The 288,358-nt window shown below is 41.6% G+C and overlaps 5 protein-coding genes and 1 long non-coding RNA gene across 9 annotated transcripts in view; 2 read left to right on the top strand and 4 right to left on the bottom strand.

Annotated features, from left to right (window-relative positions):
• Nucleotides 1-10,909: 10,909 nt before the first annotated feature.
• LOC121439283 (obg-like ATPase 1) lies at nt 10,910-134,814 on the bottom strand. The gene is made up of 11 exons (XM_041639757.1): nt 134,668-134,814; nt 133,295-133,395; nt 122,489-122,632; nt 120,022-120,149; nt 77,673-77,848; nt 62,444-62,524; nt 62,040-62,137; nt 17,298-17,438; nt 16,515-16,611; nt 14,453-14,575; nt 10,910-11,434 (listed from the first exon to the last, which is right to left on the bottom strand). The coding sequence occupies exons 2-11, from the start codon at nt 133,393-133,395 to the stop codon at nt 11,333-11,335; spliced, it is 1,191 nt and encodes a 396-aa protein (XP_041495691.1). The 5' UTR covers nt 134,668-134,814; the 3' UTR covers nt 10,910-11,332.
• Nucleotides 134,815-173,493: 38,679 nt separating this feature from the next.
• On the bottom strand, nt 173,494-182,357 carry LOC121439256. The gene is made up of 4 exons (XR_005973233.1): nt 182,305-182,357; nt 180,900-181,034; nt 174,507-175,061; nt 173,494-173,583 (listed from the first exon to the last, which is right to left on the bottom strand). It is a non-coding gene; the product is annotated as an uncharacterized LOC121439256 (long non-coding RNA).
• A 7,945-nt stretch (nt 182,358-190,302) lies between these two features.
• On the top strand, nt 190,303-193,895 carry LOC121439320 (transcription factor Sp9). The gene is made up of 2 exons (XM_041639807.1): nt 190,303-190,445; nt 191,444-193,895. Exons 1-2 carry the CDS (start codon nt 190,425-190,427, stop codon nt 192,878-192,880), a joined length of 1,458 nt encoding a protein of 485 aa, XP_041495741.1. The 5' UTR covers nt 190,303-190,424; the 3' UTR covers nt 192,881-193,895.
• An 8,603-nt stretch (nt 193,896-202,498) lies between these two features.
• Nucleotides 202,499-226,165, bottom strand: LOC121439305 (corepressor interacting with RBPJ 1-like). The gene is made up of 10 exons (XM_041639785.1): nt 226,024-226,165; nt 224,002-224,096; nt 222,212-222,285; nt 221,666-221,676; nt 221,518-221,582; nt 221,042-221,090; nt 218,912-219,029; nt 205,867-205,973; nt 204,636-204,721; nt 202,499-203,425 (listed from the first exon to the last, which is right to left on the bottom strand). Exons 1-10 carry the CDS (start codon nt 226,093-226,095, stop codon nt 202,831-202,833), a joined length of 1,272 nt encoding a protein of 423 aa, XP_041495719.1. The 5' UTR covers nt 226,096-226,165; the 3' UTR covers nt 202,499-202,830.
• A 10-nt stretch (nt 226,166-226,175) lies between these two features.
• On the top strand, nt 226,176-250,988 carry LOC121439306 (secernin-3-like). Of its 2 annotated transcripts, none has more exons than XM_041639786.1 (8): nt 226,176-226,318; nt 228,655-228,815; nt 230,787-230,968; nt 232,291-232,487; nt 237,516-237,725; nt 243,979-244,141; nt 245,414-245,588; nt 248,947-250,988. In XM_041639786.1, the coding sequence occupies exons 2-8, from the start codon at nt 228,657-228,659 to the stop codon at nt 249,115-249,117; spliced, it is 1,257 nt and encodes a 418-aa protein (XP_041495720.1). In that variant the 5' UTR covers nt 226,176-226,318; nt 228,655-228,656; the 3' UTR covers nt 249,118-250,988. The 2 variants fall into 2 exon arrangements, with proteins under 2 accessions (XP_041495720.1, XP_041495721.1); XM_041639787.1 differs by lacking the exon at nt 226,176-226,318 and adding an exon at nt 226,395-226,572.
• A 693-nt stretch (nt 250,989-251,681) lies between these two features.
• The window catches only part of LOC121439348 (integral membrane protein GPR155), a 39,295-nt gene continuing 2,618 nt past the window's right edge, over nt 251,682-288,358 (bottom strand). The window contains exons 2-17 of one of the 3 annotated variants that reach the window (XM_041639850.1): nt 287,147-287,296; nt 286,179-286,663; nt 278,056-278,455; nt 275,624-275,789; nt 274,651-274,806; nt 272,851-272,934; nt 271,995-272,112; nt 268,575-268,659; nt 268,394-268,484; nt 266,971-267,181; nt 262,868-262,972; nt 261,802-261,938; nt 260,056-260,151; nt 257,850-257,914; nt 256,496-256,633; nt 251,682-253,995 (exon numbers count right to left, since the gene is read on the bottom strand). In XM_041639850.1, coding sequence (XP_041495784.1) covers nt 253,695-253,995; nt 256,496-256,633; nt 257,850-257,914; nt 260,056-260,151; nt 261,802-261,938; nt 262,868-262,972; nt 266,971-267,181; nt 268,394-268,484; nt 268,575-268,659; nt 271,995-272,112; nt 272,851-272,934; nt 274,651-274,806; nt 275,624-275,789; nt 278,056-278,455; nt 286,179-286,632 — 2,607 coding nt within the window. In that variant the 5' untranslated portion in view covers nt 286,633-286,663; nt 287,147-287,296 and the 3' untranslated portion in view covers nt 251,682-253,694. The other 2 variants (XM_041639851.1, XM_041639852.1) reach the window with 2 other exon arrangements.

Raw genomic sequence — 288,358 nt, forward strand, 5'->3', positions numbered from 1 at the left:
TTAAAAACCAAGACCCTTGTGAAGGAAGGAAAATTGTGTATCCTTTAGACTTGTTACATGGTTTATTCTAGCGCCTGGGTGAATGCTAGATTGCGACTGTTTTGCTTATTACAATGCATCAGGGCTCCCCTAAAGCTGTTTTCTTTCCTAATCACCTTAATTGTTCTGGCAGCTCGAGGCCAGACATTTGGTGGTTGATTCTCTAAATCTCCAGAGACTGGTCATCTGTTAAACTGACCTAGCGGTCACCAAGCTTGTCTATGCTGCCACGTTGACAGGGACACAGTGAGAAGACACAAAAGGGGTAAAAAGAAGAAAAACTGGTAATACTATTAAATATCCCCCGCCGGGCGGTGGTGGCGCACGCCTTTAATCCCAGCACTCGGGAGGCAGAGGCAGGTGGATCTCTGTGAGTTCGAGGCCAGCCTGGTCTACAAAGGGAGTTCCAGGACAGGCTCCAAAGCTACACAGAAACCCTGTCTCGAAAAACCAAAAATAAATAAATAAATAAATATCCCCCGATTTAAACATCCCGAGGATTCTAAGAGAGCATGGCACAGAGATCCGCGCACAGCACACTCGCTGCTGCGCCTTCAATAGCTAGTTATCCACAGATGAAATTTATTCAGTCGCAAAAAAGAAGGAAATTGTGACGTAAGCAGGGAAGTAGATGGAACCGTATATCATTACGCTAAGCAAAACAAGCCACGTTCAGAAAGACAAAGCACCTTATTTTTATTTCTCATGTGCTGCACCCACATTTAAATGCACACAGCACACATACAGTTTTGTTCTAATACGACCAGTATTCTATTGGCCCTTTTTCTCCCTAACCCAACTCATTAAGTTAAGGACACACACATCTGGGCACGTGTGTGTGCTTGTGTGGTGATAACAGAAACACAACGTTGAGAAGGGAAGAAAAGATAGACGGGAAGGAGAGAGGGGAACAAGAGAGGGTAGGGAATGGAAATAATGTGTATGTGACATGAACAGAAGGGGGGATTGTGTGGGAGGAAGACGGGGACCAGTGAGAAAAGAAGGGAGTGGGGAGGGCAAACAGCAAAATTGTGTGTGTATGAAAATGCCATCATGGAAATCATTGCCTAAAAATTAAAAATATATTAACCATAGAACAAATTTAAGCCTCTAAGTATAAAGTGAGTGACTGCTAAAACTACAGACAATAAAGTAACTAATGCCCCATCTTAAAGATGAGTTGAAGCTCTGAGTTTTGACAATATGGCGTGCTTTACAACAATTAGGGAAAAGCCCATCCTGAGCACTAGGAGAGGTTATTACTGGTGGTTTTCCAGTACTTCCCAAAGGCTGACCCAATTAGGAACTCAAATTCTAACCTAAAAAGTTAAAATGTACACACCCACCCACATATACACACAAGATGAGTGCTCTACACTGGCTCCAGAGGAATGCTGGTGTTCGCTCTTCTGTAGGTTGGTCACTAAACAGTATTTACTTGTCATTCCGTTTAGCCAATATGTCTGAACAAATGGGAAGATGAAAACACCTCCCTTCAACAGCGCTCTGGGCTAGTCAACACATTGAACAGGTTGTTAAGGAACCACGGCTTGACCACCCAAGTGGTGGACAGGGAGTCAGGATGCAGAGTGGTAGCTGGAAATCCTCGGGGGCTGGGAGTTTTGGGGAGTCAGGAGTGCGTGGAGGCTCCCATCTGCAGACGACAGTGTACTCCGCTAAAAGCGGCTTTCGTAATGAGGGTGCGTAACTCTTACCTAAAACAAGAAGTCTGTGGAGAGGCAGCTAGTTCGTTACTCATGCCCGGGGACAGGCTCTCTGCCCTTAGCCTGCCCTTCCTTTGCGGACCTCCAGACAGTCCACCCCCTCCTCCCTCACTGTCTCTTTCTTCAGTTCAGGGGTCGCTGTCCAAGTCGCCCTAGTACTTACTGAACTACATCCCTAGCTCCGTCTACCTGTTTTCAAATGAAAGAAAAGACAGGGTGTCCAGATAGTTCTGGGATTCAGGTCCTCACAGAAGGAGGAGAGGGGGAGTATCTCTAATGGGGAGGAGGATCTCCTCCAAAGTTCTGCCAAGCCCCCTCTCCAGACCTCACATGTGTGTCTCAGGCTGGAGCCCACTCAGCAGCTGCCGTTGACAAGGAGGGGGCTATCAGAATACCTTGAGACGAGCTGGGGGTGCTCACTCACTGACTGAGATGTTGTGGGCAAAGGAAACGGGTGGTGTGCGCGTGTGCGCGTGAGGTCGTTCCGAGCAAACAGTCCCCAGAGGCATTAGCTCCTGCAAAGCGAGGCACTGGTCCCAAAGCTGGAGCCGCTCACTACTGCTGAAAGACGCGGAATACAGACCTCAGTCCCAGCACATATCCTGTGAGGGCTAAAGTTAGGTTTTGAGTTTAAATTACCGTGCTTAGGAGATCTATAACGACAGATAACTTCCTGGAACGCTGGGGGCTGTTGTTCATGTGAGAGAACAAGCCACGGGTTTTCACTTCTATAAACAAGGATGGGAGCCCCAACTGCACAGGAAGTGTTTGATCACACGGAGGCGGGGGTACATAGGCCAGAACTATGTCAGGATGTATGTCTGTGCCCGATCAGACAAAGGCAGGACAAAGTTTCCCTTTGTAAACACCAGGCACTCTCTTGGAATCCCGGGTATGAACCTGGCCAGTATCTACTGTTTTATTCAAATTTGGTTAAAAAAAAAATTGTAACGTTTTTATTCTTGTCCCGGTGGGATTAACAATCCCATTCAGCTTTAGAGGAGTTAAAGACAAAGCAGATCCTTTCCTTGGACATCCGTTTGGCCAGGCCCATATCTTAGAAATAAAATCCTTCATTAAATCTATTTTCAAGTTAAAAAAAAAAAAGGAAAAGGAATAAGGTTCTAAAGTTCCTGGAAGTCATCCCCAAATGACAGATACAGCAAGCCAAATGGCGGAAATCACTAACCCACAACTTCTGACCAAAGTAAGTAAGCTTGCTGTCATCCTGTGTTGAGAGGAGCAGGAGAGCGGAGGTCAAGAAAACCTTGAATTTTATTTTATTTTATTTTTTTAAATTTATTTATTTATTAAGGATTTCTGCCTCCTCCCTGCAACCGCTTCCCATTTCCCTCCCCGTCCCCCCACAGGTCAGGAAAACCTTGAATTTTAAAGCGAGGGTGCGCAGAGCCGCAAGAGAGACATTAGTAAATAGGACTCCATTAACCCACGTGGGCAAGAGCCTCCGAAGTTCAAGAGGTGGTCTCTCTCGGTGGCGCGTTCAGGGCATTTCAAAGGGTTGAAAGGGAAAGCTACGGCAGCTCCCACGTGCTCACTTGGAACCCGTCTGTGCACACGCAGTCTGTATTGTGGATGACAGCAGCTCGACCCGCTGGATTGTACTAAAAAGTGACAGTATCTCCTTTAGAAAGGGAGCGACCCTAAACGTGGCTCTGATTTGGAGCACAACACTAGAGAACTCAAAGGTCACCTTGACCCCGAGTCAGAGAGGGGTGACGGGAGCTACAGTCACCACAGCTCTTCTCTGGGCAGCTCATGGGCCCAGGAGCCGCCCGCACGGCTAGCTTTACCCGAAATAACAACACACAAACTGTATTCATTTAATCACTACTTGGCCCTTTAGCTCTAGCCCTTACTGGCTAATTCTCACATCCTGATCAACCCATCTCTAATAATCTGTGAGCACCGGTCTTACCGGGAAAGGTTCAGCATGTTTAACCTGGCGGCTTGCGTCTGCCCGGGAGAACTGAGCATGGCGTCTCTCTGAGGTGTCTGCTCCCGAGAGGAGAGCTGTGGAGTCTGACCTCACTTCCTCTTCCTCCCAGCGTTCTGTTCTGTTTACTCCTCCCACCTATCTTCTAACCAATGAGAGCCAAGCAGTTTCTTTTTATTTAACCAATGACCTTCCTCCATCAACCATCTAGTAACTAAAGGGTTAATGAATGCAGGTGCCTGGGGTTCTGAGCCAGCCTTGGAATTTAGACAAACAAACACACTGGAGTTGTGAAGATGCGATCTTCACAAGACATCCTTCACAAATGTTGTCTTCCTGTCTGTAGTCATCTCGACAACGTCTGGCTTTCAGCGTCACACCAGCTGCCGATTCTTTCTCGAAGGATCATGCCTTTGGTGTTTGTCTGCAATGCTATCCCCACACCCTCTAACTCTATAGTCTTGTACTTTATACTTAGGTCTGTGATGCATTTTGAGGTCCCTTTTGAGTGACTTGTTGTTACAGGCTTCTGGTCTGTGTTTAGATGTTTCTTTCCTGTCTAGTCATCCCAGTACCATGGGTCAAAAAGTCCTGAAGTTGTTCATTTGCTTGAGGCCAGGTTTTCTTTATTATGTAGCTGCATCCTCCCCATCATGATGGACCGCTGAGAGAGACCTCACGCCGAGAGCTAAAACAAACTTTTCCTTCCTTAAAAGATTATTTTTATCTCTTGTGTACAGGGTTTTGCCAGCATGTTTAGTCTGTGCACTACATACACACTTGGTGGCTTCAGAGGCCAGAAGAGAGCATTGGGTCCCCTGGGTCTGGAGTTACAGATAGTTGTGAGCTGCCACGTGGGGGCTGGAAATTGAACCCCGGTCCTCTGGAAGAACAGTCAGTGCTCTTAAGTGGTGAGCCAATTCTGCAGCCCTAAACCCTTTCTTCAAGTTGTCAAGACAACAAGAAAAAGTAACTCTGGTGGGTCTGTGTTGGGAGGAGGCCACTTGTTCGTCCCAGTTGCCCAGAACCAAAATAACCACACAGAAACTGTATTATTTAAATCATTGACTGGCCCATTAACTCTTAACTTTCTATTGGCTAACCCTTACATATGAATTTAACCCATTTATATTAATCTGTGTATTGCCACGTGACTGTGGCTTACCAGCTAAAATTCCCAGCATCTGTATCTGGAGGCTCCATGGCTTCTCTGACTCCGCTTTCCTCCTTCCATGCTATAGGCCAGGGCAGTTTTTTTATTCATTCACCAATAAAAGCAACACATAGACAGAAGGACCTCCCACACCAGGTCTATGTCTGGATTCCATTTTATTTCTTTGATATTAAATCCTTCCTTCCCCACCCATACTGCCATGAGTCATAGACTTTTCGGTGCTGACTGACATTGATCGACCAGAAGAGATCCTTGTCTTCCGTCTTCACACACTCAACCCCGCCATTCCACCCTCTCCTTCCTACCCCAGTCAACGCCTCTGTATCCAGCTGCTCAGGTTAAAAAACTAGAAGTCAATTTAATTAAAGTAAGTTTTTGAGAGAGGGTCTCTTTGAGTCAGGGTGAACTGGAACTCATTTTGTCACCAAGGAGGACCTGAACTTAGCTTCCTGTCTCTGCCTCCTGAGTACTGGATTACAGGCCTGAGCCACACCTGGTCAGTTATTCGTGTGTGTGTGTGTGTGTGTGTGTGTGTGTGCGCGCGCACGTGTGTACACACTTGCACGCATGGCCAGAGGTCAAGGTTGGATGCCTTCTTTAATTGCTCTCCACCTTATTTTTTTTTTTTTTTTTTTTTTTTTGGTTTTTCGAGACAGGGTTTCTCTGTGGCTTTGGAGCCTGTCCTGGAACTAGCTCTGTAGACCAGGCTGGTCTCGAACTCACAGAGATCCGCCTACCTCTGCCTCCCGAGTGCTGGGATTAAAGGCGTGCGCCACCATCGCCCGGCTTTTTTTTTTTTTTTTCCACCTTATTTTTTGAGACAAGTTCTCTCACTGAGCCTAAAGTTCCTGATTTGACAAGACTGGCTGGCTAGCAAGATCAAGGGATTTCCTGTCTGAGTCCCCAGCGCTGGCAGCCATGCCCAGATTTTACAAGGGAGCTGGGGATTTGAACTCAGATCTTCATGCTTGCACAGCAAGCTTGTTACCAACAGAATCTTCTCCCCGACTGCAGAAGCCATTCCGAGTGCTTCATTCCACTTACATCCATTCTACGCATCTTGTCAATTCTTCCTGCCGCAAGCGGACGCAGCAGGCTGCCTCTATTCCCGCTCAGTTCCTGTCCAGAGTCAGTTTCATTGGTTCCACTATGCTGGGTCTCCTCTTGTGTGAAGCCCTTTCATCTTAAAAGAAGACACGAGGATTTACCATACTTCTGAGATTCAGTCTTAAAAGGAAACCATCAGCCTGCGGAGCCTGAGTGTTTGTGATGAGGATGTGGTTGAGAGTTGAGGCTCTCGAGGTTGCAGTCCTTTGGAGGGAAGGCAAACCCCTGGTCTTACACAGCCACACAGAACTACTGAGCATCGGGAATGTGCCTGGTGTGGCCTGAGGCCTGCGGTGAGATTTGCAGGGCTTCTGAGAGCGGTCCTCAAAGGAAAGTATTTGGGAGCACACGAGTTTTAGACTACAGAGGTGTTCAGATCTAGGAACATGTGCATAGATCTCACTTGATTGAACATTTCTAACCCCAAACCCTAAATGGTTCAAATCCAAAAGTCTTTCCCATCAGTGTTCAAAACACTTTGGATTAAGGACGCTTAACCTGTGTGGAAAAAAAAAAAATCTAAAACGTATCAGTAATTTTAAGGTTGGTCACATTCTGGAATAACAACTCGGGCATGCACACTGGGTTAATAAAGTATATTATAAAGACGAATTTTGTTTTTCTTCTTTAAAAATGTGGCTACTAGCCAGGTGTGGTGGGATACACCTGTAATTCCAGCACCTGGGGGTCAGAGGCAGGAGGATTCCCAAATTTCAAGCTAGCCTGATCATTACAGTGAGTTCTAAACCACACCATAGTGAGATTCTGTCTCAAAATCCACACCAAACAGAAAGAAAGTGGCCGTTAGAAACAGACACGACCCCCAGCACACTTCTTTGGGACAGGCAGCTGCAGTTCTGGCCTCTGGCACCCCCCTTTCTGCTCCCTTCTGCCCAGTCTCTCCTCTTCTGCGCTGCCACCAGCAGTTGGGTCTTCCTCACAGTCATCTTGGGACTGGAAGGACTGGGTGGACAACAGGTGGGGCAGGGTGCCAGCCAACCTTTTAGAATCTACATCCACCCTTAGACTTTAGAGCTCACAGAGATCTGTCTGTCTCTGCCTCTGGGGTGCCGGGATTAAAGGCGTGACCACCACCACCTGGCCCACAGCAGCTTTTTAATAAAACTGGAGAGGACCTGGAACAATGAACGGAACACAGCCCAGATGTGACACGTTCTCAGCACACTCTAAGGCAACTAAGACGGGGCTTCACAGACGCTCCTCCCCTGCCCCAAATAGCAATATGCACAGGGATCAGAAGAGCCAACACAGACAGCACCGTCCTTTCCTTCCGTATTTGGTGGCCACAGAAGGCATGGCTTTCCTGGTTGGCCTTTGGGCCTTCAAGAGAGCAGGTCACACAAGCAGGCTACCACATGAAGGCGTTTTTCTTAGCTGCTGAGTATGGGGGCACGGAGAGGATCTGAGGTGACACAGGAGGTGAACCTTAGTCCTGGGAAACAAACACTGGAGGGAGAGAGCTGGATCCGAGGACCCCAACTCTGTGACCACGCTCCTCCCGTCTCATTAGGAAGCCTGCCTTACCAGGAGCTGTGCTCTGTGCGTGATTGTTGGCTTTCTGCCTTTTGAGAAAGTATCTGTGCTCATCACTCACTGTGACCTTAGTGACAAGAATAATGAACTGATCAAGTGAGACAAATGTTTCTTTCCTTTCTTCTTTGTTTTTTTGAGACAGGGTTTCCTTGTGTAGCTCTGGATGTCCTGGAACTTGCTCTGTAGGCCATGCTGGCCTCGAGCTCACAGAGATCTACCTGCCTCTGTCTCCCGAGTGCTGGGATTACAAGTGTCTCCCACCACCACCTGGCAGACAAATGTGTCCTTAATAGAGAACATCTACTTATCTCTCTCCCAACTTTACCTGCCCCAGCAAGTTTCTATTGTGTAATTTTGTCTGTTGAGTGCATGGACATGAGAAAGGACCCTGCTCACGTAAGCAACCGAGAACTTACTAGGTGCTGAGTGGTTTTTGTCATTTTGCTGTCTAAATTCCATCCTAACTAATGACCTACATTGACTCAGACTACTCAAGGAACTGGTCTAACCAAGACCACACAGGTTGGAAACAGCACAAACAGCTAGGATACAAACCTTAGCTGGCTTCCTTAGACCTTCAAGGACAAGGACCAGACCGTGTATTGAGATGTGCTCGTGCGCGCACGTGCGTGTGTTCGTGTGTGTGTGTGTGTATGTTTGTGAGATGAGTCTTCTGTTTTCAACTAATTGCAACACAGGGCTTGCTTTTCACGGAGGTGTGAGCTTGTAGGTGAGTCAGGGGACTTACAGATCATGGAGGTAACTCAAGAACTGTCAATAACTTTAGTTCTTTTGAGGCAGGTTCTTATTCTGTAGCCCAGGCGGGCCTCACATGTGTGCACCACCTAACCCAGAAAGAATTGTCAATAAAAAATTTTTAATTGCATTTTAATTCATGTGGTGTGCGTGTGTATGTGTGAGCACGCATGCAGGGGCCAGAGGACCACTTGCAGTAAGCAGTTGGTTCCTTCCTTGTATCACACGGGTCCTGACCGAACCGGGGCTGGCAGGTTTGGCAGCAAGTGGCCTTACTCTCTAGGTCATCTTGCTAGCTCAGAACTGCTGGTTTTTCTAAGGGCCCCTAAACAACTGTAAGGAACCAACATCACTCCAAAGGCAAACCCTTCTGTTAGCATACTGTGTTTCTACAGCTTAAAAATGTGTGAGAAGCAACTTTTCCAACTTAAGGAGCCGTAAGATCTAACATGTCTGAAGGTCTGTTAAAACAGCATTAAATGAAGCAGACAGGCTAGGAAACACGAGACAAAGTGACTCGCTCTGACTCGGGATGTCCGAGGTAGTCACCATTCGGAGCACTGGCAATACAGCAGGGCCAACTCACAGTGATCAGCAGTGGGCGGCATTCTAATACCGGAACTGATAAAACACTTGGGGGAAGACTAACCCAGCATGCTGCTGGTGTATTATACACAAACAAAACCTTTATTCATAATTAAATGAGTCATGAACCATGAAGAGGACTTGGCTTCTTCAACAGCCCTGGTTCTGATCCAAGCCATGCCGAATGCCATGCGAAAGTTAGAAAGACAACCTGAGAAAATCCAGCTAGAGCCATCAAAACACTTTTTCAAGCTTTTGGCACCAATCAATCTCCTGGGTACAGATTTGTTTGGGATGAAGCTAGACAGGTGCAAAAACATTTACCTAACATTCTAAAAACACAAACTATGTTTTATACATATGTATCATTGAAAACATTTCATATACCTTTTTATCCACAGGCAACAGTTCCTCGAATTCCAAACATCAGTAGAAAATCCAATTTTGCACATTGTACATTTTCAGCATCTCATTTCCGCCCTAACAAATGTAGCTGCCTCAAAACAGTTTTCTGTCTTCTGTTACTGGTCCCTTCCCCTGGTGCGCAAGCATCACATTAGAAGTTAGAAAGCTGAGTCTGCTCATCTTCAAGCTTCTAACACATCCATGCAGGTTACTGTCTTTGTGTTACCAGAATGCCCGGCAGTGCTAAGCTATGGTAGTGCTAATGCAGACAGAGGAGAACCAGCAACCGTGGCCAACACTGCTGGTAGCTTTGCTTTGTCTCGCAGCCACCACAGTTTCTAAGTCATGGTCACTACTCTGCAGTACCTCGAGCTATTGCTTATTTATTGATGGATTATTTTTAAATATTTATTTATTATTTATTATGTATACAATAGTCTATTTGTGTGTATGCCGAAGGCCAGAAGAGGGCGCCAGACCTTATTACAGATGGTTGTGAGCCACCATGTGGTTGCTGGGAATTGAACTCAGGACCTTTGGAAGAGCAGGCAATGCTCTTAACCACTGAGCCATCTCTCCAGCCCTTGATGGATTATTTTTGAGACTGGATTTTATTCTCTAGCCTAATTTGGCCCGAGTTTTACTATGTAGTTCTGGCTGACCCCGTCCTTAGAAATGGCTAAGATTATGGCTATGCTGGCCAGCTACAGTCTGTTTTTTGAGACAGGCTCTCACTACGCTGCTGAGGTGTGCCTTGAATTCACCATCCTCCTGCCTCAGTCTCCCGAGTGCTGGGATTACAGGCATGCACCATGTGCCAGGTAACTGAATCAGGGCAGCCTAACCTCCCTAAGGAACACTTGTTTCTTCCCCTCTTGTGTACACACTTCTGCGTGGCTAACATGATAAACTACCACTGTGAGAATAATGCTTTGCCTGGGTCTGAGTCTTCATTTGTTGGAAATGACTCCTTTCGTGCTTTGGAGCACAGAAAAGGGGCACGGGGGGGGCGGGGTGCGGGACAGAGCTGAGGCTCTGTCTGAAGAGCGTGAGATAGCAAACGACCTCCAGGTAACCATGCTGTAAACACTTCAGCAGCAAGCGTGAAGGATGTTCAAAAATGATCAAAGTTGGATTATTTTTCAGTAGTTGTTAAACCAGTGTATGAATCTGAATTGAAATACAAGTGCAAGCCCTCAGAAACAGAATGGTCAGCTTTCAACATTTAATAATTTTAAAGAAAAGCAAAAATAAAGATGCCTTCCATTTGGTTAGAACAATAACAGCAAACAAAATTCACTAATGCTTAAAACAAAATTATCTTCTTTCTGGTCAGAGTCACCTAGGTTATAACTTTGAAACAGCACTGCTATCATCTTTCAATAAATGTCCATCTACAAATTAATTAACTTTTTTTCTGGGGCAATCGCTGTATATTATTCTTCTAACTCCCATGAAGGACTCACTTTTAAGATACAATTGCAGCTGCCCCACACTGCCAGCTCCTGTGTCACACGCGCCTTAAAATTCTGTAATCAGCAGCCAGCAGGTGCCATATCGCATTCAGCACACCACAGGCAGTCAATACAGACATCCCCAAACACACCAAGGCTGGTTTTGTCAAATGTTTTATTGAGTGTAGACATCTGGAGTACTGTAAAACATGCATTATCTGTAGATTCAAAAAGGAGCAAGCCACATTGTCTTCACTGTCAAATGTGTCAGGCTTGGCATACATGATGGAGATTAATGAAGTATCAGGAGAGTAATATGGTTCTTGAAAAGCTTCTACAGTTTGAAGTAGGGTCTTAATCACGTGAGAAGCAAAGCTGTTCACGCTTAGCAATCCGCATTTCATTGAGGGTACACGGTATTTTATAATTTAAAAACAAATAAAAATAATTTGTTTGTAGAAGATTCCCACTCCTAACTTTGTCTCTTTAGATTTCAGAAACTTTAATTTAAAAAACAAAATCCCCAAGCCCAATATGTGCATTTTAGAAGTTGTATGTTTATCTGAGCAATAACTAAAATTTATTTCTTTTTTGGTTGCTGAGGTGTATTAAATTTGAAGAAGATAATATCTCCATCTTCAACAATATAATTTCTGCCTTGTTGCCTGTATTTTCCAGCAGCCTGCAAAAAGAAAAAAGCGAGGAAAAGGCTTATCACTGATAACCAAACACACAGGAAAAACCCAACGCAAAGAAATGATCCCTGCGCCACGTTGAAAAAACACGACGAGAAAGAGAAGGATGGGAAATTCTAAACACAAGCTCTAAAGCAAAGAAAAGCAAAACCGAGGCAGGACTACGCCTCCACGCGTGTACACAATGCACTCTTACGAGCTGCTAATCACGAGCGCAACTATACCGCTAGCACTCCGTTTCCTGATACACTGTTTATGGCGCATTTCTGATGTGTCTGCAAACACTCAGCAAGTCACTTGAAGAAAACTGATCAGGAAAAGCTACAAGTGCTTTGTTTGCTTAAAGAATTCTTTGGTGACCCTGGTGACATCTTAAAGACAGTTTGCTCTAAGAAAAGTTGAGTACAGTTGTGGCACGTATTCTGAACTTCTGGTAGCCCAGTTTTAATCTTGACAAAGCACTGTGCATTCTGACATTACCTCAGGCGTTCACTCGGTGACAAGCAGACTCTAACAGGTTGGAACTGCAGACAGATCTTTCCCACTTGTGAATCAGTCCACAAAGCGACTGATTCCACCTGCTGGTGTGCAGATCCAGACAGGCTCTCGGTAACTGCACAGACAGAGCAGTTCATCCTGTGGCCCAGCACACACTTCGGGCTCTTAGGCATCCACACTTGACCCTCACAGTTAGCAGTGTCTCCTGTGACCCTGGCACCAGCTACTCATTGGGGGCCTGAGGATCTTTTCAAAAAAACTCTCAAAAGTGTTTTTCCTTCTGTTAGAATTTCTTGAGAACATGAAAATTTTGTCCAATGTACTTCTGCTAACAATACTGAAAGTTCAAAGTCAAATGAAATTATATTACTCAGTAGTAAAAACACTAGCAAAGATCATACATGAGGGTTAAAATCAACAAACCAGACTGAAATACCCTCATGAGCATATTTCTGGTAGTGTACTATGTAAAGGATTTTGCCTTCTGGTAATAAATAGGCTACTAACATGAAGCTTATCTTTAAAAAGACAATGTGTTATTCTAAAAGATATAACTAAATAGTCACAAGATTTTTGTAGAGATGTGATGTACTGAAAGCCATATGCTACTTCTTTCTAGAATCTAAGGCCTACTGTTATTAAACTATCCAGACAAGTTACATGAAACACACACTGACAAGACATATTAGTGTAAGTTTATACACTTTGTTATACTCAAGTTTACTATTAATACTGACAGTGTTTCTTTAAATTCTCTAGAGACCATTTAATCCATTTCCACTGCTATCAGAAACACTGGTTGAGAAAGAATCAACGCCCATCTGTGAATCTTAAGTGTGTATTAAACAAGACACGTCGGGGCAGTTCATTTGCACTTGAAAGCAGCCATCTGTAGAAGGCAGCTTTGCCTGAGCAGATATGATTGCTAATAGTGTGACATCCGAGACTACAAAGCCCTCCGTGCTATTCAGGATATAGTTCACAGCACTGCACTCAATTAGCTATGCTGCGCTGGTGGAAGACACACACACACACACACACACACACACACACACACACACACAGTCATGTTCTCAAACTCAAACTTCTTGTCATGTACAAGTAAACACTATTGTAAGGATATAAAGCAGCTTATAATCCTTCAATTAGTCAGAGCTCAAAATTCTAAGTGTTAGTTTTGGAAGTTAGTGATATTTTAGGTGGAAACGTCGGAAGCCGACTTTTCCTACTTTACAACAGAAAGCACTCCGCCTTACATGTTATTGTAAGCAGGAAACATCATTGCGTACTGTGTATTATAGTTTCTGAGTTGTTAAAGGAGTTGCAATTCACGTCATCTAAGTTTATTATAACAAAAATCTACTACTAAGAATTGGTAAAAATTGACTTAGTACATGTAAATATAAAAATAAAGCTTTCATCTTGAATTCTAGAAAGAGAAAATATCCTTTTAATCTTTTGTATGAAAAGAAATATATGCTAATGTGATATAACATGTTGACAAAAAAAAATCAGATATTCTTCAAGTTTAACTAACATTCTGAACAAAATTCACCATCAATAACTGCATACTTCTCTATATCTAATGAAATTAATGGCTTTGTTTAGTTATAAATTGTAACTTACTCTTTTTTGGTAAATCAAAATGGCTCTCAATACTGAGCCAATTATATGGAGATTTTTCCTTTCTTGCTTCTAAGGTCCCAACAGTCCCATGAAAGCCCTGCAGTAATACTGCTAAGAATAAGCCGAACTTGAAATAGACATTCCTTTCAGTTATGAAACGGTCAACATGAGTCCTGTTTAAATCGTGTAACATTTTCTATGACAGTTTTCAGATTAAACTAAAGTAGCTTCCTGCAAGGTCAACGTCAGTTAGGTGAACCATGCACTTATTGGACATTAATGTTTCTCTGTGTAGAGCCAAACAAGCTAGAAAAATGAATTTGCAATAGAACTTATATTAAAACCTATTTTAGTACTCATATTTAACACTGCTTATCTGTAAATCAAATTATAATTATTAGGTAAAATAAAGCACAATTTTGGACCTGCCCTCTAGTGTTGAAAAAGCAAATCAAATTTCCAAAGATCTAAAAAAAAGAAGAAACCCATGAAGTTTGAACCAGCGAGTTTATCTGACTAGGCACCATCGTCTGTTTCCCTGATTTAACAGGGGTTTATTTCTAGTTCATATACTCAAATGGATTATTACAACTTTTTCATTAGCTACCAATGAACAATTTTTTTATTAATATGACTTAAATGTTTATTTTTACTTTCAGTTAGAGAAAAGCAAATAAAAAAAAAAAAAAAAACAAAAAGAACCCCCCCAAACTCCTCCCTACAGCCATCTACAACTAACCCGAGAGCACGTGGACACGGCCAGCTCCTCGTGAGTGGACACGTGATGCTAAGCAGGTTACAGCAGACAGTTCACATTTCTCATGGGATAGTCACAGGAGAGCTACAATTACGACATCTGCAAGGAAGAAGTCACTCCTTACCTTGACTGCGTTCTCAGACCCCTCCTCCTTAAAGTCCTCGTACTTCATTACTTCAGCCATAATGAAGCCCTTTTCAAAATCTGTGTGAATCTTTCCTGCAGCCTGAGGAGCCTTCGTTCCTTTCTTTGGGAAAGACCAGAGAAAAAGAATTGCATTAAGATGACTGGTTACAAGCACCAAGCTTCTTTTCTCTGATCTGCAGTAGCTCAACTCAACCTTCAGTGTGATGCCAGAGAGAGTGTCAGCTCCTCAGTGGGCACAGCAGCAGGTGTCAGAGACACAGCCCACAGCTTTGTTTTCCTAACAGTCATCTACGCTTCTATTGATTTAGATTCACTGGTGTGGGTTTCATTTCGATTTTCTATTCCTCACAGTGGAAAAAAAATAAAGATTTTTAAGTAACTTTCAAGTTGAATTATAAAAGGCTTAAAAAAGATAAAAAGCCTTCAAAATTTCAGCTCATCTAAGGAACATATAAAAGTCAATATATAAAGGGACATTCAAAGGCATTTCTAGTGAATCAGATAAGCGATAGTCAGCAAATAATTTTGACATAATCAAGTAATGTCAACAGTAATATTTTTGAACATTTTGCATAACGCAGCGTGCCTCTGACCATCATGAAGGAAATTCAAGCCGAGATGGGAAGAGGAATGTTTGTAATTACCCCATATGTTAAATTACAAGAACACACATTCCAGACACACACAACCACAGAAAGAAATCTGAGGAATAATGGTGACCTACAGCTGCTTAATAAAGCATGTTAAAGTGCTAAGGATCCTGACACCAGACAGCACAGTTTTTATAATAAAAGATGTATTGGGTTAATGTGGCTACTCACTGATGCTTACCTGACCGAGCGTCTTAGCACAGTAAATCACGGCACTAACAATCAGTCTTAAGACAAGCCAGCTAGCTGCCACATTTCAAACCCACGGGATACTCTCTCCTGCTTCACATACTTCAGCTTGAAGTTATAAGGCTTTAAAATACCTCTTTTAAATATACAGTAACAAAAAACACTGGCAATTTGTTTACAAACTTGGATTTGCTTTGACATTATTTTTAAAGTTTATATATAAGGACCTTGGTTAGAAGCCAATCAGACATTTTTCTTCTTTAAAAGGAGACATAAAGGAGAGTATCTCAGATTCAGAGTCTTGTCTACCACTGTGCTTGACAAAATCCATATTTTTATCTATACTAAATTAAAATGTAACAGAAGTCAGGACAGCATCGAGAACCACAAAGCATGTATTTGAACAGCAGGCTAAACATTGAATCTAAACGTTCCAACCTTTTTATATTCTGTAACACGCAATTTATGACTACATATATTTCAAAAGATTTTTTCAATAAGAACTACTATATTACAATATATTTACACTCAGAAGCAAATCATTATATTTCAGTCTATTGTCCTCTGGGAAAAAATTAGTCATTCTCTTTAGTCATTTTCAGTATATACTAATATTTAAAATATGTATCACATTCTTGAAGAAGTGGAACATGTAACAGTGAAAATAAACATCACTTTTTATTAATTCAATAGAAAGGAATTAATTATTACACACTGAGTTTAGCTTTTTGAGCCCAACTGTGTATCTATGAAGAGCATAATGATGTCACATTGCTTTTATTGCTGGAATGTAATCCGAGCAAAGCAAAGGAGGAAAGAACCACCTGCAACCCAAACAAACTTGGCGAATACAAAATGAAAAGCAACATCAATTTCACCGCAGACAAACCCAGTCACACAGATTAAGCAAGCACAATGCGGGTGCGTCTTATCTCTGACCACAGGAGGAGGGTAGACAGATTCTCCAGGATGAAGAAATTCAGACTATGTAACAGGCAGAATCAATTGTTACCTGCCTCAATCAATGCCGCTCCACTTTCACCGTTCAGCAGCTCACAAATAATTAAAGTTATCCCGGACAAAAACCTCATCTGTAATGACTAGCTAACCGCCACCATGACAAACTTCAAAGTCAGTGATATTAATCTGAATTCAATAGTGTGGAACTGGATATAGCTGATGAATAAGTATGAATCTTACCCTGATGGTCCACGCACGCACTTCGTCTGGGCCTGCAGTGAAAAAGTATTCTAGCTGGAGTGCTGCAAACCCAGCCTTAATGATCTTTGGCAGAGCGCTGAAATAAAATGAAACAAATTCACTCAACATTTAAGTTGACTCTGCCAGGGACCTGTCTAGGATTAAAACCATTCATCTCAAGCTGCAAATGGTAAAGATATTAGTAAATGACCATTCATCTTTCATAACACACTTACAGAGGTCAGATAGCTGGGCTATTTCTTAAAGCACCCCTTCTAAAATTGGTTTTAATTGCATAAGCCGGAAGCATTTTAACTATTTACTATTAAAAAACGAAAAATTATATCTTCCCAGCCTATAACTATTTTCATCCAATATTAATTATTTCCAGAACTTGAGCCATGAAAGCAAAATTATTTGATTGAAACCCAATCTCCTAACAATATATTATTGTTACTCAGAAAAAAAATTATGGCAAGTGATTCACCCTTTCCCCTCCCCCCAATGAACATGACGAAAGAGTTTTGGCGATCATCCCTCCTCAAAAATATACAGAACTAATACCTATGTTATAATTAAAACACTGTACGGAGATGACAGATGACAGTTAAAAACTTAATTTAAAATAAATCTTTTCACTCTGTCTCATGGTAAAGAAAGGAGAAGATTCCCTCTTTATAATGGTAATTACTCTGTCATTTATTATTCTATCAGCGCAAGCAATTAAATTACTGCAAGGAAATAGTTGATAATAAAGTGTAGGGAAAATGAATGCTAATTAACCTTTGTGTCATGTTCGCTTCCAGATACTTCTGTCTCTCCTCGGCACTCAATTCTTGCAACTTGAGTTCCAAGGCCCCACTGAAAGGAATGACCAAGGCACCTGGGTCAGATTTGTCCACCCAGTCTTTAATTTTTATCAACCTGTAGACAAAAGAGGGCACAACATTATCTTGTAGTGCATGCATGACTGTACCTCATTCATTATTATCAAGTAGCACATACATATTCATAAGAACTGCACGGTTTTATGATGCCATCTTTTTGTGTATAGCTTTCCAAGGTCAAGGCATTAGCAGGCAGCAATTTCTTCAGGTAAATGCGGGAATTTTCTATTGTAAATTAGTTTTACTTTAGTACATTATCTATAGAAACTCTATCACAAATATTACCAACTTTTTAAAGTTAAACTGAATTTGTTCAGCATTAACAGCTGTACTTCTGAATAAGACTATTTTATAATGTTTAATGTCCTTCAGAAAGTAAATTTTAGGAAAGAGAACTCAAAGTTGCTTATACACGAATCACACCAGAAAATGCCAACTGATTTTGAAGCATCTCTGAAAACTTGTTTGTCCCATCCAAACATCTATTGACTGGGTTAGTTCCTTCTTGAACGGACAGAACCAACAATTGCCATTGGTTTCCAGGGAGGTTTCTGCTAACATTAGTAACAACAATAACAAAAACACAAAATACAGATATACAAGTAGCCAATATACAAATGTATCCCCACATGCTACTCTTATAAATCCAAACTCTGGCAGGATCATAAATAGAAACGTAGAGGAAATAAACTCCTTTAATCGCAAAACATTACAGAAAGTCAAGTCCAGGAGGACACATGGTAGTGGTTGCCTGGAGAAGCACTATTGAGTCTTTCTCCCTCATCTAAAGTGAGCAACTTTGAAAAGCAGTAATTAGAACTTAAGTGAAACAAATTTAACAAATATAATTTAAAGGTTCTCATAGTTTCTTATTCTTGGGTAGGTGCCTGTTTCCTCATCTGTGGAAATGGAAATAATAATAGTATGCATGATATTGTAAAAACCCAGGAAAATAACACACATAAACAGGTAGTATCTTCATCATTTTTAGATAATCACAGCATATTCTCCTATGAGTCTAGGGGGTTTTACCCAGTCTGCGTACAGATTTGGGAAAGTAACCTAACTAACTGGGGTTCTTCTATCAGCATTTATTTTTTATTTGTGAACACAGACTTGACCCGCATGCCATGGAAGTCAAAGTACAACTTGTAGGAGTCAGCTCGCTCCTCCACCACACAGCTCAGGGATCGCACACAGGTCTTCAGGGTTGGCGATAACGCTTTTACCACTGAGCTGCCCCACTGGGCCCAGCCTCCTGCATTTTGACTAAAGTTTAATAGGCATCATGGCAAAAGACTATGGGAAAAATATGTTAAATAATCAACATACAAGGCGCTTTTAAAGGTGAAGGAAAGGAAGAACCAAAGACCAAATTCATCAGAATTCAAATAGCTATTAGAAAGTTAAGACTATAGCCGAGCGATGGAGGTACACACATTTAATGCCAGCATTCAGGAAGTAGAGACAGGCAGATCTCAGAGTTCTACTGGTCTACACAGTGAGTTCCAGGACAGCCAGGGCTACACAGAGAAACCCTGTCTTCAAAAAAGAAAAGAAAAGAGAAGAAAAGGAATATGGCCAGCTGCACAGGATTCAGGATAGAAAAAGGAATGAAAATTCATACAGGGCTTGCATGTTTATCATACACAGGTAGTTAGATATTTAATATGTTACTAGTGAATTTTGATCTTCATAATATTTGTAATCTTTTCTTTACATTCTAAAAAGTATACAAACCCCTAAGATTTATTTTGGAATAAAGTATATGGCCTCAAATTATGATTAAAACTTGGTATTTTCTTATGGAAAATTATGAAGGACATAACAAAGCAAAAAGGGGATTTAAATAGGCATTTTGCATATTATAGCGTTTGACATTACTTTATAGACAAACTATTCAAATTTCTACATTAAAATGTTATCATTAACGGCATAGTAAGAGACCTTTATTATACAAGTGAGAATCAAATATGTCATTTATAAAGCACACCAAATACAGCTTCGCTGAAAGGGAAACAGAACAAACCCACGTGCAAGGAAAATGGAAAATGTCATATATCTGTCTCTTAAGTATGGTCAACATAACCAATAAAGTAAAACTGTTACGAAACAAGAGGAGAAATAATTACTTTGGCTAAAACATCGCTTTGGAATAACAATAGTTCCGCCGTGTCATTTCGCAGCCTTTCCTGCAGAGCCCTCGGAGGGATTATTTGCATTCCTCAGGTGTTCTATTGTACAATTCAGATGAATAAAGACTTACAAATCATTTCTCTACCGCCAATGGAAGACTTTGATCTGGTGAATACACCATTGTACCTTAACTATAATTGGCAAAAAACCTGACAGTGTAGAGCATCAGACGCTTAATAACAAAGGGGACGATCTCAAAGTGTTGACAGATGATCTTCATAATGCAGAAGCAGAGCGGTCGCGTTCAGCGGTAAATGAGCGCTGAGGTCTAAAGGTCCCCAAAGTGACTGACAGCAGACCTGGACAGCCTCCCGAGGAGAAAGGTACCGTTGCACTCCGCAAAGTGAGTTCGGCTCTTTTCCCGGCAGCTCCACTTGTGTGACTTCACTGTCACAGAGCGCGGAGAAGATGAAAAGTGACAGGCTCTTTGGCTGCTTTACTTTTGTGACTTTCACTATCAAACAAAAGTGAAACAGTCCGACATGATTTTTAATTGTGTATTTGAACTAAGCCTTGGGTAATTAAAACATTAAGCTCAATTCAAGCTTACAGAGGGGAATACATATGATACACTTATTAGGTTTGATGGTTCTAAAAGTGTGATAATGAGGCTAAGATCACGAGTTTGATCCCCATAGGGACCTTCTGCAGAAAGAAATGTCTATTCTCTTGTTACATACAATCCATGCCCCAAACTATAGCCAGTTATCTGGAAAATGTGTGCTATTGACACCTGATGGACACAGAAAATTCAAAGTTGAGCTCAATTGTCACTACTCAAATACACTTCTAAGCACACCGCCAGAGTGCCCACACAATAAATGTCTCAAGAAAGCCATCAATTGCCAGTGACCAAACAGGGACATGAGAATATCACAGAATGTCAAATGACGCGATGGGTAGGGGAGAAGCAAGCAGGAGCAGGGCCAGCAGACTGGCAGGGCTCAGCTGCGAAGGAACCTGCCTCCCCGAGAGAGCCTCAACAGTTTGATTTCCTCCAAGTCCTAAGTGACCATGGGAAGCACTGCAGTCACCTGTACTGTGCCCCAGGCAGCAATTACCTGGACAAAGAAGGAGCAGCTAGTTTTGAGCCTAGAAAGGTGAGGCCTTGAGCTCCTTTCATTTTTAAGTTTAGTATTTCTGTACTTGGTTATGGGCAATGTCAGGGTGCAGGACAAGTGTCAAGCTACTTAGATCTTGCCTTGAAGAGGTGAGGTTACCTGTCTGTGGTGGTTTGAAAGAAAATGACCCCCAAAAGCAAGTGGCACAATTAGGGGGTGTGCACTTGATAGAGTAGGTGTGGTTTTGTTGGAGGAAGTGTGTCAATGTGGAGACAGGCTTTGAGGTCTCACATATGTCAAGCCACGATCAGTAAGATAGACTACTTCCTGTTGCCTGTGCAAGATGTAGAACTCTCAACTGCCTCTCCATCACCATGTTCGCCTGCACACCATGCCCCATGATGATAATAGACTGAACCTCTGAACCATAAGCCACCCAAGTAAATGTTTTCCTTATAAGAGTTGTCATGACCATGGTGTCTCTTCACAATAGAAACCCTAAGACACTTCCTAATATCTGATCGTGGCAGGGTCGCTTCTTCAAGACTTTGTAAGTGAGTTGTGCTTAGTGCACATTTCCACCCTGGTCTATGAGGAGCAGGCACGGTCAGCTTCACTCTTTACTGTCATTGAGTTTCCTTTTTGGCTTTGATTTCCACAGAGTTCCAACTTTTTGAGTACTGGAATTGTGAGCATCCATCACTATCTGTGCTGGCTCAGTTTCTTTTTCTTTCTTTTTATTGTTTGTTTGTCTATTTATTTATTTTAAAGACAGGGCTTGCTGTGTAGTCCTGGCTGTCTGGAACTCATAGAGATCTTTGTAGCTCAGGCTGTCCTTGAACTCATAGAGAACTGTGTGCCTCTGCCTCCTGAGTGCTGGGACTAAAGATGTACACCACCACCTCTGCTCAGGTAGCTCAGTTTCTTAATTAAAAACTCTATACTATGGTACCTTTTTTGAATATATGTTTATCGAAATTCACACTTTCTGTTTTGATATGAATAATGTTTAAGTATTCCACAGTGAACAATAAATTTCCCTATAGTAATCTCTGAAGTCTCCAGGAAGAAGATGGGGCCCCACAACAATTCCATCTGGTTCATATGATGTCATTCAGCTTATAGCACCACTTAAAGACTACAAACTGGTCAGACCAATTTCAAGATGGCTAGCTGAGATGAACAAGCCTAACAGACTATTCTAGCCAGGACTTGAGATGCAGGTTAAAAATTAATCACCTATTATAATTGAACTTGGAGTCACATGATATATATTTTCAAGGTCAAAAAAAGATATATTTTAGATAGACAAGTCTTCTTCCAACACTTTAGAGATCTACAGAATATGGCATTTAAGATGTTTTAATAACACAGGCTTTTTTTTTTATGACAATGAGGCATGTCTGTTCCTGGCAGCACCATACTACTTCAGAGAAGATAATGAGCATTGAAGAAACTCCACATAGAGTTTACTTTCTTTCTTTCTTTTTTTAACACTAACTGTGAACATTTTTAAACATTTATTTATTTATTTATTTATTTATTTATTTATTTATCATGTATATAATATTCTGTCTGCGTGTATGCCTGCAGGCCAGAAGAGGGCACCAGACCTCATTACAGATGTTTGTGAGCCACCATGTGGTTTCTGGGAATTGAACACAGGACCTTTGGACAAGCAGGCAATGCTCTTAAACGCTGAGCCATCTCTCCAGCCCTGGAGTTTACTTTCTTTGTGGCAAAAATAAGTCACTGGGCAAGAAAATGCCCTTCCCTCAACTGCTAACAATATGCTGTACTAACTGGACAAGCAGGACACAAAAGAAAGTGACTGCCAAACATTGTCAAGACATGGAGGGACAGCCATTCAGAATATCCTGCTTCACAGTAAAGTCTGTCAGATATGCTAGACCTGTAGGCTGAAGGTGGATGCCCCAATGTTGCAGAGGAACCATGGGTTACTGTCCAGGCAGTGTATGTATGTATGTATGTATGTGTATACACACACACACACACACACACACAATCTTTTACATATCCAAACTGAGGATTCACAAACAATATTTTCCTTAACAAAAGGAACAGGATAATCTCAATAATGCTATTTGATATTTTCCATAAAAGCCAAATTCTTGCAACTTAAAAAATGCCTGAGCCAGTCTTCTCTAGCATATTTTAATAAGGATTTTGTCTTATTTTCTAGACCTCATGTCCCTGTAATTTTTCAACTCCTCTAGCCCATTCAAATTCAGATTGTATGTTCTGAAACTACTTAAGAGACCAGTCCAGCACTAGGGCCAAATTACACTGATAATCATGACATCTTTGCTCAACAACAGAACTTTTTCAGATTTGCTTACTATCCTTTACAATATTAATGTTTATTTACTTTTAAAAAAAAAGGTGACATATGGTACTATTAGACTCTCACTCATGCCTTCTATGGTTTTCTGTATGTGTTTGCACAGTGACAGCCTGCTTCTGACTGAAAAAGACTGGTAGTAAGAGCCAAAGGCCAATAATCAGAAAAACTGGCAATTTACCAAAGGAGATTGCAGTGACTTAGCCGCCATCAGGCAGTTCTCCTGGCCTTAGGCGAGCTAGCTCTGGCATGTCTACAGTGAGGAAGTGCCGCTAATCTGGCACTGGTACCATGGCCATGCCGTCTCTCCCTGCAGCTTTACTCTTCTAGCACACACTTCAGAGGCCCCCAGAACGCCTTCCAGACAAGATAGTCCTCATTTCCCTGACAGGACCACTGCAGACTCAGGCTGCTTTAGTAGTGCTCTAAACCAGAAGATAAGAGCAATTAATGAAAAGGTAAAGTTATTTTCTTAAAGATTATTTTATAAACAAATGACAACATTGTAGGTAATACTGGGACCTACAATCAGATTTGCACCATAGCAACATATGAACTTGAATTATATCATGTATTATTGGTAACACTGAGCTTTGGAAATGTAGACATCAACTTTTCCAATTTTCTACCTTAAAGTAAAATTACTACAGTACAACTTTATTGGTAATTAGTCTCTGCACAGAAGCTATATAATTGCATCTGGACAGATATAGGTCTGTCATCCCAGCAGCTACTAAGGAGGCTAAGGCAGGAAGGCTATTAAGTGTAGGGCCAACCTGGGCAACAGAGTGAATCTCTGTCTCAAAATAAAAATATGTAGCTTAGCGGTAGAATGCTTGCCTAACATGCATGACTCCTTGGGTTTGATCCTTGGTATTGAAAAAACAAAAATCAAACAACAAAAACAACAACAAAAGGAAATTTGTAATTTAAAAAAGATAGGGTCTGGCTGAAGGTGGCACACACCTTTAATCTTAGCACTGGGGAGGCAGAGGCAGGCAGAGTTCTGTGAGTTTGAGGCCAACCTGGTCTACAGAGCCAGTTCCAGGACAGCCAGGGCTACACAGAGAAATCCTGTCTCAAAAAAACAAAACAAAAAGAGAGAGTGGAAGAAAGAAGATATACCAAGACCCAGTTTTGACTAGTGTGTAGAAGTCTACGCAGTGTCTGAAACTCAAATAATCTGAAAGAGAGCCTCATGTCATCACAGGAAGAGATCTCAAATTTTGGTGTTATTGCTTGACTTCATGGGGCTGTAGCAGAACAACGGCAGCTGTGATAAGTCAGCTCCAGGCCCGTCACTGCAGCGCCATGTTGTGACGTCAGCTCTAGCTCGAAGGCAGAATCTAAGTTTTTAATGAGATCCCAGGCCATTCATGCACATACTACATTTTAGCTGCACTAACCCTGAGGGCTGTGAAAATAAGAGCATTTGCTGTAATGTATGCAACGATTCTGTAGAACAACAAGCAAGGCAGCACCAACATGCAACCCAGTCCACCCTACAGCACAAGAGTGACAGGAGAATTCCTGCCAATATGTCACTTGGGCTCAAAACCAGAAACAGAGAAGGTCACTAGAATGTCAACAAGTCTAAGATGTTCTGTTTGAATGCCATGCCATGTCAAGATAGTTTTAGATTCATAGTAAAATGATGACCTAATTCAGACACATAATTACGGTTAGCAGTCTGTACTCTGTTAAGACACAATTATAGCTTTTGTCCCCTGTGAGCCTCAATACCTGTTGAAGCATCTGTAGTACATTAACTTTTGGGTCCATATTCTATTAGGAGCGATTTCAGCAAAGGACTTTGGTGAAATGAAAGGAACAGTGCTACAAACTGTTCCCTATGAAGAGCCAGCATCTTAACATCCAGGTCACTGCGCTCACCCAATGGTGTGTGAGTGCTTATGAAAATCAACAAACTCAAGAAAAATGAGTGTTAATTTTGCAGCAAATAAAAATCTACTTTGATTCCTTTTTGAAGGATAAAAAGCCCTTTGACTCTACTAACAACTAGAAAGCGATCACAAAAACCAAATAAATGAAAGATGTTAGGATGAGTAGGCAACCATAAAAACAAAGCAGGAAAAATTGGAATACACGTGGGAACACATGTAACTAATCTGTGAAGGCCTTGTAATCAATGTCTGAAAATAGCTTCTTTGTTTAACAAAGAGGCTATGTCTAAAAAAAAAAAAAGAAAGAAAGAAAAAAAAAAAGGAGAGTTCTTTGGACTGGAGAGATGGTTCAGTGGGCAAGAGGCTTGCTGCTCTTTCCGGACTGGAGTCTGGTTCTTAGCATCTCTCAACCACCACACCAGCCCCAGGGGATCTAAAGCCCTGGCTTCCAGGAACACCTGCATGTACCTACACATACCCGTATGTAGACTTAGACACCTACACATAATAACAGAAATAAAATATCAGGGTAAATTCATATCAGCTCGAGTCAGTCAGAGCTGATTTCCTAGCAGACACACAGAGAATGGCCTGGAATAGCCTTCCAGGAAGCTTCAGGGCAAGGTTTCAAAGTGTTCGTGAGGCTCTGAGGCCACGGCTTGGACCTCAGCACTGGCACACAAGCAGCCATCATGTGAAATGGACACTTGATATAGATGATAGCATGGGGACGTTGACCCAAGCCTCAGGACACTGACTCCTTTGGTCTTCCTATGTGTCAGGACCATCCATCCCTGCTAAAGTACCTGGCAGCATCTTGATACTGCTGCTTCCTAGGGAATCACCCCGCTTTAAGTGACCGCTTAACCAGGGTAACTCCAATGTGTTCTTTAAAATATATTCCCTCCTTTCAACGAGCTTCCACACGGGTAAGAACCAGAGCAACATTCTATCTATATTATAAACAGCTTATTTTGCCCTTTTTCTTGTCTCTCTCTCCCCCTACTATAGAAAAACTATCGGAGGGAGTCAGAGTCTTGCTATGCAGCCTAGGCTGGCATCACTTGTAATCTTTCCACCACTGTGCTGGGATAACAAGTGTATGCCCCCACACTTGGCTTTAGATGTCCCCACCCCCATAGCAGGGTCTCACTCGCACTAAATAAACACAGAATTTGCCAACAGTTATATTCATGTCCTTTTCTTCTCTGAGACCTGGTCTTATTACTGTGCCAGGCAGTCCCTGAACTTACCATTTTCCTGGCTCAGCCTCCTGGGTAGCTGAGATCACAGACCTGCAACATCAGGCCAGGTTAGAAACAACTTAAGATCAGGACTGTGTCTTTGCTTCTTGTCATCTCCAGAGAGCATTCCTAAGCCCAGTACCTGGTACACAGTGTGTCTTAGTCAGTGTTCTATCGCTGTGAAGGACACTGTGACCATGGCAACTCTTATAGGAAATCATTTCATTGGGGCTGGCTTACAAGTCCCCATAGTCTATAACGGTTTCAGCCCTGGAAAAACTAGTTAGGCAATCTCCTAACTAGTCATGGTGGGAGATTCCATAACCCCTTCCTTCTATCCAGGACTCTTAAGCCAGAGTCTTAAGACTCTGAAGCTGCCAAGCTTTGCTGCTCACTGGGGCTGGAACATGGCCCTCTCGTTAAGTCCATCTTCACCAGCTTTCTGTTCTCCATGGCTTCCTTCACTGCCTAAGCTTGGCTGTCCTGAAACTTGATCTGTAGACAGGGAGGACTCAAACTCATAGATCCGCTTGCCTCTGCCTCTGCAGTGCTGGGACAGAAGACATGCACCACAATACCAGGCTCTAAGCTTTTAAGGTTACCACTCCCTTTATTCCATGTAACATCAGAATTTTCTTTAATGTGTTTCTCTCCTTAAATACAGGATTTAGATCTATTTCACTTCCTGGTGCTCCCTTTCTCCTCAAATTGTATATATTTTGTGCTTTCTTTTGCTCAGCTTGCTACCATTCATTGTAGATCTGCATAAGACTGGCCACTAATAAGCAAGCAACACCATCAACACCAGGCTGTCTGGAGATTTCCTCCACCAAAGCTGTTTATCCAAAACTCTTCCATTCAGCCTTCAGCAGATTTTTAGGACAGGGGTAGAAAGTAGCCATATTCATCAAAAACCAGAAGAATGGTCTCCAGGCCTCAGACTTATATTCTTCTCCTCTGAAACCTCCTGAGCCAGGCCCTCACAGCTCAAATCACACTCAGCACCACTGTCTTCTCTGTAGCTACTAGGATGCCCATTAAGCCCCATTTGAAGCATTCAACTGTGTTTTTAATCCAAAGTACACATTCCTCCAAACGAAAACATGGCCCAGCCTATCACTGCAATACTCCAGTCTCTGGTAGCAACTTCTGTCTTAGCTAGTGTTTCTATTGCTGTGAAGAGACACCATGACCCTGACGATTCTTATAAAGGAAAAAAAAATGAACTGGGACTGGCTTACATTGAGGTCCATTATCCTCAAGGTGGGAAGCACGGTGGCACACAGGCAGACATGGGGCTGGAGAGGTAGCTCAGAGTTCTACATCTGGGTCTTTAGGCAGCAGAAGAGACAGACTGGGACTGGCTTGAGCATCTGAAACCTCAAAGGCAGTAACACACTTCCTCCAACAACACACTCACTGTAACAAGGCCACGAACGCAGACAGCAAGCAGACCTGCCGTCCTCATCTCTACTGAGGTGAAGAATAAAGAGGTCAGAAGAGAGCAAAGCAGCGCCTCTGCGGAGACAAGATGGAAGGAGTGGTAATAATGGAGACAGGCAGGAGCAATGAGCTGGAGCTGGTCAAGGACGAGGAAGAGATAGCGGCAATGATGATGTGGCTCTCAAGATTAAGAATTAGAAACCTAAATTCTATTATTTCTTTACCTTGCTCCAAGTTCCGCCTTGTGCTCATTGAGTCAAACTGCCCTGTACCCGATTCCCTTACATGTCTTTTAATTTCCTTAGTAGTTTAAGTCCTACCCTGTAATTTTTGCCTCCTTATGACTTGACAAAAGATGTTTGCCTTTTATTTTAAAAAACTAGAATGGTAGGGTCAAATTTGTTTCCAGTTTTTATCTGTGGTTTGAATCATCAAGTTTTACTGTGCATGTATCAGAATGAACAGTTCACAACCAGGATGCTTAGCCTTCTTCATGCTTACTCCCTGAGTGCCCTGCATGACCACCAGTGATGGGGTTGGCCGAGGCACTGAATGAAGGCAAGAATGAAGAAAAGACAGACACATGTACTGGAAAGCTGGGGTCAGGAAGACTCTGCTCTTGGATGGAGAATGGCAGTGGCTAAGAGGCTCAGCACGTTAGTATATACTGCCAATGGTGTATGTGGTAAGTAGGCAGGGATACTGCCTACAGCTGAACAAGGAGATGAGATTATTACATACAGATAAATACAGAGCAAAGTTTATGGTATAAGGCTGGATAAAGGGAACTAGGCTTAGTTAATCTTACCCAGAAGGAGAACACTATGGTGAACATTTTCTGTCCTAACTATCAACACTCACACTCAAACCCCACAGGAAAGCTTTGCCATTTTGCTAAGCCTCACGGGAGATGGGCAGATGCTCCGCCATTTTCCACGGGTCTGAGACTATGGTCCTTGAAATGGCTGTACACATGTCTACAGCACACACTCACTCGAGTTTCTCCATGTCCACGGTTACTAAGACGGTTGGTCATTAGCAGCTCAGATCTCAGAACAGCTCAGAACAGCTAGTGCACAACATGTGAAATCCAGGGCTTTAAATTATCTACAGAAGTAAGAATTCATAAAACTTTGTCCTCTGGGGTGTAAGCTGAGAGTCACTACTGAATCTGTATGTTGTTTGCAATTTTATACTCTAATTTTAAATATTACCTAAAGACAGTTGTCTTGAGTTATGAAGCCATATTTAAACACTGAGACTGAAAGACTCTGTTAGCTACAAGAGAGCTTCCAACTACGGTATGACTATATACAAAATAAAACTATTAGCAGCTCTGTTGCCCTGGATTACTACCCCCACTTTCTCATTCAAATGTTAGGAATTTACAAAGAACTTTTATTGTTATAATTCAACAATAGAAGGAGAGAACCTAAACAAATACAAGCAAAAGGCTGAATAGATAGTTCTCCAAGGAGTACATACAAACAATAAGCATATAAACAGATGATCAACGCTGGCTATTAGAACACAAACTGTCATGAGATACTATGTCATTTAGAAGGTTACAAATAGAAGCACACAAAACAGTAAGTGGCATATCAGAGCAAAACAGTATTATTTAGTCAAAAAGGTGAGAAATAAATTATTTTAAGGCATACAACAATACAGATAGATGAATACTGACTGAGACATTATGCTAAAAAAATAAGTTGTATAATGCATGATTCAAACAATACAAAATAGGCTTAATAGGTGAATTCAAATAGGCAGAGAGTAGACTAGGGGCTGCAGGGATTGGTGGAAAAGGCAAGGAGGGCTGTTTGTTAATGGGCACGTGTAGTAATAAGGGCGGCGGGGCTGCGTCCCCAGCACCCCGGCTGCCTGGCTAGCTTATGCCCGAAATAACAACACACAAACTGTATTCATTTAATCATTGCTTGGCCCATTTCTATCTAGCCTCTTCTAGGCTAATTCTCACATATTAATTTAGCCCATTTCTAATCATCTGTGTAGCGCCCCTAGGTGCGCTTACCAGGAAGATTCTAGCCTATGTCCATCCTGGGTCGGAGCTTCATCGCGTTCGTCTGCCTGGGAGCTGGGAGCATGGCGTTTCTCTGAGGCGTCTGCTCCCAAGAGGAGAGCTGTGGAGTCTGAGCTCACTTCCTCTTCCTCCCAGCGTTCTGTTCTGTTTACTCCTCCCACCTATCTTCTAACCAATGAGGGCCAAGCAGTTTCTTTTTATTTAACCAATGACCTTCCTCCATCAGGCACGGACTGCTCTTCAATGTGATTAAACTGCTCTGATGACGATACACTGAGATCACCACAAACAAACAAAAACACCACACAACAAACAAACAAAAACACACACCAAAAAACAAAACAAAAAACACCTTAAAGGGAGGGTCCAGAACAGGCTCCAAAGGTACACAGAAAAACCCTGTATTGAAAAACCAAAAATAGAAAAAAAGGACAATTTTGTGTATATTCATTATATATGTATATTTTATATATGCACGTATAAAATACTTATACATACACACGTAAACATATCTACAAATAGGAAGATTAAAAACCCTTACTTAAAACTCTGAAAGAAAGCTAAAACTAATCTAAGGATTAAAAAAAGACAGAAAACAAACAAGTTAAACCCGCTCCATTCTGATTCTGTTGAGCTTTCCATGACAACTGTCCACTCCAGTAAGAAGCCCACAGATCTGCAGTGTGCAAACGCCAACTGAAAGCACAGCCACTATCCTGGGACACCATGAGCTTTCCGAGCATCACCTTAATCCCCTCTAACAAAAATCACCTGCTTCTGCAGGCGACATCTGCGATAAAGGGCTCTAAACAGAAGAGTCTTTCAAATCCCTGTTTCAGTGAGGGCCAAAATACTGTTAGATTGTCCACAAATAAAAGAATGGGAACTGAAGCCAGATACTGCTGGCGCACACCTAAATTCCAGCACTCGGGAGGCAGAGGCAGGCAGGTCTCTGAGTTCGAGGTTTATAGCAAGCTTTCTCGTCAGACTTTCTTGAACTGCAGCCAGCAAATAACAACATGGAGACTTATTGTTAATTACCAAATCTGGCCTTAGGTTATGCTTGCTTCCAATGAGCTCTTATAACTTAATTAACATGCATTTTAAAATCTACATTCTGCCACCTGGCTCAGTCACCTCTCCTCAGTAAGGCACGTCAGTAAGGCGCCAAGTTTACTGGTGAATCCGAGCACCTTGATTCCTCCTCCTCTTCCTCTCTCTCCCTGGAAGTCTCACCTATTCTCTCCTGTCGAGCTATTGGCCATTCAGCTCTTTATTAAATCAATCACAAGGTACCTTAGGCAGAGACACATCTCCACAGTGTAAACAAATATTCCATACATAGGCCAGCCTGGTCTACAGAGGGAGTTTCAGGACAGCCAAGGATATACAGAGAAACCCTGACTCAAAAAAAAAAAAAAAAAAAACCAAAACCAAAAACAAACAAACAAATAAAAACAGTGTAAGAATTGTTTTAAAACCAGGTCTAAATTTCTAAGAGATCTTGCCTAATGAATCTGTAGAAAAGGAAGGTGGCTAGTTGAATGGGAGAGAACGTCAACGTCAGGTACACTAACTGCAGAAATACACAGTGAAAAATTATTTATAGTAAATGAAATTATGCCAGATCTTGGGGAATACAACTTTGGGAAAGAAATGTAGGGAGTAGCTAAAAAAGAAAGAGAGAAAGGAAGAGGGTGGGAGGGAAGGAGGGAGGGCGGGAGGGAGAGAGAGAGAGAAAGAGAAACTGCGAAAGAGCATGATAAGTTTAGCACAGGTGGAAATGAGGCACTTGAGACACAGAAAAGAGGGAGATAAAAGGACAAACACACTCGGTGATCTTTTCAAATACATAGTTACAACACTGAGGTTAGAATAAGAAAGCAGCAGTAACAATAAAGTAAATAAAAATAATAAAATAAAGTTTTATAGGGCCAGGAATGAAGTAAGGAATGTCCAAGGGAAAGACAAATGAGTGTCCTTCTGAAGTCATTCGTAAGTCAGCTGCTTGGGGATGTTCCTAGTCTAACAGAGTTCACCTTATGATTCCACTTATCCGTGTCGTCTACCCACGGCCATTACCAGAGCATTTCACAGAGCAGTGCACACAAAGAAAAAGCAAGGCTGATGGTCATCGGTCTGTATCAATTCTAAAAAATGAGTGGTGGCTCTCACTCAGACTTCTGTACTCTGAAGGGGACGAAATTCCTCTTGTTCAAGCATAATTAGCTTTAGAGAAGTTAACTGAAGCCATGTTCGATGGGGAACGAGGCATCCTAAAACAAACCGACAACCAAGCCACTCTCTAGCCTTCTCCCCATCAATGGCATGCAACCTGCCACACAACATTCAACTGCTCCTGCGATGATTCAGTCTTTAACAGGAATGTGTGCCCCTCCATTTAGTCTTATGTAGAGCACCAGCTGGCATGGAGTGAAAACTGTGGCGTGAGAAAAAACACTGGGAATACACAGAAGAATCCTAGCTACCAGCTTTTAGTTTACTGCTTATAGCTGGACCTAGCAACCAACAAGGAGCCAGTCTGGTTTTACTGAAGATTATTTTAAAAAAGAATCTGTAAATAAAATAAGCTGCTAATTTTTTTCTACAACTTTGTTTTATATGTATGGGTGTTGTGCCTGCATGTCTGTGCACCACGCGCATGCCTGGTGCTATGGAGGTCAAAAGAGGGGCTGGGTTCCCTGGAACTGGAGTTAATTATAAAAAGCTTGAGCTATTGGGGTGCTGGGAATCAAACCTGGGTTCTCTAGAAGAGCAGCCAATGTTCTTAGCTAGTTGCAGAGCATCTCTCTAAATCCATTAATTGTTTTAAGTGAACAAACTTTATATTTAAATGTGGTGATACTTCATTTGTGCTCTAAGAAATGAAGCCTGCTTGAAGATCAGAGGGAGGAGCTAGGCACTAATTAACCACAGAGGTCTGGAGGGCTGTACAGGAAGACAGGAAGTGATATGGCTGGGCAGAGAGAGGAATATAAGGCAGGAGGAGACGGAGCTCAGTCCTTTTTTGGCTGAGGAGTTAGCAAAGTAAAGAGTTGGCTGTGGCTTACTCCTTTGTCTCTAATCATTCAGCATTTACCCTGATATCTGGCTCCAGGTTTGTATTATTGGGACCAATTAGAACTCACACAACAACTAAACGACTCAAGGATAGTCAATGTGGTGGTTTAAATAATAACGGCTCTGGGGGCCAGAAGGGTGGTGGCACGAGCTTTTAATCCCAGCACTTGAGAGGCAGACAGATCTCTGTAAGTTCAAGGCCAGCCTGGTCTATGAGAGCTAGTTCCAGGACAGGCTACAAACTTACAGAGAAACCCTGTCTTGAACAAACAAACAAACACTCCCACAGGCTCCTAGATTTGAATGCTTAAGTCATCAAGAAGTGGCACTATTAGGAGGTGTGGCCTTGTTGAAGTAGGTGTGGCCTTGTTGCAGGAAAAACTACTGGGTTTGGGCTTTTGAGGTTTCCAAAACTCAAGCCAGGCTCAGTGGTTCTCTCTGCCTGCTAAGTGAGGGTCTGAATGCAGAATTCTTAGCTGTTCTCCAGCACCATGTCTGCCTTTTTGCCACCAATGCTCCCCACCAAGACAATAACGAACTAAACTTCTGGAACTGTAAATAAGCCCCAATGAAATGCTTTCTTTCATAAAAGTGGTCGTAGTCACTGTGTCTCTTCACAACAACAGAATGCTGACTAAGACAGGAAGTTTGCAAAGGAGGACGTATACAATACATGGCTGCAGAACACTGAGGCCAGACAGAGAAGGCATCCTCACTCTAGCAGGGAGTCTTCTAAGCCTTAGGCAATACAGAGACAACATGCACTTCACAAGGTAGTTGTGTAGATTAAATGTGTATATATAAAATGCTTAGCATAGTATTGAACACAGTGGAAATCCTTAACACATGGTAAGCATTGCTTCCTATAAAGAAAGGATGGCTTTGGTTCTTCTGAACTCAATGCTCAGACTACAATTTCTTGTACAACTATCTCACATCTATTTGTGACCTGTGACAATCAAATTTATTCAAGAAAGTAAGTCACAGCACTATCGACTTCAAAGGCAGAGTCTTATCCCTTTGTTTTTTCTGCTGCATAGACAAATGGAGAATTTAGCCTTTCCTTTAAAATGTCAGGTGTGATGCTACAACACTTGGGAAGTGGATTATAAGTTTAAGTTCATCTTCAGCAGCCTTTAAATATACCAATAACGAATTTTCTAAAAATAGAAATTAGGAAAAAAATCCACTCACCATAGTTTCAAAACCAAACAAACAAACCAAAGCACCTAGGAATAACCTAGCCAGAAGGACTCTATGATGAACACTTTAAGGCACTGAAGAAGGTACTAGAATGTACAAAGACCTCCAGTGCTCATGAGTTGTCAGAATACTGTAAAAATAAAATTAAAAGGCTTTATTATTTATTAATAAAAGCAGATTAAACACAATTCTCATCAAAATTCTAATTACTAGAAAAAAAATGCAAGCACAAAGGACTCCAAACATCCAAAGCAATCCCAAGAAGAAGGAACAATGCTGTAGGTGTAGCTGCTTTCAAATTATATAATACACAAACACAGTAACAAAAACTGCCGAAAAGGGATGAAGACCAACGGGATAGAGTACCCAGAAATAAGTCAACAGATACAGCCACCTCATTTTGAACAAATGTGTCAGAAACATACATTGGAAAAGACAGTCTCACCAACAAAATGGTGCCAAGAAAACTGATCTCTGCATGTAGAGAAATGAAAATAGATCTTTATCTCACTCTGTACAAAAAAATAATTCAAAATGGATCAAAGGAGTATGGGGAGAAGGCTCAGTTGGTAAAGTGCTTGCTGCACAAACTCAGGGTCCGGAGTTTGACCTCCCATGTACAAGGCCAGGTGACGACTCCCATACCCCAGTGCTGAGAATCTGACTGATGGACCCCAGTCAGTCGCAAGCCCTGGTCACAGTGGCCCGCTCCTGAGAAATGCTACCTGAGGCTGACTTCTGGCCTGCACCCCTCCCCACAAGAACCCTAGCCAGAGAGATGACTCAGAAACTAAGAGTATTTGTTTTTCTAGTAGAGGGCTCAGGCTTGGTTCCCAGAACTCACATGGCAGCTCAATGACTGTTCGTTACTCAGGTTCCAAGGTATTCAGTGCCCTCTAGACCTCTGTGGGCACCAGGCATGCACATGGTGCACATACATGCAGGCAAAACACTCAGACACAGAAAGTAAATAAATCATTTAAAAAACTGAATGAAGGACCTCAATGTAAAACTTGAAACTTTGATGCTGCTAGAAAACAATGTAAACACGTCCTGATCTAGGCAAGGTCTCTCTAAAAAGACCTCCAATAGTACAGGACTCAATCCCAACAAGCAAACGGGATTGCAAAAAATGAAAAGGCTTATGTGTAGCAAAGAAGAGTGAATAGCCAGCCAAAATAGGCAAAAACAAAATAAAACAACCTGTCTTTGCCAACGATACATCTGATAGGGAATTGATACCTAGAATCTATAAAGAACTCAAACTAGGCCAAGAGTGATGGTACACATTTTGAATCCCAGAATTTGGGAGGCAGAAGCAGGCACATCTCTGGTAAGTTTGAGCACAGCCTGATCTAGACAGTGCGTTCTAGGCTTTACAGTGAGAACCTACCTCTGTCTCTCTCCCCACCCTACCCCCAGACAAAAACTAAAAATACTGAATAGTAAGTGTTGGGGAATGTTATTTTAAGGTGTGTGACTTTTGTTTATGCTGCATTTGTTTAACTCTGTGAAGCTGTGATTTTGTTGCCTGTCTAAAACACCTGATGGTCCTAATAAAGAGCCGAAGGCAGAGAGGATAGACAGAAGGGGCAACAGGGATGAGGAGGACATCAGGGGCAGCCATCATACAGCAGCCATGGACTAAGAGTGAAAGTAAGAAGAAAGAAAAGGAAAAAAGTCCAGAGGCAAAAGGTAGTCGGGATAATTTAAGAAAAGCTGGAAAGGAAGAAGCCAAGCTAAGACTGGGCTTTTATAAGTAAGAATAGAGCCTCCATGTGTGATTTATTTGGGAGATGGGTGGCAGGCCCCCCAAAAGAGCAAAAAGCAAAAGAGCTGAGAGTAAAGCAACCAATAACAAGCAAAATTCAACTATAAATGGTGAATGAGTCTAACAGAATTCCCAAAAGAAGAAATACAAACGGCCAATTAATACTGCGAAAGTGCTCAGCATCCTCAGCACTAGGACTCCATCTCGGCCCAGCCAGAACATCAGGGAAACAACGGATGCTGCTGCTGATGTGGGAAGGAGAACCTTTATTCACTGCTGATACCAACACAAACCCTTGCTGCCACCACCAGTCACCACGGAAAACAACTAAAAATGGCCTCATAACCCAGCTATGCCAGGTGCAAATCTGAAGGACTCTAAAGCAGCACACTTTGAGGATACTATGTACCCACATTCACTGCAGCAATATTCACAACAGCTAAGAAATGGAGCAAGTTTCGGTGTCCATTACCAGATGGAGAGCTAAGAAAATGTGATACATATATGCAATGCTGTTTTTTCCATTATTAAAGAAAAATGAAATTATGACATTTGCAGGAAAACAAATGAAGTGAGATTACATAAAATAAGCAAGATTTAGAAAGACAAATATCATGTTTCCTTGAATTATGTGGGATCTAAATTTAAATGTGTATGTGTGTGTGCCTGAGAAAGAGAGAGAGAGAGAAAGAGAGAGAGAGAAAGGTAAAGTACTATAAGAGGGGAGGAGGATATTTAAAAAGGGGGAAGAAGGGAAAAAGATGAATTCGGGTGACATGGAAGCAGGAAGCCAGGATGGCTGTTTCTGTTACTTATGGTTAGTCACTGTTCTAGCGCTGTGAAGAGACACCATGGCCAAGGCAACGTTTGTAAAAGAAAGCATTTAACTGGGAGCTTGTTTACAGTTTCAGAGGGTTAATCCATTATCATTATGGCAAGGAACAAACAGGCATAGTGTTGGAGCAGGAGCTGAGAGCTTTACACCCTGATCCACAGTGACACTGAGCCAGGTGTGAGTGTCTGAAACCTCAAAGCCCCCCTACAAGTACCACACACCTCTTGCAACAAGGCCACACCTCCTAATCCTTCCAAACAGTTCATTACTGTTTAGAAAGCACACAAATATATGAGCCTATGGAGGCCATTTTCATTCAAACCAGTACAATGGGAAAGCAATGAACAAGAAAGAAGTATAATGGCACACTCATGAAAGTGCCATGACACCTTCAGTTTATATGTAAGTGTAAAAATAAAAATATTGCTAAATACCCCAAAGCTTCTAAGAGGCTTTCAGAAAGTCTAGAGTTGAGACAAATAAGTAGGAAGTACACTTCACTTTGCTCTAAGTCTGAACACACTATCACATGGTACCATTCGCTACTTGACTCTGCACATACTCAGTGATCTCATAAATTCTATTCTGTTGTCTTCCTGGTGCACAAATTTCACTCTACCACTGTGTCAGGTTTCCACCACTGCGATAAAACACTCTACCCCTCAGACAACTTGGGTTTATTTTAGTGTTACGCTTCCATATCTCAGTTCCATCACCGAGGGGAGCCAGGGCAGGATCTCAAGGCAGGCTGGCAGCAGGAACCGAAGCACAGGCCGTGGAGGAGCGCTGCTCACTGGCCTGCACGCCACAGCTTCTTCAGACTGTTCTCACAAGTCAGTCAGGAGGGACACCACCCACAGTGAGCTGGCTCCTCCTACATCAATCCAAGAAAATGCACCACTTAGCCTGCCTTCTGGCTTTTTCTTCAGTGAGGTTCCCTCTTCCCAAAAACTCTAGCTCATGGCACGACGACATAAAAAGCCAGCATGACTACCCAGCCACACTGCCTCTTACTAATTCATGTGAAAAGCAACTGCCAAAGTAATTGTATTAAGATGTATTATAATTAAATGTTCTTGAATATCTTCTCTTTATGTAACATTTCTGCTCAAAATTTTAACAAAATAATAACAAATGAGAAGTGCTATGCAATTAACTTAAATCCATTTTTATTTTTTCTTCTCCAGTAGAGGTATAAAACAGGTTTCCATCTTCTAATAATTCATCTTCTAGTCATTAAATGCATCATCTCTCCATTGTGATCCAATCAACAATAACAGAAGTAACATCATTGTTTGTCTTTCAAATTAGTAAAGATGAAAACAGCAACAATCCACAGCATCGCATGGGGTTAAGGACAATGCACAACAATCCGCAGCACTGCATGGGTTGAGGACAATGCATTTGAATGGCTTCATGACATTATTCAGTACACTTTATTTCTTTTTAAATGGATAAAAGTAAAGAAGGAAAATAATGGAAGATTTGGATAAACCTTAATATGCTATCACACAGCAATCATAAACAGTACTAGAAGACTGAGAATATTCAGCTATACAATCAATTTATTGTTGAGCTTTAACTATGTGTCAGGCACTATGCTAGCCAGAGATAGTATGTTTTCTTCATGGGGATTACCCGCCTGCCCACAGGATTATACTGAAATCATAGATACTTCCGCTTGTAGAAATATATTCTATGCTTGCATGCAATGAAATTGCCTAGCTACACTTTCCCCAGAATGTCTCCATTGCTATGCCATGCATGACTGTGTATTTACAGACTTGGCAGAAACATTTCTTTTTAAAATTATTTTAAATTGAGGTGGAATTAACAAAGATTTAAAATGCAAATATTCTAAATGTTCAGTTTGATGAATTTTGTATAAGTACACACACACACACACACACACACACACACACACACACACACCTTGTCCCATAACAATTCAGCAGACCATTTTATCTCTCCAGTAAGTCTCTTTTGCTCCATTTGCAGTCAGTCCCTTTCTCTCTCTATGCTGCTATGTGTATTTTATTGGTGAGGTGTATGACAGCCACAGGCTGGCGGGATGGTTCACTGAGTAAAGGTACTTGCCACCAAGCCTGACAGCCTGAGTTTGATTCCCAGAACCTATGAGAAAGGAGAATATCATCTCTGCAAATTTTCCTTTAACCCGACACACATACTGCTCCTCCCACACAAGAAAATTGACATCTCCTAATTTCTTTGCCCTTGTTACTACTGATGAGCACATGTGCTGTTTCCAGTTTGGGGACACTACAATGAAGCTGCTCTTCACAGTCTTGTATAATAAAAACTCTGCAAAAAACACGTTTCCATTTCATCTGAGAACACACTCGAAGTGGGAAGCTGGATACTGATTACAGTGCAGGTGTAAGCTGCTTTCTAAGGTGGCTTGTGCTGTTTTTTTTATTTACAACAATTCATGACTGTTCTCACTGCCCTCAAAGACAAGCAGAACAAAATGCCATGAAGTTTCTGAGTCTGTTTTATTCTGAGAAAGAGACAAGTATCAGAAGTATTCTTTCATCCACTATAGATCTCCCCCAATCTCCAGCCTCGGAGTCACCCAAGAAATTTTGATCTTGGTGTACTTTCCATACTAGCATTCAAAGACAGGAAAGCTGTATAGTTATAATAAAAAACATAGAGTTATATGACATTGATTTGAAAGAGAAGTATAGTGATATATTATTTATGTTTTAATAAATAAAGCTTGCCTGAAGATCAGTGCAAAGCAGCCACACTAATCAGCCACACAGGCCAGGCAGTGGTTGCTCACACCTTTAATCCCAGCAGCCACACTAGTTAGCCAAAGGGGCCAGGCAGTGATGATGCACACATTTAATCCCAGCACTAGAGAGGATAAAATGGGAGGAGACATGTCTCACACTCAGTCTCAATCTGAGGATTCATGGAGGCAGAATCGCCCATTTTCAGTCTGAGGAAGAGATAAGAGCCAGTGGCTGGCTGCTTTGCTTTTCTAATCTTCAGGTTGAGCACCAATATCTGTCTCTGAGTTTTTATAATGCTTGCTATATTAGGTGCCCAACATTTGTGGTACGAATTCACAAAAAAGCCTTTAGCCTGTGGCTTTACAGTCACCAGCACAGCCTGGAGCCACATGCAGCCAGAGTCACTGCCGAGCCAGCTAGGTTTTTCTTTTTTCTCTCTTGGAGGGCTCTCCCTGAACCCCCTTCTCGGGATGCTGCCAAACTAGGTAGCTACACTGAAATCCAGTCAGGCTTTTACTGTTCTATATTAAAGCCTCATATATTTGTCAATATCGTTGGCAAACAAATAAGAATTCTTCAAGGGAGGAATTAGTTAAAATAGAGTTTCCCCCCACATTTAAAAATGGGAAAGACCATTACACTGAAGGAACTCATGTCTCTGTATAGTAATACGCTGGACAGTTTAAAAACAGAATGATTAAATGAAAGGATAACTAATATAGACGGGATTTAAGTAATATCAATTGTAAATATTATCAGCATTATCATCGTTGTTTTATCACTAAAAAGGTTGATTAATCTGAGTGGTAAGATACAAGTCATAGAAAAACCTAATAAAACAGATTACAGAGATATTCAAGTCCAGACAAAGAATTTAACGGAGAATAGCATTAGCCTAAGGTTTTCAAACAACCAACCTTAATATATCCAGTAACCACAGGAATTGCCAAATGGCAGAGGCTCTGTTACAGCTAACAGAACTCCTGTGCCAATGCTAGATTTAAGGATATTCAAGGAAGGAATAGTCTCATATGGCATGCATTCACTTTTGTAAAGCAAATGTTAAACTTATGGTCAGGCTGTAATAGAATTATCCCTAAATACTGGATAGGAGTGCTTACAGGTGTTTCAGAGCCTGGTTCACAGTTGCGATGGAGCACCTGGTTCAGAGACGAGGCTAGGACTACTGAACAATGGAGTAAAGCTACAGGTATGGAAATCTCCCAAGAACAAATTCTTGGAAAAGGAAAATATGCTACTATATAAAGGTAATCCACATTTGCTACTAGTATATAAAGGCATAGGTATATGATGACCACACTCTGGATTTATGCCACAAAGCAGTTTTGAGTGAATGCTTGGTACAGAATTGGAGAAATAGGAATGAAAACTGGGTCAATTACTGAAGTTATGCAGGGCGCAAAGAAGCCTTTACAGATTTCTTATAAAGATGGACTTCAGCAGTAAATAGAATGATACCAAATTCAGAAGTTAGACAAATAATAATTGAATCTCTGCCTTTTGAAAATGCTAAGTCTTAATGCAAAATGATAATCAGGCCGTTAAAGGAAAGATCAGTGCCTTTGGAGTAATGGATCTGAGGTACAGTTAATATTGAACCTGGTGACCATAATGATACTTGGATAGGAGAGGTGATTTCTAGACATTTGAGGGAAATGTCAAATGTTATAATTGTGGCAAACAAGATCACCTTAAAAGGGACTGCAGACAGGGCATTACTATAAACAATGTTTTTTCTAAGAATAATCCATTCAGAATGCCCTTACCTCCTGGATTATGTGGGAGGTGTGGCAAAGGCAGGTATTGGATTAATGAATGAATGTATATCATCGAGGAATATTCAAGGTAATCCTTTGCCACTCAGGAAACTCCCTCCAGGGGCCTCTCACAGCATCTGGTTCAGTTGTTTCCTGCTATTGTAGAGGAAATTCCTTCCCAGAGCAATTAAAGAACCTAATGCCTATTGTAAGAAACCATACTGCTCTGGAAAATAGAACAACTATAGAAGAGAGAACAAAAATTCAGGAAAAAAAAACTATAAAGAGAGGAGTTTGGCAAATTCTACAAATAAACAGACCAAAATAAAAAAAAAATATGAGTAAGTGACATTGTTATTAAAAATCTGGTAGACACAGGTGTGGATGTAACAAAAATTTCATCAGAATCTTGACAGCCAGATTGGCCTCTTCAGTACATAAATGATCAGTTTTTAGAAATTGGAACCTTATCTCAGGTAAAGCAGAGTGTGATAGGAGTCAAATGTACAGGGCCAGAAGGACAGAGAGGAAAATTAAAACCATATGTGGCTAACATAGCAATGAATTTGTGAGGATGTGATTGGCAACAACAATGGGATACTTAAATGAACATTCCCCCAATCTGAAAAACAAACCATAAATTAATATATGTTTCTGGAAAAATATTACATGATATAAAGAACAGTCATTGAACATTCAGGCTGTATAAGAACAGGGCACGACAGCTGCTGATCTTATCATGGTCATGATGTGTTTTTTTGGTTTTTTTTTTGGTTTTTCGAGACAGGGTTTCTCTGTGGTTTTGGAGCCTGTCCTGGAACTAGCTCTTGTAGACCAGGCTGGTCTCGAACTCACAGAGATCCGCCTGCCTCTCCCTCCAGAATGTTGGGATTAAAGGCGTGTGCCACCACCGCCTGGCTCAGCTGCCAGTTGTTTCCTGCTATTGTAGAGGAAATTCCTTCCCAGAGCAATTAAAGAACCTAATGCCTATTGTAAGAAACCATACTGCTCTGGAAAATAGAACAACTATAGAAGAGAGAACAAAAATTCAGGAAAAAAAAAACTATAAAGAGAGGAGTTTGGCAAATTCTACAAATAAACAGACCAAAATAAAAAAAAATATGAGTAAGTGACATTGTTATTAAAAATCTGGTAGAGCTTATAAAGGCACCATCAACCCTACCTTTAAAATGGTTGAAAAACAAACTTGTATGGGTTGTGCAATGGCCTTTAACAACAGAGAAACTGCAGGCTTTAGAACAGCTGGTACAGGAGCAACTAGATGCTCAGCATTTTAAAGAATCAACCAGCCCTTGGAATTCTCCTGTATTTGTTATTAAGAAGAAATCTGGAAAATGGAGAACAGTAACAGATCTAAGAGCTGTTAATAAGGTGATTCAGCTAATGGGCTCCGGGCTCTCTACAGTCTGGCATTCCTATGCCTACTCTATTGCCTAAAGGATGGCCTCATATAGTTATTGATTTAAAAAAAATGGTTTCTTCATTATTCCTTTACAAGAAAAAGAGAAAAATATGCCTTCACAGTGCCTACTTAGAATAATTCTCAGCCTGCTAAGAGATGTCAATGGAAGATTCTCCCAAAGGGAATGTTAAATGGCCCCATCTTGTGCCAATATTTTGTAAGTCAGCCATTGGAAATAAAATGTAAGCAACTTCCTCAATCTATAGTTTACCATTACATGGATGACATTTTACTGATTAAAATGTAGAAACTTTAGAAAATATGTTTGAAGAAGTAAAAACCAGTTTTTTTTTGTTTTGTTGGGGATTACAAATTGCTCCTGAAAAAATACAAAGAGCTGATTCTATTAATTATTTGGACTATAAAATAGGTTTACAAAAAATTGGATCCAAAACTGGAAATTGGGAGAGATCAACTGCAGACTCTTAATAACTTCCAATGATAACTAGGAGACATTTCCCATCTGTGGCATACTATTGGGATAGGTCCTGATGACCTGATTAATTTAAACACAACCTTAGATGGTGACAAGAACTTAAATAGTCCTGGGGAATAATTAGCTAAAGCTGAGAGAGAATTGGCTTTGATTGAAGAGAAATTACAGAAGGCACACGTGGATTGTGTGGATCTGAATCGTAACTGCATTCTGGTAATATTACCCTCCAAACATTACCCTACATGAATTAATGCACATGGAAAATACTAGCTTAGAATGGAACTTTTTTTATCATATAAACTGAGTAAGAAATTAAAAATTATGTGGAAAAGGTCTCTGATTTAATTCTAAAAGGAAAATTAAGACTTTGTCAATTAGAAGGAATAGACTCTGCAGAAATTATAGTACCTTTTAATAATGATGAAATTGACAAATTATGGGAAGACAGTGAATCCTGGCAAAAAGCATGTAGTAATGTTTTTGGAAGAGATTAACTACAACTATCCCCAAAGCAAGAGAATTCAACTTATAAAGAGAACTAACTGGATCCTTCCTTGCTTTGTATGAAACACACCAATAATTGGAGCCCCTACATTCTATACTGATGCAAATAAGGCAGGATAGAAATCAGAAAATTTAAGTAAAATGGATCAAAGCATTTACAATTCTGTACAAAAGTCAGAAGTATATGCTATTCTCATAGTACTAAGGGATTTTAAAGACCCTCTCTACATAGTTACCGATTTGAAATATGCAGTAAGAGTTAGTCTGCATATTGAAACCACTGAATTTATACCAGATGATACAGAATTGACATTATTTATTATTTATTTAGTCACATGATACAATCAGTCCCATACAGGTCCTCCTGCACAAGGCAATGCAGAAATTGATCAATTATTGATCGAAATGTACTAAAGGCCTCAGAATTTCATAAAAAACATCATGTCAATAGCAAAGGTTTAAAAAAAAAAGACTCTTCCGTCACATGACAACAAGCCAAGGAAATTATAAGGAAATGTACTACTTGTTCTTTATAGAATCAAACACCATTACTTGCAGGAAGTAATCCAAAGTGTACTCAAAGGAATGAAATATGGCAGATGGATATGTTCCATTTTGTATAATTTGAAAAACTAAAATATGTACACCACACCATTGACACTTATTCAGGTTTTCAATGAGCAATGGATTTGAGTCTGGAAAAGGCTGATTCAGTAATCATACATTTGCTATAAGTTATGGCCACCATGTGTACACCTGTACAAATACAGACAAGGTGCCAGCATAGGTTTGTAAGAAAACAAAAGTGTTTTGCTTATTATAATATAAAGCATATTAAAGGTATACTATATAATCCTATAGGCCAGGCAGTTATAAAAAGATCAAACTGAACTCTAAAGGATATGTTAAACAAACAGAAAGGAATAATAAAGACCCCCCAGAAATATAGTGCATAATGCTTTATTAATTCTGAATTTTCTAAATGCTAATGGGAAAGGAACAACAGCTAAAGAGAGACAATGAAGAGCAGAAAAAACTATGGAATAAAATCAGCTGATATACTTCAAAGATGCAGTGATGTCAGGATTTGTGTTATATTGGGAAAGGGGTTCTGCTTTCATTTCGACAGAAGAAGAAAAGCTATGGATACCATTAAAATTGATAAAGATTCAATTTGAACAAGAGATAGCTCTTAATTAGAAGAGATGATAGTTCATCAAACAGCATGGCTATTTAATCTAATCTAATCTAACCCATAAAAGCAACAAATGCTTTTCATCTGATCAGCTATAACTTGCCAAAAGTTAATCTCTCTAAAATTAGGGTAGGAGAATGATGGAGGAAGGTCATTGGTTAAGTAATAAAGAAATTGCTTGGCCTCATAGGTTAAAACATAGGTGGGAGGAGGAAGAGGAAGTGAGCTCAGAGGCCATGCTCCCCTCTCCCGGGCAGACGCACGCGATGAAGCAAGCCGCCAGGTCAGACATGCTGAATCTTTCCCGGTAAGACCGGTGCTACACAGTTTATTAGAAATGGGTTGATCGGGATATCAGAATTAGCCAGTAAGGGCTAGAGCTAATGGGCCAAGCAGTGTTTAAAAGAATACAGTGTCTGTGTAATTATTTGGGGGCATAAACTAGCAGGCGGCCGGGGTGCTGGGGACGCAGCCCCGCCGCCCCTATTACTACAGGAGAAGGGTTTTGTTTTTGTCTTTTCAGGAGAATAAAGGTACCCAGATATGGAATCTGAAGACTACTGGACAAATGAGATATCTGAAATAAGAGAAAAAAAAATCAACCAGAAAAAAAGTCTCATGAAAAAGAGTATATTGGCCATTTCCAACATGATAAAATTTCATAAATCTTCCCTTGCCTAAAATGCTGACAGTATGCTGTCTTAACTGGACAAACAGGACACAAAAGAAAGTGACTGTCAAACATTGTCAGGACAAGGAGGGACAGCTCTTCAGAATATCCTACTTCACAGAAAAGTCTGTCAGATATGTTAGGCCTGTAGGCCAAAGATGGATGTCCCATAGTTGCAGAGGAACTTTGGGTGAATGTCCAGGCAGACAGCTGTTTCTGTAATTTGTCTCATTTTTTTGAAGTCACTTACTTGCACTTCCAGCTTACTCAGTTAATATTATTTCCTTCTTGGGTCCCTGAGGGAATTGAAGACTAGATAGTTACAGTTTTCCTTGTTTACCAGACACAGAAAGCAAGTTTATTTGGACTCACCAAGATAGGCTAGATATGGAGTATTTTCTCTGAACTTGCATTCTATGAATGCAAATGGACTAGACATTGCTGATATATTTATGGCCTGTATATATTGTGCATAGTTACTGTACTTATTGTATAAAGATTTTCTTAAATTAGTTATAGCCTTTTTAAATATTAGACAAAAAAGGAGAAATACAATGGTATATTATTTGTGTTTTAATAAAGAAAGCTTGCCTGAATATCAGTGCAAAGTAGCCACAGCCATACAGCCAGGCAGTGCTGGTGTACGCCTTTAATCCCAGTACTAGAGAGGAATATAGGAATGGAGGAGATAGGTCTCACACTCAGGCTCATTTTGAGGTTTCCAAGAGGCAGGATCGCCATTTTGGACTGAGGTAGAGCTAACAGTTACTGGCTGGCTGCTTTGCTTTTCTGATCTTCAGGGTGAACCCCAATATCTGTGTCTGGGATTTTATTATTTGTCCTACAGAGAAGAAGTGATAGCCACTTTCCTTTGTAATTTCATTTAATATTTAAGAATGATTAGGGATTGATAATCTGTTCAGTGTTTGATAGTGGTCATAAGATTCAAGTCCACTCAACCACAAAGTTCTTGATTCTTCCACTAACCCAAGATGTTTGCTCATTTCTAAAAGCTCAAGCAGTGGACTGAACTATATTTTTCAAATGATATCAACTACCTACTTATACTCCGAAGACTGCTGAATTCTATTGTTTTTTCTGCTGAACTGGCAATGGTTATAGTCATTATTGTCTCCCATGAGGGACTGGTTCTAAGAATTCCACAAATTCAAGGTTATGTGTCTCACTGTAAAAACAGTATTATATGTGCATAACCTACATGTTTTTCCCATATACTTTCATTTCTAGGTTACTCAAAAATACTTAATATAAATTTTATATTAATAATTGTCGTATTGTTTTGAGAATAATGAGTAGGGGAAAGATTTGTTTATGTTTACTAGTGATTCAATTTAAAAAGTAGATTTTAAAAATCTATTTTATTTAATTCATGGGTGTAGAACCTGCAGACAGGGAGGGTCAACTATACACAATGCTTTTAAAGAGGAAGGAAAAATGAGCTGCAGGGTAAAAGACAAGTGAGGTTAAAACAAGTTGTCCCCCCAAAATGGAAAAATAAGATCATGGTTATGTGCTTCATGAAAAATTCTACTGAGGAAGGCAAACTGATGATTGAGAAAGCATTATTGCAGTAGGTGAATGGGCTATCGCATCCCAGGTACTGCACAAAGGCTAGTGATGGCCAGGTGGAACTTGGGGCTGGCAAATCACTGCAATGTTTCCTTTACACATTATCAAATGACTTCTTAAAGAATAATCTATGCCAGTAAAATTACATGATCTTCACTCAAATTTCAGGACCTATGAATGAAACTCCATGGAACAATGGTGACTGCTTGGGTACACATAGTCTACTACTGCTTTAGCTGCGCAACAACACTAAGACGCTGCAATAGGGAGCCCAGACCTGCAGAGCCGAGACCAGAGAGGTCTGGATGTGTTATCACATCTAGACGGGATGTCTACAGCACATCCCTCCCCTCACGGCTTGGGGAGCAGTGTGCAAGAGGGGCACACAGAGCCAGAGGAGGTGGATGATGTTGAGAAAAGTGGTTTCCAGACACAAAGGTGCAGTGCACACATGAACTCAGAGATTTTGACAGCACTCACAACACCTACACATGCTTAAGTCAGTCAAAAATCCAGCACATGGGAGTGAGGTAGGCATGACAGCTCAGTCCTAGTTGAGGAGGTGTTGGCATCTGACGACTGCCTGGAGAGGGTAAGTATGGTTTTCTTCAACGGAATAACACCTTTTGACCACACTCCAGGGCAGGCCCCACATGCAGGAGGATTTGGTCAGTAGGAAATGCACTTGGTGGGTTTCTTTCTTGGGGTGGGGTTGATGGAAAGAGACAGAGAACTTGATGTTGGGTGGTCAGGAGGGTGCAGGAGGATCTGGGAGGACTGGGAAAAGGATGACTATGCTGACAGTTCCCAAACACTAAAGAAAACATTACTTTTAAAAAAGTGTTGAAATAAAGGCAGTAAAAACAATGGGTATTTGGCCAGGTATGGTGGCCCTTCCCTTTAATTATAGCACTTAGAGGCAGGGGGGTCTACATAGTGAATTCCAGGCTAGCCAAGGGTACAAAACAAAAAACCAACCAACCAACAAACAAACAAAAAAAGGCACAGTGGGGGATACATTTTTAATCCCAGCACACAGGAAGCAAAGACAGGTGAATCTCTGAGTTTCAGTCCAGCCTGGTATAGAGTGAGTTCCAAGATGGCCAGGGCTACACAGAGAAGCTATGTCTTTAAAAAACAAAAAAACTAAACCAAAGCAAAAATGAAATCAATAGATGTTTAATCATTCTTCATTCACTCATTACGCTCTAAGTCCATCGTCAAGCCCTGGAAATATAAACAAACAAGCAATTTCCCCCTATTCACAAAGACAAAAACAAGACAGCAAAGCAAGCTCACATTCTATAGCGGTTCCAATGAAGACACACAAGACAGCACCACAGACAGGAGGCAGTTTGGGAGTTACTCCAGACACCTCTTTTGAGGAGGCTCTAGGAACCTTGGCGGGAGGCTGTGGTATGGATAAAGCAGACAATTAAATGTTTTCAGACTTCCCAGCCCCAGAAGCAGGCTACAGGAAATGACACTGTGAGCAGCATATGCTCAGACTACTTTTCCGAGATTTCCAGGGGTGTTTCCCACCACCCAGTACACACAAGTGTAACTGTGTGACAGGTTCCAATGGCTCAAAACAGAAACAAACAATAAAAAGTGCAGCATCACATCATCACTTAATTACCAAGCAACAGGACGGGTTCCAGAAAGACGTTTACACTTACACACACACACACACACACTTTTTTTTTCCTATAGTGGGAAAAACATGTAGGACACTGGCAAATCAAACACGACAAATGAAATTTAAATAGTAGCCATGGCTTAAAATAAAATCAGGCCTTTTTGCTTTTATTCTATAAACACAGAACAATTAAATAATTCTAGAAACAGCAAAATATTCTTTTATTGCATTCAATACAGCCTAACATACCAGTTGAAGCTTGAAAGACAATAAGCTATAAACTTGGAAAGAGAGCTGGTGTCATTTGGTCATTCTCAACATGTTCCAACATAACTTGAAAACAGAAACTGCACACTTGAAAACTGCCTTTCCAGTTTGTTCTATGCCTAAAATTAATTTGTTATCTTAATTTTAGAGTACAAATAATTTTCTACTTAAAATTTAAGCACGTTGAAGTTGCATGAAAATCAACTATTTTAGACATTTATAAAATAAGCAGGCAATTCTGGATGATTTCTCCTTATGAATTGTGAGAAAACATGATTTCCAACCATTTGAAAAGTCAGATACAGGTCTATCAAAATGTAAGGTACAGTTCAATGCAATGATTCATAGTGTCTCTAATAGAAGGATTCAGCAGTTCTCAATCGAGACCTTTATTTCTTCTCTGAATAAATGATGCCTGAAATTTTTATTCTTGTTCTAATGGAATTTCAATGGCCTTCACTGCAAATCTACTGGAAATTTTTGCATATTAAGTGGAAAAAATTAAATGATGTTAACCACATTTTAATGTGATTAAGGCTGACAGGGTCATTATTTCTGCTAATCACTCAGTTTAAAAAGCTCAAACAAAACTTTATAACAGACAAGGTTTTTAATTTTATGTATATCTTGTTGAAATTCAAAAAAAAAACTGTAGAAGAAAGAAGAGAAAAAAATTCACAGAAGACACAGTCCTTGAAGAAAGGAAAACCAATGAGCAGCTCCGCAGCCTGCAGATGGGTTTCATTATATTTAATCTGGTGATGTAAAAACAAGAATGCAAAACAAGCTCATGCCGCACATGCTCCTCTGGTCCCCTTCCTTTTAAACACGGAGTGGGTAAGAAATGTACTTTGTAGAATTTTGAGTTCTGTGTTTCCTATTTGCTGCTAAATGGAAACAAATATTTTTTTTCCTTTAGATCTTACAGCAAACTAAAAACAGAATTAATGCATAATTCTGCCTCAACCAATTCTTCATGTTCTGTATTCTATTTTAATCTATGCCATACACTACGAGTATTTCAGATGCATAAAGATAAACTAAAAACCATGATACAAATCTCCAGAAGAAGTGACACTAATTGCTATCAGCAGAGTGACAGGGGTTTTAATGACCAGCAGCACATACAGATCATTTGTTATTTCTATTTTCTGGTTCCAAATTTACTTTGCCTACTGGACATTCTATACTAGAGCCAAATGCTGAATTAATCCTTAAGCTCATGGGCATATGGAGTAACTCTGAAGCTCCATCTATGAAGGGCCATTTGTGACAACACACACTAATAGTCCAGAGACAAATGAGTAGGAGCCAAGCCCAAATAACTTGATTAGCATCTTCTCTAATTTCCAGAGCATTTCAGTATTCTCCATAAGTAACCTGTAGCGAGGGATATAACACATATACCTACACAAGACTGCACTGAATACCTCACTACCTTTTTGTTGACTGCAAACTGCTTAACCAATACTGTCTGTAGAAGATTATCTTTCAATTACTGACACGGTAATTCCTAGAAGCGGTCTGAGGAACATAACTCACCCTGACATATAAATGCAATGTGAGTAGCCCAAATTTAGGAGTTAAGCTTTTACTGAAATACAATTAGTTAGCTTTTAGAAGGCTATGATGAGCAAAGGGTTTCTGAAAAGAAGCCCACACCTGAAGTTCAAGCAGTCTAATTCATGTTGACTCACCGCAATCTAGTAAACTCACACAAAATTTATTAAACTAAAAACAAACATCTCATACACAAAAAGATTAGATACAGTTTGCATTGTAGTTTAAGACAATATGAAACTATGATTATTTCAAATAACAAAGTAGCAATTATAAAACTTCAACTACAGGTGCAGTACCTTATCCAAGCCCGATCGTCCTTTTCATTGTAAATTACTCAATTGCAGGCAAACAGAAAAATGAGTTTACCTCCTGATCATAATCTACGCAGCTGACTAACAAAAGCAGAGCACCTGGCCATAAGCAACTCCTCTGAATGCGATATATGCTAACGTCTGAAAAATTGCTGTTCTACTTTCGTATTAAACACCAGAAGCAAACTACTTTTCAGTAAGAAGCTCAGGCTTCTGTGCAGAGAAAGTGATTAGAGTCAGAGTAGATTATATAAATAGCAAGAAAAGAATTCAACTTGAGTGCTGCATTGTGCCGTAATCCTTCTTGTCCGCAGAAAGAATTAATATCACTGAACTTTTTTAGAGTGATGCTATGCACGGGTGCATCAACTAATAACCCTCCAGAATGTCTCTGCTCATCTAAGAAGAGTCCCTGCTGAACGTTCTAATGCATCTTATTGTGAGTCTTGAGCAAATAAAACTTCATGTATGAGCTCATGATGTGCTCTGCGGCCGGAAAGTCGCAGGCTCTGTGGGAAGCTCTTTATCTTCCCAGCAGTCAGTTCTCCGAGAACATCAGTGCAGCTACTGTAGTTACCTGTAGATTACTTGTATTTTCTCACATCTGTGTCCAGCAATCTAAACCATGATGATAAAGGGTCATTAGATTTTGAGTGAGGAAGGGGGTGGACTAGACAATTTGTTCTGATAAGCTCCTTGTTGGGAGCTCCGGTTTAGAATGTGAAATGTCGGACATACACAGTTTTACACTGAGAGGGAAAAGAATTTCACTTTTCTGCACAAACAATTAAAAATAAAGCAGTCTAATGCCTCATTATAGTCTGCTGATTCTCATTTTACTGAGGTGCTTCACAATTAAAAGCATTTAAGACAAATAATTTTCTGCTTTTAAAATGGACGTCCACGCTCTATTAGCCACAAAGAATTCGGGTACAATTACTAAGATAACTGCTGTTTGGTGCACAGCAAAGCAATTTCCCACAGTGGGACTTACAGTTCAATTTACCAGTTGGGCAAATATTTTGTGCTCTGTAGTGGCCTAGAGAGTTAAAAGCCATAGGTAACATTGAGAAGTGTTATACTTGGGGAAAAGTTTCTTCAATACAAATGGATGGTTTAGATTTCAAAGCATAAAGAATATCCTAAAAGCAACCCCCAATTTAATATTTTAAATTTAAAGACTAAATGCAAAACACAACTGTTACACGGGGCGTATCTCACTTTCTTCTCACTACCCAAAACAAAGGCTGAGAACTGAAAACATTATATCCTGTTTTAATGGCTTCAAAATCATTCTGATACTTAATCACACTTTTTCAGTAAGCAGCTGATAAAATGTTACATTCTTGATAAGATTATGAAATAGCAATGCTAATTACTTAATTTGAAATGGTTTAGAATAATTGTGTCAGAGCACAGGAATACATGTCTACAAGTGTGTTCTGTCCTTCAGATAACTGCATGGGGAGAGGCTGGAAAGAAGATGTGTATTGCAGGGTGAAGACACTGTCCTTGGAGCCACGATCTCCCTCACGACTAGGTTTGCTTTCTTCAGGACAATACTATGCTGTCTTCTGAAAGGATATTTTAAGAGAAAACAATGACTGGGATAAATAAAATACTGCCTGGCCTCAAGGAACGATATTAAAATAACAAAAGTATGTGAATAAAGGCACACAATATTTTTAAATGAAACATCAAGTAGTGATTTGAGGCTTTGGGGGGGTGGGACAGTTTAAAAATGGTATTTATTTGGATTGTTTGAAGGCTTTCCAATGTTGCTGGAGAAGAAAAATACAAATACTATTTTCAAGGTCATTTGCTAGCATTAAACACAAGCAAACAATATTTTTTAAGATTAAAAAACAGAAACGTTTAAACCCACACTCTGCCTTTAAATGCACAAAATACCAAAAAACCCTCTCGCCAAAGCTGAAGGAGAGGGCACTATCAGCAGTGCAGACATTTCCTAAAATACAAATGACCAGAAAATGAAAGATTCTGGGGAGGAACATTAGCATCCGAAGGCAGTGTGAGAACACAAACCCATGACAATTATTCATGCGCCAAACCACTGTAAACCTAAATCATTTCTCAAGACCTGGATGTGTCAGGAACTTTGACAATTATGACTGGAGCCAGGAAACTGTAGCACTGCAGAATTTCTTATGAATTTCTCCAGTTACTTTTTATAAATGCTGTCTTGGATGACAGCTTAATGTGAACCACATGCAATATTTATTCTTCTTCAGTGTCAGACTGTCTAGCCATCTCAGGGAATACAAAGAATGTCACTTATTAGGATAAAAGCACAAGGAAGGTAATCAAGGACACATGTAACATCAGCCAATCATGCCCCATTTCAGCAGCCTGCTCCATTCATAACAGTTCAACAATTATTTGCTTGCTGATAACTCGCTCTCAGGCTGTTTGTGTTCGCCATAATGGTGGTTTGCATTTATTTTGCTCTTTAGAATTGGACACTTGCTGTGCCATACGTATTTGTCAAAACTTTATATCTTCTGTCAGAGATGGGTGAGAATATAAAATAATTTCTGTTTGTCAGGAACTCCTAATACAACAATCAGTAACCCTTGATGTCAATAGGGCACTAAAATAAACCATAAAACTGCAAACCATAACTATGAACTATTTCATAGAGTAAAAAGTCCCGAGGGGTAACTGCAGGAAGCAGGCACTCCCGCTAAGCCACACATGGCCACTGAACACAGCTAAGGATGGTGACTAGCCTCGCTTCTCCTTTTGTCTCATTTTCTCAAGCTCACGAAGCTTACAGACCCCTCCAATCTAATCTGGTGGTCTTGAAGCTATATATTCTAAATGTCCACATAATAACACATAAATACCTGACAATCCATACATGTTTTAAGAAATTAATAACATTTAAAATAAAATGTCCTAGCACATATAATAATCATGCTTTGTGTAAATTTAAAAAAAAGATAATTCCTCAATCATCCTTGGTTCAAAGATTTATTTACAGATATGGCTTTGCAGCTGTGTTATAATAGCCCTTAAAAGCTCTTGATTCACACAACCACATGTTATCTCTGAACACAGAAAAGAAAGCAATGGTTGCTATCACTGTATTCTCTTGTTCTGTTCTCTTTGTCTCTGTTATAGATCTGGCCTGAATTAGCTTAAAGTTCTATGATATAAGAAACGGTTCTGTATAACTCCTTAAAATATAATTGGGGAGAAGTCCCATTTTCAAATAATAAAAGTATTCTTACAGATTTCCTTTCCAATCTTAAGAATTGTCTTGTAACATAACTTAGTTATTTAATATATTAAGTGATTTACTTCAAGTTATTCAGTACTATAATGTAGTTACTGACTAGAAAAGAAAATACAGAGGACTAAGATTCAAAACTCCTATTGGTTAGAAAGGTATAGGGACAACTTTTAATCGGTGAAAAAGGGGACACAGCATGATTTGCTAAGGGCTACCATTCCATGTAAGTCCTGAATGCCCATCGGGCAGTAAGCTACAGCTTAATGTACTTAAACAAGGACAGAGATTAAGAGAACATACTGGCTTATTGACAAGTGTATTCACACACACTCGTGTGCTTTTCTCAGAGAATCTGAAGAATTAGATAAATCACCCTTAAATGCAAAATAAAACACACACAGTACTTATCCTCTTAGTGAGCTCAAATTGTCATAAAGAACATATATTTGAAATGTGTATTCTTTTAAAAATTGTTTTTTATTTAAGTGTATGTGTGTGTGCTACATATGTATGGGTGCAGGGTTCCTTGGAGGCAGAGTTCTAGGCCATTGAAAAAAACATCACCCAATGTGTGTGCTTTAAACCAAATTTGGGTCTTCCCAAAGAGCAGCAAGAACCGTCAACCGCCAACCATTTCTCCAGCTCTAACACACACATAAACATGCATACACATGCACACATATAGACACTTAAGAATATATTTCTCTTTATTTATGTGTATGTACGTATAGGTATGTGTGTGGGCGCCTGCGGAACTGAGGAGGCCAGAAGAGGGCACTGGATTCCCTGGAGGCACTGTTACAGATGGTTGTGAGCCTTCCCGGGTGTGGATGGAACAGGATCAAGCACTCTTTCCAGCCACCTGAAGATTGTAATGACACCTTTTATGAACTTAATTACTCTTCTTGCTTCATTGTTAAAAAGACAATGGATACCTACATGAAATCCCAACTTTATAAATAAGTGTATACTCAAAGTTGATATGTCAATTATCTCAGAGCCTATTTTTGAGCAGAAAAACGGAAATATGGTCACGGACACCAAAGTACATCTCACCTAAATTGAACTATCTGCTATAATGTGAGTTAAATAAGCTTTTATGGTACATATCACAAGGTTAATACTTCTGATGGGAAGATGCTTTCTTGAAAACTTCAAAATAAGAGAACATAATAGTTTAGGCAGTATTACTAGTCTCAAATATAGACATGCCAATTCTGTATGTACATTTTATTTTCACATACACACTTTCCCCCAGCTCGAGCCAGATCAACCACTGCTCACTATGAGGGAAGATGAAATGACACCTGCTAAGACTCAGGAAAAAACAAAAACCTTATTTTCAAGAACTGAGAAGAAGCGAGAAAATGAGACTAAGGGAAAAGTCGGGTCTTAGTTCCAACCTGGCCAGAAAAGATGCTCCTAATTGGGTGAAAGTCGCAGCTGGGGAGATGTCTACAAATCAGAATGCAAAGATTGAGAAGCTATTAAATATATAGCAAGGGCAGCATCCTTTTCTTTATAAATTTGCAGTATTTCATATAAAAAAAACCCACAAGATTCAGAGGGTATATGAGAATAGTTTAGTGATTGAGCACATGCCTTGCATATGCTAAGCAAAAGGAAAAGAAACCACAATTCTGGCACTTCAGGGCCACCCCTCACTCATCACTCTAGGGAGGGCAGCCTCACTCTTTACTCTCACTGGAAATACACAGAGAAACTGAGGACATGTCTTAAAGGGCTTTTAAATGAACAAGTTCTTAATTGTTTTAAAAAAGATGGTGCAATGACAATTTAAAAAGAGTATACTAATGGAAGTCAAGCCACGACAATAAAATCCTCTAAGCTATCCACAGTAAAACTGCAGGGCCGTACCGAATGAAGATTACTGTTATGCTACAGGAGTCTCACTGAGCTCCTGAGCTACAAGGCATATGATGAAGTATGATTCTTTACTCAGCAACAGAAGAAAAAGTAAGGGACACATCAGTATCCAGCAGATAATACAGGACAATCAAATCCTTTTTCCTGCTACTAGATTAATTCTGAGCTATGATAATTGAGTTTGGAGAAGTTCGTTTATATAGAATACATTTTACAAGAACAATAGAACAAAGTGTTCTCTACAGGAAAGTCTATGTAATTTCCCTAAAGTAAAAAAAACTGAGTAGCAAAGATCACAACATTATTATTTCAAATTGTAATTACTTTTCTGTTTTTCTTCGTCTTGTGACAGTCTCCCTAGGTTGCTCTGGATGGCCTTTAACTCAGAGATCCACGAGCCTCTGTCTTCCTAATCCTGAGATTAAAGGTAATAAATCAAACTTGGTGATCACAGCTACAATTACCTCTTTTACAACTAAAGCCTAAGAGTTACCGAAAGTCTGTTTTTCTCACTCAACAATGTTATTAATGGCACGAGCATTTTGGGATAGCCTTCAAAAGTCTGGTGAATTAGCAACTCTAAATGTAAGCCTGGTACATGAAGAATATGTAGCGCAGGGGCAAAGGTCAGAGAAAGTAATGCACTCTCCTATTCTGCATAGGCAGGGCATAATGGACAAAATCCTAAGACAGTTCAAATTAGCGTTCACCTTCACCTTGTCCCAGGCAAACATGTATACCAGCTAAGACTCCATTCTATCTGCATAAGGTTCTGTCTCTCAATTCTAACAGTCTTCCACTTTCTGAACTTCAAAACTCTCCTCCACTTCTCCCAACCACTGATTCTCATTCTCTATTATCATTATATTTAATGTGTATGAACGTTTTGCCTACATACATGCCTGATGTCACTGGAGACCAGAAGAAAGGGTTAGATCCCCTGGGATTGAAGTTACAGATTTTATAAGCTACAACACTGGTACTAGGAAGAGAATCTGGGGCCTCTAGAAAATGAGCCATCTCCTGTCCCTTTAATTCCCATTCTTGATTACAGCTCATCTCAATACATTGTTTTGAAAACAAAATCAGATCTTGGTATATAGGTTTTTAAACAGTTTATCTTGAATTACCCTCCAGTGAGTACAGACAGGGCATCGGGGAAATTCTTCATGAACATGAATCATCAGTAATCTGAACAATAATGCAGAATTATGAACAAAATTCTTTCATTTTCCAGATCATAGGTGTCTATGTACATGTACAACAGTTCTCAACCTGTAGGTCAAGACCGCACCCCCAGGGGGTATGCGGGAAGAACATCCCTTTCACAAGGGTCACAAACACACGTATTTGCTTTATGACTCATAACAATAGCTAAATTGGTTACAGAGTCGCAATGGTTGGGGTCCCTACAAGACGAGGAATCCTGTATTAAAGGATCGCGACACTAGGATGGCTGAGAAGCACTAGAGTATGAGGAATGCACACCTTAACCATTGGAGGTAGTGCTAAGAAGTACTTGCTGTCTTTAATAAGGGCTTAAACCTTTTAATCTGTTGAAGATAGAAAAAAAATATGAAATATATCCTGTTTATATAGAAAAATTAATCCTATGCATTTGATGAATTATACCATTCAGAAAATTCTGTTAGTAGATGATGCTTATAAAAATTACAACTCATGTTCCTAATGTATTATTTTTTTTTAAAAAAAAATTAACAAACTACCCCGCAAATAGAAGTAATTAGCCATAAATCATTTTGAACAAAGTGCAAACAGGCCTCCACATATGCATCTATTGTTTATACAGAAGACACAGTTCTATAATTACCATTCTTATGATGTACACTAATATACTAATCCCACTTGATAAGAATTTGAAATCTCTGAAAAAGTAACTAAAACATTTAATGAAAACCAAACAGAAGTTTGGCTCATAAATACTGTGTTTAAGCGGGTAAGGCAAAAGAACTGCTTAAAATTTAAGGCCAATCTGGAATTCGTAAAAGAACAACAACAATAAAAAAATAAATAAAAAAATTAAAACAGAAATTCACAAATATTATTACATGAAAATTGTATTAAAATGCAAAAATACACATGGAAAAATAATTCAGAGGCTGGTGAGATGTCTCAGTGAGTAAAGACACTTGCCTCCAAGCTTAACATCCTGAATTTCATTCCAGGACCCGATGACAAAAGCATGCCCTGGCACCAACCATGTACACGTATATGCAAATAAATAAACTGAATTTACATTAAAAAATAATTTGGTGCCAGGAAGAGTTGCACATGCAGTTCCAGGACAGCCAGGACTGCTACAGAGAGAAACTTACTCTCGAATACACAAACAAAAAACAAAGGCAAAATGTAAAGGTAAAATAAGAAAAGATTAAATATATTCCATGATTTTCCCCTAAGGCAATCACACAAGATATATCATTGTGAAGTTATTTTTGGTTTTGTAAACAAACATAAAAAACTAACGAAAGAAGAAATTGGGCAGAAAAAACCTGCACCAAAGCCAAGTGTGGTGGCGCACGCCTTTAATGCTAGTACAGGGGAGGCAGAGGCAGGAGGATCTCTGAGTTCAAGGCCAGCCCACTCTACAAAGCAAATTCCAGGACAGTCAGGGATACACAAAGAAACCCTGCTTTGAAAATCCAAAAACCAAACCCAAACCCAAAAACTTGAATCATACATAATAATAATATAAAGGTTAATAATAAATCTGAACCTGACATGTTGTTTGTGACTGTTCTAAAGCTGGGAAGATTTCCAGGTGCCTACCTATGAGTCTTCAAACAATCTCATCATTCAATGTGATGGCTTAGTAACCAAGATCGATGAAGAAGTGTGTATGCTTTAAAGTTTAAATGTACTAGTATTTCTAGAAAAATATTTATATGGTACCAAAAACAGAACAACAACAAAATCCAAGTGCCCTCATCAACAGTTTACAGAACAGTAAAGACAGGATAGCACAGAGTGAAACATAATTGGTAGCTATTAGGTGTAAAAAATATCTAAGATGAGTTTGTTCTACTGATTCCATAATTGGACAGCATATATTACTAACAGAGCAGCAAAGGTGAAAGATTGAAATTTAAACCTCCAATTAAGCTGTGGTTTGACAGTTTGAATGTCCCATACCTGCTTGACACCATGACTCACCATGCAATCTAAGATGAAAATTAATACTATGTATAATCTTGCTGTAACAACTGATCATGTTTAGAAAATGAATTGTTAAAAAAACTCATTAGCACCTACCAAATCAACAAAACTTTCTAAACACGTTTGTTTAATCATTTGTAACACTATCAGTGGTCTCTGTGGCTCTTCCTCAGTATCTTGATTGCTGTCATCTGATCGTAACACAGCCAGTCAGGCCGGCTGCCACATCAGCCTCTCTTCAGGACCCAGTGAGAGAATGAATCCAGCACTGCTGAAGCAGTAGAAACTTGGACTCGCTCTAGCTCTTACCTTCCAGAAGGTCAGTGTGCTCTAGTCACACTAGCCTGATCTTTTCACACGCTTCTTTTAAAGAAGCTGGCATAAAAAGATAACATGCCACTATTTTAATTTATGGTGAATTTTAGGCAGAAACCAAAATGTTTATCACTCTAGAAATGTGGCCTACTAAAATGAAGATAGTCTTCCTCCTGGAGCCGAAGTCACGGGCCTTTTCTGATCTTTCCTAACCACTAATAATAACTTTCTACATTTAAAACACAGGTGTTTGTGTGTGTGCACGCACGCACACATGCACGTGCATAGATGTGTGTGCAAATGTGTATTTTAAACTTTTTTCCTTTTGGTGCTAGAGACTAAACCCAGGGCTAGGCAAGTGCTTTAGCACCGACCAGTTCCCAGTCCCGTGAGCATGTTTATTACTGCTTCCTGCATCAATCTTAATTTGCTACAGTAGTATTACACGTTAACCTTGAAACAAAATCTTTTTTTTTTTTTTTTTTTGGTGAAGGAGCAACTGATGCAAATGGGACTTAGAAACAAACAAAAAAACAAGATGCTAACAGAAGCAAATGGATTTAGGAGTTAAAATGGACTTTAACTATTTACATCTGCTTGCAGCATTACAAATGGTGAAACCTAGTGCTCATATCCTTCATAATAAAAATTTATTCTGTGCTTTAATACGCAGGCTACGTTACATAAACAGAGGATTCAAAGCTGCAGCGGAGTGGCTGAATGGAAGGAAAGTGGCAATCTTTCTGGCTCCAGTAGATGCCATTCCCTATCACACCGTGTTTCCCACTCATAAATACATGACAAATACTTCCTCAATCATGTTTTACGAGCAGGGATGCACAGGGGGTAGTCAATGGCTAGCTTGAGGGAAAATAGGAACAGCAGGCGGCAGAAACTGTACAGAAAATGGCTATGTGGTAAATTCTCTTCTGGAACATCACTCAGTTACCCAGTCTTTGATCTTTCAGCTCCAATTACACTAACTTCCACAAGATCTGGACACCTCCCCCCAACACACATATCCCAACCTCAGACCAAATCATTAGCTATACATAAAACCTACGAAAATTTGGTTTTATAAAATAAAACCATTCATACATCTATGTTGTTACAAATTAAAATTTGTTATTTAGACAAGAGCAGTTTCAATGGGCTATAACCATATCATCATCACAACTGGTCTTGCAAAAAACATGGGGTGTCTGGCGACAGCTAAATCACAGGCTGGCGTCTCCTAAGCAGTCTGTCTACCATCAGGGTCTGGGAAATGGTATTTACTATACAATTAGAGCCAGGGAGTTCTACCTGTAATCACTGAAATACAGGTGTGAGAAGCCCCTTTGGGCAAGGAAACAGACTCATCCCTTCTCATGTAAACTTTGATGTCTGTATTGTTTTACTCAGCCTCAGGAAAACTCACCATTCATACTTCCAGGAGAAGATTGATTAGCTGAAGTCAAATAATAAATTTTAAAATCCTTTCTTAAAGAAAACAATTTCTGACACATTAATCATCAAATTTATTAGAGTTTGAAACAAGACAGAACTGATTATATTTTAAAGTTAATTACTTTCTAGAGGACAATGACCAGTCTGAACTTCATTTTTATGTTAAATTTATGTTTTCTAGAACATTGCCAATAAAGAGGTTAAACTCAGTTTCCTATCAGGGACACAAAATGTCTTACAGCAATATCAACAGGGCATTTTTAGTTGCAGTAATTTCACAGAATTTATTCTAATGATTTATTGGAGTTAACCATCTGACATTAATTATTGTTTTGGCTTCCAGTCTATGAATGTTTATTTTTCAGTTTAAAGCCTTCTCACTCTTTGATATCATATGGAAATGAGAATTTTTAATGGAAAATTGAAACCATGTGCATCTAAGTACTTAATGAAGTACAGGGAGAAACCAACAATATATTTTAGGAGAATTCAGGTCTTTTTCTTGTACAGTTTTGATCTATCTCTATGACTCAATAGTACAGCATGCTGAGGAGGTAGTGAGGGAAGCCACAGTAAGCAGGAAGCCAGGGTCTCCATGCCCACCTGAACTCAACAGCTCTCTTCAGAGTTCTAAGGAAGAGGAACAAATCTGGCACATTTTAGTTACATATTAGAATGGCAACATTTAAACGCAGTTTTTTACTTTGATACCTTTTGGAAGTTTCAAGCCAGTATCTGGGACTTTTTTGCATCCAGGTTTAGCTTTTCCAAAAAAACTATTAAATCTGGATTTTAAAATTTATGCCAGCTATAACCCCTAGTAGAGGTTTAAAGGTCACCTGCAGTATCAGTGTGGCTAGAAATTCATGGCTTAAAACACTTTATTGACCAAATAACATTTTAGTCTCATTTTGTAGCAAAAAACAAACAATGTTTACATAACTTAAATTGGATAAGCAAACATGCACGTTTCAAAATTTTCTGATTTAATTCGGTTTTGTTAATGTTCTCTTAGTGCAAACAAATTATTTAGGAGACTCATCTCTAAATGTAACATGAAGCAAAACTTTCTTATCATTTTCAACATTTTAAAATGAAAAGATAGTAAACATATTATACACATATATTATATGTATATATATTATCTATATGCTTTGTGTTAGCAATATGTGTACATATATAGATATGTATATGTATATCCAAAGAAAAACTTACCATTTGTTTTTCTTTCTTATATAGTCTTTTTCAGAAAGATTAACCAAGTAGACCATTGGCTTTGAGGTCAAAAATAAGTGCTTATTCAACACTTCAATCTAGGAGTGGGAGACAGAGAAAGAACCCTTTCAAATGCTGAGTAAATATGGAGTAAACATTGAACATAAGCACTAATGGAGTAAACATTTTCCTTTTTATAATCTTTGTTTGTAAAGGATTAGATGTTATGAAATATTTAAGTGAGAGATGGGGAAAAGGAAAATATAAGCTTAGGAATCTGTAATAGCTAACAGAAATCAAAGCTTAACTGTATATATTACTAGATATAAGATAATGAGCAGCCCATTTTGTTATCTAAGAAATCAAAGCAAAGGCAGTAACGGACAAGAGTATTTACAACTTACCTCCTTGTCATTCCAATCATGATAGAAGCGTACAGGTTTCTTTTGATCTATAACCCAGGATTTGACTTTGCACATTATATCCTGTACATGATCAAGGAAAAAAACTCAAGATGAACACTTAAGCATTTGATACTATGTACTAAAAGTTTCAAATCCTCAAAATAAAAATAACTTTTGTAATGAAAGGAGAACTAAGCCACACAAACAATATTTTGTATCTCAAAAAAACCCTGATGAACTCTTGATGAAGCATTATTTTAGTGTACAAAGTTAGCAAAATTAGTTAACATAACAATATGAAAAACTGCAAGATAATTCAATCACATCAAAGACAGAATTTAAGAGTCCATATTATCTAGTGATTCCACATATTATTTTGAAATGGGAGGGGAGTATGCTGAAGAGAGACTAAAATATATTTTTCCTTATAAAGAAAAAACAAAGTAACTAATTTAAACCTATTATTGATTATTTACTCTACAAAATATTAAATGAACTGACCAAAACCTTTTTTCTTATGAATTAATTTTTCTGACAACACCTTCTCCCTGCCACTTCTCTAGTGCTTCCCCCACCCCAACCTGCCAAAGCCTCCATTACACAATGGCAAGAGCCCTGCACTGGTGACCTCCAACCAGCTGCATTCTCTTTTGGAACATCTCTCTCTGCTGGAAATCTAAAGGCCTTTTAGTTAGCAAGCCAGTGTGCATTCAGAAGGAGTAACTGCGGGAGGAGCCCAATGGGCTTTGTTTCTCTGGCCTTTCTTCACAGAAAGATTAATCATCTGTGAAATGGAAACGGCAAACAGCAAGTGACACAAACTGAACCCTTCAAGCCTTTCCTCATCAGCCCTGTGGGTCTGAATCTAAAAGCTGCGTGTGGCAAGGCTCTCCTTACAAGCAGGTGCTAATAAAAGGCTCTCAGGTCCCAAAGGTCAGACTCAGCTCTACCAGAAGAGGCACAGTTGAGAGTCATCTGGGCTTTTTGTTTGGGGGGAATTTTTGTTGTTGTTTTGTTTTGTTTTGTTTTTGTAAAGATAGTTTATGGGCCTGTTTTAAATATTCATTTCTTAAAATTTGTTGCAGCACAATCATTAGTAATAGATTTCCTGAGAGTATTTTAACCACGACCAGTTATTCTCTTATAAATGTCCTCTTATAAATTATCTCAATATTTAGTATACCTTCCTCGCAAATCTTACTGTTACCAACAAGAAAAATAAGAAAAAGGCCCAATAGCCTTAGATCCTGATTTGAAGCCCTCCAGGGAAAGGACTTCCCATGGATTTTAACAAGGAAGGGGCAAGATGAAAACTTTTAATGAAATCTAACATGTTCTGCTTAAGAATAATCACTTTTACTCTTCTACAACTAAATTTCACTCATAAATGTTTAAAAGTGGCTAATGCAATACCATTTCCTACAAGGAGAAGATCAAAGTGCTATATTACAAATGCATTATGATTAAAAAAGCCCTGTGCAGCCTTGCTATTAACTGTTCTTTAAACCCTAAAAGGCTTCCCATAGATCTCACTTGGCACTGCATATACAACCTTTGACAAGTAATGTAGACCATTTTTATTCATTGCCTAAAATTGTAGGCAATTATGTGCGTCACACTGGCCACCTGCAAATTCTGAATGCCTGCTGCAGTTGTCAGTGCAAAAAACTAATGTCGGAGGGGATTAATCTGGGGGGAGAGAGTCCTCTTTAATGGCTCCAGCAGGTGAAATGGCCCAGCTGGTTACTGTGACGAGTGGCCAGAACAGCTTATGTAGAGACACGCAACAAGATTATACAAAAGAAGAAACAGAGGTACCATCTTATACTTCGTTCCATTAATCTTTTCCAATTAAAAAAAACCAGACAATAGAAAGCCAATTCAAAAATAAGGGAGGGAATTAATTTTAATCATATGAAAGTATAAAATACTTCTGTGACAATAAGCACTTTTACAAAGCCAAAGGGTCTCTCAAGGGCTGACCACCAGTGAAGGAATTCAGGGCTGCTCTTCATTTAAAAGTAGTGAGATTCTTGCTTCAGACACAGAAGCACTAGCGCACTAGTTTCCAGCTTTTTCCTTCAGACTATAGGAGCACTACAGTTTTACATAAAGAGTATTAAATCATACGTGAAGTTCACCAACAGTATTTTCCTTAGAAGCCACAGTTATGTGTTAGGTTACTAAAACATGCCGGTTTTACCTTAAGACAAAACAGAAGTAGATTGCAATCAGATAACATTATTTCACATAAATAACCAGTAGATGCTATATTAACAGTGTGTTCTTTTCTTATATAAAAGAAAAATTAATTTTAATTAAGAAATTTAAATGTTATAACCTATCTAAAAAATTTCTAATTAGACCAAAAGGGCATGAGATAAAATGTATAATAGGCTAAGTAAATGTTTCCCTTATGCTTGTATATAAGCATACATATTAATAGATATACTATATTAATACATAAAAATGAATAATGATTTTCAGTTAAATACATTTATTTAGCTGAAGTGTATGTACTTTACCCACATTCAGCAAATGAGCACATAGTAAAAACATTACTAATCCCTTTGTATTAGATCTCTAATACATTTAAGTCATTTTGAGATTTCGTATTTCAAATTTTTATTCATGTGTGTCAGTTTGTGTCCAGTTGCCCAAAAAGTCAGAAGAGGGCTTTGGATCCCCTGGAGCTGGCGTTATAGGCAGTTGTGAGCCTCCTGACAGTCGGGCTGGTATTGAATTCAAGTACTCTGAGAGAACAGCAAATATTCCTACACACTGAAAAATCCATCTCCTTAGTCCCTCGAATTTCATAGTATTTCTTTTTATCAATATAAATGCTTTGCCTGTATATATGTCTGTGTGCTATGTGTGCCTGATGCCCATGGAGGTCAGGAGAGGGCACTAGATCTCTTGGAACCTGACTCACAGATGATTGTGAGCCACCAAAAGAGGTGTCAAGAACTGAACTCAGGTTCTTCCTAAAAGCAGCCAGTGCTCTTAACCGATGAGCCCATGATCTCATATACCTTTCCTATCTTATGTAGAAATACAGATTTTGGAATATGAACCTGGACTGCTTTTGTAACCATCTAACATTTCATTTTAAAAGTATATTCTGTGCATTATTAAGGGCAGCGCACACCGCCTGTCTGTGCTCTATGCACACCACACAGTTCGCAAGCTTCGGGCAAGGGGTCGACCTTTGGACACAGAGACTCACACAGACAGAGAGACAGGGACATAAACCTCTAGTAACTGGTAAGAAGCCCCCTATTCAATAGCCCCACAGAGGCTTACACACCCAACAGTCAGGTGGGCCAACAGGTGAAAACCTTATCCTCTGATCCTCAAGGCCAAGGCAACCCGGCTCATGAAGCAGAGCTGGTAAACAACTTTGACACAGCTTTCAGTGACTCAAATCAGAAGGAAAGTGAATATCTCTAGCAGGGAAGAGCAGCTAGAGGCCAGGACTCCAAACGGTCCCAACAATTAAGAATAAACTTGCCAGGCAATGGTGATGCACACCGTTAATCCCAGCACTCAGGAGGCAGAGGTAGGCGATCACTGTTGAGTTCGAGGTCAACCTGGTCTATAGAATGAGTTCCAGGACAGCCAAGGCTACTAAGAGAAACTCTGCCTCAAAAATCCAAACCAAACCAAGTCAAACCAAAAATAAAACAAAAGAATAAATTTGTCATATGAATTTTGTATTAGCTTGCAGTTTTATAAGTATACTAAATCTTAGAGCTAACAAGATATGCTTAAGTATGGAAACAAAAAGGGTCAACTAGGGAAAGTGGAGATGTAGCTGGGTGGGAATGACGGATTATACACAGGGTCTTGGGTTTGATGCTAGCACAGTACACTAAGAAACAAGGGAGGAAGGTGGGCTTGAGGTAGTGCTCTTGCACATGGTTTTAGATGCATGACCTTGATTGAAAAAAATCAAAGGGAAATCAAGTCAGGAATTAAATATACTCATTTGGAGCTCAGAGGATAGATCAAGGCTAGACACAAATTTAGAACTTATCTGTAATTAGACAATGAATTGGAACCACAGACAGGGATGTGACCATATAGGGAAAAACTTTATATCAAGAGGAGAGCTGTTATGACTGAAATGTGAACTGTCTCCCACAGGTCCACATCCTTAAACACCTGGTTCCCAGTCAGCTGTCGAGGCTGTGCAACTTCAGAAGGTAGGGTCTAGCTCAGGGACTGGGTCATTGGGAGAAGGTCTTATGGTTTTAGACCCCAGATATGCTTTCTGTCCTGTCTATATTTGTTTCCTGATGCATAGAGCTATGAGCAAGTAGCCTCCTACTGCTGTGGGTGTGGCTTGGAGCTGCTCTTACGTCAGGCCTTTCCCATGGTGATAGACTAAGACTAACTCTCCAACTAGAGCTAAAATAAATTCTTCCCCGCTTTACATTGTTTCTTGTCAGGGTTTTGGCTACAGCAGCAAGAAAAGTAATCAGTGCACAAGACTGCCTCACCATGTAGTTCCTAAGTCTTTGGAACCAGTTTATAGAAGAGATGAGAAAGAGTTCAGAGCTGCAGGCTACAGCAGGGCTCCTAAAACTTATCCATTAATAACCCCTTTACACCTGAGCAAATTTTTAATGGCCCTGTATATACAGCTATATAAAATATGCAAATGAACCAAACATTTACTGATAATAAACCATAAAGAATTTATTTTAAAACCATTTTGCATGCATATAATATTGTCATTTATTAGGAACTAGAGTAAAATGTGTTTACTCTACATCAGGAACTAAATACTGGCTAAACATTTGATGCCACAGAATGTTCAGCACCTGCATTGTTTTCCAAGCTGTCAGTGCTGAGAAGGTCCTTTGCAAAAATACAAGCACAAGATAGCAGAAGTATGTTTAGGGCTATTTCAGAAATTGTTGGAAATTCTGTCTTCATTCCAAGCACAAAATTTTCATTTAATAATTAAAAAATAAAATACAACTTCAGCCAGCAAGTCAAACAACAATTTTAAAATCAAACAGGCAAACGCTGTCAGGAACACTATTACATGTTTAACCATCAACTAATTTTGGGTCACCACACACTAGAAGCCTTTCAATGTTGAAACATTTTCACAATTCTCTTATGTTCGGTTATGAGGTTTGTGACCCACATGGTGGTGCACACCTCTATTCCCTGGACTAGGAGGCAGAGGCTGGTGGATCTTTGTGAGTTCGAGGCCAGCCTGGTCTACAGAGCTAGTTATAGGTCAGCGAGGTCTATATACAGACCCTGTCTCAAAAAACCAAAAATCAGCATCATCTACAAGCTAGATAAACCCTGGGATTCTGTAAATTGATCTCAATGGGCTATTCTGCTGGGAGTAAAGACTGCAATTCTGGTAGAAATGTGAACAATTAAGATGGTGCTAATGAAATTTGCCAAAGAAACAAAAACTCTACTGGAAACTAACCTCTATAGGCCAAAGGTCAGGTCATCCATATTATGGACAGAGGAAACTCACTGTCTTCTGCCTAACTCTGAAAAACTGAGCTAGGCTGAATTCAAGCCATGAACAGTAACCATGCAGGCTGTGGCACAGTTACTGTTCACTGCTTTTATCCAAATTAGCAGGGAAAGAAAGCAACAAACAGAACAGAAATATATATATATATATATATATATATATATATATATATACATACATATATATATATCCCTCCAGTTTCATGGGGTGGCGGTGGGAGGAACATAAGCTACAGAGTTGATGACAAGCAGGGTGCAGACAAAATATTTGTAACTGTTAAAGCGATTAGCACCATTAAAGACTGTATATATGAATAACTTTCTTAGAAGTTTTTAAGAAGAATACTAAAGAAAATGCAATTGGGTCAGCAAGATGATTCTGCAAGCCTAAAGACCTGAATTCCATCCCCAGAGCCACTTTTACAAGGTATTTGGAGAGAATCAATTCCACAAAGGTGTCTTCTGACCTTTGCATGGACACCCTGTGACATGAATACCCACACAAACACAATAATAATAAATAAAAATTTTGATATAAATGCTACTAAGGAGAGTATTTAGAACTGGGCGGTGATGGTGCATGCCTTTAATCCCAGCACTTGGGAGGCAGAGGCAGGCGGATCTCTGGGAGTTCGAGGACGGCCTGGTCTACAATGGCTAGTTCCAGGACAGGCTCCAAAGCTACAAAGAAATCGTGTCTTGAAAAACCAAAAGAGAGAGAGAGAGAGAGAGAGAGAGAGAGAGAGAGACAGACAGACAGAGATCCACTGTCTCTGCCTCCCAGTGCAGAGAGTAAAGATGTGCACCACCATAGCCTGACCTGCCCAAAACTTTTTACTTGACAATGAAAACTCTTGGAACTGTTGAAAAGCTAGTTCATGCCAGGCATGGTGGCATATGTCTTTAATCCCAGACAGAGGCAGGTGGATCTCTGAATTCCAGACTAACCTGGTCTACAGAGAGCATTCCAGAACAGCCAGAGCTACAAAGAGAACCCTGTGTTTGGGGAAAACAAAACAAAGCCCCTGAGAATCCCTAATACAAAAAACCTGAAAACCTCCAAAACCTCCAGTTTTCTGAACAATGACACAACTACCACTGAAAAATTGCACATGTGATTCCGTGTGATTAGTGGCGGTCAAAATGAAGGAATACTAAAAACACTGCATGAAACTATCTTCAGCAATATGCACAAACATACACAAAATATAAATAGATTTGTGTTTAGAATTTAGATTCTGTCCTCAGAATGTAACAGAAGGTATATGCAAATAATGAAGAATATGAAAAGAATCCTATCAGAACATGTCTGCACCCAATAATTTTAGTTAACATTTAAAAAATCTGTAGAGGAAAAAAGGAAGAAAGTATTGCTCAGGACAAAAACAACTTTATGAATATACTAAAGCCCTTTGAATTGTTCACTTTAAGAGGGCGAATATTTAAGTATATAAATTATATCTAAAAGCCATTTAAATGCAAGAGAAGAAAAAACAGAAGTATAAGGTTTCCTGTGGATAAGAGGAGTAAGCAGGCTTCAGGCTTGATTGGTGTAAAATGGAAAGAATTCCTGTGTCCACAGACCTTCATCTTGACCTCTGGAGTGAGGGACATGGTCATCGGGTGGAGTAAGGAGCAGATGGAGGCACAGAAAAAGCACAGGGACACAGCTGCAGCAGAACAGACAGAGAAGCCAGATACTACTAAGACCTGCGGGAGGTCACGTTCATGGGGACAGCAGCTCGTCTTCGTAAAAATCCTGCCTGTGTCTGGCAGGCTACTGGGAAAGTAAAAGTGAATGGGTAGACATATTTGGTTAACTGCTTCTCTGTCATATGTAACATAGCATTGCTATGTATTTCTTTTTCTCTTTATGTATAATACGTGTGGAGGTCAGAGGTCAATGCTGGGTATCTTCCTTGATTGCTCTTCACCAAACATAGCTTTTATATTGTTGCTGAGGATACAAACTTAGGTCCTCGGTTTGCCCAGCTGACACTCAGAAGCCATGATATCTCTCCATCAGGCTCTAGCTCTCTGCTGTCATTTGTTTGTGACAACTTCTCACTCAGCAGACAAGCCTCAACTTGTGATTCTCCTATGTCTCACTTTTTATTTTTAATTTTTCCTGTTGTTTCTGAGACAGGAAACTATGAATCCTAGATGACCTTGAACTACTGGGATTGCAGGTGTGTACCACCAAGTCCCACTTTTGATCTACTGTTTTTGATGCTTGAGATCAAACTTGTGTATCCTAAGAAAGCATTCTAATGCGCGTGTGCATGTGTGCGCACACCAACACCCCCTTATATAAACCAGTGACATATCTAGCCTTTTGTTATCAGTTCTTACATAAATTTACTTCTGTCTCATATGTTATACAAACTGATGGTACTAAAATAGTCTGGTCTCAAATGAACTTAATATTTGGGACACTTGCTCCAAATTCAAATGCTCTGCATTATCTTGGGAGGTCTCAAACACCTTTGGACTTCCTTATTTCTGTCCTCAAATGGAGAACAGGGTGTGCAGGTACACATAACATTTGCACAGCATACTGAACACACTGTCCACCATGGTAATTGACTCCTAGTCCTTTTCTAAAGTAATATGGCCCAGTCTACAACTTCTCTTAACAGCTTAGTCTCTCAGTCACAACGAGTGGGCATCTGACCCCATGCAGAGGTGTCTTGTAAGAGCTCTGCCAAAATGGGAGCGAGGGCAATGCAGTGCTCAGGTCCTGAGTCTGGATCAGAAAATATAGAGCACACATAAGACAGCAAGTGAAGAAATGCTGAGAGAATCAGACAAGCTACCGTGGACAAAGTAAGCTGATTTTAAGTAGGCATATATTATAAAGAAGCAAAAGTCAGAAATAAAAATATCTAAGGCAAGATATAAATCATAATGGCAACAGAAGGAAAAGCAGGTTCCTCTGTGAGTGACAGAGCACTAGAGAGACCAGACTGCTGAGCTTCCAGGAGCTGTCCTGGCACGACGTAAAATTCAACACCAAGTCGGACAGTGGTGGCGCACGCCTTTAATCCCAGCACTCGGGAGGCAGAGGCAGGCGGATCTCTGTGAGTTCGAGGCCAGCCTGGTCTACAAGAGCTAGTTCCGGGACAAGCACCAAAGCTACAGAGAAACCCTGTCTCAAAAAACCAAAAAAAATAAAAATAAAAATAATTCAACACCAAAAGGCATATGACTATACAACAAACTGTTCTTGAGTATTTTCTTAATCTCACTGCATTTATGGTCTTATTTTAAGATGAAAATCTTATTTTTTAAAATAATCTGCTCCTTTCAACTAATAGCTTCAATTTAAAAATAAAATTTCTGAAAGTAAAGGTCATAGAAGTTTTTCATCTCTAGCAATTTTTACCTATATGTTCACATGCTATACAACCAAGTATTAAGTCAATTTGTTCCTAAAACCTTACAATAGTTCTTTACCAAAAATAATGACTGTAAATTAAGCAAAATATAGTGTTAGGATTATTTGGTTAATTGTAGTCAATTATACAGAGGTTCTCATGTAAAAAGCAAAAAGGAAACACTAGCTCAACCTTTCCAATTGTTGCTTAACAGCAGCATTGTTCAACCCCTCACCAGTGTCTAGAGTAATTACTTTTGCACCCTTGAAGTAGTCCAACCTACCACAGTGTGCTGGTCTAAATGAGAATGGCCACCATAGGTTCCTGTATTTCAATGCTTGGTCCCCAGCTGGTAGAACTGTCTTGGGAAGGATTAGGAGGTGGCCTTGTTGGAGGAGGTGTGTCACTGGGGGTTGGCTTTCAAAAATCCACACCATTTCCAGTTGGTCTCTCTGCCTTGAAGCTGTGGATCAGATGTGGGCTAAAACTACAGTCCCAGCATCATGCCTGCCTACCACCATATTCCCTGCCATTATGATCATGAATTCACTCTCGAAAGCAAGCCCCCAAGACATGGTTTCTTTTATAAGCTGCCTTGTCAAGGTGTCACTTCATGGCAGCAGAAAAACAAGACATAAAGTTTGAGTTCCGCATTGATATTACCACATCAAATTAAGGATTTTATCACTCACTTTGAAAAAAATTATCTTTCAAACTTCCTGAAAGTATAGAATAGATTCAAATAATAAACTATAATAATCTAAGTATGTTCCTGATTAATATACATTAAAAATAGATGTGTGTGTATGTGTGTGCAAGTGCCCACAGATGCTAGGAAGAGTGGATCTCCAGGAAATAGCATTTTAAGCAGGTGGGAGCTGCTGGGCATGGGTGTTGGGAATGAGGTCTTCTGCAAGAGCAGCAAGCATTCTCAATCAGTGAGTCATCTCTCCAGCCCTCACTACTGATCTCTGTGTGTGTTTGTGTTCATGTCTGTGCGGATGCGTATATATGTGTTCATGTGGTTGCCAGAAGACAAACTCAGTGTCACTGCTTAGGAGTCTCTCATTGGCCTGCAGTTTACCAAGCAGGCTGGGCTGGGTGGCCAGCAGTCCAGGGACCCTGCTGTCTTTGTCTCTCAAGCACTGGGACTGTAAGTGTGCCAGGGCAGCTGGATTGTTATATGGGTTCTGGGCTCACTCTCAGGCTCTCTTACAAATACTTCACCCACTATCTTCCCCAGCCTATGGGTCATGAACTTCTAAACTGATTGATGAACTTAAGTATTTTTTAACTTTAGGGTTTGCTTTCTATAAATTTATTTTATAATAGCAATAAAGAGGCTGGAGAGACCACTCAGAAGTTAACAGTATTTGCTATTCTTACAGTTTAGTTCCTAACACCCACATGCTGGCTCATCGAGTTACAGGCAGTTTGGGTACTGGGCACACATGTGGTACACATGCATGTGAGCTGGCACTCACACATATACTTAAGTAAATAAAAGTGATAAAAATAGATATTTTGATATTCTTGAATATATTATGTTTAATGGAATAAGCCAAACAGAAAAGAACGAAAATCATATAATTCTATTTTATATCTAAAATAGGTAAAAATCTTTGGAGACAGAAAGGAAAACAAAAGTTACCAGAAACAGAGATAAGAAAATGTGAAGAGCACAGAATTTCACTCAAAGTTTATGAAAAATTTTGGTGATGACTAGTTAACACCACTGAATGGTTAATGGAGAATGTTGTGCTATGTGCAGTTTACCATGAGAAGCACCGTTTTTAAAGCAGGAACCTTCTGTTTTAGCCCTTACCTTAACGGAGAAGTAAGACACTGAGGATAGACTATTACAATAAATGCCTGCAATTCCAGCACTCGGGAGACAGAGGCAGGAAGTTGGTGACCTTACAGATTTCAAGGGCCACCAGGCTAGCTGGAATGGTGGTGATAGAAAAGAAGAGAGGAGAAAAGAAAAAGCATGGTCGCTGACGCCTGTAATTTCAGCACCTAGAAGGCTGAGGCAGGAGAATTACTTTGAGTGTGTGGCCAGCCTGAGATACATAGTAAGGTCCAGCCCAGCCCGGACTACAAATACAGGTTTTCATTTTAGACGCCTTCATTAACTAGAGACTACACAGGAAGATGGAAGGATGCTATTCAGTTTCAATGAATTTTACTCTTAACATCTTTAGAAATGATGCTTTTTATAGTGGTATATTATTTGTGTTTTAATAAATAAAGATTGACTAAAGATCAGAGAGTAAAACAGCCACACTGGTCGGCCTTACAGAACAGGCAGTGGTGGCACACACATTTAATCCCAGCAGCCACACTAGTTAGCCACAGAGGGTGAGTGGTGGTGGCACATGCCTTTAATCCCAGCACTAGAGAAGAATACAAAATGGGAGGAGATAGGTCTCAGCTCAGTCTCATTCTGAGGACTAGAGGAGGCAGGATTGCCATTTTGGTCTGAGGTAGAAAGCTAAGAGTCAGTGACTGGCTTTTTGCTTTTCTGATCTTCAGGTTGAACCCCAATATCTGTCTCTGGGTTTTTATTATTCATGCTATAGCTTTTGGGGCTGGAGAGATGGCTCAGTGGTTAAGAGCACTGGCTGCTCTTCCAGAAGACCTGGTTCAATTCCCAACACCCACATGATAGCTCACAATTGTCTATAACTCCAGTTCCACAGGATCTAACACCCTCATACAGGCAAACAGATGTACATGAAATAAAAATAAATAAATCATTTCTTTAAAAAAAAGAAAAGATGCTTTTGGAGGCTGAAGATGTAAGTCGGATGGTAGTACGATGGCCTAGCATGAACAAAACTCTGGATTCTATGTCAGGCAAGCATTAAGTCAGGTGCAGTGGCACACCCCCATGATCCCTAAACTTGGAAGGCAGACACAGGAAAATCAAGAATTCAAATGCATCCTTGGCTATTCAGAGCTTGAGGTCAGCCTGGGCTATGTTACACTCTGTCAACAACAATAACAACAAGAAGATATATTTAAGTCATTTAAGAAAATTCCTAGTAGGTTGAAGAGGTAGCTCAGAGGTTAAGAGCAGTGGTTGCTCTTCCAGAGGTCCTAGTTCAATTCCACATGGTGGCTCACAACCATCTATAATGAGAGCTGGTGTCTTCTTCTGGCCTACAGGGATATATGCAGACAGAACACTGTACATTGAATGAATGAATGAAGGAAGGAAGGAAAATTACTAGCCTATGGCATGCATGTTTTTACACACTCAAAATCCCAGGATTTAGAATCCCATAAGCAGGAGGATCAAAGTTCAAAGCCAACCTGGGCTACACATTTCAGAAATAAGTTTTACACATCCTTCCAAGAATTCTTTTTTTACCCCCCCTTGAGAATTGGTTAAAATGAGGCCATGGCAAAGTGGAGTAAGTCTTTAGTGTGTCGCTGTCATTTCAGCAAGAGAGTTCTTAGAGCTAAAACCCCAAAGCTCTTTGCTATGACGGAGGCGGTATTCACTGGAGTAGGAAGAGAAGTATTTCAGATTTTAGTAAAGGCTGCTGAACAACATCTTACCAAATAGAGAGAAGAATCAAACATGATAATTACCTTAACACTCATAACAACAAGATTAATCCCAGGTAGATTACAGACTGAGATGTGAAAGATTAACAATAAAGTTCTTATAAGACAAAATAGGAGATGATTTTCTAAACATATTTATGTATGTATTTATGTTCATATTATGCATACACACATGTAATGGGGGTCAGGCTCCACAAGGCATATGTGGATTGGAGAACCAAACTCCTATTGTCAGGCCTGGGTGTCAATTTACCCGCTAGCCATCTCACCGCCCACTTTTATTCATGAGGCAGTCCCTCCAGGAAGGAATAAGGCTTGCCTATAACTTCTGATCCTCCTGCCTTGACCCTTCAAGTATATAGCAGCTGTTTGTCACTATGCCTGCTATCTGTGTATGTGCTGGGGTGCATAGCCATGTGTGTGAGGATATTTATATATGTGTGTGCACACGCTAAGCAAACATTCTACAGCTAAGCAACATTTCCATCTGTAGAAATATTATTTTTGTCTTAGTATTAACCTTTACTATTTTATACATTTTATTAATTCTTTGATAACTTCATACAATGTATTTGGATATTTACCTCAACTCCTCCCAGATCCACCACCCCAATTTTGTGTCTTTTCATTCTTTTTAAATAACTCACCAAGTACAATTTGTATTACTCATGTACTCATCAGTATGGGGCATTCACTGGAGCACAGTCAATGCAACAAAGACCAGACCCTTAAATAAAACAGACTCTTCCTGCCCCAGCAGCCATTAGCTGTCAATAGCATGCAAGTTGGGGGTGGGAGCTTTGAGCCCCTCCCTGCTCCATGACCGGCTTGTACTTGTGCGGGTCTTATGCTGGTAAACAGCTGCTGTGAGTTCATGGGCACAGCAGTCGTGGTATGTCCAGAAGACAGGGACATTCCAGTCCCCCTCTCCCAGCCAAGGAATAGTTTTTAAACTCATATTCCATTTTCTTCTCTATCCTAACCTTCATGCAACTTCATTAGACACCTCTTCATTCTCTACTTCATGTGTACAGGAAATGACCAAGAGCAGTAAGAGCACAAGGGAAACTGATAACACACGTCTTCCCGCCCCAAATCAAGCTTCACTCTTAACTATTATTTATTTTTTTATTTTTTTAATATTTATTTATTTATTATGTATACAGTATTGTCAGTATTGTTTGCATGTATCCCTGCAGGCCAGAAGAGGGCACCAGATCTCCTTACGGATGGTTGTGAGCCACCACGTGGTTGCTGGGAATTGAACTCAGGACCTTTGGAAGAGCAGTCAGTGCTCTTAACCTCTGAGCCATCTCTCCAGCCCTTAACTATTATTTATTGATAATAATAGAAGACAAGTATAGAATCCTTCCGTCCTTCAGAAAAACCAAAGTTTATTTAAAGAGAAGGATTTCATTAGGGTTGAAAAGGAAAGCCCAGGGCAGATGGCTGTAGACCTCAGCAACTGCTGGAGAACAGGAATGAAAGCGAGGTCAGCCACATGGCAGAAAGAGGGGAGCTTGTGATCAAGTAAGGAAGCCCAGAGGAACTGAAAGGCTGGCTTAGAGCAGAAACATAAAGCCTCAGAAGAGCAAGCAGGCTCTGGAAGTGGTGCGCTACGGCTCTGTGAGCCACGGGGTTTCTTTCTAAGGAGCGCAGTCTTAAAAACACCTAGATAGGGGCTGGAGAGATGGCTCAGCGGTTAAGAGCATTGCCTGCTCTTCCAAAGGTCCTGAGTTCAATTCCCAGCAACCACATGGTGGCTGACAACCATCTGTAATGAGGTCTGGTGCCCTCTTCAGGCTTGCACCCAGACAGAATATTGTATGTATAATAAATAAATAAATATTAAAAAAAAACAAAAAAAACCCCACCAAGATAAATGTGGGAGGGGAAATGGTATAATCACCTTCAGAAAACTAAAACAAACACCGCAATAAAAGTAACATACAAAGAGAAAGTTATTTCTACAACAAATTTACACATAAGGCAAGAACAGTTACTGGAAGGCGTGAATAAATAAAACAGTAGAATTATGGCATTCCTTTTTTAATGAAAAGTACAATTCCACTGTATAAAACTTCAAAACCTTGGAACATCTATCACAATACTACTAAAAATAATTCACTAATGTGATTAAAAATATATCCAAGTAGTATAGATAATGGTGGCTCACTAGGCGAAGTGCTTGCCATAGAAGCACAAAGACCTAAGTTCAAATCCCCAAAACCCACGTAAAGTCACACACAGTAGGCTCTGTAACCCTAGTGCTCCTCAGGCAGAGAGGGGGAATCCCCGAAGTGTACAGAGCAGCTAGCCTGGTACACGCAGTGGTGAACGACTAAAGGCCCAGTTTCAATAAAAATGCAAAGAGGACCAACCCTTGAAGTTATTCTCTGACCTCACGTGTACACTGTACCATATGTGCACCTACATGCCACACACGTGTACACACACAGTATACTCATTCTGTCTACCCCAAAGTAAGATCCATCTTTTGTGTAAATCACTAATTCAAACCTATAAAGTCCATATACTCATATTTCAAAACCTAGTTTTTCATTGCAAAGCTATGTTTCACTAAGTACTAAAACTCAAAAATCTACCCCATAACCTTGCAAATTCTCAATATTACTACACCATGGCTTGCTAATCACCATTATACTTTTGTTGTGCCCTCAAATGAAACTTATCAGTTTTTATTTTATTTTAAAATTCAATAATAACAGTAAATATTTCCTTAAAAGTTGTAAATGTTTACTTACATATTCAGGCTTTAGTTTCTTATCTCCTCCTCGCACAGCCACTTTCTCTAGTTTATCTATAATGGGCCCAATCATTTCCTCATCTTTCAGCTGAAGCTCTTCATGAATTATTTCTATATCTCGAATGGGATCTACACTTCCTTCAACATGCGTGATATCATCATCTTCAAAAGCACCTAAAGTGAGTTAAAGAGACCCATTCAATACGCAGATAAAGGAAGGAATCAGAGTGAACAGAGTGAAGACTTTAGATGGCGAGCAAACAGCTACAGCAAATCAATTATTCTTAACTCTTCTCAAGCAGACCACAGTATCCCCCACCATTTGGTAACACTTAACATACTAACCACAGAAATAACCATTCAAGAGCGTCAACATTGAAAAAACTGATACGGACAAGTTAACATTATTATCTTTATAGGAAAAAGAACTTTTATTCCAGAGCTACCGGTGGTTTTCAAGTTTGGGATATAAAGACACTGAATGCAGGCATGGAAGCCTGAAGTTCTAAACTGCACTATTAGGGTTTCCAAGGGAAACCAGATTTGGGGGGAGCTCAAATCATCTGGCAGACCTCTTCTCTGCTTCAATCTACTTTATCACTGTGGTTCTGACGGTGATTAGATAATGAACCACTCAGACACACAATTTACACAGCAGCTAATTTCATCGGCCTGATTTGAGGGTATGGTTTTTAGGGGGCTATCAAAGAAGCAGATGAAGGTGCATTTGTCGTATGTGAGTGACAACCATTCACACTATCTGAACAAAATAGTGCTGGCCCTTATTAGAAACACATGCTATTATCACATATTTAAAGTGCAGTTGAAGCCATAATTTCAAATTGCCAACTGGAAACATAAGGGTAAAACAACCAGATATTACTGAAGCATGTGTACTGACTTCATGCCCTTCGGGAGACATAATGTGGCAACATAATTCAGCTGGGATTTACTCAAATTACCAGATAAAGAACAGTATCACAAAAATGAATAAATGCTATGAAATATTATAAACAGAAAGCAGTGATATAGGCACAAAACAGTAAACACACATAAACAAATTAATTTCATCAAAATCATCCATTTGATTATACTGCCTGAGAAATGTTTTCTAACATAGAGTATCAATTATTTTAGACAGAAGTATTATAGACTTGTGAGATAGCTTGAATTTGAGAAAGAAATAGCAAATACAGTTTATTTTTATGAAACATAGACTAGGACATTCTTGTTACAGGTTATAGGGAGTTCTAAAACACAAGCGCCGAGGATTTTTCATCTTAATGTAGATTGTTCAGCCATACATATATACTGCTATTAATATAGGTATTTAAATATTTAGGTGCTTTGGGCATGAAACTGATGTATCAAATGTCAGAATTTGAATCAACAAAATAAGCAAAAAACAAAAACCAAAAAACCCAAACTGGGTGTACTTCCTACTAAACACAACAAACACATAAGCCCCAGCTGACGGGCACAATAGTGTTTCTTACTAAGAACAACATAGGCAGCATTGCCAGTGACTGAGATAACTAAGTCCGTCTGGGGTGCAGGTGAGTCGGGAGTGTTTCTGTGGCATTTCAGTGAGACACACCTGTAAACCTAGTACACGCAGGGTGGAAACAAGAACGTCAGAGGTTCAAGGTCATGCCTGGCCAAATCAAGAGGAAGGAGGGGGGGGAGAAAAAAAAAAGAAACAACTGCATCTTCTATGACACTCAGTGAAAATTATCCTGTACAATTATCTTTTTATAGAGCTAATGACCACAGGGAGTCAACAACAGCCCTGAAAACTAAGGAACAGCGGACAGGAGAGAGGTGCACTAGGCATAGTAGTGTTTTCAGTTTTACCCCAGGAAGAAGGGACGGTTGGATGAAAACTAAAGAGGTGGAGTTGAACCTGCCGTTATTTCCAGAGGATCTAAGGCTAGGTTATTGACCAGAGCAGGGACGGGGAGCGGCCGAGCACCTAGGGGGAGAGGCTTGGGATGAAGATAGTAAAGGAAACGTGATAGGACTGCTGGGTAATCTTTGTGGTGGAACCCAATTTAGAGCTAGTTTATGGCCAATCTTTTTAAAGTAAGAGTTTGAAAAGCAAAGGTTTGTTGTATTTAATATTTCAGTCTTTCTCTGTACACACACACACGGTTAGACACAACATATAGTAATAATGATTTTCTCTTTCTGGCTAATTACTGTAAGACCAAAATTGTAACTAAAATTTAGAAACCTTTTTAATACAATCTAAAAATTTAAAATAAACTTTTTTATTGTGTTTTAGAAAAAGAGTGGCCTATTTTATAAAAACTGTTCATTGTGAAAAGCTTAAGTGAGACAAACTGATAAAGAAGCTTACATTAACGTTCCTATGCTTCTAGTAGAATTTCAAATACCAGGTTCCTCACCATTATCTTGGGCACTTGGATAAAATTGAGGGTTGTAATTAAGAAACTGCATTTAAATTTTCCTAACGCATTTACTGGGTTCTGTTGAACACCAGAACCATCAGCCTTTACGGACACATGGACTAGGTGGTTTTACTCTCTGTCACAGAAGTCATTTCTTCTTTTCCTTCCTTCCCGTAAATGTTTGTTCACAGATTGTTCCTTTGATTTACTGACACCTTAGGCTATTAGTACATCCTCCATTTCACAAATTCTTTCCCTCAAACACTTCATTCAGTAAATTTAAGATTCTATATTGAATCAAATATGTTAATCGCTCCAGGACATTAATTTCACTTTAGTTGCTGCCTTCCTTCCTCCAGTTCAGACCTAAACATTCTGAAAGCACTGCCTACATCTGCTAAATCTCCATGTCTTAAGCCTTTTTATAACTCAAACCATATGCTTCCACAACACTATCAGAAATCCACTATAGCAAGGACCACAAGCACTGGTCAGGTATCATGGGACACCCATGGATTCCTAGTATTTGAGAGACGGAGGCTCAAAGTGTAAGTTTGAGATTAGCCTGAGCTATACAAGACCCTACATGAGGGAGGGAGGGAGGGAGGGAGGGAGGGAGGGAGGGAGGGAAGATGGATTCACGGCAACGACTAGCCTTCCTGATACCAAGTCAACATTCTTCAAGACTGACTGGCTGCTCACCTGAGAGCACCAAGTCTTTCGTGGCGTCTGTGTAAGCACAGCCCCCTTGCTCTCCGCTGTTGTCTTTATGAGTTTCTTCTCAGACCCTTTTCTTTTGTATGGTGTTGGTGGTTTTGTTCATGTGATTTTTGTTTTGCTGGTGCTTAAGAATGAATCCTCTCATGTGATAGATAAATATTCCACCAATGAGACACACCAGCATCTCTCATACTTTGCTATCTTACTTCTTACATCTGAGTTTGCAAAATATTCTTGGATGCTAGATGTTAGGAGAAAATGTCAAGCTTCACAGCAGCACTGCACACGCCGCAGGCCACGGAAGCGATATTCTACACAGCACACCTAGGGCTGTCTTGTGTATAAAAGGATACAAGATCTGGTTGGACCTGTTCTTCTATTCTCTACACTATAAAATGCAGGGATAAAGAATTACTTGATATGCAAACTGCCACCATCAACACACATGCAAACTACAATATGACTCGCTAATTATAACATTCCCAACCAACATAAGTTCCCTTATAAATCTACCAATGTGCTAAGTCTGTGAGAATTTCAAACAAAAACAAGATTTTGGTCTTGTACACTGTACAAACTAGTTGGCAAAACAAACTAGTCTGTTTTAAAAAAGCATAAATGAGCTAAAAACAAACAAAAACCAGTAGGATCTCAGATATAATTAAACAGTTTAAAAATAAAAGTTCACAGAGGGCCGGGCGGTGGTGGCGCACGCCTTTAATCCCAGCACTCGGGAGGCAGAGGCAGGCGGATCTCTGTGAGTTCGAGACCAGCCTGGTCTACAGAGCTAGTTCCAGGACAGGTTCCAAAGCCACAGAGAAACCCTGTCTCGAAAAACCAAGAAAAAAAAAAAGTTCACAGAGGTATATGTTCCTCAAGCTGAACTGAAGGTTGAAAAGAACCTTAGTGGAGAGGAGTACACTGAAGAGGGAAAGACACAGGAAGCTACAGCTAGCAGCGTCAAGTGTGCTTCTCATTTGTTAGGCAGCAGGAAGCCAGCAATGGCTCTCATGTAAAGAGCGTGTTTAAAAGACCAACCAGAAGTAGGAAAGAACTAAAGGCAGTGGCAGCACACCACTGTACCCCAAATGCCATGAGAAGAAACTCAACGGGATATGAGTGGGAGACATAAAGACAGGATGAATGTCAGCTGCAGAAAACAACTCCAACTAGAGTTGGAGGCAGGCTGTGGTGGCACACACCTTTAATCCCATCATTCAGGAGGGGGGGGGGGGAGATATCTCTCTGAGTTCAAGGCCAGTGAGTTTCAGGATAGCCTGGGCCAGGCAGAGTAGGTGGAAGGCAAAAAGAGAAGCTGAGAGATCACTACATGGTTTCAAGTCAAAGGATTTTTATATGCATTATAGTAAAGCCAATGCATAAAAACTTAAAAGCCCACACTAGATATGAAGCAAAAGGTATTATATAATCAAACTGAATACTTGGTAGGACAGTGGTTCTCAATCTGTGGGTCATGACCCCTTAGGTCCTCTAACTCTAAAAATATTCACATTAAAATCCATAACAGTAGTGAAATTACAGTTGTGAAGTAGCAGCGAAAATAATTTTATGTTTGGGGGTCACTACAACATGAGGAACTATATCAAAGGGTTGCAGCATTAGGAAGATTGAGAACCACTGCTCTAGAAAAAGAGATAAGAAACGCCATATCAAATCAGCATCAAGGCATCTGCATATTATTACATTCCAGCTTGTCTTTCAAGGTAAACAGCAAATGTTCTGAAAAATCTACATTTTAATTCATTCCTACCAAAACCACTAAAAAGTCAGGAAGCCACATTTCTAAAGCAGAAGATATAGGCACACATATGCTTTTAGGTTGAAGTCAGCATAGAAAACAATGAGCTGGGTATAGTATTGTCATCAGTGCACACCATTTGACCTTTTCTGTCTCTTCCCAGTCATATCCCTTCCTGTCTCCACCTCCCTAGTGCTGGGATTAGAGGCATGGGATCCCAACTGTAGGGATCACCTTTGTATGGACCTCTGTTTCTCTTTTAGACAGATTCAATCTTGTGTAGCCCTGGGCAGCCTTGAACTAACAGAGATGTCCTGGGATTAAAGGTGTGTGCCACTACTGCCTGGCCTCCAGTAGTTTAGCTCTGCAGTCTGATCTTCAGGCAAGCTTTATTTGCTAAAACACAAACAAAATATCACTACAGTCTGTAACTCCAGTTCCAGGGGGTATGTCGTCCTCTTCTCGTCTCTGCAGGCACCAAGCACTCAAACAATGCACATACACACATACAAGCCAAACACTCAAATACATAAAATACATTTAAAAATTTTAAATCTTAGTAAAACAAAATGTACATGTAGCTGACTTTAAGAGGTTAATCTAAAATTAAATAAATTATAAATGATTCACAGGGAGCTTTTGCACCAGTTAATTAACTTATATGGAAGCAATCAAGAATGCTGTGATTAAAAATAATCCAGATCTTAAGACAAATAAGTATTTACTATAAGAATAATAAAGTGGGTCAGTTGAGTTCCGAGAAATCATTATCTTCCCTTAATTTGAAGACTTCATTAAAATTAAAAATAACATACTCTTTTTTTTAATTTATTTATCTTTATTCTATATGTATTGGTGTTTGGCCTACATGCATGTCTGTGTGATGATGGCAGATCTCCTGGAACTGGAGTTACAGACAGTTGTGAGCTGCCATGTGGGTGCTGGGAATTGAACTCAGGTCCTTTGGAAGAAGAGCCACTGGGCCATCTCTTCAGCTCCCAAATAACATACTTTTAAGCAATGAATTGAAACAAAAATATTGGGTGAGGAAGGTAAGATAGAAAGAAACAGATATAAAAAGATGAGCTCTGTTGAAATGGAAGCTTCTAGTGGGATAGTTGTAAACAAGAAAGCCTTTGATTTTGAGTGTCACACTTAACTGACACAACTATAGTAAACACTACTATACCACAGTTATTTCAGGCGTACAAAACCCCAGAAAATCCTGCCCAACAGCTACTAGTACTATTCTTACACTGTACATAATTATACAATCATACCATCTAAGAAACCCCTAAAGTCACTTAAAACTTATGAATTATAATTCAGAGTCAACACCTGTGGTTAATTATATTCAACCGCTCGAGGGCTTCACATTTTTAGGTGCTGCGATGCAGTGACTCTCTCTCCACAGAAGCAGAGAGAAGTTGTTCCTTAGTGAGAGGAGGGTTCGCCTCTCAACAAGATCCCACTGCTTGTTCTATACTGTAACAGACACTTTAAATACACGGACAAATTTGATATTTTTATTAGAATTGGGATTCATTGTACCTAGAGTGTGGAGCTACTTCTGCTGTGCAAGTCTCCTGAATAGCATCTCACTAGTGTCCTGACTTCTAACACACCATGTGTCTTCACTAGTGTCCTGACTTCTAACACACCATGTGTCTTCCACCTGTAGGAAAGGCCTCCCTCTAATATCTTCTCCATGTGCATATCCTCAGCTCAAGCTCACATACATATATATAAAGCTTAGAAGGCATATATAGGGACATATACATATATATAGGGATATACATACATACATATATATATGCCTTCTTTCTAAGCTACATCCTTCTCAGCACCAGATATTTTTAACTGTTACACATTTCCAATTGGATAATTAGCTACATTTTACTTTTTCTCATTAAGATCATCCTTCTTATCCCCTAACTAAACAGTCTCTGTAACTCTACTTTGTTTTATTTTCAGATTTGACTGCTCTCATGTCATCTACATAACGAGTCTATGTGCTCTCTGGTGATCATTAGTCTCTCATGCTACAAAGTCAGACTCAGGAGAGATCTCAGACCACATTTCTCCAAGTGTGCCATGCAGATGGAAGACAGTGAGCAACTGAGAAAAATCATAAGACCACTTTCTTCTCTGGAACTCTATGCAGGTGCTTTATAAATCTAAAGGAGTAGAGCCCAGCACTAACTGATGGGGAATTCAGAGATGACAAGAAATTATAAGGACTTTTCTGTATCCGCTACCTTACATGTTTGATATGCTCAGCACTGGTTTCCTAGCAATGTTTGTTGAATACGTTAATATGTGCTGTGAAATTTATCTTTTGCTGTTTTAGCTTCTAGAATGTACATTTCTTCTATGACATTATATATTTTCAATATGAATAAATACAGAAACATTCATTGATTCTCTTATTCATTATCTTACCTTACACCAAACTGTGTATCTATCAGCTCTGACCAAGACACAGGTGGAAATGGAAAGACAAGATCAGTCAGCTAGGAACAGGATCATTTAATATTTGAAGTGCACATTACAGGTCATATGAATAGAATGGACAGATTACTGCAGCAGTTTAAATACAGGGAAAGGTCAGAGGAAACTCATGGAGATTTCATTTCAGTGAGACCGAGGCTATGAAAACACTGTGTGTGAGATGCTTTGGAGGTAGGAGGAGGAACAGTATTCTCAGCAGACGCAGGACAGAGTGCAGAAGAAGGCTGGGAAGGCTGAGAGAGTTTCAAAGTGCGCTACTGTGGCACCAGCATTAGAAAATAATCCAAGATTTGCTGCTCAATCTATTTACTGAACGGCAGGTAGCACATGTGAAACCCTTTATTCACAGAAACATAAATGGCAGTAAAAGCCCTTTCTATGTCCTCTGCATTTCACCCTCCCTTTACAGAAGGGGAAGAAAGCAGAATAAAATTAGTTTATGCTCCCCAAGATATTTACAATCAAATAGGAAAGACAGATCAGCATATAATAAATGTAAAAAAAGTTAATCTAGAATAAAGGATAACAGGTTGATGGGAAAAACCCTCAAGGCTTCAAACTAGAAAAGAGGCAGTGCACAGAGCAACTGGAATGTAGATTCAGATTCACACACAGGCTTTGATGGAAGTATAAATTATTTTTAGTAGCATATTTAAATGTATTGATGCTGTGATAAGAGAGAAAATATTATTTCTTCTAGAGTTTTAAGCTGGTGTTTAAATACTTGAACAATGTAGACATGTAATAGCTATTAATTTTAAAAAGGCCTAATTAATAAAAATACAGATTAATTTTAAAAACAGCTGTTTTATACAGCCGTTCCTCAAAATATTATTGGGTTTTTACTTTAAATTCAGTTTTCTAATATACAGAAGGGGGGAATAAAGAAATAGAAGAATTCCTCATCATTTATTTGGTATTGGAATACAAAGATGATGACTATATCCACACTATATCAGGGGATCACATCCTTGGACCAAACGAAAGTATTATTATGGAAGTAGTAGATACCCTCAAACCAGGCAACATATGTCAGACAAAATGATTACGCTCTTGGCCACACGACTCACAGTTCTAAGGTAAACCAAGACTGGAGAGACTGAAGACAATAAACAAGTATGTCCTTCGGAAGCAGACTGCCTTACGTAGGATCTTACTTTCCCGCCAGTCTTCCAACACAACCCACTTGAATTGGCCCAACAAAATACACACCAACTACTTGAGAGATTTCTAGAAGCCTACTTCAACAGATCTCATCTGTCCACAAAAATCTAGCCATGACCACGGATAGTTAAACCAAAGCAAGTACTCACCACCAGGTGGTGCCAAATCAAAGCCAGTGCCAGAACGACTTGGATGGGCCTATACCTTATAGCGTTTATTACCCCTTTAGCTAGTTATGCAGGTCTACCTCTGCTATTTCCTTCACATAGCAAAAAAAAAAAAAAAAAAAAAAAAAAAAGGACTCCATATCTTATGCAACTGACACTTGTGGGCCCACATACACATTATAGCACGGAAGACGCAACTAGTATACTTGGGGGAGGGATAAAGAGATGATAGTAACAGTACAACTGGGCTTACTGACGACTACTTATAAATGAGGATGTTCGTTAAAAACTGTACTCTATTTCATATGCAGTCTTCAAAACAACCAAGGAGTTATTATAAGAATGCAGTATGCAAATATTCTGGCATAACCAAGACTTCAGGCAGTTAGATAGGAATACAAGGAGGACGGTCAGCTTACCCAATGGTTGCTGCACTAACAACCATGGTCTTCACTCACTCCAGATCTTTAACAAAAAGGGAAGGGAAAGGATGCAACACTGCTGATCAAATAACCACGTTAGACCTTCGTCTTTGAAGGACAGTTCAGGGAACTACAATAACAAGATACAGGATTTTGACACTTATCCCCAAAGTGGGGGAATATAAATGTTGAATTCCTTCAAAAATTAGCTCAAAAATTGTAGCGAAAGACTTTATGGCAAACTTGCTGACATCCATTTCTGTCTTCTCACCCCACCACTAGATTGTCAGCACTGCCATAAGCTCTACCTGTCGGGATCTGATGGCTGTATGTTATGTATTCATCTGAACAGAACCACTACACTTAGTTACAGGCTATCATCAACCAATTCATTCTCTTGCTAAAATCAAGTCATCCAATTACTCCTTGACTAATCAAGGCTGTTTTGGCTTTTTCTTTTTTCAAAAGGTACTCAACAGCATAAACAGTTCACTTACAAGAAATGGAAAGGGGCTAATCAGCAGAATTATTGTTTTGCTGCTACAATTTGCAGTATTTAAATTTAGTTGCTGATTGGACTGAAAGTTTTATGATATAGCATATGAAACTAGTTTAACAGAACCGACACTGTGGAGCTGCATTGTCTTGCATGACCGTACCGGCCTACTCTGTAGAAAAGAGAATTAACTAGTGTCTTTAAAAATAAGGCCATCTAAAGTTAGGCTTCACTGCTCTTTCCCACATGCACTGGATCTTAACACTAAAGGTGCCTGAAGAACTGATTCCGGAGCACTGTTTTAAAGTTGGCAACTATGCCTGCGCTTATAGACATGTTTGCTACAGTGAATAAGACACACAATGACATTGACTATTCCGATTACATTTATTTGGGTTTAAGCAAACTAACATGGCATTATCTGGCTATTATTTAAGAAAATAAAGTATCTAAATAAGTATGTATTTTAAATAAGTATGCTACCTTATATAACAGTGAACATTTCATTTATAAAATGAAGAGTATTTCACTTAAATTCTAGCTGCACATAAATTATAAAAAGTTATTACACATCAATATTGCTATACTTATCAATGCAGGTTTTCTGAGAGAATATCTAACAGGATGTCTGAAGCTGACCTCTAACACAAAACTTTGAATTATTTTTATATTATATTTATATTCATTATGCTATTTTCAGGAAGGTATTTTCACCCTTCAAACTTTGACTGAAATATAAAAAAATAATTTGTAAAGAGATGTAATGATATATTCACCAAAATATCATATTTTACTTTGTCATTTTGCTATTGTATGCATTATTTTAATTATAAACTAATTACAAATATTTTCTAAAATGCTGTTACATAAAAATGACTAGTTTATCTTTTAAACAAACTCTTTATACATTAAAACAACTTCATATACTAACCGCCAACTAGAACATAAGCCATAGAAAGGGGAGGGAAGCATACTGGCAGAATTAAAGCAAGCTCTGAGCCTTTTCTGTGTGTGCACACGCAGAGAACATTACATACGAAGAATTGTATATAGTACATATCCATTATACAGAATTATTAAAACTCTACTCCCATCACATGTGCTATAGGGTCATCTGACGTATACATCAGTATCTCAGAAAGCCTCCACTTCACAGATGTGCTGACAAGGCATATTAGTACCAGCACATTTCAGATGAATTATCCATCTATAGTTTTTAAATGCTACCATTTTAATTAAACCTGATTATCTATGTTGAAATTCAAGGAAGTAAAAAAATTTACAAGCAAAGTAAATTAACAACAGAGCACTCCTAATATTCTTTAACGATGAACAATCCTCAGAACGGGCACACCTGCCAATACATTAGGAAAAGTAAAATCAACTATCAAGTGGAAATCAGATGCAGGCGGCCCTGACTTCTCGGGCCGGATTTCCAGCCTCCTTTGTGCTTTGTTTGGCGCCACAGCCCTTTAAGTTTTGTCTTCCTAAAGCCCTAACTAGTCGTAATCATTTGCAGCCTAATTGTGGACATTTATCTGCTTTTCTTATGCATAGAACATAGCTATTAAAGCTGAATGGTGATGGTGTGAAGTATAGGTTAAATTGGGTGAAATTAAAGCAAATTACTCCGGGATGTGGAAATCTGAAAATAGAAACCACCAATGATTTGCAACCCTCTTGATGATCAGCCTCACAGAACCCTAAACGACAAGAAAACTTACATATTTTAAAGTTAACTAGGTTTTTAAAAACAATATGTATAAATGTATTTTTAACTACATGTACTACTTATAATGGTGGAAAGATTATTTGTTTAACTCAGCTGCAATGTCAAAAGGATCTCAGATTTCTAAATAGTGCAGTTCATCTTTAAAATAAGATTCCCTTTCCTTTATATAAATTTGTACCCATAAAATGTGCTTAATTGTATCAAATATGATACCATGTTACTGTTAGCTAAGTTTTAACCCTAGATAAAAGCATTAATACTAGAGACAACGTAAAACTGAAGTCATAATAATGAAAAAATTAACAGTGTGAACAAAAACATATCTATATCCTATTTGTACATATGCCAAATATAAATCTGCATGTGACTAGCAGAAAGCCTGTCCGTGGAAGCCCAACAACACGTGCCAAAGGTTAAGATATAAGAATATATTTTCACTTCTCTAAAAGTGACCTGCAATGCTCTCTTAGGCAGCAAAGTGAAGCAGTATAAAACCCACTATGGCACAATTTATATTAGCTTGGTTTAGAGCAAAACAAATATGAGTCATGAAATCGATAACCATCTGATTATATGACGCTCAATAAAAAGATGATTTTAGGCATCTGGGGGACAGAAGTAAGTGGCATGATACTGATACGTACTCACAAAGAGCTGCCGGCACAGTTGGTGAAGAAAGAATAGGCATAGATGGAACCAAAACATGGTTGGCTGCACGAAATGGAACTGCTTAAAGGGGAATTCTGAACTCCCAGATAGGAAAGAAAGGGCAAAAGGGGGACAGAGAAAAGTAGTTTACAGAGCACATGGCCCTTGTAGGAGAAAACTGGGTTACAGCTAGGCAAAGACAAGGATGGAATGCATAAGGTACATTAAAGACACAAAGAGTTTGTCTGAGGGAAATTCAGAACAGCAAGAGTATGCCAGAAAAGACACTAATTCTTAACAACAAAGAGCCTTAAAACTTAGGAAGAAACTGGAACCCCAGAAAGGTATAAGGCAGTAGCATAACCAAGTGCAACAACCCTCAAATGGTGATACCTCTAATTTTTTAATGGTTCTGTAACAATTAAAGGTGATTAACACCAAAACTCTGGTTCCTGGAATATTAGCTATATTCCCAGATGGGGTCTTTCCTTTTCTGTGTCTCATACCAAGTCTGAAATTACTGCTCTCTAGTTAATAAATGTATGCTCATGTATTCATTATCTTTGTCTTACAGTCAGCACAGATAAAACTCAATAGTCATTATGATAATAGTCAGCTACTGCTAGATTTTCATTTGTGTATATTTTAAAGCATACAACAATACATCCTTCTAAAGATTATTAAAACTTAACCAAATGCACATAATTTTCTACTTTCTGAAAAGCAGGCTTACTCCCCAACCCCACCTAGGGTATGGAATCAAAATTCCTGGACAGAATTAATTACAATGTGATATAAGAATTGTTGAGAACTGAAACTGGAGAGATGGCTTACCGGTTAAGAGCACTGGTTGCTCTTCCAGAGGTACCAGGTTCAATTCCCACCAGTCTTAAGGTGCCTGACAACTGTCTGTAACTCCAGGCCCAAAAGATCCGATGCCCTTTTCTGGTCTGCAAGGGCACTGCACACACATGGTGCACAGACATGTAGGCTTATAAAACACTTATTCACACAAAATAACAACTAATAATTAAAACCTAACATTTAAAGAAAATGGTTGGGAACCCTTTCTCTTGAGGGTGACACTGGAGGAGGAAGAAAGGAGAGCAGCTGTTCTCCGTCCTCCTGCATCCAGCACATCACCACCCTCTTCCTGCTTTAGGGCTGTTAGGCTGTTGCTGGAGATTCTGCATCTTAGAGAAAATGAGGCTACGAGACAGATGGTTCCAGGATCACACTGATCAAAAGAGAGAACTCAATAACATTTTATTACAAAAATCAGTTAAGTGGTGGTAGAAATACAATAAAAACAGAAAGTGAACTTTCAGAAAAGACCAACAGAACAGGGTGACAGATTACAGAAATCATGCAGTCAGTATTGGACCCATACGAAAACATGGAGCGCCTGTGGAAAAGGATATCACAAGGCTTTTTCTCCTCTCATGGAGTACAGAATTCCTTCATTTAATCACATAAAGACAAAAAAGAATTAGATTCATACTATGCCATCCTTTACTGGAATAGACAGCACAGAACCAGTACAAACTGATTCTGAGAACAGGGAGTCTTAAAAACCACTCTGTTTGGACATCCCACAAAAGAATCTTCACTGCCATTTTCATGAACAATGAACTTTACTACATAGTTAATGAAGAGGAAATATTTTTATTACAGTTCTAACAATGAAATTTCATCAGGACTACATGGCTTCAACTCTCATAATAGTATCATTTAAACCACTATTATGAGGTATTACCAGGACAAGAAAGATATTTTCCAGTCAGGAATCATAGTAAACATGCTTTTAAATGACGCATGCACGTGCATGTGTGTGTGCGCGCACACACACACACAAACACATATTTTTGAGTCAGGGTCTCTACATAGTCCTGGAACTCTCCATGTAGACCAGGGTTGTCTTGAACTCAAAAAGATCCAACTCCCTGAGTGCTGGGATAAAAAAAGTGCAACCCCACACCTGGCTTTAGTTCCTAAATCATATACACATAGTTCCCCTGCCTAAGTTAACACAAAAGTCAGGTTTGACAATATGTGCTGACTTCTGTTAACTCCCAACAGTTTCCTAGGAACTCAGGCAGCTGCAGATTAGATTATTCTATCTTCCTATAGTGACTACTCAAGGAGCAGCCACGTGACTTAGCTATTCACAGTGGAGAAAACTTACTAGGAAGGCTGAGACAAAGTCTCAGATGTGAATTAAAAATGAGAGACTAATCAGAAGCCATTTTAGCCTTGTTGAATGTATAAGACAGGCTGACTCATGGTGATTGCCCTCTCATGATGGAGCAGGGACCAAGGTTGGCATCACAGCTCAAGAAGCAGGCAGACACAGGATTCCTGACTCGGGAAGCAACAAAAAGCCAGAAATGATGTCAATGGAAAAGTTCAAAGGGAAAGGAAAGAGCCAGAAAAAATAAAGGGAACCCTCCCAGTTAGTGTGTCTTCAACTCCCATTAGAACCATGGACAGGTGGCAGACTCAAAGCAGATCAGAGGTAAAGTGTCTGAAACGAGGCTGAAGTCACCTCTAAGATGTGGAATTGACAATCTAAGATCAGTTTCCAACGGATACAAGAAAGCACCACATATTGGAGAAAAACAAACAGGGAATCATAATACTTGTAATATCCAGGTAGAGCCAAAATTGCCTATGGGAGGCCAAGCCTGCTATTAGGAGAAAAGAAAACAAGTGAGATTGAACTTTGAGATGGCCTGGATGCTGGAAGGAGCATAAAAAATTTAAGTGTCCCTCAAAACTATCTTCAAAAAGTGATGTACAGAATGAACAAAAAGGATGTAAGGGTGATCTGGCTGACCTGGCTGGCTAGGCGGGGGTCCCCTTCCTCCCCCAGCACTCCATGAGAGTTCCATGTGCGTCCCTCCTGAAGCTGCATGCTCAGTTGAAGAGGACGACCTTCCCAGAATAGAGGAGGGCCGGTCTTCAAGGGTCAAGGGTATATGAGTAGCTGCACGGCCCTGCTAGAACCCCCAAACAAGCTCTCAAAATGAACAAAAAATAAACCCCCAAACAAGCTCTCAAAATGAATTTAAAAAATCTTATTACTGGTAATAAGAGAAAAAGGAAATAACGAGGAGTGGGGTGGAGTAACAGATTAAATATCTTTAAGGAAACTACGGACATTTAAAAAAAACTAAGATGACAAGAGAGTATGCTTACTTAAAGAAAACAACAGAAATGATATAGTTTGTATAGAAATAAATAAATCTGAACAAAATGATCATCAGAGTTCCAGGAACAATGGCCGAATGGAACTGGAAACCTAGGAGAAAAAAGTATATAACAGAAACTTTCATAATTAATACATAAGATTGGTCCAATTTATTGCAAGAAAGAAATTTATATAATGAAGTTCAATGAATACAAGAAGAATAAACTCAAAAAACTTCAAGGCTGGCAGAGTTGTAGCAGAATGTCACAAAAACAAGACAGAAAAATGTCTCAATTCGTGGCTGACATCGCACCAGAAACTAAGGTGGCCATGAGACAATAACACACAGAAAGAAAAAGAGACCCTGTGAACCAAAAATATTTTACTCATTAATTCATTTTTATGAATGAGCTGAGATGAATTCATTTCCAGATGGAAGAAAACTGAGAATGTATTGCTAGCAGTCTTATGCTAAAGGACTTCAGGGTTAAGAGAATGGTGGTGGAATAGGTAAGTTCCAGATTTTTAATACAAATAAAGAAATATGTTTTAAAAACTTGTTATGTGATGTATTAAATGTCACTGAAAAAGTAACCCTTTGAGATGATCTTATGTAATACAAGTTTTAGTTCAGTGCTTTAAATTGTAAGGTTCAGAATATATATACTTAGCACAACTACAACATAAAGAATGGACAGGGAAAATGGGCTTAAGGAAACATCCAAATTTTCTATATTTATATGAAGCAATACAAAATGAACAATAAAAAAGTTAAGAATACTTGTTCACAACTAAAAAGTTAAGAATGCAGATTGTAATCACTAGTGAAACCTCTAAAAATGAATTTTCAAAATCTAGTCAATGAGCAAAATTAATACTAAGAGTGGAAGATGTATAAATAACCAAATAGTACAAAAGAAAGAGGAAGGAAGGAAGGGAGGGAGGAAAAGAAAATAACCATAAGGATAAAGCATGCTAACAAAGTAAAACACCCACATATCGAATCAAACCTATAACTAAGTCTGCTAAACAACGGCCAGACTGAAGTTACGGCATTTACCTAGCGTAGTGAGGCCCTGGGCTCAATCTGGAGAACTGGGGGGGGGGGGGTGTTACAGGACTGCCAGAACTGACCCTAGATATAACTATACACAGTGCATAAAACACAGCTAAAGCATAAAAGACACAGTAGAGGTGAGCAGACCGAGCAGTGAGCACAGACTGTAATAGCTCATACAGTTAATCACATAAAAATGATTTCAAAAAAGGACTGCCAGAAATAGAGAAATATTTTATAGTAAGGAAAAAGTGCATTCATCCTCCCTTACCTACAGTTTTGCTTTCTGTGGACTTAATTACATGAAGTTTTAATTAATTACATGGAGAATTTCAGAAGCTAACAATTTATAGATTTTTCAACTGTAAATTCTCCTGCATAATACGATGAAATTGCGCTGTCCCGCTTGTGCCAGAAACTATCCCTCTGTCCAGCACATCCATGTGGTAGACACCACCTGCTCATTAGTCACATGGTAGCCAGGTAGTTACCTAGGCTATCAGGTCAACGGTCACATTACCACTGCACCTGAGTTCAAATTAACCATGTTTAAATAAATAGAACTCCAAGACGCAAGGGCTTTAAGTGGAAAGATAAATATTCTTGGCTAAAAAATAAGCAAGGTTTGATAATGTCCACACTTTCAGCCACTCTTAAGGGTCAGTAGCAAGAGTGGCTGCCACTTCTCTCTGAGCTCGGTCACATCAACTACTCAAGAACAGCAAGAAAAGATGCTAGAAAACATGCCGAGAAAGACAAAGATCACGTAAACAAGCCTGGGACAAGGCCAAAGAGAAGTGGTCGAAGGGCAACATCCAAGCAAGCTCAACAACCTAGTCCTGCTTCAAAAGCACTACATGGTAAACTCTGTTCTCAGCTTACTCCACTTGCCACATGAGCAGTGGGCTCTGGGACTGAGATGTGCAGCTCCCTGGCCAGGCTAGCTCTTCAGGAGTTCTGCAGTAAAGGACTCGTCAAACTGGTTTCTAAGCACAGAGTTCAAATAATTTACACCAGAAATACATACAAGGAGGCGCCCCAGTGGTTGGCAAAGATGCACAAACAAAGTGCAAGGGACAGTAGTTTACTTGGAAAAATAAAGCCTTATTAAATAAAAAGGGACTATGGAACTGACTGGGAAGGCATGATATACACATACAGGAATAACATATGTCCAGGGGCCTAAGAATAGTTTCAAAATATAGGACACTGGCATAAAGTTAAAATGGACACACATATATACTATACACACATATATACTATATAAATACTTTACTAAATTGACAGTAGACAAAAATTCAGTAGACATCAACTTTGTCGCCATCATTTGTTACCAACATTGAGTAGTCACATTCCTGCCCTCGTTCCAGTCTCAAATTCTCCTGCCTCAGACTCCAGGGTAAGGGAATAACCAACATGCTTTCCTTAAGAAAGCACATTCTTTTCAACAGCACAATACACTTGACTCACAGTGAGTCAAAACCTAATTCTCAATGAATTTTAACAGACCAAAATCATACAAATGATTACTGACTATAAAAGAATTAAGTTAAAGCCGGGCGGTGGTGGCGCACGCCTTTAATCCCAGCACTCGGGAGGCAGAGGCAGGCGGATCTCTGGGAGTTCGAGGCCAGCCTGGTCTACAAGAGCTAGTTCCAGGACAGGAACCAAAAGCTACGGAGAAACCCTGTCTCGAAAAATCAAAAAAAAAAAAAAAAAAGAATTAAGTTAAAAAGCATTAAGAATACTAAGAGATTCTCAAATATTTAGAAATACTTTTTTCCCTGCAATACTGAGACTGACCACAGAACCACACACAGGCCACACCGGTGAACCCCAGTGAACCCCAGCCTACACCCATACACATCTCTTTCCATCTCTGGTCCGAGGAATGCACATGCTAGCTTAGCAGAAGAGCGTTTGCCTAGCTTGCCAAGGCTCTAGGTTCTGCTTTTAGCACGATAATAATAACAATAATAATAATAATAATAGTTCAAAGGGCTGGAGACATGGCTCAACAGCTAAGAGCACTGGCTACACTTCTAGAGGACCTGGGTTCAATTCCCAGCACCTACATGGCACCTCACAACTGCCTGTTAACTGCAGTTCCAGGGGATCTGACACCCTCACACAGACATACGTACAGGCAAAAACAATGCACATAAAATTTTTAAAAGTTATTTTTAAAAAGGGTTGAGGAAAAAACCAAAAAGGCTGGGCAATGGTGGCACATGACTTTAATCCTAGCACTTGAAAGACAGAGTTAGGCAGATCTCTGAGAGTTCAAGGCCAGTCTGGTTTACAGGACAAGTTCCAGGACAGCTAGGGCTATTACAAAGAGAAACCTGTTTTGAAAACAACAAACAAAACATGGGGGAGGGGGGTATCAAAGTAAATGATAAATAAAACTGAACTATAAAATTACATGGAATATAGGTGAAAACGTACTTAAAAGGAAGTTTATGACTTTAAATAATTAAGAGAAAAGTTCAAAAGTCAGTGACCCGAGGCCCCCCCACTTTTCTAATAAGAAATTGAAAAGAAAAAATTAAATTCATATAAATGAGTGCAGTGACAGGCCTTGAAATCTCAGCTGTTCAGGAGGCAGATGCAGGGGAATCACTTAGCCTAGAAGCTTAAGAGTAGTCTGCACAGTAACTGAGACCCTATCTCAAAAGGAAACTACACACACACACACACACACACACACTGCAGATAAAAATGAGACTTGTGAAATAATAGGAACAAATAAAGAATAATCAATGAAACCAATAGTCTCTTGAAAAGATTAATAAAATTGACTATGTCCTAGGTACATTAATCAAGAAAGGAAAAAGATAAAAAAAATATGTCTTACTCCAATATCAGTAATGAAAGAGGATATTACTATGTCATAATAAGACGATAGATTAATACTAGTAAATTCAACAATCAAGCTGAAAGAATAAAAATTCTAGAAATAAACAAATGATCAAAACAAAAACATACATAAATTGTCTTCTATCAACTCTATAAGCTAGATTAGATATAGAAGCTTCACCATAATAAACAAACAAACAAACAAATAATCTAGGCCTAGAGATGGCTCCACTGGTAAATTCTTTCCATCATTTAGAAGAGAATGAACAACCATCTCTAACAAATCCATCAGAAACCACCTCATTAATTTATTAGGTTAATATTATCTGAGTGTGAAATCAGACAAAGACCACAAGAAAACCAAACGACAGGCCTTCAAGAACATACATGAGGGCTGGAGAGATGGCTCAGTGGTTAAGAGCACTAGTTCTTCCAGAGGAATCGGGTTCAATTCCCAGCATCCACATGGCAGCTCACAACTGTCTGTAATTCGAGAGGACTCAATATCCATGGCAAAACACCAATGTGCATAAAATAAAAATAAATTAATAAAAAAAGAACATATATGAAAAGATCGCTAACATTTTAGTAAACCAAAATACAATGATCTACAGGTATGATGGTATCATAATGAAATGCATTATTTGTATGCTAATAATTAATAAAAACATATATGCAGCCAAATGAAAATACAAATTTAACTCCTCTATATAACAACCACAAAATATAATGACCACTAGTTAGGCATGACAAAACTACCAGATGTTCCAATGATATATGCAAATGTGTCTTTATAGTTCATTAGCAAGTGTGAGACAGAAACGGAGGTACTGGAACTCATGTGCACTGGTGAAAAACTGCTTACAGCCATCTTGAAAACCAGTGTGGTACTGTCTTAGAGCTGAACACACATTTTCTATATGCTTCCAGCAACTTGTTTCCAGATACTTACACCCCCCCAAAAAAACCAGAAATATGTATTCACATAAAAATATATGTATAGAGATGCTTAATATAGTAAAGCTGGGAACAAATTAAAATAGTCACCAACTCACAAATGGATAGCAAATCGTGACAGTCAATAGTATTAAAGGCTATCTGGCAATAAGGTATCAACGTGAAAACTACAGACAAACTCAAAAGTATGCTGGTGAAGTTAAACACACACACACACACACACACACACACAACATACACACACACACTATATGAGACTCCAAAAATGCTAAACCTGTAATGAGGGAGAGCGGAAGAATCAACAGCCACAAAACATGACAAACACTAACCAAGGAGGCAGAAGCAGGTGGATCTCTGTGAGTTTGAGACCAGCCTGGTCTACAGGAGCTAGTTCCAGGACAGGCTCCAAAACCACAGAGAAACCCTGTCTCGAAAAACCAAAAAAAAAAAAAAAAGAAAAAAGAAAAAAAACATGACAAACACTATAGAAGGTGAAAACACTCTGTATTTTGATAGGTGACAGTGGGTACGTAAGACTGCCCACCAAGAAATGTATGGTTCTGTTTTATATATATACATATATTCTATGTGCATTCTATAGATATAGAATATTTATTCTATATACACATAGTCTATATGTATATCTGTAGATAGACACATAGAATATATATATATATATATATATATATATATATATATATATATATATATATTCCAGCTTAATGATGTTTGGAAAAAACGCCACTTAGAGAAACTTGATATACAAATGTCTTTCAGGAGGTTTCATGTATGTTTACTTAAGCTTGACATTACTGCCACTTATCAAGCAAAAAGATGTTTTTACTTATTTGGAAATTTTTACAAGGAAGCATAGCAGTTTACTGGATGATCATATGAATTTCAAAAACTATTTTCTTCTGCTCTTTAGTTTCTAGAAGTAAAAGTTGATTCTGAGTATCTCAGTTAATAAAAAGAGAAAAATCAATGTGAAGTACTGCTACAAATGCATGTAAGAAACATTCTGGTACAGAAAAGGCAATTAAGACTCTCTCCCTATTCATTTGGAAAGTGTCCTCCACTTGCTCTCAGTGGTGTGCGGTCTTTTCAACACTCCTCCAGGTTTGTGAGAAGGCTCTTGACACAGTGTGAGGGATGGAAGAGGTGAGCTCTCAACATGGGAAAGTCTCGGACCCTAAGAGATAAGGCGTGTCCATCCTATCACCAACATGATGATGAGTTAAAATAAAACCAAGAAGTCACACTGCTATAAAAATTTTACTTCCAAAAGAAACCATTTTATTGTGACATTAAACTCATTGGTGCAAAATCTTGTTTTCCAAAGATTTCCTCAATAAAGCAGTTGGTCTGAGCTGTGTAGTTCACCATGTTACAAGCACCGAGCTGAACAAGCCAGGACTGAGAAGCGTCTTCTGCACGTTGCTGTTGTCCCACATCATTCAGAACAAACCTTTTTAGATCGTTAACTACCACAGGAGTGCTGATTACACAGGCACCAGCAATTTCCTAACCAATGACCACCTGAACAATGATGTGTTCAGCTTCTCAGACCCTGCAGCCTTTCAAAGGTGAATCATTTCACAGTTTGGAACAAGATCTCCATAGCAACTTCCCTTTGAGGGTTTTAGAATCACCATCCAGTAATTCTATGATCATCAAGCTCAACCATTCCCAATGGTTCTTTTCACAGCAGATGGAAAAGGATGCCTTGAAATTTTACAGTCTATTTCAAGCAATTCATCTGGCAGCCTATTAGAATTCAAAATATTTCGACCTTCAATCACAAAGCATGTTATCTGAAGCTGTGGTGATCTCAAGTCAAGACAAGCAGACGTTTTAGTCTAATCATCCATGATGAGAAGAGACTGACAAAAACTCTTAATTCAACCACCATCAAAATGCTTATTTTAACTGCATGAAAGTCTTTCAACAGGCAATGAAAACACACCATGGACCATTTTATCACAACCTTCTGTTCAAGGAAAATATGAATTCTGAATATTGACATGGATCTCAGCACTTCTTGGACTACTTAGAACAAATACATTCTTTAAAAGTTAGCCTAAACCCAACAGAAGAGCTATTCTCTGCTATCAAAGCCAGAAGCCACACACAAATGGCAGTGCCCCCTAGACAGGGGCAGTCAGCCTAATAATTCAAGAATATTTGGATTACTTCTTTTTTTTTCAGGCATACATCATCACAAACAATAAAAAAATTGATGTAAACTCCTCAGGAAATTTTGATTGATAAAAAAGACATACTCTAAAATAATTTACAGGATATACGTAACCTTGTAGCCGTTCCCCAATTACATTAATTCCAAAAGATTCCAAAATATACTAACTTTCCTGTTTATAAATACTGGATTCAATCTTCTTCTTGCTTCTAAGCTGTGGTTATTTATCGAAACTTTTTTGAACCTAAAAATTCAACTACAAAGTAATAAGCTCACTGATTTTCAGCATTTACAAGCACTAATTGTAGATATGTAGTTCCATTTTTTTCTTTTTATTTTGTTTTATGAGATATGGTCTCACTGGGTGCCCCCAAGTAGTCTCTCAAGTGCTGGGTGGGACATGAGGTATACACCACCACACATGGCATATTACAGTATTTATTACAGATGTTCAATGAGTATTAGAAGCCTATCGATGCAGAAACAACTTATTCTCTAGTTACGCAGTAAGTCATTTCACAATTTCTGCTGAAGAAATAAGATAACTTTAAGAATGTTCTAAGTACTCATAGACAACACAATTTAAATGTATTAATCTGCCTCTTTTATGTAGGTACACAATAAGAAACTGGTGCTACTCTCGTACAATGATGAAGAAACATGATATCTAAATTTAAACACATCATGAACAAAAGTGAAATATTCTATCTCCTTAAGACAAATAGATACATACAGTTCACAGGATTAAATCATGAAATTTATTTTAAGCAAACTGTGTCAACTACTTCAACTTGTAACTGGGCCCAAGTCTCAAGTGTAAATATAAATGTCATTCTCTGTTCACAACCATCCACATGAATTTTGAGCTTGGTTTAAATGATCAAAGAACAAGAAACAAAATTATCTAATATTATAAAACTAGAACAAAATGAAACATACAAAGATCAAAAAGTCCCTGACTTCTGAAAACTTAAGCAAAAAAAAAAAAAGAACAAAACTGACAATTATTTCAATGAGCTCAACATTAAAATTTGCTTCTTAGTACTACATTTTGTTTTTAAAAGTTCAACTCCCGTCAGAAGAATGAATATAGAAACAAAGATAAGCTGGGAGAGCAGAGGCAAGCCCGCATTATGTATATAATATTGTGGAAGATTGCTGAAGCTCAAAGCCAGCCTGGGTTACACAGGAAGAGAAACTAAGGGGGGGAAAGGAAGGATGGGGACAAAAAGGAGAGAGGGAGACGGAGGAGAGAGGGTCAATCTTAACGTGTTCTACTCTGAGCTGACTTAGGATCTGAGCTATGTGACTTACATTAAAATTAACTTATATATCAAAAGAAAAGTAATGTAAGTGAAAATTGAAACCAAGGATAATGCTTACACTAAAAAAAAAGAAGCAAAAAAATTGTACATATGTGCATGTATATTAATTATTTTATTTTTAACAGTATTTTATGAGCATTTAAGGATATAATACAACAAGGAAACAAAAAGTAAAAATAGTTTCCTTGTGACATTCTAATTCCAAACTTTTGTTTGTTTGTTTGTTTGTTTGTTTGTTTTGAGACAGGGTTTCTCTGTTTAACAATTCTGGCTGTCCTGGAACTCACTTTGTAGACCAGGTTGGTCACCTGCCTCTGCCTCCTGAGTGCTAGTATTAAAAAGCAAGTGCCACCATCAGCTGGGCTCTTTGTAACTTTTAAGGAGAGATATTATTAATTTTGTTAACCTGGACCTTAGGACCTTAGAGCTTCCCCATGACATCAGTTACTCAATAAATATTGTTAGCTAAAAATAATGGCTAGCTCATGTTTCTGAAACATGTCTAGTTACATACATGATAAGAATAAGAAATACAGACTGGAGAGGTGCTCAGAGGTTAAAGAGCACTGCCTGCTCTTCCAGAGGTCCTGAGTTCAATTCCCAGCAACCACACGGTGGCTCACAACCACCTGTAATGAGATCTGGTGCCCTCTTCTGGCCCACAGGCATACCTGCAGACCGAATACTGTATACATAATATATAAATCTTTAAAAAATAAATCTTTTTTTCTTTAAATATGTATTTATTATGGATACAATATTCTGTTTACATATATGCCTGCAGGCCAGAAGAGGGCACCAGACCTCATTACAGATGGTTGTGAGCCACCATGTGGTTGCTGGGAATCAAACTCGGGTCCTTTAGAAGAGCATGCAATGCTCTTAACCGCTGAGCCATCTCTCCAGCCCAAAAAATAAATCTTAAAAAATTAAAAAATAAGAAATACAGAATAATTTAATGAGAAGAGATAATAATGCTTTAGTATTATACTTTTACCTTCCCTCAAAAAAAATGTAAAAAACCTACCCTAACAGTTTGTTAAACTACAAAGTACTTTATCTAACTGCCTAGGGTAACCTTAAATTTACTTTGCAACATATAATCAAGCAACATACTGTAATTGAAGCATACTGAAAACAGCAGTTACTAGCTAATTAACATTAGTGGAAACATTTCCCTCAATGCAGATTTTTAAAATCTATAATAAAATACAGTTTATTATGAATATGTTTAAGTTATACAAAAAACAAGTTTATATTTGATATAACAGTAGCACAATTTTTAAAACTGCATTCGCTTTTATTTTTATTAGGAGTATCTATACTTTAACATCAAATGCTGGAAGCATCAGACTTCTCAGATTGAAGTAAACATCAGAAATCCAGCCAGACAACCAGAGTACAATTGGCTGTAATGTGTATGTACTTATACTGTATTTCAACCAATATGGCCAAAGTGTAGCTATCACAGTACTTGGCCAGACTAGAATAAAAATCTAAAGCAAAGCTATTCCTCAAAGAAGGGGCTGAGGAGGTGGGGCATGGGAGTGGAAAGGGATAACTAACACTAAAAACCTTTGAATGAAAACCTACTATTGCAGAAGCTTCCTAAAATATATACATGTGCGTGCATGTGTGTCTAGATAGGAGGGAGAAAAAAGAGGGATAGTGTGGGAGGTCCTTCTGTCTATGTGTTGCTTTTATTGGTTAATGAATAAAGAACTGCTTTGAGCCTATGGCAGGGAAGAACAGAACTAGGCGGAAAAAGCTAGGCTGTATGCTGGAAGAAAAGAGGGTTAAGTCAGATAGAAGCCATAGAGCCACCACAGATAGACGTTGGGAACTTTACCCGGTAAGCCACAGCCATGCGCTAATATACAGATTAATAGAAATGGTTAAATTAATATAGGAGTTAGCCAGTAAGAAGCTAGAGCTAATGGGCCAAGCAGTAATTTAATTAATACAGTTTCTGTGTGATTATTTTGGGTCTAAACTAGCCAGGAAGCCAGGAATCAACAAGCAGCCTCCTTCCAACAGAGGGAGGGAGTTAAGAACCTATTACAGGGGGCTGGAGAGATGGCTCAGTGGTTAAGAGCATTGCCTGCTCTTCCAAAGGTCCTGAGTTCAATTCCCAGCAACCACATGGTGGCTCACAACCATCTGTAATGAGGTCTGGTGCCCTCTTCTGGCCTGCAGACATACACGCAGAAAGAATATTGTATACATAATAAACAAATATTTAAAAAAAAAAAAAAGCCGGGTGGTGGTGGCGCACGCCTTTAATCCCAGCACTCGGGAGGCAGAGGCAGGCGGATCTCTGTGAGTTCGAGACCAGCCTGGTCTAAAAGAGCTAGTTCCAGGACAGGCTCCAAAACCACAAAGAAACCCTGTCTCGAAAAAACAAAAAAAAAAAAAAAAAAAAAAAAACAAACAAAAAAAAAAGAGCATTGCCTGCTCTTCCAAAGGTCCTGAGTTCAGTTCCCAGCAACCACATGGTGGCTCACAACCATCTGTAATGAGGTCTGGTGCCCTCTCCTGGCCTGCAGGGATACACACAGACAGAACATTGTATATATACATAATAAATAAATAAATATTAAAAAAAAAAAGAACCTATTACAGAAGACACCACAAACTTAAGTCATGGAAAATTGAGAAATCAAGTTGGTATTGACCTGGAAGTCTCACCCCTACTAGCTAGTTTCACAGTGCTAGAAGGAGCTGTATACACTAGCAGAAAAAAAAAAATCAATCATAAATCTCATGAAGCTATGACTCCTGCAAGCTACAGTCTGCCTGGCCTGGCAGGCTATGCCCACAGTGTTATAGTGGTACAAATGTCATAGGAGTAATCAAACAACTTTCTGACAAGACAAACTCATGCCTGGTATCACAATCAGAGGCAAAAACATTTGGCTAGACAGGCCGTAGGCCTTGGGGAGAACCTCCTACTGTTACTCTGCTAAATAGAGTTTTAAACCAATTCTTAATGAGTTATCATTACACCCAAAGTTCAGTGAGCCTCATTAGAGCAGCTTCTTTAGCAGCAGATAGCAATTAACAGTGACCCTCAGCTGGTAACAAAGGGAGCCTAAGAGACTGCAGGCGTGCTCAGCTCTAAATAGCATTATATCCCTCCTCTCAATGCCCAGGGAGCATCATGGAAAAGGAAGCAGAAAGATTTTAAGAACCAGAGGGGGTGGATAACTACAATAAAATAGTGTTTTCAGGACCCGACAGTGCAATTGTACAAATGAACTCAGTGGCTGTTGAGTGTATGCACATGAGCTGTGCAAAATCAGGCCAGACAAAATCCCAGCATTGGGGGAAGAGGAGAAGTTGGCTCTGAGGCCCAAGCCCTAGAGAAGAAGCTTTGGCAAGTGCTGACAACTAGGAGAGAGAATTTTTTCAAGGATGCAGCCCCTGAACTGATTCCATGTAGCCCCACACCCATGCACACACTGGCAGCACTGTGTGAACTCAGAGAATCACATTTTTTTAAAAAATGAAAGAACAGGGGCTGGAGAGATAGCTCAGAGGTTAAGAGCATTGCCTGCTCTTCCAAAGGTCCTGAGTTCAATTCCCAGCAACCACATGGTGGCTCACAACCATCTGTAATGGGGTCTGGTGCCCTCTTCTGGCCTGCAGGCATACACACAGACAGAATATTGTATACATAATAAATAAATATTTTTAAAAAATGAAAGAACATACAAAGTTGGGAGGGAACAGTGGAGAGGGGTCAAGTAGGAACTGGAATGAATAGAGGCTGAACTTAATCAAAACACATTTTAAAAAACATTTTTTCAATTAATTTTTAATTTTTTAATAGCACATACCCTTAAGCCCAAAAGCCAGGAGGCAGAGGCAAACTAGATTGCTGTAAGTTTGAGGCCAACCTGGTCTACAGCCAGCCAAAGCTCCATAGTAAGACTGTTTGAAAAATACAAACAAACAAAAAACATAATTTGCTTTTTTTGTATGGTACGGTGGCACATGCCTTTAATCGTAACACTCAGAAGGCAGAGACAGGCAGGATCTCTATGAGTTCAAGGACAGCCTGGTCTATGTAGTGAGTTCCAGCACAGCAAGGGATACCTAGTGAAACCCTGTTTTGGATGTGTGTGTGTGTGTGTGTGTGTGTGTGTGTGTGTCTACACCACATGTGCCTGTGGAATCCAGTCTTAAAGGGCATCAGATTCTCTGGAACTGGAGTTACAGATGATTGTTAGCTGCTATTTGGGTGGAGGGAACTGAACCTGGGTCCTCTGAAGAGCAGCCAGAGCTCTTAACTGCTGAGCCATTTCTCCAGGCCTAGATCAAAACACATTTTATTATAACACAAAATCCTCAATAAGAAAACAAATGTCACTCCACTGTCTCCTAGCTTTCATAGCTTCTCACAAAAAGTCAGTTCTCGGGTCCTTGATTTCCTGGGCTCAAAAGATCTTCTTCCCCTCATCTCCCAAGTATCTGGGACTACCAAAGTCACACCCTTTCTATTTTCTGTAAACAATGTTTCTGTAGGTGCCTTTGAGACTTGCCTTCTTTCTGTTTCCTGTTTTTTGTTTGTTTGTTTGTTTTTGTTTCATTTTTTTTTACCAGTACCAGTTATTAAACCCAGGACCTCACAAATGCTAAGCAAGTGTATCATCACTAAGCCATTTCCCCCAGACCAATTTCCTTCCACTAAAATTTAGGTATACACACACTATACTATTTACAATTATTAAGCTTCTTGGACCTGTGTCTCAGAATTCTGGGCCATCTCTGGCCATTGTTTACACACCCTTGGTTTGATCCACAGCACTTGGGAAAACTTCATTCATATACATATATGTGGGGTGGGTTCCTGAGTCACACAATAATGTCTTAGTCAACACCAGACTATATACAATAAAAGTCTCAGATTATACTTCTGCTGAAAATTTCCTGATTATAAAGGGTTTGTTATTTAGCTGGCTTCGGGCACACAGTCCGTGTAGGCTGCACTGACTTGAACTGATAATCCTCCTGCCTTTGCTACCAAGTGTCATGTTTACAAGTGTGACTGACCGATCCTATCACCCAATATTTTTACTATAACTTTCCTGGGCTTGGATCCACAAAACTTAACAATTTCCTGCAATTCAGTCTAAAATCAGCAACCTGCTTCCTGCAATCTAGGTAAGTAGCAGGCTGTCCCCTAGTTTTCTGTACATATACTAGCTTACATAATGATGAACTCACCTAAAGTGTTTCTCCTAACACATCCCCAGGACAAAGTGACGCACGTAAGACTTCCCTTACATGCTAGGCTGCTGTTAGAGCATCTCTTGACACTCTCTTTAGTATTTCTACACGCTTTCTTCTCTTTGGGTTTAGTTTCAGTCAATGCTTCTTACTATGTGGACCTTAATCATGAGGCTAAAGCATCTGTTGTCTGTCACTGTCTTGGTTAAAGTCTCTATTGTTGGGATGAAACAATCATAAGCAATTGGGAAGGAAAGGATTACCCTTCCACTTCATCATTAAAGGAAGTTAGGACAGGAATTCAGACAGGGAGGAACCTGGAGGCTGGAGCTGATGCAGAGGCCCTGGAGGGGTGCTACTTGCTTGCTCGGCCTGCTTTCTGTATAAAACCCAGGACCATGAGCCCAGGAGTGGCTCCACCCACAAGGGGATGGGCCCTCCCCTGTCAATTAAAAAATGCCCCAGGAGACTGCCTCAAGCCCGAGCTTATGGAGGCTCCCTTCCCTGATGGCTCCAGCTGCATCAGGCTGGCAGAGACCAGCCAGCACTGTGGCTGTAGTTTCTATCCCAGTGTGGCTATAGTTTCTATCCCAGTGTGGCTGTAGTTTCTATCCCAGTGTGGCTGTAGTTTCTATCCCAGTGTGGCTGTAGTTTCTATCCCAGTGTGGCTGTAGTTTCTATCCCAGTGCCCCTTTCCGTGCTCTGTCCTTTCCTCTCCACTAGAATCACCCAACTGGTCATACATATTGTCCACTTCTTTAGAACTTTTATATATTAATTGGTTATTTAAAATTCCTTGTGAAATAGTAACATCTATTACATACTTAAGGCTAGTTTCAATTATTGATTCTTCATTTACTGTGTTTTCCCTGGTCTTTTATGTCTTATAATATTCTGTTGGGAGAAAAAAAGAATACTTTGCAGGGAACAGCAGAAGCTGAAATACCTTTTATATGCCTTAAACAGAGTGAATCTTATGTTAAATTTTTTACACTTATTTATTTTGTGTGTTGAACATGTGTGTTGCACATGTGTGCGCCTTGGCACACACGTGGAGTCACAGAGATCCGCCTGCCTCTGCCTCCCAAATGCTGGGATTAAAGGCATACACCAACATCACCCACGTTTTTTTTTTAATTTACAACTTTTTAAAGAGTGTTTTGTTTTGTTTACAGCAAAGTTACATTTGTACAGCAACAATGATCCATTTTAGAATTATAATATAGAGTGAGGGAGGAGTATTTCCAAATCCCTAGCATATTATTTTAGAGATTCAGGGACAAGAAATCAGTATTCCCAGATATTTAAAATTTAAGATTGTTTTAAACATACTTCTATCAACCTTCATACTACTATCTAAATAACTCAAATTATTTTTTTAAGAATAAAACATACTAAGCTTGGTAATACTCACAAAGAACTGCAGCATAGAGAACAATGAACTAATAGAAACTATAATTTAAACTTCAAATCTCAGCCAGGTGGTGGTGGTGACAGTAGCAACAGCAGCCACACCTGCCTTTAATCCCAGCACTCTGGAGGCAGAGACAGGTAGATCTCTTGAGTTCAAGGCCAGGCGGCTCTACATAGGAATTCCAGGACAGCCAGAACTACAGAGAGAAATCCTGTCTTGAAACACCAAAAAACAAAATTAAGCTCTCCCAGTAAGGCAACATCTCTTAATAGAATCCATGTGAACATTGCCCATTAAATGGTTTATTGAAAATTAAGGGTGATTTTTAAGACAAAATGTATACTAACGAGTTCATATACATACATGTAACACACTTTCTCTGTCTCCCTCACCCCACTTCATCTCTCTTCAGAGGCACCCAGCTATGGCCTATGTTTCCCTTGCTACAGCGGCTGTATTTCCTAAGACATTAACACCTGTGTGTCTGTAATGTAAAACTCTGACCACAAACAACCAGAAGACATGAAACAGTTAAAGTTGACAGACTTATTGCCATTTCCTGTATTTTCACTCCCAAAATGATCATTGCTATAACTCTACTATTTAGATATCACCAGCACAAAGTTTCCAGTTCCATGCACAAAAAAAATTTAATATGCTGTCTTCATACAGTGAGCACTCCAAAATAGAAAACTATCCTTGTAGCAACTGAAGTCTCGGGGACAGATGCACTGATTAGAGATTTCACAGCAGCACTCAGGCTGTCTCCAGGGCCTGAAGCCAGCAGATGTTGCATCTTATGACTCATTTAGCCGTTTACTCTGCACTAATGTCCACTATATTAGACCACGCACATAGAAGCAACCAAGGAGCCAAAAAGACTCCTGCATTCTCCTCATGCAAGTAATAAAGCTTCCATTTGAATTTAGATTGTTTTAAAAAAGAACAAAAAGTCGTACTTGCAAGCACTTTTTTGCTCTTTAATCATTGAAGGCACAGAGTTTCGACAGGGGGACCAGTGCTACAGCTCAGCACGTTTGTTTATCACATAGGAGCACAACACTACAGATACCAGCAAATGCCCTTATTCCAAATCAGCCTTCCACGTCTTATTACAATAAAAGCTAAATACTGATACTTAAAGCTCTTTACAAAGTACAAGATAAACTTACCTTAATTAAGCAGTTTTCTTCAATTATTTCTAAAACTTGTTCATTGAAATAATTATCTTAAGAAAATACTTGTAAATTTAAATAATGTTAATATACTAAGGTTGTTAACAATTTAAATAAATTATAACCAGAATTATTTAATAACAGATCAAGGGAGAAATTCAGGGAAAAAAAAGACATTGGTAAAGTCTCTACCCATCTAGACTGCAGCGTGGAGTTAATGTTCATGCAAGTACAAAAGAAGTTAGCTAATAGTCTAAATATTTATTCCAGTATCAATCTGAAACCTTAATCGAATAGTTACAATTTTTTTTCTTTCCAACAGGGAAAAAGGACTAAAAAACCCTGCAGCAGCACATTTTATCAGGAACTAAACTAGAGCAATACCATTAAAGTGACGGTGGGTGTTTGCTTAAAGCAGTAACTCATCAGAAATCAAACTGTGCAACTGAAGATATTTCACATATGGAGTTTATAACCTGTTACTGTATATATTGAAGGTCAACTTATAATTAGGAAAATATAAATTAATAAATATACAATTTATACAAATGTAACCATGCTTTTACTTCACAGAATTTTTTCTAATGAAACTGTCATGTTAAATAAGTCAATAGCTGCACACATTTAGTCAACAAATTTGGTTCAAGGCAAAAAACCCCCAAAAAACTCTACATCTCCATTTAGTGGCTGCAATTTAGATTATTCTAGCGTGTAATACATTAATTGTACAAAACAAAGCTGATGTCACAAATACAAAGGAACTTTCTGCAAAACAAGCACAAGTCATTTCTCTGCTTCCACTGCTGGCTGACAAGTGATGAGCACTTTGTTCAAAAATATGCAATGCACACAAAACAACAGGTGGTCAGAAAAATAAAATAGAGAGAAGGGAAGCCCTGCTCTACCAGCCAGAGGCTATGCCAGCACCCAGATCCCCACCCCACACCTCAGGCAGAAGCCCCTGCTCTACCAGCCAGAGGCTGTGCCAGCACCCAGATCGCCACCCCACACCTCAGGCAGAAGCCCCTGCTCTACCAGCCAGAGGCTATGCCAGCACCCAGATCCCCACCCCACACCTCAGGCAGAAGCCCCTGCTCTACCAGCCAGAGGCTGTGCCAGCACCCAGATCCCCACCCCACACCTCAGGCAGAAGCCCCTGCTCTCAAAGGTCAAGCCAGGACCCAAATCCTAGCGCAATCATTATCGGGGAGGCTTACTAGCAGCTAATGGGAGCAGATGCAGGGAGCCACAACCAAACATTAGGTGTGTCCCTCTGTTTATGAGCCCATGGGTATGTGCAGGTAGACATCTTTACAGCCCCACATATGTGTTGGCTAGAGGTTGACACTGGATATCTTCTTTGGTCTATTTATCTTACAAGTTGAAGCGGGGTCTCTTACTTGAACCCACAGCTTACTTCCTTGGGTCGTCATGCTAGATGTCTTGCTCTGGATCCCGTCTCTGCCTGCAGAATGCTGGAATATAGCTAGGCTACCACTCCTAGGGTTTATTTGGTTCCTGAGAATCTGAACTCAGACCCTCAGGATTGAACAGCGAGTACTTTACCTGCTGAGCCAGCTTCCCTGTCCCTTTGTCTGACTGCTGGAAGGGTTTGTCCAGCACCACTGACACTGACTACACAGATACTAGTTAATGAGGACAGAGGGACAGAGTTTTGGGTTTTTTTTTTTTTTTTTTTTTTTTTGATTTTCGAGACAGGGTTTCTCCGTAGCTTTTGGTTCCTGTCCTGGAACTAGCTCTTGTAGACCAGGCTGCCTCTGCCTCCCGAGTGCTGGGATTAAAGGCGTGCACCACCACCACCCGGCCTGAGTTTTGGTTTTTTTGAGACAGTGTCTTATGTAGCTCAGGTTGGCTTTGAATTTACTACATTGGCTAAGCTTGTTTTGAACTTCTGATCCTTTTACCTCCGAGTGCTTGAATTAGGCTATAATTCTATATGACCACTACTTCTGTCTTGTAAGGACCTAGTTTTTTTAAAATTTAGATATGAAGCTTGAATTATTTATAAAATATATGCCAAAGTATTGATGTACTGGCAATATGTGAATACATTATCTCATAAAAAACCAATTTATCCCAATATTAACCCTAGTTAGTCTGATTAAGCTTTCCCACACCCAGTTTACTGTAAGGTACCCACCCTTCAGCTACCTCTCACTCCTGCCTTCCTCTCTCTCATCTTTTATTCACTTCCTGTTTTTACTTCCTAATTATAACATCACAGACCTTTTGCAATCTCTAAAATCATGTTCCCTAACAGTATCCCAGCTTTCCCCCCTAGCTACTTTACCCAACTCAAACGCTTTTTTTCTTCCAAGCTCAATCTAATACTTAATCCTTATTTTTACCCACCATATTTCCCTCCCACACCTTATCTTTAACTAAAATCTCAATATATTCCATAGCACCCTTGGTTATTTATCCTCCAACAGTTACTGAAGTCAAAGTGCCACTATAATCACTGCTACTAGAGACATCTGCAGATTACGGACATCTGCAGAACGGTGATACCCAGCAATTGTGGTTGTTCTTGCAGACGGTATCATCGCTGCTGTAGGAGGACTACTTGGCGCAGAAAGAAGAGCTGAAGGTATCCATGTAAAGTCTGCAAAGGATAGATCGTAAGGAAGTTGGTTCCATTCACTCAAATAAGTCTAAGACAAAAACTGCACTGACTTACAACCAAGCCTGTTTCGATAATAACATCTTTAACTTCACAAATGACAGCTAAGAAGAATGTGGTTCAAAATTGGATGCTTGAAGATCAAGAGATTCTCCTGGACCTTAGAAGTTGCCCTCACATCCCTGATTAATTTCAACTCATTAATGATACAAAAGCTACAAAAGAACCCCTACAGTTGGCTATTTTGGACAGAGGACAGGAAATGAGACCTCAAAGTTACATCAGAAAAAATATTCAAGAGAGAGTAAGACTGCTCCAATCACCTAAAATAGATATAAGACCACCAGGGATATAGGACATATACAAATGATTAAGCTGCAAACAGTAGACTACAGTTTCGTATACCACTGCAGTGCAAAGTAGAGGGACAGTTTCTGCCGCAGGATTTTCCAGAGTGAACAGAGGCTGGCTGTTAGAATGCTTTGTATATGAAGATGAGAATTACTGCATAATTATTTATCCCATTGAATTTGTACTAAAGAAACAAAGAAAACATATGGGCTTTGGTCAAATTATTTGCTGCAGTCCAATACTAGATTAATTTAATAAATACTGATGAAAAAGATAATTACAGAACGCAACGGGGGAAAACTCCATTATTTTAGAATACAATCAAAGACAGCTTTATATTGGCAATTTGTGTCTAGGCAAAAATGTGTGACCCATTTAAAACTTCTAAATGACGAGCTATGGAGGGGGAAGGTGGGCTCTTGAAAACAGAAGTTTATGTTCACGGTAATTAAAGGTGATTTACTAACATATAAACACCTAACTTAACCTAAGGGGGTGGAGGAGCTGGATGAAGGCATTTTTACCTTCTCATTTAGCAGTTCAATAAAGCAGTAGAGCCTGGAGGGCTCAAGCTCCAATGGGAACTAAAAATTGGAGCCCCACCTTCAGCTTTTTTAGCCAAGAGCCCACAACAAAACTAAAGGAGCTCTCTGGAGCTGTGTTGTTGAAGCTCTAACTAAAGAGTTGTGACATATGAAATTCAAACAGATATAGGGGCTAGTAATATAAAACAGAGAGAAGACACATCTGCCATTAATAATACAGGAAAAAGGATAAGGCCTATATTTTTCCTTGCCAAAAATTCTAACCATCTGCACAGAAACCATCTTTACATGAACTGATCTTAGATGTGTCTATTAGGAACTGGGCGGACCAGCTTAAGAGAGAAACCAACCAAGAGAGAAGTGTAGTTCACAAATGGTTTACAGTCCTATTTGGAAAGAAAAGAGGGGAGTGTTTTCTAAGGATTAAGACTGCATATTCAGAAACAAAAAGAAATGGCAACAAAATACCAAGGTACAGGCAGGCGGATCTCTGTGACTTCAAGGCCAGCCTGATCTACACAGAATGTTCTAAGACAACAGAACTACATACTAAAAAGATCCTCTCAAAAATAAATAAACAAATAAGATAAAATCTCATGGTACAACTAGCAGTTATTCTAAAATCTGAAATGTTATATTTAGCAAAATAGACTTTACTTGATAAAACAAGCACTGAAAATAAAATTAAAGAGTAAATTACTGGCTAAAAAGGTCTTGAGCTTAGTATTATGATTATTCTGAGAGAGTAAAAGTAATGCATTTATGTGTTCTAACTGGCATACTGTACATTTGCAAAGGACACCCAGCGTCATACTGCTAACCCCAGACCTCTGTGATACATTTAACACCGAGAGAAGTAAGAGCACACTGCTGAGAGGATGTGCAAAACCAATCACATCGTCCTCTATGAGCTAGGCGGCCTTCCTAGCTACAGAGAAGTCAACAAGTTAACATCCAATCAAAACAAATGTCTGAGGCATAAATATAAACTTAGGAAGAGTCAACCTGATATAATACCTACATTTCTATCTCCACCCCCACCTCTTCCTTCTCCCATAAGAGGAATATGAATTTTCTTTGCTGGCTTTCAGACCTGTGTAAGGCATACCTCTCAGATTAGCTACAACACACTACACAGCAAGTGTCTTTGCTATTCACGGCGTACATTCTCCCATTTTGAAACAGTCTTTTTTAGAGCTTTGGAAAATAAGTAATGTTCCAGAACACTGACAAATGAGCAGCACTCAAAATCTGTGGCAAAATCAGTGACCTTCTTATCAACATTCTACGCAAGTCTAAGTTATGGAGCCCACACCTTCCTTCTTTCCTCCCTTCCTTCGGCTGAAATGCTAACTCTTCACCCTGCTTCCCGTCTTCTTCCATCAAGTATCTCTACATCCCTTTACATCCCCATGGGGCCATATACTTTCCTGAATAAAAATAATGTATCTATTACTTTTAAATAAGTGTACTCTTTCATCTTGATATTCACATAACCTAATCCAGTTTATTTCTATAACATCTCATTTTGATAGTCTATGTTATTAATATTATGTGGCATTGATTGACTTGACATTTATTACATGTCAAGAACTAAACAGGTTAGTTTTTCAGTTTTTTACTTTTTGCATTTCTTTTTTTCCTTTTTCGGTGTGTGTGTGTGTGTGTGGTGTGTGTGTGTGTGTGTGTGTGTGTGTGTGTTGTCGCATGTACACCTGGATCTCCTCACCTGTTTCGTGCCTAAGTGGAGATCAGCGGCAGCATCCTGTCTTCTTTCACCCTCTACTCTGCATGTATGTGGGGGGCTTGTTGGTGTAGGTGTGTGCATATGTGCATCTGGCTCACATGTCTGCACATGTGGAGGACAGAGGTTACACTGGTATTTTTCCTCATCACTCTCGACTTTTCACTTTCTGAGAACCCAAACCTCACTGACTCTAGATTGCCCCAAAGGCCAATGAGCTGCAGAGATGTATAACAAGACACTGAAAACAAAAATCAAAGATGAAAAAATATCCCATGTTCCTTGATTGACAGAATTAATACTGCAAAAAAAAATGGCTATACTACCAAAACTAATCTACCTATCAAAACTCTGATGGAAACAATTCAAGAATTCATATGGAACCATGAATATACGAAAGACCATGAACAGCCAAAGGTAAGAACACTGCTAAAGACATTACAATACCTGGCCTCTAGTAATACTACAGAGCTACAGTAATAAAGACAGCCTGGACTGGTATAATAATAGATGGGTAGGCCGATGGAACAGAATGGAGGACCTAGAAATAAAACAACAAAAAAGATATGCCCACTTAATTCTGATAAAGAAGACAAAAACATACACTGGATAAAGACAGCCTTTTCAACAGTGCTGGCAAAGCTTGCTTTCTACCTGCAGAAGAATGGAGTTATTAGGTTCATATCTTGTACCTGGTACAACAATCAATTCAAAATAGATCAAAGACCCTAATTTAAAACCTGAAAAGCTGAAACTTCTCAAAGAAATCCATAGGGAATTCTCTTCAACATGCTGGGGTAGGCAAGAACTTCCTGAACAGAACATGTAACACAGGAGCCAGCCCCAACTACTAACAGATGGGACTACATTAAAATAAAGTTTCTGCACAGAGTGAGCTGGAGAGATGATTCAGAGTTTAAGAACCTGCATTGCATGAAGACTCTAGAGCAGAGATCAACAAACTAAAAGTTTGCAGATTATGACCTGGAGCAAGCATGACATTTGCATCTTCCAAGCATTCAGACACATACAACACACATTCTCAAGTACACATCTACACAGAATACACAATGGTGTAATGTATTTACTAACTGGCCATTAAAGAAAAAGTTTCCCAGCAGTGGTGGCATAGCCTTTAATCCCAGCACTTAGGAGGCAGAGGCAGGTGGATCTCTCTAAAGAGCAAGTTTCAGGACAGTCAAAGCAATACAAAGACACCCTGTCTCAAAAAACAAGAAAAGGAAGGAAGGGAGGGAGGGAGGGAAAAAGGAAGAAAAATACTTATTAGCAACATTTACAATTTTTTTAAAGTTATACATAATAAATAGGTATTTATTAATAAATAGGCAACCTCTGTGGTCAATACATGGTGCACATATATATATATATATATATATATATGCAAACCAAATACCTACATACATAAAAAAATAAATCTTTGGAGTGGAAGAGATGCTCAGCAATTAAAAGAACTTGTTGCTATTGCAGAGAACAAAGGTTTGAGTCCCAGCACTGACACATGGCAGCTTATAACCATGTATAACTCAAGTTCCAGGGGCTCCAATGCCCTCTTCTGACCTCCATGGGAACCAGGCATGCACACAGTACACAGATATACAATATGAGCAAAATATGCATTTTTAAAAATCTAACAGAAAGCATAATAAGCATGAACAATTATTCTAAAGTCTCTAAAACTGGATGGTGATACTGGCTTTCCAACAATGGGAATGTACTCAGTGCACTGAACTTCACATCTAGCAATGATTAACAGCAAATGTTATGCATGTTAACACAATGTTAAATGTTTTAAAAAAGAGAAAACACATTGATATTTAAAATCCATATTCACACATGGACATAGTAGCACATACCTTTAATGCAAGCACTGAAGAGACAGAGGTAGACAGTTATCTGTAAGTTCAAGGCCAGCTTGGTCTACATATCAAGTTCCAGGCAAGTCAGAGTGCTACACAGTAAGACTATATCTCAAAAATATATAAAATTAAAAAACCTATATTCACAAAACAGCATCATTATAAGCCACAGTTTATATGCACTAACATAAGGCATTTCATGTTTCAACTACAAAACAGTTATGCAGGTAGTACAGCATTGCCATTCTCATTTTACATGGAAAACTATAGTTCAGAAATGCAGTTTATTCACGGTTTTACAACTATCAGTGGGAGCCAATAGTCATTCTCAGTTTGATTCTAAGACATATTTAGACAAAGGGTATTGGGTTTTAACTTTCTGAGACAGGTGTAGTAATATTTAATTTGTATTTTAATAAGATCAGAAAATAAAACAGCCACACTGGTCATCCATACAGACCAGGCAGTAGTGACACACACCTTTAATCCCAGTAGTCATACTAGCTGCCATAGAAACCAGGCAGTAGTGGTACACACCTTTAATCCCAGCATTAGAGAGCAGACAGCTCTCAGTCTCATTCTGAGGATTTATGGAGTCAGGATTATTCTTTCAGTCTGAGGATTTCTTACAGTTAAAGAGTTCTTTAGTGGCTTGTATGTTTTGCTTTTCTGATCTTCAGGCTGAACCCCTCTCTCTGGATTTTTATTATTCGTGCTACAGGCAGGCTTTCTCTGTATAACAGTTCTGGTTGTCCTGGAACTCGCTTTGTAGACCAGGCCGGCCTCAAATTCACAGAGCTCTGCCTGCCTCTGCCTCTAGAGCCTCCAGAGTATCTAATGTGTATGCCACCACCACCTGGTTTAAGTTCTTTTTTTTTTAAATTTTTTAAATTTTATTTATTTATTTATTATTTATTTTATTAAAGCAAAAAGTCTTTATTCATACACAAGTTTGCAAACTCAGACTCTTCGTATGTCCAACGTATTGGAGTGATTGGAGGGCCCAGCCCAAGCTCATTTGGAGTTGGGTAGCAAAGGTGGGGGTGAGGGACTTCTAAGGTTCAGGACCCCTGATTGGCTGACATTTGTCTAGGGCTGTCCTGGTGAAAAGTGATTATGTGCTGGCAGGTGACCCTGTCTACAATGGTTGGAACATTGGGGATTTCCTTTGGATGGTCTGTTCCTGGGTGGTGCAGGCTTATGACTTTCCCTAGACCTGGTGGTACCTGCTATGGCAGCTGTGTGACTGGGCTCCACATTCCCCCCTTTTCACAAGTACCAAGGACAGGACCTAATCATGGGTCCTTCCTGCCTAGGAGCTCAAGGGGGTGGCACTGGGACCTCACTACCATTCATTAACGTACACATTTTTTTAGGGCAGTGACATCTATTGCCATTCTTAAAGCCCTGTAGCTTTGATCTTTGAGTACAACCAGATTATAATTCTGAAATGTGTGCATGTCTATATGTAGTTATGCCACATGTGTGAAGGGGCCTGTGAAGGCCAGAGGGAGGCTCCAGATCCTCTGGAGCTGTACCGCAGGAAGTTCTTAGTCACCTGACGTAAGTGCTGTGAACCAAACTCAGGTCCTCTGGAAGAAGAGAAGCATTCTTAACCTCCAAGTCATCTCTCCAGTCTAACTGACATGTGTTTTATTCAGTAACACAAGTGACATGAAACAAACAGTCTTAAAGACACAGAAAACATTGTATTTTAGCCTGAATCTCCCAAGTTTGTGTTCCATGAACCTGACACAGGCACTGAATGGAAATGAAGTATCAAAAGTTATTCAGGTTTGTAGGAAGCTGTCTTCAAAATCTCAACTTCAGAGCATAAGAGTAAAATCTCTTGCAAGAGCCTGTTCACTATTAAGTGAAATATTCTGTGTAATCTAACAATTTGAACACTGTATTCTTCAGCCCTCCAAGATCAGTCATCTTTTAAAGGTTGTTTCATCACACTGTGAATCCTGAGTTTACATTTGGGTTAATTAAATAAAATTAACCTTGGGTCAGAAGGCTGCATTAGCAATTAGAAGACAGAAAGTAATCATAGAGTATCAGAGGGTATCCAGGAGAGCTAGAGAGACACAGGATGGGTGGGTTTTGGAGTGACACAAATTTTTCTGGTTTGGCAAGCAGAAGTATGGGTCTGTGGGAGACACAAGTAAGGAGGGTTAGCTGGTTGCTACTCAGCCTCTCTGAACTGGCAGGTTTTCACTCCAGTCTTTGAATCTTGAGTCTTATTCATACATAGAACAATACAGATTTAAAGATACCTTTAGCAACAGTGACAAGAACCAGTGCCCGTGGGTACAGAATTCCCGCCAGGCCTGAGTGGCCAGGTTGCTGCTAGAAAAGCAGGCTAGTTACTATGGAGCTGCAATTGTTGGATGGAATAGCAGTAGATCTCGGAACAGCCACTGTGCCGAAGTTAAAACAATACTCATCAGCCTGTGCCTCAAGTTAAAGACTTGCTAGCATCCATGTTCTTAGGAACATGATGGTGGGGGCCATCTAAGTTTGGTGCTAACACTAGAATTAGGCAGAGCAGTTGTAATGGTCTGCTCTGTCCCTTTAAGAGAAAAGCAGTCTCACTCTCTCACCTTCCACCTAGGCAAGCTGATCTTCAGCTTGAGTCCTTTCCTCAAAGAGGCAGCCTCTGTCTCTCCCCACTTCTCCCCTGTCCCCGTTTCTCTCTCTTTCTCTCTCTCTTCTCCCCTCTCCCCTCCATAACCCACTAAATAAATATCCAACCTCACTCTGCATGGCATGCCTATTGGTTTGTCTCTCGTCCACCTTGTGGCTCCCTGCCCAGGACTGCCAGGGAACAGCCACCTTCAGGGACCTGTGGTGTGGTCTCCTGGAGTGCCCACTGCAGCCACTTGGGGAACTGCGCCATCCCTGCCTGGGACTGGCTACTCTCGGGACCAGCTGCCCACTGCTGCTGCTTGGGGACCTGCAGAGTTCCCCAAAATGCACAGGCAGCACTTTACTTAATCCATTACAGCAGTCACCTATACGTTTTATTGTTTGCAGGTTAGATGCCTCAAGTTTCACTACTTTTCCTCTAGGAGTCCCGTCAAATGATCAGACTCCAATCTTGGTCTTTCTCATGTCCTTTCGCTTGGAAGGTTAAACCATCTACCCATCCCTAGTTACTGTTCTTATAGTCAAAAGAGCCCAAGGTTCTTATTGTTCTTTGTACTCTGGCTTTCCATAAGCATCAGTTGAAATGATCTAGATTTTCTCCTCACTCTTTGTATCTCTAACAGATACCCTGGGGACCTTTCCCTCCTTGGAAGAAGAATCTCCTTCTCTACAAACTTTGCCTTCTCAGCATGAGGAAAAACAAAAGCGCAGAAAAGTCCAACACAAAAAGAAGGCCTTGTCTAGAGCTCTTATCAAGCATATACACAGTTCTGGGATCAATCCAGCACAATTAAAAATAACCAAAATGAAATAAAAATGCCTTTATAATCACCAAGTCAATTCACACAGAAACACACCTCAGGGCTCTAATCCAAAACAAGGGGTAACATTCAACAGGACTTAATAGCCATAGTAGGAATACACCGACTACATAGTGATCTCATGGGGAAATGACAGGAGTAGTAAGGTTAGAAATCAATAAATTATTCATGATTCATCTTACAAAGCAAACCTTCTCACCTATAAGTCATTTATCTCTACTTGGGTGATATGGAAACACTCATTAGTCTTAACTAATAAGCAAACAACTGTACTTACGTGTTAGATGAAAGATCCCATCACAGGCACTAATATGAGATAAAAAGGCATTCCCCAAGCCCTGCCCATTGTGAGCTCCTTTCACAAGGCCAGCAATATCCACTACATTTAGGAAAGCAGGAATCTTGCTGAAATACAAAAGATAATTATAAAGAACCTACTTATCAGCCAACTGAATTTTCCAAACATTTCATATAAATTAACTACATGGTTCTTGGAACAAAGTTTGGAAAGTACATAATAATGGAAAAACTAATAGCCCCCAAAATAAACAAAACTTTCTTTCCGTTGTGACTTTTTCTTTCTTTTAGTCTTTATTACATTGCTAGTGTGTGCATGTGTGTGTGTGTGTGCATGTGTACATATGCCAGAGCTCACTTGTGGAGGTCAGAGGACAAATTGCAAGAGTCAGTCCTTTCCTTTGGTCATGTGGGTCCTAGGTCAAATTTTGGTCATCAGTCTTGATGACAGCCTCCTTCACCTGCTGAGCCATCTCGATGGCCCTCTATTATGTGTGCATATGTGCATGCTTGTTCAGAGGTGAGTGGAGGTGTATGTGTGTGTGCACGCAGAAGCATTCACAGGTGTCTTCAAGAACATGAACAGGTCCAAAGTCAACACTAAGTCTTCCTCAATCACCATCTACTTTACTCATTGAGACAAGTCTCTCAAAAACCACAAAACACAAAACCCTCAGAACTCACAGACACGGCCACTCTGGCTGGCCAGCTTCCCCAGAGATCCCCCGTCTCCCCTTCAGAGCACTGCACTGCATGAGTGCCAGAGATCCAAATCCAGTCCTCACTGACGGAGCCATCTCTGCTGTCCCCGTTTCGTAGACATGTGAATGTGAGCAGGCATTGTGCTTGCGAGTGTCCACACATGCATGCATTCCATGGAACCAGAGGTCAACCTCAGGCAGTGGTTTTTGGCTATCATCCACTTTGTTTTTTGAGACAAAGTTTCTCACATATCTGGAACTTACCAACTAGCCTGGCTAGCTACTAACAAGACCCAAAAATCCATCTGTCTGCCACCACACTGCTGAGATGATAAATGTATCCCTATCATGCCCAGGTTTGTTGTTTTGGTGTGTGTGTGGTGTGTGTTTTAATGTAGGTTCTGGAGAATTAACTTGTGTGTTCATGATTGTATAGCAAGCATCTTACCCACAAAGCCATTTCCACAGCCCACATTAGGACTTTCTTAGCTAGGAAAATGAGGAAGGAAACTATTGCTATCTCTGAAACTAAAACTCTAATGAGCAATATTACTAAAAGTTCTGTTGGCACAGTGCATACCAAGTACCAAAATCAAGCATGCTTGGGATTCTGCAGAATCCAGGGTTAGAAACAGAAACCTGATATTTATCAGCACTTCAAAATAGTGAATAATTTTTTTTATGAATGAATGTAATACTGAATGAAAAGTTAGTGAAAAGAAAACTAAATTCTCAGTAATAATAAATAGTAAATATACTGTATATACACACAGTACTAAAAATAGATAATAGAAAAGATAGTTTCAATTTGTATTTAATCTAGAAAGTATCTTTAAGTATGTATTTTATCTTTAATTAGACAAGACTAAACCTTACTAAGGAGAAAATAAGGTAATGCATTGCAGGACATTGAGACAGCAGGCAGACACAGTGAGGAGTGGTGGTGACCTCACCTGCCATAAAGCAGGTGGCTCTAGACCGAGAGGCATGGCCTTCTTACTCTGTTCTCAATGCAGACACGCAAGCACAGGATATAGGTTTTTCTAGAGTATTAATAACTTCATGTATTTATTTATTTCTTAACATAAATTGTAGGCCACCAGCTCTCTCTAATCCTGCCTAGCACTGCAGAGCACACATGGGCTTTCTCTTGTCTTCTCCAGCACTGCTGTGATGCTCCTGTGAGGCTCCACAGGCTCCAGCAGGCTCCTGTCTCATCTGTAGCCCCTCCTGTTCGGGCCCTGGCTCTTGTGAGACTGTGTCTCTGCCAACAGGCAATGCTTGTTGAGGTCCAGCTGCCACTGTATGCATGTGATGCTGCTGAAAGTGTCAAACAGTTAAAGACACAATAAATCTTTTGAATTTCAAGTCTGTTGAAATTTTATTAAAAGCCATCAATTAAAGGCTCTTAGGAAATAAAGAGACTGAAAGAAAGACTGAAGTTTATAAGGTCAAAAATACAACTTATATGAAAACATGACTGCAGAACTAAGAATACAGATAGAACTGTACTACATGATGAAATCATGTAACATAAGGTGATTTCTCCTTCTATTTCACAATCTCAGAAAAAAAATTACTGTATCAACATAGAAAATTCTTCTTCCTTTTTGTAGTACTCTACATTGTTTTTATAATCATCCAAAGTAATGCTATATTAATTCTGGAAGAAACTTGATTCTGAATATATCAAACACATTTGTCCCGTCTATGAGCAGATGAATAATGGTATAGCTTCTTCCTTACCTTGCTGGCTTGTGATACTGGCAGAGGAAGTCAAACCTCTCATCCGGTACAGGCACCCTGCTCTCATTAGGATCGATAGTGCAGAAGGGGAAGTTCTCTGCAGAAGCTTGACTATTTGTTAGTACATTGAAGAAGGTGGACTTCCTAAAACAAAGAAAAGACTTTCAGTCAGTCCTTAAATTGGTGAGAAAACACATCTAATGCTCAAAATTATAAGGACAAATCTAGGAAGGGGGAAGAAACATTTTTACTAACACAAAATATAAAGTTTGATATAAAATTTATAATTTTATAATTAGGTTATGTTCCCTATCTCAGTCTATTTGGAATTTGAAAACAATGTTCCCAAAGAGCCTTTGTTATAGAAGATAGCTGGAGTTTCATATAATGTCACAAAACATTCTTCTCACAACACACCCCATAATGCCAATCTCATTTCACCCATATCCAGCACAGCCTTCTCTAACACGACATGCTGAAGCTAGCACAACTGTTCCCAAAGCATTCCAAATTGAGGAGTGAGTGGCTGCTATTTGCGAAGAAATGGGAGGTCAGAGCTCACATTAGCTTCTCATTGCTATTACACGAGGATTACTGGTAAGCCTCAAACTATGAATTATGAAGGTAAAAATGTGACTTTTTCACTATATGATTTAACCAAGATAAAAAGTGCATTCATATGGAATAAACTAATCACTAATTTCCCAATTATCTGCTTCATATCAAGTGAATACTCAGAGGATGATGACAGCCCATAGTAACACCAGTCATGTTGTAACTATGCCAGCAGTCAAATCTGAAACAAAGTAAGACTTTTAAGGACTTGCTGATCTGCACCCATCAGCAACAGAGAACAGCAACCTCACCACAATGGCTTTCCCTCGCCCCAGACAGAGGGTACAAGGGATTTAAAGTGAGAATCACTGTCACACAGTGTTTCTGGTTTTAACCCCAAGAAGGACTGAGGAAGTGGCTAAGGATTTAGTTGGTAATTACAGGGCCAGCACTCACAAACTCTGGTTAGGCGTGATTATGTAAAAATGTTTGCATATGGACTAAATTTGACAACAAAAAATACTCAAAAAGTATAACAGTCATGTTACTATGGTGGAATTAAAAATGATTATTTTTCTCCAAAAACCTAAAAATAAAACTTTCTTCAGATGAGGTCTTATTAGTTCATGTTCATCAAGGGAAATCAGACTTAACCAGAACACACCTGATTAAACTTTTAAACCTAGGAACCAGTCTTTTTGTATTTGGTTTTGAGAGCTACAGAACATGATGAACAAAGTGAGGACCAAGGCTTACCCTAGTGCTGCTCCTGAGAAGCCTGCTTTGACAAGACGATGGACTGCCCTACCTATCAGTCTCTAAATACTGCACTTGCTGATACCACACTGAGACCACACACTGCAGAGTTAGGTAGGAACATGTGCCAAATAAGCATATAAACCACCACTGGCTGGTGCACCACTGGCCAATCAGTGGCTTTCGAATGCTCAGACAGATTGCATTACAGAGGGTAAAGCTGGGCATTCTCGGGCCTCTTACAAGATCCACCAGTATACAACCCCATGTTCTCAATATATCCAGATACATGGTATAAAGGCAGGTTTTAGAAACATGGGGCTAGACTCAACTCAGCTAACAAACCATGAACTGGTGGTGAGCGCTGTAGGATTTACAGTGGCACCCATAACAAGCTAGCATGTAGGGAGCAGAGGAAGGCCTGAATGAATGTGTATTGTTGACACCCACGGTGCCATGACAAATAAAGATTAAGGCCTTAGGCCCATGGTGAATTAGACAAAGTTGGTTCCTATATAGGCCAGGCTTCACAGGATGGCAAAGTTTTTCCCTGGGGGGTCCAAGTGCAACAGAATGACCACTGTATACGAAATCTAGCAACTGCAGCTTCCTCTTGGAAACTGCCTCCTGAGACCCCCCTCTCCCTGTGCTGAGGATCCAGGCTAAAAAGGTGTGGCTCCAGGGAGCATACCACTCACCTGACCCAGCTTTTCCTGTCCATGTGTCTGTTTTTCTTAGTGTCACTGTCCTCTCTTCATTTCCTTGTCACCCTAGTCAGAGTTCCAGGACCCAAGTCCCATAAGACACAGTACTGCAACAATGTCAGAACTCGAGGACTAATGTGACTGAGAGGAAACCACTGGCTCCTCTTATAAAACCGGACTTTAATTTCAATCTTATAAAAACAGATGTCATGCTACTTATTTTTAAATGTATATATTTTAAAGACATAATCCATTTCACTCCCAAAAAGGTTGCAAGGTTGGGCCAGTGAGAAGGCTCAGCAAACAGAAGTGCTTGCACACAAAACTGGCAACCTGAGTTTAATCTCCGGCACCTGCTATAAGGGTGGGAGGCAAGAACTCACTCCACAAAGTCGGCCACTGACACCCAGGTATGCATGCAAACACTCCTGCACATATACCATACACACACCTGTATAATACATATTTTAACTTTTAAAGGACTATAAAACAACATAATTTAAAACGTTAATATGTAGACATGGAACAGCTACTTTTTAAAAGAGAATTTGCATTTACACCGAGGTCTTTAAATGTCATGATTATTAAAAATGGTCAAGACTTCACAGAAAAATAGCTAATTTCAGGTCTGGCACAAAAAACACATGTAAGATGAGCTAAGTGTAATGACACATGCCTGCAAAACTAGCACTTCAGGCTGAGGCAGGAAGATCTTGAGTTTGAGGCCAGCCAGGGCTATACAGAAAGATCCTGTCTCAAACGAGATAAATACAAACAACAAAGAAATAAGCTGGAATTTCAACTTTTCTCACAGAACAGCAGGAAGCTATTAATAATTATGGAGCCCTATCAACAGAAGTGAGTGCCTGCCGTCCCCACTATTTCAGGAAGGTGAGGCAGGAGAGCTTAAGCCCAGGATCACAAAACCAACCTTGGTAACACAAGAGAGAGAGAGAAGGGGGGAAAGGGGGACGACACACACACACACAGAGTATCTAGAGCCAACTTTAAAAGGCACACTAACCAGAGGTCCATCAATCTGAGCATGAATCAAAATGGTTAAAACATATTGTAACAAATCAAATATTTACTATACATAATAAATAAACCTCAAAAAATATATGTTGGTAGGAGGCTGCTTGTTGGTCCCGGCTGCTCAGTTCAGGAATAATCACACAGAAACTGTATTAATTAAATCACTACTTGGCCCATTAGCTCTAACTTCTTATTGGCTAAGGAAGATGAGCATTAAAGTCATCTTGTCCTTGTGTTTTCATATATTTCTATTCTTTTGAAACAGGTAAGGGGTGGATCAACAGCTCACTTGGAAAAAGACTTACTGCACAAGCATAAGGAACCAGTTTAGATCCCCTGAAAACCAGACTGCTTCCCCCAACTACAATCCCAGTGCAGGTGATGCAGCACCAGGCGGATCCATGGAGCTAGCTAGCCAGCCAGTCTAGCTGAGTTGAGTACCAGGATTGGTGAAAGACCCAACTCAAAAACTAAGGTGGAGGGTCTGGAGAGATGGCTCAGAGGTTAAGAGCACTAGCTGCTCTTCCAGAGGTCCTGAGTTCAATTCCCAGCAACTACATGGTGGCTCACAACCATCTATAATGAGATCTGGTGCCTCTTCTGGTGTATATATATGTTAACAGAACATTGTATGCATAATAAATAAATAAATCTTTTAAAAAACAAAACAAAACTAAGGTGGAGACACTCCTTCCTGCCTTCCATCAGTTTCCCCAGTCTCATCCCCAGCCCTGTGGCAGTCAGCTTGCAGGGGCCTCTCCTTCTGCACAACTCTCCTGCCCTGATGACTCCTCTAAACCTTGCAGCTGATCCAGCTTTCCTCCTTCCTGCAGACCTGCTCAGCCCATTCCTGTTCCTTTGTGCCAGCCACCTCCATCTAGAAATACTTTCTACCTGAGATCCCCAGTAGCCACACACCTGACCTGGACCCAGATCAGTGTCCAGCTCTCCATCTCCTACAGTAGATGGGAAGAAACACAGAGACCCACACCTGGACAATATGCAAACAGTGGCAGACTTTTGAACTCAGACTTAAATGGGGCATCTCCATCAGACCTCCCCTCAGGACTAAAGATCTATGCAGAAGAGAAGAAAAAATTTTAAGCGTGGGGATGGAAGACACCAAGGAAACTGTGTCTCCCAGACAACAGGACTGACGCAACATAACCTCGCAGAGACTGTGGAAGCATGCACAGGACCTGCATGGGTTCAAGACAGATGGGGGACCAGTGTTGAGGGGAAGTAGACATGAGCCCCCCATCCCTAATCCAGAAGCTATCTCCAAGTGCCAACTGCTCAAAAAGTTTCCAATGGAGTCTTGTGTGTGTGATATAACACACACACACACACACACACACACACACACACTTAAGAGAGGCTAACACAAAAAACTTTTTGAAGATGTTTGTCTCATAATGTTTTACATGGGCATTTTTTACCTGGTCTCTTGCTTACAAATTATGGTTTCCGATTTTGTATTTTTAATGGTGTATTGTGTATACATATGTGTATATTTCTTTGGCTTTTATGTTTGTTTGGTTTATTTGCCTATCTGTTCTCTAGAGAGAGAGGGAAGGCATTGAATTGGATGGGTGGAGAAGTGGGGTGAATCTGGGAGGAGATGAGGAAGGAAAACCAGAATCAGAATATATGGAAAAAGTGTATTTTCAACAACAACAACAAAAAAGACTGGAAATAGACTAAGGCAGAAGCCCTCCCCACATCAAATTCAGGCTTCCATTTGCACACATGCACAAATGCACACACACACAATGAGAACACATCAAAGATATATGAGGGCCAACTTGAAAGAGCTCCCAAGAGCTGAAGCCAAAGCAATTTGAGCAGCAAAATTAAGAGGTAGTAATGGATTCTAATCCAAAGAATAAAATAAGCCTCATTAGTACTGATTAGAACTATACAAATGATTTAATAAATAAGTAACTCAATATACAAGGACAAGGAGCATTTCAAAGAATACAAGAAGAAATAGGAAAATTACCTTTGCATAGTGATAATTTTGTTTGTGATCTAACAAATGAAGCCTGCCTGAAGATCAGAGTTCAGAGCTAAACCACTAGTTAGGCATAGAGGCTAGGGAAATGGTGGCACACACCTTTAATCCCAGACAAAGGTGGTCGGATATCTGTGAGTTCAAGGCCACCCTGGACTACCTGGGAATGAATCTGTTTAAAAGAGAAAAAGAGCTCACACAAGGTAATCCCAGCACTTGGGATCACAGGCCTTTAATGCCAACAGGAGGGAGGTGGAGACAGGAGTGATATGGCTGGGTGGAGAGAGGAACATAAGGCAGGAGGAGACAGTAGCTCAGATGCAATCTGGAGATGCAGTCTGAGGATTTGTAGAGAAAGGATCCCCCCTTCAGTCTGGTAGAGGTAAGAACTCTCTAGTGGCTGATAGCTCTGTTTCTCTGATCTTCAGTATTAACCCTTATATCTGACTCTGTTTTTTTAATTATTAATTATAATAATTATGGAATGCCATATTAATAATGTCTTTGGAATGCCATATCAACAATTCCTACAGATAGGACCTACTGAGACCAAAGAATTAAAATGCAGTAAAAATAAGGCAAGCCAAGTGTGGCAGCTCATGCATTTAATCCCAGCACTCAGAACTTTGGAAGCAGAGGCAGACCTCTATAAGTTCAAGACCAGCCTGATCTACATAGTAAGACCCCGTCTCAAAAAGCAAACAAATAAAATAAAATAAAGCAACTATTGTTGAATACCTAGCACAATATATAAAGTATTTAAAATTACACATATGTATTAAGTTTTATAAACATATATAATTAAATATATACATATAAAAATTTAAAACGTGTGACAGCTTGCGGGAGCTGATTCTTCCATCATGTGGGTTCTCGGTGGAACCCTGCTTAACTGTGTCAGCTCTTTTAAATGAAAATACTATGATCATCAATATTTGCAGACTACAAAATATCTTCCTCAGAATTCCTTTACAAAAGGGGAATGAGAGGGATGGCTCAGCAGTTAAGAGCACAAGATGCTTCTGTTCGTGCAAAGGACCTGAGCTTGGTCTCCAACACCCACACAGGAAGGCTCACAATCACCTCCAGTTCAAAGGGAACCTGAAGCCTCTAGCCATATGCATATACACATAATTTGTTTAATCTACAAATGAAAGAAATCAAGAATGGAACCAGCTAGAAGGGAAAAGTTGTAGGCATACTAAAGAACAATTCCCTGAAACATCAACCAAGCAAGAGAATTACTTTCCTGGGTAGCTCTAGAGTGCTTGAAAAGAGAATACCACATGTCTCACAGAGGCGAGTTTGTGTGTCTGTGTGTGTGTGAGATGCACGTGTTTATGTGTGTTTTAAAATATAGACTACATTTCCTAACCTTCCTTGCGACTAAATTTTTGGTTTTGATTTTGGAGACAGGGTTTCTCAGTAGTTATGGAGCCAGTACTGGAACTAGCTCTGTAGACCCGTCTGGCCTTGAACTCACAGAGATTCAGTGAAGGAGCCTGCTTCTGCCTCCCCAAGTGCTAGGATTAAAGGCACAAAGGCACGCGTGACAACTAAATTCTTGGGACTACTTTCTGGCAAAGGCATGGTAGCAGGAGTGCTGAGTGGTACTGTGCTTTAAAGGGAAACACTGCTAAATTATTGAGTTCTTTGGGTAAGCAGCTGTCTGCAGTTCATAGCAACCTAGGCTATAAGAAAAGGCCACAATCCTAGGGATTGCTGAGCCAAAAAGAAACTGGGTTCCCTAAGGCTATCAGAAAGGATGTCCACGATGACTAAAGTAACCAACCTATGACTATACAACACACTAAACTCTTTAAGCCAAGGTATTGGGGATATTCTAACATCCATAACTCAAGCTAATGCCATTCAAGAAGAGCTATCTATCCCTGACACAAGTCTAGAACACTGAGCAGTTTCCTAAGAGCTTCAAAGTCTTTCACTTACAATAATACAATAGTCTAACAAGAGGCAATTTACCAAGAAACAGTAAGACAGACCTAGAAACTAAATGTCCATACTCTTAGCATGATACTCTTTCTTCTTCATTAAAAGCAGTATCAAAAACATGTGTCTTTATCACTAAGCCTACACACAGCTATCAAAGGGGGAAATTATCCCATTCACAAATAATTGTTACTTTCCACAAATAATTATTGGGTGTTCACTATATTACTAACACCAGTCTAGGCACTAGAAATATGTCAATAAACAGGAACAACACAATCTCTTCCTTTATGGAACTGAGAGTCTAATTGGAGATGCCAAACAATTCATTCAATTAGATATTATGTATGAAACATTCAGAACAAAGACTTGCACATAATAAATGTTCAATAAATATCAGATTCGCTTTCCAGGCAAAGGGACTTAATCCTGTAGTACCAGCACTCAGTAGGCTCAGGCAGGAAGATTTTGGGGAACTCAAGGGCACAGTAAATTCTAGATCAGCATGGGTTACAGAATGAGACCTTGTCACAAATGATATATGATATGATATGATGAGACCTTGCCAGAAATGCTATAGGATAGAATAGGATAGGATACAAAAATCAGCAAGGCTCAGTGGTGCATCCCAGCACTAGGGAGGCAGAGGCAGGATGATCTCTGTGGGTTCAAGACTAGCCTGGCTTACAGATCAAGTTCTAGGACATCCAGGGCTACAAAGAGAAACCCTGTCTCAAAAAAAGAAATAATGAAAAGAAAAAAGAATCACCCAGGTCAAGAGTTCACACAGCTGAGGCATGTGGATACCTGTTTGTATCACCCGAGCTCTTATCCTTCTGTAGCACCAATTCTAGTTGGTCTGAATAATAAAACCCAGAGTCAGATATTGGGGTTAATGCTGCAGAGCAGAGAAGCAGAGAGGCAGCAAATAAAGAGTTCTTTTACCTCTACCAATGCTCAGACTGTAGGGGCGATCCTGTCCTCAGACGGCATGTCCCGACTCCATCTGTCTCCACCAAACCTCTGCCAGCACTGAGCTCCTGTCTCCTCTGGTCTTATACTCCTCTTTCTTCTCTCTTCCCAGCCACATCATGCCTGTCTCCACCTCCCTAGTGCTGGGACACCTTGTGTGAGTTCTGTTTCTCTTTCAGACATATTCAATCTTTTTTTTTTATTTAAATTTTTATTTTTCAAAACAGGGTTTCTCTGTAGCTTTGGAGTCTGTCCTGGAACTAGTTCTTGTAGATCAGGCTGGCCTCAAACTCACAGAGATCCGCCTGCCTCTGCCTTCAGAGGAGTGCTGGGATTAAAGGGGTGTGCCACCACCACCCAGCAATTTAGGCAATCTTGTAGCCCAGGGTGGCCTTGAACTCATGCGCCTCTGACTGGGATAAAGGTGTGTGCCATCACTCCCTGGCCTCTTGCGGCTTGCCTTTGCCCTTCTGATCTTTAAGCAAGCTTTATTTGTTAAAATACAAAATATCACAACAAAAGTCTAATTGCTCACTCTTTCTGGCTTAAAATAGTCAAGGTTTGTGTATCATACAGTGAACCCTACCTGATACAGTTTAATGGAAAGACCGTTTTATAAAAAGAAATTTTACACAAGCACAGTTGTCAAAATTGAATAAACCGTCACTTAAAAACAAATGAATATTCACAGAAGCCCTGAGTTAAATCTTCAGGTCCTCCCTAACAAAACAGTATATTCAAGCCACATGATGGCTCAGCAGGTACCTACCACCAAGTCTGAAGACCTGAATTCAACACCCTGAACCCACATGGTAGAAAAACCAACTCCCACAAGTTGCCCTCTGATCTCCAATATTTGAGTAATCACCCACAAACAAAAAATAAATAAAAATATAATTCAAAATATTTTAAGTAAAATGTTACTGTATGTAGAACATACCTCATAAAACTAGAGGACTATTTTGAAGCTGAAAGCATAAATACCATATTTATACTGAATAATAAAATCTTTCAGGTTATTTTCTCATATATTGTTATTATACTCTATATACCCCCAGAAAAAAAAAAACGTACATAAAAAACACTTAAGATCTTAAGACGGCTCTTTTCAATGACTCTCATCTGAAGTCAAGATGCTCCTACTACAGTGATTCCAAAGAAATAAAGGCTAATATCTAAAAACTTTCTTATTGGTGCAGAAAAACTCACTGTGAACATTATAATCATATTTTGCTTTCAACTGTATTGACAGTACCCTACAGCACCTGGCTTGATTACTTGTTTTGCTATGTTTCCACTCTTATTTATTATTACTTTACAAGAAGACTCTAGCACAGCAGGAAACCCGCTCCACAGAGCCTGAAGTTGGGACAACCATATCAGCTCATGTTTTACATCACAAGAATCTAAAACAGGGGTACTTGAGCATACCATGTGCCATTCACTGAGGACTCTGTAACAGGAGCTCCAAGGGGCACAGAGAACACAGCTGTTCTAATGCCACTAATATAATGACCTAAAGCGTGCACCCCAAAATGTCCTAGTGATCCTCATAATCCACGCTGTGCCTATTACCCTAATCTTTTTTTTTGTTTGTTTTTTGGGTTTGTTGGGTTTTTTTTTTTTTTTTTTTTTTTTTGGTTTTAAGAGACAGGGTCTCTCTGTGTAGCCTGGCTGCCAGGAACTTACTCTGTAGACCAGGCTGGCCTCGAACTCGGAGATCCTCCTGCCTCTGCCTCTTGAGGGCTGGGACTAAAGGTGTGTGCCACCACTGCTTGGTTTACCCTAATCACTTTTAATATGTATGAGTGTTTCTTGTTTTTGAGACAAGATCTCTCTATGGCCCAGACTGGCCTCAATGTCACAGTGATGCTTTTGCATCAGCCTCGCAATGCTAGAATGAAGATGTGAACCGCCACGCTTGGCTAAGAATGCTGGACCGTGTAAGTTACATGTGCAAACAACTGTATGATAAACCCCACACATACCTTCTACCACTGCCTTATGTGCAAATTTATGATACATAGAGTTAATTTTAATTTTGAAAACGATAAAATTCAGTACTTTGTTTTCATAATTCTCAAGTCTAAACACTTTTTTGTGTACACATGTGTGTGACATGCATTTGTATGTTCAAAAGTGTGTAGACATGGTGTATGTGTGTATAAGGAAGCCTGATGCTGACATCAAGTGTCTTCCTCAAGAGCCTGCCACCTTACTTACTGAGGCAGAGTCTGTTGCTAAACCCAGAGCTCATCATTTTGGCGAGACTGGCTAGCCAGCTTGCACTGAGAATTTCCCATCTCAGTCTTTAAACATGGCGTAACACAAACTCTTCACCCACTTTCCAACAGTATATTCGAAGGACTCACCTCTTTCTCCAGTAAAAATTCGCCCTCTAGACAACCCTCTTTTCTCAAGAGAGTTAGAAAGAAAAATAGTTTTAAGACTATTTCCTAATTGTTCTGCTACAAGGCTCCAGCTAACAGCCTGGGTAGGATGTCCAATTCCAGCAAATGCATACAATGTTTTTCTCCCAACATCTCAGGCAAACATAGCAGATTTGCCTCATTGATATTTTAACTCTCCTTGCTTCTTCCTAAAGTTAGCAAAACAATGTAAATAATTCGCTTCAATGTGTGCAAAACAACTAAAATTAAATAAAACACATGTAACTTGGAGCCTCATTTTGTAGTAATAATATTCTAGCCCTGTTCTTTTTTCAAGTTGAGTTCTTACTGCCTTTTGAATTCCTATTTCTACAACAGGACCCAAAAGTCTATAAAAATAAAAATATGAAAAGTCTCAGTGTTTACTTACCCAACATTTGGCAATCCAACAATACCAATTTTCAGTGAGGTGCCAAATCTTCCAATGATTGGGGGTGGTTTAATTCCATCTCCTCCCTTTTTCGGGGGCATCTACAATGTCAAAACAAACTTTTTAAAGGCCCCTACAAACAAAATACTTCACTGTATATAGAATATATTACTTGGTAATAGACAATAAAACATACTGTATATACCAATCCACAACTAAAATAAGAGCAAAATCCATTCTGTTTTCAACAGAAGGAGGAGGGGCTCTGTAAATATATTAGATTCTAATGTTTGTCAAAGAGTCACTTCTGACTAGTCCCAGAAAGACTGTGGCAGCAGGAATCAAAGGTAAACATAAAACTTAGTTCCAATCTTCCATCCTGGCTGCTGACAACCACCATCTTAGCCTGTCATATTATAGGAAGGAAGGAAAGCACTCGGAAGCAGGGGCAGAGACCCAAGTCAAAGAAAACCCATCTGGAAACGCCAGCAACCAAGCCACCTGTCACCAACCACTCCTCCATCACCCGGGCCCTGCCCTTTCACCTTGTTTCCCACAATGGTCACGGCTAGGCTTGGAGGTCCTCCTAAGCCAGACCTTCCTACTATGACTGCAGGTATGGCTAGTCAGTCCTTATAAAAATCAGTCTTCAAAACCCACCTTTACCCACACTGGCTGCTTCTCAGGCGCTCACCTCACCCCCTTTTAAATTCCAACCCTGAGCTCCAAGCACGCTTAAAAGCAAGGGCCCTACCAATAGGCTATACAGTCCCATTCCAAATACTTTCAACTTTCTGATAGCCTGTCTCTGCTTGCTCGTCCTGGCTCCAAGGTCCTCTGGGCAAAATTGGATCCCACTTTTAACACCGCAATAGGAACGGACGAGAACGGCAACCTCGCGTCTCAGAAGCTGGAAACTAAAACTGTCCCTGTCTTCTGGCTGGCTTGTACCTCCTAGGGGCCCCCGCTCCTCAAGTGCTATTCCAACCTGTAATCCCAGATGGAGAGGCCAAAGATCTGCCTTCTTAGGGTCTTGACACCTGTTCCGGGCCCAGCTCCAGGCCTCCAATGAACAGCTGCATGGGGAGAGCAGGTCCAGTGCTGTGGCCTACGAGGGGTGGCCTGCGGCGCAGCGGACCAGGACCCCCACACACCACCTTTCCCCTCCTGGCGTCCCGCCCTGAGGCAAAGCTGTCCCCAGACTGCGGCGAGGGCCGATCTCGTGGCCGCGCGGCCTAGTCCCAGGGCGCCTCATTCATCCACATGCCCCATGCCGTCCGCTGCCCTCAGTCCATCCCGGCGACCCGGCTCCGGCCTGGCGCCAGCCTCCGAGCCACTAGCCTGGGCGCCCGTGGACTCCCACAGGAACTCACCGTGCAATGGGTTGACGATCACGCCGGGTACCGGGCTGCAAAACCAGTGTAGCCGGCAACCTGAAGTGGGGAGGAAGGCGGAGAGAGCGCAAGCCCGGCCCTCCGCCGAGCTGCACGCACGACGGCGGAGGCGACGGAACGGGCGGGCCGGGGCGGCACCTGTGCGCAGGCCACGCCCCACACGGGCCACGCCCATTGGCCCGGACGCCGGACCTCCGAGTGGGCGGGGCCTGCGAGGGGGCGGACACTTAGCTGCGGCGCTAACGCTTCCGCGTCTCAACACGTGGTCTCCAGCAAAGCCTCGGCGTTTCCTTCCGCTCGGCTGCTCCCGCTCCTTCATCCGTTCCACCTTGGATTCCCGTTGGCCCTGACCGGCTGAGCCGAGATCCGCCTTCCGCCACGGCGCAGCCCGCCTCCCTTTTCCAGTAACTTCTTTCAGACGGGCTGACGGTGAGAGGCCGTTCAACTTTGTTCCAGAAAAAATGGACCGAGGAAAACTTAGGATCCGAGGCGCCCCTAGCAACCACAGAAGTACAGAAAACATTTAAAGAACCGCCATACCCTTCCCTGCTGCCACAGGCACATCCCTTTTCTCAAGGTAGTCAAAAACAGAGGCCTTTGGAATTTGCATAACCTGCGGGTTATGAGACTATTGCGATCCATCTGACGAGGTTATTGGGGGGGATAAAATAATATATATAAAGTCTCCACAGCTGCCGGCTACACTATGAACTCCTCTGGAAAAAGTAGTTTTTAATTAGGTTTTCTTCAGTGACCTTCAAGTATTTGTTGCCTTGAATGTCCAAAAATTACAATAATTTTTTCAAGCATACCACCTGCAAATAAAGGATGTGAGTTTATAATAAAGTTGCGTTAAGGTTTTTCTGTCACCCTCTGAGAGAGATCTGAGGAAAGTACTAGAGCTTTTGTGAAAAATGTCAAAGACACAGACAACTTGTCTTTAGTTTTATTGTTGTTGAAAGATTGTTAACTGCGGTCCTGTCCTCACTTTACACAGTTATTACTATACACTCAATCTAGTACCCTTGTCAGCAAACCAAGTATTCGTAAAATAGATGTCAGGGGAAACCAGTACTAGTACATCACTGTAACTTGTATGAATAGCCCAGAGTCCTTCCTCAATAAGAGCTTATTGCTCTTTAGTAATGAAACTCTCTGACTGGGCTCACGGTGCTACTTACGAAAACAGAAACCGCAGAAAAAGGAAGGAAGGAAGAAGAAAGAGAAAGAAAACCACTCAAGAATCCCAAATAGCCCCTCACTCCCAGCAACCAGCCACTCGAATACTAACTGAAAATTTCCCCCAGTGTGGAGTAGTGGAATCAGCTTCAACTTATCACTGTCTTTTAGCCAAATCTAGCTACTTCTCCCATCTCCAATCTACCCATTCCCTTCAATTCACACCATCAAATCCTTGAGTCAATTACTCTTCTCTTTGTCGCTGTATCTTGCCTCAGCCGGATTAGCTGACTTTAAAGTGCCTTCACAAAGCAGGTCACATAAGTAGACCCACAGTGATCCTGGCAGCTGCTGCTATTAACACTGGCCCACTACACCGGGGTCCTCAACCTGAGGGTCTCAACCTTCTGAGGGCCAGGTGACCCTTCCAGAGTGCTCACATCGATATTCTGCATAATTTACATTACAATTTGTAACGGGAGAAAGATTACCATTATGAAGTAGCAACGAAATAATTTTATGGCTGGTGACCACCACAACACGAGGAACTGTATAAAACGGTCACAGCGTTAGGAAGGTTACGTAGCGTTATAATAACTGGACCCCGTTTCCAACCTACAGCGGAAGAGTCGGGGGTCAACTTTTATTCACAGGAAATGCCTAATTTGCCTAATTTTGATAGTTTTCCTAAGGGCCCAACTGAAGCAGCCAGGTAGATAGGAGTCAGAGCGTCCCTAGGTGTGACCTCCCTGTCATAAAGCAGACAGTTTTGAGAGACTACTCGAATGGGTATCTGCAGTTTTACACATGAAGGAGTCAGTGAAATAAGCAGTGGTCGGAGGGAAAACTAGTGTGACTTTGCCTGTCAGGGGGGGCTACTTCTGGAACCATCTGCACAGAGTAAAGTACAGCACCTCTTGGACTTAGAAAATTTCACCCCTAGTTTTCATAATGGTGATGCTGGCCCAAACTGGAATCAGATCCCTAAGCTCAGCTCATGCAGCAGGTCACATTACCGGCAACAAAGAATAAAACAGCACAAGACTGCACTGCTTTCTTCAGAATGGCATGATTTAAAACTCGGGGGTTACTTATTTCTGGAACTTTCCATTTAATATTCTTAACACTGTAATTGGGCATGGCTAGATAAACCCATAGGAAGTAAAACCACAGATAGGGGGTTGGGGCTATTGTACGGCAATCAAGATGTCCCATTTTAGGGGTGTAATGGTTCCGTGGTTAAGAGAACTGGCTGCTCTTCCAGAGGACCCAGGTTCAATCCCAGCGCCCATCTGGCAACTCTCAACTGTGACAGTCCCAGAGGATCTGATGCCTTCTCTGGCCTCTGAGGGCACCAGGTAGCCGCAAGGAGCACAGACATCAGAGAAAACACCCTTACGCATAAATACAAAACAAAGGGGGGGGGGGCAAAAACTTTCCATTTTAGGAAATGTATGTGTATTTTTAGGTAGATATGAGACAGTGTGTATGTGTGCGTGTGCATGTGGAAGCCAAAGGTCAGCCTCTGGCATCATTCCTCGGAAGCTGGCCACATCTCCCACCGGGATAACTGAGACCTAGGGCTCACACCCAAGGCAAGGCTGGCTAACCAGTGAATCCGGCAGTCTTCCCGTCTCCACTTTCCCAGCACACAGCCTCCACCCCTGGCTTTTTGTATGGGTGCTGAGGATCAAACTAAGCCTCCCTCATGCTTGCACAGACTGCCTTGTACCAGCTAGGGCACCTCCCAACCAGTATTTTTAAAGACAATCTTACTGTTTAGACCAGGCTGGGCTCAAACTCATAGTCCACCTGCCTCGGCTTCCTGAGTGTTGGCATTACAGGTAAATAACACCACATCTGCATAGGTTGCCCTACTTTCAAAGGCTCATCTCAGAGTCCCCTAAGGTTGTGATTGATCACTGTGATGATACCTATATATCCCAGGCTCCTACATTCTGAAAAGGCTTTATTCCTCTCAAGCCTTCCATTTTGTAGCATGTGGACCTTCAGGCCATAATTTATCGCACCAGGGACAGCAAACCCAAATCAAGAACAAATCAAGATTCTCTTTCTTTCTAGAAGTCATGGTAACAAATGCTATCGGCTGCTTAAAGGAGAACATGAAACCAGAGAGCGAAGGTTTATGTTAGGCATTTTTTTTTTTTTTGACAGAGGGCCATTTTAAAGAAAGAAAGGACAGAAATGGGGCAAGTAATCATAAGCTGGTCCTGGAAATTGAGAGAGGAAAGAGCAATCACAAGTTCTAAGTGTCCAATTTCAAATGGCTAATCCATCTAATGGCCTGTTTACTTTTTAACCTCAGACTCTCTGATAACCTTGCTTTCTACCAAGAACTTCCATTTTCTGTTTAAATTGGTTTACAGTGGATTTCTAATAGCCAAGCAATACTTGCAGGGGCCAAAGCAGAAAAGAACTTATACCCTCCTGAGAACGATTATAATTATAATGTATGTTGACGGGACAGTGTTCCTCTGTTCCTCTCCGCCATAGTTTTAAATGATACAACAGTTCCCCCAGAGTGCTCCACATAACTGTGATTCTCTAAGAAGCTCTGCTGGAAACGGTAGAGGGATACAGGGTCAGATGAGTTCCAGAAACACTAAATAATCTTTTTGGGCATCTAATGTAATACATTAGATAAGGGTTAGGCTTTTGTTACGTTGTTTAGGGGTTTGATATAAAAACACTTCCTTTTTTCATGTATTCACCTTAAGTATTTGACGGTGTTGCCTATATCTATATCTATATCTATGCACCGTATGCATGCCTAGTGCCCAGAGAGGCCAGAAGAGAGTGTTAGATACCCTGGACTTGAGTTTTATGGATGGTTGTAGGCTGGCATGTGGGTACTGGGAATGGAACCTCTGGCTCACTGCAAGAGCTCTTAACTACTGAACTGTCTGTCCAGCCCCATAAAAACACCTGTTAAATCTCAAGAGCTGACAAGATGGCTCAGTAGGTAAAGACACTGCCAAGCCTGACCACCTGAGTTTGAACCTCAGGATCCACATAGTAGAAGGAGAAAACAGGCTCCCATGAGTTGTCCTGTGGCCTCCATACACATATACACATAGGACATATATGTAGGCACCCCAAAATAATAAACATCAAAGTGGGATGGTGCATGACTATAATCCCAGCACTTGGAAGGAAGAGGTAGAGGGATCCCTGTGAATTCATGGTTAGCTTTGTCTGATCAGTCCGTTCTAGGCACGTATTCAGTGAGACCCTGCCTCAGAAAAAGGGAGAAAGAGCAGGAAGGAAGGAAGGAAGGAAGGAAGGAAGGAAGGAAGGGAGGGGAAGAAGAAGAAGAGAAAGAAGAAGAGGAGGAGGAAGAAGAGGAGGAGGAGGAGCAGAAGGAGGAGGAAGAGGAGAGAGAGAGAGAGAGAGAGAGAGAGAGAAACTAGAAGAAACAACATTCAGGGAATTTTAGTTGAAAAAGCCATTCTGAAAATGCTCTATGGCTCCCAATCTATAACAGTTTGGAAAAGCACAAACTGAGAAGGGTGGAGGGATCTATGGCCTCGGAGGACTTGATGGAGAGAGGAAGGAGTCACTGGGCACAGAGGGCTTTAGAACAATGAAATGACTTTGCATAACACAATAATGCTTAATAACTCCACACACCTGTCCTAATCCAAGGATTCACAGCCTCAAAGAAACCTCTAGGGCCTATGGACTTTGCGGGGGAGGTATGGGCCAGGCTCATCAGCTGTCAGCAGGTACACTGTTCCAACAGGAGTCCTTGCTTAGGGGGGAGTGGTGGGCTGTGAGAAATCTCTGTACCTTCCCCTTCATTTTCCTGTGAGGCTAAGACCACTCTTTAAAAACAGAATAGAATAAAAACACCTACTGAAAAAGAACTCTGTGTTCTTCTTACAGGATCAAAAGATTAATTCAAATATTTCACGTATAAACATCCACTGCAAAGGAAATGTTTGGCTAGGATTTCTTTCCTTTAATCAGGGCCATTTCAGTTCGGTCAATGTGATTATTAACTGCTGGAAGACCTATCGCTGGCTTCAGCATTCAAAGACAGACAAGAGCTTGTTACTAAGGGACCCTCATTGGTGACTTGATGGGGATTATCTTAATTGAGGCAGTGATTAATTTTTCTTTCAGGGAACAGCTTCTGCAGGGAATCTTGGATGAATTGCTGTGAAATCATTGGTAGAAAATTAAGTGATGCATGTAACAGGAAGATGAGATCGTGAACTGTTTCCTCTCACTTCTTCTGCCTTTTAACTTCAGTTCTTAACACAAACTTGAACAAAACTGTTTTCTAATGACGCTTATAAAGTAAGACAAAGAACATTGCCTTACAAAGTATCATAAGACAGTGCTAAAATAAAATAAAATAAAACAAACTGTTTATCAAGTTAATGATTTAACCACACAAAAATAATTTGGGGGGAATTTTTTTTTATAACATAAGACTTTGACTATTTTTAGAAATATATATGCTACTGGCAAAAAGGCAAATTTTAAACATTTTAATAGTCCCATATTAAAAAATGTTGGTATCATTTTGAAACTTCTATGAATATTATAGAGTAAATTATGTTAACATGTTTAAATAAAAGCTATAGATAGAAAAACAAAGAAGGGGCTAGTGAGCTGGTTCAGCTAGGAAAGATGCTTGCCACCAAGCTAACCACCCGGGTTCAATCCCCAGAATTCACATAGTAGAAGGAAAGACCCAAACCCCCATGTTGTCATCTGATTTCCCCATGTATACAGAGGTGTACACACAGAGAGAAAGAGAGACTGAGAGAGAGAGAGAGAAATGAAATGTACTAAAACCAAAAATAGCTGGGTATGGTGGCACAGGTCTTTAATCCCAACACTCAGGAGGCAGAGGCAGGCAGATCTTTGTGAGCTCCAGGCCAGTTAAAGTCACATGTAACAAAGTTACAAAGCTACCTGTCTCAAACAAACAAAAGAAGCAAAAATTTTGTAAGACTATTTCCAGTAAAAATAAATAAATAAATAAATGCACAGTGACAACCTGGTATCAACTAATAGACACACAACAATTATGCCATCTTTAAGATTGCTGATTCCCGTCTGGCAGTGGCACAGGCCTTTAATTCCAGCACTCGGGAGGCAGAGGCAGGCTAATTTCTGTGAGTGTGAGGCCAACCTGATCTACAGGGTAAGTCCCAGGATAGTCTGAGCTACGTAATATAGATCCTGTCAATAAATAAATAAATTATTTTTTTTAAATCTGAGAATTCTTTGTCTGGGGTAAGAAATGTCTCAAATGACCTGGACATCATGTACCTAATGGGGAAATGGGAGCTCGAGGCTTTGGTCACATCTCAGCCGCAGCCACTAAGCCGGAAAGTGAATACTAGTACGCAGCCTGAAGTCCATCAGTAGGAGTGGGCTTTGAGCTTTAAAAGTCACGCGCCACTCTGAATTTTCCTCCTGCTCAGGGTTCAGGATATGAGCTATCAGCCCATGGCTCCTGCCACCAAGTCTTCACTCTGCCACTGTGGACTCGTTGGCCACGGCATAAGAAGGTAACTAAATACACTATCCAAAGTCCACGTGAAACGAAAAATGTGTTGGTGAAAGAAATTGCACAAGAAGCCACCACTTGCTCTTGGAAATAGTCTTGTGTACTTGGGCTTACATAACGAAGTGTCAAAGGCGGGGTGGCTCAATGACAAAATACAAGAGTCAGAAAAATGACATTAACAAGGCTGGTTTCATCTGAGGCTGCTCCTTGGCATCTAAGTGGCCTTCAATACTGGCCTCGCCCGGTCTTCACTCTGCACGTAGGACCAAATTTCCTCTTCTGATAGGACATAAGCCAGTTTTGATTAATGTCTTCATTTTAAACTGATTGCTTCTTTAAAGACCCTATCTCTAAATACAGACACTGTGGGTTAGCGTGTAAGATAACGGATTTGCGAAGATCCCTCAGTAGGGATAAGCTTCAGGTTCTTACTTTGAAAATAGGAAATTCAAAATCTTGTTCTGTCTGACCCAAGCAAACTGTATTTAGAATCAGTAAATACTAGGAAGCTTTCTTATCAGACATTCTTTGGATCACCAGCCACCAAATAATGACACAGAGACTTATTAATAATTATGGAAGCTTAACCTTTACTTTCGGCTTGTTTCCAACTTGCTCTGAGAATTTAATTAACCCATACTTTTTGATCTGTGTTTGGCCACAGGGCTCAGTTACCTCTTCTCTTTTTTTTTTTTTTTTTTTTTTTTTTTTTTTGGTTTTTCGAGACAGGGTTTCTCTGTGGTTTTGGAGCCTGTCCTGGAACTAGCTCTTGTAGACCAGGCTGGTCTCGAACTCACAGAGATCCGCCTGCCTCTGCCTCCCGAGTGCTGGGATTAAAGGCGTGCGCCACCACCGCCCGGCCCAGTTACCTCTTCTCAATACAGCATGTCTGACTTGCTCAGAGTCTCTGGCATAATTCGCAGTGCCTAGATTCCTCCTCCTCTTTCTCTCTCCCTGGAAATACCACCTATCCTCTCCTGCCCAGCTATTGGCCATCAACTCTTTATTAAATCAGTCAGAAGACACCTTAGGCAAAGATGCGTCATTGTAGCATATACAAATATTCCACAACAAAATAGAGTTAATAGAAGAAACGATGTTAATAAATGTGAAAAAAGTGGTATATTTAGAAGTGTACCATTATGTGAGATAGGCAAAGCTCTAGGTTCAACATCTCCACAAATGAAACAAAACAGTCTGAGAGCAGTAATACATGCCTTTAATCCCATCACTTCGGAGGTAGATGCAGGCGGATCTCTGTGAGTTTCAGACTAGCCTGGTCTACATAAAGAGTTCCAGGAAAACCAGAGCTATGTAATAGAGAGGCCTTGTCAAAAAAAAAAAAAAAAGGGTGTAGCTCCAGTTCCAGAAGAACCTATGTCCTCGTCTGTCTTCTTAGGCCCCCTGGAGGTTTCTAAGACTTGGTTCTTCCCCTCCTGTAAGATCAGAAGTCTTCTCGTTAACTTTCACCTTTAATAGACATTTATTGAAGCTCCTCCATGCCAGGTAGTGTGCTCTGAGAAGAGGGGTAAAGACGGATAAACTGCAGTTCCTTCTCCAGCACTTCTTTAACCTTACGGGAGAAAGAGACAAAGGACCGGTGTGGGAAATGAGCCTTATAACATCCACAAACAGAATGCAGTTTGGCACCAGAGTGCAAAGAACTGGACCCTGGAGAGGCAAAGCCATACTAAGATGCAGTTACCTGAGACGGCTGAAGAAAGCCTCGGGGAAATGCCAGGATACAGGTTCCTCACAAGGCATAGCTTCGTGTGGCAAGGGCAGAGTATGGGGTGCCCACGGCCAGTGGACAGAAGCAAGGTCCTGAACGGACCTGCCTGCCAGAATCTTCCCTTCACAGCCATCCCCACCGCTCCTGGTAACATATTCAGTTCAGGCATAACAAAGTTTTAACTGACTGAAAAGAGAACCACAAAGCAGGCCAAAGTGTGATAGCTTAGAGCAGGAGGATAAAAAGATCTGATTTGCTTCCAAACAATTGTTCACATTTGTATAAAACTATTCTTCCAAGACAGATAAGAGATCTTTGTATGGAACTGTTAGCTAAATATAACTACCTAATAATCTGTGCATAAACTGGAATGAGCTATCTTGGGAAAGTATAGAATTCTCACTGTTCTTTAGCCATAGATTTCGTCTTCAATATGAGGCTTTGAAGGTCTTTCATGCTGCCTGTTTTTTTTTTTTTATGTTCGCCTTCCGTATTCTTTCCTTAAAAGTGGAGCTTGCAGAAATGTGCCTGTCATGTGCATTTGTCTGTGGCTGTACTTTAAGAGACAAATATCGACTTCAAAGACAGTTTAATGCAATGAATAGTTCTCCACCTGACTAGACAGCACACCCCCAGCCAAAGGATCTCATGAGTAACGAGATTTTCCCATAGAAATAAAAATTCAAATGCATTATCTAAATAAAAAACAAAATGAACTTCCAATTTGTCTTAGTTGGGGTTCCTATGGCTGTGTTGAAACACCACGACTGAAAGCAACTTGGGGCTGAGAGGGTTTATTGTTCTTTGGCTTCTACATCACAATTCATCATAGAGCAGTAGTCAAGGCAGGAGCGGAGGCAGGAGCTCAGGCAGAGGCCATGGAGGAGGGCTGCTTACTGCCTTGCTCCTCATGACTTGCTCAGCTTGTTTCCTTATAGAACCTATACTTCCACATTGAATGGCGGCCAGGCCATAGTTTGCACCTGCCACACAGGAGGGGGTCACCTCCCTAACAAAGGGTCAGGATATGCTAATGTTCTGCTCCCTTCTTTGTAATTTGGAGGATGCCTGAAAAAAAGATGCTAATTTGGCCTATGTGACAGAGCTGGCATACAGAGCAGGAAGATAGAAAGACCTGACAGAGCAGGCATAGGTAGATGTGTGGATGTGACCACAGCCATTCACCTGGTTACCTAGGAAACAGAATGCTAATGAATTTCCCTCTCAGTTTACGTTTTTGGTATAAAGGCTGTTTGGAGAATAAACACTAGAAATTTTCAGGATGTGAGCTCAGGATTTCATGGGGGAATCACTGAAAACCTCCCTCCCGATAAAACCATGTGAGTTGTGTCTTTAATCCCATGCCTCCCTTCTGGTCCGGAAAAATAATTTAGGGTCCGGGATGGCACTAGACCATGACACAGCAGTCCAGGGGTGGCACTGCCCACAGCAAGCCTGGCCCTCCCACGTCAATTGTCAATCAAGAAAATATCCTGCAGACTTGCTGGGAGACCAGTCTTATTGAGGCCTTTTCTCCACTAAGATTTCTTCCTCACAGATGACTCTACCTTATGTCAAATTGGCATATAAACTAGCCAGCACACTATTATTGGGATTATTCAGGCACAAAGAAGAAATTAAGACCAATAAAAGTCGTGAGATTTGGGAAGGTAAGGATTTGGATATATATATTTAAATAAAGTATATATATGTACATATACATAAATATATATATAATACCAATATATTTATTATATGGTGGTATATGCAAAATCAGGGTTTATTTCTACTTAAGAATATGTAAGGGTAAAAAAAGAATAGCACTCTTTAAATTTACAGATTGTATTTTTTGCTATGTTAAACTTTTAAGTTTTTCTATGAAAGCATCGGCGAATGTTCTGTTGCACTAGAAAGAACAAAAACATATGCCACTACTAAGCTGCTTAGTGTGGCCCCAGGGGACTCTAGAAGACAGATCCAACATGGGGACTTGACTAACATCTGTTGTCTGTCGTCTGGGGGCCACTTATGAAGGCCCCCGAGTTTCCACTCGGGTGTCTCACACTCTGCTGACCGGCAGCATTTCAAGAACAAGAGAAAACAGACGCTGTCGTCGCTCTTGTCGGCTGGAAGTCCTAGACTACAATTTTGTCCACGTTCTTTGGGTCAGTCAACTAGAATCAAGGAAGGGAAGTAGGTTTCATCTCTTGGATCTGAACAGGAGGAATTTTATGTCAGCAGACGAAGTATTTGGACTGATCTCCAGAAACTCGCCCTTGGAACCTACCCTCAGGTCACAACAGTGCACAGCCCTCCGATGTGAAAAATACACTCACCCTTCTCAAACCCCTTGACGTCTCTGACAATTATGGCATCTACTCGAATTCCGGATTGATCTAAACCAGACAAGGAGTGGGTATGCCTCTTGCAGCATGTTCTCTGGAGCATCAGCCTGAGTGTAAGGACCACGATCTGAAGGACTGACTCTCTGCCGCACCTGCAATAACAGGTACAGGGATGGAAGGGGAACAAGGTATCCACGCTGACATTTCCAAAAAGAAAGACAATTATCCGATCCAACGACACTGTCCTAGTGTCCCCTTTATAGTCTCCTTCTGGCTATTCTAACCTCTCCTTTCCAGCCGGTCTCCACACCAGTGCACATGGCTTAGGTTTATGTTACAGCAACCCCCGAGGTGAAGCTGGTTTCTGTTTTGTTATCTATTGCTATGGAAAACCCCAGAGTTATGGTGACTTAAACATGGCGGCATCTTTACCTCTTCTCTTGATTCTATGGCCTGTCAAGGGTTTACCTGAGTGGTTCTTCTGTCTTGTTTGGGGTCTCTTATGTAGCTGCAATTATAGAAATCAGGTTGTGTTATGGAGTAAATGTTTATTTCTGCCCAAATGCAAATGTCTAAAAGTCTAAATAATACCCCCTCAGTATGGTAGTATTATAAGTTATGACCTTTGGAAAGTGACTGCATCATGAAGATCAATAGAAGTAGTGCTTTTATAAAAGAGATCCCAGGCCTCAGTAAAGTACTTGCTCTACAGCCTTAAAGATCTGAGTTCAAATCCCCAGAACCCATGTAAAAAGCCATGTTCACCTTTAATACTAGAAAGAAGGACACAGACAGGAGGACCCCTAGGAGTAGCTGGTCAGAGTTCAACAATAGACCCTGTCTCTAAAAGAAGGATAGAGAGTGATTGAGGAAACAATACTGACTCCTGACCTAGACACACGAGAGAGAGAGAGAGAGAGAGAGAGAGAGAGAGAGAGAGAGAGAGAGAAACATGTGAACCAGGAACATAAGCAATCTGAAAGGCCAATTTTAGAGACGATGTTTTGCAAAAGTTAAGTCTAGAGTTCCCTAGTTTGGGGTAAATTAAAAGAGTGAGTGTTCTGGGCTCTTTTCACGAAGCACAGATTTATAATGAAGAACCATGTCTCACAATTCTGGAGACTAAAACACCAGAGATTTGGAAACCCAGGGAAACTGTTAAAGTCCTGAGGACCAGAGCGCTGATGGTATAAGTCCCAGTCAGAGCAGAAGACTGGTGTCAAGCCCACCAGGCAGAATCATTCTGTCTTCCACCTTTTTGTTCTGCATATGGCGATACCACTGTTCATTTTCAATCATTCACCAATTGCCAGATAACTGGATTGCTTTTCCCTTTCGAGTCATTCGAAGTCCACGAATATTTATTTACAGCTTTATTCAATTTAAACTAAGGGTTCTGTAGAATGTCTTGAATAAGATGAATGTGTTTTGTTCTGGTAGGGTTTGTGCGTTGTCTTCTTCCAGTTTTTGTTTTAAGATTGGAGTCTGTATTTCAGAGAAGAAAACCGTCTAAGGGAAAACTTATTTCTGGAGGGAGAAATTAGGGCAGTAATGTATACTTAGATAGTGTGAAGTCAGAAATTACAGGACCACTGTATTAATCACACCCACAACCCCAGGAGGAGGGTGACAAGAACATAAAAGAGAATTCATGCTGTTTTTCAGAGGCAAGGGAATTTATATAACAAAACTTAAGTAAAAGTTCTCTTATTTCAAGATTTATGGGATGTATAAGCCAAATAAAATGGCCTTATTATGAAGATTTGTGCGGCAACCACTTCCCTCGCTGGTTATTACCGGGGCGAGAGGTAGAGTCCTCACCTCCCGTGCGGCTTTTGCTCCAACAGTGTTTTTGTTTTTACATATAATTAATGGCCCCCAGATGTGCTCGCTCTCCAGAACCCATCCTCTCACTTTCATCTTCCTCGGGGAACAGAGGTTTTCAATATTTCGCTACGCTTAAAAAGGGCCAAACAATAAAGCCATGTTGACAGAGCTTTTAGGAAATGCTTCCTCTGGGCATAGCACAAATAAATCTCTCCTGTGGAACCCGGCACATGTCTCCTCTCCTTTAGCAATGACTTTCGAGACCTGTCACTACCTCAGACAGTCCTTCCTGGGACATCTGTCACCCACAACCCCCCAAGTCATCTGGACTCTCTTCTGTGCATCCTGAGACTTAAGCCCTCCTGGCTCTTTTCCTCCTTCCTGTGCCTGGTCCTGAATGGTCAGCCACCCCCTCACCCTCTTACAACAGCCTCAGTCTTCGATTCTGACCTTCTCAGTCTCCATCCAAACATGCCAACTGTCCTGTAGCTTTTCCCACGCCGTCCCAAGCCGATAGCTCCTGAGGTTACAAGGTTTTACTTGTACTCAGGAATTACTTTCTCTTCTTTTTTTCTATCAACAGGGCCGGCTCTAAAACTTGGCTGCTCTTGAGTTCCTGACACTGGTCCCTCTCAAGAAGAAGGAAAGAGTAGGGGAAAGCCAATTGGGTTGCTACTTCTTTAGTTCTCTACTGTTTACATATGTGCCTGAATGTTTCTTCCTCAGTTTCCTTTTGCTTTGATTGGGATAAGGTCTCGCTATTTCACTCTGGCTGGCCTGGAACTTGCTATGTAGCCCAGGCTGGCATCGAACTCACAGGAATTTCCCTGTCTCTGGAGGAATCATCACAGCTGGCCACACTTTTAATTTTCCTTTAGGTCTGTTATTAAAGATTGAGTCTGGGCCTCGTTTCTTTATGGGTGTCTTTCTCTGTTTTTATGGTTCTTTAGCTTGCTCCAGGGCTGTCATTGGCGAATATTTTAACATCCAGCTACTGTCCTCTCTACATCAATGCCCTACAAATGTCATCCTTGTTTACAGTCTGAATTTACTATTAACTTCCTAATTAATTTCTATCTCATCAAACATTCCCCTCCTCTACAGTCTAGTCCCTGCCCTGCAGGATACTCAAAAACATGCCTTTGGAAGGGACACTTCTTTTTCTTTCTTTCTTTTTATTTTCTTTTTTGATTTTTCAAGACAGGGTTTCTCTGTGTACTCCTGTCTGTCTTAGAACTTGCCCTGTACACCAGGTTGGCCTCAAACATAAAGATCTGCCTGTCTCTGCCTCAAGTGCTGGGACTAAAGGCATGTGCCATCACCTGATGGGGCATATTTATTGATGTGGGATTCCCCTCTGTATGCTGTGAATATGTTTTATTGTCATTGATTAATAAAGAAGCTGCTTTGACCAATGGCTTAACAGAGTAAAGTCAGGCAGAAAATCCAAACACAGATGTAGAGAGAGAGTAGGCAGAGTTGAGGAGACACCATGTAGCCGCAGAAGGAGAAAGATGCCTTCCCTGAAACCTTACCGGTAAACCACGAGCCTCATGGTAAAATATAAAATAACAGGGATGAGTTATTTTAAGATATAAGAGCTAGCCAATAAGAAGCCTGAGCTAATAGGCCAAGCAGTGTTGTAATTAATGTAGTTTCTGTGTGATTATTTCAAGTCTGGGCAGCCGGGAACAAACAAGCAGTCTCTGCCTACAGTCTAGGACCTCAGTTTTTCCAAGGCCTAATACCTACCTGTATGATGAAATCTTACCTTGCAAGATTAAAACCTCTGAGCACTGGCCCAATTTGGCTTTATTTCTGATCACTTTCGCTACAAGAAACAGTGATCTCATCGGTTCTTTCACGTCTTCTTGGCCCTGCAGACAATGCTCTTCATTGTGCAAATAATTGTGTCTCTCATGCAAAGTCATCTGTTGAAGTCCTAAAACCCCCGGTAGCCGAAAATGTGCATATATTTGGAGAGGGGTCTTTAATTAAGGTAAATCGAGGGCATCGAATGGCTGAGTCCATTTTGTATTGCTATAATACAATATTTAAGGCTAGGTATTTTCTTTTTCTTTTTCTTTTTTTTTTTTGGTTTTTCGAGACAGGGTTTCTCTGTGGACCAGGCTGGTCTCGAACTCACAGAGATCCGCCTGCCTCTGCCTCCCGAGTGCTGGGATTAAAGGAGTGCGCCACCATCGCCCGGCAGGCTAGGTATTTTCTAAAGTGAAAGGGGTTTATGTGGCTCACATTTCTGGTGACTGGGAGGTCCAAATAGTGTGGTAATCCTGGAGATGACACTTGCCACAATATGTCAAAGAGGCAGAAAAGGAACTGGCCATACGCATAAGGAGCCAAGCTGTAGAGTATTTTGTTTGTTTGTTTGTTTGTTTGTTTTTAAAAATAGATGCTCCAAAGGATAAAGTGAAGCACCCCAAAATAAAGACCGCCAACCTTTGCCTGGCCAGTTAGAGTTCTTTCAAGTTTCCCAAAAGCATTTCCCCTAAGATAGCAGTTTCTGCAATAACAATGGAGACAAAATCCTGCTGCCAGCTATCTGAGATCAGCAAAGGAAGAAGGAGGAATTGGTAGCATGAGTCGGTAGCCTTATACGTTAGAGCTGGGAAGTGCAACTCAGGCACACAGAAGAGACTAGCAGTATGTCAGTTCTAGCGCAACGAAGCTTGGAGACAGGGAGCAGCTTGCTTCACAGTTCAAGGAGGGCATCACTCAGTGACATTGTACTTCAAGAACTTTTGGGGGTGACTGGATGGTTGTCGGCTATCTTGTGACTCAGAACTTACATTTTAAAAGAAGTGAGATTTGGCAGACATCAGCTGTAGAATTTAAGAGGTGACATACTTTGCAGGTAGAGGATAACACCTGTAAAAACCCCATCAATAAAAATCAAGGACAGTACAGAGAATTATGGAAGAAGAGGGGCCACAGGTATCAATCCACGGGAAAGTAAATAGCCTCACGGTCATTTCCGCAGCAGTTAAGGAAAACAGCCCCATTGTTGTGCCTGTGGTTACTGCTTTAAGTCACTGTCCTCTAGCTGGGCATAGTGTTATCTCAGGGAAAGAGGAAGAAAGGAAAGAGAGGGGGAGAGAGAGAGGAAGGGAAGGAAAGAAGGGGGGAAGGAAAACAGTACTTGCTATCCTCCTCAGTGTTTATCTAAAGTCTCAGTCTAGTTCCAATGTGGTTTTCTCTGCACTTGATGTTTCTGTCTGTCTTCATCCCATACAAACTGCAGTATCCTGTTAGCATGGATGAGGACAGTCACTTAAGCAATAAAATATTAGTCAAAATCCAAGAAAAGAAGCAACTTTCCTTTCCTTCCCTGAAGGCTCTTTCACCGCAGCGGAGATTACAGGCCCATGAAGCTTCCTTTGCGGTATCTGGTATCATTTCTCTTCTTCTCACCATCAACAGACCTCTTCTCTGGCTGAAGGGGTCTCAGTGATTAAGAGTGGTTTTGCCTCTGGCAGAACATTCAGGTCAGGTGACCCACAAACACCAATAGCTCCAGCTCCCGGGGACTCCTCTGGTCTCCATAGCACCAGAACAAAAATACCTCATACACATAAATGAAAGCAAAATAAATCATTTTTTAAAAGAAATCAAATCTTAAATTCTAATTATTCTTTGGGTACATGAGGATATGGTTGGCTGTGTAGGTACGGAAATTTTTTAAAGCCAGGAATGGTGATGCCTGCTTTAATCCCAGGAGTAGAGGCAGAGGCAAGAGGATCTCTGTGAGTCCAAGGCCAAGCTGGTTTAAGAATGAGTTTCAGGACAGCCAGAGCTACACAGAGAAACCTTATCTCGAAAAGATGGATGGATGGATGATAGATAGATAGATAGGTAGATAGATAGATAGATAGACAGACAGATAAGAAGGCCTCAGTCAGTTCTATTGCTGTTCTTAGGCAGCCTCAGTTCTTTGCCAGGACTACTTAGGTGTCCTTGGGAAATGGCATCTACCTTCCTCAGAGTGAATGGTTCAAGAAACCAAAAATGCAACCTCAGAGTCTTTCATAACCAATTATTTTCTTCATCATAATCTAAATCTAGTCAACATTCCAAGGGAGGAGAATACAGTGAGTTCTCTCTCCTCCCTCTCTCTCTCTCTCTCTCTCTCTCTCTCTCTCTCTCTCTCTTCTTTTCCATTTTGAAACAAGTCTTGCCATGTAACCCCCTGCAGTAGTCACTTGTCCACTGCTGTAATAAAACACCAGGACCAAGGCAATTAACAAAGAGAACATTTCATTGGACTTATGGTTTCAGAGGGTTAGAGTCCACGATGGTGGAGCAAAGACATAGCAGCAGGAACAGCTGAGAGCTCACATCTGGATCCACACACAGGAGACAGAGAGTACATTGAGAATGGCATGAGTCTTTTGAATCCTCAAAGCCTCTCCCCGCCACGACACACATCCTCCTACAAACTGCCTAATCCTTCCCAGACAGTTCCACTACAAAGTATTCAAACCTATGAGTCTATGGGGCCATTCTTATCCAAACCACCATACCAACAACAACCTCAAGCCTGTCTCAGACTCTCAAGTGCTGGTATTACAGGCACGTGCTACCATTTGTAGCTGGGTGCTGCCTCTTGAAGGAAAGCATTCCCGAGAATCTGGGAGCCTGTTTTCAAATCGCCTCAGTGCTAGCATTATTTCCTTCTGGGATTTCACAGAACAAAGCTTTGTGAAAAGCTGTCTTAGTTTAACTACTCCAGAGACGCCCACCCCACCCCACCAGTCTTCTACAGGGCACTAGCAAACAACATGGCCTTACAGGCACTGTTTTGTCTCAGATGTGTTTTGCCTTTCTAACTGCAGACTGGAAATAATCCCCACTCTGCTCTTGTTGGCTTCGGCTCAGCCAGTTGTTAAGTTAGCAGCTCAAGCCCCTGCAACCGTGCATGTTGTAGAGCTGTGGGGCTAGAGAGGAAGCTTGAGGCGGGTGTTCTTTTCCTACATGCAGCAGTAGAAACTGCCATGATATGTTGCTACCCAGGCCATGTTCTTAGAAAACCAGAGGTCAGAACTCCGTATGAACAACAAATGAAGGCCTTATAATATTATAAGGCTCGCCTTATAATAGCAAGTCTATCACAAGAACCCAGACTGTAACATTGGACTAAGGAAACCATACTATTACACATTTACATCTTTAAATTTCGAGCTATCCAGGTACACGAGAGACACCGTTGCACATTGGTAGGAACCCATGACACCTGACACAGTTCACAGAGAATCTGCAACCAGCAACTAGTTTAAGTCCTGGACGCATTGGGCTGTCTCCCAGCCTGCCTTCCCCGACAATCATAAGAGGAGCAAGCGCAATGCAAGGTGAATACAGTCCTCACTTTTCTTCAAATGCCTATTGTCTGTTTTATCAAGGATAGTCAATATAGACACAGCGCAAGCAATTGAGTCTCAATGAAATCTCTTCTTTCCTTTCCTCCCCCTCATCTGCAGACTGTTGACATTGCCTTCATTTCCACACTGATGTTTTTCTTTTACACTGGGGATTTCAGCACTGATGTTGTAATTGCACATCACACAGCTGGCCCTGTTATGATGTTCCTGTCCATGTCCCTTCATTGTCCTGATGGTCCTGCGATCCAATCTACAATCCATTTAAAAGCAAAACATTTCATGGGCTGCTTTCTCGCTCTTTCGGAGAGTTCCGTCTTGGCATCATTAATATTGATGCTGTCTGTCTCCCTGCTTAGTGAAGAAGATTCATTGAATATAATCTTCAGAATGAGCTGTGATTTGTTGCTGTTTTGTGTCAGCTCCGGTACGACTTGTCTCGTTAATGTTGTTTTTCTTTATTTTTACATGGCTGTTCTCTTGCTTGGACAACTGGTGTGCATCGGGTTCTTTATGGAAACGCGATATTGTCTCTGTCTTTCACTGTGATTTCCCATCATTAGGGACCTCTTGAATAAAAATGTCGCCTTTGGTGCTGACAGAGCCTCCATTCCTCCTCTTTTCTTTCTGTGTGATTTTCCATCATCGTGGTCCCTAAATTTCTTGAATAATGTTATACAATGAACAAGTGGACAGAGCAGTTAACGGCTTCATCAGTGTTTCCATGGTCTATCCGTGACTTTGATAGTACGCAGTGCCGCTGCAGAATTAAGTACGTATGTAAAGGAATTTTTGAAATAGATTTCGTGGTCAGCTGGTGACAGTTACTATGGCGCATCAATAATTCACATCCTTGCCCGTAGCATCTGCTTGTTAGAATGCCATTTCCACAGTGGCGGGTGAGAGACTGGCTTTAGTCTGAATGTCTTTGAGGAATGGAAGTGTAAGGTTCTATGTGATTTTTTTCTTCCCTGTAACATTTTCAAAGGTAGCCAAGATTTTTCTTGCCCTAGAGTGCTAAATTGAAAGTTGCATTCATTTTTTTAAAGTGAGGCAAAACCCAAACTTTTCTCACTCTCATTTGAAATTATTATTTTTTGGTTTTTGTTTTTTTAGATTGGGTCTTATTATGTAGCCCTGGCTGACCAGCAACATGCTATTTAGACCAGACTAACCTCAAACTCACAGAGTTTCTGATTCTTGAGTGCTGTAGCTAAAGGCTGTACCATCAAGCTCAGCTTTTGTCTGCATTATTTTTGTTTATTGGGATGAGTAACGTCACTGAATAAAATAGCTCCTTAGTTAAAAGCAGGAGAGGAGACATTATGGGCAACAGACCAGTGTCCATGCCAATAATTACAATTGCCTAAAGTTAAATCAATAAATGTATGAAATGAGAGTGTAAAATTGAAAATATCAGTTGTTCAATCATTGCTATAAAAGTAAGAAGAGAAAGTGATCTTAAAGTAATGCTAAACTTAGACATATAAAAATTATTGCTCATTGTTGGGTAAATCGTCTATCTGCTTCCAGGTCAGAACACTAGCTACCAACAGAAGGACTGACAGTTGCCTCAAGCAGTTTGCTCTTTGAAAATACTGTATAGCCTTTCCAGCGTGGGCCCAGCAGAATGACTCTGGCAAGAACAGTTCACGGTGAGAGGGGCTGCGCTGCCCCCGGCCAGGTGGTGACCGGAGCACACACCTTCAACATTCACAAGTATGTCCACAAAGTGACCTTCAAGAAGCATGCCCCTTAGGCATTCAAAGAAATCTGGAAATTTGTCATGAAGGAGATGAGGACTCCAGATGTGTACATTGATACTAGTCACAATAAAGCCACCTGGGTGAAGAATGTTCCATACTATCCATGTACCTTTATCCAGAAAACATAATGTGGATAAGGACTCACCAAACAACTCTACACATTGGCAACATACATGTCTGTTACCATACTCAAAAATCTAAAGACTATCAATACGGATGAGAGTTAACCTGTTGAAGGTCAAATTAAGTTGCAGAACTACCAAAAAATGCTTTCCATAGATGACCAGAAACTATGGATATTTGTATAAAATTAGTAAGTATCCACAGACAAAAGAATGAAGAGGTAGGCCTACCTCACATTGTATATAAAATGCATTCAAAATAGATCAGTAACCAAAAAAGTGAGTATTTTGGCAAACTTCTATAAATGGACAAAGACCAAAATTGAAAACACAAATAACATTGTCAATGAAGGTCTGGTAGACACAGGTACAGATGTAATAATAATTTCATCAGAATCTTGACAACCAAATTGACCTCTTCAGAATGTAAATGTTCAGTTTTTCGGGATTGGAACTTTATTTCAGGTAAAGCAGAGCATGAGATGGGTCAAATGTATCAGGCCAGAAGGAAAGAGAGGAATAGTAAAATCATATGTGACTAACATAGCAATGAATTTGTGGGGACATTATTTGTTACACCAATGGAATATTCAGATTAACATTCCCCCAATCTTAGAAAGAAACCATAAATTAATGTATGTTTCTGGTAAAAAAATTTTACAAGATATTATAAAGAATAGTCATCAACCATTCAGGTTGCCACAACAGCTGCTGATATTTCAAAGGCACCAGCAACCCTACCTTTAAAATGGTTGACAGACAAACCTGTATGGATTAAGCGATGCCCTTTAACAACAGAGAAACTGCAGGCTTTAGAACAGCTGGTACAGGAGCATTTAGATGCTCAGTATATTGAAGAATCAACCAGCCCTTGGAATTCTCCTGCATTTGTTGTTAAAAAGAAATCTGGAAAATGGGGACTGGTAACGGTTTTAAAAGCTATTAATAAGGAGATTCAGCCAAGGGGCTCTCTACAGTCTGGCATTCCTTTACCTTCTCTATTGCCTAAAGATGGCCTCTTATAGTTCTTAATTTAAAAGGTTGTTTCTTCGTTATACCTTTACAAAAAAAAAAAAAAACAGAGAAAAAAATTGCCTTCACAGCGCCTACTTAAAATAATTCTCAGCCTGCTACGAGATGTCAATAAAAGGTTCTCTCACAGGGAATGTGCGAATATTTTGCAAATCAGTCATTGGACATGATAGGAAGATTTCTCAGTCTATAGTTTACCATTACATGTATAACATTTTACTATCTGATTCAAATGTAGATACTTTAGAATGTTTGAAGAAGTGAAGAGAATTTTGCCTTGTTGTGTATTACAAGTTTCTCCTTAAAAAAAATACAAAGAGGAAACTTTATTAATTGTTTAGGTTATAAAATAGGTTTACAAAAAATTAGACCCCAAAAGGTACAAATTAGGAGAGATCGATTACAAACGCTTAATGACTTCCAAAGATTGCTAGGAGACATTTCCTATATACAGCACACTATTGGGATAGGTCCCGATGATCTGATTAATTTAAACACAACCTTAGATGGTGACAAGGACTTAAATAGTCCCAGGGAATTATCAACTGAGGCTGAGAGAGAATTGGCTTTGATTGAAGAGAAATTACAGAAGGCACATGTGGATCTTGTGGATCTGAATCTTAACTGCATTCTGGCCATATTACACTCCAAACATTATCCTACAGGAATTTTAATGCAGAGGAAGATATTATCTTAGAAAGGATTTTTTTACCATATAAACTGAGCAAAAAATTAAAAGCTTATGTGGAAAAGGTCTCTGAGTTAATTCTAAAAGGAAAAATGTGACTTTGTAAATTAGCAGAAACATACCCAGCAGAAATTATACCTTTACTAATGATAAAATTGACAGATTGTGGAAAGAAAGTGAACCCTGGCAAAGAGCTTGTAGCAATTTTTGGGGGGAGAAATTAACAACTATCCCCAAAGCAAGCAAATTCAACTTAGCTAAATCCTTCCTCACATTGTATGGGGCACACCAATAACTGGAGCCCCTACATTCTATCTGACGCAAAAAAAAAAAAAATCAGGAAAGACAGGTTACAACTCAGAAAATTCAAGTAAAGCAGATCAAAGCCTTTATGATTCTGTCCAACAGTCGGAATTATATGCTATTCTCATGGTACTAAGGGATTTTTAAAGAACTTCTCAATATAGTTACTGATTCATAATATGTATAAAGAGTTGTTTTGCATATTGAAACCACTGAATTCATACCAGATGATACAGAATTGGCTTTATTATTTATTCAGTTATAAGATGCCATCAGGAATAGGAATCATCCCATATACATAACACACATCCGACCACATACAGGTCTGCCAGGTCCTCTAGCACAAGGTAATGCAGAAATTGATCAACTATTGATTGGAAATGTGCTGAAGGCCTCAGAATTTCACAAAAAACATCATTCAATATCAAAAGTTTTTTTTTTAAAAAAAAGACTTTTCCATCACATGGCAACAAGCCAAGAAAATTATAAGGATATGTCCTACTTGTTCTTTGTACAATCAAACACTACTACTTGCAGGAAGTAATCCAAAGTGTACTCAAAGGAATAAAATCTCGCAGATGGATGTGCTCCATTTTGTGGAATTTAGAAAACTAAAATATGTACATCACATCACTGATACCTATTCAGGTTTTTGATGGGCAACTGCTTTGAGTTAGGAAATGGTTGATTCAGTAATCACACATTTGCTAGAAGTTATGATCATCACGGGTATAGCTGCACAAATAAAGACAGACAATGTTCCAGCGTATGTCCCTAAGAAAATGAAATGGTTTCTGCTTATTATAATATAAAGCATATTACAGGTATACCACACAATCCTTCAGGGCAGGCAGTTATAGAAAGATCAAATCGAACCCTAAAGGATATGTTAAATAAACAGAAAGGGGTGATAAATACTGCATAATGCTTTATTAACTTTGTTTGCGACTAGTGTACTATAATATTTTAACAGCTTGGTAGTATTCCACTATGTGGCTATCCCATGTTTTGTTTATTTGTTTCTCAGTTGATGGACATAAAGTTTGTTTCCCCCTTTTGGTGCTTTTAAGTATTGGTGCTGTGGGAACATTCAAGAGTCACAAGTTTCCATGTGGAAATATGTTTCCAATTCTCTTAGAAATCTACTTAGGAATGGGGTTACATCCCTACCATCAGTGTATAAGGATCCCAGTTTCTCCGCGTTGTCCATATTGTTCCCAACAGTGACACTTGATTTGTTTGTTTGTTGTTTGTCTTGAGGCAGGCTCTCACTGTGTAGCCCTGACTTGGAACTGACTGTGTAGACCAGGCTGGCCTCAAACTCACAGAGATCCTCCTGCCTCTGCTTCCTGAGCTCTGGAATTAAGTGTGCACCACCATGCCTGGCTTGTTTTCTTTCTTCGTTCTAGCTTTTCTGGTAGTTATGAAGCTACATCTCATTATGCTTTGATTTCTAATATTCTAAGATTTATTTTCTTTATGTGTACAGGTATTTTGCTTTCATGTATATCTGTATACCATGTTTGTGCCTGAATACCTTGAGGCTAGAAGGGACTGTTAGATCCCTGAAACTGGAGATACAGGTGATTATGAGCTGCCACGTAGGTGTTGGTAATTGAACCTGGGTCCTCTGGAAGAGCAGCCAACGCACTTAACCACTGAGCCATCACTCCAGTCCTAATTTGTACTATCTATCTGTCTGTCTGTCTGTCCGTCTATCCATCTGTCCGTCTATCCGTCTCTCCGTCTCTCCATCTCTCCATCTATCCATCTATCCATCTATCTAACTACTGAGGCAGGGTTTCTCTCTGTAGTCCTAGCTGCCCTGGAACTGGCTCCGTAGACCAGGCTGACCTCAAACTCACAGAGATCTGCCTACCTCTGCTTCCAGAGTGCTGGGATTAAAGGCATGTGCCACCACCGCCCAGCCTTAATTGTAGACTTTAAGGTTCTATTTTATGATGTTTTCTTTGGATCCTAAAACATAATGAGTCTTGTTTCAGAAAAGAAGAAACAAATGCTGGAGGAGGAGGCAGTGGTGGCAGCAGCCTTTGTCAAGCAACTGTTTGGAGGAGTAAATGCTCCTCTGATTTGGACCAGAACCTTTTAACTGGAGAATTGCACAAGTGATTGCTCAGACCTGGGATGGGTTGGTAGAATTGTACCCAGAGTATAAGTCCAGATCGTAGGCGCATTTGCACTGTCCCTATATGGGAAAACGCCCCTGAAAGTCTGAATACACACACACACACACACACACACACACCTTCCTTGAAGGCCTTCTCAATGGGGTACTACCATGAATCTCGGACTGACCTGGAACTCAGTATGTAGCCCAGGCTAGCCTCCAGTTCACTTTAACCTGCTTTTCAGGTATTACATACAGAATGAATGTTTGTGTGGTTCCAACCATTGGCCTAGCTACGTAAGAATGAACACCAACCATCAGCCAAAGCAGGAAATCCCAGGAGAAGAAATGACCTAGCTGGGGCTGGAATATGGCTCGGGTCAAGTGCTTGCAGTGTAAACCTGACACCCTGAGTCCAATCCCTAGAACCTACTCAAAGGCGAAGGAGAGAATCAACTCTATAGCTGTCCTCTGACGTCCACAGGCTCCCACTGTGACATACGTGGACCTGCTCTCCCACACACATACACATACAATAATAATAATAAATAAAAATCTTCGACAACAAAAGAAATGCCATACATGATTCAAAGAAAACACTAAATTCTGATCAATACGAGCAGAGATATTTACCTAAAGCAACGCTATTCCCACCTCCATTTTGAGAATTCTTGGATCTAAGTTACGTCATAAACAGACAGAAGGAATCAGAAAGTAGCAAATGTGCCCAGTTCACAGTCCTTTGAAGTTCAGGAATGCTCGCATCTCCTCGTTACATTCCTTTCTTCCTACTCCCAACAGACACGGCCGTCATATTAGCCAAGTCAATTCTGGAAAGCAGCTGAATTCTGGGGCTACCATCTGGGCTCACATCTCTCTCGTCACAAGGTAGCAGATTCCTGATGGTCGCACACCTGATGACCTGAGCAGTTAGTTCTCCATCAAGACTCTCTCCTTCGCTGCATCCCTCAAGTCTGAAGGTTTGACCGCAGGCTCCATATTGTCCTTAGCCGCCCCCGCCACCTCACTTTTTGTTCCAGTTAAGATGCACGGGTCACCTTCCCACCAACACCAATTTGTTCCTTGAGGAAACAATGTATGCGCAAAGTCTGGATGCCATAGTGATTTACATGAGGTTGGCCCTTTCATCTGCCACAAAGGAGGCTGCAGAAGGCCAGCAGCAGTCAAATTGCCATCTTATGTGGCACTTCAAAGAGGACAGGATAGTTGGGTGCGACGTCCAGAAATCCAGCCAAATTAATTCGTCGTCTTCACCCATCATCAAATGGATCTCCTGGACTCACGCGCCTCCTGGATACAATCTTTGTGACAGCAGAAATAGAAAATGTGCAGGGAACAATATATATTCATTACTCTTTAAAGAAAAGGCCTGCTGGGAAAGGAAGGGCTGCGGAACAGCTGTTTTCTCCCCAGTTTCACACATAAAAGACTCCTATATGTGAAACACCTGTAGAGCGTGGAGTGTCTAGCATGTTTCCTATAGGGCCCTGGCCCGGCATGTTGCTTATCGTATCGTGACTCCAATTATGTATGATAGCAAATGCCGTTCTGCCATTTGTGGACCTGCAGCCTGACCACCACTGACCACATTCTCCAGCCCCGAAAGCCCTGCTCGGTTTCCTTTGATGTAGCCCATGGGAGAATGGATTATTCCTCTCCAGCCAATAGCATGAAGACCAATTGGAAACAGGTTGGGGCCGGTGTATACCGTTCCTGGAAAAGTGTAGGATGCAGGAAACGCTTTCATAGCCAGTTAAGAAGAGGTGATTTTACCTAAACCGAGCAAGTCTGAAGGGACTTTACTTAGGGACCAGAGCCTATCATTTGGGGAAAGGCACACAGAGAAAGATGACTTAGCCATCCTCACGGAGGTAGGCCTCGCTAATTTGATCTTCCTCTGTATGAATGGGTCTTAGGAGCATCCCACTGTGTAAAAGGAAGAAGAAAGATCTGTCTTTAATCACAGTGACCCTGCTCACAGGGAATTGTGGTCTAATAAGTTCCTTCAGTTCCTCCACCCTTTTAGATCAAGACATCACTCCCCCTCCCAGAGTTTCCAACTCTCCAGTCCTCATCTCAAACACTCTCTCATTCAGCTCCAAGTTGGCTTTAACCAATGCAGACCTCTTCCGTGCCCAGTCTAAGTTGAACACTTGGTGACGCTTAGATTACTAGCCAAGGCAAGACCTAGGCAGACTCTACAACACCAGAACTGGCTATTCTTCTTCTCCCCAGGAGCCATCTGCTGACTGTCATCATGGAACAACAGCCCATGGCCCTGCTGGACCACTGGCTAACTTGTCTCTTGGGTTCTGACTTTTCTTTACCCCTAGAGATAGAAAGGAGAGAGATCCTCTCTGGTTTCTTGTTTTATATATGTCTTTTGTCAATTTTGAGTATATATTAAAGTATGATATAAAATAAAGGTCCAAACTGAGTTTTTTTTTCCACATTGATATGTAGTTTTCCCAACACTATTGACATAACTATCCTTTCCCTGGCACACCTGTTAAAGATCAGTTGACGATGTGGGCAGGGGTTTATTTGCAGGCTCTCTGTCTTCATGCCAGTATCACAGTTTCAATTACTGTAGCTCTACGGTGTGATGCCTCCAAGTTTGTTCCTCTTGCTTGAGATGCTTTGGTTATGTAGAGTCTTTGATGGATCAGTATGAACTTGGGATGTTTTTCTATTTCTTCAAAGAAATATCACTATTTTGGCTGGGCGGTGGTGGCACTCAGAGGCAGAGGCAGGCGGATCTCTGTGAGTTTGAGGCCAGCCTGGTCTATAAGAGCTAGTTCAGGACAGGTTCTAAAGCTACCCAGACAATATAATCCACCATATAAATAAACTGAAAGAAAAAAACCATATGATCATTTCATTAGATGCTGAAAAAGCATTTGACAAAATTCAACACCCCTTTATGATAAAAGTCTTGGAGAGATTAGGGATACAAGGGTCATACCTAAGTATAATAAAAGCTATTTACAGCAAGCCGACAGCTAACATTAAATTAAATGGAGAAAAACTCAAAGCCATCCCACTAAAATCAGGAACACGACAAGGATGTTCACTATCTCCATACCTCTTCAATATAGTGCTTGAAGTTCTAGCAATAGCAATAAGACAACATAAGGGGATCAAGGGGATTCGTATCGGAAAAGAAGAAGTTAAGCTCTCGTTATTTGCAGATGATATGATAGTATACACAAGTGACCCCAAAAACTCTATCAAAGAACTCCTACAGCTGATAAACACCTTTAGTAATGTGGCAGGATACAAGATCAACTCCAAAAAATCAGTGGCCTTCCTATACACTAAGGATAAGGAAACAGAGAGGGAAATTAGAGAAGCATCACCTTTCACGATAGCCACAAATAGCATAAAATATCTTGGGGTAACTCTGACCAAGGATGTGAAAGATCTATTTGACAAGAACTTTAAGTCTTTGAAGAAAGAAATTGAAGAGGACACCAGAAAATGGAAGGATCTCCCTTGCTCCTGGATTGGGAGGATCAACATAGTAAAAATGGCAATTCTACCAAAAGCAATCTATAGATTCAATGCAATCCCCATCAAAATCCCATCAAAATTCTTCACAGATCTGGAGAAGACAATAATCAACTTTATATGGAAAAACAAAAAACCCAGGATAGCCAAAACAATCTTATACAACAAAGGATCATCTGGAGGCATTACCATCCCTGACTTCAAATTCTACTACAGAGCTACAGTATTGAAAACAGCTTGGTATTGGCATAAAAACAGAGAAGTCGACTAATGGAATTGAATAGAAGACCCTGACATTAACCCACAAACCTATGAACACTTGATTTTCGATAAAGGAGCTAAAAGTATATAATGGAAAAAAGAGAGCATCTTCAACAAATTGTGCTGGCAAAACTGGATGTCAACCTGTAGAAGAATGAAAATAGATCCATATCTATCACCATGCACAAAACTCAAGTCCAAATGGATTAAAGACCTCAATATCAGTTCGAACACACTGAACCTGATAGAAGAGAAAGTGGGAAGTACTCTACAACATATGGGCACAGGATATCACTTCCTACGTATAACCCCAGCAGCACAGACATTAAGGGCCTCATTGAATAAATGGGACCTCCTGAGACTGAGAAGCTTCTGTAAAGCAAAGGACACTGTCGCTAAGACACAAAGGCAACCCACTGACTGGGAGAAGATCTTCACCAACCCCGCAACTGACAAAGGTCTGATCTCCAAAATATATAAAGATCTCAAGAAACTAGACCGTAAAAGGCTAATCAACCCAATTATAAAATGGGGCATTGAGCTGAACAGAGAATTCTCAACAGAAGAACTTCAAATGGCCAAAAGACACTTAAGGTCATGCTCAACTTCCTTAGCGATCAGGGAAATGCAAATCAAGACAACTTTAAGATACCATCTTACACCTGTCAGAATGGCTAAAATAAAAAACACCAATGATAGCCTTTGTTGGAGAGGTTGTGGAGAAAGGGGTACACTCATCCATTGCTGGTGCGAATGCAAACTTGTGCAACCACTTTGGAAAGCAGTGTGGCGGTTTCTCAGGAAATTCGGGATCAACTTACCCCTGGACCCAGCAATACCACTCTTGGGAATATACCCAAGAGAGGCCTTATCATACAACAAAAGTATATGCTCTACTATGTTCATAGCAGCATTGTTTGTGATAGCCAGAACCTGGAAACAACCTAGATGCCCTTCAATGGAAGAATGGATGAAGAAAGTATGAAATATATACATATTAGAGTACTACTCAGCAGTAAAAAACAAGGGCTTCTTGAATTTTGCATGCAAATGGATGGAAATAGAAAACACTATCCTGAGTGAGGTAAGCCAGACCCAAAAAGAGGAACATGGGATGTACTCGCTCATATTTGGTTTCTAGCCATAAACCAAGGACATTGAGCCTATAATTAGGGATCCTAGAGAAGCTAAATAAGGAGAACCCAAAGAAAAACATATAGGCATCCTCCTGAATATTAACCTTCAGCAGGCGATGAAAGGAGACAGAGACAGAGACCCACATTGGAGCACTGGACATAAACTTCAAGTTCCAAATCAGGAGCAGAAGGAGAGAGAGCACGAGCAAGGAACTCAGGACCGCGAGGGGTGCACCCACACACTGAGACAATGGGGATGTTCTACTGGGAACTCACCAAGGCCAGCTGGCCTGGGTCTGGAAAAGCCTGGGATAAAACCAGACTCTCTGAACATAGCGGACAATGAGGACTACTGAGAACTCAAGAACAATGGCAATGGGTTTCTGATCCTACTGCACGCACTGGCTTTGTGGGAGCCTAGGCAGTTTGGATGCTCAACTTACTAGACCTGGATGGAGGTGGGGGTTCCTTGGACTACCCACAGGGCAGGGAACCCTGATTGCTTTTTGGGCTGAGGAGGTGGGGAGGACTTAATTGGGGGAGGGGGAGGGAAATGGGAGGCGGTGGCGGGGAAGAGACAGAAATTTTTTTTTTTTTTTTTTTGGTTTTTCGAGACAGGGTTTCTCTGTGGTTTTGGAGCCTGTCCTGGATCTAGCTCTTGTAGACCAGGCTGGTCTCGAACTCACAGAGATCCGCCTGGCTCTGCCTCCCGAGTGCTGGGATTAAAGGCGTGTGCCACCACCGCCCGGCGAGACAGAAATTTTTAATAAATAAATAAATTTTTAAAAAAAGCTACCCAGAGAAACCCTCTCTTAAAAACAACAAAAAATAAAGAAGAAAAGAAAGAAAGAGAGAGAGAGAGAGAGAGAGAGAGAGAGAGAATGTTGGCAGCGTGTGAGGAAACCGTCCAGGGTAGCTTTCTCCTCTGCTTCCTTGTTCAGCTGTATGCAATAACCCATTTCCCTGTTCAACTCTCTATCGCAAACACACTGAGCTTCCGGGTGCTGCTGTTCCTTACCAGACTTCCCAGACAAGATTTTTCCAGTCTAGCCAGCACAAATTAGCACTCTCTCTTGCCCTACATGAGCCCCTTGTGGCTAGTTGAACCCATGACCTTAAGGTAAGTTTCACCCACATCTACTGATAGTACTCCACTGATTACTTGAGAGAGGCCCTGAACATGTAGAGAACTCTCTCTCACTCTCTCTCTCTCTCACTCTCTCCAAATTTGTTCTACAAACTCCAGCAGTTGTCATCCCTCCCGGCTCCAGCTCTTGCTGTCTCTTCTTGGCTTCCCTCTGGCTGCAGCCCCAGCCTAGAAACCCCTAACCCCAAGCCGGGCCAGCCATTGGCATCACCACCTGTCTGATTTCTCTCCACTGGGAGGTCACTGCCTTTCATTGTCTCCCGCCCAGAGTCTTAAGAACCCTTGTTTAGAGCTAGGGAAACGGCTCAGTGGGTAAAAGCAACTGCTCCACAGGCATGAGGACCTGAGTTCATGTCCCTAGAACCCATGGAAAACCTAAATGTGCCTACCCAAGGCCATATTCCCAGCTCAGCAATGGGTTGGAGACAGGAGGCTTGTTAGGACTCACTAGACAAGCAGCCTGCCTTCCGGAAAAACAACTTCAATGAAAGACACTGTCTCAAACGAATAAGACAGAACAGCGGAGGAGCAGGACACTCAGCGTCCCTTTCTGGCTCCTACACCCCCATAATCTACACACACACGCACACATACACACAAAAAGGGATTTTTTTTTTCAGTTGTTTCAGGTGGGGTGGGGCGGGGATCTGGCCTTGCTTACGATCCCACCCCTGCTGGGAGCAAGTGTGTGCTATATTAAAGATTTTAATTTGTCTGGAATTTATAGGTGTTAAACTTTCTGAGTTATTGAACTTCTGAACATGACTAAGCTTTGTTCTCGCTCTTTATTGAACATTTCGGATGGAAACAAAATTCTACACTTAAGATCATTTTTATTCAAATATTTCTACTTGCTTTCAGGCATCCGGTGTTGCTGGTAGATGACGTTGGCTTGATCCTTTCTGCTCTCCTTCCTTCTTCTCTTTCTCCTCCTCCTTTCTTCTTCTTCTTTTGTGTGTGCATGTGTGCACATGTGTAGACCTGTGTGCAGAGAGAGGGAAGTCAACCTAATGCGTCATTCCTCTGGTATGTCTGCCTTGTGTTTCTGAGACTGGGTCTCTCACATGATGGGGAGCTCACCGAGAAGGTTAGGCTGGCCCAGGGACCTAACTGCCCGCTTCTGCATCCTCAGCACTGGCATCACAGGGCCACGCCACCATGCCAGCCTTTTCTGCTTTGGTTCTTAAGATCAAATGCTTGCCTAGCAAACCCTTGGGCTGAGCTATCTCCCCAGCCTCCATTCTTGTTTCTTCTTATGTAACTTTTGACCTTCCTACAAAATTAGAGAATCATTTCCTATGTACCATGTACTGAAATTCAATAGTGATATGTGTAATTATGAATTAAAAATAATGGTATCTATGAAGTAAGGATTTTTGACCTAACTTCGTTCCTGCTGTACACTAAAATAAAAACATCATGATTGGTATTAAATATCATCCCTGTCATTTGAAATCATCTGCAGGACCATCAATGTTATCTGTACCATATTTGGGAAACTTTGGAGTCAAACATAGAGTTGAAAAAAATTACAGGGGATTACCAGGAGATTTCTGCCATGGGTAACAATTACAGGTGTGTTCTCGGTGGTGGTCTCGGTGATGCTTTGAGGTTATCTAGAGGGTAACATTATTTGTGTTTTAATAAATAAAGCTTGCCTGAAGACCAGACTACAAAGAAGCCACATTAGTTCACCAAAGAAGCCAGGTGGTGGTTGTGCATGCCTTTAATCCTCGCACTAGAGAGGAATATAAAATGGGAGGAGACAGGTCTTAGACACATCTCTGTCTGAGGATTCATGGAGGCAGGATCGCCCATTTCAGTCTGAGGGAGAGGTAAGAGCCGATGGTTAGCCACTTTGCTTCTCTGATCTTCAGCTTGGACCCCAATATGTGTCTCTGGGTTTTTATTATCTGTGCTACAGTTATCTAACTAAAGATGAGTCTGTGGTGTTCATCCGTCTATAACTTCTTTAAACTTAGAGCTTCTACTTCAACAGAGGCTGCATATTCTCCAGAAGCTTCACGTATTCTCTCAAGGTGCCACATCTCAGCTGCTCTCCACGACCCCTTCACACCGGCAAAACCAGTAACACTTGGAAGACTCTCGCACAGTACCATGTTTGGCTACCAGCACAAGATGCAGCCCAAGCCCTCTCTGGGGCACAGCTTCTGTGTGATGACCCTGAGGAAACATGTCCCAGAAGGTTTTATTTTCCTCAATGGTTCTGCTCTCTTTTTAATCACGGCCAGTTCTTCGGCTACAGTTGACCAGCATCAATTGTCCCAGAAAAACCGAAGTTCCACTTTAGTGGTTCTTAATTAAAAATATCACATGACCGCTTCCCTCTGAAACTCACAAGCCAGGCCTCCGTAGTCTGCGCTGCTATCTTCCAAGACCCACAGAACGGACCACGGAGCTCTGAGCACTCAACAGTTCTTCCGGTCCAAAGTGCAGATGCTACCATAGTCCTCTCCAAAACACATAGGCAGGTCTGTCACCCCAGGGCCTGGGACCAATTTTTGTGTTAAGATTTCTCTTTCTGAGCCGGGCGGTGGTGGCGCACGCCTTTAATCCCAGAACTCGGGAGGCAGAGGCAGGCGGATCTCTGTGAGTTCGAGACCAGCCTGGTCTACAAGAGCTAGTTCCAGGACAGGCTCCAAAACCACAGAGAAACCCTGCCTCGAAAAACCAAAAAAAAAAAAAAAAAAAAAAAAAAAAAAAGATTTCTCTTTCTGGGGCTGGAGAGATGGCTCAGAGGTTAAGAGCACTGGCTGCTCTTCCAGGGGTCCCGAGTTCAATTCTCAGCACCCACGTGGCGGCTCACAAGCGTCTGTAATGAGATCTAATGGCAGACAGTACACATGAAGGGAGAACACTGTGCACATAACAAATAAATACATCTTTAAAAAAGATTTCTATTTCTGCGATAGAACACCATGACCAGAATCAGAGGAAAAGGAACAGGTAGATTATAGCACCACATTCACAGTCCATCACTGAGGGAAGAAGTCAGGGCAGGAATTCAAACCTAGGGCCGGGAGCTGATGCAGGAGCTGTGAGGTGGGCTGCTTTACTGGCTTGCTCGTCACAGCTTGCTCAACCTGCTTTCTTAAAGCACCTAGAGCCATGATGGCACTGCCCATATCTATCACAGATCTGGAAAAGGCACTGCAAGCTTTCCCACAGGCCAATTTGCTGAGGGCATTTTCTCAATCTCTTCTCCCCAAATGACTCTAGCTTGTGTCAAATTAACATGAAACTAGCCAGTACATGTTGGCATACAAAAGAGTTCCACAATAGCCCAGAATGGAGTATAACAAAGGTTTATTTATCTGGGAATAAACTCACAGGAAGAGTAGCAATCCACAGTCCTGGAACTGGAACTGAATCCAGCAGCCACGAGAACCGCAAGAACCGCAGGGTCGCTTTTGTCTGACTTTATAGTACAGGAGACCACGCCCAAAGTGGGCGGGTATCTGAAAGGCTATTGGCTGAAGGAATTCCCACAGCAAGTACGGATATTTTCCTTTTTGCTGACAGAAAGCAACGTAAGGGAGGAAGTACTCCAATTTCAACATGCAGTTTGAGAGCACTCAGTCCATCAAACAAAGAGCAGACAGGAAGTGGGCTGGGCTGGAAAGCCTCAAGCCCCACCCCCCAGTGGCCAAAGTCCTCCAGTGAGGCTCTGTCTCCTAAATGTTCCACACGCTTCCAAAACAGTGTCATCAGCTGAGAATGAAGCGTTCAAACACATGATCCCATGCAGAACATTTCATATTCAAACCAGAATATTCTATCCCTGCCTGCCATAGGCTAACAATCATCTCGTAGTGAAAAATGCATTTATTCTAACTTCAAAAGTCCCCACTGTCTTTAATAGTCCCAGCACTGTTAAGAGTCTAAAGTCTTTTCCGAGACTCAAGGCAATCTCTTAGCTGCTAGCCCCTATAAAATTTATATTTAAAAAGTCGTAGTCTTCTAATACGCAATTAATGGGACAGAGCAATCACTCCCACTCTAAAAGGGAAGAAGACAGTATGGAAGGACACAAGAAAAGACTGGACCAAGACAACCAGAAGGACAAACACCAAACTCTATAGCTCTATATCCAGCACCGGGAACTCCTGATGGAACCATCTCTCTCCAGTTCTATTGCCTTTGGCATACATAGCCTTTGTCTTGGCCAAATCCATTCTGTACCTACACTTTCCTCTGCAGACACCTCATGGTCCTGCTGTCTCCAACATCCTGGACTCTCCACAGCAACTTAGGCTTCCGCTCTGTGCAGCGGCCTCTCAGAGCTGACTCTGCCACACACACTAGACCAACCTTGCCACACACTGCTTGGAATTAATAGCTGGGGGACTCCGTGTCCCCCTCACTCTTGCGCTTTGCATTCTTGCACAAAGAGTGCCATGTGCTACCAAGTTCTGCTGTCACCTCGAGGTGCAGCCTGGCCCTGTCCTATCATGGCTACAGTGTGGTGTTCTCTATGTCTGTTTAAGGCTAACCCTGGGGAAACACTTCTGCAGGCAGGCCTGGCTTCTCTCCAAAGAGGCTGATAATTCCCTTAGTAAACGTAGCTGCTTTCACACTCACCTTGTCTGCAACTCTGAACTCATTGCTTTCTTCTCCAAACTGAAGGTTTCTGTATCTTTGTGCTTTACTTGCTGGTTTTTTCCCTCACTGCAGACCAGGATAAGAGCACTGAACTGTAACCATGACACAGCCTAAATGCTACCCTGTTTTGAAAGAGGTCCATTATTGTTTAAATTCAGCCTCACTCAAGTTTTCCAGACAGTGGCAGATTGTAGGCAGATTCTTTGACAGAATTTAACGTGAACGGCTTCTTTCCCCATTCCCAACAGGGTTCTTAGGCCTTCTGAAACTCCACAGTAGGGATACTGCTGTCCTTGTTTCTCTAAGCATCCTAACCTTCCAAACCCCCACAAATAGACCACTAAACTAGGCTTATGGAATTCCCAGGCTCTTCTAGCTCAAGGTTTCGGATTATTCCACATTCTTTCTGAAAACTGGGTCCAAAGGCCTACAGACCATGTGGTCAGGTTTATCGCAGCGATGTCCCCACTTCTGATACTAATTTTCTGTTTTAGTTACTTGTTTGTTGCTGTGGTCAAATACATGATAAGAAGCAACTTAAAGGGGAAAGGATTTATTTTGGCTGCTAGTTTGAGAGGATTAAATCCACTGACCAGGGCAGCATGGCAGGCAGCAGGAACCTAAAGTCACACTGCCTGTACAGTCAGGAAGCAGAGAGCAGGCCAGAGTAGGGCCAGGCTATAAAACCTCAAAGCCCTATTACAACTCACTTCCCACACAATGCCCTACCTTCTGAAGCTTTTAAAACCTTCCAAACAGTACCCTGAGTTGGGGACTAAAGATCAAACATATGGGTCTATGGGGACATTCTGTATTTAAACCACAACAATGACCCATGGATTTATGAGTGAAAAAAAAATGCTTTGTGTGCCAAGAAGTAGGGAAATGTCTAATAATTTCTAACACAGAAACTTACTTACTTAATGCTGTCTTATTTGTGGGGCTGGGGAATTGAATCCCGGGCTTGGCCCACGCTTAGGCAAGCACTCAACCACTGAGCCACATCCCTAAGCCAGCTGACTGCTCACTGTGACAGTTTCCTGAGGACTGTTGATCTTCAGATCCCATCCATCAAAGTCACATTCATATGTAAATGGAACCCTTTTTGTGTGTGTGTGTGTCAGAACATTGCTAACTTGACTGAGTGAGGTGCACGTTCAAGTAGATTTCCCATGAAATACTTAAACAGAATAAACAGCTCTTGGCCACAAAAAAAATTATGTAACGGTATTATGAGAATTTTTAAGGAAATGATTGCAAGTAATTGTAGTTCCATCGACAGAACCAGTTTTCATAATTGAGACCATTAGAACCAAAATGTTAGCATGACAAAAGGATTTGAGTCCCTACTGGTTAGCCTCCTATTTGGAAACAGTAGTTAATAGAACAGAATCTGAGTACCGCAAGGAAATGTGCTGTTCCTTGGGATTCTGACAAGAGGCCATGTGATTATATGGCGACATATTTTCCGCAAGGTAACTAAAAAGAGAGGGACATTCTCTCCGGGGTTCTGGTGTTTCTCTCGTGGCTCTGAAGATGACCACGCTTTCGCCATTCCCGCTGTACTGTGCAAACTGCCCTTCTGACATTTAGGTCAGTTATGTATTGATTCTGTGACTAAGGTTCCTCGTGGGTAGTCTGAGGTTGCTGGATAATCATCCATTCTCGTCTGTCCTCATGAGCACACATCAGTTTCAGACTTCTTTTCCCTAATTTTGCTTTGATCACCAATCCTTTATTTCTAGTCTCTTACACGCCAAGCGTTTTACTCGTCGTTGGAGATAACAATAGTAAGCCATGAGATGCGGTGATATTTCGTTTGTGCTGTAACAAATAAAGCTTGCCTGAAGATCAGAGTGCAGAGCTAGCCACAATAGTTAGCCGTAGAGGCCAGGCAGTGGTGGCATACACCTTTAATCCCAAGACTCGGGAGACAGAGGCAGGTGGATGAATCTCTGTGAGTTCAATTTTGAGTTTGCTTCTTTCATGTTCCCCTTTTCTTTGCAGAAGTAATATAAAACCAATCCTGAAGATTAGTTTATCTCACTCCTTATATTCAATATAAACCTTTTTCAATTAAAAACTCTTATCGTAAACTGCCAAAGTGCCAAACGTAGTCTAAATATGTCTTACCACATGGTTTGTTTTTAGGCCACCCATCCTTTTCCAAAGGAAAATTTATTTTGTGTTAAGGAATACTATCAGTTCCTTAGTGTTCGTTTGCGCTACCGTGGCAGACTGCCTATGCTTGGGTGATTTATAAAGAAAAAAAGCTCTATCTGTCTTTCAGTTTTGTAGGCTGTGAAGTCCAAGCCTAAGGCAGCAGGTTGATGTCTGCTAAGGACAGTCTCTGCTCCACAGATGACCGCCTTGGAGGCTGTGACCACCAGGGGAGTGCTCTTTCTCAAGCATAGGAAAAGCAGAAGGGACCGGTTCTGCCAAGTACTTTTCATAGCCGCAGTCCATTTGCCAGGGCTAAAACCTGTAGTAGCTAAACACGGCCAGGACTCACCTGCCAATACTGGAGCACTGAGGAATGAACTAATTCTCACGTGAGAATTTAGAGGAGATACAAACTCTCTGACTGTAGCACTCGGTCACAGAATTTCTCACTAGAGGCACGGTCGAGAAGAAAGCTTTCCTGCAACCTACTGCAGCAGAGAGGTAGAGTCCGGAGTGGGAGGCTTTGAATTACGCTTCGGGGGATGCCCTTACGTGGGAAGAGCACATGTTTTCCTTGCTGACTAGCAAGTAGAACCGGTAGCTGGAACTTAAGCATTTTGACCTATGAACCTACATACCATGTAAAAGTGGGTAAGGCGTCCACCAAAGAAACACTTAGATCCCTGATGGGCACGGAGGTGCCTGGCCAGTTGTGAACTAAGTCCCTCTCTTCTAAACTTCAAATCAATGTTAGTTATCTTGGTTTCTAATTATTTTAGCACATATAGCTAAATTAACCATAAATGACACATATTTCCATCGTGGTAGCTCTAGACACGGAAACTTAGGTTAGCTCTGAGCTAATGCTCTTCACCTAATATTCTACTAACTGAGACACAGCCCCTAAAACCTACTGCTTTAAAGTGATACGTGTTCACCTCCCCAAATGCCTTTCCCTGGAAACCATCCTCGCTATCTAATCAATGTCTTTTCTGCCATCTTAACTGGTAGGCTGTCCAAATAGACCCAACCTCTTGCCTCTTAAGAGAAACATTTTGTTGCTGTCCGGCTAACAAGGATTTGAAGGAGACTGCAAGAAGCCCGAACTACGGAGAGTGGCGCAGAAACGGGATACTAGAGTGGTCTGGTGAGCCGCTGAGAGCTCTAAACACACATCACAGATTTCAGCCAGCTCTGGGTGAACGTCCTGAGCTGTCACAGCGGGCGTGTCCTCAGCCACAGACGAAAGCACACGTACAGAAGTTCAAACACTGTCAACAGTTCCAAGCCTAAGAGTTTTCTCAAGTGATTTACAGCTGGGAAGCTAGCCCCGATGACACGGTGAAATAGGACCAGGGCGTTAAAGAACTCAAACATGGGGTTTTCATTTGTTAAGCAAACACTGTGACATTTCCTCACTCTTCATCTTATACTTTAAAAAATAAAAAAAGAAAAAGACCTTTGGTAGCGAAGGAAAGGATTAAGGTTTCTTTCAAAGATGCAAGCAGGTTTCCAATATTCCAAACATTCAAGCTACGTACAGGAGGGAAGTTCATTTTAAAATGCGCATAGAGGCCCTGGATTTGATGTTTTCTTTTCTTTTTGATATGGACTGTTGCGCAGGCTTGCATGTCATCCTTATGGTGTGGTCACACTGAACTCTGCATCGTCTCAGTCCTGCTGAAGAGAACACAGAACACAGAGATGCTGCCGAAGGGACAAAAATACTATTTTTTCACTATAAAAGTATCCATCGAAATCACCAGTCAAGTCTACCTTCTTTCTTCCACGCCAGGGAATGAACCTAGAGCTTCGCATGTATTGACAAGTGTTCTGCCAGTGAGATACATCCCCAGCAACACATTTTACCTTAATGAGGTGTGAGGGACAGCATCCTCAAGGGACAGCATCCTCAACCGCCGTGCTGTTGCCCAGTGACGGATGCTCTGGAATTCCAGGCTTGCTGCCATTCACCTGATCATAAGTTTAGAAAATTGCTACATTACTATATGGCGTGTATGAGAGCATGACATCAATTAAAGTATGGCAAATCAGGGGCTGGGAAGATGTTTCAGTGGTTGAGATCACTGGCTGCTCTTCCAGAGGACCCAGGTTGATGGCCAGTACCCAGAGGGCTGCCTACAACTGTCTGTAACTCCAGTTCCAGGGGATATGATGTCTTCTTCGAAACTCCTCAGGCACCAGGCATGCATGCGGTACACAGACATGCATGCAGACAAAACACTCATAGACATAAAATACATAAACTTAAATAAACATATAAAATAAATTCAAAAGAATACTGTAAGTCTTATACTTCTAAGAAATTAATGGAAAAGAATTCCTAGTAAAGAAAGCATAGAAAAGAGATAAAATCCCACTTTATAGCTCACACATTAAGGGAAGACTTTACAAGTACCAGGAACAGTAAACCATAATTCAGAGGCCAATTTCCCCTTTCAATGTTTATACATATCATTGTAGACCGTATCTTCTAAAAGTGGCTGAAACAGTACGGCATGTCCCAGGGCTCTCTTCACAATTCGACTTTAACGGGAAGATGGAGTGTATGTCTTTTCCCCGCTAAACCTTGGCAAACACTTATGATTGCATCAATCCAGGCTTTTCTCTCAGGCTGTGTCAAGTAGACAACCAAGGCGAAGCAGGAGAGAAGCTAGGGTGATGGTTGCTATTGTCAACTTGACAGAATCTAGCGTCACCTAAGAGACAGGACTAGGATCACCTAGGAGATAAACTCTAGGCATGCCTGGGAGGTATTATCTAGGTTACATTAAGTGAGATGGAAGGACCTACCTTGAGTGTGGGCAGCACCATTCTGTGGGCTGGGATCCTAGACTTAATAACAGAGCGACCATAAGCTGGGCATTAGCACTCACCGTTCTCTGCTTCCTGGCTGCTGACGTGATGTAACAGTATGACGTCCTCATCAGGCTGAATTCTACCCTGAACTGTGAGCTGAAACAAACTCTGTCTTCCTTAAGTTGTGTTTGGCCAGGGTATTTGTCACAGCAATGAGACGCATAGTTAATAGAAGCCATGACATCAACCAGTTCAAAAGTATCTCTCCATCATGAAATAAGAACAGGCCGGGGTGTAGTTCGGTGATACAGTGCTTGCCTGCCATGGATGAGACGTATCGTCACAAAAATGGATGAGACATAAAAGAATTGCCATTCACAGACCCTGTCTTTTTGTTGGGTTTAGACTTTCGTCTTCAGGAAGTTTCCCCAAAAGTCCTGTCCTCAGCCAAGTAAGTGTTGTTTTGTTTTTTGCTTAAAGTTCATGAGTAGTATCTTTCCTGAATCCCAACGTCGCTGAGCTTTTAGGTCAAACGTTGTTGCTCTCAAACCAACCCATCATCTTCTTCGTAAATCTGAACCTTCCGAGGGAACAGAAACGCAAATGCTGCCAAGTGTTAAAACGTGATGAATCTGGTCAAGGAAAAAAAAAAAAGTTCTTCTTTGTAGGATTCTTACAACTGAACACTTGAAATTACTTAAAGATAAAAAAGTTGCTTGCTGTGGCAGTACAAATTCTTAATCCCAGCACTTAGGAGACAGAGGCAGGTGGATCTCTGTGAGTTCCAGGTCAGCCAGGGCTACACAGTCAGACTCTGTCTCAAAAACAAATTAAAAGGAGGAAGAGATGGGAAGGAAAGGAGGGAGGGAAGAAGGAAGGAAGGAAGGAAGGAAGGAAGGAAGGAAGGAAGGAAGGAAGGAAGGGGCTGGAGAGATGGCTTGGTAGTTAAGAGCACTGACTGTTCTTCCCAAGGACCAGCACCCACATGGCAGCTCACACCTGTCTGAAATTCAGTTCCAAGGAACCTGACATCCTCACACAGACATACATACAGGCAAAACACCAATGTACATGAATTTTAAAAAAAGAAAGAAAACAAGAAAAGGCATTTAAGAGACAAGGACTAGAAATTATAACTGAATCTACCACACATTTCTCATGAATGCATGAATGTTTGTTGTTATTGATACTGAAGCAATTCTGAAGAATATTTCATTCTAATGTCCTCAGCTTTTCTCTCAAGCCAATCGATACTATTTAGGCTTTCTTTATGCCTTCTTTATAGATATTTTTTTGTCTTCTCAATATCCAATTTCTCTCTTTCTTTTTTTGAGATAGGGTTTTTCTGCATAAGGGTGGCTGTCCTGGAACTCGCTCTGTAGACCAGGCTTATCTCAAACTCACAGAGATTCACCTGCCTCTGCCTCCCAAGTGCTGGGATTAAAGACGTGCGCACCACTGCCTGGCTCCAGTTCTCTTTCTTAAGTGTTTCCTCTAGAGACTCATTCTTCTCCTGTTTGGGATCTGGTGTTAGGGTTCAATGTGATCATTTCATGATTGTACAGGTAGGAATAACAGATCAAGTCAGCATTGTGTAGATGGGAAACAGAACGCTCTTGCGATTCTTGAAGGAGTTAAGTCCTAGGTATTTGCATCTGCAATCCTAGCAGCTTCGAGGCAGAGGAAGAAGATTTCTGTGCATTTGAAGCCAACCTGGAGAAGTTCTAGGGGCTGGAGAGATGGTTCAACAGTTAAGAGCATTGGCTGCTCTTGCAGAGGACACATACATGGTGTCTCACAGTTGTTATAACTCCAGTTCCAGGGTATCTGACACCCTCATCCAGTCTTCTAAGGTGCCAATCACACATGAGGTACACATACATTCATACAAGCAAACATTTAAACACTTACAATTAAACATAAATAAAAAAAATAAGTCCCGGACCAGCCAGAGGTATATAGTAAGACTCTGTCTCAAAACACAAACAAATAATTAAAGGAAAAAGTCCTAATTAATATTGAAAATTGATTATGGCTTTTTTCCTTAAAAGAGAATTTGCATGTATTTCAAATATATATTTCAAGTATATATATTGTTCAGGATGGGTTTTTGACAAAAAAATTTATTTTCTGCAAAAATGTCACCATTCTTCCTCCCTTCCTCCCTCCCTCCCTCCCTCCCTTCCTCCCTCTCTTAGTACTCTAGTTCTCTAGCTCAAAAAGATGATTCCTCAAATCAAAACATGATATAGGGATAGGGTAATCCAAAATGAAGTCCTGAGTAGTGGAACCATTTTCTTTCAAATTTTGTTCAGCCGAAATACTGCAACAGATGACTTTCTTTATTCTCCTTCTGTGGACTACAGAAATGATCAAATAAGCAATCCCCAAGAGACCCATAAAAGGGGGCACCGTACCGAGAGGCACAAACCACCAAACACTTCCTGATTTCTTCGTGGACAGCACAACTCCTGGCCTTGGAGCGCTACCTTTTTTTTTACTCCAGGAAAAGGACTGATACGCTCATAATTTTATCAGATCAATCTGTGGTTTTAAAAAATGGAACCTAGATCCACCTGCACTGGGGTCATGACATTGGGGGTGGGGGCATCTTTCTCAGATGCAAGTGGTTATTGCTGTCTAGTGGCTGGAGAAGACCTAACATTCACTTTTTCCATCTTGATTCTTCTCTACTTTGCTTGAAATGCTGACACCCAGCTCAGTCAAAGTACAAACTAAATGTAAAACGAATCATACCTTCTTGCTATGGAATATTATTTTAACTATGTAAAGATGTGTTACATTTGTTTAAGTTGTGGAATATTACTTTAACCATGGAAATGTGTGTCGTATTTGGTTATCCTGCATTTGTTTAACTATGTGAAAATGTGGTTTTGTTTATGCTGCATTTAATTATCTAAAGATGTGTTGCTGTTTCACCTTGCCTGCCTAAGGCACCTGATTGGTCTAATAAAAAGCTGACCAGCCAATAGCTAGGCAGGAGAGAGATAGGTGGGGCCAGTGGGCAGAGAGAGTAAATAGGAGGAGGACTCTAGGAGGGAGAGAGAGAGAGAGAGAGAGAGAGAGAGGGAGAGAGAGAGAGAGAGAGAGAGAGAGAGAGAAGGAGAGAGAGAGGGCCAGGCAGTCAGGTAACCACCAGGCAGTCAGACACAGGGGGTAGGGCATACAGAATGAAGGCCAAGAGAAACAGTTTAAATTAATTTATAAGAGTGAGCGGGACAAGCATATGCTAAGGCCAAGTATTCATAACTAATATTAAGTTTCCATGTCTGTATTTGGGAGCTGGTTGGCCTCTCTCCGTCTTCTCACCAGCTGCACTGCCCTCTTTGGGACCGGCTTACCCACCAGGGATTTCCAGTTGACTCCCTAGTAGACTCTTGCCTCTTCATCTGCCTTTCTTCCCCTTGTTAGGTCCCCAGAGACTGATCTAATGCTCTTGATCCATCCCTCCTCTTTCTTTCTTTTTGTCCACCTTTTTTTTTTTTTAAGTGAACGAAGCCTTTAGATTTGCTTCAGTGTTTCTTCTCGCCCAGCGTCTCCCCTGGCAGGTGGAGGCCCTTGGGTGGTATCTGGTGGTCACCGTTGAATCCCACCCTGACTGGTATTTGCTCCTTGGAGGTGAAAAAAATAAATGTTTTATAAAGCTCAAATTGGCCTTATCAAACAAAACATCTGCTAGATCAGTGAATGACAGGTGACAGCAGGAGACATCCGCGCTGGCCTCTCCAATAGAAGTCACGGCAGTTAATGGAAGCTATTATGGGAAAATTCTGTCAAGAAGTTTTCCTTTTCTTTTTTTCTCCTCCAGACAGCTAAAAAAATTTTTAAAGGGAAAAAAAAATGTATTCAGTTGCTAGGGTAACGTGTGGTTTCAAAACTACCGTAACAAAAGCCAGATATCACATATCAAACTACCAAATTGTTAATTTGACTGGTATTTTAAAATAACTCCTTGAAAGAGATATTTGCTCCTTAGCCTGCCTTGTAGAGCGAAGGCGAGCAGAGACTGTGGAGTGGATGAAGAAGAGGAAAAAAATGAATTATGATTCTTTGAGAAATTCTTTTATCTCATTAAATATTTGTTAGACATAAAAATCTGCTCACGCTACAGACACAAGGACATGCAGGAATCGCCTCGTCACGCAGAGTGACTATTTTCAATGTTTCTTCTGGTTTCAAACCCTGGCTGGGTTTTAAGTGCATGGTGTTCTGTGGTTATTTGCTAAATCCGGTTGCTTAGGAGAGCCATGCTTACGCTGAAGCCTGTGGGGTGACTAGGTTCCCCTGTGCCTTGTTTTTTCATCATTTGACTTAAAGGGAATATAAAGCCTATACAGCAGATAAAAGGGAATATAATAAAGCCTATATAGCAGATAAAAGGGAATATAATAAAGTCTATACAGCAGAGGCACTAGAGTTATAAGGAGCTGGAACCAAATTCTTTTTCTATTTGTTTCTAAATTTTTCTAACCTCTCTGACCCTTGATTTCTTCATTTTAAAAATGAGTATCAGGACAATGACTCATGTCAACAAACTGCAGGAGAAAAAGGGGTGACTCTGTTTAAAAAGTGGGGGGAAAAGGGAGGGAGAGAGATGTCAGAATACCTTTAAAAAATATCTCGATCAGCTAGGCAGTGGTGGCGCACGCCTTTAATCCCAGCACTCAGGAGGCAGAGGCAGGCAGATCTCTGGGAGGTCGAGGCCAGCCTGGTCTACAGAGTGAATTCCAGGATAGCAAGGGCTGTTACAGAGAGAAACTCTGTCTTGAAAAAAAAACAAACAAAAATTTTTTTTGATCTAACAAAAACAACTAAAAGCATGATTTATAAGAGTCCAGGTGTACTTGAACATTGATTAGATATTTAATACTATAAGGAATTATTACAAATGTGTTTAAATATGATGATAACATAGTATTGTTAGTTTTTAAATATCTTTTCACGTATATGTAATATAGATAATTAATATAGTATCTGAGATTTGACTTAAAATGAAGCAAGAGGAGATGGAAATAGCAGAAAAACAAATTTGGACCCAAGATGACAATGGTTGGCACTGGATGATGGATGGCATCTTCTCTACTTTTCAATATGTATTTAACACTTTGTATAGTAATGGTCTAAAGGAAGAGAATGAGCTGGAAAGGTGGCTCAGTGGTTAAGGTCAGCATGTAGCCTCTTCCAGAAGAATCACCTTCTATTCCTAGCATCCACATCAGATGGCTCACAACCACATATAACTCCAGCTCCAGGGCACCTGACACCTCTGGTCTCTGTGGGCACCTGCGTCCACGTGTACACACACTAACATACACAATTAAAAATGATAATTTTTAAATAAGGAAGAGATCAGTAACGTCGATGTTAAAATTATTGTGTGAAATAAATAAGATGCTGAGCACAAAGCATGTGCCAAAATGCCTGGGGTATAATAATTGCTCAATAAATGTCAACTGTTGCTCCTAGAAACAAGACCTCTACTTTCTTTTTTTCTTTTTTCTTTTTTGGATTTTCGAGACAGGGTTTCTCTGTAGCTTTTTTTGGTTCCTGTCCTGGAACTAGCTCTTGTAGACCAGGCTGGCCTCGAACTCACAGAGATCCGCCTGCCTCTGCCTCCCGAGTGCTGGGATTAAAGGCGTGCGCCACCGCTGCCCGGCAAGACCTCTACTTTCTATGTGCAAAAATTGTGGAAGCTAGGGATAGGCATGGTAGCATACACATTCAACTCCAAAAGGACTGCAAGTTAGAACTAGCCTGAGCTAAATAGTGAGTTCAAGCCCAGTTTGAGATACAAAAAAAAAGGGGGGGGGGGGCTGGAAATTGGCTCAATGATTAACAGTCATTACTGCCCTTGCAGAGGACCTAGGCTCAGTTCCCAGCATCCACACTGAGTGGTTCACAACCACCTATAAGTCTTTTTTTTTCTTTTTTTTATTTTCAAGACAGGGTTTCTCTGTGGCTTTGGAGCCTGTCCTGGAACTAGCTCTTGTAGACCAGGCTGGTCTCGAACTCACAGAGATCCGCCTGCCCCTGCCTCCTGAGTGCTGGGATTACAGGCGTGTGCCACCACCGCCCTGCACCTATAAGTCTTATAAGTACAGTAACACATGCCTTTGGCCTCCTCGGGAACTCTGTACACGCCTCCCCACAAACATTTACAAATAATAAACAAACAAACAAATAAAAACAATCTTTAAAAACTAGAACAGGTCAGGCATGGTGGCGCACCCCTTTAGTTCCAGTACTCAGTAAAGCAGAAGCAGGCAGATCTCAGAGGCAAACTTAGAGGACATCTTGGTCTACACAGATACATAGAGGGACCTAGTCTAAAACAAAACAAAAAACAAAAAAACAAAAAAAAAACCCTCTAAATCAAATCAAAACCCAAAGCAAACTAAACCACCACTACCACCAAACGCTTCCTAGAATCCACTGAACACTTGACTTACCGCCTTCCAAACAAGCATCCTGGCTGCAAGGGAGCTGATACAGGCTCATCTTCCTGTCCCCTCACCGAGAATCTGCTGTGCCCTGGGCCATTGGCCTTGTTGAAGTCTTAGTGTCTTAGCTGTGTGTGGAACATCCTAGGAAGAAGGCCAGACCTTTTCATTCTTAGTGAGCACTGAGACATTGCCAGTACTTTCTCTGCCTAGTTTTACTTAGCCTTTACAGCAACAATCCTTCGAAGCTGAAATTCTCAGCTGTGTTTTGGAAAACAGACACCTGACAAACGTTTAGACTGGGCCTGGACCAACCCTCTAAGGGGTGGGCCCTTAATGCCTACTCCTCCTGAGACTTCCAAGGGCCATGGGCCCACCCAGGGGACCTGACTGCCCGCCCTCTTATCCCTTTTGCCTTGTTCTAACTGAAAATGATCACAACTCAGAAAAGGTTAAGTTAACATTTGCAGCCCCAAGAGTCTAAGACCATGTCCAGTTGCCCTGTGAGAGGCGGCACTGGAGTGTATCAGTATAGTCAAAGATTTTCATGTATGATAAGGCCGCATGGGCTTAAAAGTGGCTTGGGCCTGCTAAGGGGAGGTTCAGAATGGGATAATAGAAGGAAAGGCTGTCGGGATTGGACTGACATTTGTGTTTAATTTTCCCCTTGCTGAAAACGCTGAGCAGGCTCTTAAGGAAAGGACAGCAAGAGAAGTGACCAGGGCCAAAAATGAAAACCTGTTAGCTGCCACTCCATTCTGTGGCCCCAGTTCACGCCTCTGTTACAGCTTGATCTAGCACAGACACCCTAATCTCGCAAGTGAGGAGCTGACTTCAAACTACTTTATTTAAAAAGCCAGACCATTTCTAACAAGATGGACGTCCGGCTCTAACTGGAGTTACTCCTGAAAGCAGAGAAAGAAATTCCCTGCAAATGAGAAAGTATTGCTCCTCAGACTTGAGGATCAGCCTCCAGAGTCTCATTTCACAGCCTCTGGGAATATTCCCAGCTAACCCTTTTCCTGCCAGGTTCAGAGGCGGCGGGGGGGGGGGGGGGGGGGGGGGGGGGGGGGGGGCGTCCAGTCCAAGGCCACTCCCAGAACCCAGAAGCTGGAGGAAGCCCAAACCAGCCTTGGCTGAAGAAGACCGCCCATTCCTTGAGGCGATTCCCTAGTCTTCTAGTCTCTGGGTTTAGATCCTCTTAATTAGAAAACAATAGCTACTCGTGAAGCGCCAGTACCGGCGCTTTACCGCACCCAAGCACAGCACACTCTCGCTCCAACCCCAGGGCATGGAACCACACACAGCTGAGTAGAACAAGAAGCCCACCGCGCGTGGAGAGCGTGGGACAACCCGCCTCCAAAACCCCTCCCCCTCCCACGAGGACCCGCCGAGTAGGGAACCCCCTCCTCACTGCGGCAGATTCCAGGGGAGGGTTCCAGAAGCATTGCAGAGGGAACGCTGAACGTTGGCTTTTGCAGCTTGGAAGTTTAGGATTGTGCCCAGATCCGTCTCAGGCTTTTGGGTCGAGGACAGGAAGCGCGCACGATGTCACCGCCCGTGAAGTTCTTTTGCTCGAAACGAGCAGGCCTTCGATTCCTTGGAGGGTGGAGATTCCTCGGGTTCCCTCCTCCTGCTGCCCCCGGGTCGGAGAAAAGATGTGGAATTAGGATCGAGTTGAAAATTCCGCGTGCCCTGTAATTACGCACACCCTGAAATTTTCAGCGTTGACTTAAGTTACTTGGCGCTGCGAGGGCTGGGGCCCTGCATATTGATGAAACGCAACCTCTATTTACCTAAACAATAAATGTAGAGATTAGAACAGTCACTTGATCACAATAACCGGGTTGACGACTAAGGGGCAATGCACCCAGATGTAACTGAGCCTATGGAGGGCGTGCAAGACGGGTGTCTTGCAGAGGACCCTTAGATGGGAGCAGGGGTAGCCACCGAAATACTCAACGTGCTGCGCTGAGGGAAGCTGAGCCGGTTACCAGGTGGAGGAGAGGTCCAGCCACCCATGGAGGCCACCCCGCCAGAGGCTTCCTTCCAGGCGCTTTTGAGAGATCTGAGCGTCCCCGCCCGTCCGAACTCGCAGGGATGTTTCTGGAGCTCCAAGTCTGCCTCTCCACGTCGTCACCTGCCTTAAGGCCGCCCAGCTCGCTGACGCCTGGTTGGGAACGAAGATGGATGCCCCTGGCGTGTGCTCGGTGAGTGTGTCCGTGTCAGCAACTGTATCTTTTGCTTGCGGTCCTGGGGAAGAGTAAAGACGCGAGAAGCACGTGCCTAAAGCGTGTGGTGCTGCCCTTATACCACTCAACATCCCAGGGACAGAGTCCGGGTGCTCTCGGGTTTTCTAGGGACACAGGGTGTGTGTAACACCAGTGAGTGGTCTAACAGAAGGCTGGCCCACCAGGGATGGGCTCTAGAGCAGCTGAAACCCAGAAAACATGGGATTTGTCTCGGCAACGTCACGGGGGCGCTGAGTCCTCTTTGGGAAAACTCTTGGCCCACACAACCCACCTCCCTTCTCTGCCTCTAGGAGTTGTTGGGCCTTGAGAAGGGATTTCAGGCGGGGTAGTGGTGGTGGTGGTGAAGATACTTACTCAGAGAAGAACTCAGCAGGGTGCCATCTGCAAAATTAAGGTCAGAGGACAACCTCTGGAAGTGGGGGTTGGGGCATGGGGGTTGGGGTCTGTTAGGGAGAGAGCATGATCCATTTATACTTTCCCAATCCTGGGCTTCCGTGGAACACGGGCTGCAAAAGATACATGTTTGCTGTTTCTCTGCTCTTTCCCTCTTCCTTCTGCACACCACCATCAACCCTTGAAGGCTTCTCATTCCACACTTAGACCTAAGCAAATGGATTTGTGATAGACCCGCGTGAACCAAGATGAAGCTCTTTCCTGCCAAACTAAGGTAGGGAACATCCCCTACCCAGGCTCTATGGACAGACTCTGGGGACAGAATTAGAGAGGACCAGGGAGGTCAGGAGGCAAAGAGACCCAGAGAGACCCTTTCCTATGAAGGGAGGAAGGGGGAGAGGAGAAGGAGGAACCTGCAGGGACAGAGTTAGACGTGAGTATGGGCTGATCTAAAGGTAATCACCTAGAGTCTTCCCAGCGCCTGGCCTCCCCCTGCATTGCCGAGCTGAAGGTGCGTGCACCAGGAGGAAGTTAGACAAAGGGAATCCTCCTTCGGGATGGGTGATGTGTGTCTGTCTTCTCCTAACAGACTCTGGGGAAAAAAAAAAAAAACTGGCAGGAATGTCCTTGTTGTGAGGAGCCGATGAATGTCCGCGGCGAGTAGATAGCTACAAAGCGACTTTGGACCAGGCAGGGGAGGGCAGCTTTGATCGCTTCAGCTCTGCTGTGATTTTGTCTCTGCTGTGTAGACAAACGGGAAGAGTCAACCCTAAGGAGGATTTCCCTCCCTCCTCACTCCTCAGCGGCATCTTCCCTCCAGAGCTGTTGCCTGGCTGTTGCTCCTCCCCAGTCTGGCCTGAAATTTCAAGGGCTAATGGTGTGTGTTCCTGCCATAATTAGGAGGCCATGCAGCAATCCAACACCGGTTAAGGCAAACATGTAAGTCATCCTTGTGGGGAAAGACTGAGAAAGGGAGGCAGCTGGGACCCCTGTTGGTAGTATCTTCAACCAGGGGAGGGGCATTTCCGTGACCCTCTGCTGCTTCTGGCCTTGGTCTTCTTCGGTTTTCCTTAAAAAGAAGAAACGTGGGCAAAGAACAAGCATCTCGCCACCCACTGGACAAGCTGAGGAACCTGTGTCTTGACTTGAAAAGTTATCTAAGTCACTGGTGGCTCTGAGCTGAGAAGAGCAAGGATCTGGGTCCCCTACCCGGCACAGCAGTACCACGTCTATAAAGGATGCAGAACCTCTTTTTCCACCCTTGTAAATCAGCCATTCACATTGTTTAAGGTACGTTGATCAATTTAATGGCTTGTAATAGGTTCCCAATTGTCATTTGCAGAAGCCTGCAGGCTCACACTTGAGTAGGGTGAGTTCTCAGTCCTCCTTAAGCCCCAGGCTGGTCATTGCAAAACCCAGAAAGAGCACCCAACCTTGGTGCCCAGGAGAGGGAGGGTTGCTAGGGATGTCCATCGGCTAAATTGGACTTCCACACAACATTTCCAGGGTAAGCAATGTCAACCAAAACACATTTGTCACTACCAGGAACCTTCTGCATCGACATCCCTTACTGTTATAGTTACAGTAAAAACTTGACTAGTCACAAACCAATATGCTCCTGGTCATATCTTTTTCTTATTTCGAACGGTAGTGATAAGGAATGATTTGAAGGGGATTGTTGAAGGGAGGAAAGGGGAACTTTCCCAGGAGAGCTCTGGAAATAGGCTTCTTACAGGTGGAGTGTCTTCCTTCTCTGAGTTTTAGATGAAGGGAGGAAAGAGCTGGAAGGTGAAGCCTCCTCTCGGGCTACCTAAGAAGTACTTAAACTAAAACTAGTATGCTGGCCAGGAGAGGCCTCAGGACATCTCTATTAGGTTCAGATGAAAACGAAGCGCTCTCACAGCGGCTGCAAGGATGGTTCTCTTATGCTGTTGGAGGCAACACGTGAACATCATTTGGGTCGAATCTCTCTCAGAATGAAAACTGACTCTCTTCTCACTTTGCTTTGGTCTGGGACTCCTTCCTAGCGGTTGGGGAGGGAGAGAGGGAAGTACTGCCTCAAGCCAAACAGACCCCCCACAGTTTCCTGGTGACGCAGTAAACAAATCTATGATGCTTGTTGAATAATCTTCCAATAATTGCAGTCATTAAAATCATCACAGTCTCCAGTCACCTTCCTTCCTCTGACATACCAGTCTCTCCTTTAATTGTCAGTGCATTTTTGACTCAGATAAACAGATCAAGGCAAGCTTGGAATAGAAGGTCCAGTCACACACAGCAGACAGTTGTGCAGCAAAGCAGCAAAGGCGTGGACTGCTCTCAACAGACCAGGGACTTTCAGTTTCTCCTGGAAACCTTCCAGAGGCTAGAATGCTTTGCCCCACCTGGCATTTCTACATAGGAGTGACAGACACCTTTGAGGCAGAGACAGAAAAAAAAAAAAAAAAAGATGAACGTCTCATTGGCCTAGCAAGGGTTGGGCTACAATAAGGAAGGGCGTTATAATGAGTATTAAATAAAAACTTCACAGTAATGAAATTGTGGGAGAGTCCTTCAATTTTCAATTAATTTTCTTGATCCATTTGAACTCAAGACTGGGTGCTTTTAAAGGCATAAATATATGTTAACTATAAAAGATCCCAGTCTAATCAAAGGCTGTATTTCATTTTCACTCACACTGACACGCTCCAGCTGAGGGAAGGGTGCACAGGACTCAACAGGCGCTAAAGGCTGCCCTGCCCCCCCCTTCCTTGCTCAAAGCAGGCAGCAACCATACAAATGCAGCTTTTTTTTTTTTTAAACTGAAGTTATTATGTTTCTCCCCAACTCCCACACCGTGCTGACCTGATAATCACTGCTCTGGTGTAGATCATGCAAATGAAAAGCATAATTAATTGCACAAATGATTCAAAACGGGTGCCTCTGGGGCTTAGCAAATAAATAAATAAAGGCAGGTGGGAGGACAGGTCAGACAAATGCTTTTATGGGCGCTCTCCCTCTTACCCCCGCCCCCGCCCTGCATCCTAGTTCCAGTGGCCCAGGCTTCCACTGAAACCAGCCCCACCAATTTGAGAAGCCTTTGGTTCCTCCCCTCCCAACGCCTCCCTTCCTGCCTATGTCCTGCGCCTCCAGCTACACCTTACCCCACGTCAGTGTTGCTCGCCAGCTTCTAACCTGCGCGGAGACCAGGCTGCTACCTAATGTTTACCCAGCTATGGTATGGAGGAGGTCAGAAAATATCTGGTCTTCGGGATCGCCACGCTGCCTGCATCGAGCATCTATGGCACAGGCGCGTGGATCCGGGATGGGAGCTCAAGATGAAACTGTTTCCCTAGCTTCGCCTCCAAAACACCACAAACTTGAGTAGTTGCTCAGATCAAAGCCCTTCGGAGAGCAAAAATGGGAGAAACAACATTTGTGCAAGGGAAGTGAACTCTTCCCTTTAATTGTTCCATTCTTTATTGGGCTTTGCATTGGATCTTTTTTTTTCTTTTTTGCGAAAAAACCATGTTGATTTAACCATAGTGTATTTACCATGTAAATATATGCCGAGATGAAAACGTCACGGATCAATTGTAAAGGACCCGGATACATAATTTTAAAAAATCAGTTTCAGTGTATATGAGGTTCTCACCCCACTTTCTCTGCTCAGTCAGATTTGTTTATGCAGAATCGACATTTAATAGTGCTAATTGCACTCCAGTTAAATTGCCCTGATTGCAGAAAGGGAAGCAATTTTCGTGCTCTCTGTCTGGGTTTGGAAGAAATTGTTTTATATTCACCTCTTTATAAAGAAGTGGAGATAAGGCACCGGGGCCTTTGCACAAATTGCACTTAGGGGCTGACTGGCACCATTCAGGCGCTATAATAGAGCATTATTTGGCCGTTTTGAATAATGTAAAGCGTTTGCTGAAAGCCATTCTCCTGAAAATTGCTTTAACTTTTAAAAGGGCGATGATTCACTCCAAACCAGGCCTTTGTTACATTGTCATTATTTCCCCAAATGTTTTAACAGCCAGCTCAACACTTTAGCATAACACATTGATCTTTGTTTAAAAACTAAATTTTTTAGAAGATGAAAAAAAAATCTGTCAGACGAGAGGAGGAGAGAAAAAAAAAACTGGACTTCCCCCCCCCTCCGAAAGATTTCCTTTGAACACCACCTTAGAGTTGAGCTGGCCCCGGGTGGCTTGTCTGACTTGTTTGGAAGGTTTCTCTAACTTTTATTGTGATGAGGACGCGCGTGTCTAGGAATATGAGAATGCCCACGTCCAGAGTCTGACAGCTGGAACCGCGTGGAAAACAGCGGAGGGGGAGGGGACTGCTAGGAGGGGGAGGGAGAGGAGGAGAGGAGCCGAGAGCCGCTAGCCTGCGAGGTGAATTCGAGAACTGTTTAAACGGTTGGCTTGAAAATGTCACCAGAGCCAACTGGCTTTGCGGATTGTCTTATGTGTTACTTGGTCAGGTTCCCTGAAGAGGGTGGATTGGGGAGGAGAAATTGTGGGGAACCCTCGGCACTTCTCCTCCCCGGGCTGCCCAGGGTGAATCGGAAACGCCTCGCTGCCACTTAACAATCCCTCTATTAGTAAATCGACGCAGGGATGCCACGGGAAGTCGAAGGCCAGCCTCCCCTTCCAGGGCAGAAGTCACCTGTTGGGAGCGGCTCCTGGATCCCCTGCTGGGCTTTCTGGCTCGGTTCTGCGGCCTGGGTACCCATACACACACCCCAACCTTCCACAAGGTAGTCCTAGGGCCTTCCTTTATCCCCCCCCCCCCCCCCCCCCAGATTTCCCTCTCAGTTCCCTAGGGCACAGAGTTCCCTTCGTAGCTGCTCAGACAGTCTCTCCTTTCTCTTTTTCGGCAATCATCTTCCTCCGTGCCTTTTTGCCATCTTAAAGGTTTTTTTTTAAGGCATTCTGAGCAAAAATATTCTAGTGAAAAGCAATGAACGCGATTCATATAGCTCTCCCCATCGACGAAGAGAGCGGGTGCACGCACGCAGGCCTAGTCTTCCACCTTAAGGTGGGAGAGAAGTGTTGCTGGCGACTTACTTTTGGGCCTAGGGATCTTGCGAAAGAGCAGAGAAAACACCTCCACGACCTCTTCTCTGGTCCTTCCTCGAGCATTCTCTGGTCTTTTGCACTCGAGCATTTGAGGATGCTGGTTATTATTATTTTTGGATAGCGGGATGTGAATTTGGAGAGGGAGGATGCCACTGTTTTACCGTACCCAGCCCTGCCCGAGGGCGCTGGTATTTCTAGTTCAATAGCAGCCTTGGGCTATCCTGGAAAAGAGACAGTGGAGATCAGGAGGACGGGGAAACCGTCCAGCGGCTGCGCCCTGAGGTGTGTGAGGGCACGTCTTTATACCACGGTCCAGAGAGGAGTTGAGGATGCTTCCAGCTTGCAGAACGCGGAGGCGCCCACGTGTGGCCTGGCTCTCGCAGACTCTTCCCGGAGGGTTCCGAGAGGTCTTCAGCAGGTCTGTGACAGCAGGGTGCCGGCTGAGGACAAGCCTACCTTGAACACCCTCGCCCCGGCCGGCCGACCGAGTTTCTAGGCCCTGGCAGTCTGCAGTGGAGACAGGTTGGAGCTGAAGCAAGGAAAATGACTCTTATAAACATCCCCTAAAACCCCGACTTCAGGCTGAAATACGACATGCAAATCTCCACCGGGTTAAACAAACAGAGGTGCAGGCAAGCTGCAGCTTCAGCGGGGGTGGCGGTGGGGGCGGACGCCTCGAGCGCTGGTCTCCGTTTCCAAAGTTGTTACAATGTGAAAATAAGCGGCTTCGTGCAGCGTGTTGTATGGGTTGATGCTTCCCACCCCCACGCCAGCCCCCAGCAAAACCTGGCAGATAATCAGCACGTCCCACTGTTTAGTCATATTTGACAACTGGGTTAACCTGGTATCTAGGCGCTGGCGAAGCCATACAAAGGGTGCCCTCAATTACCACCAGAAGCTTCTGGCGTGAGTGGCACTTGTATTACCCCCTGGGTCAGAGGCCAGAGCGACAATTAGGAAGTCACTTAGACCGCTGGAGAGAAATGGCGGGATGCAGCAGGCTCTGGGCTCTCCCAATAAGTCTGCGGGTGTAGACCCTCCTGGAGAGGCCCAGCTCTCCTTTGCGCCCTTTGCTCAATAGGACTCTGAATGTAAAACCGAATACAGTGGGAATAAGAAACTGATAAAACCACCACGACAATGATAAAATCGACAGAGAGAGAGAGAGAGAGAGAGAGAGAGAGAGAGAGAGAGAGAGAGATACAAGTTGAAGTTCTTCCCAGCACCTGGACACATAAAGTGAACGCAAATCATTTCCCCTCGTGCACTAGGCTCGGGTGTCCCCACCTCTCCTGCTTCTTTCCCACAAGTAGGGAGTGAAGACTGTCAGTCCTAACTAGCAACATCTTGAGGTGACCCGTGTGTGTGTGTGTGTGTGTGTGTGTGTGTGTGTGTGTGTGTGGCGGGGGGGGGGGGTCTTGCGGATCTGTCTCAACGGTACTTAAACCTGGCTTGGTACGTGAGTGTGTGTAAATTTTTAATTGCACTGTAATTTCTTCTGTCCCCAGCCCGCCCCCCTCCCACCCACGCCCGCAGACTTGACTGGCACGCGCCGGGAGCCCGGGCTCGGGCCCCTCGGCGCGTCTGATTGGCTGCGGGGCAGCTCCCGTCTGCTCTGCCTGCGCCCTCATTGGGCGAGAGGCGCAGTCAGCGGCACTTCAAAGCGGGCGCTCCTCGCACTTAGGCTGAGTTTTGCCGGCGGGAGCCCAGAGTCCGCTCGGCGCGAGCGCGGGACGCGGGAGCCGCGCGGGACCCGAGCTGTGTTTCCCAGCAGCCGCCAGGCTTAGCACCGCTCCCGGCCTCGTCGCGCAGCCAAGAGACCTGCTATGGCCACGTCTATACTCGGGGTAAGTAAAAAAAAAAAAAAAGCCCTGCAACGCAGTTGCTCGTTTTTTTTTTTTTTTGTTTTTTTGTTTTTTTGACTGGAGTTATGTTTTTCTTTATGGCTTCTCTGGGTCCTCGGCTCCTATGAAACTGTTGCTGGACCGCAGCCTCAGGTTCCTTTTGAACATTTTCCACATTTCCGGAACTGATCTTTTCAAGTTATTGGAACCTGGGGCACTGCCTTTGCAAGCAAAGAATTTAAGCAAATTCCCTTTTAATTGGTTTTAAAGCAAAGCTGAAGGTTTCTTTTCCTCCCTTTGCCATTACCCCACCCCCTTGCTTTGGGGTTGCATTACAGGACAGTGCTTTCAGAAAAGTCTTGTTTTGCAGGCCATGCAGTTACATTAATAAACATTTACATTTGCGTGGCTCCCCAGTTTGCCCTTGACTTTGAAAGCCGTCACCGGGCCGTTTATACTCGGATTATTTTTGTAACTGCGTGTGTGTGTGTGTGTGTGTGTGTGTGTAAATATTAAAACCACGTTTATGAACTATAAAAGAAAATAGCTAAGCCGAAGCCACTCATGCGAGGAGTGCTCTAAGTTTCTCCCAGCCCTGGGCCGCTATTTCGGCCATCCCCCTGTCCTCGCGTGTTTGTTGTCTGTGTTTACCTTCGTGCTACACCCGGAAGGACGACTTGGGGGCTCCTGGGAGAACAGTGGGTTTATGGCGTCAATCCAAGTCTGATTCTAGACAAGGGTGGCAGCGAACTAGGTGAAGGAAACCGAGGCATCTCTGATCTATAGTCTCACGGAAGAACAACTTTCCAGAGCCAGGTCCTCCACGCTTGTGATCGCCTCTGTCTTGCGCGGTGCGCAGCACGTCCTCGGCCAGGGAGCCGGGGTGTCAGGGCGCTTTGGGACCCGCACCGGGCCACAAAGCTGCTCACGGGTGCACTTTGTGTCTTCCCCCCACTTCCTCCTCCTCCTCCTTGCTCCCTCCCCCACCCCACCCACTCCAGGAAGAGCCACGCTTCGGAACGACCCCGTTGGCCATGCTGGCTGCGACCTGCAACAAGATCGGCAACACCAGCCCTCTGACGACGCTGCCCGAGTCCAGCGCCTTCGCCAAAGGCGGCTTCCACCCCTGGAAGCGCTCTTCGTCCAGCTGCAACCTCGGCTCCAGCCTCTCCGGCTTCGCTGTGGCCACGGGCGGCCGCGGCTCGAGCGGTCTGGCGGGTAGCTCGGGAGCCGCCAACAGCGCCTTCTGCCTGGCCTCCACGTCCCCCACGTCGTCCGCCTTCAGCAGCGACTATGGCGGCCTCTTCTCTAATTCAGCAGCGGCGGCTGCCGCCGCGGCCGGCGTGTCCCCGCAGGAGGCAGGCGGCCAGTCGGCCTTCATCTCCAAGGTGCACACGACGGCTGCCGACGGCCTGTATCCGCGCGTGGGCATGGCGCACCCGTACGAGTCGTGGTACAAGTCGGGCTTCCACTCGACGCTGGCGGCGGGCGAGGTGACCAACGGCGCTGCGTCGTCGTGGTGGGACGTGCACAGCAGCCCCGGCTCCTGGCTGGAGGTGCAGAACCCCGCCGGGGGGCTGCAGAGCTCGCTGCACTCGGGCGCCCCCCAGGCCTCGCTGCACTCGCAGCTGGGCACCTACAACCCCGACTTCAGCTCGCTCACGCACTCGGCCTTCAGCTCCACCGGCCTCGGCTCCTCGGCCGCCGCCTCGCACCTGCTCTCCACCAGCCAGCACCTCCTGGCCCAGGACGGCTTCAAGCCAGTGCTGCCCTCCTACTCGGACTCCAGCGCCGCGGTGGCCGCGGCCGCCGCCAGCGCTATGATCTCGGGTGCCGCGGCCGCCGCCGCCGGGGGCAGCTCCGCGCGCTCCGCCCGCCGCTACTCTGGCCGTGCCACCTGCGACTGCCCCAACTGCCAGGAGGCCGAGCGGCTGGGTCCGGCCGGGGCGAGCCTGCGACGCAAGGGGCTGCACAGCTGCCACATCCCGGGCTGCGGCAAGGTGTACGGCAAGACGTCGCACCTGAAGGCGCACCTGCGCTGGCACACGGGCGAGCGGCCCTTCGTGTGCAACTGGCTCTTCTGCGGCAAGCGCTTCACGCGCTCGGACGAGCTGCAGCGGCACCTGCGGACTCACACGGGCGAGAAGCGCTTCGCCTGCCCAGTGTGCAACAAGCGCTTTATGCGCAGCGACCACCTGAGCAAACACATTAAGACGCACAACGGGGGCGGCGGGGGCAAAAAGGGCAGCGACAGTGACACGGACGCCAGCAACCTGGAGACGCCCCGCTCCGAGTCCCCAGACCTCATCCTGCACGACTCCGGCGTCAGTGCAGCCCGGGCGGCTGCAGCGGCTGCAGCGGCGGCGGCAGCAGCGGCGGCGGCTGCGGCGGCCTCGGCTGGAGGCAAAGAAGCTGCAACCGGTCCCAACGACTCCTAGAGGTTGGCGGAGAGGCGCGAGCGAGCAAGTAGAGACACCCAGAGCGAGCGAGAGGTTCGGAGGGCGAGCGAGTGGGCGCACGGGAGGGCAGGGGCTCCAGTGACGCCCCCGAGCCCAGGTTGGGCAAGAGGTGGAGCCGCGCGGATCCCCAGGCGGTGGCCGGAGTTCCCCTCCACCCTATGCCCAGGCGAGAATCGAACGCGAAGTCCAGAAACAAAAGCGAACCATCCTCCGACAAAAAACAGGTTCAAAATTACAAACACACACACACACGCACACACACGCTTACACCCCGGAGACCCACAACTGCAAGAACGCACACTCGCGCGCGCACTCACGCAACCACACGCACAAACTTCTCCAGAGAAGAGCAATACACAGAAATGCCCCCTCCCCCACTGCCCATTCCTTCCACCATCCTCTGTCCTTTTCTCAAAAACAAAAACAAAAACCTAGCTACCACTCAGCAAAGGACTGTCAGAACTTTCGAATGAGAACAAACGAAACCTATAGAAACAGACCCTTTGTGTGGATTATATTATATATAAAATGCTCCAAGTCCTGCTTGATGTCTACTTACAATGAGACTTTTTTTTTCCTAAAAAAAAAAGAAGCATCAAAAAAGGCTTAAGGTGAGATATTCAACGGGAAGTCTAGCAACAGTTTCTCTGTATTTTATAACATCTGTATAAATAGGGTTCGAAGGATTGTGTTCTCTTTTAATTTCTTGTAAATGTTCATTCGAATAGTTTTTTTTGTGAATTCCTGAAATTCAGGGAGTTTCTTTTTAATTTTCTGATGCACTTTGTGAAAGTCAGTATATATGTAAAAGATATTTAAAATGTTGAGTTACCATTTCACTCGAACACGTAAGTTAAGGTCATCTAAAGAAATTAAATGCGTTTATCTGTATGAAGAAAACCTTGACATCATATTTTCATTTTGGTATTATTAAAGAACTGTGAACACTTTTTCCCCTTAAAAAATATTCTGTTTCCCCCTCAATAATCTTTAATGTGGGATCAATTTTTTTTTGTGGTGGGAAACAAATTTCCTTAATGTTAGTTGTAGGCAATGAAGTTTATATGGGCTGCAAAAGCCATAGAACATATACATTTTGGGAAGTCAAAATTATTTATTTGTATACCAACAGCATAAATTAAATTGGGTTATAAGGCCGAGTACTTGTATCCCTTAATGGGAGAGCTAGCAAAAGGTGACATTTTAAATCTTTGGATCGCCTTTTTAAAAAGCAAGGTCTTTGGGCAGTTTTAACTAGGGAGGTACCTACATCTCCCAGAGGGCTCAGAGAGAACTGGTGGATTTGTTTTTTAAATCTGATTTTTAAACAATTTGTGAAAGAAAAATCTTTCTAGGAAAAAAAAATCAGTCTTAGTTTCCAAGGCCCTCTACGTTGGGAGGCATCTCTGGGGAATAAATCGCTAGAGTCAATACCCCGGAAAAGACATTTCATGCCTAAATGAAAATCTTGTTAAATGTTATTAATTTTGACTTAGAGCACACAGCAGCCCCCTGTGCCTTGTATTCCCTTATTAGGGATTCATGTCTTATCAAATATCTAATTAATCTCCTAGACATCATTTGTTCTGGCCAACTTTATCTCAGCTGGTCCACAGGGAAAACTCCAAATATTCTCTGTGACAAAGCTCCCTTGAAGATCTTTTTAATTGTCTAAATTAACTGCACCAAATTTGCATGTCAAACGGTAAGGGGCAACCTGAGATAAAATGTAAACGTTTTAGAAGCCCCAAACTAAGCACTTGATTTGATAACTAGGCTTTTTAATGTTAGGGAAGACAACTGCTCCTTCCCTTTTCAAAGACGGCTGATCTATGCAAATAGTGAATTGGAAAAGCCTAGGTCCCCTCGCCGTCAAATGGCCCTCGCAGGTTATTTGAATATCAGTGGCTGCTTCTGAAAAGGTTCAAGGATGCTCTCTGCCTTCTTTGTGATTACTCAGTGCGGCGTCTTATTCTGAAGAAAAAAACTCAGGAATAATTAAAGGCTGGGATCAGGCCTGGGAACACATTTGGGACAGGAATCTCATTTAGACAGTCTCTTTCAAAATAAGGCACAGTTAAATTGACCAGAAGGCAATTATTGAAATGAAAATTATTTTCACTCTCTTTGTCTTCTGACCACCAACTTAACAGCCCCAGTTTAAAAGAGGAAGAACGGAGAGAATGACGAAAGGAAAATTGGTAAATGAGACAATTTCGCAATTTGAAAAAAAATGTTAGTTTGGAAAAGAAAGTACATATTTACAGAATAAAATATTTCTAAAAGGCTTCTCACACAATAGAAACTACAAGCGAAGTCAGCATCAATAAATTTTTCCCTCTTTTTTTTTTCTTCATTCCTGGCCTTGGGAACTTAAATGAAGATTTTGATTCTTTGGAAAGAATACAATATCGATATTAACAGTGAACAGAAACTGCTCTGAAAAGCCAAATAGTTCAAGTAGCGGGGAGACAGCAGGAAGGTTCCCAGCGGGGCATCTGCAGCACGCGGTTCTTCATCCTGTGGTCCCCTGCCGCCCCAGCTGCCAGACTCTTCTTTCTCTAGTTTTTCTTCTCTTCCGTCCTTTTCTTTCCCGGCTCCTCCACTCCTACCTGGGATTGCTCCCCCACCCCCCCAGGCGTCTTCGGGTTTGGGTCTGGTCTTGGGGAGAAGCTGGTAGAGGGCGCATATTCTGGGCACTTTGGGCAAAGGCTCTGCAGGCCCGTAGGGTGTCCCGCGCGTCTGGGGGCTGCGGGTTGAAGGCGCGGAGGTGAGTGTGTGCTGGGGGTTCCTGAGAATGAGGGCGCCGGGACGTCGGTCCCCGGCAGCTTTGTTTCTTGTTGATAATAAAGGCAGATCAAAGGGCCTGCTGTGCAGGTCTCGCTCCCGGAGGGGCTCCCTCCGCAGGCCAGTGATCAAGGCCTCTGCGCGCTGCCTCTGCCCCGCGGGTCAGCCCACGTCCATCACTGCGGCGGCTCCGGTGAACCGCGGGTGGCAGCCCAGGCCCCAGTGTCCAGCCAGACATCGAGTGCTCAGGAAGCTGAGCCAAGAGGGACCGGGTCCCTGGCTCCTGTCGGAAACCCAGCAGGGGAAACACATCAGCCCCACTCCCCCCAACTCCAGCTCTAGGAGTCCTCCGGGGCGCGGAGAGCCTTGACCTCAGTGGGTGGCGACCGACAGAAAGCCAGCAGATTGCAGAGAGCGTGCTCCAGAGGCGAGGTCCACCAGCAGGGTCCCCAGTTGAGGAGCCCCTGGGCCTCCCCGGGGCCACCTCGGCTTTCCCGCGGCTTGGGCCTCCCGGGTAGAGTAGATGGGAAGGCCGCGGCTGGGGTTCACGCTGGGAAGAAGGGCAGCGACCTGGAAGTGGGTTTTGTGAAGCCAAGGCTGAGATCTGGGGCCAGGAATCCCACCCCCGCCGTGGTGAGGGAAATGCATTTTCGTTTCAGCGAGTTTCCAGAGATTTCTTGTTTCCAGCTTCCGCGCAGTAGATGAACCAAGATCAAGTTTGCTGGGCCTGCGCCTACCCGGCCCCAATCCACACTCTCTCCAGTATTTTTCTTTCTTGGCGTAGTCTTCCCCCCCATCCCCCACCCCGCGCGCCTCCTGGAGTAAACAGGGTCCTACCTGAGGAGGAAAAAGGAGCAGAAAAAAATTTCCTTTCCTCAAGAACGTTTGAAAATGAAAACATTTGGATGAGATTAGATTGAGCACCTGAACCGCGTGTCTGGACATTCCGTCAAATCGTCACCAGCCGTGTAAAATTGAATTTCTTTTTATTCACATGGAAACTTTATTTATTTTAACTCTAATCTTATTTGCATCTATTATCTGTATTCACCAAGGCTCTCTCTCTTCCACTACAAAAATGCAGATGAAGTAAATCTCACATAAATCCCGCCCATTTGTGTAATTGGTATACTAAGTGTTTATTTTAAGTGAGAATAATTTAGCTACAAATTTTCTTAAGGAATAACATTCTTAACACATTAAAAAAAACTGAAAACTCTGATTTGCTTTTATGTTTGACAGTAGCTCTTGATTCCCCCAAGAGGCGTAGGGCGAGTGTGGCTCTCTGGCGCCATCTAGAGCTCCTGCCTGGGAGGTCCGCGCTGGCGGCCTGGCGCTTGGCTATTAGCGCGCGGAGACCGGCTTCTGCCTCGAACTCCCACAGCCCAAGGAAATCAAGCAAAGAAAAGCGAGGTTTTGTGTTTTCAGTCGCGGACAAGTCCAGTTTTGGGGGAGCATTGCCTAGCAGTGGCTCTAAGGGAAGCGGATTATTTCTAGAACACGCTTACTGGAAAAATCCAAGCAAAGCAGACTAACAAACACCCTGGTTGGCCCGGTCTTAGCTTTCTTTCATTGTCTCATTTAGCATTCTTTCCTAGGCGATTTCAGGGTCTTCCAGCTCTCCTCGACGAGAAAGCCGAACGCTGTCGGGAGCTGTAGTGACGGGGACCCGGGATAGAGATCCGAGGTGGGCACAGCTTGCCTCGAACACTTCGCCCCGAAGCACTGGGATGGAGGGCTGCGGGACCATTGGGTCTGCGTGGACTACCCAGGACGGGCGGGAACGCGATGCACTCAACCAGGTCACCAAGCCCTCTTCAGGTTCCCAGAATCCCTAGGACAGGAGGGAAAAGCCAGGGTCCCGAGGCTATGGCCAGCCTGGACCCAGCGCCCAGCGCGGCAGCCCTCGGCAGGGCTTCGGTGCTTTGGGAGGCGACCACTGCCCGAGTGGGGCGCAGGGGGCATCTGGGCTGGCCGAGGCGGGGCCGTGCGCGCGGGGCCCCAGAGGGCGACTAGGAGCCGCCAGAGCCCTCGCCCCAGGCCCTCCCGACGGGTGCGCACCCCCTCCCAGAGCAGACCCACCCCTTTTGTCCTCGCCTTTTCGAAACCCAAATCTGAAATGAGATAACAGTTGGGGGCGTTGGCCAATTTTCTCTTCTCTGTGCTTCGTCCTGCCTCCCGCCGCCCCCTTCCCTCCTCTTCCTAGTCCACTACCCCTCCCCCACCCAGGAGCCTCCGACGCCTCGCTGCGACTCCCCCCCCCCCCCCAGCAGTTATTGTATTTTAATTTAAAAAGCGACACCTTCCCACCCCGCGCCTGCCGGAGGAGGAAAGAAATGCAGTCACCCGAAGCTGCAGGGGTGCCGGGCTCCCCAAACTCAAGCCATGGAAACGCAGCGCGCTTCTGGGAACTCAACAGCCACCTTTGTAGCGGGTACTCGGCTGGGTTTGTATTTGCTGTTTTAATACAAACCCCGCCGCACTGCCTATTTCAAAGATGTGCTAATTACTACTTGGATAGCAGGGCGCAAAGTCCTTGTCCATTTCCCAGTACAAAGTAGGTTGCTAGAAAATTTGAAATTGCCTTTCAGCCTAAAGCTGCCTTACCTGAATGTCATAATTACAGTAATTATGTACATCCAAATTACATGCTAATTAAATTAGAATCAAATCGTTCTAAATCGAAATCAAATGAGGTAGTGAAGAATTAATCAATGACAACATAAATAGAGCGCTTCCTTCAGAGATATTTATTGTAACGATCCAAGGAGGAATTTGATCTGAAAAAGTCACCTGTTTATTTACTTTCAAATTAGTAATCAGTTATTATCCCTTCTCCATAATTTTAACCGTTCAGTGCTATTTACCCCCCACCCTTCCCAGACGCTGGAGTTTATAGAAATATGTATGAGGTAAATACATACAGACTTGCCTCCCCGTATATTATTGATATAAATATGTACGGTGTTTGAATTCGAGTTAAGGTTTCCGAATGTCCGTGGGGACGCATTCCTCCAGTGTCAGTTGGCCCGGATCCGGGAAAGCTTAGCGCTTGAGCTGCGGGTTTCCCCAGACTTAGCCTTCTTTTTCTTTGGAAATTCACTGGGGATTTTGCATTGTTTCACAGGCCTCTTGCCACCTCGGGGGTGATTCATGGATGAAAGAAATGGCAGAGTGATAGGGTGTGACTCCCTCGGCCCGCTTTCTTCCGGTAGGTTGCTAGTGAGAGTTGCTATTTTCTTCTTCGTGCCAGGAGCCAGAGATTAGTATTGGCTTTCCTAAAGCTCAGTCTTCACCTGTGGCTCTCCAGAGTGCAGAAAAATTCTCTCGCCTTCCAAGCCACGGCGGGCGAGTACGCCCTGCGACCCGCACAGGGGACACGTGCCGGAGGCCTGATGAGCTCTGGCGGGGACAGGGAAGCAAGGGCCAGGCTCCCGGGAGCGCCGAGCAGCTGCCCTGGCCCGCAGCTTCGCGGAGGGACCTGGAAGAGTCTTCTGGCTGGGTTTGGGCCACGGCGGGTCAGAGCCAGGGTGGGTACCCATGCAAAGAGTTAATCTGTCCCTGTCTCGTAACGCGTGTGAGCAGAAAGGGCGGGAGTGCGCCCCTAAATTCCAGCTTCTACGTTCCAGCTTCTACCCCAGGTTGCCAGGTGAGAATCCAGGAAAGGCCCCAGGGAACGCGCAGGGTGCCGCGGCATCTGCGGAAGGACCCACGACACCTGTTCAGGACTCACTCCATCATTCTCCCCGGCCCTTTCCTTCGGGTTCAATGTGATGCACTTTTAAGTGGGGATCTGGTCGATTCTGAAGGCTCGGCACCCCGGGAGTCATTGACAGGGAAGGGTCAGAGGTTTTCTATGTCTCCAGTGGAGGGTAGGCGACCCGGGGACAATTCAGTCGGCCGGATGCTTTTATGGCAATCAGACCTTCGCATCTCCGTCGGCAGCTCTACAGTACCGGGTACACTGTGGGGCTCTCTGGTACTAAGTGGGAGGTGAAGTGTGAAAAACTGGGAGGGTGGTAAGAATTCTCTGCTTCATTTCCTGCCGGCAGGAACCGGGTAGCAGAAACTTCAAGTCAGGAAAGCGTTCAGTTCTCAGGGCCCTTGCTCCTCACGTTTACAAACAGCGTTTCAGATCTGAACGGGCTCCAAAGGCCGCCACTGAAGGCCCGTTAACACTTGTCAAGAACTGTAGTGGACTTTCTCTTTTCAGAAAGTCTAAATAAAAGTGTGTGGTGTTTGTGTGTGTGTGTGTGTGTGTGTGTGTGTGTGTGTGTGGTCTTAGGTACAGAGTGGAGGATACGGCCTTCCAGAGAGGCTTCCAGCAGCGTCTTGCCCATTAGGTCGAAAGCAACAAATAGTCCTTGAACTCCGATCTTCAAGGCTAAAGGAAACGAAATTCTATGACTGAAACCGAGAAACGCCTACTCCAACAGCAGGACTGATCGGATTCGCTATCTGCCAGTGGCCTCATGAAGGAATCTGGAAGAAATGTCTCTCCATAACCTGTCAGATAAAAAGCTTTTTTCATATTACAAGTGTGCGATTTAAGCAAGATTCCTGTCACACTGCAAGGCGAGCGAGCATTGCTGCCGCTATGGTAGCAACTTCTGCCTATTTGGGCAATTATTAAAGGAAATTATGACTAATTTCCTATGTAGATATCCAGATAAACAAACCCTGACCTCACAACCCGATTTTTTTTTCCTGGTCATTTGTTAATCGACAGTGCCTCCTACAGGAATGAATACGTCAGTGTTAAGTGAGGCTAGGGAGATAGGGAGAAAGGATGGTCCCAGAGTTTGACCTACCCATGTAACAAATGTTGAAGGGTGCCCAGACTAATTTAAAAATATTTTTTTCTATCTAGGGTAGGAAGAATATTTCATGTTTAGATTTCTGGAAACGTCACTGTTGACTTTACATTTATCGAACCGGGACTATTCCAGTACTTATTAGAAGTCTATTTTTATTTATAAGATTATTTTCAGTCCCATTCCCTAGTATCACCGTGGCACGCAGAGTGAGCTCCGGGAAGGCTGTCGTTCCGGTGTTTTAGTGTGAGAAAACGCCTCCCTTCCATCTCTAAGTTAATAATAAAGTTAGAACACTGGCTCACTGTGGTTGTCTGGCATCCTCAGCGTCAAAGGCCAAAGCCAAACTGAAGATGGACGTGACCTTTAACCACTGGGAAATCTTCCTCGGAACCGGGCGGGTAAGATTAGAGCTTTAAAAATTAGTCTCTTATAGTTTAATATTCTCAACAGGAAGGATTAAATCAAAGATTAAAAAAAACTGTAGGGGCTACCTTATAAAGTTAAGGGGTGGTAGCACATTTTGGTGAAAGCCAAAGTGTAAGAAACAGTATTTAATTCACTCTTAATTATAGGATGCATTTCAACATTTTTCTTCATGAGCACTGTATTGGTGTGGAACCCTCTTTTAAGGCAGTAAGTATTGCATAGGTTTTGACATTACCAAAATTATAAAGTCTAAAAAGGTGTACGGTAGAAAATAATCACAGCGACACTGATGAACTCAGGGTGTAAATTAGCCTTTATCAATTTCAAATGCAAGCTTTTTAAAGTGAAGGAGTAGGATCTGAGGTGTGCTGGGAGGCACGAAAGGAGGTGGTGAAGGGGCTCAGTTGCTCTCGGGTCTCCTTCATCTGCATAATCAAAGGCTGTTTACAGCGCCAGCACCGCGACATCACAGGACATCTGCCTGCGTGTGCAGACGTGCAGTAGACAGGGAGCAGTTTTAACTCTGAAAATTTATTTACTTCAGAACTTGGAAATTGTGACTGCCATGGAAATCAATTTTTGTACTAAGTAAGAGATGTTCTAAAAAAGTGAAACTCTGATCAAATAAATATTTAATCCATTCACAACAGGAAAAAATTTTTGAACTGCATGCCATGTGTAATTTGTATAAAATTTTTCCATAGCTTTACTAGTCCTTTGGAACATATGGCAAAACCCGTAGCTAAATTTAAAAAATAAAAGAAAAAGAAAAAAACCACTTAATAAATGGCTTGGTCCACATAGTGAGCTCCAGACTAGCAAGGGCTACCCAATGAGAGTTAGACCCCGTTTCAAGGAAGAGGAACCCCTTTCTAGCTTATATTGTTTCTTTATATTTTGTAATATAAATGTTTTATGTTTTGAAGAAAAACCTTGTAGTGGTATGTGTAATATTAGAAAGGGGACTGTGGCAGGCAGAATAACCAGTCCCCAAAAGATAAACACGTCTCTACACCCTGGCACCTGTGAATATGTTACATTATCTGGGAAGGAAAGATTTCAGGTGCAGATAAATTAAGGTTGACAATCAGCTGCCAACTTAAATGTGGAGATTATTCTGGATGGACCTGTTGTGTTTACAGGGGTCCTTACCAAGTGGAAGAGGGGTGTGCAGAATCAGTGCTGGAGTGAGCAGATGAAGAAAAGACTTGCCTCCACGTTGCTAGCCTTGAACTGCAGAACGGGGGCCAGACGCCAAGACTGGGCGACACAGGTGTTTCAGAAGGAAGACCACTTCACGTATGCCTTCATTTTATCCTGAGACCCGTGTAAGAATCCTGATTTTCACAACTATTAAGTTTAAAGAAATTTCGTATGCCAACATGGACAAATAACAGGGCATTCAATAATAAATACCATACTCTGCAGAAAAAAATCCAGGGTTTTAAAGCCTTAAGGAAATACTGATCGATATCCAGTGTTTTTATTTGCCCTACTAAATTCCATCACTTACATTTTGCTTCAAGTAAATTCAAATCATAAAATAACAAATTTGAACTGATAATCATTCACGATTGTCACTGTTTTAATGCTATTTCAAAACAACAACAAAATCACAATGACTTAACATATTTTAAATTTAGTACAAGGCATAAGAAACAGCTACCAACAGAAACAAAACTCCGATCCCTTAAACAGAATCCCTACAAAGATCTGCGAACTCAACCTTGTGGTACTCAGTGCTTTCATACTTGAAATGATAGTTTAGAGAGATGGAAAATTAAGAATACTTTTCTTTATTAGATAATGTGCAAGTTAGCCCTTGCTGAAGATGCGGTAAGAAATGGAGTCCTTCACTCGCAGACAGCTGTCCCTTCGCTGCTCCTTAGTCTCCGGAGCTCACCGTGCACTGGCTTTCCTACAGTCACCACGGCCATGGCTTCTGGTGTCCTTTCTTCTGTCCCTGTCTCCATGAGGGCTCCTGCTTCGGCTTCTCCTGCAGCTCTCAGCCCTGCTGTGACTTCTGATTCCCCCGTTCCTGTCAGACCCTTTCTTCTCTGGACTAGGACGATGGCTTCTGGACTTCCGGTCAGAACCAGAATGGATCTGCTTGCTATTCTCCCCAGAACTCTCTTGTTTTAGGAGCCTCAATTTTTCCACGGTTCTTCCCCTGTCACCGTGACTGCTAGAAAGTTCTTCATGAAGCTTGTTCTTAGACTTATCCTCTTTAGAGTCACCGGCTTTACTGCCTGAACATTTGGTTCTCTTCTTTTTCCTCCTCTTCTCTCTTCTCTTCTCTGTGCTGTCACTCTCACTGCTGCTTTCTGAAGAGTCAGAGGAGGAGGAGGAGGAGGAGGAGGAGGAGGAGGAGGAGGAGGAGGAGGAAGGGGATTTGTTTTTATGTTTTCTATGTTTACTTCTGCTCTTCTGTAGCTTTTTCTTTTTCTTATCACTTTTCTTTTTCTTTTTTTTCTTTTCAAGTCTATCCAATTTCCTATAGTTGGAAAGAAATAGTTCTTTCGTCAACAAAAGAGAAACTGTCAATAGACAATATATCCCCTTAGACACTAGTGAAAATGTTGTCCACATCTAAATACATTATTTACTTTATTTAATGATAAATCATTTGCTTCCCTTTAAATTACTAAGGAACATAGACACTGAATAGGAATTTAAATTAAGACAACTTCTAACTATACTTCAATGGGAATGACTGTTCTTTTGATAAAACAGTCCTATGAGTCAGAATATAAAATTATCTAGCATTCTAAATAAAATGGTTTTCTTGATTTAAAGAAAACCTGGGAAAAATGTGTAGCATTAATTGGACCTATGCACAGTTAGAAAAAGAAAGGTTCGTCTTATGTCTATGTTTTAAGTGTGGAAACATTAATATCAATCATCACTGGGCAGTGGTGGTGCACCCCTTCAATCCCAGGACTCAAAAGACAAAGGCAGGTGGATCTCTGAGTTTGAGACCAGTCTGGTCTACAGAGCAAGTTCCAGGACAGCCAGGGAAACACAGAGAAACCCTATCTTGAAAAAACAAAAACCAAAACTGACCGACAAACAAAAAAAAAAAACCCACCAAAACCAAACCAAAAATGAAAATTTAGGATTAGAATATAGTTTGATATTATATAAAACAATTATCTACTAGTTCTCAGCAATTGTTTGATTTTAGAAATAAAACAATTCCATTGCTTTCTGAATTTTAGTCTGGGAAGCATAAATTGTCTAGATGGGAGTTCTGAGTTACTGAGATACCAGCCTCTTGGTTCTGCAGTCATCCTCCATGTACTGAAACATGGTGAGCGCCCTCTATTGGACTTGGTAGATCTTGAATTCTTTAGCTAGCTCACAGGGAGTGTGTTTAACAAATTTAAGCATTACTATAAATTTAAACATTCTTTGAATATTCAAGAAACTTCACAAAATGTAAAAAAAGATGAAAACATAAAATACTTTCTAAGAACAAGTGGTGTGCAAAGATATATCCAGTTTTATTAAGAAAAGTAAACTTCCAAATTAAATATTCAGAAGATACAAGAGCTTGGTAGTATAATCTGAGGAAACAAACACTAATTCTTATTACTGAAAAAATCAATCAATCAAGCAACCCACCCACCCACAGTTTGCGTAGGAGTTTGCAGGGCCCAGGCAAGACAGTGGGGGAATCCATCGCATATGCACCCCTCAGTTACCTGAGGAGCTTCTGTTTCTGCTTGGTCGTCAGTGACTTCAAGAATTCAACCTCAGGGTCTTCTTCACCGTCACTCGCGACATAGTCCTGAGTCAACAAAGAATCCAATTGCTCGATTTTAGACAGGCTAGTTACTAGATAGGAAAGAAAGCCCTTACAGCTGAGTTTTGTGTCAGGGACATGCATAGACAGTGTGGTACTTGGGACTGAAGTGTGTGGGCTTAGCCTATTTAAAATTATGCTCTGCCTGATAAGCTAGACCAAAGGTTATTACTACTGCTTTGTAACTCCTGGAGACTATCAGAACGTGGAAGATAAGGACAGACAGAAGCTTTACAGCAGGCTGCTGTGCTCACACTTTAAACACTTACTGTCTAAATACAGCATTTCTAGTTTAACGAACTACAAAAACCAAGAGCATCATGAGGGGCAGGGACTACAGCTCCATAAAGAACACTTGCCTAATATGCACATGGCCTGGCTGCAAGTCCCAGCAGCACAAACATAAAAATCTAAAGACCATGAACTTAGATCAGAAATATCAGTAACTTTAAACTTTATAACACTTTATTATAAAATAGGCAATAATACAGCCTTTAAAACTGAAGCAGGGATAATGTCTCAGGGTATAAAGGCACCTGCCACCAAGCCTGACAACCTGAATTTTAATCCCTGGAATCCACATAGTGGAGAGAATTGACTCTTCCAAGTTTTCCTCTTGATTTGCACTAGCACATGTACTCATATGCATGCCTGCACTCACAAACATACAGCACACTCGTACACACACACGTACAGCTCTTACACATACAAAATGCAGTAAGTTTAAAAGCTCTTAACTTTCTGAATGTATGAAGTTTAATAAATAAGTTTAAAGCATTTTCTATAATACCCAGGGAGCTGTTTATAGACTTCAATTGGCTCAGTTTAATGTCATTTCAAGGGTGTGTTAGCAGGAAGGGACAAACAATCCCATCACCAGTTCAGTTAGATATTTTATCCACATAAACCCAAAGGAGCCATTTCATTTATTAAAATATAGGTTTATAAACAATTTCTCATTTAGGTTAAAGTAATAAAGCAGCAAAATCGAAATACATTTAAAGCATTTTCTTTGCTCTATCTTACTTTCCTATGGATATATGCATATTGGAAAACATTAAGTAGCAATTCACAAGCAATCACATTTAGATTTCCAGATATTTTCAGCTTACTGATAAAAAGATCATTACCTGTGATGGATCATTTGCGGTCAAGTTTCTCCCCAGTACATTTCGTTTCAGTGCAAACCCACTGTTTCTCATCTCCGCTATTAGCTCCGAGGGGTGCATCGACGGCCCTGTTCACAAAAATCACAGTTTGAATGTATCATTTATATCTCTCTACCTTTTTGGACTCCACAGTAGGAATGCAGTTGAAGCTTTGTTAAGTAAAATCACAGCTAAATCAACTCAATAATCTTCTGCTGAGCAAATAATCAGATATGATTTTCTAAAACAGCAGTCTGGAGATTCAGAATAGAAAATAATTGCATTTTTCCTTACGTGCAAGGGGATGCTCAGCTTATGTAACTCTGTCATATTGAAATGTCTACTTGGAAGTTTTTAGTATAAAATAAAAACAAAATAATAAAAAAACTACAATTAAATTTTAATTGTTATTCTCAGTAAAAATCCACTTTATTTTTTTTAACCAAATACCAATACTGAATATACTAACTACCAACACCACACACACATACTCAGGCACTTCAGTTACTAATTGCATTTATATATGTACCCGGAACGTGAAACTTGTAATTACTGGGGTTAGTGACAAGCAGATTGAGGCTAGCGATAGGTGTGCATATTTATTCTATCACAGACTAGCTACAGGTATGCATACTTTCTACTTCCCACAACTGTTGTTTTTACTTTATCCTAAGCTGCAAACTGAGCTGCTTTCTGGTCTCACAGTATGTACTAGCAAATATTTAAAGGTCTGCTCCCTGTCCTCATCATGGGACCTACTCAGGTTAGGAGAATCTTTCTTCCCCAGCTACATAATCTTGTCGCATTTTTGCTTTCTCTGAAGGTCAGAAACTAGGCGACAACACATGACCTCAGGTGATGCATCTATACTACAGTGTGGTAGGAGAGAGCCGCTGCCAGCAGACTTCCTGTGAGGAGACGGGGGTAGAGAAGAAGACAGATCCAGACTTCCTGTGAGGAGACGGGGGTAGAGAAGAAGACAGATCCAGACTTCCTGTGAGGAGATGGGGGTAGAGAAGACAGATCCAGACTTCCTGTGAGGAGACAGGGGTAGAGAAGAAGACAGATCCAGACTTCCTGTGAGGAGACGGGGGTAGAGAAGAAGACAGATCCAGACTTCCTGTGAGGAGACGGGGGTAGAGAAGACAGATCCAGATTTCCTGTGAGGAGACGGGGGTAGAGAAGAAGACAGATCCAGACTTCCTGTGAGGAGATGGGGGTAGAGAAGACAGATCCAGACTTCCTGTGAGGAGACGGGGGTAGAGAAGACAGATCCAGACTTCCTGTGAGGAGACAGGGGTAGAGAAGAAGACAGATCCAGACTTCCTGTGAGGAGACGGGGGTAGAGAAGAAGACAGATCCAGACTTCCTGTGAGGAGACGGGGGTAGAGAAGACAGATCCAGACTTCCTGTGAGGAGACAGGGGTAGAGAAGAAGACAGATCCAGACTTCCTGTGAGGAGACGGGGGTAGAGAAGAAGACAGATCCAGACTTCCTGTGAGGAGACGGGGGTAGAGAAGACAGATCCAGACTTCCTGTGAGGAGACGGGGGTAGAGAAGACAGATCCAGACTTCCTGTGAGGAGATGGGGGTAGAGAAGAAGACAGATCCAGAATCCTGTGAGGAGACGGGGATAGAGAAGAAGACAGATCCAGACTTCCTGTGAGGAGACGGGGGTAGAGAAGAAGACAGATCCAGACTTCCTGTGAGGAGACGGGGATAGAGAAGACAGATCCAGACTTCCTGTGAGGAGACAGGGGTAGAGAAGAAGACAGATCCAGACTTCCTGTGAGGAGACGGGGGTAGAGAAGAAGACAGATCCAGACTTCCTGTGAGGAGACGGGGGTAGAGAAGACAGATCCAGACTTCCTGTGAGGAGATGGGGGTAGAGAAGAAGACAGATCCAGACTTCCTGTGAGGAGACGGGGATAGAGAAGAAGACAGATCCAGACTTCCTGTGAGGAGACGGGGATAGAGAAGAAGACAGATCCAGACTTCCTGTGAGGAGACGGGGGGGGGGGGGGGGGGGGGGGTAGAGAAGAAGACAGATCCAGACTTCCTGTGAGGAGACGGGGGGTAGAGAAGACAGATCCAGACTTCCTGTGAGGAGACGGGGGTAGAGAAGACAGATCCAGAAGAGGATTTCTAGTTTGCTCATCAAAAAGTTTATTTCTCTCCCTCTGCTTTTTTGTCCTCTCCCCTTATCTGAGTGTTTCGCTACATACTACTACATACTACTACATACTACATACTACTACATACTACTACATACTACATACTACTACATACTACTCTGAACATCACAAGTCATGCTGTTCAAGCCTCTTCACTTGTCAACAGCAGCTTTGGTGAAAAAAAATTTAGGCATTAGACTAATAACTTACTGAATTTTCCAAGCCTTACTATTCTGTTAAAATCGCCAAGAACAACTATATACCTGCTGTTCCATGTTCTAGGTATGAGACACACATGGCAGGGGGAATTGCCCATGATGGGAGCATGGGGGTTAAAATTAATTTCTATGGATTATTTTACATAATAATCCTAACATTAATAAAACCTTAAATAATATTTGAATTTTAAGTATTAGTTGCCTCTGAATGACATAAAAGTAGTAACAAAGGTCACTTCGGTGGTTTTCCAAGTTTCATATGTAGGAAAAAATTTTATAAAGAGGAAAATGGGCCTTATTATTAACAACGTTAATTGAAACCAGACAAACTCAGAAAGCACACATGCTATGACTAGGGCTGGAGCTCAGGGCTAGAGCACCTGACTAGCCTGAACAGGGTTCTGTGTTGGGTCCCCAGAAACACATGCCCCAAGTCAAACACGGTAAGGATGAGGAGCCTGGTTCTTAGAGTGAGAGGCTACTTTTAATTTCATTATCTTCATCACAGGATGGGCAATATTTTAAAAATAATGTCTTCCAAAACCACAGAGAAACCCTGTCTTGAAAAACCAAAAAAAAAAAAAAAAAAAAAAAACAAAAAAAAACCAATGTCTTTACACTAATTCTAATGACTTTAAAATGATCTTTCCTGTGTGGCAGATAATAAAATTATGAAATAAATGGTCCTGTTTTAGCACGAGCTTCCTTTCGTAGGGACTGCAAGTACAGTGTTCAGTGACATGCCTGACAAAAGTCACCATAATCAACAGCATCCAGGCTACTTTCACGACTATTGTAGGATATCTTTCAAAAAGTGCTCTTTAGGGTTGGAAAGAAGGCTCAGAGGTTAAAAGCACTGGCTGCTCTTCCAGAGGTCCTGAGCTCAATTCCCAGCAACCATGTGGTGGCTCACAACCATCTATCATGAGATTTGGCTCCCTCTCCACATGCCAGAACACTGTCTACATAATGAATAAATAAATCTTAAAAAGGGCTCTTTAAACAGTCTTATGGCATTATGTACAGGTGTGTGTATGGGCATGGACGCAGAGGACGGCTGTGAGAGCTAGTGCTCTCCTTCCAGCATGTGGGCTCTGCGGATCAAACTCAAGCCACCAGGTTTAGTGGCACCCGGGCACCCCAGTCATTTTTACTAAAATTAAACCCTGATACTTGCTAATCAACCACTCTGCAGCTGTGCATATCTCACCAATCCAGAGTCAAGTTTTGTTCCCATATTTTTGAACTTTAATCTCATGCCATCAAAAGCTTACGGTTTGAAGTCCTTGGACTAGAAGATGTGACGAGGCAGGTTTTTGGTTGGGAGCTCAGCCTTTAACGGCTGAGCCATCTCTCCAGGTTTTATTAAGAGGTATTTAGTAAGACATTTCCATGTCACTGTGACAGAGGCCATGTAGAATTATGCTGACAAAGTTAATTCCAGCTCTTTGAAAAGTCAAAACAGACACAATAAATATATTTGCATATATGTGCATATAGAATAAACATATAAATCTGTGTGTGTATAACAGGGTTCTCTCCATTGACCACTCTCTAGATAGGGTCTCAACACCGCAGCTCAGGATGCTGAACAAGCAGCAAAGGTGTGAGATATCACCCCTGGCAAAACAGGTACATCAGTAAAACAGACTGCACAACAAGTATGTTCAAATTTAAAATAAGCACCTTTAAATGTCTGGTATAGCTGGATATGGGTCACAGCAATGCTTGACTCTTTCATGAATTCACAATGCCAGAATTCACTGAAGAAGTTTTTAAAAGGCCAGTTGTGCTGTTCACCTGTTTTCAAGACAAGGTCTCATGTAGCCAAGGACTTGGACTCCTGATCTTCTTACCTCCACCTCCTGAGAGCTGGGACTGAAAGTATGCACGCCACACGTCACCAGCAAACCCGGGCTTCTGCATGCTAGGCAAGCCCTCTGCCAACTGAACGACATCTTCAATCTAGGTGTCCGTCCTAAAGTGTGTGTCTGTGAGGGCTTCAGAGCATCTGAGTTAACTGGTTTGGCCTCCACAGCAGGACAAAACCATACTCGACGTGAAAAAAGTCAGCCCAAGCTCTACGCATCCATATTCTCAGATGTCCTTAACTATAATACAGGAGGTGTCAAAAGCCTCGTTTTCATGATGGTGTTTATTCAGTTTATGTCCCAACAAAAGCCACACTTTTCTCCTAGGAACACTACTCAGGCATCTCAGAGAAGAAAACCCAAAAAGGTCAAATATATTGTACAGATTACATCTGCAAAGGGCTTAATCTACTTATTAAAGGTTGTTATTTTTTATAAATAGACAAAACTCAACGGGAGGTAAAGTGCTCTACAGAACAGGTATTTCATTACAGAGTCATAGAGATCAAAAGTTTTCAGCTGGATGCATGACGCATGCCTGTAAATCCCAGCACACAGGAAGTGGAGACCGAGGAGTCTCCCTTAGCTAAAGTTAGCATCAGCCTGAGTAACCCAAGAAAAACTCTGTCTCAAAAAGCCAAAGACAAAACCTAACAGTAAAGCAGTTAGGGACAGCAGTCCCCAACAAATGCTGGGGCATGCATCTGTATTTTACCACGAGCACTAGCTAAACGGGCTCAATTCACAGCAAGTCAGCACTCTTTGCAAAAAAAGGGTCCTTTTTTTCCTCCTTGAGAGAGAAGTCAGTGTGCATCCCAAATATGGTTTTGAACTTGGAATAGTCTCGCTTCAGCCCCCTGAGTACTGGGTCAGATGAACATCTCTGTCTATGATTCACGGCACTGAATGAAGAAGAGGAGTGAGCGGTGGGTAGGTAAAGTGGAGTGAAAGCCTTTCCTGGGCCAGGGAGACAGCTCAGTTACATGAGAGCCTGAAGTCAATCCCAGAACCCACGGAAAAGAAAAAGCCAGGTGTGGTAGCATGCATTTGGGTTTTTTGGTTTTTGTTTATTTTGTTTTTATTTTTTGAGTCAGAGTCTAATTATATACCTCTGGATATCCTGGCAATGCCTCCCGAGTGCTAGGATTAAAGGCATGAGCCACAATGCCTGGCCTAGTAGCATCTGTTTGGAACCCCAGTACCGAGGACACTGAGATAGGTTGATAACTGGAGCTAACTCACCAGTCAGCCCAGCCTACCTGGCAAGTTCCAGGCCAAGAGGATGGCACCCAAGGAATGACATCCGAAATTGTTGTGTGGTGTAAACACACACAAACACATAACACAACACACACACACACACAACACACACACACACACACACACACACACGAGAAAAAAGTCGTTCGTTCATTCGTTCGTTCCTTCTTTCCTTTCCCAGTTTAACACATAGCCCCACCATTTCCAAAAGCAGAACCTTTTGGGGGAGGTGGTAGGGACACTGAGACAAGGCCTCATATAGCCCAGGCTGGTCTTGAACCTGCTGTGTAGCTGAGAATGACCTGGAACTCCTGCTCCTCTGGCTTCTATCTCCCAAGTACTGGGATTACAGGCACCTGGACATCCTTTTGTCCTTTCCTAAGGTTAAACTGACCATGTGTCTAGGGAACCACTGTTTGACACATAGGGATACGAGTTACAGTACACTACTCAAAAAGAGCTAGTGGGAATCATCAAAAACTCCCTCATACCTACATCCAATTCCTTACTGGACCAGAATGAGTGCTTTAAAGAAAGCTTACGGAGGGGCTGGAAAGTTGGCTTAGCTGTTCAGAGAACTTGCTGCTCTTGCAGACGACATGGAGGCTTACAATAGGCTTGAAACACTCTTCTGGCTTCCATGGGCACTAGGCACGAACGTGGTACACATATATACACGCAGGCACTCACGCATGCACACTTAAAAACTACCTAGAAAGCTTATCAAAAGTTTTTTAAAAAGACTAAAATGGAAGCTGGACGTGATGACGCACGCCTTTAATCACAGCACTTGTGAGGCAGAGGCAGACGGATCTCTGAGTTTGGAGCCAGCTAGTCTACCGAGAAAGTTTCAGAACAGCGAGGACTATACAGAGAAACCCCATCTCAAAAGAAGACTAAAAAAAGGAAACAGATTGAAGAAAAACAAGGTATAATGACATATATTACAAAATGCCATAATAAAAGCCATTACTCTGTATGAGGAATTGGAAGGGAGGGAGGGAGGGAGGGAGGGAGGGAGGGAGGGAGGAAGGAAGGAGAAAAGGAAAAGCAGGGAAGGGGACATGTAACGTGAGTCCCAGGAAAAAGTGAACATGGCTATTAATAAAGCGTGTGGGTGATGTTTATTTATAAAGATGGGAATGTTCTATGGAAGATTTTTCTAGAGGTTATGCAAGATCAGACCGTACTAACTCTATTGAATTGTGTCATGCTCAGGATTTCCTGACACACTGCCAGTTCATCCTTAGTGGAGCTGAAGACAATAGGGCCCCTTACTGTCCTTACCCCAACTTCACGCTAAAGACAGCCAGTTGGTCTCTATTAAGACACAGAACGTAAAGGAAAATAAAACATTTTATTTTCATCTATGTGGCTGAAAAATACAAAGGCAAGGAAATATGAAACTATACTTATTGTATGCTAGTCAAAATTACTGTTTGCTAAAAACAACTTCGTCTTACAGAATCAATAAAGATCTATGACATATTTGATTATATCTTTATTACTTATGTTCCCAACTTCATTTACATGTAAAGTGGTGATACAACAATAAAGCTAATTCATCTGCCTCGGGGACTCTGAGACTCCTCTGTGCTGAGACCACAAAGCATCAGAACTCGCTATTCACTGTAATTAGTTACAGAAATATAAACGCTCTGGCTATCCGTGAGCCTCAAAGACACTGAGGGCTGGGGATGTAACTCAGTTGGCATGTGTGGTCTGACTCCTAGCATGCCACAAACTGGGCATGGTGTATGCCTGTAATCCCAGCATTTGGATGCTGAAGGGATCAATTCAGGGTTATCTATGGCTACACAGTGAATTTGAGGCCAGCCTGGGCTACATGAGAACTTCTCTCAAAAAAAAAAAAAAACAAAAAACCCCAAACAGTGGGGGTGGGGAGGAGACTATACTATACATGAAGTTCAGGAACAAGTTAAATCAGAAGTTAGTGTTATGGGAGCAGGGCCAACTGGAAGGCAGCCAGGCATTCTCTAGAGTGAAGGTAATTGTCTCCACCTTGTCAAGGGTGTGGGTAGCAAGTACACACATCTGTCAAACTCAAACCCTACACTTCAGAGTAGTGCATTTTAGCCAGGCAGTGGTAGTGCACACCTTTAATCCCAGCACTCAGGAGGCAGAGGCAGGCGGGTCTCTGTGAGTTTGAGGCCATCCTGGTCTACAGAGCTAGTTCCAGGACAAACATCAAAGCTACAGAGAAACCCTGTCTTGAAAAACCAAAAAGAGTAGTGTATTTTAACTTTAAAAAGTTGTAGGAGGCTGGGTGTGGTGCACACCTTTAATTACAGCACTTAGGAGGCAGAGGCAGGAGGATCTCTGTTGAGTTAGAGGCCAGCCTGGTCTACAGAGTGAGTTCCAGGTCAGTCAGGACTATATAGTGAGACCCTGTCTCAGAAAAAAGTTGTAACAATACATTTAGCCAACAAGTCAATACTGATTGCTGTGTGTGGGTACTATAGACTCCAAAATATATCTATTCATTATATATCTTACTATAAGGGGAGAGACTCATGGAGTATTTGAACTTTGGATACAATATAAAAAATGATTTTTTAAAAAAGATTTATTTTATTATGTATACAGTGTGCTGTCTGTCTGTATGCCTACAGACCAAAAGGGGGCACCAGATTCTATTGTAGATGGTTGTGAACCACCATGTGTTTGCTGGGAATAGAACTCAGGTCTTCTGGAAGAGCAGTCAGTGCTCTTATCTTCTGAGCCATCTCTCCAGTCCTAGAAAATAGTTTTTAAGATCTGTCTTACTAAGACTTTAGGAGTCTTGTTTTTGTCTTCAGGCTTGGAATATTTTTGAGAGAATTAGTTCACAGGCAAAGTATAACTCCTATTATAAACTGTTTAGAAGAACTGATAACTTTGCTGTTTTGAAATGCGAGGGAAGCTCTTCCAGTCCCACAGTCGCTAAACAAACTATTATCTGCTAAACACATACATTGCACCAGGCAACGGGGATAGAAAATGTTAAGATGAAGTCCCTGCTTCAGAAACAGTTTCCAGGAGAAAACTAGACGGTGGTTATCATTTTTACACTTTCAGCGGTCTAGGGAAGGGCGAAAGCAAAGTATCCTAAGCGGAACATGACGAAGGGTCACATTCTTCCCCAAGTTTGATTTGGGCAGAAGAATTAGTATTTACAAGATAAACTAAATTTCCTCCTTTACCTGGACAGCCACAAGCTAATTTCCTCTTAAAACTGACAGAAGTAGATGAACAAGGTAATGAGAGTCACACAAAGGAGACTTAGTGGGGCTGGGGAGACGGCTCAGCCAGGAAAGGGCTTGTCGGCATGCACCTGGACATGATTCCAGATCTCCAGAACACAGGTAAAAAGCTGAGGTGTGGTGTTAAATGCCTGGAATCCCAGTACCAGGGAGGAGAGAAGAGGGTCTGTGCGGCTCACCCAACACAGAGATATGACTGTGACCCGACACTCACGATTCCCTTTGAGATTGAGAGCTGCACCCTCCATTAGTATCAGGCATGTCTTTAACAAAAGCAGAGCCACAGATTCTAGAAATAAGAAAGATTTAAAATGAATTCTATGAGGCAGTGAGATGACTCTGTGGGTAAAGGCCCTTGCAGCCTAACGACCCAGGTTCACCCCATGATCCACAGGGTAGGAGACAGCTGACTCTCTAGAGTTGGCCTCTGACCTGCACATGTGTGTGCGCGTGTGCACGCACACAAAATGAATGAATGTAGAAAAACATCAATTCTGGGGCTAGAGGTATAGCTCAATGGTAATGTTGGCTAGCATGTGTTAAAGTTACGGTTTGATCCGTACATCTCAAGAAAGCCCATTGTCAAATCAAAACCAATCTTTACCTTAAGGAACAACCAAGTAAACCCAAGAAGAAAGAAAATGGTAAAGAGGAGAGAAAAATTCACCACCCTGAAAGCTACTTCTCTGCACAGATCACTAAAACTGAAACAGCAGGGCTGGAGAGATGGCTCAGAAGTTAAGAGCACTGGCTGGTCTTCCAGAGGTCCTGAGTTCAATTCCCAGCAACCACATGGTGGCTCACAACCATCTGTACTGAGATATGGTGCTCTCTTCTGGCCTGCAGGGATATATTCAAGCAGAACACTGTATATATAATAAATGAATAAATCTTATATAAAAAAACCTGAAAAAGCATTAGCCAAATAATCAAGAAAAGAGAGGAGACAAATGACTAATAATAGGAAAGAATGAAGAGACACCACTACAGACCCTACGGGTATTAAAAAGGTAATATAGGTACATGATAAATAATTCTGTTTTTGGAGTTTTATTTATATAAAATGAACTGAACACCAAAAAGATAAAAATATAAGAACACTCACATAATTAAAGAAATTTAATAAAAATAATGACTTTTGAAGACAGAAAGCTTCAGGCCCCCAGAGGGATTTACTAGCTAAATCTATTAAACATATAAAGGGAAAATATAAATAGATATAAAAGGATAGAAAAACTGCAGGCCAGTATCTCTCATGAACAGATGTAGAAATCCTTGACAATGTATTAGCAAACTGATTCCAATAATATATAAAAACAATTTACACCACAGCCAAGTGGAGTTTAATCCAGATATGCAAGGCTGGTTCAGAATCTGAAAATCAATTTGTGTAGCTGTGGTATGCACCTGTAATCCCAGTGTTTGGGATCTGAGGCAAGAGAATCCAAAGTCTGAGATTAGTCAGCACTCCAAAATAAATTCTGAATCCAGTCTGTTAAAAAACTCAATGTACCCAGGTGGTGGTGGCGGATGCCTTTAATCCCAGCACTCAGGAGGCAGAGGCAGGAGGATCTCTGTGAGTTCAAGACCAGCCTAGTCTACAAAGAGAGTTCTAGGGCAGTCGAGGGTATACAAAAAAACCCACAGAACTGAACTGTTCATTTGAAATTATAGCTCAATAACACTGATGAAAAAACACTTGAAATTTCCCACTCTACTTTCTCAAAAGAGTTTAATGTAACATAAAGTTAAGAGTCAGTAGTAATAAAGGTGGCAGGGCTAGGGACGGAGCTTCAGATGTCCAGTGTCTCCCAGGATGCAGGAAGCCCTGAGTCTGATCCCTAGCACCGCACACACACACCAGGAGTGGTAGCTTTTACCTGTAATCCCAGCACTCAGGAGATGGAGGCAGAAGGATCAGAGTTCAAGGAAATCCTTGGCTACTTTGCAGTAAAGCTAGGCTCAGACCACATAACATAATGTTTAGAAAGGGGGGAAAAAAAAGAAAAGCTACCCAGTATAGAAAAGGCATGTGGGCTGCCATTTAATTACACCGCAGGGAAAATAGTTTATAAAAATTCATTCATGGCTGAGGCTTACAAGTTTTGGAGGTAATTTTGATGTGTCTGGAGTGGATGGAAACTTACAAACTTAAGATGATCTCATCAGCAGAAAAGATATTCTAAACCAGCTTAGCCCAAAGAAGCATTTTGATTGCCTAATTTAACTCTGTAAAGGAGAAGTAAATCTTATAGCTGGTCTCTGTAAACCTCACAGCTGGACTAGTCTAACAGCACCTTGCAGTTCCCAGTGATCAAAGTAAGTTACTTTATATACTATACTCAGAATTTCATAATAGAAATAATGTAACCCCAGGGGGTGTGGTTATCATGAAATAATTACACTCCTGGGAGATTACAGGCACAAGGCTGTACCCCAGGGGTGTGATTATCCCATGATAACCACATCCACTGAAATTGCCTTATTGCAAAAATAATCTCTATTCACTGGCAGGACATTATTCAATAGGTGATTTTTTTTTTTAAATGAAAAGACGTTTTTAGCTTGAATCAGCAAGTGGATTAGGAAATTGGTCAGTTTATTTTTTACTGCATTCAAATTCAGAATACACTGCCATTGTTTGCTTTCCTATTTGATACAGCAGTGTTTTGATTTTGTTTTTGAGAAGCTTTTAGGCGTTCCCCTTAGCTTTCATTAAGTGCTAGTTAGACTCAGGTCGGGCTTTGAAGGCCCTGCTAATGGAGCAACATGATTTAAAATACCTGATACCACATACAATTTCAGTTCTTCTAAAACAATGCTCACTAAAAAATTGAAAAGTGATTTAGTCTCACTGTTGGAGATATAAATAAGTAAAAATACCAGGCAAAGGCAATCCTACCAGTCAAATCAAAGCACTGTTAACATTTTGGTCTGTTTCTTTACAACACCTTTCCTCAAGTATGTGTTTTGCTCTAAGTCTACCTAAAGATAAAGAGAAACACCTGTCCAGCTACTGCTTAATTAATTATGATTAATTATGTGCTGCGGTGTTGGAGCTCAAATCCAGGGCCTTGTACGCTGTAGACAAAGTCTCTACCACTGAGCTCTGGTCTTAATGTGTTAGAACCTGACTTTTTATTTGACTAAATGTTGTAAACAACATCCATATCACTAAGGAATCTTCCTACCATCTTGTTTATTTATTGAGACAGGTCTCACGGTTGAGATGTGATTACCTCTCCCCCGTAAGTACTGATATCTAGACAGGTTTCTTCCTATCAATTTAATACTGCAGCACGAAATATGCCTTGGTAACAATGTCCATACTTATTATTCATTTAATACCTTTTTATTAGATATTTAGGCATTTTTTGTCCTTTAACAACATACCCATAATTATTTCCTTATGATAAAAATTATGACTTTCATAAACTCCACAATTTAAGCGAACACAAATAAGCACCATCCTGCTGAAGCTCGGTTATTCTTCTGCTTAAGCAGATGACTCTCAGCCTTGACGGTGCATCTGCTATAGATCAGGACTTTAAGAATCTTATCATGTAGCTCAATCTTTTTGCGTCACTTCTGAAGGACAGGCCTGACTACACTGGGGACTTGCCTTCGCTTATACATCAGGAGCACAGATGGTAAAATGCGCCGGTCTATTTTTATCTCCACTTAATCAGTGTTCAGTGCTTTCAGAGGCAGAGGCAGAGGCAGGCAGGTCGGTCTCTGGGACTTCAAGACCAGCCTGATCTACACAGCGTGTTCCAGGTCAGCCAGGGCTACAGAGTCAGACCCACACAGCTGTAATCTTAGAGGTAGAGGTCATCTCTGGCTACACAGCAAGTTTGGAACCAGTTTGGCTTTATGAGACCTCGTTTTAAACAAATAAAACAAAACAAAAAATGAATTTAAAAAATTCACAGAAACTTGACTAGAAAAGTTAAACTCTATTTTAGTACATTCAAATTTAACACAGATAATGAAGGTTTCCCACTTATCTATCACCTTTTGGGGGAGGCAGAGAGAAAGGGAGGTGCTAGAGACTGAATCCGGGGCCTCAAATGCACTTGGCAGGCAAGGTGCTCTACACTGAGACACCACTAGCTCTACCATCCCATCTGGGAATACATCTTAGTCCACAAAGACTAAATTCAAGTGCAACAAAAGAGTTCAGTTTAAATAAAAATGTTACTTTATCTTTCCTTGTTTGATAAAATTTTGTCTTTGCTTACCTGAGCCATCAGTAGGAACTGAACTTGCATTGATTCCAGAAAGACCAAACAAGGGACATTCTCGATCTGTGTTCACGTGACCCCACTTGTGACACTTGATACACCTCACATTCCGAACCTGAGAAATAAACATTATTTCTAACATTCAACTCAGCATTTTTATTTAGGTCCTGCCCCCTTTTCTTCTTTTTCTTTTCTTTCTTTTTTTTTAAGACAGGGCCTCACTATAGCTTTGGCTAGTCTGGAACTTGCTATATAGATCAGGTTGGCCTTGAACTCACAGAGATCCACCAGCTTCTGCTTCCAGAGGGCTAGTATTAAAACATATCACCATACTTGGCTAAGTTCTTTTGTAAAATGATCACCAGGGAAAGAGATTCTATAGTTACGATGGGTAAGTCAATACAAAAACTAAGCCCTTCTATTATAAATTTGCCTAAAATCCAAAGTGAATCCTATCTGTGCCGCCTACAATAAAACAATGTCATCCGAAAAGAAATAGTAAAATATCAAAGAATTATGTCAAGGTTTAATTTTAGGTTCCCTAATTTTAACACATTAACCTAATACCCCCACCCCTTTCTCTGTAGGGTCTTGCCCCGCCCCTACTATCCACATGCTGACACCCAGGCTAGGCCACGACACCAGCTACTTTTCTCCCGACTGCAACCAGGCGCTCACAACACTCAGTGCGAGCGCTTTTTCACCGAGCTTTCCCTAGCCCTGCCTCAAGTTCCACATTTCTAAACCAGGGGTTAGTGAACTTATTCTGTGAGGTAAAAGGGGTATTTCAGGTTTTATTTTATGCTTGTGTCTGCTGTCGTGAAGGGATGTGCAGGAGAGCTGCCACAGACAATGCAGTGAGCAGGCAATGTTTTTCACAAGGGTTAGCTCTGGAGTGACAGTTGACTGTTTCTAATTCAGGAACATTTTCTAAATTGTAAGGAAACTGTAGTGACCACCACCCTCACTGGAACACTTGGCTCTCTCCTTCCATCTAAGCTGTTTTAACTTAGCTGTTTAACTGCGAAGCTAATTTCAGCTGGAATCAACTAAAACCCAAGTTGCTACTCCTATGTAGTGGTTTTAAAGGAAGTGGCCCCCACAGGCTCACGGGAGTGGTGCTATTAGAGGTGGGGCCTTGCTGCAGCAGGTGGCACTGGAAGAAGTGTGTGCACTGGGGCGGGCACGGAGCTGTTAGATGCTCAGTCTAGCCCAGTGTGGCTGTCTCCTCCTGATGCCTGGGGATCCAGAAGCAGAACTCTCGGTGTCTTCCCCAGCACCAGGTCTGCCCACGCGCCACCATACTTCCCGCCAGGATGATAATGGACTAAACCTCTGACCTCTAAGCCAGCCCCAATGAAATGTTTTCCTCTGTAAGAGTTGCCATGGTTATGACATCTCTTCACAGCAATAAAACCCTACCGAAGACACTCCTGTGAGGGATTTTCTGGATCAAGTTACGAAATCTGGCCACACCTCCTGGTGACAGCCCGCATAAATGGAGCTCGAAGAAGGAAGCTTTGCTGTTTGCTGCTTGCTCTTCCTCACCGGCAAGTTCAAGTTCCTCTACCTATCCTGTTGCTGCATGTATTAAATCCTACCTGACTTCAAGAGTCTAATGCAGACTGAAGAGCAGCAGCTTTGCAGGAATCCTCCAGGACTCCAGAGACAACCAGCCTCGTGGACTGAACAGTTACTGGATTCTCAGCCTTTCTACTGTGAGACAGCCACTGTTGGACTACCTGAACCACACACATCCTCTAGGCTAGCATATATTCACCTATACCTGAACCACATCCTCTAGCTAGCATATATTCACCCTATATCTGAACCACATCCTCTAGCTAGCATATATTCACCCTATATCTGAACCATATCCTCTAGCATATATTCACCCTATATCTGAACCACATCCTCTAGGCTAGCATATATTCATCCTATATCTGAACCACATCCTCTAGCATATATTCATCTATACCTGAACCACATCCTCTAGGCTAGCATATATTCATCCTATCAGCTCCGTTCCTTTAGAGAATTCTAATACAAACATGTTTTGGAAAATAATTTAAAGCTATATGTACTAAATAAAAATTATTCTCAAAGAGCAAAATACGTGTCACTTGCCTGGATACCAAAGGGCTGATCTCTGATGTTCATGTCATCTTTGGCATATCTGTTAAATACAAAAAAATGCTAAGACTATAATATTAAGAACAACTTAATTCAATGGCAGTTAACGTGAAAAAAATTTATCATTCTTAAAACATTATAAAATGCATTGCTACCAGCATCAATTTTAAAATGTATACAGCAGTGGTTCTCAACCATCCTAACTCTGCAGCCCTTTTATACAGTTTCTCATGTTGTAGTGACCCCAACCATAAGACTTTCTTAGTTGCTACTTCATAACTGTAATTTTGCTACTGTTATGAGTCCTAATGTAAATATATGTGTTTTTCCATAGTCCTTTGGAGGTTGTGATTTACAGGTTGAGAATGTAGTTTTAAAAATCGAACAAGTTCGTAAGTCCAGGCTAAAATGATGCATCCTGGTTGTCTAAGGTAGGTCACAGTAGTCACACGGTTTCTCCTAGTACTCACTTTTCTCTCGGAGCACCTTTCTGCCACTCAAATTTGTATTCTGTCTCTCCTTCCGTTTCTTCCTTCTACAAAAGGCAGGAGAAATTCTTGAATTTCTCATAAAATCACAAGCAACCATAAATCAGTTCAAACAGAGAAGAGCACTTACCTCTTTGTTTTCTTGATTGCATATTCACCGCACAGGGAGAAGCAGGACAAGTTAGCAGTGCCAGTGGAAAAGTCTACTTATTATTACGCTGTATTATTTAACTGTAACCTGTAAGAATTAACTGGTTTTTCTTTTATCATGAAATAAAACTCCAGATCACTGAGAGATAAAATACAACCTTGCACTAGAGTCCGGAATAGGTATGTTAACTTGTAATTTTTAAGTCTTTATGCTTTTCACTGGCAGTGAATAGACTTTCCATTTGAAAATGTATTTAGTGAGGACTACAGATGTGTGCACACTGTAAAAGGATAAATGTACTTCCACAATATTAAGCATCCCCCTCCTCCAAAGGACATAAGCTACTACATTAGAAAAATATTTTGTTTTTCTTCTACTGTGTTGATGACAGCATTTGAGCTGCTGTCATCAGAGTAACAGTGAAGGAAAAGATGAAGATAACCTTTAGTATACTGTCTGCTCCTCTCAACATAATGCATCTTCATACACAATCACATTCAAGCTTACAGGAAATGAGGCAAGTACCTTTTTTAACTCCCGGTGGGGCCTCGTACATGAAATTCAGGCCGTTCTTTACACGCTCGTCTCCCATAAGCAATCTAAAGGAAATAACAGTACAATTTTAGATAAAAGGACGATGTGACAGCACACCAGCTCTCAAAGAATAACCCTAAAGGAATTAAGATATTTTATCAGCGGTAAAGCCGGAAAAGTGCTGCCTTATTAGAAAGAGAGACTTGTAACTTCTTCCCTCTAGTTCTCCCAGGAAGAAAGGAAGGAAAGATGATATGGTGACTCTTACAGAACTGTCTTAAAAACCTGTGAGATGCTGCTCAAACAGTCACTTTTGAAATCCTATGTGCTACCAGGCATTTTGGTGCCACAACCTTTTCTTTTTAAAATAATTTCAGATCTTTTCTTCTTGGTTTTTCCAGGCAGGGTTTCTCTGTGTAGCCCTGGCTGTCTTAGAACTCACTCTGTAGCCCAGGCTGGTCTCGAACTCACCGAGATCCGCCTGCCTCTGCCTCCCACCAAGCAGGCCTCTGACTTCCACATGTGCAGCAAGGTCCTCATATGCTCCCGACATATATACATACACACAAATAAATCAATATACTTGTTAAAATTAAAAAGTTAACCAATCACAAAAGACCATTTAATCATCTACCCTTTGTGTCCATAATTCTAAGAAATTCATAGGTAGACAGTAAAATGGTCATGACTTGTGAGAAGCAGTAATGGGATAAATTAGAAAATGGGGAATGATACTAATGAACACAACATTGTCTTGTCAGGTGACGAATGTTTTGAAATTCGCTATGGTTATGGCTTAGCAACACTAAGCAAACTTAAAAACCTACGTATATTTTAAACAGATCTGTAAATTTTGTCTTAACACCATTTAAAAACTGTAAATCAAGTACATGAAAAGCTGAGCTTCACTAGACATCGAGAAATAACAAATCAAAACTGCAACGAGCTACTGCTTCATACTTACGAGCATGGTTATTAGTAAGTGAGCCGAGATGTAACCCAGCTGGTAGAGGGCTGGCCTGGCACACAGGAAGCCCTGGGTTTGATTCCTAACATCATATACACTAGGTATAGTAGCACAGGCCAGCACTTGGGAATTCAAGGCAGGAGAATCAAGGAGTTTTAGGTCATCCTCAACTTCATAGGAAGGAAGTTCAAGACCAGCTTAGGCTAGGGAGAAGTTTGGTGGCTCTTTAAAAAGGCAACCGAAGAATTACTGTAAGAGCTACCAATTCTGCTCCTAAGCACACAAACAAAGCAGATGACAACAGTCTTGAACAGATACCTCTATGCCAATGTTAACAGCACAATCCAATTATCAATACTGATGTCTCAAGTTTCAAATATAAAAATTTCAAAAATAAATGCTGCTTCAGAGTACAGTCTATTTAACCAAAACACCCGTACTCAGCTCATTAATCAAATACAAACACAATGAAAGCAATTAAAAGGCAGGCATTATTATCCTGAAAGAAGCCAATGGACCCCAGCCACCACACACAGGCCAAAGACACCAGCTTCTCCTCTAAGAGTCCTGGGCATCTCTCATTTCGGTGTATTGAAGAGGAAGCTTTCTAATCACTATCAGTGGTTAACATGCAGGGTTTATGATGTCTGCAAGCTCGGCCTCATTTAGGACTTGCTCACAGTCTGATGAGTCAAATGCAACTGTTCTTTAGGTGAAGAATAGCTAAAGACAGGAACGGTGACCATGTGTGATTACGGGAGAGCCGCCGACTCGCTACTGACTCTTCTGAAAGCACCAATAAGGTGGCGCTTACCTGTTATCATATGACTCTTGCTCTTTAAGGTACTGCTGCATTAATTCTTCTTGTTTCTTTTTATCATATGATATTTTCTGCTCTGCCATCCATACCTACAACAGTGAAACAAAATATAATTTAACAACAGGATTAAACAGTCTGCTTCGTGTGTATATAAATGCATGTACACATGTGTGTGGTACGTGCATGTGAGTATGGAGTCAAGGGTTTAAAACAAACTGTCTTCTTCAGTCACTTTCTTACTGAGGCAGGGTCTCTCACCGAACCCAGAGTTCGACAAGTCCACTAGTCTAGCTACCTGCTTGCATGGAGGATCTCCTGTCTTCATCCCCAGAGGGCGAGGATCACAAACGGGCCACCATGGCGATCTGGCTTTCATGTAGGTGCTGAGGATCCAAACTCTGCCCTCACACTCATGCACCAGGTGCTTTATCCGCTAAGTCATATCCTGACAGCCCTAGAAGCTGGCTCGTCTTCTGTAATCAGCCACACCCGGTTAGCCACGTCTGCAATCCCAGAACTCAGGAGGCTGAGGTAGGGGTACTAGGTGTTCCAGGTCATTCAGAGCTACACAGGGAGACCCTGTCCAAAAGCAACCCCCCCCCAACCAGAAAAATTACCATGTATGTCAAGCTTTAGATTTTACAGTTAACTAGTCTCAATGGAGCAAGAACTGAGGTAAAAGTAAAACAGAGGTCCATTGCCGAAGAGCTCACAATGACTCTTCTGCAGATTATATACTATTTCATGACTATTATAAAGTATTTCATGACTTAAAAGGGAAAACTAAGAGTCAAGTGCAGTGGCTTACACCTGCAATTTCAGCATCTTGGAGGCAGAGACAGGAGGATCAGGAATTCAGGGCTATCCTCCCTGGATAGTAAGTTTGAAGCCTGCCTAGATTACAGGAGACTCCACCTCAAAAAAGAGGCCATGAAATGTGTAAAAGACGTGGAGAGTATGTACAAAATAAATAGAACAAGACTTTGGAGGGGGCCAAGGAATAAGGCAGAGATAGAAAGACCAAGCAAGGCGGTTTTCTTGGGGGTGGGGAGTGGCTTAACCGTAGCACTTGGGAGGCAGAGACAGGTGAATCTCTGGAAGTTCGAGGGCAGCCAGGTCTAACAGAAAAACCCTGCCTCGGGAAAAAAAAATTAAGTAACTATATTCGCAGATAAACGGTGTTAACACTACTTGTATTTTCTTCCACAGATATTCTAATGTATATATATATGCTCATATACACATAACATTCTTCATATTCATGGCAACATACAGGATCCATAACTGGCTTAGAAACAACTAAAAGCTTAATATATTCTCACAAGCCTGTGTACTTCTGAGTACTTTTCGTGATGCATAAAAGGATGGCCTCGAACTCAGAGATCCTCCTGCCTCTGCCTCCCGAGTGCTGGGATCAAAGGCGTGCTCCACCAATGCCTGGCTCCCCCTTTCTATTCTTTCCCCACACTATCTCAATTAATCTTCCTAACAAATTTACACATGACGGCAACTGACATTGTCATCCTTAATTAGCAGAGTAGGAGGCTAACGATCACTCCATTAAACATTTTCTGCGAGGCTTCGGGGCTAAATGTGACTGTACTGAACTAACAAGAATTCTGTCTGACTCTCTCCGTCGCCATTCATTCGGTCCTGTGTCCAGCAGTTGATTGACCTGTAATTTTTTTAAAAGAAACGCTTGAACTTGAATGCGGCCATCAGACGCCACACTACTGGATGGAGATGTGGGCTGAAGAGTGAAAACAGGGTGGCTTTCTCTGGGAAGCTCTGTTAAGGACCGAGTCTCCACTCAGGGAAGCAGCGCTCCCGGGTAGAAGACGGACCCGGAATGAGCTACGGCGTCAGTCTCCCAGTGACCGACAGGACCGGACTTGGGGGACCATCCGGTCTGTCGGGTTAGCATGGAGAAAGCGACGAGGTCTCCAGGCCCGCAGAGGACACGACCGTCCCAGGGAGCGCGGCACATCGCTGCCCTCTCCGGATCCCTCTACTTACCTTCTTGATGTTGGATTTGGACGCAGGATGAAAGTCCTTTTTGCACATGAAATTAGCGAACGACTTCCCCATCTTGGAGTACGAGACGCAGAACTACTCAGCCGCTCGGTCTGCGAGGGACGTAAACAAAACTCAGGGGGCGTCACCGGAACTGTAAGGCGAGCGTGGGCGAGAACGTCGGAGGTCGAAGGGGACTACTTCCGACGATTAGTCCTGGCCCAGCCCCTCCGTTTCCGGTGATTGCTCTGGTGGCTGCGGGTGGTGCGTGCTCGGCGTCCGCGCGTGCGCAGCAGAGGTAAGCTCGGGAGCGGGCTCTGCGCGCCGTTCGCTGATGGCGGGGTCGCGGGCAGTCGTTCGCTCTGCTGCGCGGGCCTCGCTCCCAGCGCGGGCATCGGGAGCGGGCGAGGTCTTGAAGTTCGAGCCCAGCACTTTCTGGCAACGCCGGCTCCAGTTGCAAAATTTTTTGTTTGCTTGTTTTGCAGCGCAGTTCTTATGTAGTTAACGGAGACAGTAAACCTCGCGCTGTAGGACGTTTGTGAAACCCTAAAGGTTGGTGTTGTCGCAAGCACTGGGATAGACTGTTAGAGACCGAGGCTCTTCCCTTCCAGTTGTTATGTACAGAATCTCCCTAGCGTTGGCTGTCTTTGAATTCACAGATCTTCCTGCCTTTGCCTCCCAAGAGCTGCGAATAAAGGCGTGAGCCACTATACGCGGCGTCCTTCGGTTATTTCCAGCTATGCAGAAAGATATTCAACAAACACCGTGAATGAGGACAACACGTTAGGGCCAAGGGCTTTCCTCCCCTGTGCTGTTTTCTTAGTTGCTGCCGCTATCCCAGTTAGTGCGTCACTCACTGGGACTTGATCATCCTAGGGTTTGGTGTGGGTATGGCTGTTAGTCCACTGGCCTCTAGCAAGGATAAGAATAAGCCAGCTTAAAACAGGTGACAGCTTTTGTTTGAGGGTCGGGTGTGTTGCAGGTTTTTGAATTGTTTTATTTGTGACCCGGACCATGTAACTCTCAAACTTCAATCACAGGCATGCGCCTCCTAGCTGAACTTTCACCTTCAGGGTCATACTGAATCAAGCCTCAAAACAACAGTACTAGATGGTGTTTTATTTTATTTTACTGCTGAACCTGGAAGAAAAGAGAAAGAGAATTAATAGCCTGACTAAGTTATGTATTGGGCTAGCTAACTTTGGAGCCCTGTAGGTAGGAGATCAAAACTTGCAGAGAGGAGACACAAGAGAAAAGCAGTGATCACTTCTTCCCATCTTTGAGAACAGGAGAACCTTTATTTTAAAGTGTGTTCCATGGTGAACTTGTTTCTTGAGTCATTTTGTTTGTTTTGAAGCGGGGTTTTGCTTTGTTCTTGAATTATGGTAACACAGGCTAGCTTCAAACTCTAGCTTATCCTGCCCAGTGCTAAGATTATAGGCGTGCTACCATACCCTGCTTAGTTTTCCTTTCAGCAAAACATTTATTAATTCATATTTATTTTATTTATATTTATTATATTTTTATTCTGTTTTAAAGTGGTTAGAATGCACGTGTCTAAAAAATTATGCTAAGATTTGGTTCTTATAAAAGAAGGAAACTGGACTGGAAAGGTAGCTCAGCGGTTAAGATAGCTCGCCACTTTTCCTGAAGACCTGAGTTCAGTTCCCAACACAGGCTTGAGATGCTTCGCGACCTTCCCTGACTCCAGCTTCAGCGGGCTTGAGGCCCGTTTCTGACCTTCTTGGGCACCCATACTTTCAGCAGACAGACACATAATCCATACACATGAATAGTAAAGACAAATCTTAAGAAATTTAAAATAAAAGGAAACTGAAACTATGTTCTGAAAGCAAAATGAAAATGTAAGATCTTGAATTGTCCTAAAAGTGAGGATTTAAGATTTTTCCCATCACAAATGAAGACAATTTGTATGTTAGTCCTACTACTGGGATTTATGAACTTCCTCCCGGAAACCTTAACAGTAGTGACTTTGTTTATTTGTCTGTTTTCTGATTTTTCCAGATGGGTTTTCTCTGTGTAACAGCCTGGCTGTCCTGGAACTCACTTGCTAGATCAGGCTGACCTCAAACTCACAGAGATCCTCCTTCTTCTGCCTCCCAGGTGCTAGGATTAAAGGTGTGTGCCCCACTATGCCCAGTCTTACGTGATTTCCTGTAGATAAACACGACGTCCTCAGATCTCCCTGTCTAGTAAAGGACCTCATGCAAACACTGATACTGCAGACTAAGGCACGTGTAGTAGCTATGGGCAGAGTAAAAAGAATTGGGAAAATTTAGGAGAGAGGTTTGCAGAAGAAACCTCTATAAACATTTGACCTGTGCACTAGGAGAAAGTGGTTCTCGTTGCCATTGTATTGTAGTAGCACATGGTTAATTCCTAAATCTTATTCTAATTTTTATAGTCCGTTGTTTCTTTAAGACAGGTCTTAATATATAATCCTGGCTGCCCTGGAGTGCACAAAAGTGATATGATATTGAAAACTCTGCTATGTACCCGTCTTAGGTATATCCCTCGGTCGTAGAAAAAAGCTCTTTGCTTTATGTGTGCTTAAAAATGTTTGCTCTTTTTATTTTGAAACTTCTATATTATGCCTTTTTTTTTTTCTTAAAGAGATGGAGCCCTATTCCTGTGACACTTTTGTGGCCTTACCTCCAGCCACAGTTGGTAATAGGGTCATTTTTGGGAAAAATTCAGACAGACTCTTCGACGAAGTCCAAGAAGTAATTTACTTCCCAGCTGCAGTGCACAATGATTTAAGCAAACGTCTTAAGGTAGGTTAAAAAAAAATATGTTGTGTTAGGAATATCTATCTTTAAACATATCAATAATGAGTACTTCTTTTTAAAAAATTTTATTTTATTTTATGTGTATGAATATTTTACCTGTATGTATGTTGGTGTGCCTAGTGCCCATAGAGGTCAGAAGAGGGTGTAGGATCCCTTGTAACTATGGGGAGCCGTGAGATGCCCTGTGGGTGCCAGGAACTGAGCCCTGGTTCTCTACAAGAACCGCAGGTGCTCTTAACCACTGAGCCATTTCTCCAGACCCGTAAATGGTTCTTTCTCTCTCTAGCGACCACTGAAGTTAAAATTCAAGAATTTAAGTTTAGAAATGGTTTGAATCGAAAATAGACTTCTGGTCTCTTATTTCAGTAATTTAGAAGAAGCTGCTAAAATAATAAATATTATCTCTCTGATTAAATATCTGAATGCTTTTTATATGTTGTATGTGTTGGTTGTGATGAGGGATTTCAAGTCAACTATTAAAACCTGGACGCGACCTTAGGCTGAGAGTAGTGAGTGGATGGTGGCTGCACTAAGGGTACAGAATAGTACGGCGGCTTAAATGCTGGCCTTAGGGAAGAGTAGCAGGCTGTGGCAGCAGAGAAGGAACATCTAGATTAAATTAGGGCTTAAAGAGTGGGAATGGCGAGTTGGCTTAGTGCTTAAGAGCACTTGCTGTTCTCGCAGAGGCCCCGGGTTTCATTCCCAGCACCCACATGGTGAGTCACAGCCATCCCTAACATAACTCCAGTTTCATTGTATCTGATGCTCTCTTCTGACCTCTGTGGGCAACAGGCACACATATGCATAGAAATGCATGCAAGCAAACATTCATAAAACAAAATAAATAAAAAAAGAATGATTTAGTTAGAGCTGGGGCTTCAGCTGACAGATCAAAAGGATTCTTCTTGGTAGAGAATAAGAAAAAAATATTTCAGATTTTATAAATAACAAGTTTTTTTGTTTTTGTCCTATGGTGCTGAGAACAAACCAAGGGCCTCTTGTATATTAGGCACATAACCTGCCAATTGAGCCACATTCTCAGCCCTATAAATACGTTTTGTAGTCCATCAAGGTATCTGATAACGCCATCAACATACATTTTATGTATTTCCCTCACCTCCTACATGCACATTAAATAAAATTGCCTTTAAATTTTTTATTTAAACAGTCTATTTACGTGGAACTCAAAGGTTTATATTATTTTCTGTTGTTATGAACTTTCTGGATCTTTGATGTTCTAGCACTATTAACTTAAATATAAGGCTTTTTGTATCTTAGGCTGTAGTTTTCTTTTGCTGTACATGTTGATCCTCCTGGGGCATCGTTCCTATTCTATACAAGCGTGTTTAGATCTAGCCCATCGTGTAAGTCAGCTTCCCAGCGCTGTGAGGAGTCCTCCTGGGTCTCTTCCACACGACATGTGGGCCTCTGTGGCAGTCATCCTCTCTACCTAAGGGTCTCAGGTACCTATGAGTGCGAAGATCACCGGTCAGGATGTACTAGATCATGAACTTGAGAACCGCTTTCTTAATCTTCAGCTCATCTTAATTACTCTCCATGAAACGGTTTGAAGATTAATAACTATCACTTCTGAGCTGCTAGGGCAACGCTCTTCCTGTCCTTCATACTTCAGATTTGTTTCATCTTAGTTTATGGAGAAGTCTCTGTTTCTTAAGTGAAGCTTTGTGTTCCTGTATCTTTGTAACCGACTTGCCTTAGCAGGATGAATTATAAAGAACATCCTCAGAAAGTATTTAAGCAATAAATGCTTTAGAGTCGATTCTGAATGAATTTTGAAGTTAGTGCTTTTATTATTGAAAATTTCAACTTGGTTCCATGTCATCCACCTTCATCATGATCATGTCTTCCCAACGGTGTTTTAAATTCTGGAATTTGGTAACTCTCCACTTTGGATTTCATAGTTACATGACTTTTTTTTTTTTTTTTTTTTTACAGTGTACTTACATAGAAATTGACCAGGTTCCTGAAACATATGCTGTTGTCCTTAGTCGCCCAGCTTGGCTGTGGGGGGCAGAAATGGGAGCCAATGAGCATGGAGTCTGCATTGGGAATGAAGCTGTATGGGGAAGAGAGGCCATTTCTAAGGAGGAAGCACTTTTGGGCATGGACCTTGTCAGGTAACTGGTATGCTGCTTCCTTACTACGTGTAGTTTCTGTCCCGCCCAGCCCTGCAGCCAGCCATTCAGTCCCAGAGAAACACACAGAGGCTTATATTAATTACAAGCTGTTTGGCCTATTAGCTCAGGCTTATTATTAGCTAGCTCTTACAACTTAAATCAACCCATAATTCTTGTCTATGTTTAGCCACATGGCTTGGTACCTTTCCTCAGTGCAGCATTCTTGCTCCCTCTGCAGCTGGCTGGTGACTGACTCTCTGCCTTTCCTCTTCCCAGAATTCTCCTTGTCTGGTTGCCTCTCCTATACTTCCCTCCTGGCTACTGGCTGATCAGCATTTTATTAAACCAATATGAGTGACAAATCTTTACAGTATCCACAGCAACAGATTATGTAAGAAATAACTGAATACCAGTCACATTTATTTTCACACCAGCATGCAATTTCATGACTCTTAAATATCACTAATCCATCTAGGGTGGATGGCTCAATCCATACATTGTTTACTGAAGAAGCGTGAGGACCTCAGTTTGATCTCTGGCACTTATGTGTACCTGTAATCCTGCACTGGAGAAGCAGAAGCAGGCAGATTCCTGGGCTTGCTGGGTCGCTAGTCTAGCTTCATTGGTAAATTCCAGTTCACTGAGAAGCCCTGCCTCATAAAATAAGGTGGAATGCAATTGAGAAAGCTGTTGGACATCAGCCTCTGGCTTCTCAGTGCATGCTTGCATGAAAGCATACCCTAGTCTGGCTCCTCAGTGCATGCTTGCATGAATGCATACCCTAGTCTGGCTTCTCAGTGCATGCTTGCATGAATGCATACCCTAGTCTGGCTTCTCAGTGCATGCTTGCATGAATGCATACCCTAGTCTGGCTTCTCAGTGCATGCTTGCATGAATGCATACCCTAGGCACACACCCACGTAAACATGTATATGCACTACACAAATGCCTGCTGACACTTATGCACACCTATGCACATCATAAATTGGTGAGGAGCCAAAATTAGAAGTTATAATTAATCAGAAATGCCTGAATTGCTTTATTACATGGTTGACTAATTCCTTCACTTTATAAAGAGACATATCAGTCTTAGACATAAAATAGCTTTGCAATAAGTTACTGAGATGAAAGTTGACTCCAAAAATGTTTTTACTGTCCCAAACTGCCTTCAAAAGTACGACTTTAAAGGTTTTACTTTACGTATTAACTTGTTCTTTTTTTTTTAACTTTGAATGTAGCAAACATGGTGTTTCTTGAACATGAAGTTAAGATGAATAAAGGAAATTATTTTTAATTTGAGATCCTTAATATTTTTATTTTAGACTTGGCCTTGAAAGAGCTGATACAGCTGAAAAAGCTCTCGATGTCATTGTCGACTTATTAGAAAAATATGGCCAAGGTGGAAATTGTGCAGAGGGTGAAGAATTTAGCTATTATAACAGTTTCCTGATAGCGGATAGGAATGAAGCTTGGATTCTGGAGACATCAGGGAAGTACTGGGCAGCAGAGAAAGTCCAAGGTATGAACAACTATTTGTAATTTGGTTTATATAATTAATAAAATAGATCTTTAACCGTAGCTAAAGCATTTATTTGCTTTTCAAGAATTATAATCCGTTGCATTAAAGGATAAGCCGCAGAGCAAAGTTAAAATTAGGAAGAACATAAAGGGAGAGAGAACTATGATGAGAAGTCTTACAAAAAAATAAGCACGCAACATTGTCTACGCAGCAGCTTTTGGCTGTTTGTAGTGTTTTTTTTTTTTTTTCTCTTTTTGACAACTACTTTCCTAACTTTGGACTGAATTCCAGAACTGTACCATATGCAAGTACAGAGGTAAAGAGGAGGGGGTTGGTCTGGGCATGGGTGACTCTGGGCCAGTGTTTAGACACAGCAGTAAGACAAAATGATGCCCTTGACTGTATCAGTGTAGTCTGATGGCCTTGGAGCTGACTGTCCCCCATGATTTATTTGTGCTCAGATATCCCTCTTATTTCTGTGTCTCTGTGTGTGTGTGATATGCATACATGTCTATATGTGTGTGGGGCGGGTACACATGGCCACTCTGTACAAGTGAAGGTCAGAGGACAACCTCTGGTGACTCAGTGTCCTCTTGTGGTAGGGTCCCTATTGTTTGCTGCTCCTGCGCATGCCTGGCTAGCTGATCCATGTGATCTGGTGATTTTCCTATATTATCTTCCGTATCACCACAGAAACTCTGGGATAAAAAACACTGCTACCGCCCACAACTTTACATGAGCCCTGGGGATATGAATTCAGATAACCCATTAAGCTCTCCCTGCAGCCAGTTCTCTTCATTTCAAGGGAAGAAATCCAGAGATGGAAAGCAATTTAAAGCAGCGAGTGGAAGTCTCTTCACCCCATTCTCAGTGCGCTGTTTTGTGGATAGAGGACATAGTCGCATGCTTCTTGTGTGCTTCTATATTGATTTCCTAGTTTTACAGAAGAGATGAGAGCCACATGTAAAAATACTAAATGGAGGTTAGCTCAGTTGTATTGTGCTTGTCTGGCATAAAGCAAGTCCTGGTTAATCACCAGCATTGCACAAAGCTGAGAATGGTAGCCTATTCCTGTAATCCCAACATCTGGGAGGCATAGAGGTAGGGGGCTCAGAAGTTCAAGATCACTGCCGCTCTGAGGTGGTGGTGCATACCTTTAACCTCAGCCCTCAGGAGGCAGAGGCAAGCAGACCTCTGAGTTCAAAGCCAGCCTGGTCTACACAGCAAGTTCTAGGATAACCAGGGCAACACAGAGAAACCCTGTCGGGAAAAAGTAAAACAAATAAACAAAAAAATAGATGATTGTCTACTTCATACATACTTTGAGTCCAGCCTCAGCTTTAGGTAATCTGCCTCAATTAATCAGTTAGGTAACGCCTTCCTATACACTAAGGATAAGGAAACAGAGAGGGAAATTAGAGAAGCATCACCTTTCACGATAGCCACAAATAGCATAAAATATCTTGGGGTAACTCTGGCCAAGGATGTGAAAGATCTATTTGACAAGAACTTAAAGTCTTTGAAGAAATAAATTGAAGAGGACACCAGAAAATGGAAGGATCTCCCTTGCTCCTGGATTGGGAGGATCAACATAGTAAAAATGGCAATTCTACCAAAAGCAATCTATAGATTCAATGCAATCCCCATCAAAATCCCATCAAAATTCTTCACAGATCTGGAGAAGACAATAATCAACTTTATATGGAAAAACAAAAAACCCAGGATAGCCAAAACAATCTTATACAACAAAGGATTGTCTGGAGGCATTACCATCCCTGACTTCAAACTCTACTACAGAGCTACAGTATTGAAAACAGCTTGGTATTGGCATAAAAACAGAAAAGTCGACCAATGGAATCGAATAGAAGACCCTGACATTAACCCACAAACCTGTGAACACCTGATTTTCGATAAAGGAGCTAAAAGTATACAATGGAAAAAAGAGAGCATCTTCAACAAATTGTGCTGGCAAAACTGGATGTCAACCTGTAGAAGAATGAAAATAGATCCATATCTATCACCATGCACAAAACTCAAGTCCAAATGGATTAAAGACCTCAATATCAGTCCGAACACACTGAACCTGATAGAAGAGAAAGTGGGAAGTACTCTACAACACATGGGCACAGGAGACCACTTCCTACGTATAACCCCAGCACCACAGACATTAAGGACCTCATTGAATAAATGGGACCTCCTGAGACTGAGAAGCTTCTGTAAAGCAAAGGACACTATCGCTAAGACACAAAGGCAACCCACTGACTGGGAGAAGATCTTCACCAACACCGCAACTGACAAAGGTCTGATCTCCAAAATATATAGAGATCTCAAGAAACTAGACCGTAAAAGGCTAATCAACCCAATTATAAAATGGGGCATTGAGTTGAACAGAGAATTCTCAACAGAAGAACTTCAAATGGCCAAAAGACACTTAAGGTCATGCTCAACTTCCTTAGCGATCAGGGAAATGCAAATCAAGACAACTTTAAGATACCATCTTACACATGTCAGAATGGCTAAAATAAAAAACACCAATGATAGCCTTTGCTGGAGAGGTTGTAGAGAAAGGGGTACACTCATCCATTGCTGGTGGGAATGCAAACTTGTGCAACCACTTTGGAAAGCAGTGTGGCGGTTTCTCAGGAAATTCGGGATCAACTTACCCCTGGACCCAGCAATACCACTCTTGGGAATATACCCGAGAGAGGCCTTATCATACAACAAAAGTATATGCTCTATGATGTTCATAGCAGCATTGTTTGTGATAGAACCTAGAAACAACCTAGATGCCCTTCAATAGAAGAATGGATGAAGAAAGTATGGAATATATACATTTTAGAGTACTACTCAGCAGTAAAAAACAAGGGCTTCTTGAATTTTGCATGCAAATGGATGGAAATAGAAAACACTATCCTGAGTGAGGTAAGCCAGACCCAAAAAGAGGAACATGGGATGTACTCACTCATATTTGGTTTCTAGCCATAAACCAAGGACATTGAGCCTATAATTAGGGATCCTAGAGAAGCTAAATAAGGAGAACCCAAAGAAAAACATATAGGCATCCTCCTGAATATTAACCTTCAGCAGGCGATGAAAGGAGACAGAGACAGAGACCCACATTGGAGCACTGAACATAAACCTCAAGGTCCAAATCAGGAGCAGAAGGAGAGAAAGCACAGGCAAGGAACTCAGGACCGCAAGAGGTGCACCCACACACTGAGACAATGGGGATGTTCTACTGGGAACTCACCAAGGCCAGCTGGCCTGGGTCTGAAAAAGCCTGGGATAAAACCAGACTCTCTGAACATAGCAGACAATGAGGACTACTGAGAACTCAAGAACAATGGCAATGGGTTTCTGATCCTACTGCATGTACTGGCTTTGTGGGAGCCTAGGCAGTTTGGATGCTCAACTTACTAGACCTGGATGGAGGTGGGGGTTCCTTGGACTTCCCACAGGACAGGGAACCCTGATTGCTTTTCGGGCTGAGGGGGGGGGGGGAACTTAATTGGGGGAGGGGGAGGGAAATGGGAGGCGGTGGCGGGGAAGAGACAAATCTTTAATAAATAAATGAATTTAAAAAAAAATCAGGTAACTAGTTAATTGAGTGGATGATGTTGATCCATGGGCGCTGTGAACATGAAAGAAAGGAAAAGTCACTGTGAACTTCCGGAGGAGTCCAGAAAGACTTTAGGAAGGAGCCTGCTGTGGAAGATCCGTCTGTTCTTTTTCAAAATAGGCCATTGCCAGTTATTTTCATGGACTTCAAAAGTAGTTTGTATATTTTTATGTTTGACATTTTCTATGCTTTAAAGAAATATATAAAATTATACTTAATGTATTTTATTATTATAAATAATAATGCTAACTGAACTGATTGTATCATTGACCACTTTTTCTTTTATTAAACAAGCTATGGAAAGACAAAGGGATGAATAGTATTGAAAACGGCCTTACCTGGCCATGGAAAATGAACGCCTTCCTGGGTCTGATTAGCCTGCTGAGATCACCTTGCTGCTGCCTTCTCTTTCTCTTACTGCATGATCTCAAGAACTAGATGGTTCTTTCGAGTATCCACAGCACAGACGTGGTACATCCTTCTGGCCATTGCATAGAATATGTGTGTGTTGAACTGCTGACCAAAGTGTCACACGTCATACCGTGAGATACTACTAGTAATCAGGAAATGATGAAGTGTTGATCGCGTGTTGAGTTGAATTATCCTGAGGTAGGTAGAAAGACCAAAAGGCAGGGCAGCAGGATGGCCCAGCAAGTCAGAGTGCTTGCCGCCAGCCCTGACAACCTGTGTTTGATCCCCGGAGCACAGGGTAAAGGGTGCCTGTGTGCACAGACACATAAGAAAGCAAATGTACATTTAAAAAAGTTTAATAATTAAAAAAAAACATAAGGCTATTTACTGTATATTCCACTTAGGTAACATTCTTTAAAAATGTTGTTTGTGTGTATGTGGACATGGGTGCTGTGACACACATGTGGAGGTCAGAGGACACCTTTTGAGAATCAGTTGCCTGTTTCCAGCATGTCAGATGGTCAGGCTTGTGGCAAGTGTCTTTACCCACGGGGCTACGTCCCCAGCCCTATGTAATATGTGACACTGAGTTATACTAGAGTAGAAAAGTACTAGGTGCCCAGAGGTAATGAATTATGAGAATTAGGAGATTCATGGCTTTGATATGAAAGAGTAACAGGGTATAAATATTCTTTTTCTTGACATTATCATTACCAATGTTGTGGTTATGATCGCATTCTATACTTTTATAAAATGTATTGAGTGGAACTGGAACCATAATGAGTGTATAGTCTCTCCGGCTTACTTCACATAACTGCATCTAAGTCTACAGTGACCTCAGAGTTTCATTTTAAAATTTAATTGTTTAGACTGTGCAGGAGATGTCCATGGCAGAAAACTTACATTAAGTTTAAACAGCGATTTAAAAATCATAAATGTAGAGAGAGATTCTTCCTGTTCAAGGTAACTTTTCTTCTCCTTCTCATCCTTCGAAACAGGAATTCGTAATATTTCCAATCAGCTCTCCATAACAACCAGGGTCGACCGGGAGCATCCGGACATGAGGAACTATGCTAAGCAGAAAGGCTGGTGGGATGGCCAGGAGGACTTTGATTTTGCTGCAGCTTACTCTTATATCGACACAGCTTCAATGATGACGTCACCAAGCAGATACTGTCAGGGCTACAAGCTTCTGAATAAGCACAAAGGTAACTATAGCATTTAAATAATGAAAAAATGAATTTTATGAAGATATACTATAATCTTATACTTAATAAGAAATAGTTTGAATAAAACAGCATCAGGATAATGTAAGCTATTTTTTGATATGTGTGAAGTAGTAAACCATTGTGAGAACACACTGATTCTTTCTGAGGGTCAAGTTCAGATTCCCAATCTTCAGAAACATTTTTTTTTAAAGTTTTATTTATTTATTTTGTTTACAGTGTTCTGTCTGCATGTATGCCTGCAGTCCAGAAGAAGGCACCAGATTTCATAACAGATAGTTGTGAGCCACCATGTGGTTGCTGGGAATTGAACTCGGGATTTCTGGAAGAATAATCAGTGCTCTTAACCTCTGAGCCATCTCTCCAGCCCCCACATTTTTCTTTTAAAAAAACTATTTGAACCAGGATTTCACTATACATCTCTGACTGGCCTAGTATTCACTCTATAGACCAGACTGATCTTGGAACTCACAGAGATCTGCGTGCCTCTGTCTTCTGAGTGCTGGGCCATCACACCTGGCCATAATTATTTTTAACGGTAGTATTTCTGTTTGTTTATATGTTTTGTCTTATTTTGCTTGTGTGTGGCTTTCTATATGCTCACATCTGTGTTCAGGTGTGCACACCCATGGTTGTGCGTTTGGAGGCCTGAGGTTTGATGTTTAATGTCTTTCTCAGTTGCTCTTCACCTGGCTGTTTCAGACAAAGTCTCTCATTGAACCTGGAGCTTACCTTTTTAGCTAAGCTGGCTGGCCAGAAAGCTCCTGAGAGCTGGGGTTACTGGTGTGAGCTGCCACCCCTGGCTTTAATCTGGGTGCTGGGGATCCAAACTCAAAGCTTACAACAAGTGCTTTCCCAGAGAGCCATTTCCCCAACCCATGTGTCTCAGTCAGCATTCTGTGGCTGTGCAGAGACCACGACCAAGGCAATTCTTACAGAAGAAAGCATTTAACTGGGGACTGGCTTACAGTTTCAGAGGGGTCAGTCCATGGTCATCATGGTGGGCAGCGAGGTGGCATGCAGGCAGGTGTGATGCTGGAGAAGTGGCTGAGTTTTACATCCTAATCCCCAGGTAGGAAACAGAGAAAGACTGGGACTGGCGTGGGCGTTTGAAACCTCAGTGCCCACTCCAAATGCCTCCTAATCCTTTCCAAGCAGTTCATTCACAGGGATCTATATAGTTAAGGCTGCCTGAATCAGACTTTAGCCAACCCTGTTTTTAAAGTCGGATTTAGTTTTTCATTACTGGAAATTATGTAACCTGTTTGTAGCTTGTTTATATTACACTGTGGTTTCCATCCTGGAATGAGTTTCTGCAGGAAGACCGTGAGGTTGGAAATCTATGTGTATTATGTATTTATTCATTGATCATATACATTTTAAGACCTGAAACATGGTGGGAAAGTCAGAAATCTTCATTAATTCGGATTTCCACCAGCAATATTTGAATGCCAATTTCTAATATGCTTATCAATTTAGAACATTCCTTTTTTCTACCCACACAAATTTACAGGCAAAATTAGCATATTATCTCTAATAAATGATTAGATATATCATTTATTAATGCGATTAGACACTTTTATATTTATCAAAAATGTGTGATTTTCTATAAATTGCTTATTTATTATATTATTTTTCCCCCCGTTTTTATTTTGGATTACTACTGACTCTTAAAAAATAACCTCTAGTGAGGCGTGGTTGTGCAATCTTTTAAGCTTAGTGCTGAGAGACAGAGAGAAACCGAGGATCTCTGCTTTTGACAACAATATGATCTGAGTTCCAGGCCAACTAGGGCTACACAATGAGACTCTGTCTCCAAAAACAAAATGAAACAAAAACCAAAAGAACTTTCAATATACCTTTCTTTACTTGTTACCAAGTAATTTCAGCAAAGTGCTTTTAATTTACATTACTAAGTGCAGATAATTTCCAAAAGGGTGATTGCAATGAGAATATGTAACTGATCTACTTTCTTCACTTGGAGAATAGTAATAATGATTTTTTTTTGAGGTGGGGTCTCACTGTGTATCTCCAGCTGCTCTAGAAGTTGGTCTGTAGACCGGGCTAGTCTGGACCTCACAGAGATCCGCCTGCCTCTTTCTCCCAAGTGCTGGGATTAAAGGCCTGGACCACCATGCCCAACCCGTATAAAATGTGTCTCTAAGTAGTCAGGAAGCAATTACTGAGAGATGGATCAGTGATTGGCATTTGCCTTTAGCTATTCATTAAATCAATTAACCTTATGTTAGCTATTTGGTATGGCAAAATAGTTTGTGGCAGAACATTCTTGAAACAACTTAACTTTCTTTTCAGGGTATTTATTATCTTAGGGTACTTTAATATCCAAAAGAATGTCTTCTAATTTAAGGTTTCCTATAAAGTTTTTGGTGTAAGTTTGACAGCATATTCATTTTATAAGTGAGAAAACCGTGCCTTCATTTATCTTCTCTGTGAAACTGGGTAAAAACGAAGCTTCCTACTTGCTCTTAGTTTTTAAAAATTCATTGTTTTCTACGAGTCAGTTGTGTGAACGTAAAAGGTTAGGAAGTGTTGAATTATTTGCAACTTGTCAATCATTTAACAAATGGTTTATTATTTTATACTTTTTCTGGGAATAATTTTAAAGAACCTGAAAATTAATGGCTAATCTTAAAACAATGAAGACAGGGGATGGGGGTGGGGCTTACTGATAAAGCGCTTTCCCTGCATGCACAAGACCCTGGGTTCGATCCCCAGTCCCACATAAAACCATGTGATACTTGCCTAACTCCAGCAGTTGGGAAATAGAAGCAGGAGGGTCATCATTAACTCAAGGCCAGTCTGGACCCTGTCTCAAAGTTGTGTGTGTGTGTGTGTGTGTGTACATGTGTGTGCGCGTGTGTGTGCATGTGTGTGTGTGTGTGCATGTGTGTGCGTGGGTGTGTGCATGTGTGTGTGTGTGCTGACGAGATGACCTTGTTGGTAAAGTGCTTGGCAAATTCATGAGGGCATGGATTGAGATCCCCAGCACCTACATGAAAAACGGATGTGGCAGTATGTGCCTATAATCCCAATGGTGGAGGTCTTGGGGCTCAGTGGCTAGCTGGTCCAGCTGGATCAGTCTCAGAACAGAGGAAGATACCTGATGTTCACCTCTGGCCTCCTCCGCATGCACACGTGCACCCCTGCTAGTGCACAGCCACCCAGCCTCACAGAATGGGGATGACTATATATCATCAGAACGGAAAGGAATGAACCAGGTGTGAGGCCTGAATAAGCCCTGAGGACTCAGCGTTTGGTAGCTGAGGCGGGAAGATCCAGACAAGTTCCATACCACCCTGTCCTGTACAGTGAAACTGTGTCTCAGAGAAACATGGTAGAAGGAAAATGTCAAGACTCCCAAGGTTGAGGGTAACTGGACACAACGAAGAAAAACCAAATAATTAATGTTAAAAATTAATTAGCTACCACACTGAAGTAACTGCCATACTGAACTATAAAATAATGGAATCACAGACCCGAAATGCACGTGTGAATATAGCAACGGATGCATCCGACACAGACTTCAATCCCGTCAAGTGTGATGTGCAATCCACCCAGTTTTCTACGCTTTGTCAAAAGAGTAAATGTCTTTCCAGTAGTTCCATACGAAATTGTCCACTGGGATATTATGTTTAAAATTTGCTATGATTTTTCTAGATAAAAGAGCCTACTTCCCTTCTTTCCATCCGTCCCTACCTGATGGCTATTAAGTGTGCTGCATGTATACCCAAATTGTATCTCTATTCACACGTGTGTTTTAAGTAACCAATCTAAATTGCTGTGAAATTGCACCCTGCGCTTTGCGTTCACTTTGCTACACCTTCCGCCGCTGGCTCGGTACTTATTCAATGCCTGCTAGTGGGTTACTTACAGCCGTCCTGCTCGAGTGGCCATGCAAATCCTCCTTTCATTTTGAGAATTGTAGGTTTTGAATCCTGAAAACATTTCTATAATACCTATATTATCACAGTGTTACAGCTCTGACATTGTGGGGTTTTTTTTTTTTATTAAAACTTGCCATTTAGAGGAATTTAGACCCGAATCATTTTTAAATCTCACTAGATGCTGAAGCATTGTGCCTGATAGATGGGTGTGAATGGTAGGGTTTTGCTTTATTGTTGAGTTTAATATCAAGGGCTGAGTGTAGCTGTGCCCCTCTCTTCTCCCCAGTGTTATTCAGGATTCACTGAAAACGGTCCAGCACAGCTTCTCTAACAAGTTTCTGTAAGTTCAGCCAGGTATTTTTTGAACTTGAAATCATGGCTCTGTGATGAAGGAACTAGGTAAGAGCGATGCATGTGTGCATAAAACCCATTGCCATTAATATAAAACGGTTGGTCGTGGCATCTTTAACAGCAGGCCATTAGATTCTTTCCTATGAAAGAATTTCCTTTTTCAATGAAGCATCAGAAGTCATAATTTGGATCCAGACTTGCTGTGAACTTTGTTTTTTGATCCCCATATGGGGGGGGGGTGCTGACCTTTTAGATTGTCTATGAGTTAACCCAGAGCCGGGGTTATACTGGGTGTATACTAAGCACACACACCATATTAAAATTAAAATATGCTTTCAGTCCCAATTACCGTAGGGTTTCGTGAGAAAAGAAAAACCTGTTGTCAGACGCCCATAGGTAAATGAAGATTATTTGTTTCTTTAGAACTAATACAATTTTAATACAATAATTAAACATTTCCAACTAACATATCCTAATGTATCTAATGGCAGAAATTATATTTTACCTTTTTCCAATTTAATTAAAATTTAATTTTATTATTTGTCTCCTGCCCCTCCTATGTATGGCCTCCTCTTCTTTAATCGTTGTTGCACATAAATGTAGGTAACAATATAACCTGCCGAGCTCATTCAGTGTTGCCTACGTGTATCTGTTTCTAGGACTGCCCACCTTCTGTTGGGTAACCAGCTGGGGCTCATCCCTGCCTAAGACTTGGCAGTCCTTAGTTACCTGTAGCTCTTTATCTAGGGGATGGGATCCCATGAGATTCCCCCCGTCTATATCAGGGTCAACTGTTGTTGGAATTATTCAGGTCTTGTTTAGGCAGCCATGTTGTTGATAGAGGGCACAGTCTCACCGTAGACTTCCTGGTCCTCTGCTTTGCAATCTTTCTTCCACTTTCGTGATGTTCCCTGCGCCTTGGATACCAGAGCCGTGTTGTAGCTCTATCAGCTGTGGCTGGGCACCCTACAGCGCATCACCCATTCTGCTGTTCTCTGCATTTTGAGTATCTTTCTGTAACGGTCTCTTGCTGAAATCTATACTTATGGTGGATAGAAAGGTACGCGTGTAGAGTGCAGTTGAGGTTTATGCTGGGTTAGGAAAGTGGGGGCACTGGGGTCTCTGGCGTCTGCTGCCTTGCTAGCTGCTAGCCGTGGAGTTAGCACAATTTCCCTCCTGCTGAGGAGGTTTGAGTCTAATTAGACAGTTGCCACGTAGCCGGGTAAGACTTCTGATTGCTTTGCTCCCTTAGCCGTTTGCAGAGTAGCTTCTGGTAATATGAAAGAAAGCTCGTCTCAGGGAGGAGGCTTTTGAGTTAGCTCCAGCTCAAATATGCTGAGTCCTTTGTCCAAAATGTGTGTTGTCTTCAGCAATAGGGACTTGATCTTCGATTTCTGGGCGGCAATCACTGGCAGCAACAGTAGGCTGGATTGCTTGGGGGGAATCTCTTGTAATCCTCTAAAAACAACTTGAAAGCAGGTCTCTCCTACCTGTTACTGGAATGGGGTTTTTGTTAGTCTGCGGCTCTTGGGTAACAGGAGGCTGACTTATCTGATAAACAAGAAGTATGTTGGTGGGACGGGTTAAAGGCTTACTGCTGGCTGGAGATAAGTGCCTGGCTTTAGACTGCAAGTCCACTGCTTAACGGCATGAATCAGCACCCCCAAACAGCTTAGATGAAGACGGTTAAGAAAAGACCATTCTAAGGCTTTGGGTGAACCTTTTCTTTCCCTTGCTTTTCATTCTTTCATTTTAGATAGTGAATCCAGGACCTTGCGCCTGTTAGACACTGAGATACATCCTAGCCCAACAATCCAACGTCCTGTGTAATACTTTAGAGGTAGTGTGATGAACATACTCTTCACCCCCATTTTGGCGCTAGAGAATCAATACCAGTGTGTATTATTTTATTAATAGAGAAAAGCTTTTGTTTATAAGATATATGCATTATTTGATGGGTTTTACACTTATTTCCTCAGGAAACATAACTTTCGAAACAATGATGGGGATTCTTAGAGATGAACCAAGTGGCATCAATATGAAGGGAGAATTCCTGAGCACCGCAAGCATGGTTTCTGTTTTACCTCGAGATTCCAGCCTGCCTTGCATTCACTTCTTTACGGGGACTCCACATCCTGAGAGGTGAGGTCCCCCAAATACCGCAAACCACCAAGAGGTCATGGGGTAGGGCACAGTCATTAGTGTGTAGATGAATTTGTTTAAGCAATTACTTCTTTTTAAATTTTTCATTGTGTGTGTGTGTGTGTGAGAGAGAGAGAGAGAGAGAGAGAGAGAGAGAGAGAGAGAGAGAGAGAGAGAGGAACGTGTAGGTGACTGTAGAGACCTGAAGCATTGGATCCCTGGAGCTGGATTTGCAGGTGGTTGTGAGCTGCCCGATAGGTTGGGAACTGAGTGTGTGTCTTACACTGAGTCATCTCTTGAGGCTTTAACTATAATAATGCATTGTCTGTGTGGATTTTAGTTTCCAGTCTCTCTGTGTATATAATGGTTCTCATTTTTACAGAAGGTTAACGGTTCTTGTATGTGGTTATCCTGATTTGCTGTGGGATAATACTCTTGTGCACTGTAAAGATTTGTCACTTGAAGCCGGGCGGTGGTGGCGCACGCCTTTAATCCCAGCACTAGGGAGGCAGAGGCAGGCGGATCTCTGTGAGTTCAAGGCCAGCCTGGTCTACAAGAGCTAGTTCCAGGACAGGAACCAAAAGCTACGGAGAAACCCTGTCTCGAAAAATAAAAAAAAAAAAAAAAAAAAAATAAAAAATAAAAAAAAAAAAAGATTTGTCACTTGAATTGGTTTAATAAAATGCTGATTGGCCAGTAGCCAGGCAGGAGAAGGACAGAGTCAGAGAGTCACCAGCCAGCTCTTTGGGGGCCTGTCACCCAGCTTTCAAATAAATACACAGAGACTTATTGAGTGCCTGACCTTAGCTTGACTTGTTTCTAGCCAACTTTTCTTAAATTATCCTGTCTACTTTTTGCCTCTGGGCTTTTATCTTTCTCTATTCTATAACTCTTTCTTTGTTTCTTTTGAGCCTAGATTTCTCCTATTTATTCTTGCTGCCTGGCAGCCCCACCTATCCCTCTCCTGCCTAACTATTGATCGTTCAGCTCTTTGTTAGACCAATCAGGTGTTTTAGGCAGGCCAAGTAACACAGCTTCACAGAGTTAAATAAATGCAATATAAAAGAATGCAACACATATTTGCATCATTAAATAAATATCCCACAGCTTAAAAGAATGTAACACATCTTAAAATAATATTCTACAACAGGCAGGAACCAATTAGAGTATATGCATTATTATTAGAAACCTCAATTAGAAGAAATCTAGGAAGACACAATAATTGTTAGTTTTTTTTTGACATGCAAATTCAATAAAAACCCTTTCTTCTAGGTCTGTTTTTAAGCCTTTCATATTTGTACCACATATTTCACAACTGTTCGATACACAGTCACCAACATTTGAACTTGAAAGGCCCCTGGCAAGGAAGCCATATGTCAAGCCCGATAGAAGACACCCACTCTACCAAAAACATCAACAGGCCTTGGAAGTGATAAGTCACAATAAGGTATGGTTGGGTTATATTCTCTGTTGTCACATCAAGGATAGTTTAAGGTATAATTCAATTCATATTTGGAGTATTAGGTTTCTTTCCTTAATGTAAAGAATTGGGTTAGAAACAGCGACTAGGTTTGACCTTTGGTTGTAATGTATATGTTGTAGGCCGGATACCGGTGTTGTACACTGTTAATCCCAGCACTTGGGACGCGGCTCTCCGTGAGTTTGAGGCCCAACCTGATCTATAGAGACAGTCTCAGGACAGCCTGGACTACACAGAGAAATTCTGTCTCAAAAAACAAAGACTCTTTTAGAAAAATTTTTAATTCAGAACATAACAAAAGCTAACAGTTACAGAACACTTATTATATATAAGTACAACCACTTTATGAGGAAGATAATATTATTCTGACAAGATTCTGAGACCCAGAGAAGTGGCATAATTTTCTTAGTACATACTCCACACGAGAAAGGTCTCTGAAGGGCAGCTAATCTGGTCTTTTTATATAATGCCTGACTCCTGCGGCCCCACACAGAACTGAAAGTGATTTAAGGTCTTTGGTCACCTGGCATGTGTAAGTCCCCAGACCCAATGCCTCGTAGTGCCAAAAACAAAATACAACTAGAAAAAGTGATTAAGATTTTATAGATGTAAAATTATGAGCTGGGTTTTTTGTTTGGGTTTTGGTTTATTGTTTTGCTTAGAGACAGGAGCTCACTGTATATTTCTGACTAGCCTGGAATTTGCAGTGTAGACCAGGCTGGCCTTGAACTCACAGGGATCCAGCTGCCTCTGCCTCCCAAGTGCTGGGATTAAAGGCAAGTGCTGCCACGCCCAGCTAGTGTTTTGTCTTAGTTTGTTTTGTTGTTGTTGTTGTTACAAGAATAATAGATGCTCATTATTTTAAAACTTGAAGCATTATAGAAAAGCAATATATCACTTGAAATAGCATGTCCAGAAATTGACACACATTTAAATTGAAACAGATTAAAAGATAATTTTATAATAGGCCATACTGCTTCACTTCTCCTTAGCCTTTCCTCCCAAATCTGGAGAGAGAAAAAAAAAGACAGATTAAAAAGTGAATGGACACGCTGTCTAAAGGCAGGCATCCAGTCATCCCAGTGGGAAGATCAGCTATCCTGTGTGTTTCTCATCTGTCCCTACTACCTGTTGACTGTCCTCTCCACCACTAAGGTGACCCCAACCTCTTTGGACTTTCCAAGATAAGGGCTCATTCAGTTGTCCATACTGGTCTTGAAGTCTCTACAACCTAGGCAGAGCTTGAAGTTTTCATCCTCCCGCCTCATCTCCAGAGCCACTGAAATTACAGACCGTCTGGCCTTTTATGCTTTCTTCATTCTCCTTAGCAATACTTGCTGGAGTGTCCATCTGGTCCCTTGATCCACCCGCATGTATCCCTCACTGCTCATGATAGCACTCACTTAGCAATACTTGCTGGAGTGTCCGTCCGGTCCCTCGATCCACCCGCATGTATCCCTTGCTGTTCCTGATAGCACTGGTGTGTTTGCAGCCTTTCCCCATAAACTGCTTCTAGGAGGTAGGCTTTATGACAGAATTAAATATTTGGTAAACGAAGTTGAATTGGTTTAAAATCTCCTACTGGTTTAGGCTCTAATGAACATTATTGGTTGACATTATAAAGAAGTGGAAGATGGTGGAGCTTGAGGGACATGTCATAGAGCTGGGGTCTGCGTCTGCCTCTTTAAGCAGCTACTTCAGGGCTGTAAGGAGAGTCACTAAGGCGACACCTTTCCTTTGCACATCTTGATTACCAGAGAGACTGGAACTCTTCTTACTGGCACAGTTTCTCCTCAGTGATTTCACTGTTTCTTTTCCCTTGGTTTATTTCTCAATTGATTTTGAATGTCTTCTGTTTTTAGTCAAGTGGCAAAAATATGAATATTAACTAATATATATATGTAAAAGAGTATATATATTAAAGATAGACTCTTACCGTATTGCCCAAGTTGGACTCCCACTCTTGAGTCTAAGTGATTCTCCTGCCTCGGTCTCCAAGCAGTGGACTGCAGGTGAAGACCGCCATATCCACTCTTGAGTCTAAGTGATTCTCCTGCCTCCGTCTCCAAGCAGTGGACTGCAGGTGAAGACCGCCATACCCAGCTCATGCCTCTTCTTTCCGTGTCAGTTAACTGACGTTAAACATTTTAATTTAGTCAGTTGTGTTTGTTTTCGTGCTTTAAAGCACCTGCTTTGCCTCATAACAAATCATTTTTCTGTATTTTATTTCTGTTATATATGGTTTTTAAATGTTTTAATTTTTTGTGTGTATGTATATAAATATGCATATGGGCATACATATGCTACAGTGTGTCTGTCTGTCTGTCTTTCTGTGTTAAGCCAGAGTCAGTTTTCAGGAGTTGGTTCTCACCCTTGACTACATAGGTCCTGGGGATAGAAGCTCAGGTCATCAGGCTTGGTGGCAAGGACCTTTACCCACTAAGCCAACATATGTGTGCTTTAAAAAAATCCTTAATTCTCTGCCAGGCGGTGGTGGCGCACGCCTTTAACCCCAGCATTCGGGAGGCAGAGACAGGTGGATCTCTGTGAGTTCAAGACCAGGCTGGTCTACAAGAGCTAGTTCCAGGACAGGCTCCAAAGCTACAGAGAAACCCTGTCTCGAAAAACAAACAAAAAACCTTAATTCTCTAGGACTGGTTAAAATGGCTCAGCAGGTGAAGGCATCTACCCCCAAGACTAATGGTTTGGGTTCAGTTCCAGGACATACGTGGTAACGGAAAAAATCAACTCCTACAAGCTGTCCTCTGACTTCCAGGCAAAGGGTCGTGGCACATCAACACACACACACACACATACACACACGCACACACACACACACATACACACACACACATACACACACATACACATACACACATACACACACGTACACACACACATACACACATACACACACATACACACACATACACACACACGTACACACACATACACATACACACACGTACACACACACACATACACACACATACACACACACGTACACACACACGTACACACACACGTACACACACATACACATACACACACGTACACACACACACATACACACATACACACACGTACACACACACATACATACACACACGTACACAAATGCACACAAATAGATACCTGAACCTGGAGCAATGATTTTTCCCAAAGAAAACCATTCTTTTTCTTCTTTTTTTTTTTTTTATTACTTTTGTGTCTACAGAATAGAAAAATAACCAAACAAGTAGAAACCAGAATAAATAAACCTTGTCAGAGGATTGGAATTTTGTTAGATTCGTGTATGTGTATTTACTTTTATCATTTTAATTAGGAAAAAAGCAAGACAATGCTGGACAACATGAGGAAGCTGGAAAAAGAAGTGTTTGAGGAGATGGAATCAGTTCTCCAAAGCAAACATCTTGATGTGGATAAAACTGTTAATCTTTTTTCTCAATGTGTAAAAGATGAAATTAAAATTTATCAGTCAAATATTAGCTCTTAATAATATATACGTGGTCAAAAATCTTCCCCATTGCCCTGATAAATGATACAAAGGTACTTTAAGGAGATCTGATCTTTTCTTCATAATACTAAGTGATATTCTGACTGTTAAAGTCACAGTAATTAGTATTCAGTTGCAAAAAACACAAAACATTAACATGATACATAGGCTATGTTTATTATATTCTATAGTGCCCTTCAGTCATTTTCTCAGCTAAGAAAGCTCAGAACTTCTTATTAAGAAAAAAAAAAGCAATGGAAAGTATGTCAAATGAGTTTTTGTCCTTTAGGCAAATAATAAACCAGCCTTAGAAAAATTAGAAAACTGTCTTAAGTCTAATGCCGCATCCCCTCAGAACTGTCTTTTTGTTCTCTGGGACATTTTCCTTTCTCAGAATTCTGTGCAGTTGGAGTCTTACAGGCATTAGTCTTTTCAGATTGGCTCCTTCAACACAGCTTTCTCCATGCCTCTGCTGTCGTAGCTCATTTCTTCTGAGCATGGAATCTGCCTTTCTGTGGGTGTGTCACCACTGAAGGGCATCTTGGTTGTTTCCAGACTTGGGCAATTGAGAGTGAAGTGTGCAAGTGGCTGTATAGTTCTGAGTGTTCAGCCATTCAGGTTAGGGCCGAGGTAACTGCAGAGCCTACGGCGTGACTGAGGAACCGCCACGCTGTCTTCCAGATGCTGCCATTTCTGCCCCCTTGAGCCCATTGTCCCTGTTCCAGCCAGTTGTCAGTGTGTGGGATTTTGGTCATTCTAATAAGTGTACGGTTTTTCACTTATTTAGGTAACAGGGATTGATCCTATGACCTTGTACTTCCTTTTTCAGTTGAATTTGTAATTCCAAATGGTGTATGACGCTGAGTTACATTTCAAATGCTTATTTCCATTTGTACATTTGATGGGGTATCTGGGTCTTGGCCCATTCTATAATCAGATGCTTCTGATTTACTTATTTTACTTGGGAGTCTACCCTTTTTCTTAGCCTTTAAATTTTTATTTTATATGTATGAGTGTTTTGTTCCATGTATGTCTGTGTACCAGGCACATGCCTGGTGTCATCAGACAGTATGAGATCCTCTGCAACTGGAGTTTCAGATGGCTGTGAGCCGCCATGTGGGTGCTGGGGACCAAACCCAGGTCCTCTGCAAGAACAACAAGCAACTCTTAACCGCTCAAGTCTAAAACTCTTAAAGTTCGTTGTTCTTAGGGTAAAGCCCCAATCCTTAACATGCCTGCCCTTTTTATATATTATTGCACGTTTGCTATTGATTTTTGTTCCAATGATGGTGGTCTTTCAGGTTCTTACATGTGCCCAGTTGCGCATTCCTGCCCTATGGCTGCACTTTCTGCTTGCTCCTCCCATTTCCGTGAGTAGTTCTCTTCATCCTTAGAGCTTGCTGGCAAATGAGCTTCTTAGGATTATATTAATTAATTATACATTAACTATATTAATCATACATTTAAATTAATCCAAATTAATCATACATTTAATTATTTCACAGAAAAAGTTCTATGAAGGCCCATTGTTCAATATTATGTTTGGATGCTTTGGTATTATATAATATTTATTAAAGGAACATTCAAATATTGGTGAAAAGAATGTATACAGACCTTTCTACAGAAATGTAAAGTTATTTATCTGTATAACTTGGTAGCCTCATAAGTTTGAACCCTAGAAAAATTCAAGGATTATAAGGCTATGTGAGTTGTTGTATAGAGATTGTTATTGTGTATATATAACAGGATATTTGAGATGTGAGCGCTCATGTTGGTAATTAATGCCTTGTGTATATTAGAAATTTTAGTATTTTCTTAAATTTCATCTGTTGTAAGAGTAAAAATAATAAACTTAGTTATTTTACATAAAATTGGCTTATTTGATCTTTGATGAAAATATAAGCGTATATATTAATCTCTAATACATTTCCTTAAAAATAATTACACAGAGTGAAAGTTTGGAAGCAGAGTTTCTCTTTGTAAAAGTATTTGTTGGCTGGGTTTTTTGAGACAAGAGTTTCTCTGTGTAGCCTTGGTTGTCTTGGAACTCACTGTAGTCCAGGCTGGACTCGAACTCAAGAGATCTGCCTGACTCTGCCTCCTGAGTGTTGGAATTAAAGGCATGTGCCACCACCACCTGACTAATTCTAAACAGAATTTTACAAAATACTTTTGCAATGTTGGCCCACACCTTTAATCCTAGCACTCAGGAGGCTGAGGCAGTGGGAACTGTGAGTTCGAGGCCAGCCTGGTCTACAGAGCAAGTTCCAGGACAGTCAGGGCTGCACAGAGAGACCCTGTCTTGATAAACAACTGCAGAAATGTAAAGGCCACCTTTTCCTGGAGAGCAGCCTATGATCTTGGACTCTGCTTCCGGTGTCACTCATCACCTGACCACTTATAAAGATGTCTACTGACAGCCTGCTTGCTCCGAACTCCGCAGAGCCAGAAGGTCATGAGACAGTCCCAGGAAACTCAGTCCAGAAAGCTCCGAGAATTTACAGACAAGACTTGGGTGGTATGGTCAGCATTATTTGGATCATCCAAGGAAGAGATGTTGACAGTGCCAGTTAAAATAAGTATTTTATTGAGAAACGTGCTGTCAGTGAGAAGGGAACATACAAATATGTTCATCTAATAAAATTAGCTTATCCTTAATCCTAGGATTAGTCCTGGAAACATCCCTTGAAGGCCTCCGTCATCTGAAACAGCAAATCACTCTGACCTATGGTTTTCTTTTAGAGCCTCCCATGGAAAATAATGTTTCAGATCCCACCATCTGCAAACAAAGGAGCAGACTTAATGCGGTTCGCTCACAAACAAAACAGACTCCTGCACTTGAATTCGCGTTGCTTGCAGGTGTGTGGATTCTGTCTGGTGTCACAAGAGGCTGCTGGAGCAGATGTTTCCACACACTCCTAGGCGTGGGGAGTGACAGTTGGCCGTGTCTTTTATCCCCCTAAGTTTTAGAGTGATGTTTTTCTGCCTAAAACATCCTATTTCCATGATCATAGCATAACTAAGTATCATTTCTTTTTAAATACAGTAGGCTTCCATGCAAGTTTTTTTTTAATTATGCATTTGCTACATTAAAAGGGTCAGGGCACTAACCCCATAAATAATTTTCTTGGTGGCTCTTGTATATGAAACACTATGAGATAAATAACGTTTAAAATAAGTTAAACCATCACTGCTATCTATTAATCAAGTAGTTGTTCAAAGACTGTGCAAATTATCTGAAGGTAAAGCTTTATCTGAAGGTGTTATGTTCTGGCATGGGGACCCTGGAGGAGTGTGTCTCCTGAGAGAAGAGGTGTTGAAATGGGATTTGCCCTTCTAAGGGTGAAGAGACCAGAGCCCTTCCCTCTCGTGGGTGCGGCACCGGTGATGTGTGAACCTGAACCAAGGCCTTACCGGATGCTGAGTGTGCTGCCTTGATCTAGCACTTACTCTTACTACTTACTTACTGTAAGGAAGACTTCCTCTTGCCTGTGGGCTATCTCACTGTAAGGAAGACTTCCTCTTGCCTGTGGGCTATCTCATTCATGTCATTTTTTAAAAAAAGGCCTTAGTGGACTAAGCAACACCTGGTATTTTTAGACAGGGACACATTAAAGACTAAAGGTAAGATGCTAGAATTTTAAATTTCTGACTACACTTTTTCAGTTCAGGGAATAAAACGGATTTTCCTTCTACAACAGGATACTCTGAAAGTCCCAGAAGTAGTATGCATTATGGCAATACTTTTGATAACATTTAAATCAAAATGCTCAAATTGCTTAAAACTTTAGCTTGAAAGATTATAGAGATAATATTAATGTTCTTACTCTTCTCTTATTGGCACACATTAGTACTTTAGATAAAAGACAAGAAAAGGCAAAGCTTTAAAATTGGTATTTTACCAAAACTAAATTTAAAAATTACTTTAAAAAATAGTAGGATTAGCCAGGCATGGTGCACACACCAAGAGGCCCTGAACTCAGGAGGCAGAGGCAGGAAGATCAGGAGTTCAAAGCCATCCTTGGTGACGTAGGGAATTTGAGGCCAGCCTGACTTCATGAGGTCTTATCTTAAAATCAAAACAGTAGTTTTAAGTTCCAAATGGGTAGTATTTGTCAAAGAAGTGGAAAGAAAAATAAAAGCTCTTACTAGAACAAATAAAAATCTGTTTGGGGGAAGTGTTATCGATAAATGTAAAGTTGTCTTAAGGTTCATTTTTAGAGCAGCAAACCTGCCAAATTTGGCAATTTAAAAATAACAGCCAGTTGAATACTGACTTTGAAATTATAGCGAACATTTGCAGAAGAAGATTTTAAAGTGTTGGAACAGTGGTGCCTATAGCGACCCTCACACCCATCGTCAGAACGACTGACTCCAGGCTTTCTCTGGCCGGTTTCCTATGTGCTTTTCCCAGCACACGAGGCCACAGCATGTCAGGACAGGGTAGGAATGCATTTGCCACGCACAGGACAGACGACAGAGGCTCAGAAAGGTAACCTGTCCCAGATCCCACAGCGAAAAGTCCCAGGTGTGAGACTAGAGGGTACGAGTCCAAGTGGGGTTCTTGCCTTTGTAATTTAAGTCTTAGGGGAAAGTGAAGCTGGAGATGAGTGGCCGATTTCTTTATAGCTTTCCTGTCGGGGGGTGCTTACGGCCACAGCAGGAGGACTCTGTTCAGGACTCTTCTGAAGAAATCGGTAAAACAAATACTCATCGCGGAACTCATATTCTTTGGTGATGTGTTGGATGACGCCCCCCTGCACCAGTCTGTCTCCGTAGATCACAGCCTCACCGCGGTCAGAGGCAAGGCCCACTTCAATTAGCCAGTTCACCAGGTCACAGCCACAGAAGGTCCCGGCAGAGGACTTTGCACCACACCTGTGTGTCAAAGGAATGATTCAGCCGTATGTTCTGTGACTCTGGTATCAGCGCTGCGCGACGGAAGAGGAGCAAAGGAAAACCAAAAGGAAGTGAGGACGGACAGCAATGACAGTTAGGAGCATGACAGAAACGGAAGTGTTCTAAACGCTACAGAGCCGCTACCCTTCCTGGCCCTGGTGAAAGATAAAATAAGCCAGTAATGCTTGTGAAAACAAACACCTCTTACAATGACACAGATAAGTGTATGGCCTGAGAGAAGTTCTTTCTGGAGGGGGAGCATGTGTGTGTGGCTCGTCCCTGTGTTTATGCATGTTTGAATGTACTGTGTGGGGGACGCATATATGCGGAAGCCTGAATTTGACTGGGTGGCTTTGATTCCTCCTTATTTTATTTATGCAGGCAGGGTCTCTTACTGAACCTGGAGCTCACCCAGTCCAGCTGGTTAGTTTGCCAGTGGCCCCAGACTGATCCCCTGCCGCTGTCTACCTACTGCTGGGATTACAGGCAGGGCCACCGCACAGGCCGCCACTCCTGCCCAGCTTCTATGTGGACTCTGGGGATCCCAGATCCAGTCTTCGTGCTTGTGAGATAAGCACATTATCTACTGAGCCATATTCCTAGCCCCTCAAACAAAAGTTTGCCTGTTTTTTGTGAGAACTTTAATTTTCAAGAATGTAAACAGCTATGTAAGGTATGTGGATACTATATTGAGCAGTGTACAGTAAAACAACTTTTGACAATAGTCTTAAAATTTTTTTCTATGTGTATGGAGGTTTCACCTGTATTTAGCACACACACACACACACACACACACACACACAGGCATGCACACATGCGCACAGTCATAAGATAATAAAAATCAAGCTTCTTTAGGAAGCGTGCTTTGATTTTTATTTGCTTCTGGACTGTTTAATATTTGTCTTCCTAATGCAAATGTGGATTGCTTAAGTATGAGCAGATAAAGAGAAAGAAATGCAAAACAAGAGAACCAATTACATGAATTACGAACATTTTCCTACAAATGTGCACTAGACAGCAAGAAGTTCCACAAACGTCAATCAAGCTGTGAAGTCTAGAGTGCTTGACAACAGGAAGTAGGGGGTGAAGAACAAGATGAAATGACAAATAGGTATCAAAGACTTTAAAGCATTTTACCCGTACATACAAAGTTTCACATGTAAGAATGAGGAAAAAGTTAATAACAGAATTTTTCTCAAATATCTAAACTATCAATGTTGGAGTCACTGTCTGGGTCTTTTTAATGCAGAGGTGTACTTTCTGTCCCAGGCACTAGCTGGAGGTGTCTGTTTCTCGACTGCGGTGACCAGGCAGCTGTCACAGAGCCTATGCGATAGAACAGCGTGTCAGAGAATGTGACTGGGACAGGCTGCAGATCCTGGAAAGGAGCAGGAATCAGCTGCTTCCTACCAGCTGGTGCCCATTCAGCCATCTGGGACCTGGTAGCTCAGCAAATGCTAGGAGTTCTGCTTCCTGGCAGTTGGCAAGCACAGTAACCTGGCAGATCCTGTGAGTTTTCTTATAAGAAAGTTTTAGAGCAATGTTAAACTGTTCAGACTATCCGCAGTATCCTGAAGCTGTGCTCAGCCTTCCAAGGTAGAAAAGTCACTTTTCTCCAGTTTATCATTGTCAGTGAGTGGGCAAGGCTCATCACAGACACTGGGCCGTCAAAGTAAGCTCTTTCCTCTACGGTTTATTATTTTACGTATGTGAGTGTTTTGTCTACATGTATGTCTGTGCACCATGTGTGTGCCTGGTGCCCAAAGAGGCCGGAAGAAGGAGTCAGATCCCCTGAAACTGGAGTGACAGAAGGGTCCTGAGCCACCACTGGATGCTGAGGACTGAGCTGGGTCACTGAAAGGACAAGGGCTTTCAACTGCTGAGCCAGGTTGAACAGGGTGGCACAGTGCTTAGAAACGAGCCGTCCTGAATACTAACCTCCACACTTTTAGACATGCACCTGAAGGTACTAGGTTCCTGATTTTTTGCTTTGTTTTACTTCCTCTTTCACGACAACTAAAACTATCAGCGCTGTTACATTTGATTATTCATAGTTTATCGTTTCCAGCTGCAGCATATTCTGGACCTTCGGGATTAGGGGACTAAATAAAATGCCACAAAATAGCGACAGGACTGGAGGTGAAGTAAATATCAGAGAATAAATTAAGAGGCAGGAATTTCACTTCATTCTCTTGACAGCATCGTTAGCAATATGAAGTGACATTAGCACTAGGAGATGAGAATAGAAAATCCCTTCTAAATCTAGCGTTTTCCACTGCACTATGAGAGGCACCATAGAAGAGAATGTTCATCCTCTACCACACCGGAGAAGCTACCCGACATGAAACATAAAAATAAAAACGATATGCCATTTTTATATCTTATTCCTTACACTATAAACTCACCCACAACAATTAGCTTGTGAGACCCTGATGTTAACAACCTGTTGTCTACACTTCTGAAGCCTGCACCGGCTTACCTTCTCTCTCTGACGATGTTTCGGATGCACAGGTCACGGTGGTAATGGACGAACTGCTGACAGGTCATTTTGATTTCTTCAGAAACAGGGGACTCCCTGTTTTCTGCTGCTTCCTTATTGGTCCACAGGAATTCAAGCCTGAAAAGCAAAATTTAAGCAGGCTGTTTCTTAGGGAAAGAAAACAAGCGTGAGAAGATCCAACCTGTCTCACCAAGGGGCGATTCCAAACCAGTCACCAAAGCTCTGCTATCAACACCCAGATGGCATTCATCTCTGCACCAGAAATGCCCTTGTCCTGCATCTGCTCTTTGAGCAGGCTGGGGTGAGGAGTGACCCACTTCATACTCTCTTCAGACGTGTTTGTCCCACTTCAGTTTCTCCTAAGACATTTGTTCTGTGTTTGACCTTTCTGAAGCACAGACATAACTCAGAAACCAAGCCGGATGTCTCAGGCTGCCTCAGAAACTAAAACCAAAACTAAATGAACCAAGGTAACTTATGGATTACGCATTTTATTGTACCATTTCCAACATTAGTAGCACAGAAACAAATGCCAGGATTTGGGGTATAAAGAATCCGTTCTGTCTATCCAGGCAATACAGCTGTTGACAATTGACTTGGCCGGCATTATGAAGCTGACAACTAAGGTCAGTGGCTTTTCTGTTATACTTTTCTTTTAGAAATGATTATGACCCTTAGCAACGACATCTTAATGACGACAATGATGGTGGTGATGGAGAACGGGCAGACCCTGTTGACTGGCGCTCTTTACAGAGCAGGTAGGTTGGATCCCTTTAGCACTGCTAGCATCTATGAATTTTCCCAAGAGCACATGAAGAACAAACATTTCCCCTGCCTCTCTTCCCACCCTCTGTTGAAACTTTTACCTTGTTATTCTTCACAAAGAAACCTTGATCTTAGTTAAGAGAAACCTTCCTGGAAGCTGACAAAACCCCCAAAGTTGAGAGAATCCTTGAATTCTCTGTAAACTCTCAGATTTAAAAAAAGAGAAAGCCCACTGTCAAGGACAAAAACAGTCAGACGTAGACTCTGCCGGGGAGCACACCACCTACTACTCCCCTGCCAAGTTTCCTTTAACTGTGTGTAGTTAATAGCGCAGGTAAAAGTTAGTGCCCATCAGTTCTTATTAAAATACAAATTACATCGCTGGATTTGTAATACTTCTAATACTTTCTCTGCAATTATTTGCAACAAACATGTGATTCCACAGATTACCTTTGTGTGGTATTAGTGGTTTCTTAGCAGATATAAAAGTATAAAGGTATCGATATTTTAATAGAATGACCTTGTCATCACCTTTAGGTACATAGTATTATTTCAAAACTGAATTTACCTTCTTTTGAAAGGTAGGATGATTAAATGTTTATCCAACCCAAAGATTCCGAAGGAAATAAATCCCTAGGGGAGAAAACAGTCATTCTGTTTGAATTCAACCACAAAACCTTAAGACAGAAATGAAGACATTTAGTGCACGGGGAAGCAGCTGATAGTGATTAGAGCAACATTTTAAATTCTGCATACAAAGCAGACTTAAGTTCAGTGCCTGCAGGCACACCTGACACCCTGCTTGTTGCCTCTTCCCAATCATTCTGTCCTAGTAATTATGATAGGTGCTAAAAGCCGGTGCTGAAGTACTGCATTTGCATGACAGCTCCCTGAAGCTACATGTTTTGGTTTCCCCCTTTCTGAAAAGAAAATCTCTCCATGTGTGCCTAACTACTTATTATTTTTCCGTTGAAACTTCATAAATTTAACTAACAAGGGCTGTAATATCTAATTGTAATACAGTTAGTATTATGTTGTAGATAGAAAAGGTCCCCAAAGACTTATGCATTGCAAGCATGGGCTTTCAGGCACTGTTACAGGTAGGCCCAGAGGTGGGGTGGACACAGCAGCCTTCTGGAAAAGCTGAGCGTGGTCCCAGCACACATGCTGAGTGTGACTGAGTTCTGGAGGATCTGACGCCCTCTTCCAGCCTCCACAGGGCACTGCACTCACGTGAACACACCCCATCTCCCCCAGACACGCTGTATGACAGACATACACGTAATTAGAACATTTTAAACACAAAATATTACATGAAGGACTTGATTGTCTTAAGCTACAGAGTGTCAGAAGGGAGCATCTCACCACATCAAGTCCTGAAAGGGAAACAGGACTGGAATGAGACTCTGTCTCCTGCCTTTGAGCCACTTGAGACAGAAGCTGTGTAGGCAGAGTGTGGAGCACATTCCTGCCATAGTTCTGGAAAAAGCCCTGTGCAACGGAGCCTGCTTGGTTCCCGTCCTAGAGTGGCTCAGTCTGGAGTGGGCTTTCTGAGTGCAAAATGCTGAGGGGGGCTGTGGATTTACAGCCCAGAATTCCATGGTTGGATAATGTCAGCTCTTAAATAGTATCACAAAGTGAGACTGGTATCAGATGGCTCTAGGCGCCCATGTTTGTCCCTAATGGACGATTACATAATGTGTTTCTTAATACTTTGCTGGTTTTCTTCCAATAACAATGTCAAAACAAACAGGAAACTCTTCGAGTGGAAGGCAAAACCATGTAGGAGCAGAAACTCACAAAGCTCTAACTACCTAATATGGCAAAATATTTCAAATTTAATAGGTGATGATTTCCAACACAGGCATTTTTCAAATTGACATTCAGTTTATGCACGAATATTCTCTAATCAAAAAGTAAGGGTTTGAGTTGGGGATGAAGTTCAGTGTAGTTACATGCACCACATGTAACTGGTTCGCCTAGCATGTATAAGAGAAAATTCAATCTCCAGCACCTTCAAAAGGAAGTGGTAAGCAAAGCGGGTAGATGAAAAGATGAAATTTTTTTTTGCAGATATTTGCCAGAATTTAAAATGTTATTTTTCCTTAAATAGTCCTTTTTTTGTTCCAGTGCTAGGGATTAAACCCAGAGCCTTCAAGATGCCAGACATTAAATATCAATTTTAATAGTAAGCTGAGAGGGAAATGATAGTATCTATTGTATAGGCATTTTAGTGTTTACGTGAGATAATGAACATAAAATCCTTAACAAGGGTTGGTACATGGTAGACACTAGAGGAAGGCTACTACTGTGCCTGCTAAAATGTATTTATTTTGTCACATGATTTTTGAAATACTGATTTAAGTGCCTGCCATCCCAAAAGCAGGCAATGTTTAGTACTGTAGTGGCCAAACTCAAAGGCTCAGAGAAGCCTGCTATTTTCCAAGTGAGTTATGAAGATTATGAGAAGTTTAAGAAGAATTTGGGGACATCTTGTTCTTACTTAAATCATTATTCTTCATCTCAATGCCAAAGCAAAAAAAAAAAAAAGTCTTTGGTATTTCTGATTGAAACACTCAGCGTACATTCTGATGACTTCAACCAATATCCTAATTCATCTCTACTGGGAGACAGGCGGCAGCTGTCAGCTGTCATACACACCAGCAGCTGATAAACAAATGGAACCCTTCGGATAGAAAAGAAAACAACGTCTGCATCCCCCCATCCACTCACCCAAGAAAACAGAGCCCCCTCAGTGCTCAGTAAATAAATACCTGGCCGAAGTTAAACACGGCACAGAAAAACTGCAGTTCAATATAGAGCCGCCCCGTCTCGTGGTTGAACAGCCACCACAAACAGCTAGAGAGATTCTGTAAAGGGAAGAGACAGGTACTTCAAAATTAAGCATGAGAATCATTTCTCTCCATCCAGCACACGCTATGATAACTTCTCTAGCTGATAATTAGGGGAAAAAAATTAAAGGAGAAAAACACGGAGAGAATCTACACTTGTCTTTCCAACAAGAGGTTTCCACCTCTCCTCTTGACAGATGCCATTCAAACTGTCTATTCTGAACAAATCCACAGCAGGAAGACAGGAGCCATAATACAGGAGCTTACATAATGTATCAGGACTGCCGACTAGCCTACACAGCATGGATTTTAAAATTAGCTTGACACAATAAAACAATTATATCACTAAGCAGCAGTTCTTGGCAGCAGGTCTTATTTTTCGACTTTTGCTCTTGGATGGCCGTTAAATGTTGCGAGCATCCAAGTGCACAAAGACCGCAGAGGCTGTTGGCCCCTCTCCCATCTCTAGGGAGGCACACTTGAACCATCTTAGGGATTAAGTGGAACAACTGATAACACACAAATGAGGGCAACAAATAAAAGCCCTTCTGTAGTTAAAGAAATGTACACAGAAAAGTATTGAGCTTATAAATCATAACACTGGGAATCCTTCAATACTGAATCGCAGCCCGAGGCCTCTATGAATATATGAATACACATGACTCCTTTGGGAAAGGATCAGTAGAGTGCACCTGTGTCACCGAAATGCTTCTAGACTTTGGTGCGGACTGCTCAACTTCGGGAATCTACCAGTAGAAAAGACAATGCCTGGAAGTGTTTATCAGGGCATTTTGAAAAATTATGAACAATTCATAAGGAAGTGCTCTTCGTTCTTTATTGAATAAATTATGATGTTGCTTTTCTGTGGTTACTGGAAGGTAATTTAAAACAATGGCTTTGAACACTTCAGTCAAGTAGCCTCGTTAGACAGGGGTGAAAAAAAAGCAACATCCAAGCCTGGGTGTTTTCCTGTGTATGTGTTTGCCTGGTGCCCACAGAGGCCAGGAGAGGGCGTCAGATCCCCGGTGGTTGGAGCTGCTGAGCAGCTTTTGTCCTTTACAAGGGCAGCAAGTGCTCTTAACTGCTGAGCCATCTCTCTAGCCCCGGGAAATTATTTTTAAAAGTTTATTTGAAAAATATCTTTAGAGAGATAATTTAACTATCTGTCCACTTTCAGGAGTAAGTGGTCTTGTATACATCATGGAAATACTTTGTTCTGACAAACTCCAGATTCAAGAGCACAAAAGTCTATACGGGGAACAGACCAGAGAACAGACCGTCTGGGCGATTGGGCAACAGAGCGAGCGACTCATTCCTTGTCCCTCATCCTTGTGCCTCAAACATCGAGCTAAATTTTTTTTTTTTTTTTTTTTTTTTTTTTTTTTTTTTTTTTGGTTTTTCGATACAGGGTTTCTCTGTGGTTTTGGAGCCTGTCCTGGAACTAGCTCTCGTAGACCAGGCTGGTCTCGAACTCACAGAGATCCGCCTGCCTCTGCCTCCCGAGTGCTGGGATTAAAGGCGTGCGCCACCACCGCCCAGCAATCGGGCTAAATGTTAAAATTCAAATGACCTAGCCACCATACTTCTGCAAAGTAGCAATGAGGTTCCTTTGAGAGAAGGCAAATATTTAAAGAAACAAGCCCAGCCAGAAGCAGAAGAAGCCGTTACAGCAAACAGGCCGATGATGAGAAGCAAACACAGCAGGACATGACGAGTCAGTTGTGGGTCTCCAGTCTGCAGGTACCGCTCCTCCTCCTGGGCTAGGATGCAGCTCTGGGAGTCACAGCGACTCACACAGTGGTCCGCTGCAAAACAGTGAGCACAGGTGTAATTATTCCATGGTGACGTCCCAGGAGCGACAGCACAGAAGCTCGCTCGGTTAAGACGCGGGATCGAACTGTCAGCGACCCTGGAGAAGGCCCTCACGTTATGTTGGAGAGTCTCTCTGAGGATGCAGAAGCAGCGTGTGGCAGTTCCTACCACACACTTAACAAGGGTTTCCGTCTACAAAATTTATGTTATATAATAAATAATGACATAATCTAGACATACTTCATATAGTTTACATATACTTTTAAAGGCTGAACTAATAAAGTTTTATCTGTGCTAAAGCCACAAAGACTCTATTGTGTCCTAGTCTGACAAAGCATGAAATAAATGTCCTATTACCTCTTACATTTCATGAAAGAGCTCAACTAATTAATTAGTCCTGATTCTAGAGAACAAAGCTAGGGGGAACAGTCTCAGCTTTTAGAAGAAGAAAAAAGGCCAAAGTTCAGTGTTTCATGAATTTCCCACTTCAATTAACCTTTGTTTTTTATTTTGAAAAGTATTCAGGATTGAACCTAGCGTTTCATGATGTTGGGCAAGTACCACCAAGCTATACCCTCAGGCATGTGGGTTAAATTTATTGGGAAATCTATTTTAATACTATCTTTAAGAATTTTATTTTATTTTATTTATTTTTTTTTGATTTTTCGAGACAGGGTTTCTCTGTGGTTTTGGAGCCTGTCCTGGAACTAGCTCTTGTAGACCAGGCTGGTCTCGAACTCACAGAGATCCGCCTGCCTCTGCCTCCCGAGTGCTGGGATTAAAGGCGTGCGCCACCACCGCCCGGCTAAGAATTTTATTTTTTAAACGAGTGTTCTATTTCTATCATCATGATCTTATTATCACTTTCTCCCGTCTTATTGGAAACATATTCTCAAGCCATGTATAGTCCCAGGGCACTTACTTTTCTCGAAGGAAGAAGGCATAGGCCCACTGGCACTTGTGTCTGTTACTGGCTCTATTGATGGACAGCGTAAGTCTCCATTTCCCAAGGAGCAAGAGCAGCAACCTAGACAGAGGAAACAGTCTATGAAGGTAGAGCCCAACCACAGAAGAAACGCACAAGTTCAAACGATGCCAACCATGCCCGAGCCACTCAGGATGTCTCCGTGAAAACGTTTTCTGTCCGGGCCCGTATCTACGTGTGCCTATACAGCGGTGAGCAGTAAACGGGGTCAGACAAGTGATCAGCTCCCTTAGAGTCCCCTCACTCGATGAGACAGGGAGAAATGTGGCCTACATGAGCCCGCTTGCCTGTGACTTGGACTAGCTAGCTGCCTGCCCTAGCTATTGGACAACAGGCATCCCCTTCTTCCCGGAAGCCCCGTCTGGACACGGCTACAGAATCCTCTTCTAGGCTCATCTCAGCAGTCCCTTCTTCCAAGCCCTTCTATCTCACAAGTCTGGAAGATTTGGCTGAAGCAGCTCTACCTTTTTCTTTACAAGCACACACGGCTGAGCCTCCAGCTGGTTTATAGGCAGGATGCTCTATTCAAGCCACAGTGAGCCAGGCTGCATAGCTGTAATTTTCCTCTGTGCTGTTTATTTATATATTTGTTTATTTAAATGTTTATTTCCTCGGGTAACTGCACACAGTGACCTTTAAATATTTTTTACAGTTATATAGGCATGGGACTTCCTGATATGGATTGCAAAATGAATAGAAGAATAACTTCAGTGATAAACTATTAAAATGTACATGCTAGGATATGAGTAATACTTAGACTTAACCTCTCCTTGATAATGTACTTAAGTTCTTAGGTGATATTCTTAAAAATGAAAGGATTTCAAAGTACAAAAGCTATTATCTATAAACCATTACAAATGTCTTTTTAATTTTAAGGTAATAATGCCATCTCAAGGTTAAAAACAGAACCACAGAATAACAGAAAATAAATTATCTTGTCTAGTTCTCTTCAGAAATATGAAAATTTAAATAATAAAATTACATAAAAAGACATAAAAATTAAGGAACCATGAGAGGCCAGAACATTCAAATAACATAGTTCCCGGGAATGAGCACCTGCATGCGCACGGATGTGCATACAAATAAGCAGTTATGGCCTCTGGGAAAAATTACTTGGCAGTTTCTTCCTCAAACATAAGGGTTCATCAGTGATTGTCAGCTTTCTCTTTATTAGACAAACATTTTTTGTTAAACAAACTGTTTTTATTTATTTTCAAGATTATTTGTTTGGTGTTTCGAGACAGGGTTTCTCTGTAGCTTTGGTGCCTGTCCTGGAATTAGCTCTTGTAGACCAGGCTGGCCTCCAACTCACAGAGATCCGCCTGCCTCTGCCTCCAGAGTGCTGGGATTAAAAGCATGCACCACAATCGCCTGGCTGGTTTATTTATTTTTAAGATTTATATATTTCTGTTTTGTGTACACGAGTGTTTTACCTACATGTGTGTATGTGCACCATGTGTGTGCCTGGTGCTCAAGGGGGCATCTGATCCCCTGGACCTGGAATGTGAGCCACAATGTGGGCACTGGGAACTGAATCTAGGCCCACTGCGAGAGTAATAAGTGTTCTTAACTACTGAGCCATCTCTCCAGCCATATTAGCTGAACTCTTGACCACATAATAAAATGTGATCCGAATTTCACAGTATTTATAACACAAAAGTCCTAGACCTCTAACAAATGTGCAACAAGGGGCAGAGGTAGAGTAACTATGTTGAGTTACCAAACTAGAGAAGAGGCCAGGATGGCCATCTGAGGTGTCATGTACTTTCACTTCTAGTAAAGCAGAAGAAAGCAGGATTTAGGAGAGAAATGTAACCAGACCTTTTTCCTTCGCAACATGTGTAAACAGGGACTTAAGTATTTCACTCAAGCACTCTCTGTGATAGTATCAGAGAATCATGGCACTCATCCAACTATATTCCATATAAAAATAATATTACTAAGTATGTAAGATAAGTCTGATACCTCACTAGGAACTAAGGCTAAAAGACAAATCAGAAATGGTATTTACAGGCTTCTGGGCCAAATGAACAACAACAGTTATCAAAAAGCGAGTTGAGGGAAGAGGCTGTGGATACAGTGCAAGGGGAGAGCTCTCCCCGAGCGTTCAAGAGGCCCTGGGTTCAATTTCAGCCTCACAAAAACAAAACAAAACAAAACAAAACAAAACAAAAAACAGCAGTGAAATTAGGGTTGTAAAAAAGGAGACAAAAGCATAAATACTTCGGGTTTCTTGTGGACAAAGCAGAGAGCTGTCCTGTTGATAACATTGATTCAAACTAGCTTTCTTGCTGTGGATAGTATCAAGAGGGATTAAAGCCTATGGCTCAGTTTTTTGCTGTTTCTAAGAGTCAGGTGAAAGGTGAATGCGGAAGTCTCCCAAGGGTCTCACGTCCCTTGCTCGGTGCTTCCTAGAGAGGCTACCCTTGTAGCAGCCATTTAAACATTCAGGGAGGAAGACAGGGCAGGCTGCCTGCCGGTGGTGATCTCCCGCGGCTGCCGCAAAGCAGACTGGTTTAAAGTATAACTGCAGTATAGCAGACAGTGAGGAAGGGAGGAGGGCAGGTGGGATCTGAGACCTATCCTGGGCTTGTGGAAAGCAGAGTCTAATATTTTAGCAAAGGCATTGCTGAACTTCAATTTTAAAAGGAACACGGTCAAGAAACTTGAAAGAATAAAATTCTGATGATGTCATCACAAATTGGCAGCAAGCCCACGTTGAAGGGCTTGGCAGCAAAAGCAGAAGAGAGGTGGGATGGTATGCATGCCAGTCTGGGGCAAGGCATGGAGAGTCTGGTAGTGTAGGCAGGAAGAGGCGGAAGAACGGGGGTGAAGCAAGAACCATCCGGCATTAGAGGGACTTGAGAGTCTTGGCCTGTACTGCAGCAGGAACCTGATGCGGTCAGCTCCCTGGGGAGAGTTAATTGAGCCATTTCACATAAGCTCGACCGGATGCTGAAGTGATTGGAAGCTGATGACCTACAAGCTGTAAGATGAAATAACCAAGCATTTTTCATAAAAGCCATTTGGGCTCTGTGGCAATGATTCAGCCCTGCCATTCCAGGACGAACACAGCCACTGATGACACGTATGTGAATGGTTGTAGCTGTGATCTACAACACTGTGCATGGGAAATTCAAGTTTCACAGAACTTTAAAATCATTTTTTTTAAAAAGCCACTTAACTTCAATCTTCTAAAAACATAAAAAATAAAAGATCTGAACTGAGAAACTGTACACAAATCAGGTATTAAGTCTGACTAGACTTGTGGGCTATAGTTTGTAGACGGATAAGTTCTATGATTTAACCTTAAACTCAGTTAGGTCTCTCCTTAAAATTTATCTTATTGATGGCCCTTGCCCGATGAAATGCTGCCAAAGCAGGAAATACAAGTGTTTAGTTTCTGAGGATGGACCTTCCTTCCCTTTGGCTTCTTTCAAAATTCTCAGGTCAAAGCTGGGGACGTACAGAATGTGTGCGAGGTTTTGGGTTCAATCCCCAGCACTGAAAACTGGCATAGTGGCTCATGAGGCTGAGGCAGGAGGACCAACAGTGTGAGGCCAGCCTTGGATACAGAGTAAGACCCTGTTTCAAAACAGCCAAGCAAACAGCCAACTAACCAGCTTCTCTTGGAAGTCTCAGAAGTCAGCAAAACATTAACCTCAGATTGATGGATGAAGTGCTTAGGAGAATGAAGTTCTAATGAGTTAATCAAGTTGTTCGATTGACAAATGCCTATAGTATTCAGAGTGGCGTAGTGAATTTACATTGAACAAAAACATCTAGAATACAAGTGACAGTTTTTGCTTGTTTGTTTGTTTTAAAGTATATGTAGGGAGGTTGGACAGTGGAGGCGCAAGCCTTTAATCCCAGCACTCAGGAGGCAGAGGCAGGCAGATCTCTGTAAGTTCGAGGACAGCCTGGTCTACAAAGCGAGTTCCAGGACAGCACAGGGCTACAGTGAAACCCTGTCTTGAAAAATCAAAAATAAAATCACACACACACACACACACACACACACACGCACACACACACCTTACTTGTTTCTGGGAGAGAAGCTGGGAAGAGTTCTGGCTCATTTGTTGGTGCTGGGCTCTCCTCAAATGCAGTGCTTCTAGGCTCTGCTGGCTTGTGGTCCTGAGATTGGCCGAAACCTTCATAGTGACCAGCTTGGGTGGTACGGTTCATGCACATGAGTGACACACCAGCTATCAGAATGCTGCAGAACAGGGTGACCGCTGTGGTGATCATCTGCCAGCGACAGAAACAGATATCAGGAGAGATGGCTCAGCGGTTAAGAGCACTGACTGTTCTTCCAGAGGACCTGGGTTCAATTCCCAGCACCCACATGGCTCACACCTGCCTGTAATTAGTTCCAGGAGATCTGACATACTCACACAGACATATATGCAGGCAAAACACCAATGTATATAAAAATAAGTCATTTTAAAAAAATTTAAAGACCACTTTCTTGATAGCATATATGTCCGTATAGCTTTAAACACTGCAGAACAATGTTTCTTCAAAATGGGTAGGCGTATTGATTTATTTGTAAAGAAATCATGGTTTGTCTTTAATCACACAAGTTTCTTGTATGTTTCATGTACAGCAAGTGGTTTCCTTAAGTTATTTTAAATGCTGCATGTAATTCAACCATCCTTCAGCAAATGTAGACTTTCTTACAGTAATGATTATAAAAATTATAGCTGATATTTATGAGCACCAACTGGATGTATTTGTACAAGCCCTTTTATATATAATCTTATTTATTTTCATAAAACTGAATTAAGTTTAAAATTACAAAACAAAAGGTAAAAATTTAAAAATCTTTGGTGAAAGTGGATCCTACCCCTGAAGAATCCAGCAAGTCCCACAGGCCTCCTGGTCTATAGCTTTGCAAGTCTACTTTGCTTAGATATATTTTACTCTGGAATTCGTACTTCCCATAAGAGTAACATATTTGACATTTACTATTACTGCTAAGTTGTTTACTTTTTTCCCTTCAGTAGAGAAAACATAGTTTATGAATATATCTTCAATAAAATCAATTAAGGAGGCCGGAGATATCACTTTCTGCTCCTACAGAGGTCCTGACTTGGTTGGATTCCTAGATCCCCCAGGCCAGCTCAGAACAGTCTGTAACTCCAGTTCCAGGGATCCAACTCCCTCTGCTGGCCCCCACAGATCTGCAAACACATTGTATGTCTGTACCTTCAGGCAAAACACTCATAACAAAATAAAATTAAATAAATCTTTAAAAAAAGCAAAATAAAAATTAATTTATAAGTATTTAAAAATCTTCAGCTAAAAACATTCGTATCATGAGGTGCCATTAGGTGTTAAAATCACCAAAGTTGTATACAGTAAATGAAAATATATTTAAATTTAACTTTAGTATAAGAATATCAAGGTGCATCAACTAACAAGACATTCTCAAGAAGGGAACTGCCAATAACTTCCCACCTGCTCTTTTCCATAAAAGAAGGCGGAGTCAATGCTGTCTCCATTGTGTTTCCCAGTTATCAGAAGCACACCAACAAGGAGGGCAGGGATTCTGCAGCAAATGCCATCATGAAAGAAAGCGTCAGTGACCAGCAGTAGCTGTGTGTGGAAACCCGCAAGCCAAAAGGAAAAGGCCACTCACCCCCAGCCGGATATTATGATGAGTCCCACAGGGATCTGCATGCTCTCCCGCTTTTTTAAAAGAAACAAAGAAACCGCTAGAAGGCCTAGAAACAAGAAACGGGGTTTATAAAAGAGTTGGTTACTCTTGACATTGGACAGGAGTTGCAGCACTTTCTCAAACACCAGCTTGTTTTGGGATCCTAGTGGTCCAGGTTTCGCTTTGCTTTGTGACTCTTTCCGTATCAGGACCCCGATCCCTGTCCTCCGCTTCCCAAGTCCTGGGGTGACATGTGTGCACCACCTTGCTAGTTGCTGTTTTTTTTGTTTAATATTTGTCTGGCTTTAGCTCCAAATTTTCCTCCTTATAAACAATTGTTGTTTGAAACAATTTTTTCTAAATTAAAAATCACTTTGTTTTCCTTCCTAGACTCATTTGTTTATTCAAATCTTATTTTCCTGGAGGATTTCTTTTCAAAAGCCTTAGCGGGTTTTTTTCTTAATTTTTATTTTTTTTTTCATTTATGTGATTAGAATTAAGTAGAGTTGGAAAAGTTAACTGCATATAGAACGTTTCTGAGACTGACTCCATTTTGTTGGTGCTAAGAAGCATATATATTTCTCAGGTTAGCTTTGGAAAATGCCCCAAAATGTAGGACTCACGCCTCATAGAAAACTGACCCAAACGTAACACAAGTGTGGTACAAACCTTATACAGATGTAAGTATTTCAAGGGTTTTGTTGTTATTTTTGTTTGGTTTGTCTTTGAGATTGGGTTGCTACATAGCCCAGCTGTCCTTAAGCCTCAATCCTCCTGCCTCAGCCTTCTGATTGCTGGAATGAGACAGGTGCCACGACATCCAGCTTGTTTTCAAGTTCTTGAGCCTTTCCTTATGCCTGATGCGGTTACTCACACCTGTGGCAGTTAATAAACTCCACAGGACTACAGGCTCTGAGTACCGCAGGTGGGAGGAACCACTATTTCAGATTAACACTAGAATTCCATAGGTAAGGAAGAAACAGGGCGAGGGACAGAGTGGTGGAGAGACCCAGCCTTCTGAGGAGCATGAGGAGAAGTCCTGAAACTGTTCTGGGGTTCCTACAATGTATTTTTAGAACTGGAAATAGTATAAGGAATTTCCAGTCTCTTTGGCATATTTTCCATGATAATCACTGTGTCCACCTTATAATTAAGCGGAACTTAGGTTTCAGTTTATATAGTAAGTTTGGGCCAAGTGAAGGCCACATAATGTTACAGCTTACTGCCAAATGAAGACACCACAGGGGCTTGAAGAAAGAAAGGCAATGAGATAAAGCAGATCATAACCCTGTGTGTGAGCAACTGAAGATGACCTAAGAGGACAGGGAGTGGAGTTCCAGTTTACACTGCAAGCTGTGAACTATGTTAGCAAACTAAGATCCTTCCCTATAATTAACACTTTCAGTCAGAACGGACAGAAACGGACACGGATAATTAACACTTTAAACTAGAATTAACATAAACAGATACTGAGTCCTTGAGAAGGGTTTGGTACTCTGAAATTCTTATTCCCCTCGCTCTGAAATTCTGATTCCCCTTGCTCCGGGAAGAGCCAGAGCGGTGAGGTAACAGCTGGGACTATCTGCTTACGCTAATTCCACTCTTGCTTTCACAATTTGCAAAGTGAAATATTTAAAAGGCAGAGAAATGGACGATTTATACAATCAATGTACATTTGAAATTGTTTGATTAGCACGTGAAGCTTGGGGCTTCCCTGGTATTGGATTTAGCGGACATATTAAAAAGAAATTGATTTTAAAGGAAAAGCAAAACAAGTGGTTGTGAAACAGGACAGACATGGTGAAGGCGGTTTGTAAACCAACCTGAAAATGACCGAACATGAGATTGTAAAATACACCGAATGGATCTGTAAATTTGTCTTTTGGGTTGTAAGCCTAGCCTTTGGCAACTGAACCATAAATTCGTGCTATATTTATAATGATCTGATGATCACAGGGCACCTTTATTGTACAGGGAATTCCTAAGTTCTTTAGATAGGTCTCAGCATATATGTTTGATGGTTTTGGAGATGGTCCGGGCTTTCTGACAGACTGGTCTGTTTGCTACTCTTTACTCCCATTGCAAATCCTATCTCAATGAACTTAGGTACCAGACATCAGTTTGGGCCACCTATATTTGGGATTACAGTCTCTTGGTTCTTTTAGTTTGACATCTCATGACAAGGCTCATGCTATGACAGGCATGCTTGCCTCACAGAAGCACAACCAATCTCGTGTTTGTGAATCTGTCATTCTGCCATTCCTCTCCACATTGCTGCTTCTCTTCAAAAGGCTATGGACTCAGGTGGGACCAGCTTTTGATCCTTAGGGCATGAAATCAAAGGCCTTCCCACCATGGTCTCTTCCTGGCCCTTACTTATTAACCACTGTGCAAACTCCCTTCTGGAACCATTTTACAATTTCAAATTGCGGTACGAACACAGAAACAAGCAAACCAGATAGTACTTTTCACAAACAGAATGTCTGCTTCTGAACGAATGGTACATTTCAAATTGGCAATGTTAGGTTAAACATTTTGTCATAGTTTTCGGCGTCAATTAAAAGAGTATTCTTTATCATTGGGTCCTCTACTAAAATTATCTTATTTTTATCTATATGGGTGTTTTGCTCGCACGTGCGTCTATGCACTACAGGCATGACTGGTGCCTATGGAGGCCAGGAGAGGACTTTGGATTCCCTGTAACTAGAGCTACAGACGGTTGTGAGCCTCCATGTGGGTGCTGGGAATCGAACCTAGGTCAGTCCTGCAAGCCAGCTTTAGAAGTAATAAAACAGACCTGGGGGCTGGAGAGGTGACTCAAAGGTTAAGAGCACTGACTATTTTTCCAGAGGACACGGGTTCAATTCCTAGTACCTACATGCCAGCTCACTACTGTCTTTAACTCCAGTTCCAGGGGTCCTGACACCCTCAGAGACATACACGCAGGCAAAACACCAATGAACATAAAACAAACAAACAAAAAAAAAAACCCAGAAGACCCAAAGCTAGTTAATTTGTATGAGGCAAAACAGTTGGCAGTTCAATAGGATCCCAGAGGTGAGCGCTGGGACACTCTAACCTCTGTCCTTTTCTACCTGGTATCTCCAAAGGGGTGCTACATTGACATTGGCCCAGAGCCAACGACCCCCAATGAAAAGGACCATGTGACTTAGGAGGGCTTTGAGCCTGGCAGAAACAGAGTACTCAGCAGATAACTCAGCTTTGGAGACGTGTGTGCATGTGTGTGTGTGTGTGTGTGTGTGCGCGCGCGTATGTGTGTAACAAACTGAGTAAACACCCTGACCTGTGCTAACACACTTCAAATGGATCAGTAGATGCTGAGGTCTTTTAGAGGGAGAGGAGGGGGGCAGACTTTAGCAGTCCTTTCGCGAGTCAACTTACCTGTCCACAAATAGGTGCTGTACAGGGAGCTGTACAATAGAACAAACACCAAAATTTGTCCAACAAAATTTTTTTCTTTAACAAAATTCCATATCATCATTCCAGCACAAACAATAGACTAAAGAAAAAATTATTAAGAGATTTTGTAAGTAGCTAAAAATAAATTGTATGATTCACTATAACAGAAGAAAACTATGAATCTAACCATACCCACTGAAGCTTTATTCCCAGAAAATAATCTCCCATTCAAAACTGCCACTGACCATAACTTTTATATACTGGCTTTACTAAGATTTCAAGCTTTATGATTAAAAACCTCTTTTCCATAGAGCCTTGAACAATGTACATATTAAAAGAAAATAATGACCATAAAATTCTAGCCTTATTTAGTAATGATTTACATAGAAAATGTAAAATTTCACATGCCAGGACCTAACTGTAACGTCAGATCGCGGGAGCTCTCCTCTTGTTATTGGTTTACTCTTCAGGATGGGAGTCTTACTCTGTGACACGGGCTGCTTTCGAACTCCCAGCCGCCCTCCTGCTTCAGCCTGCTACATGCTCAGAACTGCAAGTGTGACTCACACCTGGGTGAGAGGTCAGCGTTTAATGGCTCAGTTGTTTGTAATTGAAAATGCAAGCTTATCACTAATTGCCATTGTCAATCTTAAAGCTTGAGACCTACTGCAGCATGTAATACATCAAGCATAAAGTAGCTGGAATTAAGGTATAATTGATATCACTGCTAATAATTCTGACTCTGTAACTGAATACAAAGCCTAGCGAAGTAATTTTCTCTCATGCAGCGCAGGAAAGCTGGGGAAAGCCCTGCTTCCGTATCCACAGGTATACTAACCTGAGCAATGAGTAAGTTGGTGGTGAGCATATGTGGAAGCTGCTTGTACTTCTTACTCAAGAGAAGAATAGCCAGGGACCAGATCTTGAAGATAAAAGGTCAAGTTATTTACGTTTCTCAGTCTTTATGATTACTTACTAGATAGCATATTAGAAGTCTTTTTTATTGTGGGGCTGGATTGAACTCAGGGCCCCGTATGTACTAGACAAGCATTCAGTCACTGCGCTGCCTCCTAGCCCCTGGTTCTTTGAGACAGGATCTTACTGTAGAACTCAGGCTTACCTTGAACTCAGATCCTCCTGTCTGAGCCTCCCAAGGTTTAGGATAATGGGTATATGTCCCTACATCTGGTCCCCATGAGTAGTATTTTTAGAGAATTCTCTTTATCCGCATTCCAGAAGAAATTTTAAGGTTTCATTGAAATTGCATGTTATTAATATAAATTACTATATCCAAGGTGAAATAAAGCATAAGGAGACCCATGGTTAACAAATTAGTTCTTTAAGAGCTGTGGTTTGACCAGGGCCACATTCTAAGTTCGCCTACCTTCAGTGGCTGGGGTAGGACACAATGTCACAGTCAATTGGTTAGGGAAAGAGCTTTGCTATTTTGTTTTCTTTTCTGATTTTTATGGCACTAGCTTCTGAGGAGTCTAAATTCCAGATGGTATTATTTCAAACAACACATACCTCCTGCACCAAGATTAATCTTGTATTCCTAGTATTTACAAGGATTGAGTTTCTCCTCTTCCTCTTCCTTCTTTTCTGGCTAGTACTGGGATTGAACCCAGGGCCTCAGGCATGCTTAAACTAGGTTACAGCCCAGCCCCAGGACTGAGTTTCTATTCTACCTTCAACTGCACAGGAAAGTATGCTGGTTAATTTTCTTCTTGTCCCTAATTGCCAATAGATGTTGATACCTTCTGTCTCCCCAAACTACCTTCTTATTAAGGAACATAGATTTTTTTTTTTTAAAGAGTATGTGGTGGGCTGGGCAGTGGAGGCACACACATTTAATCCCAGCACTTGGGAAGCAGAGGCAGATGGATCCCTGTGAGTTCCAGGCCAGTATGGTCTACAAGATTACATACAGAGAAACCCTGTCTCAAAAAAAAGAGGATGTGATAGATATGGGATTTCCTAAATATCACATTAATTGTGTATTTATTTTTTGTTAATATACACATCCATTCCTTTTAAGAATAAACATTTTCTTTTTCCAATCTAGAATTCTGACTGAATTCAGCAGGCAATCTGACTTACGTGATACTCTAGTTGTTAAAGCTTATATATCTGAGTTGGCAGGATCAAATTCAAACAGTTATCTGGTTTCATTTAAATAACTTGTTAATCTTGCTCCCAAAGACCTTTGCTGATCTTAAGATTCAGAATAGCTAATATGTGCATGGTGATTATCGTTCACAGATGCTTATTTCATTATCACAAACCTTAAAACAAGTGAAATGATTATCATTATAGCTAAGAAAATTAAGCAGAAAGGGTGTTAAGTAACTCCAAAGAGACTTTGGTCTCTTTTTTTTTTTTTTTCGGTAACTTGCAATAGACAAGGAATCAAACCCAAGCTTGACTAAGTCACACGCCTTCCCACCGAACAACTCAAAACTCCCCACTGGAAAGACAAGCTTAGTTAATTAGGAAACTAATATTGCATTTCTTTCAGATAGGCTTTAGTTTTCTATTTTATCTTTTAAAAAAATTTAAAAAATGATTTTCCCATTTAGTAGTTATTGCCAAACTTATCTTGTGGCTTCTATTCAATCTGACACTGAAACATACTTACCAGGGAGACCAGGCTGATAATACTTATATCAAAACTGACATTCTGAATGGCATATGCCAGCGGCTTAGCATCCATGGTGGGAAAGGTCAATAGCCAGGCAGAAACATACATGATTGGAGCAGACACAAATGTACTTATTACCATTCCTGAGGTTATCTGCAAACATGAGATCAAATTGAGGAGTCATAATCTTACCTAAAAAAATTGCTTAAAAATTTAAATGCCCATAATACACTAACGCATCCTAAATGGAAAATGACAACCAGTAAGGACATTTTAGAATCCAGCACGCCATCTGACGCCATACTTCTCCTTTCTAAGAACATGCCCTATTGACCTCTTTCTAATCTAGGTTCAAATACTATAACTTATGTTGTTGATTATATTCTAGGCTCTGGAAAGAGCACCCTTCCAATGGTCTAAATCTATGAACAGCTTTCTTCCATGCTACTTCACAGACTATGGGAAAAAGTCAACAAAAAATAATTACCAAACATTATATTGATTAATTAATTAATGGGACTGTCCCTCATGTTACATTTCAGAACCCCTAAATACAATATACATAGACACCATTAATTTACCAACTTTCTCTAGTGTATTGTGGGATATTTTCTTGTGGTGACTGGATTACAATGAATGATTTTTTCTCCTCAAAATCCCAAAAGTCACTCCCTATAAATAACTTTGAAGCTTAATTATAAGCATAGCTGCAAAGTATTTGAAACAAAACAAAACAAAGACTAATAAAAAAAAGTCTGGGTTTAAGAAAAAGAAGAACAGCATAGATGATTAAGGTTCCCATATTAATAACTATGGTTATATAATGTTATGGAATAGGCTTTATTTACGGGGCAGCAGCTTAGAAAGCTCCAATTCTCATTAGAAGAATGTTGCCTTCTGCATTTTACAGCTTCCCTTTGCTCTTCACCACAGAAACCGCCCAGCTTAGAAGAAAACAGTGCATACATACAATCTCTACTTCCATGTTGAACTGGGTTGCAAAGATAGCCACGCCTGGGGCTACGGGGAAGACGCCATAGAGAAAGGCGTAATTCGACAAACTCGTATGGTTCACTACACTGTCTCCCTTGTCCAGGAGTTCCACCATCTCTCTGCACAGAAGGGGCAGCACCAGGCTGGAGAAAGAAGGGATACAGAATGTACTAAACATCAGTGCCTGTCTGTCCCTGCTAGTAACTGCACTAGTGAATTTGCAATTTTGTCATTATCTTCTTCCTGCCCAAAAGGCATTTATTTTTTCATGCATATATCCTATTGCTGTTGGACATTTTGTTGAAAGTCAGGAGTTCAGCTAGGAGCCATTTCAAGAACAATGCCCCGTAATATTTCAAACGTTAGGGAATATCAAGGGGAAAACAGATTTTTACAAATATTTTTGCAAAAAAAAAAGCATTTTAAAATTATAGCTACTTCCTTGCTTTTTCTATTGGTTAATTGAAACGTGAAATGAAAAAGAGGTTGAAAATCTTCGGAACTCCCCTTAAGAAAATTTCTAAACTTTGGGGGTAAAAAAAGCTAAACTTTGTAATTGAGTGTTGAATGGTTCAATTAATGACAACAATGTAGCCCAATAAAATTCTAAAAAACAATAGAAAAGTATCTTAATAATTAGTTCTTGAGATTGTAAACAAAAGGAAAGACTCAGCTGAGGGGGAAGGGGAACTGAAACAACTCCCTGGAGCAGAACACAAAGGAAAGCCCGGTCTGGGGGCAGGGGACGCTATTATTAGTGTCCTCACAGTTCTGTGGAAAAGATAGCACAGTCACCTAGGCACTAGGCTTGCCTTCAGAAAAAACAAGCTGGTACATTGTCACAGCAGAGCCTAGAGAGGTCCGCTGGGATTACGCATGCGTGTACGTGCACAGGTGTGCCTGTGGAGGCCAAAGGTTGACACTGGCTGTCATCCTCATTTGCTTGCTACCTTATTTTTGAGAAAAGATCACTCACTGACCCTGCAATGCACCACTCTGGCTAGGCTGGCCGGCCAGGAAGCCCAGGGAATCTTCCTGTTCCCACCCTCCCAGGGCTGGAATTACAGGCACGAACCGCTGTGTAGGTTTTTACATACCTGCTACAGGACCAAACTCATGTTCTCGTGCATGCTTGTATAACAAACACTTTACAAACTGAACTCATGAATAAGCCCTAGCTGTTTGTTGTCATGCAGCGAAGGCACTGTAATTCCTTTTTATAAATTGATATATGTATGTATTTATTTTATGTGTATGGTTGTATTGCCTGCTTGTATTTCTGCTCATCGTGTGCATGCATTGCCCACAGAGTCCAGAAGAGGGAGTTAGATCTCCCTGGAATTGGAGTTACAGATGGTTGTAGGCTACCATGTGGGTCCTGGAGATCAAACCCTGGTTGTCTGAAAGAAGAGTCTGAGACATCTCTCTAGTTCCTAATTTTTTTTTTTAATTTTCAAAAAGAATCAAATATCTAATAAGAATAAGAGACCTTGAAAATGTAATTAACACTGAAATTACAATATTATCATTATTGAAACAATAGTACAGTAGAAATACTCATATACTCTGAAGAATATATTACTACCAAAAATATTTTCCAGAACTATTTATTTTTATTTATTTTGGAAATATAAAAGTATAACATCATCCTAGTCCTATGAATTCAACTCATAGTTTTTTATATAAAAAATTTAAGCATGCTCTAAGCATTTTGGGTAATATTGCAGTAAAATTATGTCAACTCCATGGCTGACAAGCCAATAAACTGAAGAACTATTAACTAAAAAGTATTTCTACCATAATGTTGTTCCAATGATAATATGTCTAAAAATGTTTATATTGGCTTACCTATACTGAGAACATTCAATCAAACTCACTATTACTGAATAGATTCCCAAATTCTTTAAAAAAGGTGTATGTTAAAAATTATTCTTAAACAATAAGATGCTTTTACTTTATGATTTTTAATGGACTTAGAAATTTTGCAAAATTATTTTGAAATCATGATCTCGGAAGGTGGTACAGCCCAGTGGTAGAACAGTTACCTAGCATGTACAAGGCTCTGGGTTTGATGTCCTGAAATTATAAAAATTGATTAAGTATGATTTTACTGAGACATTGAAATTATTAAGTAAACCTTACCCAAAAGTAAAACAGGGGGGAAAAGCCCAAAGTAAAACTGATAATCTTTGTATTCTGACAGTAAAATAGAAAAAAATAAACTGCATGCCTTAGGAAGGAAATATTTTTTTTACAATACCCAAATAGCCCATTTCCCTTTAAATCACAACCATAAAAGTAAGAATCAACGTTTAAAGGGAAAAATAGGTGCAAGACAACCCAATGAATTGGCTAAAGAGTTTGTTTGTTCCCAAACTAGAATTTCCAGAATCAATAAGCAAAACTTACAGTTTGGCTGTGATGAGAACGGTAAGCACCACAAACGCCGATTTCTTCAGCCGCTTTATCTTCCCCACCATTGTCAGACCAAGGTAGAACAAGGCCGATCCAGAGAAAGAATTGGCAAGTCCATCCAGAAAGTTCTCCATATACACAGGGATCTTTTTATCAAGAATAAAATTGAAGGCAATGCCGACAAAGACCATAAATACGATCGGGTTCTGTAACACATGTAGAAATCCTAGTCCCACAATTTTTACTTTATTTTGAGAAGCATTCTGAGTGTCTTTTGACTTCTGGATTTCACAGAAGATAAACCCTATGGGGTTTAACATCATAAGAGATATTGGTGCCACCAAATAAATGTACTGGAGATATTCTGGGTATGTAGTTTGATACAGAGCTTCAACTGTAAAAAAAGAATACTGGTTTTAAAATATTACTACAGAATTATATAAATATGCGTATATCATTTCTGTGCTTGTTTATTATATTGAAAATTCGTCTAAATAGTAATGAACAACCCCATTCACTTATTTTTAGAAAGGCAAATTTTAGTAATAAAACTGACAAGGAAGAAAAACTCACTACATTAAGTACCATCCAGTTTATAAAATAACAACTTTAAATTATGTTTTATAAAAACTTAACTATTTTTCAATACAGGGATTTAAAATGAATCTCTAAGGCAAGAGCTGTAAAATTTTTAAAAGAGCAATGCAAAGATAAATCTGTATAAGGTATTTGCTTGAACTCAGTGGAGCAAGCATCTTCATTGGTGTGCTATGGCAGGAGTCAGATGGCAGTAGGTGGGGAGAGAGCATGCTCAGAAACTCCACAGCACTGGAGTCCACACTCCACGGGGAAAGATGGAGAGACGTGAGGCAGCTGACAGAATAGGGCAGGGGCCTGAGGCACCTCTGAATTACAGCTGGAAGTTCGAAGTTTCTAGTCAGATGTGAACGATCAAGTTTATATTTTCCAGATGTGGTCTAGGACATGGCCATGTGAGCTGGCAGCTGACAGGGAGAAAAGACTTCCCTGGAGATGAGGAGGCCAGAGAATTGAGAGGGCAGAGAATCCAGTGGGTAGCCGAGGAGGACGCTAATGTCACGTGAAAAAGGCAAACTTGGTAATGGAGATGAGAGTCAGACATTAAAGTCTGCAGGGGGTGGGAGGGAATGACGAGAATGGAGAGCAATGATTGACATCCACTTCAACAGTCGTCAGCAAGACATCAGCCAACGATGCCCTTGCCATATGGGGCAGGTAGGCTGTGAGGAAATGAAAGCAGGGAATGCTTCCAGAAAGACCAGAGAAGCCGCTAAAGCCAGGACAGAAGGCTGGACCTGGAAAGCTTTTGGAGGGTTACCACACAATGTGTAAGTACATGTTTTTGTCTGCTTGGTTTTGCCTTTAGAGACAGGGTTTCTCAGTGGTCGGAGCAGTCCTGGAACTCACTCTGTAGACCATGCTGGCCTTGAACTCACAGAGATCCACCTGCCTCTGCCTCCTGAGTGCTGGGATTAAAGGCCTGTACCACCACCACCTGGCTAGTAACTACACATTCTTAAGAAAACAAAGCATCACTTTTTCTCAGCATGTTCCCAAAGAGCCTGTTACTCACTGAAGAACGAGGCTGTATAAAACAAAAACAAAACAAAACCCGCTGTGAGATTAACTCGTGCTATATTTGGAGGGTGACATGAGGGGCTTTTAGAGAGTCTGAGAAGACATGATGACTCGGGAACTTAGCTGCCACAGAAGATGCTTTCTTGGTGGGGGAAGTTGGTGGGGGTTACACTTCTAGCAGTTCCAGAAGGCGAAGACTGAGGACCTATCCAGCTGGAAGTATATAAGAGCTCATTCCTAATGGATGCGAAGTTGAGAAATAAACAGCCACAATCATTCCAAGGAGAGAGGCAATCATGTGAAAATAACGTAGATCGAGTTTCTTCATTTACACTAAGATAAAGTAACACAAGTAGGAAAACATATTTGTTTACCTCCTCAGCATTCCTAAGTTCAGTTAATGTCAGACACATGCCCCGCTGAAGTTATGTAATAGATTATATAACCACAGAACCTCACCTTGATCTCATTAGCTACACTTACTTTTTATAAGACTCAAATCATTTTTCTCCCAGTGAAGCACACACATAGGTCTGAACGTCTCCAAAATAGAGCAGAGGTTAAACGCGTTTGATTGCATAAAAACCCCATCGGTTCTCTTCGCTGATTTCTATATGAGATGCGCCGGTTTACGACTCGGAGGCTGCCTCCCCTGTTTCCTGGGGCTTGTTTAAGTGAAAAGCCCCATCTTGATAATTACTCTTGGGAAGCTACACTTCTTAGGTAATCCCGTCTCTAGAAAAAAGGTGTCCGTACCTGCCCACCACTTTGGTTTCTTAAGAGGAGTATATATTTGGAGAATGCTCTGCACTTTCAACCTGGGTCTAAGAATTTTTCCTAAGTGGCCACAATGCAATGCAAAAGTGTTTTCTGTGGCAACCTCCATCTTTAGCTTCACACTCTACTCAAAGCCCGTTATACTGACTGATTGCTTATGTCTAGAAATTTCCATTCCTGACACATCACTGATGGCTACCATCTTTCTCTCCCTCGCTCCCTCCCTCTCTCCATCCTTCCCTCTCTCTCAAGAATGCAATGCAAGTCTGAGCAGCAATCTTCCATTGCTATTGCTAGGCCCATCAATACAGCAGCACCCCCTTCCTTCCTCTGTTCCTCTGGCTCCTTACAGGCCCATCCAGTTATCCATGGGTAACAAGAACAGTTAAGCAACCTCATCATTTCTACAGGGCATGACTAGTCTGTCTTACTAGCTGCTGTCAAGCTCTCGGCGTGCCGACTTTATACATTAAACCCGATCATAGGTAGATATGGATAAGACAACATTACATATATGTACATAGTTGAGAATCTTATTACTCAGGATGCTGAGGCAAGAGCTGCTGCTGGGAGTTTATGGCCTACTATATATAGGAGTCGGAAGAGGAATCTTGACATGCTCTGTCAGATACGGGGGACTACTGCCCTTCCTTCCTACAGGGTCTTTTGAATTCTCTCCTCTTGATTCTTACTCCTATTAGTTAAAAGTCTGAAAATTAGGTTATTGGTATATCCACTAACCAGTGTTCTTTAGTGTTTTCTCAACCACTCCTTTCATCTATATTATTAACTCCAGAAAGTGCCATCAAATCTCAAATGTGGGGGCTGGAGAGATGGCTCAGAGGTTAAGAGCATTGCCTGTTCTTCCAAAGGTCCTTAGTTCAATTCCCAGCAACCACATGGTGGCTCACAACCATCTGTAATGGGGTCTGGTGCCCTCTTCTGGCCTGCAGGCATACACACAGAAAGAATATTGTATACAAAATAAATAAATAATAAATATAAAAAAATAAATCTCAAATGTGCAGAGCTTTCAAAAAAATTAGTATTTTTCTATCATTTCTGTCACTCATCATGGCTTTCTTTTAATGAGCACAACCAGTCCCCATAATGGTCTTCCTACTTAACCAACACATCTTTTATTACTCCATAAAGCAAAGACTACATCTACCAGAGCCATAGCACAGGTACAGTCAACAAACACTATATCCATAAACACAAGCTTCACTTGTAGACCATGCCTCTTGCCTTCTATTTAAGGACAGTCTCTGGGACTCATTCTGTCAAGTCTTCAACCTACATTATTAAATCTCACCCTCTCCGGAACACTCCGATACTCTGCTTTATATCAACGACACCTCAAGAAAGTGCCAGAAGGCATTGTTCTATAACACACATACCCCACCCAACACGGAGCTGAACAGATCCGATGAACAGAATTAGCTGATACATCAACGAATGCTAAGGGTTTCAGATACAGTAAAAACGTATTTTGCATCACACAGCAATTTACATCTGTTGTTGGATAATCTAGTTCTTTGTGGATCCATATTTTATTTTAAAAATTATCACCTTAATTAGCCTTTTTTTGATGCATGTGGTGTGTGTACATTTTCATGCTGCCTTTGAACTCCCAGCAGTCCCTCTTGCTTCAGCCTCCTGAATAACAGGATTATCAAATTATTTTAAATTGGCCAATAGAAATCACATGTGTTACATACATGTTACTTTGAAATGTACATGTTTTGGAACGGTTAAACTAAGCTCACCCGCATACATATTTCCTTACGTAATTTTTAATGATGTGAATTCTTATATTGTTATTAACTGTATTCACTACGTTGTACAATAGGTCTCTTGAAGTTACTCCTTCTACCTAACTGAAATTCCATGTTTTTTTTTTTTCCCTTTTTACGCATTGAGAATATTTATAAAGCAGGTCACAATGAGCGTCTTCTAACTCAGCTGAATGAGTGTGTAAGGACAGGAGAATGTCTAGTGGGAGAGCAAATCATCGTGATTAAATCAATACTTATTAATTTACCAGGAGAAAGGGGTTCGGCATGGGAATTTTAGTCTCTTTTGCCACTCATTTCCATAATTACTTAACATTCCATCTTCACAAACTGGCAGTTAGCAACCTTTTGTTAGCAACCTGAAGACAATCTTTCAAATCGGAAAGGGAAATACACATGAATACAGTGACCTATAGCAGCTAAAATTAGATTTATAATCACTACATCAACTATTAAGTCCTAATTAATTAATGATTATAAATAAGGCTCTTAGAGGGAGGGGGAATCCCATTATGAGGAGTTATTATATGGCTTGGAAGAACTAAGATAAAATTAGCCACCCACTGTGACTCCTATTTTGATTCCTGCAGGGTTTCAATCTCTAGCAAATAACACACAGACCCTGACAAGACCATCCCATTATTTAATGGCGTAGAGCTAAATGGCTTCATCTCCATTGTGTTTACAGCTCAAGCACCAGGGCATAATTACGATTAGTCAGGGTACTTATGCTATCAGCATTGTTTGAAGAATAAATTATAGGACTTAACTATGCCCTATTAGTATCTTTTAATGACAGAGGCAGGGAGTCATTCTGATCTGCTGGAACCAGCCTTTCCCCTTGGTGGATTCCTGGTTTCTTCTCACACCTGGATTTTTAAGAGCACTTTTGGAAAGAACTGTCCTAAAAGACAGTAAGCTTTTTCTCGTCTCCAATCCACTTGACTCTAGTGTTAGAAACGACACAGCAATACAGCATTATTTATTTCCTAAACACCATGGTCATTGTACAGAGAAGAGATACAGTCATCTCCTCTTTATTCACTAACTCATCTGTCTGCTCTCCACGCCAGCATCTCCCCTGTAAACTGGGCAGATGAGGAACAAATGCAGCCCTAAGCAGAGTGTTTCATCTAATTCATTAGCAACACTTCTCTTTGAACACGACAGTGGGAATTCCTAGGAGAAGAAGAAAGGTCTCCCGGGTGACTGTTGTCTGCTCACCATGGACAAGAGCGGAAGACAGATGGATACAGACTGCACTCACAAATACCCCACTGGGGAGCAGACACATGACGTAATGTTCTCTCTGTACACATCTCCCATTTTACAAGTAGATGAGAAAACGTCTATATGACTGGTTTTTAATAAAGCTATAGTCCACAGCCTGGTGTTACAAGAGCTATTATCTGTGAGTAAAGCAAACAGAGATTATAATCCCAAATTGCACAACACATTCATCAAGGAAACTCAGGCTGCTATGCTTCGAGGAACTTCACTAGTACCACATTTACTATATAAAGTGGAAGGTAAGAAAAGCCGTAATGAAATGGCTGGGTAAATATATTTTTAATTTGGAAAGCGTCTTAGTAGGAAAAGTAAGTCATCCAGTAGCTTTTTTCCATGTCTACTCTTTCTTTCCCCTTTGTGGGTTCATGTATCTGTGTGTGCATTCAGAGACCAGAGGAGGAAGTCTGGAGTCCTTCTCCATCTCTCTCCACCATATTTTAGAGACAGGTCTCTCACTAAACCTGAGGCTCCTTTCAGTTAGGCTGAGTGGCCAGTGAGTTCCAGAGCCCACCTGGTCCTGCCTCCCAGCACTGGGGTTCTAGGTAGGAAAGTCCTGTCTGACTTTTTTTATTTCTTCAAGCTGGTAAAGAATCATGTTTATTAAGGGCGAGGAAACACACACATAGAGCAAGCACACAGACTGGAAGACCTTTCACAAAGAAGAGGGTATAGGAAGCTAGACCCTCGTACCTGGTCTTTGAGTGGATGCTCGGGGTTTGAACTCAGGTCTCCCCGCTTTTGCAGCACGCTCTCTTACTAAGCTACCTCTCTAGCCCTGCCCCCCACCCCGAACAGACTGTAAAGGCAAAAACATCTGATTCTGTTCTGAAACTACTAAATTACAAAGGTTGGTCAGGTCTTCTAAGATAGACTTAGCCTGTTATGTAACAGTGTGGCATGAGAGAGTGCCTGGGATTTAGAACCAGAAAGCCTAGAGCTGGGTCTCAGGCACATGTTAGCTGTGTGACCCAGCTTAAAACAATCCTGTAACCCTGTCTCCTTAGTTGAAAGTGATAACATCCACCCTCTTCAAATAATAAAGTCCCCTGTAAAGTCTAAAATTACAAATGTTAGTTCTCTTTATAAACTCACTAGTCTATAAAAGCATGAAACTATATACGTCTAGTTCATGTCTAAAATAAGAGCAATATTTATCGAATACTTAGCACTATCGCGACAAGCCACTCCTGGAGTCTTTAGCCTACAAATCCGTGACCAGACTTCATTCTTAGTGCTCTGAAGGACATGGACAAACATTAACTTCTGCGGTGTGATTTCAACTTAAACTTTAGTAACTGTAAAGGGATGTCTATAGGGCTCCTACTTAAAGACCCATTGGCTAAGAGTCTTGTTTTACCTCTCTTCAGGCTCCTGGTTACTCCGTGATGTTTGATGGCTTTGGTATTTTTCCATGGCTAAAGTCAGGAGAGGTGAACGGTATAGTTCTCTACAGACTTTTTGGTGTCAGTGATGAAATGGCTTTGGGGAGGAGGATGGGGTAAAATGACTGAGACCTGAGAGTTCACAGAAGGTTTCAATTGTACAATTTAATATTCCACTGGATCTCTGCTCTGAAGGTATATCATCAGAGAAGCCTTAACTCATCACTCTGCCACGGGACAATCTCCTCACACCCGGCCCTTATTTATTCTGCCGGTCCCTGCCAACGTTTGGTATGATCTTAGTTTCAACGATAACTTTATTTCTCCATTAAAATATGAACTCAGCATGTTTGAGAACTTTGCTCCCAGGCCACTTCCTAGCATTGGCGTGTTGCACCCGCGCACAAGAAACTGAGTGGATACGGACACAACAGTGCCCACGCTGTGCTGCGTGTCAAAAGCAATGCAACTTGCATTCTTAAATATTAACAACTAGTGTCTAGGAATGGGGGTATATCCTGGAAAACAAAATATATTTCCTCTCAAGAAACCACAGCATCCCAAATTAGTGTGCTTACTATTTTACCAGACAATATAAAATTGGGTTGTGTACAGATCTGCAGACTCAATGTGTTTTTACCACTTTGGTCCTTAAACAAGAATTGAACTTCAGCATAAATATACTGGAAACTCAAATAACAAACTCAAAACAAATTTTACTGTAAAATAACCTATATATTCTAAAGCATAAGAACAAGAATGGTGTGGGAAAGCCACTGACGGCATAAATCCCCACTGCTGGCATGTTGTGATGAGTACTTTAGGAAAATAAGAAGTTTTTAAAACATAATTTAAATCAGACTGCGATCCCTTCAAGAAACTATATTTCTTTATATGAGATAATTGAGAAGAAATAGAATACTACTAGAAAGATTATCCCCTACGGTATTAGAATATAGCAATTTATTTTAGGTAGATAATTAAGTGATCCTTAAAACTCTAAAATTAAAGAAAAAATATTCTAATTTTAGACAGCTTTAAGAAAAAAATGGTGGGTTGGTGGGAGGGTCTGTGAGGAATTGTGGCAGGGGAAAATTGTAATGAGAATATATTGTGTGAAAAATTTCAATTAAACAAACAATGAAAGATTTCCTAAAGACAAGAATAAGAATATGTTACTAACAAATGCTTAGATGCTTATGTTACCACATAAAATGCTTGAATTTTTTTTAATTTAAGAATAAAAATAACTTACCTATAGGATATCCCAATGCAAAGTCATTACTTTGTGTAGCAAAAATAGGGAACAGTCCAGCTTTGCTAAACCGGCTCTCGGGACTGGCAACCAATAAGGTCAATATGCATACGATGAAAAACACAGAGGCTTTTCCAATTAAGATACTATAGAGGAAAGCCCAATCCACATTGGAAAAATTAAGTACAACCATATTTTTGAATAGTAAAGCTGGCAGGGCAAATCTGGAGACGAAATTTCCCAGGCCTTTGGCCTGTGTCGATGTGATGACATTGGCCCTCCCTGCTATGTAGCCACAAAGGACTATGCCAAAGCATTCCAGCAAGGCTGGGAAAAGCCTTGTGATTGACATCGAAGGTGGGTCATTGGTGGAATTGAATCCATGAGCTGCCGTTGCAGACAGAGTCTCGTTAATGGCAAGGGTTGAGTTCTCTGCTGAAAAATGAGAATCCATTTTCTCTCTCCTTTCACCTCCAACTAGGTCTCTGGGGGGAAAAAAGAAAAGAAAATTCAGTGCTACAACTAACCAGAGTAGAGAATGAAATGGAGCGCTGCAAACCTGGGCTTATTTACATATTAAATAGCCAAATAAATGTGCACACTCTCTTCAAATCCAACGGGATGCGTGGGGGGCAGAGAAGACAAGAGAAAAGAGGCAGGGGAGGTACTTCACTCTCAAAGGTAGGTCAGTTCAAAGCATTCGTGTTACCATTCTGCTTTTCAGTGCCCACAAACGTTACAGCTGCAGTCACGCCCTGTGGTTCTCTGCGGGCATCCACAGTCCACCTCCATCTAGTGGCCAAGAGGAGCAGACTCAGTGTCTACAAAGGACCGACTTGCACCCAGAGTCTCTAGAAACTTCGGACGTCCTCACGGGTAGATGAAGGAGTCACACTGGAACCAGAAGTCTCTTCTAACCTGTGGTCCCGCTTGAGCCTTAGGGAGAATCATCGCAGGGCAGCACTTACCAACTTGAACCCGAAACTTAACGTCTTCCACTTCACTTTATCATCTGTGAAGCGGCAATATCAGGAGAGTCCTTTGGCTCCAATCACATCCGGCACCCGGCAATCGCTTAACCAAAGCTGAATATCACTTTCGGTAGAGTACGAGGGAACCTTTGAGAGAGAAAGTGATTAGAAGACGTCAGCGCACCAGGCTCCCCTTAGTTCGTTTTACGTAAGCACACACACTGACCTACAGTTCCTCGGGGCCACAGGGGGCTTTACACACGTAGCTCGCTCTAAAATGTGCTCTGACATTTGCACTGCCCACATAATGAACACTTAACCACTCTCCAACTCAACCATACGGTTCAGGAATCATTTCGTCGGGTGAGGTGTCTTTAATAACATAGTTAGGCATATTTTTTTTTTTCTCAAATAAAATCATGGTCCTTCCCTTAGTCTGCTTTTCTCGGCTTGTTTATCCCAATGCCTCGCAACGACTGTCTCCTTTACCAAACTTGAAATGTCACAGAAGCAAAGACCACACATGTCTCTCCACACTCTTGTGTCCCTAATATCTGGCACATAGGAAGCACTGGGGGAGAGGGGCTAGATTCATTGAAAATTCCACTAAATTCATTAAACAACAACCTGTTCTTACATCAACCTCTTCTCTCATTGCCCGTTCTCTCTTGGGTACTATCAAGTCCATGAGTGAACAATCTCTCTTTCCACGTGATAAATGCTTTTCACAGCAGCAACAGCCCCGAACACAGACTGTTTCCTAAAACGTTATAAAGATGTTCATGAGGTTTTTAAGGACCAACTTCTGTGGGCTAAGGTGGCAGCTGATAGACTCCCCTCCTCTTGCTGCCAGGGACACAATGCGCACAAACTTTAGATAATTCTCAGATGACTCGTTTTTTTTTATAGTAATTTGGAATTAATATGATGGTAATTGCCAATTTCTAAGTGATTATTCTAGGTTTCCCATGTAAAGACAGGGGAACATCTGGTGTCTCCTGCAATTTACAAAGCTTGGCTAAATTCTTGAACACCCACATCACATTCAAAACACTGGGGTGACAGAGCAAAGATCATCAATTGATACCCGGGTTGTGTAAGAGAATATTTCCTGTGCTGCTCCCTATAAGCCAAACCCTTGGAAAAACCTTACATCTCACTGGGACTAAGACAAGCATTTCTTTTTTTCTGCCAGGATTAAACAAGAGT

This window comes from Microtus oregoni, unplaced genomic scaffold (genome assembly GCF_018167655.1).
Source record: "Microtus oregoni isolate MIOR12 unplaced genomic scaffold, Mior012 000060F_ref0000265, whole genome shotgun sequence".
NCBI classification, from domain to species: Eukaryota; Metazoa; Chordata; class Mammalia; order Rodentia; family Cricetidae; genus Microtus; species Microtus oregoni.

Excerpts from the sequence above, each read along its gene's own strand:
- LOC121439306 (XM_041639786.1), top strand. The coding sequence starts at position 228,657 with ATGGAGCCCTATTCCTGTGACACTTTTGTGGCCTTACCTCCAGCCACA. Across the intron at positions 237,726-243,978 it reads GCTTCTGAATAAGCACAAAG|GAAACATAACTTTCGAAACA; the intron begins GTAACTATAGCA and ends TTATTTCCTCAG. Across the intron at positions 245,589-248,946 it reads AAGTGATAAGTCACAATAAG|GAAAAAAGCAAGACAATGCT; the intron begins GTATGGTTGGGT and ends CATTTTAATTAG.
- LOC121439283 (XM_041639757.1), bottom strand. The coding sequence starts at position 133,395 with ATGCCCCCGAAAAAGGGAGGAGATGGAATTAAACCACCCCCAATCATT. Across the intron at positions 122,633-133,294 it reads GTTGGATTGCCAAATGTTGG|GAAGTCCACCTTCTTCAATG; the intron begins GTAAGTAAACAC and ends TCTTTGTTTTAG. Across the intron at positions 14,576-16,514 it reads TGCGTGCGTGGACCATCAGG|AAAGGAACGAAGGCTCCTCA; the intron begins GTAAGATTCATA and ends TCTTTCCCAAAG.
- LOC121439320 (XM_041639807.1), top strand. The coding sequence starts at position 190,425 with ATGGCCACGTCTATACTCGGG. Across the intron at positions 190,446-191,443 it reads TGGCCACGTCTATACTCGGG|GAAGAGCCACGCTTCGGAAC; the intron begins GTAAGTAAAAAA and ends CACCCACTCCAG.
- LOC121439305 (XM_041639785.1), bottom strand. The coding sequence starts at position 226,095 with ATGGGGAAGTCGTTCGCTAATTTCATGTGCAAAAAGGACTTTCATCCT. Across the intron at positions 222,286-224,001 it reads CAAGAGTCATATGATAACAG|ATTGCTTATGGGAGACGAGC; the intron begins GTAAGCGCCACC and ends TATTTCCTTTAG. Across the intron at positions 221,091-221,517 it reads AAAGGTGCTCCGAGAGAAAA|ATATGCCAAAGATGACATGA; the intron begins GTGAGTACTAGG and ends TGTATTTAACAG.